Source organism: Ambystoma mexicanum, chromosome 5p (genome assembly GCF_040938575.1).
Source record: "Ambystoma mexicanum isolate Mex_15411 chromosome 5p, UKY_AmexF1_1, whole genome shotgun sequence".
In the NCBI taxonomy this organism is placed as follows: Eukaryota; Metazoa; Chordata; class Amphibia; order Caudata; family Ambystomatidae; genus Ambystoma; species Ambystoma mexicanum.
In genome coordinates this window covers 494,187,249-494,475,606 of record NC_090930.1, presented here as the reverse complement: position 1 = coordinate 494,475,606, position 288,358 = coordinate 494,187,249, and the positions used below count along the sequence as shown (strand labels likewise).

The 288,358-nt window shown below is 45.8% G+C and overlaps 1 protein-coding gene across 1 annotated transcript; it reads right to left on the bottom strand.

The window, feature by feature from the left end:
• Positions 1 to 80,436: 80,436 nt before the first annotated feature.
• Positions 80,437 to 218,488, bottom strand: TBX22 (T-box transcription factor 22). Its single transcript, XM_069613822.1, has 8 exons — positions 218,000 to 218,488; positions 215,510 to 215,633; positions 213,950 to 214,051; positions 212,976 to 213,150; positions 110,101 to 110,265; positions 107,831 to 107,895; positions 86,220 to 86,308; positions 80,437 to 81,887 (listed from the first exon to the last, which is right to left on the bottom strand). Exons 1-8 carry the CDS (start codon positions 218,154 to 218,156, stop codon positions 81,286 to 81,288), a joined length of 1,479 nt encoding a protein of 492 aa, XP_069469923.1. The 5' UTR covers positions 218,157 to 218,488; the 3' UTR covers positions 80,437 to 81,285.
• Between the last annotated feature and the right edge of the window lie 69,870 nt (positions 218,489 to 288,358).

Here is a 288,358-nt window from a genome sequence, read left to right as displayed (position 1 = left end):
GCGTGGCAGCGCAATCGCATGTTTCAAAACTATCTTAACAGGCTCAATCTGTAAAACACCGACATCGTTGTCGTCAACAGCCCATAAGCTATCTGGTACATCAATGAATTCTGGCGGCAAAGGTCTAGTCAAGAATTGCGAGACAGAAAATTGCTGTGGTGAAATCGTCAAGCGCACTCCATCGGAAGAACAATAAATGACTGCATTCAATTCCTTTAACAGGTTCAACCCAGCAAATTCTCTACACAATTCGAAGTCAAAAGGAATGGACAGTGGTCCGTAAAGGGACCCAAAGAAATAGGTACCGGAGAAGAAACTGGACAAACAACTGGTTTGCCAGAAAACCCTACAGAAACATTGGTTTGGTCTGACAGTGGAATGTTTGGAACCCGAGAATGATCAATGGAACACTTCTGTGCTCCAGTATCTATCAAAAACTGATGTTTCCTGTTTCCCACCACCATTTCAACATAGGGACCTTTCTGATTGACGGGAATAGGTGTAGGTTCCAAACCCTGCTTCGGACAATCCTAACGAAACAGAATATCATCAAAAGGAAGCTCTTCAGATTGATATGCAGCAGAAGGATGATCAAATATGTTCCTAGTGTCCGCACTCGAAGTCTGATTATCCTGTGAAAAAGGTTGCTGAGGATCCTGTGCAAACTGACCTCTACCAGGGCCCCCTACACCCGGGCGACCTCTGGATCGTCTACCCATATTCCCAAATGTGTTATTTGACCTCTGTCGAAGGACGGGGCATTGTGCACGCCATCAACCCTCTTGTCGACAATAGGCACACTGGTTAATGTTCACAGGACCCAAGGGCACATTCCCTTGTGGAACATACTGACCTCTAATCTGTGAACTACCCCCTCTGGGGCCTATAACAATTTGCTGCAATAGTACTTTAGTCTTTAAATCACATTTTCGTTTTTCAACTCTATCTTTTTTATTATTGACACGATTCTCATAGTATTGAGCCATATGCAGTTGTTCTGATTGGGACTTCACCTGCCAAGCGCTCTCAGAAGATATCATTTGTGACTGGATGTCAGGCAGCAATCCACGCACAAATTTGTCCACAAATAGCCTTTTCCCAGACTCTGTGCCTAAGTCTTGTCCGCTGAAATCCGAGAATACCTGTTTGAACCGATTAAAGAACTCGGTAGCACCCTCAGACTTAACTTGGACACAGGCCGTAAGTTTTTCCCAAATAATTCTTTTCTCAGGAATTATGGTTTTTATTTTTGCAATGATTCTATCAGGCAAAGTTAGTATCACCTGGCATGGTCTTTCACCAGCTAGCCTTTCTCCATCGAATCTAGTTATGTTTGCCCATGTATCTCCCAACCCTGGTACGTCGTCTATAGTCCTAACTTGTTTCCACAAATCTACAGGCAGGAGTACAAGAAATAACAAATCAATATCACCTAGGGTGAACACTGAGGACTGCAAGACAGACTCTATTTCTTTATAGAATCCTGTTGGATTTTTCCTAATATCAGGAATAGATTGTCTAATAGTATTCACTTCTTGTCTTGAGAATGGGACGTGAACAAACTGTGATATATAATGTGCATGAATGTTCACAGCAACTATACCCTGTGAAGCATCGGCCGCAATCTCAACCTTTGGGACAAATGTCGGAGGAACCTCTCTCATAGGCAACTGAGAAGTAGGTGACTCCGAATGCTTACTAAGCAACAGAGCTAAGTCGAGCGCTAAAGCAGTCGAAGAAGTGTCAAGTTAAAAAGTTCTCTTATAAATACTCAATAACTCTGTGGGACAACTAATCTTTCTTTTTACATAATCATCCTGTAGGTACTCTATCATTACCTGTATCACTTTCCTCTGCATTTCTGGGGTATACTGACTATATGTGTCATATACCTCACCTGGAGTTATCGACATATAAGAAATCCATCTAAGCGCGTCCTTCATACAAATTCGTGCTTCCTCAGATATCGATTTTCGACAAGGAAGGAACAGTTTCTGTACATACATACTTTCCCCCTCGTCATCCTCATTCTGTAACCTTTCCAACTCCTTTCTATACTCAAATAACCTCTCGACATGCTCATTTACTTTCTCCACAGTGTCTCTTGAAAACGCTAAAGTGTTTAGATCCCTTAACCCTTGCGGGAGATCTGTATTATTTAATTTGCCCCACATTACACATAAATGAATCCCTAAACCTTCAATAAAAACATGTTTCTCAGGAAAAGTATCCATATTAGAAAGTGTGGCAAAAACATTAGCTTGATCATCCCGCTCCATACAATGCTTAGCCCATGCAACCAACTCACGTTTCTTCTCTGGTGGTACCCTATTGCGAGTGACAACCTTCGACCCCGCACCTTGATCGACTACAAGCGGCACGGGACCACTTGGAAGAGAGGGAGCAGGCAAATTCAATGGAGGTACTGTTACTGGTGTAATAAGAAGAGGTGGAGGAATAGGTGGAGGAACAGTAACTGGAGGAAGAGGAACATTAGGAGGAGCAGGAACAACAGGAACAACAGCAGGTAGAGCAGGAGTAACAGGAGGAAGAGGCAAAGCAGCAGGAAGAAGAACATACGGAGGTGGCGCAGAGGCACTAGGCCTTTGTTCATTTAATAATGTGTCTATGAATTCGTCGTAAACATGAAGGTCTTTAGAAGGATAGATTTTCTGAATTCCAAGTGAGAAAGCCCTATCCATATTCCTAGTCGACTCAGAAGGCTTATCTTGATCATACAATAATGCTTTTTCGCCATTTGTTTTATGACGGCGCGCATGTTTTTCTCTACTCTTAAGTTGCTGCAACGCTTCTTTTTTCCAATTCTGCCAAACATCAAATGCTGCAGGTCTAGCCTTTTTCTTTAATAGAATAGACTCTAAATACTCAATACGAGGGATTTCAAAACTACCATTGATTGGCCATTGAAGTTCGGGGGCATGTCTGGTTTGTCTGTGCCAAATATCATTAAACACTATACTTCCAATGCCATGCTTACAGTACATAGTACACGCCGGCGACCCCTCCGGTGGTGCCGGACGGCTAAATTCCAAAGATTGTCTATCACTGCGGAACAACGCCCTGAAGCAGGTAGACAATTTCCCAGGCCTATCAAATTATTGGTGTTACCTGGGCAATAATTGTGTCTGCATATACAATACGCAAAAATCAAATTATCAGGATTATTTAAGAGTCGGGTCACGACTCACCTGATCGATTTCCTAAGGAGGTTCGACCGGATTTCAAAGAATCTTACCTAACTAATCGTACCTCGTGTGTGGTGATTTCGGCAAATCTGCACGCCTCGATAAGTGGACCCTCGTCAAGATGCCGTTCTTGGACCACAAGCTAATCGTCCAGGGATCGGGTCATGCAGCACTGCTGAGGTGTTGTGTCTCATTCAGTGGGGCCCTTTTTGTCACACCGTCCGATCTCGGTCTGATAGCGAGGGTCAACCTTCGATAATCCGGCATCAATCTTGAGGGTCCCTATTCGGGCGCCAAATGTGAAAACAAAATCAAAATATCGAGGCTGAGTACCCCAAAATGAAATACACCGAACACGGGTTACAAAGCAACATACAAAGATCTTTAATTTATACTGTATCAGTTACAAAGAACAAAACAAAATCAGATAGAGATCGGCCCTCAGTGCAACACAGCAAACTCCAGCGTGGTTCGGTGTATTCGGTGAGAGATGCTGTACATTAGAATTCGTTGCTCTTTTATACCATTTGCGAACACGATGTCCAACCCTACTTCGGGTTAATATTCCTCTATTACATTACTGATCTAGGGTTCATGCCGAGTTCGCATATCCACATGCAACTAGTTTGCCTTTAATACATACGTCAACAAGACTACACGGCAACTGTGTATTCTGGGATTCCTCATACAAGTCTTCTCAAACATTAATACAATGTAGTTAAACAAGTGTTCTCAGTTCAGTATTTGAATACATTGTTCTTAACATATGCTCGCGGATTAGTTTCATTGACGCGAGTAATCCTTTACACACAGGTCAACGAAGGACAAGGTCTCAGTTCACGACCTCAACAAGTGGCCTGCAGGCAAGTTACATATTACCTACACACAGAGGTCAAGACGGCCATGTTGTATTTCGGAACGACATTGTCCACATTTTTAACTCACAGGGTGACTTTACAGAGAGAATCTAAAATGGCGGATTTACCTAAAATGGCGGCTTACATTGATTTTAAGGTCAGGACCTTGCAACACAGATTTCTTCGCAAGTGGCTTACGAGCAGCTTGGCATAGGCCAATATACATATATTCGTTGCAATAGGAGGTACGATATAATTTCCCGTTTGACACGCACATAACATATGAGAATTAGAGGCACATGTTCAACATAACCCGGTGTGTGGCAACAGTGTGCGATATCTCTGCAGATACAATTATGTAAATAACGAGGTAGACATCAAATAAATGTAATCTTGAAAATGGCTGTTAACTCTACTGTACAACACTGCATATAAAAGATAATTGTCAAAATGTATGATCTTTGCATACTACAGCCTTTGAAACACCCGCCTATACGTTTAAGCACCATAACATGGCAGATTAATGGAGCCGCACGCAGTAGGATGTGATGGTCTAGTAGTTGGAAATACAGAACAAACACAATGATGTAGTTTAAACCAGCTGCGACAACAGCCTGACAACTGCATCAGGCACTCTACATGCAGACGTTCACTGCAATCCCAAGTGAGAAAAAAGAGGGGAAAGACCGAAACTTTGTTTCGTAAGTGTTTATGTTATCCACGAAACCTAAGGGGATGTAAATGGTTTAATACTTGCACTTTGTAGAGCGTACATTCCACGCACGTGAGAAAGATGTAGGGCTATGCGTGAAACGCTAATAAGAATCTAACGAACGAAAAAGCAGATGCTCTGGCTGTGCTTATAACTTAAGCAATTAAAAATACCGGAATGAGAGAGATGTCTGTTGTGCATGCCGTCAGAGAGTAAAACGGGATGCAAGCATAAAACAACAACGTGGATAACTTAGAGAGAAAAAAATACTCTTTGCTTGCCAAGAGTGAGCCTACTTAAATTCCACATTTGACTTGTATCCAACAGTGACGAAAGCATAACGAAAGTGAGAAGGACCCAGAATGAATGCCGACTGAATAAGGCAGATATTACCCACGACTTGGACAAGACTAAGAAACTGGCCCCAGAATGTGGAGCAGCCATCACAAAGAGAGGTCAGTTATCTATGGTGATGGCAGTAAAGGCCCATAAATGTGTTTATGAAACAATACTGATAGTAATTACCACATTTTAGTTATATACAGGTGAATTTAAGGTTCAGCCTTCACAAATGGAAGGAAATTACATAGGGAGCAGAGCAACGCAGCCCTAAACAGGGAAGGATGATATCTCTTTTCTATTAATGAATTCGAAAAGCTCTTGTCCGACCAGAGAAACTGACCAGGTCAGTGGAGTGCAAAAATGGGGATATAAACCTCACAATGTATGAACCATGCTGCCTTAAACGTTTTAATTGGTAATGCACATATTTTCACGTTTACCTTTGTCTATAGTGACTGCAAGTTTTGAATCATTGGGGAATATATGAATGTTGCATCACCAATAAAGAAATTACCTGTCCTGAAGAGGGCTTGTGGAAAAGCACTTGTAAAAATTGAATGTATGTGTTTTTATTTATGTAAAGATTTCATGTTAAATGAATACACTTTTTTGTAATGAGTTTAAAATATCGGCATGACCTCATGTATGTGCTCTAATCTATGAAATAGATAACGCAAATTGCAAATCATCGCCTGGCCATAAAGGCGGACTTAGAGAGAGGTAATTAGGCTGTTGTTTTCTCTGTTCTCGCTAATTCTATGTAGTGAGCCAACTCTTAAGGTCCTTAAATTTAATAAAGAGTTTGTACTCCGGACTGATGCATCCAGGGTGAGCCTAGAAGCAGTGCCATCACAGCCATATGAGGGAATAGAACATCCAGTAATGTATATTAGTACAAAGCTGTTTCCTAGAGAACAAAACTATGTAACCATAGAGTTTGAGGCCCTGGCAATAAAGTGGGCAGTGGGACACCTAAAATATTATTTCATCGGAAGAACGGTTACTTTAACCACATGCCACTCACCCCTTCGTGGCTTAGTTTAAGAAAAGAGACACACCCCTGCATCATGTGCTGGTTTCTAGATCTGCAAACTTTTTCTTTTAGCATGCAACATTGCAAAGTTAAGGAACAGGGTAATGTTGATTTCTTGTCCCCGATTTTCTTTACCCGATGAGGAAGCCAACTGCATGAGGGGAAGGGTATCTGATGAATCCAGGGTGTTGTCAATGCTTCCATGGGGAAGCCCCTTTCCATGAGGCTAGAGAGGTGCGGTTGCTACCCGATAGTGGTCCTAGGGTGGTACTCAGCAGGTGGATATCATGGAGAAGGAATCCCTCCATGGGACCAGTGATGATTCCCTTGGGAGAACGCAGTATTCTCCTTCATTCCTGTCCCCACCTTCTTCTCACCACACGTGGTCCTCCACACGTCTATCTATCTGTGTAGAATTGAGGAAACTAAGTCCCAACAGAATACTGAGATGAAAAAGAATGCTACTGAACTCTAGTTCATTACTGTGACAAGGAGGAACGGTGGAGCAATGAGGAATACACATAGAACCAGAATACACAGTCTAGTTGCTTGAGACTGCCAATTGGTTACTCAAAGTACAAATTAGAAGAAAGACTGCACCTTTTTTTAAGCCTACCCCTGAGGAACTGAGAGCGAAGGTTGAATGCCGCAGACGGAGAGACACAGGAAGAAGTTGTGGACTGGGATGAACGATGGAACGGAGTCGCCATCTCTAAGGGTGTTGCCAAGAACTAGCAGACCACGAGAATTCAAAGAGAAACCAAGTACGCGGAAGACTTGGGATGCCTCCCAGAGGGAAGCCACACTGCCCGACTCACTGAAGCGAAAGCAAGGATGTGGACGATAATGGGAGCTGCTCAGAAGGTCACCCAGAGAGTCAGAGGAGCCCGAGCAGGACGCCACAGAGCCGGAGTCCGGAAACAAGGTATGTGTGCTGCCTGGGTTCATGAGCTGGACACTGAACGAGGGGAGCCTAAGGAGGGTCAAGGAGCCAAAACAAACTGAGGCTGATGATATATGGTTCAAGGACCCTATCAGAAATATTAGGACACAGACATATGCTGCATCAACAGATACTTTGCAGCAGAGCAAACCAAGTGTCCCGTAAGGCAAATACAAAGGGGTCTGGAACTCAAATGAACCACAGAGGCAAGGCCAACAAAAATGGGCTGGGGACACAAAAGAAATACAAGGGCAAAGCCAACATAAGAGGGTCTGGGACCCTGAGAATATCAAATGGAGAGAAAGGGAAAGTTATGCTTGGCGGAAGCCATCATCCTGAGAGTATGAAAGGGATAATGAACAAACTACAAAAGCTGAAAGAAATTGTAGAAAATATGTTATGTGGAACAGTACCTGCATGAGTTCACCAGGCCTGTTCAGTTGGACATTGAGTGAAGCAGGGGTAGAGAACCCACAAAAGCAACAGAGCAGGGTCTTGGACCCTTATGAAGTTGGGCGAGGCCCACAAGATCAAAGCATACAGATCAGGGGCCCATACAAAAGTGAAAAGCATATAGTCAAGGGGCTGAGGAACAGAACAAGTTGGAGACAGCCCAGAGCGATCTGGGACCCATCTGAAAGAGAAAGAGAAGAGTGAGAGGCTAAAACAAAGGGGTCAATGACCCATTGCTAAAGGAAGAGAGCCTTTCTGGAAATTCTCAGTTCTATAGTCAAGTCTGGCAGGATAGTGTACTAGACTTTGCGCTACAGTTTTGAATTGGAGGAAGATCAGAACAAGGAGAAGAGACCCCTCCCCCTTTGATACTCATTGTATTTTCACATCATAAACTGAACTTTTAAGGTCAGTATCCAGAACTAGATCTGGATCAAGATGACGCCCCGTTTTTCCTTCGTTTAGTGTAAAGTCATAAATAGGTTTGGACACCGGACAGTGGACAATTTACGTACTAAGACATCCTGACAGAGGCCTTAGTGTTTTTGTTAAGGCATGGCAACCCCTCATAGAGATAAGGCAAATAGGTTTTTACTTTTCTTTACTTTTTTAATAAATATATTTGCCAACAAGCATGTCTCCACTGTGCCAGGCTTGTACTTCTGCACCCATGCACATGGTGTCAGGGTGGGATATGACTTGCCTGAAACAAAAAGAGGAACCCTAAAGTTTACCAAACTTAGTGAAACATTCTCCGACCCCTCAGTGGCCACTTTGGAGTCAATTTGTATTTGTATTTGTATTTATTATGTTTATATAGCGCTTTCATCCAAAGCGCTTTACATTATAACAATTTGATTTGACTTATCCAGTAGTCAAGATCTGATGATAGAACCAGGAGAGATGTTAAAGTTCTTTTGCTAAACATTGCAGACCCATCATATTAAGGTCAGAGGCAGAATTGTACAAGGGATATTAGAAAAGGCAGTATTCTCTGATCTACTGTAAGTCTCTGATCATAAAAAGTGTTTAGTGAAACAGACATAAGAGAGAAGCCCAGTCCAGAAACATCCACCCCAAAGGCAGAGGCAGAGGAGATTGAAATCATGCCAGATCTTGCCTTTGCTCAACAAAATGATCCCACATTAGCAGAGGCCTTACAGAAGGTGATATTGGAAGAAGGAAGGAAGAGAGATACCCCCTTCTTATCCAGAACCAGAGATGGCTCTGTGAGAAACCTGAGGGCATTGTCACAAATAATCCCTGTGGATCTGTTGTTCAGGTGGCCAGGGGAGGGTCATTGCTCTTGGGTCCTAAGCCTGGGGAAGGACAAGCGCGGGAGGATCACCTGGGCAGGGGATAGTTGGGGACTGAAGGGAGAGCTCCTGAAGGCGAGTCATGGTGTTTCCCCATACCTTTCCCCAATCCATCCTACCCTCCCTCTACTTTCAAGGGATATTGTCATCCAGACCATGTCTTACCCCATGACTTTCCCTCAAAAGGAAGGAAGATAGATAACCCCAAATCTAAAGGTAAACCAAACCTTTTTCCAAAACCTAACACTAACTTTTTCATTCAACTTTCTCCTTCCTGGTTGCTCTGATAAGACTCTAAGACTAGGGAAACTGAAACAAACACTCATTCATTACAACTACCCCAATACTCCCAGTCAGAAGAAATGAATCTCATATCGTACACATCACTATAAACCTGAGGTGAGAAAGGCAAGATTAGAGGCATCACCGATGTAGTATTAGAAACACAACTCCCACTCCCTATTTCCAACATGTGCTGGGACAAGGAAGAGGTGATCGGAAGCAATGAATATTACCCATAGAAACGAAATAGGGATACAAGGTGAGGCCTACCATCTAACACCTTTGCATTGTTCCACTTATACGGTCAGGCAAATGTGTACACCTGACTCCAATTGACTCTCACCTGCGGTATAAATAGGATGGTCCTACCCGAGTCAGAGAGTGAGCTGGGGATGCTGACTGGACCAGAGGAGGCAAGGAGCGGAAGGCTGCAGGAAGAGGAGCCCAGAAGAACCAGTCGACTGCAGAACACCGAGCCGCTGCCCTGGTGTGTTTGAGGGGCTGCAGCATGGCGAGGGAGCCATGTCTCTAGGAAGCCGGAGCGGGATGGAAGGCAGTCTATTTGCCTTGTTCAGACCAGTGCTCATTCCCGTGGGTCGTGTGCCAATCCCAGGGACATGCGAGGGGCAGGTGCTGAGACCCTGACCTCGTCAAAAAACTCCATTGTCCTGCTCACCAGCGCTGCACTACTATTGGTGAGTTTCATGAGTCCGAAAAAACTCAGCAGCGTGCGGGTGCCTGGAGCAGAAGCATTTAGAAAGGTGAGCAGCCAAGTGGAAAAAAGCAAAGAAAGAGAAAGGGAAAAAGGCAAAGCAAAGTAAGGGAAAGCTGGAAAGTGACAAGAAAGCAAAAGCAAAATAACAGATACGAGTGCTAGAGGCGCAGAGATAAAGAGAGACAGAACAAGTGCGCTGGTGGAGCAGAAGAGTGGGTGTGAGTGATCCGAATGTAAGGAAAAGGGTGCAAGTGACCCAACAGAGAGAAAGACAGTAAAGAGAACGAGAGAAGGAAAATGGACAGCCAAGAGACGGTGCCAGCAACCTGAAAGTGAAAAAGAGGGTGCAAGTGACCCAAATTAATGTATTGTGCAAGAGTCACGTTAATGAGAAAATGAAAGTGTAAGAGAGCACAATGAAAAGTAAAGGTGCAACAGAGCGCAGTGAAAAGTAAGGAGAAGTGTGCAAGAGGCATGGAAAGGTGGAAAGAAGGTGCAAGTGTGCACAATAGAAAAAGAAGTAGTGCATGGAGCACAGTAAAGGGGAAAAGAACAGATTGAAAGAGACACAGAAGATGAAAAGGTGACAGAGAATAATGAGAGGGGTTAGAGGTCAGAGTGGATGCGCCTGGGAGGAGGAACAAACCCAGCGTTCTCGAAAAGGCTCTGACACTACCCCCATGAAAGAACTGTACGGTGAAAGGTACAACCTGACAAGAGGAACCTTTTTTTGTTTGTTTGTTGAACTCTGTGAGGAGGGGCCTAAGCTTGGGGAGGAAAACCCTAAGAGGCTAGCGAAAGATATTGTTGAACTTCGTGAAGAGAGGCCTAGACTTGGGGAAGGGAACCCTGAGAGGCCTAACAGGAACTTAACTGTACATTGAAAAGCACATCCTGACAAGAGGAACATTTTGTTTGTTTGTTGAACTTGAGGGGGGCCTAAGCTTGGAGAAGAGAACCCCAAGAGACCTGCTAAAGATATTGTTGATAACGACATTGTTAAACTTTCTGAAGAGAGGCCTAGACTTGGGAAAGGGAACGCTGAGAGGCTTAACAGGAACTGTGTCTTTTTTTGTTTGGAACTGGAAGAATATTAACTTCTCTGCTGCAGCCCTGGGACCTCCCTTCGTTTTCACCCTTCCTATGTCCCGACGGGGACGAGGCGCCTCTACGTGCTTCCACACTGGCACCTGGACACTCCGCCTCCACACCGGCTCACTGAGTCCTGACGGGATCACAGCGGCCCGGGGTCCCACCTTCTTCATTTTGCCCGCCTCCTCCACTCCTCCTCGCACAAGAGCGGGTCCAGCCTTCCTCGTTCTCCGGCTCCAACCTTGCTCCTACAGTCCTCAGTTCACTCGGCAACGGATGCTGACTGGACGTGGCTTCGCCCCTCGCTTTTCTTCCTCCCATGACTGGACGTGACTGCTTGGGCTCCCTGCGGGAATGTTACTCTGCACGGCGTCTCTGCGCTGTCTTTGAGCCGCCTTGTGAACTGGTGCACTTGCAGTCCCTGTCGGGTTGTGGCTGCCTAGGGTACCTCCATACTACCCAGGTGCCACCTACAGCGGTCCTGCCCGCCTGAGCTCGATTGCTCACATCCAGGTACGCCTTCTCCAGCCGGCCCCTCCTGCATTCCTTCCGCCTTGTGGCTGTGACAACCGCTGAGGCTGCGGCTTACACATCTCGTCTATCTTCCCTGCCTTTGTCCATTGTGGTCGATCAGCACTACCTGACTGTCCATACTGCATGGTGACCTGCCTGAAGACCTAACTAGCCGATTCAGCTGTGTTTCGTCTCCCTTTGTCACCTGGCACACTGCTTGTGGCCTCCTTGCCTTTAACCAACGTGGCTGACCGGGACCCTCTACTACAACCTTCTTCCTCTGCTGCTGCGAGTCCTCCCGCCGGTGCCTCCTTCCCATCTTCTACGACTGCCGGCAATCCTCCCCGCCCAGGAGTGGGTGAGGTTACAGAGCATCGCTGCACCGGCCATGTAACATGACTCTCTTACTTTTCTCCTGATATCACCACCCTAATCCCAGACCCATTCCCTGCTGCCCCCTTGTCCTAATGTGACTCCAGCTTCCTTGGATCCCTGTACTCCTCCACATACCTTGGCTGCATGATTTCCTCCCCTGGCGACTCCACACTGTACCTGGTGCCACTGCTCTCCCCTTCTAATTTTGGATGCAGCTACCTATGTTTCCTGCACTTTACCATTCAGGTGCAGCAGCCCAGAATTGCTACCTCATTCTTCCTGCCTTAGGCACCTAGTCTCCTACAAGTACAGTTTTGAGTGCCTGCTCCCTCTGACTCTATTGGTTCCTGTCTGCCATCTCACATCTCTGGACTTGATACCACCTTTGGCACCATCCTGTACCTACTATTGTTACTATCCTCTCCCCATCCCACATTTTGGTCCGTCCATTGCACACTGCCCCTTTCTGTAACTATCATACTGGTCTCTATCCTCTCCATTTCTAACACCTACAACGATGGCCCTTCTTTACTCGTCCTTTCTCTGAGTCCCTCATGAACACAGCTGTCTGGAACGCCAGATACATCTGTAATAAAACCACAGCTATTCTTGACTTATTCTTTCGCATTAACCTTCATTTCCTCTGCCTAACTGAAACCTGGATTTCCCCTCATAACACCTCTGTCCCCGCTTCCTTAACAACCTCCTCTTCCTCCTTCATTCACACCCCCCGGCCCTCTGGCCGTGGTGGAGGCGTTGGACTCCTCTACCACCCAAATACATCTCCTCCTCTTCCTCTCCAACTCTCCCTTCTTTACCTTCCTTTGAATTCCTTTACAAGTCTTTCTCCTCTCCCCACCCTATTTCCTTCCTGATCATCTATCGTACCCCTGGCCCTCTCTCTTCCTTCTATGAAGACCTTGATCATCTCCTCTCACTTATCTCTCTCTCCCCTCTTCTCTATCAGTACTTGGCAACTTTAATATTCATCTTCCTTCTCCCCCTCAATCGTCTCCCCTTTTCTCCATCCTTGACTCCTACCTCCTCTCCCCCCTTCCTTCATCCCCCACTCACTCCTCTGGCTCCACTCTTGACCTCATCTTCAATTCTTCCTATCCCTCTTTCCCTGTCTCTTCTCTTCTGTTTATCTCTCTGATAATGCCTTACTCTCATTCTCCCTTTCTCCTCTCTCACACTCCCCTATTGCTAATCCCTCCCCTCCAATCTACTCATGTTGTGACTTTCGTGACTTCGACACTACCCTCTTTTTCGACACTTGCTCTTCTTCTCTTCCATCTCTCCAAGACTTTACTTTATTCTCTGCATACGATGCTCTATCCTCCCTTTCCACCTCTATCTCCACTGCCCTTGATCAACTTTACACCCTTTCTCTCTTCCGTCCAACCCGGAAGCCTTCTCAACCCTGGATTACTCCCCATCTCCTTTCTATGCGGCGCCTTCTCCGACGTCTGGAGAGACTCTGGCTCAAAACTCCCTCGCTTTCTAATCAAACCTCTTACTTCTCTTACCACGCACTATACAACTCTTGTCTTGCCTCGGCCAAATCCTCCTACTGCTCTAACCTTCTCCAGTCTCAAGCCTCCCACCCTCGTCGTATTTTTCAAACTCTCTCTCGTCTTCTCTCTCCTCCCACTCCTGATCCCTCATCAAATTCCACACTCTCTCCTTCTGACTTTGCTAACTTTCTCTCCTCCAAAATCCTCACCCTTTGGCAAAAAATCAATTCCCTCTCTGACTCCCCCTCTCCTCCTCCCCCTCTCCTCCCTCATCCTTCATGTCCATCTTCTTACCTGTTTCTCCTTCCAAAGTCTCCTCCCTTCTATCCAAAGCCCACCCCACGTTCTGACACTCTCCCCTCTGTTCTTATCCCCAAGATCTACCCTCTTCTTATCCCCTACCTTACCACTTTCTTCAACACCTGCCTCTCCTCATGAACCTTTCCCTCTGCTTTCAAACATGCAATGATTATTCCTATTCTGTCGGGGGGAAATTCTCCCGGGGTCAGCTGGGCCGTCCGCGGACCTCCGGGCAGGGAGGCCCCAACTCCTCCCGCGTATCCCAAAATGAGTATGAGACACACACAAGAAGCAAGGTGGTTCTGCTGTTTATTGAACAACGGCAGGGATGGGTCTAGGATCGTACGCGTCCGTCCTGACTCTCGAAATTAGTGGGGCTCGCAGGCCCCTTTTTGTTCAGTATGACGCGCTACTTGCGTCACCTGGGAAAGTTAGCAAAAAACCTATCGCCACTCTGGATTGGTTCCTCGAGTGGTAGGGTTAGTATAGCATACGTATAGAGAACGTTGTTAGTGGTTAAGGGTCAGTCAGGTGGTATACTTGGGTTGTCCCTTCTATTAGATACATAAAAGACCCCTGATGATTGGCTAATGTAAATGGCGTCAGTGATGAGTGCCCCATGTTCTGATTGGTCCACTCGCGAGCCCCCCAGCCTGGGACCATCGTTGTTCCCAGCTCGCGGTGTACCTGTCATTTGCAACAATATGTAACTATGTGTTCGTGCAGACAATGCGTGGATTTGCTCATATGCCTGAGAGCAGGCTATTCCCACCGCTGTAGGTGTCCATTGGGTCATTTCATTGTTGCAGCCTGTGTCTCAAACGTGGGACCAAGGCGACTTCTCCCTCCTGGGTCTGGCACCCTGTCAGGTTCGGCTTGGTCACGTGAGGAGAGACCGTGGTTGAGGCAGAGTTCTGCACATTTAATGTTGTATTTTCCACTGTGTGTCTGGCTTAGTTTGCAGGTGTGACCTTGGCTTCGACTTGTGGCATGCGAGTTGCAACATTGCCCCCTTGGCTGTCAGTTCTCGCTGGGCTCATTCTGCAGGGTCAGCAATTGTACTCTTGTTCGTTCAATGTTCGTGGAGGCTCTTGTTTGCGGCCTACTTGGGCCTGGTGCATAGGTGGGGATGTTTGATGCACGGCACTTTAAGTTACGGTATCATATTGCTTCATATCCAGTATCATGTCTTCGTTGTATTTTCATCACAATGCATGGGTTAGGAGAAGCGTCAGCAAGCATTTTAGATGAGTGCTTTGTGCGTCTTGCGTTTCTGCATTTTGAAAAACCTATGTGAAAAATAATAAATATGCGCGTCAGTGGGTGTGTCCATCACCTACGTCATAGCACTGAATCTGTTCTTCGTGTGGATTGGTGTGGGGGAGTCCAGTGTGCATGGTTGCACAGGTGTTCTGACCGTTGGCTAGGTCGTCATGGCATCTCTAACGATGTGTTTATTTACTGTTGAATGGTTCAGTCGAGTTCATCCATGCCGCAGGTGTCGACTTGAGCAGGGCAGGCTGGTGGGCAGGCTGGTGGGCACATCCGTAGGTTCCTGTACCAGGGTATTTGGTCGTCTGGCAGATAGGCAAATTCATCTTGTGGCGGGTGTCTGGGCCGCGATCCTCTAGGCCAGGGGCGCGAGGGGATTGGGGGGAGCCTTTTGTCCCATTCTCCCACTTCAGTCCCCCCTCTGGTCGACTTGTCGACCACAAACATATCTTTTTCCTTATCTCCCCTCACTCTCCATATTTTAGTTACTCCTCCCAGGTGTCCATAGTGGTTGACATGATCTTCAAATGACCAATACATATACACACAGCTTCCTCCAGGTGTGCAGTATACCCATTTCCCGATGTAGCTCCTCGAGTTTCTTGGGTTTTCGAGCTTCACGGATGGCGGGTCCAGGTGGTTGGTGATAATCTGTTTGTGCAGTTTTTCTCTTTCTTTTATTATTGTGTCTGTGTGCTGGCCATCAGCAGTCGGCATCAAGGGGTGCATACCAACCATTTCGATCATTTCGTCTGTAGTGCGTGCTTTCCGGTCCTTCCAAAACCTTATTATGATCAGTGCAGCTCCAGCCAGTATTATACATTCTACTATAATCTTCAGTCCATCCGACAGCCATGATGACATCCATGACCATAACATTGAAAACCAGCTGTCATCCTTCTTCACTCCTTTACTTTCTTCCATCATTTTGGAGTGCATCTGGGCCAGTTGTGATACTGCTTCGGTGAGTGTACCATTGTCAGCATCGTTAGCAGGAATAAATGTGCAGCATGATTGTCCTATCTTTGCGCAAACTCCTCCTTCCATTGCTGTAAGGAGATCTAATACGTATCTGTTCTGTAGTGCTACCATCCTCACCGCTCTCAGTTCCTCTTTTATTGCGTTGAATCCATTTACTGTAGAATTAATTGTCATCATCAGCTCCCATCGGGTTATCTGGAGCCATTTTGCGTTTGCGTAAGCTTGTAGTCCCGGATGTATTATTGACGAGAAAAACATTGCTGCTCTGCTGAATAGTCTGTGTTCTGGTGGGATTGAAGTGAGTGCTGTTTCCGACCTTCCCCATAGGTAATGTTCTCTCAGCGGTTCTCCTTGTCTCTTTTTTCTATTCAGGACATTATTGTTGTTGTTTTCGTTCTCTGACCCCTTCTGAGGTTGTACAGATCTCTTCTTCCTCTTGTTTCCTTCATCCATTTTAGGGAAGTTCGCCATATTCACATGTTTCTGGGGGACTACTAGTGATGGTACATTAATGTGTACCATTGTGCATATACCGTTCCACAGAGGGGGCAGTGTGTGGTATGCCTTGTTTCCGCAGGCCCAGTAGTGGTCCATATATACTGCTGTTCCTGCTCCCCCCTCAGGTAACTCTATCACGCTGGCACAGTTGGTGTTGTATCCCACGTCCACTTCTCCTCTATGTTGGTAGCATAGCTTAGGTGCAGATAGCGGCAGTAGGCTCATTGGGTCTTCATCCTTCTCCATCCACATCAGCATGGGTACGTACTTGCCCCAGATCGTCCAACATCTGTTATTGTGTTCATCAATAGTTGTAATATTTTCTCTTGTTACCATGTTGCTGCCAATCACTCCTATGTCCCATTTGTTGTCCATGTACACCTTCCCTGTTATTGTTACCAGTGGTCTTTTCCAACATCCTTGTGTACCAGGAACCTCAGTGGCGTACCAGTCACATGGTAGGTATTGTAGTGTTACTTTCTTCGTTTCTCCCTTTTCAGGACCACTTGTCATGTATCTGAATGCTTCAGCATGCAAATTGCTCTTGTGGTAACTCAAATAAGTCTTGAGGAAGTTGTTTTCGTATGGATATGTGTCTCGCGTTTTCCACACCAGTCTCACCACCGTCCCTTGAAATCGCCCTCTCGTTTGGAATAGTGCCAGGTATATTATACATCGTGCTGTCTTTTCATCTATTTCTGTGGCAACGAATGTTCTAGAAGCGCTCATGGCGTATGGGATCAATGAGCATACATAGCAACTGTCTTCTGTTGTCTGCTTACCTATTTGGGTCATCTGCTGGTACCACATGTTGTTCGAGACATGTGCTGAATCTGTTATGTAATTATCAATGCCTTTATTATCTGAGTATGTGCTGCGTTTAACTCTATTTCCCTTATGTGGAGGTTTGCTAGTACCACCTGACGTAACACCTGTTGCAGCCGTGGGTGGGGGTACATTAGGTTTGGGTGCAGCCAAAATATTGATAGCATAACTTTTATGCCACACAGAGGCAGCCAAAAAACCAGTGATCATCAAAACCCCTATCATCTTTATTACAAAAGCTAGTCTCACCGGCATTTGCTCTTACCTTGCTGCAGTCCGGCAGCTTATGCTTGCGACGTTAAAGTTGCCCACCTGAAAATTCTCAATACGCTTGTTATTATTGTTAGTTGTTGTTATCAAGCCCTCCCTATTAGGAAGTCGTTCAGTGCCCAGGCGAACAGCTGTTCCCACGCCAATCTAAGCGATCTATCTCTTAGGGCAGGTAAGTGTTGGTGAAGATGGGGCATTGATTGTTCTATGGCCAAGATAAATGCGGTGTAGTAAACACGTATCCTCCTTCTTTTTAGGTACTTTGGCCTTTTTATGTGATATACAAATTGGTGTGATAGGGCTTCAGGGTAGTTATCGTCTGAGGGTAGCATCTACTCCTGGACAATGTACGCTGTTAGTTATCTATTTTCTTAGCAATACATTAATACACGGTACCTGCATGTGCGAGAAAGAAAAAAAGAAAACATACAAGTGTTTACATGTGTATATGTGCAAAACAATGTCCTTCAATTGGGTGGTGGCTGTAGTGGGTAGGGGGTTTGTGGGCAGGGGGTTTGGGGCTCAACTGGCGGAAGTCTCTTTGCTCTTTGATCGTGTGACCATGGGGTGGGCGGTATGGGAATTACCAGTTTCTATTTCAGTAGTTGTCTCTGGGGATTCTGGGGGGTTGGCAGGGTGTGGAGACACCGAGGTCGTCAGCTGTGGTAGACGTCTCTTTCTCCGTGGGTGACGCTGTCGCTGTTCTTCCAATGGCCCTGTCGGTGACGCTAGGGCGGGTCTGGAGTTTGCAGATCTTCACGTCGTGTAGGTGATTCCAAGCACGCTTATCCTGCAACTTTACTGCTCTCGTAGATACCTCCTCTACCAGGTGGGGACCAGTGAAGCGTGGGCTGTTCCACTTTCGATTGAAATTGCGGAGTAGCACGTGGTCTCCTTTAGCAATTTTGCACAGTTTTTCCTTTTCCAATTCTTTGTCCGCGTCTTCTTGTTGATAACTCTTAGACCCGCCCCGCGTGCGCTCGAGCTGTTGAGACACCACAAACACTACACTAGTAATCAAAGAAGACACATATTGGTACATTTCATCACCAAGACCAGTTGCAGTGTTTTCATAGTCCGTGAATGCTCTTGATGTTGGCGTTAGAGGAAGGCGCATTTGACGTCCGGTTCCCACCTCGTGAGGAGTGAGGTGGGGGTCGGAGCCTGGTCTATTCCTCAGCTCAAATAGAGCTAGCGGAAGGCAATACAACCAACTCTTCTTTGTTGTTTGCTGTATCTTTGCAATTGCCTCCTTCAGTAGGCCATTCAGGCGTTCGCATATACCGTTGGCCTGCGGGTGATATGCACATGCAAATTTATGCTTGATGTTCAGTAGGGATGTGATGTGCTGGAACATTTCATTAGCGAAATGCGGGCCGTTATCCGACCGCAGTACCTTCCACAGTCCCCACCTGGGGAAAACCCCCCTCACTAGAAATTTAGCTGCTCTGAATGCATCTGGATGTGAGCAGGGTCCTGCCTCAATCCACCTGGAGAATGGGCATACCACTACAATCATATACCTATTTCCTTGACATACGTTGATCATATCAATGTGATCAATATGGACGTGCAAGAATGGTCCCTCTGGCCGGGGTATAGTACCTTTTATCACTTGCAGCGTGTGACCGGCCGTAAACTGTTGACATGTGAGACAGTTGCTGATAAAGTTTGTCACATGAGAATTTAACTCGGGGCAGAACCAATCTTCCCTAATTCGTGCTGCAATAACTTCCTTGCCTGTATGAGCTGGGTGGTGGAGTTGGCTCAGGGCGGTGTTCAATAGTGCCAATGGCATTACCATCTTTCCAGTGTTACCCTGACGCCATAGTGTGTCAGTTGGCGACATTGTACATCCTCTTTTTACCCATATTTCTTTTTCTGCCATTGGTGCAGCCGCTTGTAACTCCATTATCTGTGTGGCTGGGAGATGAGTGTACCCTTCTCTCATCAACATCTCTTTAGCTATCCCCCTCCCTATCCCACTCTCTGACTCTGGGGGGTTCCATATCTCACCAAAATATGCAGCATACTTCGCATGTGCGTCTGCTGCTGCATTTCCCTTTGAGATATGATCTTCTCCATTAGTGTGTGCGATACATTTCACCAAAGCTAGTTCTTGGGGATCATTTATTACATCAATTAACTCAGCTAATAAGAGAGCATGTTGCACTGGGGTGCCGTCAGCTCTCCTAAACCCTCTTCTCCTCCATTTTGTCAATCCTGAGTGGACAGTAGACGTGACATATGCGCTGTCAGAATATATAGTTACTCTTTTGTCAAAGCTTTCCTTCAACGCCAAGATTAGTGCAACCAATTCTGCTGCTTGAGCAGAGTAATGTTGTGGTAATTGTATACATTTCACCGCCACACACACCAATTCCTCTGTCATTTTTACAACTGCTGCCCCAGTTCTCCTTATCCCATCACTCTGGTCTATTGTTGATGATCCATCAATAAACAAGAGCTCTCCTCCATTTAGCGCATCCTCTTCAACTTTTCTAGTACATGAGTACATCTCAGTAGTCTGCGTACAATCATGAGCATAGTCGCCTTCCTCAATAACTTCCGCTATAAAACTTGCAGGATTAACTGTGCTGCATCTAACAATTGATAATTCTGGTCTAGATAGGATGATCTCATAACCTGACGCCCTCTGCGTGATTAGTGTGGACTTAGGCTTGTTCAATATTGCAAATAGCGCATGTTCCACAAATAGTGTGGTTGGGCACCCCATTGTAATAGATGATGATTTCTCTACCGCGAAGGCAGCTGCGGCGAGACCTTGTTCGCAAGGAAAATGACCTAACATAACAGGATCCAAGTGACCGCTGTAAAATGCAACTGGTTTGTACCCCATGCTTGTTTTTTGGGCCAACACTGCTTTCATTACTGCTGAGTCGCAATGTGAAAATATAAAGAATTGTCATTCATAATCTGGGGTGGCCAGTACCGGAGCAGTTGATATTGCGTCTTTCAGTTCATCAAAGGCCTCTTTCATTTCCATTGTCCACCCCAATTTTTTCTCCCCTTTGTTAACTTCTCTTAATGCTTCAAGTAGGGGTCCTATGTATGAGCTGTAATCAAATACCCATGTTCTACAGTAGTTGCACAATCCCAGGAACTGCTGCAGCTCCCTCACTGTTTGTGGCAATGGTGTTCTTGATATAGCCTGTGCTCTTTGTGGTGCAATCTTTCTTCCGTGTTGAGATATCAGCTGACCAATGTATAATACCTGTTCCTGACAGTACTGTAACTTTTCTTTGTCTACCTTGTAACCCTTTTCAGCCAATATTGTCAGTATCTTCAATGAGTCCTCCCTGCATCTTTTTTCGCTTGTGCTGCAAATTATTATGTCGTCAACATATTGCAACACTGTGCTTTCCAATTCAATGTTTCCCAAGTCCATCTGTATTACTCTGTTGAAAATTGAGGGTGACTCGTACCCTTGTGGCAATCTGGTGTGCTTCCATTTTGTGTTTCTGTACTTGAAGCTTGTTAGATCCTGTGAATCTGGATGCAGGGGTATTGAGAAAAAGGCATTTTTGAGGTCAATCGCTGTAAATCGTGATGCCTCTGATGGAATTCCACACAAGATTGTGGCCGGTTTTGCTGCTATGGGGTATTCTGCTTCCACTATGTTGTTCAAGGGCCTGAGGTCCTGGATGAAACGCCAAGACCCTCCTTTAGCTTTGCGCACTGGATGTACGGCTGTGTTACATGGTGATTCTGATGGTACCAATATTCCATTATTTATAAGGGCCGTTATTGTTTCATATATGCCCTCATCTGCCTCTTTTGATAGTGGGTATTGTTTCACTCGAGGGAGTATTGCACCTTTTTTCAATTTTATTCTTACTCCTCCTATACTTTTTATACACCCCACGTCATAGGGACTAGTAGTCCACAAAGATGTTGGAACTTTTGCCATATCCTCCTCAAAAAAGGGAACTGGGGTGGATGTGGGTGCTTCAAGTGCCATTGCAATTTTCTGTGCCACTTGTTTGTATGTCACTCTTAGCCATATATCTACACTCATCATAAATACCATTTCACCCTCTTCCTTTTCTTCTGAAAAGAGCTCCTCGTCTGACACCTGGGTGAGCCTGCATCCCTCAGCTAGGGCTATAACTGCCCTCCATGATCTTCCTTCCCTGTGTTGGGCATGTACTGCGATATAATCAGCAGTTGCTATAATGCTCTCCATGCTCACTGAAATCACCTTTCCTTCTGGTTCATTGGCTGGTGTTTCTGGTCTAAACAAATAGGCTGTTGGCCTCCTCCAGATCTTTCCTTCTATTCCTGGCATCCATGCAAATGCCATGTCTGTTCCGTACTGGAACAGTTCGTCATCTACTGGCTCAGCCCTAATCACTGTCTGTCCACAATATGCTTGCATAATTTGCCGTGCAGTGAGCATGTTTATTCCAGGAGTCGAACAAATTATGCCGTCCTCCGTGAAGGATATTGTCATATTCAACCTGCTCATTATGTCTCTCCCAAGTATGTTTACTGGTGAGTCCCTTGAATATAAAAGTGGGACAGACATGTCATAATCCCCTATTGATAAGGGGATGTTATCAGTAAAGGGAACCAACCCCCTAGCCCCAGAGAATCCTTGGGTGTTCATGGCCTCACCTGACATCTTAAATTTACCTTCCCTTATGCAAGACCGGGTTGCCCCGGTGTCGACAAGGAATGATAATTTTATGTCACCTATCGTTACCTCTATGCGTGGTTCCTCCTCACTGTTAGGTGTTACCGACAGGATGTGACACACCAAGGCCGTCTGTGGGCTGTCCTATTGTGGGTATAATGATTGACCACTTCCTGTGTAAGGGTTGTGTCCCAGGACCGTCACCCTTCACAGTTGTGTTTGCTGTAGCTGTGAATTGGTAGAGGTTATCTTATGGTCTTGAATTTGAGCGGGTTGCTGTACTTGCTGCACTTGAGGTTGTTGTGTTATCGCTACCTGTTGTTGTGGTGAATATGTCTGTTGCTGTTGTTGTGTTGCTAGTTGTTGCTGCACATTTCCCGGTTGCAGTGTCTGCTGTTGTTGGTGGCCCTGCTGTTCTCTTGTAGGCCCTTGTTGTCCCTGTTCTCCCCATGCTGGTGTGCCGGGTCTCATTCTACATGTACGTGACATGTGTCCTAGTAATCCACAAATCCAACATACCGGTGGTTCCCTGGTCTGCCATGGAAAACTCTCTGAATTGTCCTGGTATACTGGTTGCCCAGTGGGGTAGAAACTTCTGAATCCTCCCCCTTGCTGTTGTGTGTTATAGCCGTATCCCCTCCCCCTCATCATTCCTCCCCTTCCCCTGTTATAATTATAATATCCGACTCCTGGTGTTGAGTATCCTCCTCCCATGTTAGTCGTGTATGGTGGGGGTGGTGGCAGCTGTTGTGCTACAATCTGTGGTGATTGTATGTGGGAGGGATCTTGCGTGGGGTTTTGTGTCATGGTTGTAGGTGTAGTTATTAGTACACCTTCCATCGTGTATTTAGTAACTTTTTTTCTGTACCAGTTTAGCCTCTTCCGCTTTTCTATCCTCTTCCTTTTGTTTCATCTTTTCTTTCCATGTCCTACAATGATGTACTATCGTCAGTTGTATTTCTGGCCATGCTTTTGCTTCCATCCCGACTACTTTCTTCAATTGTTTCTGCACTGCTTCTGGGAGCCCTTGTATTAGTATATGATAGAATATTGCTGGTGTTTTGTCCCATTGTTCTCTAGTTTCCATATGCCACTTCTCTTGAATTTCCTGGATATAATCAACAGGATCTTCGTTCTCAAGCATCTTGCGAGAAGTAATCGCTCCTATGTCTGATGTGTCTGGGTATTGTACCCTTAATGTTTGCCATAATGCATGTCTGCAGTTTGCGAATGGCGCCCCGTCGTGTGATGTGTTTGATATTGTGACCCCGGGGAAGCCTGCTCTCTTCCAGATGTCATCTGCTGCATCCCCCAATATTGATATTAGGAGGCCCTTTACATCTTCTACTGCCAGTTTTTGTCCTGCGGTGTGTTTTTCCATTTCATATATCCATTTCCCCGCACCTCCACTTAATGATGGGAGCCTGCACTTTATATTTTCCTTGTCTGCATGCTTCCAAGGGACGTATTGTGGTGTAACCCCTCCCCTCTCCAAAAGTGGCATTAGGTTGTGTCCTGTCTGACCCCCTGGGTTCCCCAGAGTCGAGTCTGTGTACCCCTCCTCTTCTTCCGTGTCGTCTACATCGTCTGTTGTGTCCATATTTCCCCTGCTCATAACTGTTTCTCCTCCATCTCTTCCCCTTCCTTTATCATTTCCTTTAATTAATGTGGGCGTGTGTATTCGTTCTTCTGGCCTGCGTCCAGGGAGGTCTCTAAGCCTGCCTGCATAGGGTGTGTGTTCGTGAGGGGCGGGTGCGGGTGTAGGTGGGCATGTTGCGGGATGAGTGTGGGGTGGTGGAGCAAGTTGGACGGGATGATGAGGGTGTAGCTGCACGTGCCTGCCTTCCCGCCATTCCTTGCTCTTCCCCCTCACTTCCCCCCAGTTCTTCCTTTCTTCTGCAGGCCTATGGTGATTCCCTGTTTGTCCGGGTGATGTACAATTTATCTAAGCTTTCCCTTTCCCTACTTCTTCCTTCCTTCTCCATTCCTTCTTCTTCCTCACTACAAAAGTCATCCAGGAGCGACAACCCCCAATCTGTCTTTTTCCCCCTAATCGTTACTGTTTTTAAATCTATTAAGTCCATTCCTCCCGGTTCTTCTTTACCAATTGTTCCCCTTTGTGCTGATGTTGTTGCTACTTCTGTGTCTCTGCGTACATATCTCCTTACTTCACTCTCCCCTCTCCTATCTTCTCTTTCCCCTTCTTTTTTCTCCGCTATCTCTCTACCTATTTCCTCTCTTTTCTTTATTAATTCCTCCATTACTTCACTACTCATCTTTTCCAATATCCTTTCCTCTTCTCTCTTCCTTTCCCATCTCTCTCTTTCCCGCTCTAATATGCTTTCTATCATCCTCCCTTCTTCGTATTTCTTGGTCGTTTCTGATAGTATTTTCCTTTTCCATATTTCCATTTCTTTTTCTTTCTCTTCTTCCTCTCTTTTCTTGTCGCGCTGTGCTGCTCGGGATACCCTTTCTGCTACTGCCTTTACCCTTTCAGCTTCTCTCTTTCGCTCCTCAGTTCGTTCCCTCATTTTTTCCAACTCATTCTTACTTTCTTTCCTTTCCCGTGCTTTCTCTCTTTCCTCCCTCTCAAGCTGCTTGATCAGGGCATTTTGCTCATTCCTTAATTCTGCTAATCGTTCCTCCAAAATCTCTTCCTTTTCTCGTGACAGCTCTTCCTCCTTTCTTTTCCCCCCTTCCCCTTTCATCTCGCTCTTTCTCTCATTATCCTCGTCCATTTTCCTTACTACCTCCTTCTCTTCTCCTGTTAATGAACCTCGTAATTTTAATAATACCTGCGCTGCTACCCACTCATCATGTCCTATTGCTGCGATTTGTTCTTCGCTAGTCCTTCCCTCCCCTGCGGGCACCTTCATATAAGTTGGCCCCGCCGTACTTGTCTGCTCCCCTCCCGTGTGGCCACCTGTAGCTGTATATGATGGTGGGCTGTATGCCCGGTTCGAGTACCCCTCAGCCGCCCTTAATTGTTCTCTCACTATTTCTCGTAGTTCAGTTAAAGGATATAACACCCCTTCCTCTTTTTTCACTACCTTCGCTAGGGGCATGTCGTCGCTCTGTTCCTTTTTTATTTCTTTCTCGTTTAGGTTGCTACTTTTTTCTCCTCCCTCTTGTCCGTTCCCCGTGCACTGTGTGCCTTCACTCTCTTTTTCCCCATTCTCTTCTTCCTCCTTAATCTTCTTCTCTTCCTTTGTTTCCCCCACAGTGAACATTCCGTTTGGTCCTGGTCGGGACCCCTGGAACATTCTCCATAAGTTGAACACCTCCACGTGGTGTGTCAATTTCTTCCCCTTGTATGTGTTATGCAGATGGGTTAATAGTGAGTGTTGGGTATATGGGTCGAAACTGCCATTAGGCGGCCATGGTGTCGTCATTTTGTTGTCCGTCCCCTGTGTCCATTCTATGCTGTATTTGATCAGTTTTCCCTATGGGGTGACAGTGTTTTACATATGTGCTGTAGCGGGGTAGTGAGGGTGTTCCCCCACCCTCCCGATCCTGTCCCGTATGACATAATAGCACTAGTTTGTTATCCTCCCTCTGTATGGTAGCGGTTATCTTACTAATAATGAACGCTATACAATTTCAGATCTTTTACCTGGCCCCGTAATTTTGGGGACTTGCGATTCTCCGCTAAAAGAAAATAGTAAAATATAGCATTTGCATTTATATATTCTTTTCTCTCTTTTCTTCCTTCACCGAACATCGTTACGGCCCCCTACGGCCGAGGCGCACGTAGCCCCCTGCGGCTGCATGCCCTGTGTGACATTCTTATACAGCCGTCCCACTTTATTTCACCCCTCCTCCTACCTCTTCACTTGTCGTTGCCGGCGTTCTCCGTGCGCGGCCACGTCCCTCTCTTCACCTTGCCCAATCTAATCGTTACTGTTTATCTCAGTCTCCACTCCCTTACCATTATTCTTTTCCCCACCACTCTCCAAAAAATGCCTTGTGTTCGAGATATCTATGAAAGCCCTACTGGTGACGTCACCGATCTCTTCCAAAACTACCGGTAAGTTCTTTACATGTTTTTTAAAGGTTTGAAATAAGTTTGCAATCTACCCCCGTTAACCCCACAGCTGTCCTCTTGTCAAGCCTGGAACAAGGTAATCAACAATATAATCAGACTGCGCACGCTGCGTCGCCTCGCGTGTGATACGCCCTCGACAGGAGGGCTTAACCAGCCAATTATCTTCCGTATTAGGCAACCAGCTAGCTACCGCCTACAGGGAAACGTCATCTATCTATCGAGTTTTCTGCTCGATCAATAGGGATCCTCATCTACTCATTGATCAATAATCACCAAATCGTAGGAAACCGCACACACACACGCCCTTACAGGTGGTCGCGACCTAGGCCAATCAGTGTCTACGAGCGGCCGCACGTGATGTTTTTGTGCTCCGCCCCCTCCTTTTTCGTAACATAGCGGACTGCTCTCGCACTTGTCCAGCTACCATTCACTTCACCGTCAACACTAATTTATCAAACCTTCGCCGCGCACCTGTGTAACACCTCCCACCTCCCGTATTCCTCCCCCCTCCCTCACAATTTCACATTGCTTGTTGGGCGTGGCATACTCACCAAGTTCTCTTCATGCGGGGCCGCTCGACTGCGTGCACCCCTCCAAGCGGCTCGCCACCTCCCCTCGTCTGGACCACGTCTGGACACTCGCCAACCGCGGGCGGGATACTTCTCAACCGGCTCCCGAAGGCCAATATCCAGATTGCGCTGTCCGGTCTTCTCGCAGTTCCGCGATGGTCCTGTAGTTCTCAAAAGGGAGCAGCGGCAGAGGGGGCCGCGCCGCCAGGCCTCCTTGCAACGAGAGCACTCGGAAAAATAAAATAAAAAGCAGATCTTAAACAGATCTCAGCAGTGCCTCCAACTTGTCGGGGGGAAATTCTCCCGGGGTCGGCTGGGCCGTCCGCGGACCTCCGGGCTGGGAGGCCCCAACTCCTCCCGCGTATCCCAAAATGAGTATGAGACACACACAAGAAGCAAGGTGGTTCTGCTGTTTATTGAACAACGGCAGGGATAGGTCTAGGATCGTACGCGTCCGTCCTGACTCTCGAAATTAGTGGGGCTCGCAGGCCCCTTTTTGCTTCAGTATGATGCGCTACTTGCGTCACCTGGGAAAGTTAGCAAAAAACCTATCGCCACTCTGGATTGGTTCCTCGAGTGGTAGGGTTAGTATAGCATACGTATAGAGAACGTTGTTAGTGGTTACGGGTCAGTCAGGTGGTATACTTGGGTTGTCCCTTCTATTAGATACATCAAAATTGTTACACGAAGACCCCTGATGATTGGCTAATGTTAATGGCGTCAGTGATGAGTGCCCCATGTTCTGATTGGTCCACTCGCGAGCCCCCCAGCCTGGGACCATCGTTGTTCCCAGCTTGCGGTGTACCTGTCATTTGCAACAATATGTAACTATGTGTTCGTGCAAACAATGCGTGGATTTGCTCATATGCCTGAGAGCAGGCTATTCCCACTGCTGTAGGTGTCCATTGGGTCATTTCATTGTTGCAGCCTGTGTCTCAAACGTGGGACCCAGGCGACTTCTCCCTCCTGGGTCTGGCACCCTGTCAGGTTCGGCTTGGTCACGTGAGGAGAGACCGTGGTTGAGGCAGAGTTCTGCACATTTAATGTTGTATTTTCCACTGTGTGTCTGGCTTAGTTTGCAGGTGTGACCTTGGCTTTGACTTGTGGCATGCGAGTTGCAACATTGCCCCCTTGGCTGTCAGTTCTCGCTGGGCTCATTCTGCAGGGTCAGCAATTGTACTCTTGTTCGTTCAATGTTCGTGGAGGCTCTTGTTTGCGGCCTACTTGGGCCTGGTGCATAGGTGGGGATGTTTGATGCACGGCACTTTACGTTACAGTATCATATTGCTTCATATCCAGTATCATGTCTTCGTTGTATTTTCATCACAATGCATGGGTTAGGAGAAGCGTCAGCAAGCATTTTGGATGAGTGCTTTGTGCGTCTTGCGTTTCTGCATTTTAAAAAACCTATGTGAAAATAATAAAGATGCGCGTCAGTGGGTGTGTCCATCACCTACGTCATAGCACTGAATATGTTCTTCGTGTGGATTGGTGTGGGGGTGTCCAGTGTGCATGGTTGCACAGGTGTTCTGACCGTTGGCTAGGTCGTCATGGCATCTCTAACGATGTGTTTATTTACTGTTGAATGGTTCAGTCGAGTTCATCCATGCCGCAGGTGTCGGCTTGAGCAGGGCAGGCTGGTGGGCAGGCTGGTGGGCACATCCGTAGGTTCCTGTACCAGGGTATTTGGTCGTCTGGTAGATAGGCAAATTCATCTTGTTGCGGGTGTCTGGGCCGCAATCCTCTAGGCCAGGGGTGCGAGGGGATTGGGGGGAGCCTTTTGTCCCATTCTCCCACTTCAGAAACCCTCTGCCGATCCACTTCTCACTGCTAATTTCAGATCTATCTCTCTTTTACCATTCCTTTCTAAGCTTCTTGAGCGCCTTGCCTACTCTCAGCTCTCATCCTTTGTCACTACTTCCTCTCTCCTTCCTCGCTTCCAATCTGGCTTCCGTCCCAAACATTCCACAGAAACTGCTCTCACCTCTATCCTGAACTCCCTCCTCTCTGCTCGACATGCCAAGCAATCCTCTATCCTTATTCTCCTTGATCTCTCCGCAGCTTTTGACACTGTCGATCATCCCCTCCTTCTCCACACTCTTTGCTCCTTTGGGTTTAAAGGCCCTGTTCTCAAATGGCTATCCTCTTACCTCTCCTCCCGTTCCTTCGCTGTATCATGGGTTGGCCAGACCTCTCCTTCCTTCCCTCTTATTTACGGTGTTCCTCAAGGTTCTGTACTTGGTCCTTTCCTCTTCTCTCTTTGCACCTCCCTCATTGCCCCTGTTATCTCCTCATTTGGCATCTCCCACCATTTCTATGCTGACGGTACTCAACTCTTTCTCTCTTTCGCCTCCTTCTCAACTGACCTTCACCTTAAACTCTCTTCCTGCCTCACTGTATTAAGAACTGGATGTCCTCCCGCTTTCTCTCTCTTAACACCGATAAAACCGAAGTCCTTTCCTTCCCCTCTAATTCTCTTCCCCCTTCTTCTCCTCCCCCTTTCATTCACTTTCCTCCCTCCAATCTCCCTATCTCTCCCCAAGCTCGTAATTTAGGTGTTCTCTTTGACTGCTCTCTCACCTTCTCCCAACACATTTCACTCACCTCTCGCACCTGCCGATACCACCTCTACAATATTTGCAAAATCCGTCCCTCCCTCATATTCCACGCTACCAAACTCCTAATCTCCTCTCTCATCTTTTCCCGCTTCTTCTACTGCTCTTCTCTACTCTTTGGACTTCCCGCATCTCATCTTGCCCCTCTTAAATCCATCTACCACTCTGCTGTTCGTACCCTTTGTCTCCTTACCTCCCGTGACTCCATCTCTACCTCGCTCTCTTACCTTGGCTGGCTACCATTTCACTTACAGCTAAAATTTTACTTTCTCTGCCTTTTCTTCAAATTCCTCCATGGTCTTGCTCCTCCTTATCTCTCCTCCCTTCTCTCCTTCTACTCCCCCTCCCGTTCCCTTTGTTCGGCTGACCATTTCCTTCTCACTGTACCTCCATCCCCCTGTGCTTCCTCCCGTTTCCGCTCCTTCCAACTCCTTGCACCTCTGCACTGGAACTCACTCCCTCTCACAATCCGCTCTACCACGACCATCACCTCATTTCGCACTTCCCTTAAATTCCTCCTCCTCCAATCTCCTCCCTGAAACCTCCCCTGTGCCCCCTCTACTTCCCCTCCCCCACCCCCTCTTCCTTCCCTTTGATTTTCTCTCTCCCCTCTCCTGCCCCTCCTCTCTCTCCCTTCCATTTCCTTCATCCAACTCATCACCACCCCCCACCTAATCCCACTCCCCTTTTCCCCCCTACCCTTCAGTTAATTGCTCTTTGCACTGTTTTGTTGAATGATTCATGATGTCATTTTGCTTCCACTGTTATTTTGTTGTTGTCATGTATTATGTTGTTCCACTGTACAGCGCCTTGGTGTAAAGCGCTCTATAAATAAATAAATCAAATCAAATCAAAAATCAAATCAAAGTTTGGAGAATGGAACCCCAAGAGACCAAGAGACATTATGAACTCTATTGACTCCCTGCAAGAGCCCTACAGGGAAGGTTCCAAGGGCAGCCCTGTTGAGTTGAACTATTTGAACTGGCAGAACTACACCTATTGGTAAGACTAATGGAAACCAGCAGTGGTTTACATTTCCTTTTGAAAGACCATTTGTCTTTTAAGAACACCCCCTATCACATTTGGTTTAAGAGTGAGGGCAAGCATAGGTTTGGACAGAGACAAACTTTCGTTTTGGACTTACGGACATCGACGGCTCTTAGAAGCATCAGTTGAGGGAACAATCCTCTTAGAGTTAGGGCCAGTTAGGCATTACACCAACCCCACAAAGTTTGATAATACAGGTTTTCAAACTGTTAGTTTTGAGTCTGTCTCTCTCTTGATAACATGCCTGTCTCACAGCTTCTTCTGAATCAAGATGACACCCAGTTTTTAATTTGGTGTAATTGTCAGAAATAGGTTTGGACACAGGACGGTGGACAATTTACATTTTAAGACATCCTGACAGAGGCCTTAGTGTTTTTGTTGAGGAAGGGCAATAGGGCACAGTCATTTTTTTTCTTTACTTTTATAATAAAAGTATTTGCAAACAAGTATGCCATCACTGTATCAGACTCATACTTCTGCACCCTTAAAGTACGGTTCCTGTTTCCAATGATGGTTCATGAGGTTGTGGAAGTATTCTGCAGGTGTCTCTTTGCTATGGATGTTCTTGTAGATGTCTGGTGGGCAACGGCCTGCTGGTACCCTAGCTTTGTTGCTTTCCTTCACAAAATTAGCAAATACTTCTATCAAGGTTGGTGTAAAGCCATACAGTATTGTGGTTGCCTCTGAGGTTGGTTTTTGGTGATATTGCTGCTTGTGCCCTTGGCTATAGTGTTGATGACATTGTGGATGTTTACGACTTCGTTTTTCAAGTGTTTTGCCAGTCATCACAGAGTTTCTGCAAAGGACTGGGGATGTTATTGCAAACTGTTAGGTTTCTTACCTCAATGATGTTGAACATCGTCTGTGCAATGATTGCTTTTGAGATACATTCAGCATAGTGTAGTTTCATTTCTTTATGGCTTTCCGCTTTATAGTGTTGTATCTGTTTTTGGTATGCAATTTTGTTCTGTTCGGTGTAATCTTTCCCCCAAACTTGTTAAATTTTCCTGTTTGTTCTCTTCACGGCGTCAGGGCTCTGAGTTGGGATGTAAGCCATCTGGCTGCTATTTTCTTTTGAGATGGGGTGAAGAGTTTTGTTGGATATTCAGCAGCGAACGCGTCTGTGATCCAATTCTTTCTTCTGATGGAAGTGGAAGCATTTGTGGATTCCAGTCTGGTTTCGAGGTTCATGGTGTTGTGGGATATTTTTCTATTGGAATCAGATTTATGTGGGTGGCATGTACTTATACTGGTGCATGGATCGCAAACGCAATCAGATATTGGTCACTCCAGAGAATGTACATTAGGGATACAGTTGCAGCTAGGTTTGTTTGCAGAAGATTGTATCCAATCTGTGCCCAGCTGCGCGTATTGGTCGCCTCACCATTTGTTGTATGTGCATGGTGGATAGTTGTGAGGTAAGTTATTTGTCAGAGTTGTTGTTCTATTCTTTCAACCATATGTTGAAGTCTCCAAGGTGGTTGAGTCCTATAACAATGCCAGTTATGGTGTCTACAAATGTCTCTGAGATGGTTGGGTTGAACATGGGTTTTCTGTTCATGAGTAGGAAGAACATATTGGTTTGATGGTCCAGAGTTAGGTGGAGGAAGAGTAATTCACAATATCGGATATTTAAATATGGTGCTGTTGTGATTCTTAGGTGTTCCGTGTATGCAAAGGCTAGGTCGCCTCCTCTTTTTCCTCTCGTTTGCTCTTCCTAAGTTTGAAGTTACTCGGGGGAAATGTGTCTGCAAATACCTTTAAGTACTCCATTTGCAAGGCTTCTCTGAGGAAAAGGAAGTGCTTTTCACATTCCCTGAGGAGCTTGTGTATCTCAGTGCTAAACTTTGACACTGATCTGGCACCAACTAGGGTGCAGTGAATCTTTTTTTTCCAGTTTTTGTTTGTCCTTTTGGGGTTGTGTCGGTAAGGTGATTTGACATTGGTTCCTACTGTCTTTTGATCCAGTGATTGGCTTTGGTGTGCGGGTTGTCATGTGAACCTTCGTTGTTTCTGGGTTTTCATTGAGGAGCTTGAGTAGGTTGCATGTTGGGTTGATGTCATTGCTGGTGGTAGTTGTGGGTTTGTACTGTGGAGTTCTGTTGTCTCACCAGTTCCTGGTCATGAACAGTATATTAAGGTGGTTTGCTCCTTTTATAGTTCTTTGATACTTATTCATTCCACCTGTGTTTGCTTGTTCTCTTCCTGTGTGGTTGAGATTTATTTGGATTACTGGTTGAGAGATTTATTTAGATGGAAAGGTATCACAAGAAGGAGAGCGATTTTGGTTTAAATGTTCCAAAAGGGCTGGTAAATGAAAAGAAAATGCATGCTAGCATGGGGCCAGCAACACAGACACGTTCCCTCATTCCTCACACCTGACACCTAACAGAAATATATGACTTTCTCCTTATATTTAGTTTTTTCCACAGTAAATTAGGTCCAATGCTATTATGTCCATGAAAGAGTTAGCGAGCTTGTCAAGGAAAGGTGCAGAACAGCATAGAAGGGACTCATCCTGACTAGAGGGAAGAAATACCCTAAATATATGGAGAGGGTAGCTCTCCTGACTATAAGTAGGGTGACTTTCTGATTATGGGGGAGTGGGTGACTTCCTGAATATGTTGAGAGAGAATCCAGTTACTATGGAGACATGGCCTGTCTGAACTATGGGGAAAGGGACTCTCTGGTTCACAAACATTACTTACTCCAAGTAGCTTATGGAACTGACCAAGGGCCTGGTAGGCTGGCTTTCCTGGTCCCATTGTTGTCCTCAACTCTTGGATGAGGTCAGGATTCTGAGCAATAGTGCAGGGGGTATCATGCACAACGATGGCAGAGTCTAATGAGACTCATTGAATTGATTGGCTGGAAGTACGAGACTTAGTCAATTCATTGGTGGACTACTAGGGCCCGCCCCCACGCACCAGACGACTATAGGAACTGCAGGCTGCGCACAATTGGCACACGCGCTTTCAGAGAGAGTGCTTCGGGTAAGTGCTGTCTCAGTGTCTGTGGGAAGTCGAAGTGGCCAGGTTTATATTGAACTCTTGGGCTAGTGTAAATCCTGACATGTGTATATCAGGCTGGGTGACCTTATTGCTGAGATTCATATGACAAAGCCGAGTAACGGCAAAGCAAAGGTAACAGATAGAATTTGCGTAACAGAAAGCAAACAGTGGCAACTTTAAAAATGCAGTCTGTCTTGGATATACTGCACGAACAGAGCGAGACCAATATTCAAAAGAATAATAGTGCAAAAGGTAAAATAACAACCTTCTTTCAAGGCGATTTCTCTTTTCTGTTCTCTTCTCTGAATACAGGTGAAATACAAATTGAAACGACCAACTGGTTACTGCTGGTATTAATGTAACTGCTAAACATTGACAATTGATGGGGGAAAGTTCAAATTTTGAGGGCATAGACAAACAGTATGTGTTAGAGTTATGTTAGTCTCTACAAGCAAGTCTTGCAGCAGTGGTGGAAAAACCAGTAGTGCAAAGTGAGGCATCAGTAATATCAGTAGCAACGATTGAGAGGGGGGAGTCACCTGTGCTTAAAGATCCAAACAGGTTACCTACATCTCCAAATCTATTTCCCCACATAGATTCAATCATTTCTGAGGACGAGGATAATGCAGAAACTCAGTCCTATGCAGAACTACATTCATTCATGGTTACAATACAGTTTGCTATGAAAATTCTGTTGAAACATTGTGGTAAAATAGATGAGGACATTAAAGTAAAATAGATCCTAAACCAACATACTGCTCAACCACGTGCCATCAATCTTGAAGTGGACTCTGCTTATAAAGGCATGATAAAAAGGCCTGAAATTAATGTTAACATTATATCTGAACTCATCTGGAATCTACCTACCCCGTAGGCAGAAACGATTGGCATTACGTAAGAGAATCCATGAGTGAGCAATACAATTATTGAAGTGCAGAAATCATCTAATGAGGTGTGGAAAACCACCAAGAGAGCTAAAAAAAGGAATGCAAGGAAAAAACAATGCCATTAAAAAAATGCTGGCTGGTTAATCCGGATAAAACTACAGTAAGTGAAAACTCCATGCAGGAGCTGGGTGATAATGATCAAGATATTGACATATCAATGGGCCTCATTACGACCCTGGCGTTAAGGGTTTAACGGCGCCGTAAAAGGTGTCGGCGCCGTTAAACCCTTAATGCCTGATTACGAGTTCCCTTTGCGGGACCCAACCTTAAAGCCTGCTTTTAGCAGGCGCTAAAGTAGGGTGCCGCAAAGGGACCTTGGTGCTAAGTACGGTGCCGCAATTTGCGGCACCGTACTTAGCGCCTTCCCCATTCCCATTGAGCCCTATGGGGCAAAAATGGGAATGGGGAAGGGCCCATGGTGAATGGGGAATTACCGCCCCGCCAACTTTGGAATGGGGCGGTAATTCCGCCATTCACCATGGCGGACCCCAGCATGGACCATGGTGCTCATAGCACCATGGTTTAGCGCCGGGGTCGTAATGAGGCCAAATGACCAATACGAATGGTGCCAAATACAGTTCTACCCCTGATAAAGGTAAAGTAACTGTCCCTCTGGTAGCAAAGCCTGTGGCCACTGGAAAGCGGGTCACACATAGTGCTAAACTGTCGGGGAATAAGATTACTCTAAAAAACCTCAGACAAATTCCACTGTTGCAGCTGCTGGTAACAGATTATTTTGAATTTATAGAACCTTTAAAATGTATCAATCCAAATGCGACCCAGATAGATTGTAAAAGCTCTGAGTCAGCTGGAATGATAAGGCACTTCAGCACACAATTGTTGGACCTAGGTGTTGAGTTAGATGTTGATCCAGAGATGCCGGATCCAAATATGAGAGGAAGTGATTGTAATCACTTTACTCCCTTTCTTGGCAAACTTCTGGAAAAGTTGGCCATCTCTCAGCTTAACCTTCATTCCAATTCTGTTGGCTGTCTCCATGGCCACCAGCCTGCTTCAGAGCTACCAGAAGCATGGAAACTGCTCTCCTGAACATCCGTGAAGATCTGCTCTCCAACCTTGACTCTAACATTCCCTCTGTCCTCATCCTCCTCGATCTCTCTTCTGCTTTTGACACAGCCAACCATACCATCCTGCTCAACCGTCTCTGTGAAAACCTTGGTATCACTGATCAGGCTCTGCCCTGGCTGACCTCTTTCCTCTCAGATCAACCCTCCCAGGTCCAACTTGGGTCTTTCCTTTCATCTATCTTCCTCTCTACATGTGGTGTTCCTCAGGGGTCTAACCCTCGCCCTGGCTTTTCAACCGATACCTGGCAACTCTCGCTCACTTCATTGCCATTTTCTGCTCAAATTTCCAGTGCTACGCTGATGACACTCAACTCATTTTCAGGCTGCCCTCTGCCACCTCCTCCCCCTCTCTCATCTCTGATTGCCTAACTGCCATTCAAGATTGGTGTGCCGCCAATGATCTTTGTCTGAATGCCAGCAAGACGGAGATCCTTCTCATCGGCACACCTTCACCATCCTTTCCCCTCACTCTCTGGCCGGCCTCCCTTGGCCTTCCTCCTACCCCCACCTGCGAGGCTAAGAACCTCAGGGTCATCTTTCACTCCTCCCTTTCCTTCTCTGCCCACATCTCTGAGGTCTCTAAAAAGTCAAATTTCTGACTGCACCTCCTCAGAGGTACTCTGCCTTTCCTCTCCTTCCCCCAGAAGCTCATGGTATCCCAAGCTCTGGTTCTCTCTAGCTTGGAGTATTGTAACAGCCTCTTTCTAAATCTACCTGCCTCTACTCTCCGCCATCTGCAACTAATCCGGAACCGGACTGCGAGACTTGTCCTTGGCCTTAAGCCCTGGGATCGTATCTCTCCAGCTTTGAAATCTCTCCACTGGCTTCCAGTGGATGCAAGGATTACATTCAAAACCCTCTGCATTGTCCACAAAGTTTTCTGGGGCCTTGGTCCAAAATACCTTCAGCTATCCCTCCGCAAATGCCTCCCCTCTCGAGCTCTTCGCTCCTCTACCTCCAACTCCCTCAGGGTCAGTTGTTTTTCTAAGAAACGAGCTGGGGGTAGATCTCTGTCTTCGGCTGGGGCCTCCCTCTGGAACAGCCTCCCTGCCACTCTAAAACTTGAGGAGAACCATCTCCGGTTCCAGAAGCACCTCAAGACCTTCCTCTTTCCTTCTGCCTTCGCTCCCACCTCTCCCCTGCTGATCTGTTCTCCCTTGGCACCATGCACCTGGCCACCCTCTGGCCTTTGGGCCCAGGTACCTGCTTATCCTTCCACCCTCCCGCACTGCCTCCGGGCCACCCCTTGCACTGGGGTCTGTATCTGTACCCATACAGCCCCCCCTTTTTCTTCCTGCACTTATCAGACCTACCCTGTCTGATGCCTTAAACTTAGCCCTTGGAAATTGCTGGCTGCATTACCACTGTTTGTTGCCTTTATTATTTATTTATTGTTATTTATCAGTTTCTTCTCTGCTTCGCACTTTCCACCTCTCCCCCTGCCATGCACTTTTCCCCTCCCCCCTCTCCCATGCACTTGCGTGTTCTCAATGTCACTGGGCCTAGTAAGATCGCTGTTTTGTTCTCCCCTGTTCCCCTCCCTTGCCTTGTCGCACTCTGAAACACTTGTGTACGAGCACGAAAGAAATAAAATATCAATCAATCAATCATAATCAAATCACCCAGAATCAGAATTTGTGCCGTGCAAAGATTGTTAATGGTGGGGAGGTGACAAAATTGGAAGAAGTGAGCGTGTTCTCAAATGGCTGGTTGAATCTCTTCCATAATATGCAAGCAAGGAATACTGAAGTATTGATGTTATGTCCTGGAACACTAGAGGTTCTGGGCCTTTCTTGGGCTCTGATGAATCTCTTAAATTACTGCTTTGCAATCAAATTATCCTTTTGCAGGAAGCATGTATAATGTCAAATGTATATATTGATTGCAACAATAACTTCCAAATACTTGCAAATAAAGGGGAGGTAGGAAGACCTTATGGTGGCATGGTTCTAGCTCTGAGGCATTGTTTAGCTGCACATAGACTGGACACCTCAAATTGCCCACATCATGTTTTAGCAGTTGAGATTAGTGTTATGTATGTATAATCAATGAGGCGAATGTTGGTTATAAATGTGTATAATCCACATGGTATAGATCTCAATAATATTATCTTTAAGACATTATATGATCTACTTTTGGGGTGGACTAATGGTGACGAGGATGATATTGTTATATTTGGAGTTGATTTCAATGCTCACTGTGTGTTGACATTTTAAACTGTGAAACTGGCTAATATTGAATCTAAAAGTGCTATGAGGCAATATAAATCAAATGTGCAATATAGAAATTGGATCAAATTTGTGGAAGAAACTCAACTATGTATGCAGATTGAGTGATACCGGGGGGATTGTCCTGGGAACTGTAAATGGTCCTTAGGTAAAAGTAAAGCAACATTAGATTTTTTTTTGTCAATACCCCTTGCTTACATTTAAACAGACATCATGAAAATTGCATCAACTAGTTTTAGTGACCATGCAACAGTAACTATCTCTCTAAATCGGGGGTGAATAATAAATACATTGCATAAAATCGGTGCAGTAGATTTGAACCATGCTGGGAATCGCAATTACTGGGCAGTTAAAAACATTGCAAGGGCCCGAAGGATATTGCAAGGATATTGCAAGGATAAAAGCCAAAGAGAGAAGTTTATTTACTAAATTAAAGCGGATGGATATGGATGAAATTGAGAGGTGGTTTCAGCAGTTCTCTAGTGAGGTGGCAGTTCATAAAACCTCATATGTGAATCGTGATGATCAGAGAACTGTCAAATATGATGAAGCTATAAGGGGCAAAAAGAGGCAAATGCGGGGTGAAATACGTCAGATCATGAATTATGGAAGTGATCCCTATAATGTTGCCATAATAATCAGGAAAATAAAAAAATAAGTTTAGAAACTGGGTGCACTGGTGGCAGTCTTCATGTTGAAGTGCGAGTTGGCAGGGGATGCTGGCAGAATTTAACTCAAGAGATACCAGTAGTATATGTAGTAGTATATGGGGCATTCTGGTTGAGACCAGGGCAACAGAAATAAAAAGATTCTAAACCCTTTGAATGAGGCACAATGGTTGGAATATCTGAAAATAAAATCATCTAATGGAATGATAGTAAATGAGCTGGTTAATAGGTCTGCCAATTAAGTATGGATTATACAGATAGAACATACTGATATACCGGTATAAGACTGGCAAATTAAAATCCTCAAAATCACCAGCTCCCGACGGCCTAGACAGCATTGTTTGGAAAAATTACCCCGAGATCTGGGCTATTGTGCTTGGTAAATTGTTTGATAAGGTATTGACAAGTGGGAAAATTCCCAAGTCATGCAGAACAGCTGTATTGGCACCTGTCCATACAAGGGAGATCGAATGATACCAGGCAATTATAGACTACTGTCAATGACAGACATTACAGGGAAGATGTTTGCATCATTCATTCTAGGCGAACTACAGAAAAGGGTTGATACAGCTGGTATCCTGGCTAGATTTCAGATGGGTCACTGACACACACTATCCAGAATGTTAGAGGGGTAGAACAGGGTTGTGTATTGGTCCCTCTACTGTTCAACATATACCTGGCTGATCTGCCACAGTGTTTGGCCAAGGTTGCAGGATGTCCACCCAAGATAGATTTGATATGCTTAGCATACGCAGACGATCTTATGATCATGGATCACACCTTTATGGGACAAACAAAATCGATTAATGAGTTAAGGAGGTATGCCGAGGCAAACAACTTAATGATAAATCGAAACAAATCCCAGTTGGTCCTGTTTACTTATTGTAAAATTAGGCAACCTAGGTTAAATATAATGGACTGGGAGATAGCATATGTTGACTGCTATAAATGCTTGGGTGTGGGGATGGAGGGATGTAAGGGATACTCAGAATGTATAAGTACCCGTGGTAGAAAAGCATTAAAGTTATAATGAAATGTTCAGGTCAGATGGCGGTTTTTTCCTTGGATGGCACTTTGTGCCTATTCAAACAATGCTTCTGCCCTGACATCCTGTATGGGTTGGAGTGCATCTCGATTTTTGATTTGACATGGCTGAGGAAAATAGAGAGTCATTTTTAGAGAAATGTGCTAGGTCTACCGACCTGTGTCCCCATGGAGATACTGCAACTAGAATTAGGTCTTATCTCCATGGGTGCCACGGTTTAAGGAAGAGGGGACTACTCTATATTAAGGCCATGACAAATCCAAAATGTTTATTATTACAGACATTGGGCTTGGAGATGCAACAAAAGGGAACTTCGAAGTTTGAAAGTTCGATCCTGGCAATGTTTGAAAAAATTGATTGGCACCCGAATTGGAATGAGGATTATTTTATATTGAAAAAAACATTTAAGCAAAAAATGGAACAATAGGATTTGTGTTCTAGTTTTTGCCATTTAGAAACGTTTACATTTTTTACCCATGTCTTGCATATGTATATACCTATAGGAAACCTCAACCTTATCTGATTCTTTGCCACTCGTCAAAACTGTGCCGTTTCATACTTTTATTACAAGTAAATATAAATCGTTTGCCTGATTTGGAGGTAACTGGCCCTTCACTAAAAGTACCATTAGATAAAAGGCATTGTCGCATTTGTATGAAGCTGTGGTCATTGGAAACTGCTAGGCATGTGCTGAATGAACGTTTTTGTGTGGGGCTGGTTATTATGACCCATTTGGGTACACAGGTTCATGAATGAGAGACAGTTAAAAGCACTGCATTGTGGAAGACTTGCATGAATACCGTAAGGAAGAGCCTGCACTTAGCACTTCATAGGATTTGATTGAATATGATAATGAAATTGGATCTGAACAATGTGAAATGATATGAAAGGAAAAGATGAGGTTAGGTAACTTTTGAATAATATGTTTACAAATGTATTGTCTGTATAACTGATTAGGTGCATCTTTATAACTTTGATTATTATATAGAAAGATATGTGTACAGTTTTTAACTATAACACGTGAACAAAATAAGGAATGCCTCTCATTGCTGCATAAGGTTAAGTAGCTTAGTGAACTCTAAGACACAACATGTGCAATAATGACATGTGAACCTCTTAATGGAACCTATCAGCTGTAAAAGGTTTTAATGAAATGCAGGATTTAGCTTGAGTTTTTCTCAATCCTCAATGTTAGTGTCATGTAGCCTCGGTAGAAAGAAATTATACAAGCATTGAATCGCATGCATGTAATTTAATATCTCTTCAGTATATAGTTTTCAAATAAAAGAAATGTCCTGCATTTTTTTATCTAGCTCCTTCTCACATAACTTCCTCACACTCATACTATTTTCCGGTACTTTCAACGAGCTCTCGATCAGTATTAACTTCATGAACTCAATACTAAAATGTAGGGGCATGCTTATTTTCTATTGAATACAAAATGATTGTTCCAGCCAGAAAGCAATCTCAGCTCTGTTGACTGGGTATCAAAATATATATTCGTTCAATCTCCATGATCTGGAGCTATACCCTAGACCCACACAAATCCAGTTGCATTGAAATGAGTGCACTTTCAGAAATCTTCATCATGAGTTGCAAGTAAACTAATATACAATCAATCCTTGAAACTCTCTAAAAGGTGTGGGACTATACATTGTTGTCAGTGTCTCCAGGATGGGCCACCCTCCAATTCTTCACTGTTCATGCCTATTTCAGACTGTCTCTGAGTCTGGATGAATTTGCTCCTATCAGTGATATAACATTTGCACAGGTTCTGCCTCACTCAAGGTCAATAACAAATGTTTGGTTTTATGCAATGGCGTGTCTCTTTCCTCAAATAAAATCTCATGTATGGGTGTCCTAACAAAGGTTAGCTGAAGTTAGAAAGGGGTGTGGACTGGTATTAGAGATTACATACATAGTATCTGAGCATGAGCCTTATTGTACGTGTCACTGTTCTATATGACCTCGTCAATCCATCTTTGATGGCTTGCAGCCCTTGAGTTCTTTTTCAATATTACCTTAAAGTCCTGCAGTTTATCACCCTGATTGCTTGCGACCATAGTGAACCTTCTCTAAATATGTCAAATCTCACCTTTCACTCTACCAGAACCAAACTCTGCACTACAGCTCTCAACAGACTGTATTACTACGGCAGTCGTCTTGACTGTCTTTCCCTCCACCAAAACACTCAACGTTGCATCCACCAAAACCTCCCTCACTCTTCTAACATTTCTGCCTATACTCAGCACCGGTGAGCTCAATGCGCAACTCTAATCACTCTTTAAATTCCTTCCTCAAGTGTTCAAATCTATCAATGGGTTGCCTCACCATCTTCCCCACTCTATATTCGACTACACCTCTTCTTGGACCCTACAATCTTAAACCATTCCCAATCTCGATGTGCTCCACTCTTGTTGCAATGCCTCCCACTTTATATCCTCCTCCCTCCTGGCTGAATACCAGTGTAAATCTAAAATTGTAACAATACAGCACCCCTATCCTTTGATGTAGCTCCTGCAATAAAAACCTTCTTATCCCAACTGTAAATTTAAGCCTTTTTGATCTCTTCATAGGTTTTGCCATGAGAGGAAACCACCTGTGTATTTTGGTGAAATACCATCCTCAACCTCAAATGACCACAGGAACACAGTTATTTCCTCTTTAACTGTGTCCACATGGCACAGTTTACGGCCTTTTCAGTCAGAGAAATCTGGAGAGAGGATGGGTTGTGATGAGGATAGTCCTGTGTCACAAAAGCAAGCACGAAAAACATGCAGGCCAGATCTTTGCGTAAAAGTAACAATACAGTTTATTCAGTGTATTTACATGGATGGCACTATGTAATGAAAAATACAAAATTATTGGAGGGGTAACGTCTCCCCTGAGGACCTTATGTCATAGGTCCTGCCATGTTCTGCTGGGTAACTGCCCTCTTTCTGAGTTGCACAACGAGATACTCACAGTTCCTGGATTTTAACTGTCCACCACATTTTATCTCTTCAACCTTTATTGGCATTTGGTTGTTAGGTAACCACTCGTCTGCTTCTCACACTTAGTTAGTTAGACCCTGCTTAATGGGTCATGCATTGCCAAGATGCAAGCCTGCACACAAGACACTGTAAATCGCCTTCTTAAGCCTTAGTTTAAATTCACCTGGCCTGGATTTGGGAAGTTTCTTAGAAATTCTACCAAGTTAAAAGGGACCTTATTAAGCTGGACTTACTTTGTCTAGGCTTCCATCTCTCTGGGTTTTAGCTTTGTCGCACAACTCACCCTCTCCATTTGCTTCCTCAGCAGCTTGCGATATTCTCATTCCTCAGGGTTGATGGGAGTTCCCTGCTTCCTCCATCTTTCTCCCTTCAGAACTTCCACTTTCTTACTTATCTACCACCTCCACGCATTCCTCACTTCCTCCTTGATGCTATACTACTGTCTCATAAACCCCTTCTCGTGTTACTGCTGCACCTTTCTTTCTCCCCTCCCTTGCCTTCTTTCTGTGTCTTCTTATTCTCCTCCTTGTTCCTTCCCCATTCTCCTTACTCACTCCTTTGGTTTTCCACTATTCTCCTCCAAACTCTTTCTCTGCGACTTCTTCTCTAATGTCTTCTGATGTTTGCTTGTTTGCCTTCTTTTCTCTCCTCAACCACACTCTATTTGTGGTCTTCTAATGTCCTCGAACCTCCTGTTTCTCTTGTTTTTATCCGCTCCTCAATCACATTCCTCCAATGTTCTCCTAATATTCTCCCACCACCTCTTTCTTTTCTTCCCTCATTCCTCCCTTTATTCTCCCTCCAGCCAGCTCCCTCTCTTAGTCTGGAAGATAGCCCAAGTGCAATTCGCTCACCGTGGAAACTGGAAGATACTGTGCTTCATGGGTTCAGTACACTGCTTAGATAAACTGTTAGATAATTTCAATCCTTCAGCCACATTGTGGGTAGCAAGTATGGTAATACGTAACATTGGTTACCAATTTCTCTGAAACTGTATTTTTAATGGTAGTGGTACTATAAAAAAATTAATATAATTCCTGGCGTCATTCCTCTCTGCTCCTGCTTATGTTCCCTTATACTCTTCTTTTGGCAACCACTTCTCCTCATGTTCTAGAACTCTCTCCATTTCTGTTCTAAACTTGGCCTAAACTTTTAGGATGACCTTGACTCTCATCTCTACTTCATCTGTTTTCTGACTTCTTTCTTCGCTCTGACTTTAATCTTAATCGTGCTAGCACTCTTTTTCTTCTCCTCTTCTTCCTCTCTTTACTCCTACCATATTAGCCAGATTCCTTTTCCCCATCTCATGCTTCATAATCATCTCTTGCACTGATTTGTTATTCCTTATCATTCAATATTATAGCTTGTGCACTTCCTATTTATTCCTTTGACCTCTTTCTTCTCTCGTTTCCCCCTCCCTGCCGCGTACACTACCTACTCCTGTGTCTTCTAATTTTTCTCACTGCAGCCTGCATTCTGAATTCTCTTCCTTCCTCTCTTTTTTTGCTTCTACACTGCCCTCCACCAACAATGTCAACTATCCTCCAATCAGGTTGCCTCTCTTATTCACACTTGTCTTCCCTCTACTCTTGACTTACTGTCCCCTTCTCGTCCTTTGCTCCCTTTCCTCAAAAAGCCCAGACTTTAGCTATCTCCTTCTCTGCGTTCTCTCAGGACCTCTCTTCGTGAAGCAGAATGCCACTGGAAGAAATCTTAATTCCCTAGTAATCTTGCTGCATTTTCCTCTCTTCATTCTTCCAATGATGTTCCTGTTTGAGTCTATGATCAGATATCAACCCGCTTCTAGATCACAAAGGAGTGCAGGAAGGATTGTGGGGTGCAGCCTAGAAATCCAAGGGGCCCATTACAAGTTTGGTGGCATGTCAGTGGTAAATCTCCCAAAGTACCACCAAACAGCACTGCCATTACCGCCACATAGGCCCCATTTTTTGAGGTCCATACGATTTAATGGGGATTTCAGCAGAATTACCAGTGGAAGTAACTCCTTTGGTGGTAATTCTGCCAATTTTGCTGTTTTCTGGCAGTAAGGTGGAGGATTTGGCTCCAGCAGATGTAGTAAGGGGGTGCAGTTATGTGGCGGTGATATAGTGATAATGGAGTAAACACTACATTACAACCGTTTTTGGTCTGCACCGCTGTGCTAGTAATGAAGCCCCAAGTTCTATAACCTCAACACTTAATGCTAGGCCATGAGACATTATCTGCCTTGAAGGAGCAGGGTTTACTCCTAAACTGCCAAAAAATGTCTTTCCAAGAGCATGCAAAGTAATTGAGAGATGTAGTCATTTATTGAACACCAGTTGAGAGACGATGGATAATATTTACCAGACACTTGGAACTAATAGCACTCCTGCAATAAAAGGGGTGCAGACAATGCTAATGAATCTCTGTGGAACATTTCTCCTGTAAGATTGTCCTCATTCATGCTAAACAGTGACCAGGACATTAACTTTGGTACATGGTATGGATATATGGTAATAGCACGACCAGCTGCTCCAACGGAAGGCACATGTGCAAGAAATAGTGATTGTGCTTCACATAGGGCAAATACATCTCCAAACACACAATGCCATGCAACTGAACAGCTAGGGATTTAATGAACTAAAGGCTTTGGGGAGCATCGCTGACACAGAATTAGAAGTTGGTCTGTGGTCAGATAGACTTTGTTTTATTTTATTTGTTTTTTGTAGTGTGCTTAATGCAATGGCAGTTCACTTGAGGGTGAAAGAAGGGGGTGGTGCAGGGAAGATGGTAACATACGAGTACATACACCTATTTCTCATTAGATTAGTCTGCATTTCAGAGTTTGATCTAGGTGCATGGAAGGGACCAAATTGTTGTTGGAGATTGCACATCAACATCATTATCAAGAGGTAGTCATTGCTCTAAGAGACATAGGGGTTTAAGTGTTAAATGTTTATTTGTTGAACTATTCTTTTTTGCATAGTCAGTGAAGTTTTCAAATGGCTGGGGGGACATGATCTCTTTGTTTTAGACTGAGAATCATTTGTGTCACTCAGTGTTGCATTATTGTAGTGCAATATCTTTCCCAGGTAGTCATGCTTATAGGCTGTTGCAATAGGCTAAGCAGGGTGGAAGTAGTGTATTTGGGTATTTTTTTTTGGTAGAGGTCCATGAAGAGGATTCTAAGTTATAGTATGCGAAATTGGTCATGCCAATTCTTGGCCTGGGTGTTGGGAGTGTAGGATAAACTGCAATCGAATATGTTATAAAGGATACCGATTGTAATTTTTGAGTTGTGTTGACGGCTAATAGCTGTAGACCATAAGGAAGGTAGGGTGTTTAATAAACATTGCCCTTTGAGCTGTTCGGGAAGTGTGATTTCTGTTCCACTCAATCCTGGGCCATATTAGTGTCATCAGCAATCATTATAAAGGTATCAATGTATTTTTCCATGATGTATGATATGAGTTGATGATGATAGTATGGATACCTGTGGGGGCCACCAACTCATGGAATCCTATGTGAGATTAACATGAAGGGGCCCGGTTTGACATGAGAGTTCCTTTTGGAAAGATCAAAGCCACATCCATGCAGTACTCCTAATTGCCATGGTACAGTTAAGGCGCTAGACAAGGATGTTGTATTCTATTTTATTCTGGGTTGGTGAGAGATCAGAGTTATTTGTTTGCTGGAATGCAGACCTGAAAGCATGATATTTAGAATTCCAAAAAAGGCTCCATTCCGTTCCTATGGTGGTTCGGTTCCCCAATGCTAATTATGGGAATTTTGGTGGTCTTTCCTATGCTTTTGAAGCTGTCTCATAATCCCTTTTCATTTGCATTTTCTCTAGGAAAGTTAGGTTGGAGATTTTGTGAAAGTCTGATAGGTCTAAGGCCTCCATGTTTGGACTTTATAGCAAGAGTTCTGCTGTGTTGTGTGGTAACAGTGCCTGATCCCAGTGATCTATTGCACAGTACTACCAAGAGAGGTGTTAATGTTTATGTATTCTACTTGATTACTTTTGTAGAAGGAGCTGTCTGCAACCTTACTATTTTGGTCAGTTGTTTTACTGACATAGTCTTAAAAGATAGGAATGTAATATGCGTTGGCTGATCATTGCTAGTGGTCATGGAAGGTCAGACGTTTGGATGAGGTATACAACACATGGACCAGCTCCTGGGGTCTATTTGTTTGCGTTTTAATGAGATATGATATGGTTTTGTCTGCCAAGTATGGTTTGTTCGGAGTTTATCCAACGCAGATTGGCAGTTTTGTTGGAGAATTTGTTAATACGTTGTTTGCAGAGTTCCCTTCTCCTCGCAGCTGCAACTGTGCATTTTGCAGTTTACTGTCTCAGTGTTTCGTTTTACCTTGTGCAATTTCTGTTCTACTATTGTGCCTCTGTGTTTAAATTGAACAATTTGCTAGATTTATTTCTTGATTTTTTTTCTTTCCAGCTTTTTGCCAATTTTCATAGCTGATGCTAGTTGTTGATGATATTATTTAGTTTTACATATAAACTAGGAATAATGAGTCTGCACATTTGTCCTACCCAGATTTTCTGTGGTCATTTTAACTCCGTGGGTTAAAAAGGTTTTCTATGAAGTTGACTTTAGCTATTCTTTCAGTGGTTCTTAATTATATTTTCCTGGAGGTTGTAATCGGCCTCTGGATCTGGTTTTGGATGAATATGGGGATGGATGCGCCTCTACAAACCTGCTGTAATATATTCCAGCAGATGGGAAACAGATATGCAGTCAGCTGGGGCATAGGGTAAAAGTTAGGGAGGATAAACCAAGAAGCAGCCTCCATCCCTGTACTGCGTGAGAAAAGTAAGAAGAGGTTAAAGACAGGAAATAAAATCAAGAATGAACCCCAGTGGGACTAATCCTGTTAAGAAGATCCAGAATGCAGATATCCTAAATCGGTTGGGACAGACTGGAGGCAGGGGGACCTGAGCTACCAGATGGCACGAGGGAGTGAGGGAAGAGGTTCATGTCACAGGGAACAAGGAAACCAATCCAAGAGCAGTGGTCCATAAGGTTTGAGGAAAAACTGTGTACGGCATAGTGTGCAACAACAGCAAGAGAAGATTCTGGCTGGTGAACACAGTGCGAAAATCTGGCATTGAGGAGCACTGAAGTGTGAATGTGTGAATGTGGGTCCCGCTTTTACTTCACGCATGTGCCACTGGGAATCGTGATCCCAAGTGTGACAAGATTACAAGGCTATCAATGTAGAAGCCTACCCACAAGCCACTTATGCTTTCTTTATATATCTACCCAAAAGCCACTTATTCTTCATTTATGATAGCAGGGTCATAAAGCATCCTTCTGAGTTACGAGGAAACATTGGCATTTGGAACCATCATAGCACCACTTTTCAGGGACCTTGGATGGTGTGGTCACCTCGGCAAGAGATAGAGGAAATAGGTCTCTAGAAGTTGAGTGTAAATGTGAGAGGCCAGTTCCAGTGAGCAAACCTCTGGACTGTTAACATTGCAGCTGACTGCAGGTTGTTGTTGATGAAATTTGAAGATGGAATCCAACTCTAATTGCAGGTTGTTGATAATGTTGGAATTTCCCCCAAAAAAATGTAATCAAGGCATGACTGTGTCAGCCTTATAAGGTTTCAAAAAATATGTTTTATGTGTGAACAACTGCCGGAGTATGCTATCTGCACGTGAGACACAGGGCAAAGGCCACAAGGTTTACCACTCTGGTAACAGGGTAGGGTCTGATGGAAAGAGGCAGCCGCTTTACTGTCTCTGTAACATGCAGCTAGAGAGTTGGTAGCCTAGCCACACTAGCAAATGGTGGACCAGGCGCTCAGCATCTGTCGTCTTGATGTTTGTAAAATGCTTGCATCTAGGTGAATTATGAGATTACCTAGTTATGCTTCTCACATATCAAATGTTGTTGTAAAATAATCTCATGTTAATGTATTTATGTTGTGATTCCGATTGTCTTGCTTAGATAACACGAATGGCCCGAAATGTTTGAATAAATAACGAGTATTGTAAGTGTACTTAGTATGACATTAGTAATTCATCTATCCTATGAGATCCTGACCGTTTGTGTATTTTGTATTGTCCATTGGACCCTGAAAGGTCAGGGTTTATATCCAGTTACATTCTGTTCATATGTAAGGTGGACACCATGAGACATGAAGAATGGGGACGTTCCAGTAGAGGTGTGAGGTGGGTTATTGAAGGTGAACTCCACCATGCACAAAAGGATATACCAGGAGCCTCAAATCTGCAGACAGTAGACATGGAAATATTTCTTGAGAGCTTGATTGGCTCTGTCTCTTCTGTCGTAGGTCTGTGCATAGCTGCCAGAAAAGAGACATACCTCTGTATGAAGAAAGGAAGTGAAACTCCTCCAAAAACCAAAGTTTAACTGATCCCCTTATCAGAGTATGAAATGGAAGACAGACCTTGCAGTAGAATACATGGTACAGCAACATCATCATCCATTGAAAATTGGTAAGGACACCTATATATCGGATGGAATGTGCCATCATGATGAAAGAATCTATCTCCACCAATATGATAATGACTTGTTATTTATATATGGGTCCAAAATAACTTCAACTATCCCTCTGTAAATACCACCCCTCTGAAGCCCTTCACTCCTCTACTTATAACTCCCTCAGGGTCAGCCACTTCTTAAAGAAATGATGTTGGGGGCAGATCTCTGTCTTCGGCTAGGGCCTCCCTTTGGAACAGCCTCCCATCCACCCTGAAACTTGAGGAGAACCATCTCCGGTTCCAGAAGCACACCAAGACCTTCCTCTTCGCTTCTGCCTTTGCCCCTCTTCTCCCCTGCTGATCTGTTTTTCTCTCTCGGCACCGTGCACCTGGCCACCCTCTGTCCTTCGGATCCAAGTAGCTGCTTCACCCTGCCTCCCTCTTACACTGCCTCCGGGCCATCCCTTGTACTGGGATCTGTATCTGTCTCCATACAGTCCCCCATTCCTCTTCTGCACTTATCAGATTCATCCTATCTGACTAATCTTGCACCTGCTACTTGCTGGCTGCACTACCACTTTTCCCTGCATGTATTTATGTATTTACTTATGTATTTATTTATTTATTTATTTATTGCACGTATTGTCTATTCTGTTCTCTCCTCTGTTTTGCACTTTCCACTTCTCCCCCTTCGACGCACTTTCCCATGCACTTGAGCGTTCTAAATGTCACTGGGTCTAGTAAGATCGTTGTTTTTGTTCCCCTCCGTTTGCTTGGTCGTGCTCTTAAACACCTGTGTATGAGCATGATACAAATAAAATATCATGTCATATCATAGAGCTTTCGCCGAAAAGTGCATCAAACATATTAAGATACACTTATCACCCAACCAAAGTTGGTACTCATTTATTTACCTTGTAAGGATAAAAGGCGATGTTGGCCGTGCCAGGATTTAAACCTGCGACCTACAGATCACAAACAGATTGCAGCAGCGACAGCTCAACCCGCTCAGATATCTTACCAGTGGTGAAGGTAGAGGCGCAAGTGTGATATATAATCTATGGCAATGGTGTGTCAGGAGTTGGCAGTATGAGCAATGGGTGCAGGAGACCCACTGGTTGGGATTTGGGGGATTTAGCCTTGGTACAATCAGCACAGGTACAAATAGCTTGCAGCATTTGTTTTCTCCAAATCAGCCCATCAGACCATTTCTGTATCAACTGTATCATTTTCAGAATACCCAGGTGTCCTGTGGTGTTGGAGATGTGGCACTATTACATGCCAAAGATAGCTCGTGCAAGAACATAGCATCATGTCATTAGGGCTGTCCCCTAAGAGCCATAAGTGACCGAGAGGCAATTCAGAGGTCTGCTCTCTGAATTCTTTGAAGGAATCAACTGAGAAGGCCACAAATACACATAATCCTTGTCTGCCCTAAAATAGAAGGCTCCATATAGCCTTCATCCGTTTCTGGACAGTCAAAGTGGGAAATGTGTCAGTCTCATTGTGTAAGGATCCATGATGGTAAGTGATCACCAACACCCAGGAAGAGACCTCACAGTAAGCTTTCACGAACATCATTCACTGTCACTACATTGAACAATCAGATACCAATGCCATAAGACAATCTACAACCACAGGGTTTGGATACTTAACAACAAATGATTCATTCACAGATTTACAGAAAGGAGATCAGTGGGCATCACTGTATGTTGCAAAAATTAGAGTATCATTTAACTCCCAGAACCCTTGAATTGCACATTAGGGAATTACATTAAAGAGAATACTCTGCAGACCTTTCTGCAGCACGGGGACAATCTATGAGACAAAAAGTAATTGCCGATTGAAAAAACATTTGTGCACATCTATATAAATAAAAATGTAAATGTTTGTTCAAAATCTTAATCTCCGAAAGTTCTTCACTGATTGCTTTGAAATTTTGACACAAGGTTGCATTCAAATAGGCGCATGTTTTTTTATACGTACTATACATAGATGTCACACCTGTGACAGGTAAAAACATGCTTTTTCTGAAAAACAGTGCCATTTGTTGGATGTAAAAGCAACACACGCAATACCAAATATTTTACTGAAAAACAGCGCCATCTGTTGGACGTAAAAGCAACACACGCTATACTAAATATTTTACGATTCCATTTCAATGTTTCCGATTTAGAATGGCACAGAGAAAGCAGCAGAGCGACGTGCAGCCAGACTTCAGGATGCACGGTTGCGAGCACGGCGATTGCGTTCTGCAGCTTCAGATCTGCTTTGTTCGCAACAGAATTAACGCAACGGGCTGAGAGTGGCTAAAAGACGTCAACGAGAAACAGCAGATCAGCGTCAAACATGACTCCGTGATCAGCAATCACGCAATTGCAATCGCCTTGCATTCTGGTACAACCCAGCTGATGATTATAGTTTGAGCCCGCATGTTCTCATCGGCACCATGACTGAAGTGTGTCCTTATTGCAAGGCTCTGAAATTTAATGGAGAAACGAAAGGAATGTGTTGCGCCGCCGGAAAAATTAAACTGCCTCAACTCAGAGAACCGCCAGAGCCATTAAAAACTACCCACAAGCATTGTGAAATTAAACATATTAGAAACGTATGCTTTCTCTTTTTTTCCTTTTCCATTTAACCAGACCGAACCACAGCAACACGTGGCCTGGGACAGCCAGTTAACAATAAACAAACAGTAAAATTAAATGTTGACATTTCTGACCTATAAGAGAGTGCTGGAGGCAGGGACATAGATTCAGGAAGGGTGTATGGGGTGTTCCACCCCTCACATCTTAACTGTCACAGATGCCCTCAAGAATACAGCAACTATCAAAGAAGGTTCAAGGGTTTTTATCATCAATTTAAAGGGGGTCCACTTAAAGACCATCCCTCTTTCTCTTGTCTGTCTATGGGCTCTCTTTGCCCTAGCACAGGCTTCCCTAGCCCCAAGAGGATGATCACTAGATATCAGGAACCCCAACTATCTAAAATCGCACTGGCTGGTGGTGAGGGCCTAAAGGCAACAGCATTATCTATCTGGATCCCTTCAGGGTCTTCTATTTGGAACCTAGTCTGATGTTCCCAGAAAATAGTATTCAAAAGATGAATTTGGTGCCTTCCATCTGTCCAGGTCTAACTTGTTTTTCCACTTTGTATGTTCTTGAATTCCTTACCCTGATACTCGGTTCTTTCTTTTCCCTTCCTTCTACTCTTCTCCTTCTCTTCCTACCACTCTCTATTTTCTATCACTCTCACTCTACGTTCCTCCAATGCCCTTCTTGTCTACTCCTTACTCCTACCCTCCACTCTATTTTCCACTACTCTCCAATCCTACTACTTTCTACTACTCTCCCCTTCCACTACTCTCCACTCTACACTATGCTGCCCCCTCCTTCTAACACACTCACCCTCCTTTCACTTTCCCAGTCACCTTTATCCCTCAGTCTCACTTACCCCCTACTATCCCACTTAGAATCGCTAACTCACCTTACTAACCATGCCTGCACTCTCACACTCCAGTACCAGTTTATCTCGCCAACCAATACCTCACCTTTAACACTCACTCTGCTAGTCTCCTCCATGCTCCGCTTCACCATGTTTCCATTTCCTCCTCTCTTGGACTGCCTGCTAGCCCTTTGACCTCACATGAACAAACCACATGCTCCCATTCTGCTCCTCCCTTTTCACACACCTCAACCCGTTCTCCCACGTCCTCACCTTCCCTGGGGTAGCTGGCTGTCTGTGGGTACCGGGCAAGAAAGTCTTTGTAAGATTGTTTCAAACCTGCCCTATGTTTCACTGAAAATGAGTATGGTTGAAGGTCTAAGAGCCATCTTAATATTTGAAGATTGGTGTCCTTGTTTCGTGTCATACACACCAAAGGGGAATGGAGAGTGATGGGTTTGAACTGGCAGTCGGTAAATTAATAACATAGGCTTTGCATGGCCCACTTTACGGCCAGACACTCTGAATCTACAACCGAATAGATCTTTTCCGTAGGTAAGATATTACGAATGATATATATAGTATCAGTTTCACTTCCCCATCCTGGATCTAAGATAAGACTGCCCGTAACCCTACTGAGGAGGCATCGATTTGGAAGAGGAATTCTTGTGAGAAATTGGCCATGGCCAATACCGAGCACTGACAAAGTTAGCTCTTCTCATTTTCAAAAGCTGTTTATGTCTCTTAGTTTCAGAGTACAGGGCTGGAATGGGTGCTTGTAAGTTTGTCCATCAAAGGTGCAGTCAGGTTTGAGAAGTTGGGAATTAACCATCTATTGAACACCACCTTTTGGTCTGGGGCCATGGGGCACTCTTAATGGCCTCCACCTTACTGTGGTGGGATAGCACCGGACCATTCCCAAATTGGAAACTGAGATACTTCACTGATGGCTGGCCCAAGTGGTATTTTGCAGGGTTGGCCAGGAGATTAGCTTTTCTCAATTGATCAAAGGCAGCAGCTGGTTGTCTCAGATGACCCTCCAAAGTCTTGATATGCACAATAATGTCATTTAGGTAGGACCCAGGGATGGTTCGACAAGAGGCCGAAAGGTGGCAGATTAACCATTGAAATGTAGCGGAAGCCCCACGGAAGCCAAACATTAGGTCAAAGAATTGGTACAGTCCTTCTGATGTTGAAAATTCAGTTTCACTTGGCATCTTCATCAAGGGGGACCTGCCAATATCCCTTCTCTGGATCCTAAATTGAAATGAACTTTGGCATCCCCTAAAGTTTCTACATCATCATCTATGCACGGCATGGGGTAGAAATTGAATTTGATATTTCTTTTAACCTTTGAAAATCAAAGTCAAACCACCAGCTATTGTCGGGCTTCGGTACCAATAATAGAAGACCACTCACTGTAAGACTTTTCAATTGCACCCAGATCCAACATTTCTTTCAGTTCTTCTCTGATGATTCCCTTCCTGGTCTCGGGTAGATGGTACAGTTTCAATCTAACCACTCTTCCGGGTTGTGTTTTGACTTTGTTTACCACCCTCACATCCCTGCTGCGTCTGGGGGAGAATACATGTGTATTTAAATAGGTACAAACAGTCCTATTTGCACATACCACATCTTACTCCACCAATAGGAATATAGAAATTTACGTGCCACAAGGGCACGTAATTAAATACACAACGTTAGATGTATTACAGTTGGTCATTTCATTAAGCTCCCACCTGAGATCCGGCAGAATTTGTATTGATCTGATTTCCTTGGTTTGGGGACACATACTACATTTGCCACAAGGAAAATGTCCCTTTATTTCCTGTAGACCCCACAGTCGAAATGACCAACTGTAATGCATCTAACGTTGTGTATTTAATTACGTGCCCTTGTGGCTTACACTATGTAGGAAAGTTTGCATTGGGGTATGCTCAGGCAAAGATGGCCGCCGTGTTTTGGCTAAGGGAGTGCTCCGTTGAATAGTGTTGTCCTTCCTCTGTGTTTACCTGGAAGTTGATACCGTGTTGCCATCCGGACCATATCATTGTATCTGGTAGAAACGTGTGCGGGTGCCGTACTGGCTGTTTATACCTCCGCGAGTCACTAGCGAGTTGTTTGCACTTGTGAAGCTAAAGGTAAGCTTGTTTTTCTTCTGCAATATTTGAGGCACGTGACGGCTGTTTATTTCTGTTTATTTATTTTTCTCACCACGTCCTGATTAGAGGGCTGCTATATACGGTCTTGGGCACGCTGTGCTCTTCAGCATGTCAGCGCACATTCTGTTTTGAAAAACACCTGCTGGACAGGCGACGGTGGGCGTGCTCTGGTTTTTCCGTTTTTCCTCTTTTCCTTTTTCCACTGCTCTTTCCCTTTACTGATTAGAACACCCTCGCAACTCTGTGCTTTTGGGCATGCCAGCGCAGCTCATTTTTTGGTAAACACCTGCTGGATAGTTTTATTTCTACACAGCATTTTTGATGCAGGTCACCCTTATGCATGACCGTAGGTACTTTTTGGTTGTGGGAGCTTGGGTGTCACCTCTACCAACTTGAACATCCGGCACCTTGTTTTCCTCACCTGATTTTGGTATTTGGATTGTATCGGGACACTGAATTGAGGTGGTACCCTGAAGTGGCTTGTGATTGCTTGTGTTTTAATTGCAGATTGTCACTGCGTCATTGTACAGTCATCTGTGGACTGGGTTGTTTGCCAAAACAAGGGAGTCTGTTACAACAAGGGAGCTCCTCCCGTTGTCCGACGCTGTGGGTTGTTTCACGTGTGTGGAGGTATGTCCCAGTTACCTCACATTCTTTTGAATTTATCGCTACTATAGTGTGGATGGCTTATAGGTAGTGTGATGTGTGTCCTTTCCAGGTGTGACGATATCTCAGCGGACTAAGACGCCTTTTTGAAGTGTTTTGGTTTTTCAATGAAGAAAAACTAGCTCATCAGTCATTTATCGACGTGTATTGAAGGTTCACCATTTCTAAGGTAAATTTAAGTGGTTTAATTTGTTTTTACACCTGTTGTGGAACTGTTCCTTTTTTGAACTGATTCCACTCTTACATTTGGTAAATACCCCCTCCCCTGTGGGACTGATTAGTTTCCTCTGTCTCTTTTCCTTTTAGGCTGTTTGCCTGAGACTACCCATTCAACATGGTGTTGAGAAGAATAGTGGATGTTTTGATGTTTTAAAAGTTTCCCCTGAAGAATGTTCACCCGAAAGGGGCAGTGAAGAACAGAAACATGTTGGGATTATGTTTTTTATTGACACATTTAGGTTTTTTTGTATTGTGTTAGGGGATTTCATTTGTGTCTTGGGTACTTGTTTATTTTGTAGCCTAGTTTTTTAGACTTTGTTGGTTTTAGTGTTAGCATTTACACTGTGTTAGGTGAGGGTAGTTTTTTATGTTTCAATTTAAATTGTTTTTTATGTTTCAATTTAAAGACTTTGAATAAAACAAGAATGTTTTTTTGAAATCTGGAGTATCGCACACAGTCTATGTTGTCAAGACTTGTAGTGCCTGGAAAAACTTTTCAGAGGGGTCTATTTGATGGGGGAGAGTGAGGGGTGTAAGTAGAGAAAGTGTATCATCTTATCATTCTTTTATGGAGAATACATCTGGCCATCTCCCCAACAACTTCACCCATTCTTTTTGGCCAGAGATAGGCAGACTTGGAGAAACTGTCACCATGTGAAATTGAGTTGACAAGGTAATCTCTCTGGTATTGTTCTCATATAGAGACAGCAGTTGTGGGTTATAGTTTTCTCACCAGGCTTTTAACTTGTTGATGTCATACAGTGGGGATTGTTGTCTTCTATGGGCCTGTTGGACTATATGTTTGAGGCGGGACACAACCTTCATGATAGCATATGCCCTATGCCTTCTAGCCAGTAATTTGTTCTGGGTTAGAGAGCAGCACTATCAACTTGTCTACTATTTGAAATATTCTTAATTTGGCTTCTTTATTTAGGCTTTCTACTTGGGAGTGCTGGATGCTAGAAGATGCGTTTTTACCATGATGTGTACCTTTCCCATGCATTCCTGAGTGTTTTGTTCCATTGGGTGTCTGGTAGTCTGTTCACAATCTGGCTCTTCTCACACATCTCTGATGAGATCAAGTTCATTCAGTGGGTTCCGTCTTACACAAACTCAAAAGGGGAGAATCCAGTGGATTATTGGGCTGTCTTGCTTCCCATCCTCAGAAAACCATTTTCTCTGGATGCATTTCAGTGTTTGGTTAAATCTATCCACCAGCCTGTTGGTTTGAGGATGTTAAATCAATGTTCGAATGGTCTTGATCTTCATGCAGTCTTTAATTTCATCCATTAGCTTGGACATGAAACTGCTGCCCTGGTCTGTGTGTATTTTCGTTGGGAAGCCAACCCTGGCGAATTATGGAATGAGCACTTTGAGTATGGCTTTAGAGATGTTGCTTCTCAAGGGAAACGCCTAAAATATCTGGTTGCATAATCTAGGATTACAATGATGCACTAGGTCACCTGCATCACAGATATTGTCGAGTCGTTTTTTTTATGTCTAGTAGGGCTGACTCAGTGTCAGGGCACAAGCCAGATTGTCTTGGCTGAGTATATTGTAGAGGTTGAGGTAAGATTGTATTTGAGAGTAGACCACACGTCCCGAGTTTTTAATAAGAATGGTAAAGTCGTGATAGGTCAGTAATTCGTAGAAGTAGTGGAAACTAGAGAAGCTTTATTTAGTATACAGGAGATCCAGGCTTCTTTGCAGACTGGTGGGACAAAGGTGTTGGTGAAAGATGAGTTGTTGAAAGAAATAATGAAAGGGCTTCCATACAGTCCTTAATGAGCGAGGCAGGGCATGTGTACCCTTGGAAGGGTGATGGTTTCAGGCCAGTGATGAGATTTGAAGTTTCCAATTCTGTGAAGGGGGGAAATTAAAGGAAGGGTTAGTGAATGAGGAAGGGGTTGGGGGCAGGGAATGAGCGGGGTTGATCTTGTTTGCCATGGTGAGGATGGAGGATTGCTTTGTGTTGATTTTCTCCTGAGGTGAGACAATTTTGTTGGTGAGGGCATCCTGGATATTTCAGCACCAGGTGTTATATTTGGTGCAGTTAGAAATTTGAGTAATCTGGTTTCAAGCTCCCATAAAATGGGGAATAGTTCACGAGTATGGGCCAGAGTTTTGAGGATTCTGTTCGAGAGTGCAGATGCTAATAGTTTTTGTTCGTACTCCTTCTTATAGAGATTTCGGAAGGTGGCTTTGTTGGTTACAGATGGGGATTTGCGCTACCTGTTTTCGAGGGCAGGTTTTTTGACTCTTGTGTCCTAGAGACGCAGAGTAAACCAAGGATGTATGTGCGTGCTAGGTTTAGCTCTACAAGCTTTAAGTGGGGCAATTGCATCAATAGCTGAAAGGATGGAGGTGTTGTAGGTGTTAATCAAATTAGTTGGGTCAGCGGGTAGGGAGGCGCACGCAAGGGTGTTGTCAGAAATGAGGATGGGGAGAAGGTGTTATTTGGTGAGGTTGCAGGAGCATCCTGTGAGCGCAGAGGTAAGTGGAGGACGTTAGCTGAGTGGACAGGTTTGGTGGGCACTCTGAAGGAGATGATATTGTGATCTGACCAGAGATTAAATTACTGTGTTGTCCGCAATACAATTCAAGTATATTTCCAGTCTAGGGATCTTTCAAGTTGGTAGATTGGGCTATAGACGCCATGTAAGAACCCAAGAGAGGCTAGGCAGTTTGCGAGTGAGAGGGTGTCCTTGCCTGCCAGGTCCATAAGTCCCAGGTTTAGGACACCGCGGACTAGGACTTTGGATGTGGGTCTAATTCTGGTGCTGAGAAGTGAAGAGAAATTGTCCTCAGAGGATTTGGCGGGACCAGGAGTTCGATAGATGGCGTGAATGGTTAAGGTGGAGGTGGATGAGATTGTGAGCCTAGTGCTGAGTAAGTCACATGCGGGTGGAAGAGTGGAGGGGATGGTTTTAAAGGATAAGGTGTCTATGTGGGTGAGAGCAATTCCCCCACCTTTGTGTAAAGGGAGATTGCAGCAGAGGATAGTGTGACCTGCAGGAATGGCGATGGCGATATATATATATATATATATATATATATTACACATGATAAATAAAGTATCTCTTACATTACTGTTTTAGTTCTCATAGATTTAGTGCAGTACATTATACTACGTTATTAGTACTGTGGGTATGGGGAGACTGGGGCGGTGGTTTGAAAGCACAAATGAGAATTTTGGGTACGAGACATACGTTTTTGAGATTAAAACTAAGGGCCTGATTTACAAAAAAAATTATCTTGGGAAAGGCCCAATGAAAACATTTTTGTAAATCCAGCCCTAAGTTACATCCTGTAAACATTGGGCATTACAACAAAAGACCCGAAGACACATTAGTCATAGGCATATAAAGCTATTGCTTCTGTTGAAAGTATACAATAAAGTGATGCTTACCAACTCTCTGGGCTTCCATTTTTAGTTGTGTGCACCGTATAGCTTGTTGGGAAAAAGGTGTCACCTACGTGTCAGATTTTGTGCCAATATTGTGGCATGGCATTTTCTTGTGCCCCTCCCTCCGTCGGTGGAGTATATTAGTGGTGAAGTGTAACCTACTGAGACAGTTAACTAGCTGTCTTTGCGGGTTTCCTTTGCATCTTTCACGAGACGGCGTATGTTTTCACATGATTGTGATTACTAGGCATGATAACATCGGCAAGTCCTTTTCTAAGCCTGCAAGTAAGTCCCGAAATCGATGTCTAAATTCTGCAGCGCCAAGAGTAAGTTCTGCATGAATATATATATACTGCTTGTCCCGCACTTCGGGGGTAATTCATAGAATTCAGCGCACAAGTGGCGCACGCGGCTGGCGCACAGTGTGCGCGTGCGAATCCCTGCGCCAGCCGCGTGCGCCAAAACCCATTTCCGCGCACAGCGTATTCATGGATTCCAGCTACCAAAACCATCCGTGGCGCACAGTGGCGCAGCGACCCTGCAGCAGCGCCAGTTACGCCCCCAAGAACGCCTCTCGCGCAGGGAAAAGCCATCAAAATCCCCAATCCAGCGCAAAGTGCTGCGCTAACCCTGTACCAGCACGGCAAGTGGGCTACGTGTATCACTGGGGTGCGCGGGAAGTACCTCACGTCATTTCAGCTGGGTACGTGCATTTCAGGGGTGCGCGGGAAGTTCCACACGCGATTTCAGCAGGGTACGTGTATTTCAGGGGTGCGCGGGAAGTTTCACACGCGATATCAGCAGGGTACGTGTATTCCAGGGGTGCGCGGGAAGTTCCACATGCGAATGTCCTGGCTATGTGTATTTCGGGGTGCGCGGGAAGTTTCACACGCGATATCAGCAGGGTACGTGTATTCCAGGGGTGCGCGGGAAGTTACACACGCGAATGTCCTGGCTACGTGTATTTCGGGGTGCGCGGGAAGATCCACACCGATATCAGCAGGGTAAGTGTATTCCAGGGGTGCGCGGGAAGTTCCACACGCGAATGTCCTGGCTACGTGTATTTCGGGGTGCGCGGGAAGTTCCACACGCGATATCAGCAGGGTACGTGTATTCCAGGGGTGCGCGGGAAGTTCCACACGCGAATGTCCTGGCTACGTGTATTTCGGGGTGCGCGGGAAGTTCCACACGCAAATCTGCTGGCTACGTGTATTTCGGGGTGCACGGGACGTTACACATGCGAATCTCCTGGCTACGTGTACCTTGGGGTGCGTGGGAAGTTTCACACGCGAAGTCAGCAGGGAACATGTATATCAGGGGTGCGCGGGAAGTCACACACGTGAATCTCTTGGCTACGTGTATCTTGGGGTGCGTGGGAAGTTTCACATGCAAAGTCAGAAGGGAACATGTATATCAGGGGTGCGCGGGAAGTTATACATGCAAATCTCCTGGCTACGTGTATCTTGGGGTGCGTGGGAAGTTTCACACGCAAAGTCAGCAGGGTACATGTATATCAGGGGTGAGCGGGAAATTCCACACGCGAATGTAATGGCTATGTGTATTTCGGGGTGCGCGGGAAGTTTCACACGCAATATCAGCAGGGTACATGCATATCAGGGGTGTGCGGAAAGTATCACACGCAATTCCATCAGGGTACGTGTATTACAGGGGTGCGCAGGGAGCACCACACGTGAATTGCACGTGTGGGTCCTCCCAGGTGTTCCCTCTACACCCTCCACGGCCCCTGCAGGTGGCTCACACCACAGGGGCCTACCCTGCACATGTCCTGCAGGCACCCCATCCACCATGGCCATGCCCCCCAGCCAACCCACATGTCAACTTGCACTACTGCCCACCAACGCATGTCCCCCTGCACCCCCAGCCACAAGGGGCACCATCCACCAGGCCCCCACCCATGTCTCCCACCACCCCCACCCCCCAGCAGTGCAGTGGCACCCTCCACCAGGCCCCCACCCATGTCCAACTCATGTCCCCACCACCCCCACCCCCCAGCAGTGCAGGGGCAGCCTCCACCAGGCCCCCACCCATGTAAACCCAGCAGGGTACCACCCCCCAGCAGTGCAGGGGCAGCCTCCACCAGGCCGCCACCCATGTCTCCCACCACCCCGACCCCCAGCAGTGCAGGAGCATCCTCCACCAGGCCCCCACCCATGTCCAACTCATGTCCCCACCACCCCCACCCTCCAGCAGTGCAGGGGCAGCCTCCACCAGGCCCCCACCCATGTCCCCCCCAGCAGTGCAGGGGCAGCCTCCACCAGGCCCCCATCCATGTCTCCCACCCCCCTCACCACCCAGCAGTGCAGGGGCACCCTCCACCAGGCCCCCACCCATGTCTCCCACCCCCTCCACCCCGCAGCAGTGCAGGGGCACCTTCCACCAGGCCCCCACCCATGTCTCCCACCCCCCAGCAGTGCAGGGGCACCCTCCAACAGGCCCCCACCCATGTCTCCCACCCCCCCAGCAGTGCAGGGGCACCCTCCACCAGGCCCCCACCCATGTCCAACTCATGTCCCCACCACCCCCACCCCCCAGCAGTGCAGGGGCACCCTCCACCAGGCCCCCACCCATGTCTCCCACCACCCCCACCCCCCAGCAGTGCAGGGGCACCCTCCACCAGGCCCCCACCCATGTCCAACTCATGTCCCCACCACCCCCACCCCCCAGCAGTGCAGGGGCACCCTCCACCAGGCCCCCACCCATGTCTCCCACCACCCCAACCCCCCAGCAGTGCAGGGGCACCCTCCACCAGGCCCCCACCCATGTACAACTCATGTCCCCACCACCCCCACCCCCCAGCAGTGCAGGGGCACCCTCCACCAGGCCCCCACCCATGTCCAACTCATGTCCCCACCACCCCCACCCCCAGCACTGTGGGGCACCTGCCAGCAGGCCCCCACCCATGTCCAACTCATGTTCCCCACCATCCCCACCCCCCAGCACTGTGGGGCACCTGCCAGCAGGCCCCCACCCATGTCCAACTCATGTTCCCCACCACCCCCACCCCCCAGCACTGTGGGGCACCTGCCAGCAGGCCCCCACCCATGTCACCCACCCCTCCACCCCCCAGCAGTGCAGGGACAGCCTCCACCAGGCCCCCACCCATGTCTCCCACCACCCCCACCCCCAGCAGTGCAGTGGCACCCTCCACCAGGCCCCCACCCATGTCCAACTCATGTCCCCACCACCCCCACCCCCAGCAGTGCAGGGGCACCCTCCACCAGGCCCCCACCCATGTCCAACTCATGTCCCCACCACCCCCACCCCCCAGCACTGTGGGGCACCTGCCAGCAGGCCCCCACCCATGTCCAACTCATGTTCCCCACCACCCCCACCCCCCAGCACTGTGGGGCACCTGCCAGCAGGCCCCCACCCATGTCCAACTCATGTTCCCCACCACCCCCACCCCCCAGCACTGTGGGGCACCTGCCAGCAGGCCCCCACCCATGTCACCCACCCCCCCACCCCCCAGCAGTGCAGGGGCAGACTCCACCAGGCCCCCACCCATGTCTCCCACCACCCCCACCCCCAGCAGTGCAGGGGCACCCTCCACCAGGCCCCCACCCATGCCCAACTCATGTCCCCACCACCCCCACCCCCCAGCAGTGCAGGGGCACCCTCCACCAGGCCCCACCCATGTTTCCCACCACCCCCACCTCCCAGCAGTGCAGGGGCACCCTCCACCAGGCCCCCACCCATGTCCAACTCATGTCCCCACCACCCCCACCCCCCAGCAGAGCAGGGGCAGCCTCCTCCAGGCCCCCACCCATGTCTCCCACCCCCTCACCCCCCAGCAGTGCATGGGCAGCCTCCACCAGGCCCCCACCCATGTCTCCCACCCCCCACCCCCCAGCATTGCAGGGGCACCCTCCACCAGGCCCCCACCCATGTCCAACTCATGTTCCCCACCACCCCCACCCCCCAGCACTGTGGGGCACCTGCCAGCAGGCCCCCACCCATGTCCAACTCATGTTCCCCACCACTCCCACCCCCCAGCACTGTGGGGCACCTGCCAGCAGGCCCCCACCCATGTCCAACTCATGTTCCCCACCACCCCCACCCCCCAGCACTGTGGGGCACCTGCCAGCAGGCCCCCACCCATGTCCAACTCATGTTCCCCACCACCCCCACCCCCAAGCACTGTGGGGCACCTGCCAGCACGCCCCCACCCATGTCCAACTCATGTTCCCCACCACTCCCACCCCCCAGCACTGTGGGGCACCTGTCAGCAGGCCCCCACCCATGTCCAACTCAGGTCACCACCACCCCCACCCCCCAGCACTGTGGGGCACCTGCCAGCAGGCCCCCACCCATGTCCAACTCATGTCCCCACCACCCCCACCCCCCAGCACTGTGGGGCACCTGCCAGCAGGCCCCCACCCATGTCCAACTCATGTTCCCCACCACCCCCACCCCCCGGCACTGTGGGGCACCTGCCAGCAGGCCCCCACCCATGTCCAACTCATGTTCCCCACCACCCCCACCCCCCAGCACTGTGGGGCACCTGCCAGCAGGCCCCCACCCATGTCCAACTCATGTTCCCCACCACCCCCACCCCCACCACTGTGGGGCACCTGCCAGCAGGCCCCCACCCATGTCACCCACCCCCCCACCCCCCAGCAGTGCAGGGACAGCCTCCACCAGGCCCCCACCCATGTCTCCCACCACCCCCACCCCCCAGCAGTTCAAGGGCACCCTCCACAAGGCCCCCACCCATGTCCAACTCATGTCCCCACCACCCCCACCCCCGGCAGTGCAGGGGCACCCTCCACCAGGCCCCCACCCATGTCCAACTCATGTCCCCACCATCCCCACCCCCCAGAACTGTGGGGCACCTGCCAGCAGGCCCCCACCGATGTCCAACTGATGTTCCCCACCACCCCCACCACCCAGCACTGTGGGACACCTGCCAGCAGGCCCCCACCCATGTCCAACTCATGTTCCCCACCGCCCCCACCCCCCAGCACTGTGGGACACCTGCCAGCAGGCCCCCACCCATGTCCAACTCATGTTCCCCACCACCCCCACCCCCCAGCACTGTGGGGCACCTGCCAGCAGGCCCCGACCCATGTCACCCACCCCCCACCCCCCAGCAGTGCAGGGGCAGCCTCCACCAGCCCCCACCCATGTCTCCCACCACCCCCACCCCCCAGCAGTGCAGGGGCACCCTCCACCAGGCCCCCACCCATGTCCAACTCATGTCCCCACCACCCCCACCCCCCAGCAGTGTAGGGGCACCCTCCACCAGGCCCCCACCCATGTCTCCCACCACCCCCACCCCCCAGCAGTGCAGGGGCACCCTCCACCAGGCCCCCACCCATGTCCAACTCATGTCCCCACCACCCCCACCTCCCAGCAGTGCAGGGGCAGCCTCCACCAGGCCCCCACCAATGTCTAACACCCCCCCACCCCCCAGCAGTGCAGGGGCAGCCTCCACCAGGCCCCCGACCATGTCTCCCACCCCCCCACCCCCCAGCAGTGCAGGGGCACCCTCCACCAGGCCCCCACCCATGTCCAACTCATGTTCCCCACCACCCTCACCCCCAGCACTGTGGGGCACCTGCCAGCAGGCCCCCACCCATGTCCAACTCATGTTCCCCACCACCCCCACCCCCAGCACTGTGGGGCACCTGCCAGCAGGCCCCCACCCATGTCCAACTCATGTTCCCCACCACCCCCACCCCCCAGCACTGTGGGGCACCTGCCAGCAGGCCCCCACCCATGTCCAACTCATGTTCCCCACCACCCTCACCCCCCAGCACTGTGGGGCACCTGCCAGCAGGCCTCCGCCCATGTCCAACTCATGTTCCCCACCACTCCCACCCCCCAGCACTGTGGGGCACCTGCCAGCAGGCCCCCACCCATGTCCAACTCATGTCCCCACCAACCCCTCCCCCCAGCACTGTGGGGCACCTGCCAGCAGGCCCCCGCCCATGTCCAACTCATGTCCCCACTACCCCCACCCCCCAGCACTGTGGGGCACCTGCCAGCAGGCCCCCACCCATGTCCAACTCATGTTCCCCACCACCCCCACCCCCCAGCACTGTGGGGCACCTGCCAGCAGGCCCCCACCCATGTCCAACTCATGTTCCCCACCACCCCCACCCCCCAGCACTGTGGGGCACCTGCCAGCAGGCCCCCACCCATGTCCAACATGTTCCCCACCACCCCCACCCCCCAGCACTGTGGGGCACCTGCCAGCAGGCCCCCACCCATGTCCAACTCATGTTCCCCACCACCCCCACCCCCCAGCAGTGCAGGGGCAGCCTCCACCAGGCCCCCACCCATGTCTCCCATCCTCCCACCCCCCAGCAGTGCAGGGGCACCCTCCACCAGGCCCCCACCCATGTCCAACTCATGTTCCCCAGCCAACATGTCATCGCAATCTAGATCCCTGGTCCCTATGGTCAGCCTCCAAATGCAAAACACCCACCCGAGTATTGCATCCACCCACTCAGAAATTGCAATTACATGACAGAACACCAATTGCAAGTTTCGAAAGAAACACATGTCCCTCACATACACCCAATGGGTGTCAGTGAATCTCAAAACCCATATCATGATATGCATGAAACCAATGAGATGATACTACACATTGAAGTTCGATAAAAAAATATGTATTAAAGGAAACATAAATAGATTCAAAAATAAAAAAACAGAAATGGGAATGTACAAAAAAGAAAAGAAGCATGTCCGTGAAAAAAAGCGAAACCAAAAATCATAATCCAAAGTAATGGTGTCCAAAGTCACTGTCCACAAAAGAAAATCCAATGGGAAATAATAATTGAAAGCCATTGCTCCATGGGTAAATTGTGAAAGAAAAATAAAATCCAACAGTGAACTATGTACAGACGAACAAGCCAGGGTCCATTATCCCAACAAAAGAAATGAAACCTATCTAACAACACTAACTAATAACATAAACTATATACAAAAATGTGGCCAATGTCCAAAAGGTCCAAAATAAATGAAAAAACAAAGGAAACCTAACACTAACTACATAACTATGTACAAGGGCGGCGGGCTAGTCTGACGGCTCACTTTTGGATGTCCCAGGCCAGGGCATCATCGAACTCCTGCTCAATGTCCCGGAGGCGGTCCTCCTCCATGGCCCCGAGGGTCCGCAGGGCCATCGACGTGTCCACCTCCAACCCCCTGCGGATTGCCTCGAGGCACTCGGCCCGCCTCAGGGCCCTCCGCATGGAGTTCTCCGCCCTGACCATCGTGAGCCGTGCCGCTGCCGCTCCGCATCTATGGCGTGGCCCGACCGCTGCCACACGGAAGACACTCTCTGTCCTGGGTCCTGCTGCCCTCCGGCCGATGCCTGCCCCTCCGATGTTGAAGGCCCCGAGCCTTCATGGCTCCCACCACGTTGCTGCTGCTGCTGTGCCTCTGCCCGTGCACTGCCTCCTGCTGCCTGCACATCCTCCGCCGGCTGGGGTGCAGTCGTTGATGTGGCCACCCCGTCAGAGGCAGTTCCACAGGGCACCCAGGTGACTGATGGGTGGGAAGATGGCACGGAGGACAACTGGCGCGTAGGGGATTCAGTTGAGGGGGTCGTAGCAAGCCCCATCAAACGGAGGAATCCGGCCTGGGTGACCTGTCCCAGTAGGCTGACGTGGTCAACGAGCCATTCGAGATGATGTGGAGTCTCCTCATGAAAAGACTGCAGGTCACCTCGCATGGCCCGTTGACGCAACGCCACACCAGTCAGGACAGGCTCAACCCGGACCCGGATAGCCACGTCCGCAGGCAGAGGAAGGCCAGTTGTCGTTTTCTCATCCCCTGCATGAAAACGGGTCTGGGCGTAGGCATCCCTGCTGGTGCAAGATGATGCAGGGACAGGATTGCACACCGGCACCTCCGCGGCCTGTGCTGCCTCCTGACCCTGGCCCTGCACTGCACCACTAGCACCAGTGGGATCCCCACCTCCAGACCCCGTCTCTGTTGCTTGCATGGCCTCCTCCTCCACCAAACCCCCCACCAACCTGGATGACTCCGTGCCATCTTCCCCCGTTGGGCCATGTGGGATCCCAGCTGCCCCTTCTGCTGCCGAGGAGTCCAACTCCAACCTCCGCCTCTTGGACCTCCCCCCAGCAGCTGCGGCCTGGGACGCGGCACCGGACTCCTCACTCCCCGACGAGATGACAACCTGGGAGGGAGGGGAGCCTGGCCTTGCGTCTCCGGCTGGCGGTGGGATCCCCGCCGCTGTGCTCCACAGCACCTTCTCCGCCCTCTTCATCAGTTGACGCTGCAGACAGGGAGAAATAAAACACAGGCATCAGGGCACTGTACAATGGACACATACACACATGACAGTTGTACATGAGTGGCATTGGCAAACCTCTGACATGCCATCACAATCCCCAACACACATGTCATTTCAACTCGCACACATGAGCCATACCACAGCCATATCGCAACAGCCAGCACCATCCATACTCATACAACAGCATGAGCAGGCAAAGCTGAGCCAGACATTACATGCAACACAGGAAGTGCACCACACATGTACACACACCACCACACTTGCATGGATGTGTACACCTCTGCCAAGTGTCGCAGTGTTCAGATGGGCATCCATGTCACATCTGCCAATCAGGCTTCCACATCCCGCTGTCACATGCATCCATGTTGCATCACTGTTGCACCCTTGTCAAATACACACACATGCACATGTACACAGTGCTGATACATGCAGCTGAAAACTACATACATGCGTGACATCACGGACATGTCTACTTACATACACATTCATCCAAACATGTGTGCCCACACAACTGCATTTGGCATTCAAGCCTACACACACAAGCACCATCCATGTCTCACACATTACAGCCTTCGCATGCGTTAGCCCCACGGCCCTGTACACCCCCACCCATACTCGACCCCATACAAACAGATGTGCAACTTGCACACTACTGAAACATCACCACACGCACAGCTCACAATCAGGATGCATGTACACTTACCGCTCGACTCCAGTCGGGTCTGCCTCTCAAGGACCTGGACGTGGAGCGCTGGGGATATGCGTTCCAGGACCCCCATTTGATCTTCCGACAAGTGGCCCCGGCGTCCCTTGGCATCCGCTGCCTTCAAGAGGCGCCGGGCCTTGTTCAGGGTCCTGGACCTGAAGTCCTCCCAGCGCTTCTTGACATGTTGGAAGTCACGGAATGCCACCCTCTCCGTGTTGATGGCAGTCACGATGTCAGTCCAGATCCGAGTCCGTCCTTCCTTGTCGGCGCGGGAACTTCTGAAGAGGGCATCATATTGCCCCAGGACTTGCTCCACCAGGACACCAACTTCCCTGGCACTGAAGCAGGTGCCCCTCTGCCTCTCCGGCCTGGGGTTGTCAGTGGTGACAGATGTTGCAGTGCCCGACATGACAACCCCAGAGGAAAGGCCCTTAGCGCGTAAGCGCGTCTGCAAGCATACGCAATTTCATTGGACAGAAGGCCCCTCAAGCGCAAGCGCCCCTGTGACGTGACGCGCACAGGCGTGCATGGGTATTTCAGCGTGCGTGAAAAACTGCACGTCCGCGTGTAATACGGGGAAAGGGCCCATGCGCGTAAGTGACGTGACACGCGCGAGCGTTTCCCTCAGCACGGGTTAAAGGTGAGCGGGCCCAGCAGTTCGCTGTACGTGCCTTTCGTGGAGACCGACGTGTGTTGCTGCTTCCTGTTGTTTCGCGCGCCATCACAACTTCACAGCTATCAAGGACGTATCTCTTCTTTTGGCGGGGGTATTGGCTACGCATGTTTTTCTGCATCGTGCTAGTCAGACGGTGAGTCGCACACGCTCTTTTTCCCACTGCGGGTGCCCCTGTGTATCACACCCATTTTCGATGTCATAGTAGCCTGCGTGTCCCATGCGTACGCGTTATTCGTGTTACTGGGTGCCAACGAGTACTCCGGGAGGATGAATCCACGCACGTAGGCTGCAGGGTTGCGTGCACAGTTTTACTGCAGTTTTGGGGTGCCTGAGCGTTGCGTGACCCGTCACTACATCACCGGGGTCACATACAGCCTTGCAGGTGCAGGGGGGCTGTTAACATCTTGCTTCCCACCCCCTTCACCCCAATTGCCCAGGTCAATTGTGGTGTACACCTCCCATTGGCACCACTCCATCTGTGCCGGCACTACTACATCTGTGCCATGGTTGGGAGGCCACCAAAGGTGAGGGGTGCCTCAGCTTGGCGTCCTCCTCGTGGCGGGCGTGGTCGGGGACGTGGCCGTGGTGACCAGGGAGTAGGGGGACTCCAGGTGTCCAGGGCAGCCACAGAGGGGGAAGAGGCAGGGGTACGCCACTTGAGCACAATGTTGTGCCATGTGTCGGTGCAGTCATGCCACCACCCCCTGTGGTTCCGGGGGATGCAGCTTCTGCATCTGGCACTGGCACCCGTGTGACCCGGCAGTCCGTTCCATCGACTGCCACGGGCCCAAGGGTAGTGGTAGCTGCAGGTGCAGCTGTGGACACCGCCACCCAGGCTCGGGGTCTGCCAGCACAGGCTGCGTTGGCACTTGAAGAGCCCTTGGTAGATCTCCAACAGGCCAGGGGGGAAACCATAGGAGCAGGCCGAGCTGCTCATACCTAGACACGTGTCCCTGGGGCAGTCATGTCATCTGCTGCCCTGAACAGCCGGGTGTTGGCAAGTGCAGGGGCAGATGCACCCAACAGCACCCCGGTTGTGAGTCTGCCAACCAGGACCGTTGCGGTCAATGACCCTGCCACAGCTGATGTTGCTGCGCAGGGTCCATTAGTGGGCACCTAGCTGCCACTGACACAAGTCAGGCCTTTGGTCATCCCTCCACCTGCCACTCCCTTGGCTCAATCCACCGAACCCACTGGCCATACTGGTCAGGGCGGCATTAGCCAGCCAGGGTCTGCGCCACAGTCCAAGAGGAGGAAGGTTGCACCTGCAGCATAGGCTGGGACCCCACACACAGCCACGACCTCCTGCACGTTGAGGAAGAAGCCTTTCTGTAAGCAGGAACTGGACTTCCTCATGGACTACGTGCGGGACCACAGCCGTGACATGCTAGTGGGTGCCAAAAGTCAGACTACGGCTGCCCAACGTGACACCCACTGGAAGCATGTTGCGGAACATGTCAGTTCATTCGGCCATGAGGTGCGCACGGCGCAAGAGTGCAAAAAGCGTTGGAATGACATCAAACGCAGCACTAAGGCTAAGCGTGCCTCTAATTACAACTTGACTCTGGTGACTGGCGGTGGGCCTGCACCAGAAGAGGAAGAGCTCACTCCGCATGAGGCACTCGTTGCGGAGTTCATACCGCCTGAATTGGTCGAAGGAGTGGGAGGGATGCTAGACTTTGATGCCCAGTCCAGTGAGTGTTGATGCGTGTTTGTTGAGGACGTGTGTGTTTCACTTGTGGGATGATTGCCACTACATGTGACGTGTACATGGTTCTGATGTGTAAGTAATGCAATGCTTCCGTCATGCATGTCTCCTCTGCCTGCATGCGGGGACTCCATGTAGGCATGCTCCCTTGCCCCTCCTCCGCCACTCTGCACCCCAGTTCCACCTTTGCACTGGTGTTCTTCAATCTTGCCAATGTGTACTTTCTTGTTCATGCGTCCTGTGTAGATGGTAACTTCCAGCGTAGAATCTGCCAAAACATATGCCGTGTGGTACAGCCTTAGTACTTGATGCAGGGTATCTCACTTGTACTGTGCATAGGTCAGATCTCCCGCAGGGACATGAGTGCCCATTCATGCTCCATGTGCATTGCACGCATGCCCCTATGTGTCCTTGACTGGATGATCACTGTAATACAAGTCCTTGGTTGCATACATTGCCTGCCATCTCATCAGCCTTCCCATGTCAACTGTGGCTCAGTCCTGCGTTGCACACATGTTTAGGGTCTGCCAATCTGTGTGGCTCACAGGCCTCAGCCTGTTCAATGGCCAATGACTCTGTCCAACTGTTGTTGTGTCTTCTTCACACATGGGCGGAATCCAGAGTTTTCATCATGTGTCCTGCTTACAGTCCCTGCATCATTTGCAGTGTTGTCACTTGAATCACATTCAGCTGTTGATGCCAGTCAACACTGCCTGTCAATGCACAGGTGTATGGTCAGCCTTTTGATACCATGCTAGGCATCCCTGCTTTGGTACTGGGGTGGAGGGGTGCTTGTCTTCTAGATATGGTACACATTGAATGCACAATGCACGTGATGTCTGAATTTGACATTGCACTGCCTTCACATTTTCTGGCACACACCATGGAGTCCTTGTACATGTAGGTAGTGAGTGGCGTACACATTTTCTGCACTGCATAGATCCACTTGCATGGAAAATGCCACCTTTCAACAGATCTGATCACAGAAGCTATTCAAAGTTGACCCAGCATGCATGGCAGGTTATATGTTGTGTGTCACATGTCTGCCTGATGCGTTTGCTGTCGGTGTGTGTGTGTGTTGTGTGCTTCTGACATGTGTAGTGACCTTTTTTCTCTCTATTTTTCAGGTGATGACGCAATGGAGGCGGAGGATGGTGTTGTCATGCCAGTCACAGGGTTGTTACCACTACATCAACCCAGCACTAGTAGGGGTCGTGGGGTGGTAGGCCACGAAAACCCCCAAGTGCTACAGTCCATCTTGTCTCTGGCTGCCTATGAGTCCAGCCTTGATGACGACTCTGACGTCCATGTTGAATTGGATGAGCATCAAGTCCATGTGTCAGGGGTGAGTGATTCTGATGTGGACACTCCTCTGTCAGCGACACCTCCACTGAGGGATCAGACAGTCTTGGTTCCTCCGCCTGTGGTGGATCGGGACGCAGGGTCACCCTCCACACCAGTCACTGATGTGCCTGGGACATCACGTCGACGGGGGCATGTAGTCGTGCAGCCGCGGGCGGTGCCAACACAGCGAGGACCCCCGGTCCTTGGGTCCCGCAGGGGTCAAGCCCGGCAACGCGCTCGCCGTGCGCAACTGCAGTATACTGAGTGGGAGCAAGACATGACTGCCAATTCAGAACATCACTCAGAGCATGGAGCGTGTGGCTCGATCTGTGCTCCCCCTGCTAGGCAGGTGCTTCTCCAGCAACAGGCGGCACGGTCCACGGCCTGCTCGCTCAGGCTGGGCATGGCGGCCTCAGACAGGGCACGCCAGGCTGAAATGTCATCTCTGCGTCAAGCAATTGCTGCTCACGCAGAGGTGCACATGGATGCCCTGAGGGAGGAGTATGCTTTCCTCAGATCCACTCTGGGTGTCCTTATGATGTCCCAGAGGCAGCAGGCAGAGGAGAGGTTTGCACAGCTTGAGCGTACCATCTCGGCTGAGCTACAGGCTTGCCGGGAGGTGCAGCGGTTGTCCAGCCAGGCCTTGCAGGAGGAACTCTGTGTTACACGTGCTACCTTGCAAGAGGAAGCATGTGTATCACGTGAGGTTCTGCATGCAGACCTACATCACATCGCCACACAGAACCAGGCTCACCCGTCCGGCAGATTTGCTGCCGACGAGGGGCAAGCTGAGGCTAGGCGTGGCCAGGCTACTGTGCCACGTCCTCCTTTCCAGGATGAGCCAGACTCGGACGACCATCTATCTCCCACATAGGTCGTGCTGTGCAGGCGTTGAGCCCATGGAGGTTTTTTTTTTGGCTCAGCATCATCGCACATGGATGTTGAGCAGCACCCTGTACCTCCCCCCTCCTGGGTGCCTCCCCTCCCCCCCGGGTCATATGTGGCCATTTCTGATTTTTCTTTTAGTTTAGTTAGTTAAGTTTATGTTTGATAGTTAGTTTAATTAGGTAATGTAGGTTTTCCATAGTTAGTGTAATTAGTTAATAGTTACTATAGTTTAAAATTGCCCGTCTATTGTGCTTTCATGTGACGGTGCGGTGCTTTGTGGCTTTTGAAGGCATCCACTGTCTGTTCCAGCTGGGCCCTTCAGGCTTGTCTTGTGTATGTTTTTGCTGCTTGGGGTCCTTGACTCACATATGCCACTCCTGCCTCCCTTATCCATGGGCTCGCAAGGATGGTTCGGTGTCACAAACTTTTACACAAGGGCCTTGGACTGTCATATCTGTGGCATGTCTGGTGCTGTGTGACTTGTTTTTACACCCCTAGTGGGGATGATTTTGGTGTTATTGTCCACTGTTCAGCTTTTGCTAGATGGGGTGTTTCATGATTAATGTGTACATTCATTGCTATGCATTGTGTAGTATGTTTCTCATCTTTACTGTACACGTGCTTGTTGCAATTCATGCTGTAGATAGTGTTACACACTTTGGATGTGAAAGACGGACTGATGGTGTGATTTATTCTGTGACTCTCTGACATGGTCAAGTAATGAGATGCCTGATGAGACACACACAGATGACTTTGAAGCATTAATCATGTGTTTTATGCCCTTTCTGCAGTGGGATGAGCCTCCAGAGAACCTTAGCCAGCAGACATGGCCCATTGGACGACGGAATTCTGGACACGTTTGTTGGTGCCCACATGCACATGTGTGCACAAGCAGAGGCACAGGGATTGCAGACCTACATCCTAGAACTGCTGACGTGTTCCAAGGAACTCCAGGCAAGGTGAGCAGCACAGGGGGGCCACAACACAGCAAAGCTTGCACCAGGCGAGTTGCACATGCAGGCTTAGTCACAGCACTGAGGGTGAGCTTGGACGAATATTGGTGTTGAAGCACACAATGCAGCTCAAATGTGTTGGTGGACTGATGGCTGTTGATTGTAAGGTTGTCTGGGACACCTGCAGGGGCAGTGGCACATGCCCTCCGGTACACCAAGGTCCATTGAGGCACTTGTATCAACCATGTAGCCTTCCGAGACATGGAAAGGGGCAGCTCACAGGGACATACAGCAAGGGACATACTCGGTTGCAGTGCATTTCATTTCCATGTACTTTATGATGAATGCACTGCCAACTTTGTTTCGGTCATGGTGGTATGCAACTTGCTCTGAAGTCATGGCTTGCTATATGGGTCTGTCTGCTTTTCCAGGGAACATTGCATGTTGTGTGAATTGTGACACATTGGTGTTCCATTTGCCACGCACCCACCGGCGGCTGACTTACTGCATTGACTGTGTATGACCCGTCACAGGGGTAATGTTATATATGGGTACGAAGCATTTACACCAGATTGCCTGTTTGTAGAGTAGTATGTTGCTATGGGGCATGTTTGGTGGTGTGTTTTTGTGTAATTGGCACATACAGGTTGTTGACTGTGGCTCTCTTTGCAGCATTGCAGTGCTCCTGTAACCGGACCTGAGAGTGCACAGGCAGGAGGCCAGCACTCAAAACCAGGGCTAAGTTTCTTGTTGTTTTTCTTTCAAACAGCTCTGCATAGGCTTGCTGGGGGGTGCACTAATGCATGGATGTATGTGTGATTCAATTTGGTATGTTTTTTTCCCCCTAATCACCCGGAATCCTATGCAATTTTGAACCCTGTACTCTCTATCCGGTGTTCCTGCTTCCCGTACCTATCCAAGCAACGTTCCCTAACCCTCTTTCCCCGCTGGGGTTGCGGATGCCTGTGTAAGCCCCGAACTTGCAGGCGCCAAAACCCTAGAGAGGGTGGTTGGTTCGTACCACTCCTAAGCCTGGACTACAGAAGGCAATGACAATGATGTCCAAGTTTGTTTGGATTGTGTATGTGTTCATGCAGGTAGTACATTTTGTGCATTCCCTACTTTCATGTGTCATTCCTCCTCCCCTTTCCTGCCACTCATTCCAGTTATCCAGTGTGCCAACACCTGTCCCGACTGCATATCCCTGAACCTCCTTCCCCACCAGGGTCTCAGGGGCCTGTGTGAGTTTGACCTTGCAGGCACCCGGGACACGGTGGGGGTGGTTGTTTCGTGACACTCCTGCGCCTGTACACGGGACCTGTGACAGTACACATCCGTTCATGGTGCATCATCCTATGTTATGTACCACACATAGTTCACATCCTGTTGTGACATTGTTTTACTGTGCTACCTTGGTTGTTGCATCATTGTGGTAGTACTTGGCCTTTGTGAGGTACTGCTACGTCAAGTCATCTACTGGAGGGTGTTCGGGTTTGTTTTTATGGCTTGGATTTTGTGATTTTGGAAATGAGTGTGGATTCTGAGGGTGCATGCACCTTTTTACACACAAGGTGGGAGATGGTGACGAAGGGTAAAGGTGATCCTGTGGCCAGGTGGAATTGAGGGTTGAAGGCTCCATGACCCAGGTGCAGTTGTTCAGTGGGTCATGGTCATTTGTGAGGGGGGGGGGTTGTTGTTGATAGTTGCCTTGCCCTGCAGTGTGATGGGAACTCTGACATTGTAATGGTGGTATCCTATGTACATGTTGTGTTCTGCTGATCAATGCCTGTTCATGTGTTGTGTTTACCTTTCAGGTGCGAGGGGATAGTTGTGGTTTGACATGCTGGGGTGTACACATGGTGAATGTTCACATGTGATGTGTAGAGAACACTGATGGTCACTTGAGTGCACATCCATATGTTGAGTGCATGTCCTTGCAGACCCACACACTTGCACTCTGATGCACTACATGTACTCCCACCCTTGCATATCCACGTGTACACTGTTTGCCTTCTGGTGGCCACTGTGTCCCTGCAGCACATGTTCTGTGACCAATTATGGATCCTGTACATGCCTAATTTGCTTTTTGATGTGGTCTGTCGCTTAGATGTGATGCTCAGGGTGTGCATCACACAATGGCTGTTCACTGTGATGTGCGCTGAGCAGTGTGTTGCAGGAGTAGGACACAGCACACAGAAGCTGCAGTGTTGATTTAGCAATGCACAATGTGCATGCAGACAGGCATTCATTGTTATGTTACGTTACAACTCTTGTAATGCATTTGGAAATGACTTAAATTGGGGTGGGAGGTTGTTGGTCAGTCATTTCATCTGATTCCAGGTCAGGCATCATTGTCTGATGCCACTGTACATTTTGGACATGGCAATGTGTACCTTATTGTTACTGTGTTGGTGTATGGGTATTGCTTGCCATGTCATGTTGTGATTTGGGAGGGTTTGAGTGACATAACAGTGATGGCCATGGCCTGTTCTGCAGGTGTGTGTGATGCACACCTTGCATGTCAGGGTCATCCGCTTCTCAGAGCAACTAGCTGGGGGTAGATCTCTCTCCGCGGCAGGGCCCTGCTTCTGGAACAACCTTCCTGCCTCACTTGAACTTGAGGGGAACCATCTCTGGTTCGGGAAGCACTCAGGACCTTCCTCTTTGCTTCTGCTTTCTCTCTGCCTCTCCCTTGCTGAATTCTTCAATGGAACTGCACTAGATCTGCAACTGGGCCACTCTCACCGACCTCGGTCCCTGGCCCAGCCACTCTCCACTTGCACTGCCTCCCTGGCAACCCCTGCACTGCACTACTGTCTCTCTATCCCTACAGCCCCCCCTTCCCAGCACTTGTCTGCACTTACCTTTGCAGTTGCCACCAGCTGACCTATATATTTGTTTTTTGGTCTACTTCCCCTGTACTGCAGCCCCCCCTCCCCTTCCCCTTGCACTTTTCCCTTCCCCCTACCCCTGCACTTGCACAATCTAAATGACACCTGGCCTAGTAGTACCGTTGTCCGTCTTCCCTTGTTCCCCCCTCCCTGCCTCATTGCACCTTGATATACTTGTGTATAGGCCATATCATGTCATATGTCATATGTGTGCCTTTTGGTCACACAGGATAGCTTGTGTTTAAGTAGCTAGGGATGCAGACGATGTGGCACTTCCATGGCAACTATCTCAGGGTGGTAGGGTTGTGACAGGTGACTGTCTCTTTGTCATCATCGATTGTCACCTGGTATGTGCCAGGCCTGTGTGCACTCCGCAGGGGTGGGAGTTTAGGTGAAAAATGTGGCCACAAGCTGGGTCCGGGCTTCCTCGCCACGTGCCCTGTCCCCTCCCATGGGCAGCGCCTGTGCCTGTGGTTGGGGATGTGGGGGCACCACCATGTCCACCGGGACGCCCTACCGTGTTGCAACATTGTGCAGGACACATGCTGCCACAATGATCCTGCACACTACTGGTGGTGCATAGAGTAGTTGCCCGCCAGAGCGGTCTAGGGAGCGGAAACATGACTTGAGCACTCCGAATGTGCGCTCCACTATGGCCCTGGTTGCAATATGGGCGGCGTTGTATCTTACCTGGGGTGGGGTGGTGGGGTTCCGGATTGGCGTCATCATGTGGTTGCTCAGAGGGTAGGCACTGTCCCCTGGGGAGGTGATAATAGTTGAGATTATTAGGGTTTGGGTATTTGTCTGTGTGTGACTTGCATGCATGTGCAAGGGCATTTGTACTCACCTAGGAGCCATGTGTCGCCATGCTACCCAGCTTCCAGGGCCCGGCTCAGGGCGGACATTCTGTATATGAAACTGTCATGGGTGGAGCCAGTGTAGTTTGCATAGACAGAGGTGATGATTCCCTTTGCATCGCATACCACCTGTACATTGATGGAATGCCAGTGCATGCGGTTTCGGTAGTTGTGCTCAGTGGCCCAAGGTGGACGTAGGGCCACATGGGTGCAATCTATGGCACCGAGCACTTTGGGGAAGTGTGCCACCCTGAAAAAATCCAGGACAACGGCCTGCCTTTCTGCGGGTGTTCGGGGCATGTATATGTGCCTGCAGACTGAGGGGTGCGCTGTCATGATTGCCAGTACCTGGTGTAGGCAGCGTGACTGCGTGGCCTGTGAGACCCCCCCCACTATGGCAGTAGTCCGCTGAAATGACCCAGTGGCCAAAAAATGCAGGACATTGAGCAGCTTCTCCAAAGGGCTCAATGCTTGGGAGCAAAGGGTGGGGGATGTAAGGTCATCTTCCCACTCCCTGACCAAGTCTAGGATGATGTGGGGTGGAAACCTATACCTGCCATAGACTTGGTCGTCAGGCATCCCAAAAAGGCTTGTCCGTGGTGCGAAAATGCGTGCCCTGGCTTATCTCCTCCTCCTGCGGTGTCCCACGATCAGTGCTGCGACAAATGGGGCATTCACCGTAGCTGTATATACGTGTTTGTTGTTTGCGCGCACTTTTGTACTGTGCGCGGGGACGCTTCTGCCTGCCTTCGTGTGGCGGACGCGTTGACGCCTGTGTGCGTCTTTTGCCGTGCGCGGGTTTCCCGTATTCGGATCCATGAATACGGGTTGTTCGCATGCGTGTGGGCGTTCCGTGTAGTTCCCTGCAGTACTTCCCCAGTTACGCCTTCTTTTTCACGCGTTGTTCCCCATTCCGCGTGTTACGCCCACTGTTCCGCCCACTTTGGTTGTGTGCGCCGCGCTATGTGCGCTTTTGCTGTGCGCGTAGCGCACGCCGTGTATGCCTGCGTGCGCCATGGCTGGATTGGGCGCACGGACAGCGGGAAGCACGCGCAGCGTCTTCCTTGAATCGCACACGTACGCGTGCGCTGCGTTTCTCACGCTTGCGCTCCCTTGCGCCTGCTTGCGCATGGATTTTTCGGCGCACATTTGTTCCATGAATCGGCCCCTTCATTTTTCCAAACCCTTTACACCTGGCATTGAATCAGTAGGGTTAGAGCTTATTTCCTTTGGCATTGTGCTTGAAATCTTTACAGACAATTCTTTTAACAAATGAAATTACATTGCAGCGCCATGAGGCCACCTTCCTCGGTGACACAGCACTAGAGGACTCATAGCATACCAGAGCATTTTGCCCATCACTTTGTTTGTGAGCCTCTAATACTTCTACCTTACGGGAAACCTTTTTTGGCCTTAACAGAAGTTTTGTAATGCTTTCCTTTTTTGCAGGCATCTCCGGCCAGAGAAATCAAAGCTCGACAAAAACCTTCCTCCATTACCATAACGTCACGACAAGCAGATGAGGCCAATTATTTGGTACGGGAGAAAAATATCAAATAGTAAGTTCTGCACGTTTGCTCGAGTTCCAAAATGTGAAAAGTTGTTGAAAGGTTGCATCTATAACATCCTGTGATTAGAAGCAGCTGTCAGGCAGATTTGCCCAGTGATTGCAGGTAATTGACGGAACGAATCCGGGACACTGCTCTATTATCAAGAGCGTATTGACATATAACTGAATCCTGCAAGGTAAAAAAAGGTCAGACTCTTTGTCCTGAGGCATTTTGCCAAAAACAGCATTAGAAAAAATTATGACATTTACGTTGGAAAAAAGTGGCCCACATTGCTCTGGTGAAAGAAATGGAAACGTTTTGACTAAGAATCCATCTTTAAACTTAAATGTGATTTGTATAGCATATCCTTTGTACACAATACATGCAGCAATATTTTTTAAATATGCTTGCCAATATAAATTACATGTATTTAATTCGGTTATTTCCAAATACTTACCACATGTATATCACCATTTGAACATTTTTTTTTAATATTGCATGTGCCCAGTGGATCTTTTTTATCTGGTTTCGAGATTTTCAAAATAACAGATTCAGACATTTTAAATTGTAGGTCAAGAGCTAAAGGATGGGATTCAGTCCCAAAACCTTTCTACGCATTTGGACGATGTCCTTGAATAACCCCGAGTTGGATTAAAAAAAAGATACCGGATGATTACACGTGGTTATCCAAGTGTGCCCTGTACACACTCAGGCACATCTGGTCAGGGGCATGTCCTGATTGCACCATTCATGAGTGCATCCGTACCCACTAACGAAACACTCACATGAGTCCTTGGCCAAGCCCGACCATTCACCTGCGTCCTTTCTAAGCATGCACGGGGGAATGCATAATGCACAGAATGGCCGCAATGCACAAAAGGCCGTTTCTGCGTCGTCTGTGCAGTGGCAACAGAATGGGCAGCTGCTGTCCTACATCCATGTAGGGGTAGACATTTAGAATGTTTGTAGTCGCTGAATTACGTTTTTAGCAACCATACGGGTGCTTGGAGCCAGTGAACACATTAATGGCATGCACCTCACCCTAAGGTTCGCATGGGCGCTTGGTTTTGGAGGCTGTGTGCTGTGTCCGGACCTCGCTAAATGCTCATGTCACCTTGTGAATAAAGCTAAGATGTGTGCATTTACAAGAAGCGGGTCCCACGTCTTTATCAGTGACATGACTTCGGAGAATTCCATTTTTAGTGAAATTTGTCAACTTTTCGCAAATGAGAGCCCCGTGATTTTGAACAAGCTCATGGGACACTAACACAATACGCGGCACGTGTGAGCCTGTGCAAAGCCTTCCCACCCCTGAGCATGTACACTTTCTTCTGATCCAGCCTGAAAAGTCAGAACTCACTTTCGGTTTCTGCGTCAGTGGGGACTGCACTGTAACTCGGCATGCCACATTTGGAAGTAGACACCATTGTTGGCATTAACTTATGAATTGTTCTGTTGAAAAACCAACTCTAAAATGTGCCTTTCTGTGAGTGCCCTGTTAAGAGGGATGAGGATATAAAGAAGGTGTGCTTTAAAATAAGACATGCCAGGTGCTCGAGTCAAATACATGAACGTGCTGCTAAATCGGCTCCTATTACCCACATTACAGTAAGGTCTTATGTCCAAGGAAAGTTGATCAAAGTGGAACATGGGGATGCCGTCTCTCTTGCCTTGGCAAATATTTGCAAACCAATTACCAGAGGCAAAGCATATGAGCCAGCCATGAATGAGTAGATGGCTAATGCCGTGCCAAAACATTTGGGACAGTTTATGAACATCTGACAAAATGATCAGGGCAAACTGGTTTCTTAGGAGGATTTGCATGTCAGTGTGTCTTTAATTTAGTTTGTCTGAAATACAATACAATCAGAAAATATTTACTTATAACATAAAACAATGCAATGGTAATATGCACCTGCAATACAAACGTATACCTTGTTTTCCTTATCATAGATTCAATAATTAAATCTACAAAGTCGAAATGGCTAAAGACCATATACTCCTTGGACGTATAACCACAATTGCCTGCATCCGTCTAAAGTTTATAATTCTTCTTGATTCCTTTCTTCCACCTTTTCTTCTATCCCGCCCCTTGCACACTCTTGAGAAATTGTACTTACCTCAAACCTCTGTGTGCAACCTGCAATCACAGGTTCGAATCCCACCATGGGCCACTCAGGCCTTCACATTTCTTCTGCGAATACATTAAGTATCATTAAAGTAATGATAGGAACTACTATGGGGCTTAAAAGCAGAAGCAATCTCGAATTAAGTGCTTTATGATAATGCCATGTTTCTTCTTTCTTTCTTCTTTTCTTTCGTTTTTTATTCCACAAGGGTGTCTCTTTCAGCAACTTCTTTTTGATAGATATGTAATGGATATCATTTAATGAAATTAAGATGCTGTACATCCGCCGCCAAAAAAGTAAAAGTGCACTATTTTGTGGTTGACATCCAAATTATAAATACATACAACTAGGCATCTTCCACCGGGGTTTTTCAATTGTTCTTCAAACAATAAACTGTACATTTTACACAAACTGTGCATCCATCAGCATCTTGAGAACTGTTCTGCGGAGCTGCTAATGTCGTTATGCACTGTATAGGAAAACCACTTGCTTGACAGTCATAGGCTGGTTACTGTTCTGTTCCATTACAGGCAATGGTTGATTGTTGAGGGCCAGTGGGAATGGTTACATCTGCCATTTCTAAGCAGAAGGTTGTCAGTCACTTTGAAATGGCTTGATGCATTCATCAGTCTTGATGGCATTGAAAAGTTGCAACCATACAGGCCGTAGGGAGGATGTAACGAGCAATTAAGTGCTTCCCGTGCGATGGGGCTTGGGGGGAAAATGCTTCCAGATGGTGGCAATCCATAGAACACTGGAAGGCCTGAATCGGGAGCGGGCACGTACGGCCCGCTAGGGTCCTCGGATTTCCCACTTTTAAGATGAATGCCAAGGGAAGAAAGCATGGGCACATCTACCAGAAATGAAGGTGCCATACGAGGAGAAGCAGTCCCCAGTTTTTCATGATTGGGAAAAACAAACGACTGTTGCCTTATAATGTTCGTGGGACAAATTTTGTAGCAAAGGGGGACGCTGAGGCCTTGTAAGTATGCTTCTGCGACTGGCATTCCAAGGCTTGGCCCAGAGAGGTGCAACGACGGTGGCGAGCACGATGGTGAGAGCAACGAGTTCAGTGGAGAAGGTGCCCCACCGCTGGATGTTGCAGGAGATGTACCGGAGCTTCCCCCTACAATAATAAAATAAAGAGTGAATTCAGGAGGAACAGGTTATCATTGAAGAAAACATGTTAACTAGTTCATTAAATCAATACAATTGTTTGAAGAACAGTATATATTTATATGTGTATACTAGCTCAAATTTTTCATGTATCTATTAGTTCACCAACATCTTTGTGTAGCCATTACGAATGTTCTGCTTTGGTAAAATAGGACAAATGTCATTTCTTAAACAAGTAGAGATTTTAAGTGTTGGCACTTTGGTCAGGGGCGCTATCCAAACAGGCAGCTTGGAACGCGGGCTGTGTTCACTGGTATACGCCTTTGTTCTAAGCTTTCCAAGTGCTGCGCCCCGCTCGCCCTGTGCCTCCCTTGCTCCACCTTCTCCACCATTTTGAATTTAGCACAGAACCGTCATTTCACCAAAACGCCAATGGTAGCGGAAGTGACATCAGACGGCCCTTGAACCCTGCTGACATCACAAGAAGTAATGACATTTGACCCCACCTCAAAGGGACATCACGAGAATTGATGGAACATGACCTTTCTCCCCTTGACAAAACAGGATGTGGCATCACATAGCATTGTTCCTAAGTACACTACGGAAAATATGGTTATGATATCACTGTGATGTGATATATATTTCATACAAAAATGAACCACCATATGTGTTGTTAATATCAGTGTGTATAGGCTCATGTTACCAAATTACTGTGAATGCAAGCAGACGTCCAAGGTCCAATGATAATGATATGTTATTATATAGCACTTACACTTAAGCGCTTCATATAGAACAAACATACATACAATATCACCAACCTGTGTTGGTACTAATTTATCAACCTCAGAAGTATGGAAGGCTGAGTTGGCATTGCTGGGATTGAAACCTGCAACCTGCAGATCACACACACATTGCAGCAGCAAGCACTCAACCCACTGAGCTATTTTAACGGCTATAGCTATCTTACCAGGCAATAATAAAATGAGCAATTACATTACTGAATGTTCTCAAAGCCAGAAAGAGTGGATACCATTAAACTATTAATTGAGATTTAACAGCAAGCCAGATCATCTGCACGTCTGGTGCACAGTTGGCAACATGTCACGCCTGCATGAATCTACTTTCCAGGCTTCAGAGGTTGGCAAAATATATACCATTAGGAGAGTTCATAACTGTGTATTTAAGAATTTAGAGTAGTGCAGGGAAAGAAGAGCACTCACACGGCATCCCGTACTCTGGGCACTCATTACCTCATGCATGCAAACAAAAATCCCGAACAGCATGCCACGGAGATAGGAAAAATAGACACATTACAGTGAAATCAAGGGCCACTTTATGTGGTATGGTCAAATATTTTTACACTGCACACAAGCTTTAAGGTACAAGGATTTTGTCAAGTGACCGAGGACACAGAGATGGAATGTTTTGTGAGGATCGTAAGAGAGACAACAGCAGGAAAAAAACATGCTATAACTGCAACTTGCGAAAAGCAAAATACATAGTCCGAAATTGATGCTTATTCTACTCTAAATGCTTTTTCAAAGTTTTTGTCTGCATTGTGAATTTTAGGTTTTTAAGAACAGACTAAATCAGTGACTCACCCCCTGAAGTGTGCCTGAAATAAACCATTAAGAATCTAGCAATTATTGTATAGAATTCCAGAAAGAAAAAATATTTGTTATTCCTATTCTTTCTTCACTGCTCAAAGTGTTACACTTGTGGAACCCCGTGTTGCTTTTAAGAAACCTGAACAAGAAAGCCAGCCACTCCAGAAGCAAAGAGCCACATGGTGCTGGCCACAGCCCAGGAGCTTCCATTAAAAAAAATATATATATTTAAAAAAGACCTCTTTTGTTTATGGGTAGCAAGGGAGACCACAGGGGTAGCCAGAGAGACCTCTGGTGAGACCCGAATGACATCCCTGATTTAGCACCTGTGAAGAAGCCCACAATGGTACTAAAGACTAAAGCAAATTGTTTAAAAAAGGAAATACTGACTTACCTTTGCTCCTGCGTCAGCCATTCCGCATTTAGTGTTGATTATGAAATCATAATCAATACTTAAAAGGGGCTCTGTGTCTCAGGAGTGGTGCAGCTGGATAGAAGAAAAGGTAGCGTTCTTTTTTAAAAAAAATAACCCACCCACACCGCCTCCTCTTCCAAAAATGACATTGTTCTGGGCACTGCCCTTGCACCAAGCTTGACTCAAATGTACATCACTAGTACTCCTACACTCTCAGAACACTATGCAAGACAACTATCTTGACAACTGTTGAATGCATGTAATGCATGTAAGCTGCTGTACCCTTGCTGACAGGAACATGACAATTGGCCTGCCAAACAAATGTAATACTTGTGTCCTTCACAGGAATACATGACAGAAACCCCTCACTGAGTCAATAATGTAGAACAGGCTGGCCCCCTTGCTCACTAGTATAGACAGTGTGCACACTTTGCACTCACCACCAATGGTAATGGACTCTTGGGTCCCGTACCTCCCCAAAGGAGAAAAGCTCTATTGCTCCATGCCCAGAGCAGCAGGACGGTCATGAGGATGGGGGAGGAGTGGGGTTACCACCCCTGTCCTTGGGTGCCTGTCTGCAGTCCTTAGCAGAGAACCAGGGCCATTCCCGCTCAGGCCTATTGGAATCCATTGCACTATCAGGTGGCCAGCCAGCTCTGGAAGTCCAGATGGACATCAATTTGATATCTGTCTCCAGTTGAGTCCATAAGGAGGCTGTACGCTTTTGCCCAGACCTCCCCATCTTTTACACAGGGTACACAGATTACAAGTAAGCTTAGTCACCTTCCCCCATGTTACTATAGACTGTATGTCAGAGTCCTGTCTGCAGTCTGCATGGTTCTCGCTGCCCAACCTGGGCTCTGTGGCAAAACCACTGTACCTCCCCAAGCTGGCCCAAGGACGTGTCCCACGCAATGCCCCAGCCGAGATTGGCCTGCTAGGTGTGCTCTTCCGAGAGGTATACATATTCCCCGTGCAGGAGGGTACCTGGCTGACAAGAGAACCTCAGCTGACTTGCAGGTGTACGGCAGGGCGGCCACGCTGTCTGCCTCCCCTCACTTCATGGGATCGAGTTGGCATAGTTGGTCCATCTAGGGTTGGACTGCTTAGCTGGCCTCAGCTGTTGTTTCAAGCTATTGGCTTCCGTCCACCTTGGAAACATGTTGATTCGAGGGTATGCTGCCTTGCGGAGGGCCCTCATATGTGGCAGAGCAAAGACAGAGCAGGCCAGCAGCTCCCCGGCAGTCAGATCAGAGTAGAAGGATGCTCAGCTGGTGACAGGCTAGGCACCCGGTGTACCCAGGTAGGGGTGGTGACGCCGGCCTAAAAACCCAGTGAGCCTTCCGCTACCAAAGGGCAGCTGGCTGTGCAATGGATGACTGTCTGTGCTGTCCCACAGATGCCTGCATGGGATGGCCATGGGGCACAGGTCTTGTGACTTTATGTGGGGGGCATTCTCTCCCCAGAAAGGCTGCAGCACAGACCGGGACAGCACACACTCTGCCATGCCAGAGGTACAGGTCTGGGGCAACCACTCCAACTGTCCTGGGCCTGAGGCTGGCCGCCAGAGTTGCAGCTCCCTGACTATGACCTCAGATCAGACATGGCGATCCCAAACTTGATACATATTGCCTAAAACAATAATATTCCTATTAATGTTTGAGCGGTTCTCCAGCAGGTACAATCGCCACATCTAGATAAATATTGCCTAAAGAAATAATATTCCCATTATTGTTTGAGCAGTGTCCCATGATTACATTGTTTTGTAATTAAAATGTGATTGCATCTTCCACATACATTATGGTGACCAAAAGAACACATAGTAAAAAGCACATTGTCAAATATGACAGCTTAAATTATCTATCAGCTATTTAGGGGTATGCTTATTTTTAATAAGAAGTGGATCCAGTTGAGATTTTATCTAAATATTACATTCTGATGACACATTTACTACATTTGCTTTATTCTCTGCATACTGCGCTCTGCAGGGGACTTGCCCATCACATTAGAATGCGATTTTGTGAACAGTTAGAGGAGCAAGGACAAACAGCTTCTACTACATAGCATGCATCACTGACCATTTGCCTGGGAACCGAATGGGGAGTCCCATATTGAAACTGAGGATGTCATTTACATAGCATTTAGGGTTACATGGATAAATTAGATATGTAACGTTAAAAGTAGCTCTTCATGAGAAATAATTTAGTTGAATTTAAAAGTACAAATTACCTTATAAAGCTGCATTAACATAGTGTCCATTAATTCGGCTTTTTAAATGGCTTTTTCATAAACTGTTTAGCTTTATTAAATATTCACTTACCACCAGCAGTGTCTACTCCAAACGTCTTGAAATCCAGCGCGAGAGGTGGTCTCCACGGGTAGGTTTCCAGAAGACCGTCCAACACCCCTCTGAAAAACAAAATTCTGATGTATTAATGTCTGTACCTTTGTCAATTGACCTGCACATGTGTTCTCATTTTTAATATTAGTCGCAACAATGCCATTGGGTATTAGCACAGAAATGTACACCTGCAAGTGATACAGCAAATAACCACCTGCAAGAAATACTACAAACCTAACGAAAATATTGAACTCAAAGTTATAGCAAATATCACTTGCATTAAAGAGTATGCCCATTTAAACATGCCACATAAATGGAGCTCCTGTAAAATAATCCAATAATTCTTAAATGAATATAATGTAATGTAATGTAACGGCCTTATGTGGCACAGCTTGTTCCAACTGGATAGCTGTTTCCACATCTGTTCGTTTTTGTATCTTGCCAATATACCTAACTAATATCCCACTTGTACTTTTAAGAACCAATCACAATATATGCTACAAGTGCATTGGAGGCTCGGCTTGATGTCATTGTATTCCAATTGCAACTATTCCACAACATAACACCGTCCCGAACTTAGTGTTTCAAGTTGAGCACAGTTTTGCATTAATTGCATGACAGAAGGGAACCTCAGTCTTGAGTAAGGGCTTCTTTTGGGTCAGGTTCTGTGCCTGTAGCTTGAGCTCATCGTAACAATGTCACTGTGCAACAGGTAGCCTATCTTTGAAGTAATATGTTATCTATCTTACAAGTAGTATGTTCAGTTGTCCTTCTGAAAACTGGCTTCCCCATGAACAGTGTTCTTCAAACTTTTTTGGCCTGGGCCCTCCCTGAGCAAAGTTTGGGCAGGCCGGGCCCCCCCCCAAAAGTGCCAGATGGACAGTATGTAGAAATCGCTATGAACTTGTGCATGCCGTCACCGCACCCTACTCCCAGTACAGACCCTGGGCTCTCCCCACCCTACTCCCACGACTATCCCATAGCTGCCGCCCATCCTGCTCCCACCACAGTCCCATAACACAAGCATACACACATCCATACACATTTAAATAAAAAATAAATCGCCATAAGCGTACCTTCTGCAGGGGCCTGCGTGTGGTTGCTAAAATGCCCCGCTCCAGGTTGCTCTGCCCGTATGTGCGAGGAGGCGCTGGAGCACCCCTTGCACACACATACATGCAGTGCCCCAGCCAGCATTTTCAATGAGCTATGCAAGGCTGGCAAAGAAAAACACCCCCAGCGTTGCATGGCTCAGTGATCATGTGCGGCTGGGGAAATGAACTGTCACAGGCAAACAGTGTTTCCCTTTGACAGTTCTGCCAGCCCAGGAGCACTCCCTCAGCTGGAAAAAGCAGCTGAGGGAATGCTCAGTGTTTCACTGGGCAGGCTCCTCGGCTCCTCCATAATAGGTGAGGACGCCCCAGCACCCATTATGGATGAGCTGGCAGGCTTGGACTGGCCCATAGGGCAATAGGGCGATGACTGTACCAAAAAGGCAAAATGCTAGTGTAGGCCAGTCAAAATGGGCCACTTTTTTGGCCAATGTGAACCAGTTTGAGGAGTTACTTCACTATGCAGCTAGTAGTTTTGACCATTGTTGCTGAATAAATATTCTTTAAATATCACAATTTGTTTACATTTGAACAAAAAACAACCCCTTGGGTACTATTCAAACAGTCTGTGACTAAAGGACTGAATATTCATTTGCAACTGCTCGCCATTTTTTCATTGGTGCCTAAGACCGTTTTATGGTCCAGTCTGACCATGTGAGCTGCCCCTTCCCATTTCCTCCAACCTAAAAAATAAAATAAAAATAAAACGTATTTATTTTTTTACACATTTCATGCTGGGCTCCAGTGCCCTCCCTGGGATGTGGCCGAGCCCCCCTAGGGTGGCGCGCCCCACAGTTTGAAGACCTCTGCCCTAGAAGTATTTTACCTAACACAATTAGCCCAGAGTATTTGTGAGAAATATCTGGGAACCAATTCGTTTAATACTTTGGCCATATTTGCCAATTATGTTTGCCTTTCCTAGAAGGTATTTTTCTTCTATTATCTATTTTGCTGTCAGTTTGTAACCCATGTGTTCCCAACTACATGATTTTCTGTACTTTGCTCTATCAAGTGGTTTGTGTACTAGACTCTGTTTGTGCTTAAATAACTTCCAGTGTATTGTGAGGTGTGTCCCTTCGGTTGTTTCCAGGTCTTTAAAATCCTTATTCCATGGGAAACTGATATTCTTGGACAAACTGATAGTCTCTGACAACATCTGAAATTATTTTTGTGACCAGATTTCAGATTTTCATGTTAAATATGTACACATTTTCTCATTTCATAGTTCTACAACTTTGGGGGTGCTCCCATATAACTATCTTAGCTGCCCCAACAACTCCTCTGGAAACCCAGTGCAGGAACTTGTGCCTCAGGTCACGCACCACTAAACCCAGGTGAGATTCCAGGGGTTGCCCTTTTTATAGCTGAGACGCTAATTAACAGTCACAAGCCCCTAGCACAATGTCTAAGCAAGGAGCAAAACACCATTTACAACGTTTTTCTCAGCACCATGACATCTCTCTCACCCCTGCACACAGCTGAATCTCCTATCACCTGCAATAGGTCATAACCACATCACACCTATCAAACAGAACCGCAGCCCTAAATACTCTCTAAAAGCCCTAGCACCTTCCTCTAACCTCCTACCCCCTCAAAACCCAACCCGAACAACTCCACTCCTCCTCCCTTCATCACGAAGGACCCAACCCAAATCCACCGCACCCTCTACATTCAAACATCACACCAACAACAGACACCTTCCACCCCCCCACCTGGCTGTCATGAGCCAAACCACTACACCTGATCAAGCCTCTGCCACCATGCACACAGTCCCCCAGCCCTTCCTAAAATGTGCCTTGATCAACGCTCAATCCCTTCCTGCACATGCATGTGATATCCATGACCTGAACCTTAAGAATAATCTCAACACATTAGTCATTACAGAGAGCTGGCTTCACAAAGCCTGTGGCCTTGCCCTAGGTTTAGCTATTCCCACAGGATATATCATCCTACAGAATGACAGACCCACCTCTAGTTAAGCTGGAGTCACTATGATTACAAGAGAATCCATTCTCATCAGGCAAGTTTATACTTTCATTGAGGGGAGTACCAATCTTCTCTCTCTCAAACTATCACCATCCCCTACATGTACAATCACCATTCACCTCATTTATCGCCCTCCTGGCCCTTTGCAAAACTTTGAGCAAATCTTACTCCACATTCTCCAGGACAACCTCAAAAGCTTCATCAAAAAATAATCCTGTTAGGAGATCTTCACCTGGGCCTCCACGACCCTATTGATCTTCCCTCCAAATCTTTTTATGACACCCTCAAGATATTGGGTTTCACTGAACTTGTCACAAGTCCCACTCACAACATCGTCTGAATACTGGATTGGATCGCAGAGCACAATTGCCAAATCTCCACAAACGCCATCACACCCTGACCATGGTCTGACCACCATATTATACAGTTCTCTATCACTCAGCCAAACAAGCCTAGAACATCATCCAACCCACTCCCTCCTGCTGCCACAGAGAGCTCACGGAAACTCACAGAGACAATTTACTATCTCTATTCAACACACCCTGCCTTCAGGCTCCCTTCACCTCTAACACTATCTCACTTGTGGATACCTACACCTTCATCCTCTCTAAGGCAGTTAACAGCCCAGCCCCACTAGTACCTCAGAAATTAAAGCTGGTCAGACATTCCAACTCCTGGTTTACCCCTGATTTATTAGAATTACAGACCGTGAAACTACAAGTCCAGCTAACTTGGCTTAAAGAACCGACTGTCTCTACTAAACAGGACTTCACCAAAGCCTCCATACAATACAAATCAGCCATAATCACTGCAAGTCCAGCTCCTTCAACTCGAGAATTAGCAAGGCCAAGTCAGATTCAAAAGAAATCTTCTCCATATAAGGAGAACTTGGGTCCCCCGCAACTCTCCCCTAAATCATCATGAAAGACAAGGCCTGGTGCTCTAGTATTCAAGAGGCACTGCTAGGCAAAATCGACACCCTGAATAGGAAGATTCTAGCTCAACAAGCCACATTCAATAGAGTACCCATGACCACTAGCAACATGTGCCCCCCTACAACCCTACGCCTCCCACTACTCAGTTTGTCTTCAGAGACCTATCTGAAACCGATGCCACCAATCTGATCTATAGCCCAAAATCCTCTAAATGTAAAGGCGACATATGCCCTGCAACCCTCATCAAAGACGGTGCTGACATACTTACCCCCATCATCACCGCCATCATAAACACTTCCTTCGCTCAAAGTATTGTCCCAGCCAACCTCAAAGAAGCCTGGGTACTCCCTCTTTGGACAAAAAATGTCCCTTGATCTTGCCGTTGCCATAGACTACAGGCCTATCACCACTGTCCCCTTCCTCCTAAAAATCTTGGACCAAGCTTCTTACTTACAAGTTCAGCAGTTCTTAGAGGACAACCACATACTAGGGATGCGTCAATCCGGATTTTGCACTAGGCATGGCACAGAATCCACCTTGCTCAATCTAATAAATCAATTTGATGAAATTATGGACAAGTCAGCCCTGCTTCTCCTCCTAGACTTATCTGTGTCATTTGACTTGGTCAACCATCAGATCCTCTGCCACCACCTCACTACTCACGCTCATTTGTCTCCGCCAGCCACTGCTTGGATAGCATCCTTCCTGAATGGTAGAGTCATGCAGGGGTTTTCAGAGATAGCCAATGCCCCCCCTTCTCCGATCACCTGTGGTGTCACACAGGGATCCTGCATTGCCCCACACTCTACAGCATCTCCATCCAGCCCCTATTTCACATCCAAGATTCTCTCGGTATAGCATACACAAATTATGCAGATGATACTCAAATTCTTATCCCTCTCTCAGGCAACTACATAGAAGATTCTAACACCCTAAACTCAATCTATTCCACAAATCAGACATGGATGGCTGTCAATCATCTCTGTCTCAAAAGTGAAAAAACAGAACTACTGATTGTTGGCCCTTCAAGCACCCTAAAGAACCTCAGCACCCAATATTATGCCTTCACGATCAACAACTGTTCTATTCCTGTCTCCAACACCGTAAAGAACTTTGGTCTCTATTTAGATGCCTCTCTAACCAGGACCAGGCAAGTAAATGTCATTGCCTCCTCAGCTGCTTATGCTATCAAAGTTCTTAATGCAGCCAGAACTTTCCGCTCAAAAAACAACTGCCTAACAATTGCATGCACAATCATTGGATCACAGATAAACTATTGCAATGTCCTCTTCAATGGCACCTCCTCCACAAACATCCACAAACTTCAAGTTATCCAGAATAAGTCCTTAGAGCAGCCCTGACCATACCAATGTTAGGCAAGATGTGGATCAGTACCCTTTTGGTGCAACAACCTTGACCTCCTGGCAATAGGAACCCAACCTTTGGTATAAGTCTGTACTACACAGGTTGCTAGTGTGGAAGAGCAGCCAGGCTAATTTCAAGAGAGGTCAGTGTGAGCAGTAGGGGAGTTACACAGAGATTCACAGTGACAAGTATCCAAATAAACACTTACACGCAAGGTTTTGTGATTAAACAATTATTAATTTATTTAACAGTCAGTTTGAATAAGCCTTCTTCAGAAGGACAATATAATAGTAACACACAAATACACCCCAAAAGACACACTCTTAGTTTCTCTAAATCAGCAAATTCCCATTTGGGATGGCACACAGTCACTTCCTACACCCTCAGGTGACTTAAATAACTGGGACACTGTGGACATTAATATATCACTGGTACATTTAGAGCAATACTGTGATGAGTGTTAAAGTAAAGATATTTCAGAATAAAACAAGAGATCACACAAATATTCTGAAGCAAGTAAGTACTTTTGAACCCCCAATGCAAAGTAAATTAACCCTTTCCTGGAGGGAAGGTAAGACACAAGCAGAGGAGAGAACATTCATTCAGGGAGCCAGGCCGGCCAATGTCAATTGGGTAAAAGTCTAGGTGAGCTGAAGCACTTCTTGCAGATAAGTAAAAGTCTTGCACAATGTTTAAGAAGTGTTTGTAGAAAAAGTAGAATCAAGTAGGACCACAAGCTGGGGGGCTTGTGAGTTGTAGAAGATGCATCCCACTCTGCAGAGGTAATCAAGACAAGTCTCAACTGAGATCAAATAAGGCTACAAGAAAAGAGGTAAGTTCTCTTAGACTGTACAGTGCCTTTGTTTAGAAGAAATGGTTCCAGCTGGCTTCTGTTCCTGTGTGGCTCTGAAGATCCTGTTGTTCCTGGGTCTCAGTCGTGGGGTCAAGAGTGGGGACTTCTGGGGACTCCTACAACACAATGGGACAATCAGCTGCAGAAAAGGACCAACTTCTATTCAGTGGTTTGCGGTTTCAGTTCCTCGCGTCTCAGCAAATAGCACCACTTCAGTCTCATGGATACCACTCTTTGCATCTTGGGTCCAGCACTCTGTTGGGGTGGCTCAGGCTTAGTCAGTCCTGCTTACTGGGAGTTCAGAGGATCTTCCAACAGTTCGGGTCCATCTTAAAAGTGATGCACTCTGTTTGGTGTTCCTCTCCCTGGAACTTTGGTTCCAGCAGCAGCAGCAGTGGAAGTACAGCCAGCTCTGAGAGGATGTCCAAACGAGGACACTTTGGAGTGGATTGGTCCCACCAACTCAAGGGGAGAAGTTGTCCTTGCAGGGCTTCTCTAGTCGAGGCAAATTAAGAGCTTCAGCACAGCAGCATGGCTTCACCGGGCAAACCAACGGTCCAGGAGTTGCAGCAGGCATCTCTTCCAAGTTCTTCTTCGGATTCCTTCGCCCAGTGGTCAACTCTGCCTTCCAAGCCAAAAAGCCTTGCCTTTTATGCAGGTTTCTTCCATTCATTCCATCGTTGCTGTCAATCACACAGCAGGGCGGCTGTCCTTGCCGGATACTCAGCCAGCCAATCACCTTTGAGTGCATTCCTGTATCCAAGGGGATTAAGCAAGGGGAGTTTCAGGCACCTCCCTCACTTCCTGCCCTTGCCAGATATACTAGAGCCAGAGGCGGGCTTCACTCGTGAACCCCGCCAAAGACAAATTGAACAAAGAGACCAAACCTAGTTTGGCACACAGAGTAAATCTCAAGAAGGACCTGTTACACAAGAAATGGTGAAAAAAGAAGAACAGGGACATTTTGACAAAATGGGCACCCATGGGTGCTTTAATGCAGCTGGGATTGCAGCCCGCGGTAAAACCACACAATGGTAGTAAAAAGTAAACCACTGCCACCAGCCATTAATTGTAGAAAGGGTAACATAAAAATGTTATATGGGAAACTAGACAAAGGGGATACTAAGTAACAGCTCCAGCACCCTATTGGAAGATACTGGGCCTCATTACGACCCAGGCGGTAAGTTACCGCCTGGGTCGTACCTTTACCACCATGGCGTAAACTATGTTTACGCCATGGTGGTTGGCGGACTTACCGCCCCATTCCGAGGTTGGCGGGGCGGTAAGTCCCCATTAACCCATTTACCCTTCCCCATTCCCATTTTTGCCCCATAGGGCATAATGGGAGTGGGGAAGGCGTTAATTACGCCACCGTAAATTACGGTGGCGTAATTAACAACAAGGTCCCTTAGCGCCATGGATTTTAACACCTGCTAAAAGCAGGTGTTAAATCCTCCATGGCGCTAAGGGACCTCGGAATCAGGCGGTAAGGGTCGGCGCTGTTTACGCCGCCGTAAACCCCTTACCGCCTGGGTCCTAATGAGGCCCACTGTGTGCTGGGACTAGAAAGTTACAATTGTAAGCAAAATCAATTTCACTTTACTGCTTTTGGAAACAGTAGTTTATCTAAGAAAAGGTATTTAAACCTTTGGGAAATCTAAGAGACTTCCCTGTGCCACTGTACTGAAGGTGCTGTGTGTCACGATGCAAAGATGGTGCCTATGGAGTTTGTCAGACTCCAAAACCAAAAAAGAAACACAGTGTTAAATCACAGAAAAATACACGAGAGAGTGGAAAACAGGTCTCACTCTCTCCGGGTTGAAAATTATAAAGTCCTAGAGTCCAGCAAAGGTGCTTGGGGTCTCTAAGGCAGAGAGGAATTAGCACATTTATGAGGATTCTCCCTAACACTCGTAAACCCCAGACTAAGGGACAGGAGGATTTAATCCACCCCGGATTTAATCCACCCCTGGATGAATCTCCTTACTCCAGTCGGTCATACTTTCTAGAGAGACCATCAGCATTTTGGTAATTACACCCTGACCTGTGTTCTATGGTAAAATCAAACCCCTGCAGGCTGACAGACCATCTTAACAATTTAGGATTTTCCCCCTTCATCTGCATCAACCATCTCAAGAGTTGGTGGTCTGAATTACAAAAGTATATCATACAAGTATTGTCTAAACTTCTTCAAAGACCACACAATAGCAACACATTCACATTCCATGGTTGCCCATCTTTTCTCAGGGTCCTTCAGTTTCCATCTGACGAATCACATTGGGTGTTCCCTGCCATTCTCATCCAGCTGACTCAGAACTGCACCTATTCCTGCATTTGAAGCATCAGTTTGTACAATAAAGGATTGGTTGTAGTCAGGAGCTCTTAAGACTGGAGCTTGACAAAGGGCTTTCTTAAGTCCTTCAAATGTCTTAGCGTACTCCTCATTCCACATGACCTTCTTGGGGAATTTGGGTGAGGAGATCACATTCAAGTGAGAGGCTGTGGTCCCATAGTTCTCAATGAAGTTCCTATAGCAACCTGTGAGACCTAGAAAGGCCCTCACTTGGGTTTGAGTAGTAGGGGTGTCCCAGTCTTGTACAGTTTGTACTTTGCTAGGAAATGGCCTTATTTCACCTCCTTCTACCTCATGTCCAAGGTAGAGCACTTTACTCTGACCACATTGCTATGTGCTTGCCTTTATGGTCAGATGGGCCTGCTCAAGAGCCTGCAAAACATATCCTAGGTGGTCAAGATGTTCTTTCCAAGTAGGACTGAACACTGCAATACCATCCAGGTATGCCATGCAGAAGTCTTCCATCCCATTCAGAACATGATTTACAATCCTTTGGAATGTAGCCGTTGCATTCTTTAGTCCAAAAGGCATAACCTTAAACTGGTAGAAGATTCCTGGGTTTGAAAATACAGTTTTCTCCTTGGCATGGTCTGTCAGAGCTCTTTGCCAATAGCCTGAACTTGTCTTAACCAAGATTGTCCACCAGCTCATCTGTCCTAGGTAAAAGATGGGCATCAGTCGTGGTGACTGCATTAAGAGCTCTATAGTCCACACAGAATCTCAACTCCTTGGATCCTGCCTTTGGCACTAGTACAACTGGACTAGCCCATGGACTTGTAGATGGCTCTATTACCCTAAGTTCAAGCATCTTCTTGACTTCTTCCTTAGGTGGGTTCTTACATGGTTTGACATTCTGTAACCCCTGCTCTTAACAGGGAGACAGTCACCAGTGAGTATATCATGCTGACCCCAAAGGGTAAAGCCTAGTGTCAGTGAAAACAAGGAGGCAAACTGATTTAACAGAACTTTGCACTCTTCCTGTTGTTGCAGAGTCAGATCTGAAGAGAGATTAACTACTTCTATCTTTCCATCTAAAGGAAGTCCCCTGAGGAGGTCAGGTAGAGGCTCAATCTCCTCCTCCTCTTGATCAGAGGCTAGGAGAAAAGCTTCCAGTTCTGGTCTAGAGACATATGCCTTTAGGCAGTTGATGTGAAAGACCCTGGGGGCCTCCTTGGGATTGCCCAAGTACACCAAATAATTGACCTTTCCAAGTTTGCCCACAACCTTGAAGGGTCCAATCCATTTGTCCTGTAAGGCCCTCTGCCTTGTAGGTACCATAACTAGAACTAGCTGGGCTTGAGTAAACTCAACCATGTTGGCCTACTGGTCATGCCAATGTTTAACAAGAATTTGACCTGCTTTCAAGTTATCTGAAGCTTCTGTCATCATGTGTGTCATTCTCCTTCAGAGACCCAACACATAGTCAGTGAATCCCACTGGCTTGTGGGAAGGAGCACTCTCGAACCCTTCCTTGATTATGGCCAATGGACCTCTAACCGGACGACCATAGAGAAGCTCGAAGGGGCTGAAGCCAACGCCTTCTTGAGGGACTTCTCTATTAGCAAAGAGGAGGCATTGCAGTAGAAGGTCCCACTTTCTTCTAAGGGGTTCTTCTAGACCATCTATTATGCTCTTCATAGTTCTATCAAACCTCTCCACCAAGCCATTGGTTTTGGAATGGTAGGCTGTTGAGAACGTGTAGGTTACTCCATAGTTTTTCCACATGGCTTGCATGTAGTGGGACATAAAATTGGTCCCCCTGTCTGAGATAACCTCCTTTGGAAAACCAACCCTGGTAAAAATGCCAAGGAGGGCCTTAGCCACTGCCTGAGCAGTAATGGTCCTCATAGGTATGACTTCAGGATACCTGGTAGCATGGTCTACCACATCCAATATAAATCGTTTGCCTGAAGATGTGGGAGGGTCTAAGGGACGAACAATGTCAATCCCTACCCTCTCAAAAGGTACTCCCACCACTGGGAGGGGCACCAAGGGTGCCACGTTCTTGGCTCCACTAGTGCCAGATGTCTGACAAGTGTGACAGCTTCGACAGAATTTATCTACATAAGGCATCATCTTAGGCAAGTAGAAATACAGAGAAATCCTTTCCTTGGTCTTCTTAAAACTTAAGTGACCAGCTAAAGTAATCTCATGGGCTAACTGTAGAAGCTGAGGTCTCACCTCCCGAGGCACTACAAGTCTTCTGTAGTCCCTGGGGTAGACTCAATAGGCTCCCTGTAAAGGAGACCATCCTCCCAGTACATCCTGTGCTTCCGTGGCTCTTGCCCTTCCTGCTGGGAAGCTGCCTGTTGGAAAAGTCCCTCAAGAGTAGGACACTCTCTTTGACCGCTGCTGATGTCTGCCCTACAGGGGCCACCTTCTGCAAGCAAAGTCTGCAGCTCGGGATGGTTTTTAGGATCCAGTTCTCCAACAGGCGGAAGGGCTTCTTCCAGCTCTGTTTCACCAGTAGCTGTTTCACCATCCTCTGGTTGGTCCTCCGACTCAGCCTCAGCTGGTGGAGGGGTCACTGGTGTGACCTTGGACTGTCCTCTTGGGGATGTCCTTGTTTTGTGCAATCTTTCTTCCTGAGACCTTGGGTTTCCCCTTTGTCTCTTTCTTCCTGGAATCAGAAGGTTGTTCTTCCTATGGCCTGGGAGCTATAGGTACTTCTGTAACTTCCCATTGAGAGAAATGTAATGTTTGCTATCTGGCCAGTCTAGTCTGCTCCTGCTTCCTTTTACTGGGAGGCCTGGGGGTGCTTGATACAATTCCAAGAGCCTTTAAGTCATTCCCCAACAGGACTCTCCCAGGCACCTCATTTTGTACACTGACAGGTATTCTCACATTCATATTGGTATACTGGATGAGGGATGGTAGTATTCGAACCATCTAGACAGGGCCTCCTGCAAGCTTAGTGGGGGCCTTAGCAACATCCTCAGGGTTGATAAAGGTTTCATCCACCACTGTAATGCTGGCCCCAGTGTCTCTAATGGTAGGGCTCTCCTGACCATTCACAAGTATACTGTCCTTGTAATATTCTTTGGTATTGTCTGGAATAGAGTTATGCACATCTACATTCTGCTGTTCCCACAGACCCATCGATGCTAAATAAACACTGGACGAGACTCCAATTGGGTCTTCAGCCAATAGAGGAAAGTTTCCATTTGCCATTTGTACTCCTCCCTCAGGGATGAAGGCTAAGGAGGCAGTGTGGACCCCTGAAGGTGTAACCTGCATCTGCGATCCTCTTTCACATGGTAAGTTAACCCACAAGCATAACATTTCCAAATGTTTTGACAAATGGGGCTTCTGCTGACCGCCCTCTGGTTTAGCATCAGAGGTTTCACTAGGCTGATTCGGTTTCCCATGTGGCTTGCCCTTCTTATGTTTGTGGCGCTCTTTTGGATGGGAGGATTTAGAATTCTCTTTGTCATCTTTCTTGTGCTGCGCGTCCTTTTTGTGAGTGGCCCCAGAGTCCATGAGAGTAGCCCTGTTGACAACCCACAAGTCAGCATCATTTGCTAGCTTCCTGGGATCAATCTCTTTTAAGGCAGCCAAGTACTGTCTCATCTCAAGAGAGCAGGCATCAAAAATAGATTCCAAAAATAAAATGACTCATTCCGTCCAAGGAGTTCACTCTGTAAACCTTAATCCAACCATCTAAGTTTTTCAAGCATTCACACACTCAGGTAGCCCAAGTGGTACCATCAGTCTTTTTGAGGGTCCTTATCCTCTTAAGTACTGCGAAGGAGTTTCCCCAAATCTAGCTATCAAAGCTAGCGTCAGATTCTCATACTCCAATCTTTCAAGTTCCCCCACCTTCATTACAGCATCAGTTGAAACCTGGGGGAGCCTAGACAAAAGACAAGGAATCAACTGATTCCATGTGAGACCCTGAATCCAATGATTGTATTCAAAAGCACCCAACCAATCCAAAATATCAAGTTTCACATCATACATACTCACTGCTTCTTTGGGCACGGAAGGCCTCTTTGGACTGGAAGACCTGGGGACTCTGGGAGGGAAACATTTTCAAGAGACAATCTTTTCATTTCAAGAGCATGTTGCATTTCCAATTCCATGAGCTTGATGTCCTGATGTTTGGCTTCAGCTTGGACTTGTAACCTTTTAAATTCCAATTCAAGTCTCATGTTCTCAAGAGACACATATTATGTACTCAGTGATGGACCTTGTGGGGTCCCAGTGGCTAGAGGTTGAGGCAAAAGGGCAGGCTGGGGCATAGAGGGGTTCCTATCCTGGGATTCCTCTCCCTCCTCTGGCCCTTCTAAGACATTAGATTTAGACTCTGAATTATCATCTGCATTATCAATTTCCACATTTCCTGGGTTAGTAGGTGTGACAGGCCTACTACCCATGCTTTGATGATTCAACATTCTTGCTATCAATTCATTTTTCTTTCCTTTAACAGGGAGATTACTGACTTTACATATTTCTTTCAGTTGTTCTACTGTTAAAACGATCAGGGCTTCCTGACTGAAGTTCACATATTTGGCATGTTATAATTGCTGTTCTAGTTGAGCTTAGCCTTGTGAAGGTTTTAGTTGCACAAAAGAAAAGCAAATACTTAGAGTAACAACTCTACAATAGACCCACACCGTCTGCCAGCAGTGTTAGGCAAGATTTCAAGCAGTACCCTTTGGGTGCATTACAACAGCGTTGGCCTCCTGGCAATAGGAAACCAACATTTGGTATAGGTCTGTACCTCACAGGTTGGTAGCATGGCTGAGCAGCCAGGCTTATCTCAACAGGGGTCAATGTGAGCGGTAGGGGAGTTACACAGAGATTCACAGTGACAAGTATCCAAATAACCACTTACACGCAAGGTTTCTTGATTAAACAATTATTAATGTATTTAACAATCAGTTTGAATAAGCCTTCTTCAGAAGGGGCAATATAATAGTAACACACAAATACACTCCAAAATACACGCTCTTTGTTTCTCTAAATCAGCAAATTCCCATTTGGGATGGCACACAGACACTTCCTACACCCTCAGGTGACTTAAATAACTAGGACACTGTGGACATTAATATATCACTGGTACATTTAGAGCAATACTGAGATGAGTGTTACATTTTCAGCCATCACAGTCGTAGCCCCTACCGTCAAGACCTTCTTTCCAAAGGCGTCCTGTTTCCTGACCCCACTGTCCGGAGGTGTAACACATTTGTGTTGGCTTTTGCTCTTACGGCTTGCAGCCGCTGAAACCACAGACTCTGGTGCGGGCTGCAAAACCAGGCTTCTAGGGGTAGACTCAGGAGCCTTACATTTCTTTTCAAGGTGACCCTTCACTGCCTGTTCTGAAAATGGGTGGCGCATCGTGCGCAGGCCCTCCTGCCATTCGAGAATCAGCACCGAGAAGACCGCCTTCCTTCGCTTTCCCATATGGTCGAAGAGAAAGCAGTCCTTACATTCCTCTTCAGGTACCAGCCCAAACTCCAGACATGCTTTCGACATCATGGTTTGGAACGCCCCAATATCATCTGGTGGAGATGGTTTTGCCAGACTACGGGGCTGCTCCACCTCAGGGTCTGTGTCCCACGCGTCATCCCTCATCGGCAACGAAGACACTGTTGATAGGGTGTCCCGCGGAGCACTCTCAGGTAACTCTCCCTTGATTCAGGTAACTCTCCCTCTTCAGGATGACAACGGCACCAGCAATGGCAACCTTGCCGGAGTAGACTTCCTAGGTGCCTCACCAGGCAACCCCTCGACCACCGGCACCGCTGGACTCAGAGGAGGTGGCAACCTCGCATCTAGTTGCCCCAACAAAGACTGGAGCGTAGATAGCACCTACAACCCAGCCCCCACCCCACTGAACGTCGACGCCCTCACACTCTGCAGACTCAGAGTCGATGGGTCAAACACCGGCTCCTGTTCCTCCTGCATCCCTGAGGAAACAGAAAACGTAGCTGGATCCTTCTGCAAAATGTTCTCAGGAATCATGGACTCAAAGGCGGCAGACTGCCACGCCCCACTCGTCATCAACAAACCTTCCGAATCCATCTGCGATGATGACAACAGCAGTGGACCACTGTCAGTCAGAGTCGTGGATGGCGCTGATGACACCACCGTCGACGACGGAACCATAGATTGCATCACCACTGTTGACGATGGAATATCCGTCGACAAGCTTGTCATCGATCCACGTCCCCTGGCTTCGATTTCACCAGAGTCCCAGATTTCTTGGAAGACTGGAATGGTGCTTCGAAGACTCCCAGCTGGACAAAGACTTGTGATGGTCCCTGGACGATGAGTGCTTCGAAGAAGACTCATTCGGCTTTGCCAGTCCTTTCTCTGAAACCATAGACTTCTCGGGCCTACCACCAGACCCCTTGGATTTGTCAGGCCAACCATGCTTGGACAACGAAGAGCCACTCATCCCCTTCGAATGATGTGGCCTAGACGAAGACTTGCTGCCTTCCCCACCTCCGACACAGGTAACGTTGCCCGATGCTTTTTAGTGGGGGTTTCCACCGACGCTGCTTGGCGATGCTCCGCGGCCTTCTCCGCTCTCCGTGAATAGTGAATACTGGCTCCCCCGGGCAGGACACACCTCACAAGCCGGGTAAGTGCCCTCATTAAGCCAGCATATGAGCCATCGATTCCGGTTTTTCAAGGTCTTCTGCGAAAACCCTGGCATATCTTGCAGGCATCTGCCGAGTGATGGGGTAGAGACAGTAACGCCAGTCCATATGACCATCCCCTTCGTATACCTTCCTCAGGCCGAAGGTAGCACAAGGCCGAAACAGAGACTTCTTCTGGGCTACTGATGACATCCTAGCCCACGAACAAACGCACGTGCAAAACATGAAGAAACACGAGGTGATCCCAACAATTTGGAGACGGTTGAAATCTGAAGGGAAGTCGTGGGGGCGGGGCTATTTATACCAGACATCCTATTGGTGGGGCCTAAAGCACCCAAAAAGGCAGTTGATAGAACACTAAAGTGTCAAAGATTTCCATGGGAAAATGCTAAGTTAAAGTTACCAAGGTTTTCCAGCCTGACGACGGGGAAATATTCACAGCATATGAATCCATGAAAGATCCAATGCTGGAGAATAACAATGGCACAGACTGACAATATCTTCTTGATGCCCCCAAAGATCATGAGTGTTACTCGTTTCTAAAAGACTGAAATAAAACAGAGTCAACAACTTTCCAGAGTTCAACTCAGAAAACCAAAGCAAATATTGTTCAATGCAGCCAAAGGATGAAATATACTGATGGTCCTTGTTGCTCTTTTTTTTAAGGATGTCAGAGCTGGTAGTGTGCAGGCTGCGGGGTTATGGTCTACAGCCACACCATCCTCATACCTGGATAGTACCTACAACATTTTCCTTCTTTTATCTGCTGTGGTTTTTGGGGCACTTCTGTCAGTGCATGGTTGAAAAAGAGGATTTAGGCACTACCACATAAGGGGCAGCTGTGTCCTAGAGGCAGTTGGGAAGTTGGAGCATCATGGACATTCTGAGAGGGTATCTGTCTGCTATTGTTACACAGGACCAGGTAACCCAGTAACCGATAGTCATCCGTGGCCACATGGTGCAGCAGGTAGGCATGAAAGGCCATCCTCTGTAGCCACAACCTATTTGGGATGATTTGAATGAGGCTTCATAGGTAAGATGGCCAGCTGATCCCTTTATCTTCACAGGCATCACAAACCTGGATCTTGGGAATATATAAACTAATTGTTAAGTACCAAGTAGCACAGGGGCACCAAAATTAGCTGCAATGTGTCTGAGGAATATTACATTTGAGAGGATTCAGAAAGTTCAGTATTAGGATATTGTTGCTCTACTCCTGATGTTTTCTTGTTTTTTCCCTATTAATTATTTCTTATTCTCCTTTATATTTCCTTAGGTTGTTCATTTCTATGGAATGTCTGGTTACAAGTCTATTATAGATCAGTACTTCACAACATCACATCCACTACCCTGAAATGGCAAACATTCACAAGATGGCTCCATGCTCTACTGCTATAGTCAGCTCCACCACAAATGGTAGGGACCATGCAATCATGTCTTCCTCCTGGCAGCAGTTGTCCCTCTCAGCTCAGCTATGCATGGCCTTGTAGCATCAATCTGCTCTCAGGCCATAGTATGCACAACAGTGTCATCTTCTCAAGAATGGGCCAGTTTTCGAGTCAGGGCTCGCAGGGGAATGACAGGCACCAGTGTCTCTTGAAGGCCATTCATTCTCCGTCCTCCTCAGTTATGATTGGTTGCATCCAGGAATGTGTGATCTGGCTTGTCACACTGGCAAAAACACTGCAATGTTCCCCTTCAGGAAGGGTGAGTTGTTCTCAATGTTCTCAATGTGGGTGATTGCAATGATATATGTAATGCTAATTGTATCTATCTGACGTGATGGCAGTGCAAAGTTGAGGCAGCCATCTTGTCCAGTGCTCTCTGGGATCTCCGCCCTTCTGAATTTAATATTTTCAGCTGTTTCCAAAATTCCAGGCATGGCGTTATTCCATTTACAAACTGCATCTCCTTAAAAATGCACATGAAAATGTTTTGGCTTCTTACATTTTTAACACCATTCGGGAAATCTACTTTTTGTAGAATCCTGCGGAAGCCTTCAGCACTGAGACATTACGCTTGTGGACCAAATGCATAGGTGTTTCCATCTGTGTTTCAATTCTGGATGTATCTCTCTCTTGTCTCTCAGGTTACAGAAACACCTAACTCACAATACAGGTGCCCCGCTTCAACGTACCCTCGCCCACATGTGAAGCCCATCATTCAACAACTTGCCGACTAATTTCAGCACTTCCGTGTAAGTGCTATATAGTGCCCACATTGGTATGTGCTCATTTGCAGGAGAATTACAAATGTGCCCTTTTCTGATCAGCACTATGTGTTGATCAGTCTACACAGACTCTACAAGAATGCAAAATATCACAAACTCCATCCCTAGTCCTCATTCCCTTTCTTAGGTGTACACATTTTTTTATGTGTGTTTAACCCTTCCCCTTTTTCTCTCCTATGCGGCCCTTTTTGATTCTCTCACAAAACACAGATTATGGATACTCCTGGGAGCCTTGTTGCTGTTAGACCTCATAACCATACACCCATTTTAGGTATTCTTTATTCAACTTCATATATTGCATAAGCACCCACCACAAGACCCACACAATTTGGTGCCATAAAACATTTCATATTACTAGAGTGCCAAGGGTTTCCCAGCTTCCTGTAAGTTCGACGTCCTTCCTCCCACCTTCACCCTTTTTCTATTCACATTCACCTATCACACAGTCCATCCTGGCCGTTCCCACTTTTCCAACTCTTCCAACTCTTGTTTGGTTTATCACAGCCATTAAACACCTCATCAAGTAACATAGTCCTCGTGCTTCAAGGGGTCATTTGGGTACATCTGGAATCCATCACACAGCCAGGCACTGCAATTCTTTGTAGCCTTTATTAAACTGCACTCAAATAAACTTTCCTTCATCCACAGTCAATATGGAACTTACTTCTCACTTTTCACAATATTCGTTCACTTTCCTTTTTATGGATGTTTCCCTGCATCCAAGCTTCTACAATCACTACCTCTCGGTGCTTTACTTTATTAATTGGTCGTACCCTTTTCCTCCTTCCATTTGACACTGTTTTCCTTTCCTTCTACCCATTTCCCTCTTCCCTTTCTTCACAGACTATGGTTTGGAAACCCCAATTAGATGCACATCATGCCTCTTTTTCCACGAGCTTAGGGGGTCTAAGGCTACTGTGTGGTTATTTGGGTTATTTGACACAGTATGCAATCTTTGTAACATGGCATGAGCGAGTAATTCCCTTTTAAACCGGGTGTGGGGAGGCACTCCTAGGCAGTGCAGATGTGTCAGTATGGGCATAATGTGGCCAAACCATCGATCCTCAGTAAACAATTTTTCGGAAGAACAAAGCAGCACAAATTAGCAATTGGGTTCCTTTTCATGAAAACATCCTACAACTGGTTGAAATAAATGTGTAAAGCACAGAACCTGACTGAGTTCCTTTGATTGAGGTATGCTTAGGTATGTGTCTTTGGGGTGCAGTGAGATAAACCAAGCACCTGGCCTCAACATGAAGGGTAACAACACAATTGTTTCCATCATCAAATCTGTGAATAGTTATTGAAAATGTTCAAATTGTATACGCAGTGAAAACCCTTGATTTTCTTCTTTAGCTGGAAGATTTTGCTGAAAAGGTTGTCCGTGATACCTCCCCAATCCTACTGCCTGTTTCTGCCACGATTGAAAAATCCAGTTTTCTGCTAAACGTGCTGACATCTATGACATCTAGTATGGGTAAGGAGGAGTTCTTGCTCTGCATCCATAATACAAGGTTCGCCCAAAATATTTAGACCATTTTTAGAAAGTAGTTTGTTCGTCCACCAACAGGTTTCAGATAGTAAGAAATTTGAAACATACTTATGTATGTAGTTGTATGGGAGACATATCGAGTGCAACACACTTGGAAACAGGACGATGATATGTGTCTTGCGTTCAATACTGGATCAGGTTTTTACATCTGTTACCGTGTACCATAAAACTGGATTCCTGAGGAGAGCAGTGCTAAATAAATTGCTAAATGTATTATTACATTTCTGCTATTTGAATCCGGTTCACACTGTCTCTGACTCCTCTTTGGGGAAACAAGTTGGCCTTTCCTGGTTGGATCATAAAAGGTGTAGTGTTTGTGAGTGAGAGGGCTGTTTCCTGTCCTACTGGAGAACTGAGTGCAGCCAAATAAAGGGCCCCTGGCAGAGTCTGCCATAGAGGACAAATGTGTCTGAAAAAGTCAAATCCTAGACATTTGGGCTACATCTAGTGCCATAATCATAAATACAAACTTGTCAATTTTGATGACGGGCCCATCTCTAAACAAAACCACATCTGAGTCACCTTTTGACTGATAGTCCTAATATTATGAGGTTGACATTCATCAGTATTCCACCCTTGCTCTCTTGTTTAATAGAAGCATTTGCAGCTCCAACAAAACCAAGTCTGCATTTTGGCCAGCCATCAACTACCTCTGAATCCAGAGACTCTTCAGTAGCTCTGGCCTCTTTGGCCATACAGAGACTTGTCATATATGAACCTGTGACATTTTTCAAACCCTAAGAGAAGAAGATGGAAAATTTGGGGTCCATAATTGAGGTCACTCATGGCTGGTTTTGTTGCATCAGCCCACATATTTTTCCTAGAATTGCTATCTAATTTGTTCCTTAAAAAATGTTGGTTCAACTTTTCACCATGTCATAGAGCAAACCACTTGGAAGAATTAGGAAGGGTTCAATCAAAGCGGTTAAACACTGACTTTCCTATGTGATCATTAACTGATAAGGTACTAGGAGTAGGGTCTGCTGAATCAATATAGTTATCTACTAGAATATTATCCGGGATTTCCAAAAGGGGTTGAGTGCCTGAGGGAACCACTGAGCAGTTGCCACCACTCAACCCAGGACAATAATTCTAGAGCGATGAGCCTGGCTCTCATAGATATATTTATGTCTGCTTAGTCAGGGGGCCCACATATGGGAACTGCGTCACCTCCCATAGCCATTTCCATAAATACATGAGTCCTGGGGAAGCGGGACTGATCTTAGAAATTATAGCCAGAGACCTGGCTAATTTCCAAATAGTGTACTTGTTGTGCCAGTATTATATATACAAAGGCACACCTCACATCAACAGAACATACACAACCCCCCTCTCTGGCTATAATTTAAGTCACAGCTGCAGCCACAGACTTGCCACATGAATTGGTAATTCATTCACATTACATGTTATGGTGTTCACAACTGTTTTTGCCACAGTAGATTGGCATTCACTCCCCACTGTGCCTGGAATAAATCCAGCAAGATTGCCGTGACCAGATACCTTTCCCTTCACATCGTCTAGCTCAGTGGGTTGAAAGGAGTCCTTGGCTATATCGTCCATGTTGTGACCAAATAGTATTTAATCAAGTTTAGAAACATGAAACAAAGAATCAGAAAACTGTAAATAGCTTCCTCTGAAAGCACAGGCTGGAACCGTTTACAGATGAGGTCTGCTGCTCAGCCCAAGGTCCCTTCTTTTAAAGGGCCACACGGAAAATGCAGAAGTGGAGATCACTCCCCGCACAACTGTGAAAAGTAAATGGGCACCCGGTTACTAACGAGCTACATAAGGCCTAAAATCCAGATAAACAGTTACTGTCAGGACATGATGTCTGGAGTATCAACGGTCCTACATTATAACAACTGACCAAACATAGTAGCGGTAGCCATGTTTTTCAATCATTCTTGTACCCAGTGCATGTATTTACTAGTCAAATAAGCATTTAATTTCTCAGATTGGACATACTTATGTTAGGAGCTGCATGAAGCTGCAAATGAGAGCAGTTTATGTGAGATTGAAAAGGTATTTACTGGAGATGAATCTGTTATTAGAGGACAAAGAATGGAGGGGAAATGAAACAAAGGATGTTGGGAGTGGGAGATGTTTGTTTCCAAAGATACATTCCTGCTACTGTAAACAAAAAAGAAAAGAGAAATGCGTAATAGGGGCCTCCATGCCATAGAATCAAAAGGTGGTGGGGGTGGGGGGATCAGCACAGTACTTATTACAAGCCTTAAGGAAGTATTTCTCAATTTACTTGTGAAAGTAGGATAGTCCATTTGAGCTATGCCAAACAGGCCACAGCACCATCTAGTAGCCATCACTGGATGTTCACCTCCAGCTCAGCGCCACATCAACAAGGCATTGTGGGTAAACACATTCGTCCAAATGCAAGCCTTTTGTTCCAGGAAATTGTCTTTCTCTTATATGGCAGTGCTACTTTATACAAAGCTTTATTACATTTCTTAAGGATGCCAGACAACTACATACCTGGTTTCACCCTTATTAGGTATTATCAGTGCAAACTATAAAACACATTCATGGTCTGGATTATTTTGTACAGTCCATTTGTTAAAATGCCACTTTATTATCTTACCTGTTTCTTCCTGGGTCTCGAAAACCTTTGGCAAACGGATTCCTGTCAATTTTCAGTTTTGTAATCTAGCAATATAAAATATGCAATATTAGGATTTCATGAACCCTATTGATACCTATTTAGTTAGTATGCTTTCCATGTGTTCCAATTATTTACATCTAAAGTAACATATTAAATGTTTTACTCTTCATTTCCAATAATTCTGTCTATTTGTATTCACATCTTTATTGTCAGCCCAGGCATGCTATAATGATTTTTTTAAATGGTAGTTTACAATTATTTTATTTTGTTGATTAGGTTCCATTTTCCTCCAAAATAATTTATACAGTACACATGAAATAGTTTGTTAAAAATACATGATATCTAAAATCAGATGACACACACACCACACACATATACTTACAGCAAGTCTGAAGAAATGCATTTGTCGATTGTCGAATACATCTATAAGGCTTAACAATCATTCCTACCTTGAACTGGCTACTCATCCATTTTTTACCACAAATACAATACGCTTTCCATATATGCTATACTAATGGAATGATGCATTTAATCCAAGAAGTTATCATTAAGAGATAATGTAATTGCATATTATTTTGATCAGAACATTAACACGCATCATATTGGGAATTATTATTATTGGGAATTATTATGACATAATTACTTGCCACACAAGTTACACATCCCGTATCATACTGAGGATGCATAAGGAGGATGAAGGGCAGCTACCTAGTGAATTCTAGAAAGGTCCTGTGTGAATAATGTGCTAGGTCACTACTATGCATGTCATATATATATTGTAAGGGTGTTGAAGAAGGATGCTGACACAAGGGTGGCATTTTAGTTTGTAAACATTTTTATTTGTCAAAAAGAACCCCTCACTAACCCGATCTTCTAAGAGGGGTTTCCCTGCCTCAAACTAATACTAATGGATTTGTCCAAATGCCTGTCGAAATCAAACTCCACTGTCCTGTGTCACAACCTACCTCTATACCTTACACTACAACTAAAGAATACGCAAACAGAAAGTTCCTTCTCCAGGAGAATGACTCCCTTCTCCTAGTATTCCTAGTATTTGCATGGTATTCCCAGAGATGTTCTTTGGCAAATGGATACCAGAGAGAATGACTACATTGCCCTAGCCCCAACAACCATTTGCACCAGTCAACATTCTGAACCGGGTTAATGACTCCCTTTGCCTGGTATTGGTTCACACATTCCAACATAGTTCACACCAATGCCAGAGGGATGACTCCCTTCGCCTGGCATCTCTTGATCAAACGGGCTTTCAGTTTCTTCAACTTTCAGGAACAGGATCGTTGCCAACAAATCCAGGGAGAATGACTCCCTTCCCATAATGTCTCTTGAGTGTATCAAAAAGGCTTTCAGATTCTTCACTAGGAGAATGACTCCCTTCTCCTGGTGTTTCAGAACTATCTTCTGTATCTCTCAACTTGACATGTCTTTTGCCCCTTCCTCATGAAATTAGCAAAGTCCCACATCCTTCTCGGGGACTCAGAGGACTTTTCCCTGACACTTTGGCAAGGATGCTTTCCTTCCATGCTTAGTACACTTATGTCGGGGTCCCAGACCCTTCTCTAGTAGCCAGTGGGTGTATTGCTGCCACTGCAATACCCCTCAGGTGTGAGCCACCACAGGCAGAATCACTGTGAGAAAATCACACCCACCCAGGCTGGCTCAGGCTGCCAGCCTGGATGGATGATGGTGTCATGATGCTCCGATTTGATTATTTATGTGCATCCTTCCCCAAAGAAAAGAGGCCTGATGTCCCCAAGCCCTACTAGGGAGACGGTCTCATGTGTCCTGGTGGGCCAATCCAGGCCTGGAAGCAATCTTAGGTTACACATACTATTGTCCGACATCACCAGTATCTGGAGATGAGCTAAGCAGGTAGTGCAAACATTCCTAAATCTCCATAGACACAGATGTTTTTTAAGCTGGTTTTAGATGTGGCTACTCTGATGTTGTAGACATCAAACCGATAACTGATTGTTTGAAACAGGTGTGTATGGTTTGATCTGATTACAATAGTATATTGCACTGATGACATATGAAGGCCAAGTAAATATATTTGCCTCTAGGCATACAAGATGCCAATGAGGAAGCATATCCAACCGGGCACAGTTGAAGAATATAATCTTACATTTTCTCCTGAGGATTGGCAGATAGGGGAGCAAGAAAATATGGACTGATGGAGCATTCCAGAGCCATGGTCCCTGCACAGAGAACCCCCTAAATTTCCATGTTACCTGCTGATTCTGATAGGCTGTAACAGTCGTGAATTCTGTTTCACAGAAGGAGAAGGTTTTCACCCCTTCGGCTGGAAGAGACTGGATCTGGGACAGATTAAATCTTGAATCCTGTACAATGATGTGGACTCTTGGTTTGTATTTGTGCATCGATTGAAGGATGATCTATAAGAAAAAATGCAGGTCACAGTTGTTTTTGCGTATTGGTAACATGTTTAGATTTCAAATAATTTAATCTGCCAATTCAATTGACATGGTTTTCAAAAATTTCAGGAGATTCATAACTTTTAAACACACAAAATCAATTTTAACAAAATTATACAACAAAAATCAGAATTTAAAAAAACGTTTTTAATAAACAATGAAACCTTTTTAAATGTGCTTAATAGTTTGAGGTTATTGGCTTTGGTAAAGAATATAACATTTGGGAAGTAAACACACTATTCTTTCTCATCTTTTCCTGTCGCCAGATCCATATGTTTTCAGCAGGACAGAATTTTCAAATTCCCCACATGCAAACCTCCCTGTGCAAGCCACCCTAACTGTGCTCAAAAAGGATATGAATTCATTCAATACCTTAATAACTGTTAAAGACAGAAATAGTTATGCACCTTTAAATGCAATCAATGATATTCTAAAGTGAAGAAAGATGATTCATATTTTGCAGCAGTATCATAAAAAGTCAACACCTAAATTATCCGGTTGCTATTAAATCCATCTATATTCAAACATAACTACAAGTTCTGGTTCATTAATATTAGATAAAATCTTAATAATAATCTAATATATAAAGCTGAATTCATGTATGTGTGTATGTCTGTCAGGCTATACAGATCCAGTTGTGTGCCTTGAAACACTTGTGTATAGGCGTATTATAAATGCCATATCATATCATATCATATCACAGTGTTGAACCCACTGCTACCAATTTGTGCATGGATACCTCATTTGTCAGGGCCAAGATTGTAGTCTATGTTTGGATGCAAAAAATGCACTCTGTAGACACTCTCACTTACTGATGCTTGCCCCGATTTACTACAGTAGGTACTAAAAGGAGGCAACATTTTGAAAAGTGCCTGAAGCAAAATGTTCGATGTGTTGATTATTACCACTGCATACAGTTCGAAAGTGTGTTTTAAAGCATTTCTAAAGGGAATTAAATCATTTTTTTTTATCACGCCACTCTAAAAATGGGAAACGGCAAGGTTACAGTTTACTAAAGTTCACTCACGATAAGAGAGCACAATCAATCAATCTTTCTTGGACATTTTCTGAAATGTGCTGAAGCCATTGATTGACTGAAATATGCTGCACAAAAAACGAACATCACATGGAAAAGCTCCATCTAATGCAAAGCGAAAATCAATATCAAGAGCTTCTGAAACACAACAACAAACAGCAGCACAGCCTGCCGACCAGAGGACAAGAGCAACTTTCTTCAGGGCAAATGAGATGCCAGAGCAAACTGAAGCAAGACTTGCTGACATAAGGACAAGAGCAACATCCTCCAGGGCATATGAGACACCATTCGATCAGGGCACGAGCAACACCGGGAAATCCAGCTAGTAATACATGACTGGAATACAAAAGACAGGTGGAATTGCAAAACAAATTTCATACCCTATTATAGAAGCATAAAATACGATAAATGTCTACAATGTTCAAAGTTAAAATTAACATTGATATAGACGTGCAGTCTTGTTCCACAAGACTACATATATTAGTCCCTATCTGGGCTACTGCCATGCTATCTATAGAGGACTACCAACAAATTGAATTGCCAAGCTATACTCGTGACTCAACTCATCTTTGGTCTCCAAGGTCAGGACCTCTTCTCACCTGCACTGAAGTCTCTTCACTGTGTACTGGAGTCAAGGAGAGATCCGAGTTCAAAAGGCTGTGAATTATACTGTCAAGGGTTTTGACCCATGTTGAATTATTAGACTGGGTAGATGTGGGGATGAGATGTCGCCGCCCATCATTCTATCCCAGAACAAAACTAAATCAATAGACTGGGTAGATGTGGGGATGAGCTGTCGCTGCCCATCAATCTATCCCAGAACCAGGAGAAGCGCGCAGTTTTGCGAACACCAAAATGGTCGCCTGACCTGCCACCCACCAGTGCGAGCGTGATAGGCCAGGAGTGCCATGAGTGAAATGTGTGCCAAAGGAAAAACAGCAGTACCGGAGGCTAAAAAAAAAAAAGTGCTTTGAAATCACCTTTGTTTCTCTGAAATGCAAGCTAAAAATGCCTATTTTAAACATTGCAAGATATTCAAAAATCTCAATGAACACCAGCAGACATTTGGCAGAAGGTAGACGTGTGTGCCTACAAAATCTGGAAAGAGAAAGAGCCCAAAACAAGGTTTATAACAAAACTGGCTGAGCTGTGGATGTCAGCAGCTGAAGTGAAATTGGACTGAAAGACACTAAAGTCTAAATGTTTAAAATAAATGAGTGACCTACTGTTGAGTGGCACATAGTTTGCAACTGTTAAATGCCATAGTTTTGAACTTAGAATCAGCGTTCTAGCTGCATGTGTAAAAATTGCAAGTTTGGTTGGAATGTAGAAAACTGGGAACTAAAGTGACATTTAGCTGAAGCCTGGCTTGAAGAGAGTGAATTCTGCCCGGCAACTACCCCCGACAGGAGTTGAAACTTGCTCAGCCACTCTTCCCAGGCCTGGCTGCCTTCTGCTGCCCCCACCAAAAGGAGATTACATCTCCCTGATTGAATCAGGGGAGGAGCACCTGGGGACTGCAGGAAACTAAACAAAGCACTGTCCTTGGCCCAGGCAAATGTTGAATTAGGGGGGTCATAAATGGCTTCCTCTTGGAAGGAAACGGGGAGGGGCACTGCATGTGAGCAAGCTGAGCTTGGGGGAAGTGGATAAACCAGAAATTCCACCATGTGCTTTGGAAAACCACACCCCTTTGGGGTCAGAGCATAATTTTAAAAAGATGGATAATTCATAGTGCTGACTTGTAAAAATTATATAAATAACATCATCATTCTTGTGATTTTTCTGTGCACATTTTAAGAGGTGTTAGGACTCTGGGGTATGTTCTTGGCGATAGTAGCGGAAAAAAGGTTGTTACTCCAAATGTATGCATGTTAAAAATCTGACACTTTATCATCTGAAACCCATATCCCTGGTGCACATTTGTGTAAAATCTGGAAAGGTTTAGAGGTCGTTATCTGGATGAAAAGGGGAGAATTCTGTCATAAGTGGACACGACATCTTACAAAGACAGGGATCGGATGGTTTGGTGCTACAGAAAATATGTTAACTGGACATATAATATTAGAAAAATGGTACATAGATAAATATGTATTTGGATCAGAAATAGATGTGTGTGCAATTTGACAAGGGGAGGATACTCTGACCATAAACCTACCTCATCACTCTGACTCACAACCCAGTTCCCCCAATCAAGGGAGAGAGGAGGAACTGGCCAATGATAAGTTGAGAGGTTTGGGCATAGAAGATGAGCCGACCCTCCCACTTTCTAAACACATAAAAGGAGACTGTGCAGGACAGGTAGGGACATTCACTTCCCACTTCAAGCTGATTTCTTGCGGAGTGGTTTGCCAGAAGACACCAGATCCAGCACTTAGACTTCAAATCCAGACAGAGACCAGAACTTTGAATTCAGACTTCAGAATTTGTCAGCAGGCCTCCAAATCATTTGCAAACTATTCAACAGCCGGGCGAGCTGTTTGAATTTTTGCCAAGAACTTTTGCCAGAACCAGAGACCCAGAAGGCAGAATTATCCAGAGAGACCAGACCCAGACCAGATCGCTGTGCAGTGCTGAGAGCTGACCGAGATCGCTGTGCGCGGAACCAGTACGAGAGAACCGCAGCCAATCCTGACCCGATCTGTGACAAAGTCACATTCCTGTCCAACATATAGTGTACTCAGCCAGGACTGTGCAAAACCAATCTCTTAGTGTAAAATATTCTAATTCAAACTATTTTAACCTATTAAGAACTGCATCATAGAAATCGTGTCCCTTCCTTTTGATTCAAAGCTGGAAAATTGTCCTCTGTCATTCTGAGCTTTACTTTTATTTTGAGAATCTAACTTCACAAAATCGGCAGTATCTCAGGAACCATATGTCCTAGGAACGAAATTTCTTTCATCTTAAAGCTAAGATTCTGGGCTTTCCAATGAACCCAGAACCGACTTTCTATTCATTATACTTTTTCCGTAATTGTGCTCGACGCACTCGGAAAAATTGCTGCGATTTGCGTTTTGGCTCAATTTCTTATAGCAGCTCTTTGCTTTCCTTTGCTGAAATTCGTTTGCAACCTGACAATCATTCATAGAGCACTGCTAAAGTGATCCTGAACTAATTTAAAGTAGCCATCACTCACCCTGAACCTCCTATAGGGAATTAAAAGCAATTTGAGTGTATTTTCACTTCATTGCCACCACCTTTAAAAGGATTTTGTCTGTGTTTAAAATCATCCCTGTTGATCTAAGCTTGCTAGGGGGGAACTGAATTGGGATTGTACTGTGATTGTATTCCTGAAGACTGTGTGTGTTACTTCCATCTCCTTACATTGCATAGGGGGGGAGTGAATTGTCAAAGAAAAAGTAATCATATTATCTTTTGCATATCAAATCATATCAAATTATTTCTGTGTTGCATTCTGTCCCACCTTGCATTTCCTTGAACCATATAAAGCATTCTCTGCTACCTTAGTCCTCTGTTCCTAGTCATAAATCACCAGAACTGTGCTATTGGAGGATTACCTATTGCTGATTACTGCTCATATTCACAAGTGTGATATCAATTATTAATTTATTATAAAAGTGCGATATATATTTATATATATTGTTTAATTCTCAAATAAACCTTTTAAATTTGCAAAACAAACTTACTTCTTGGCTCAGTGGGGTCAGGGGGATTCTAAGAGAGGGGTGTTATATAAGGGTTGTCATCCAGAGTACACGAACTGGACATAAAAATATATAAATAAGGGCTTCCCTTGAGCAATCCCAGACAAGGCACTGACTTAGTGGGACTGCTTGATTGGAGTCATTAACAAAGTGGGGCTCGTCCGGGATTCTGGATTAGATCTATCACTTGTGCAGATTAATACAGTGTGCCATACATATCCTGTTAGATTTCCACGCTGTGTTACGCTGTAAAGCACTCCTCAAAGGAACGCTCTTAGGAAACGGTCTGTTTTGCAAAATAAAATACAAACTTCTGTAAGTCAGGAAGGAAATCAAGTTCCAGAATGACGACCTTGGTAGATATGAAGATAGCTAGGGAGCACCTCTTACATAAACTGTTTGTGAGAGGTGAATGGTCTGAACAGGACCAAAATGTATGGTTGCAGGCGATCACACAACAGGTCACTACAACTGGGTCAGATATCTGGAGAGATCAGGGTCCCTTACATGTGGCCCTGAGTGAACTATATATGACTCCTAAGGCCAAAGATGAACACAATAAGATTGACAGGATAGCAGCATATTTGTATCGAAATATGGGAGCCACACAGGACAAATGTGCTGAAGGCCAAGATCTGGCAAATAGGCAACAGATGGCGTTAGAAAAGGCCCAATCTGACCTGGTCTCTTCTGAGCAGAGGCTGCACAGAAGCCAGGAGTCAGAAAACGAGAGTAGACAATACATCATTAAAATGAAGGAGGATATGGATATCCTGCAACAGGAAAAGGCTTACCAGGAAACCAGATTTCTGGCCTTGCAGAAGGAGTACCAAGAAGGGTTGGACTCCCTACTGCAGAGCCAGAAAAAGCTGGAAAAACAACTAGACTTTAACAGGGCATGCACAGAGCAGGTAGCCATCCTGCAAATTTGACTAGACAGAGAGAAAGAGGAAAGCAATAAATTGATTTTGAAAGACCTGGATACCCAGGCAGAGTTTGATCAAGAAAGCCAGAAAGCTGGTGCCTTTCAAAGGCAGAGGGACGACCTGGCAGCACAGATGCAGGCTCTTAGTCAGGAAAGGGACACCTTAGGCCAGGAAGTCTGCCAATTAAAAGAAAAAATTGAAGAAAATCACCTGGCCCTCCAGGGGCTCGGTGACCTCCAAAAAGAGCATCACGACTTGCTAGAGCACACCAGGAGGGTGGAAGATGCTCTGGCAAGAAAGGAGCAGGCCAGTAGGGATGGGACTCAGGAGGTAACCCTCCTGCAGCAAAGACTGGCTCAGTATTCCAGGACCAATCAGGAGGCACAGAGAGAGAATGCAGCTCTCTGTCAGCACAATGATAGGCTCCAGCAACAGGTAGCCATGCAGGAGAGACTGATAGAGTCTAGTAAGGCCTTGGTTGAGGAACTGAAAGCCCAGGCTCTTGCATTGCAACCAGGAGCAGGGGCTGATAGAGACGAAGTTCGCTGGGAAAGGGAAACACCTGAGCATAACCTCAGGAGCCCTAGTACAAGAGGCCTTCATCTCTCCCAGTCCCTGGACTCTGCCACCCTCATGTCCCCTGGCGCACATGAGCACAGGGCCACAGGGATGGCAGATTACTATCCAGCCAAAAGGATGGGGCTCATAGGCCAGTACCACGCAGGAATGGATGGGCGGGCATCCGGGTATGGGCACCTAAGCACAGTGCAATTTAGTGAGGAACCCCAGGAGAGTAGGCCCACTAAGGGCATCCTGAAAACCTCTGTCCAGTTAGGTCAGTGGGGGGGGGTACCCAGCAAATCCTGGTAGCAAGGAGGGATCTGAAGACTCCTCTGAGCATCACAGGACACAGGAGACCAGGTCCCCACATTCTGCCGGCCATTCCCAGGCTCGCAGAATCCTGGAAAACCTGGAAGATCAGACGGGCACCTCTGGGAGCAGTGCTTCTGAGTCGGAGGATGAATGGACCAGGGTTACCCAAACCAAAAAGGCCAATAAGGCAAAAAGGGCCTTACTTAAGGACCCCTTAAAACAGATTAAGGCAATCAGGAGTGTCATCATGCCTTATCACAAGAACTCCAAGTATTCTGTGTGGGAACACTTGGAGCTCTTTGAGCAAATGATGGAGACCTTCCATTTGAAGGACAGCAGTAGCTGCATCCAGTACATCAAATGGACATTCTCCCCAGAATACTCCAGTTTCTTTGCGGGGCTGGAGGACCAAAACCATTCAAGATGGTCCACGTATAGGGCGGCCATCTTGAAACATTTTTCTGTTCATCGGAATCCCCAAGAGGCTCGTAAGGCAGCCTACAATTGGCAATGTGGGGAGCATCAGGCCCCACAAGAATTTGTGCAAGAATTGAAGCGTGCCTTTGCGCAGACCACCAGAAGGGTGCGCACGGACAGCAGAGAATTCATCAACACATTTTTCCATGCTCTCCCCAAATACATAATGACCCAGCTCATGAGAGATTTTCACGAGAAAAGATCTTTAGACTGGGTCATTGAGCAAGCCACCCGCATCTATGAGGTGCAGAAACCGGTGGAAAATAAGAATCAGCCCAAAAACCCCAAAACCAACAGCACCCCTGCTGCTGCCAAGGTGGCAGAGGTAAAGGCTGCCCCTGTTTTAGATTTGGAGATGGGGGGACCTAAAAACCTGCCTGCACCAAATAATTCACAGCCCAGAAGGCCCTCGGGCCAGTCACAGACAGGCAGTCAAGGAGGTAGTCCCACAAATGGGGTACCCCGCTCCCCTGACTATGTAAGTCCCCGCTACAAGGGAAACAGACCCATCCTGGGTTACGTGTGGACTCCTCCAGCCCAAGGGGGGGGATCCAGTGAAGCACCTGACACAATGAACTTCCCTCCTAACTTCCCACAGGAGGGCAGAAATTACCCAAACACTGGGCAGAACTTTTTTTCCAGGTATCCACCCAATTTCCAGCCCCAAAATCATCCATCCTTCTTTCCCCAATTCCCTGAGCCCAGACAACCTAATCCGGGAGAGGGGAGGCCAAGGGTGGAGGGGTACCCAAATCTTCCCAACCCGGGGTACTACCAGAGAAGGGATAGCTACCCTTCCCGGGATCAGCCCAGGGGAGAAAACAGAACCCTGTATCAGCCTGAGCGGGTTTCCCAACTTGAGCGCCAAGTCCAAAATATGGCACTGGATCTGGGTCACATACTGAGAGCTCAACAGAACCCTCAGATGAGCATGCCACTGCAGAATGCCCCAAACTCTGGGCCTGGTGCTCCAGAACAATGACGGGGGCAGCACCCCGATAACCCACCGGTTCCCAGGGAGGAGGCACAAGGGGAAGGGGGGTGTAAAGCCTTGGAGGAAGCTTCCTTCCCAACTTGTAAACAGCCCCTGCAAAACCAGGAACCAGAAACAAAAGTTCCTACCCCTGAAAGTCTGCCACCCAAGGAGCAAAGAGGAGGTAGGAGAAACAAAGGACCCAAACAGACCCATTTTGTGGAGGAGGTACAGGTCTTCCAATTTGAGGGAGAGGGATCCTCAGAGGATCCTGGGAAAAGGATCTTCTCCTTCAGAGATGGGGGAACTTCTCCCAAGGAAAAATGGGTCCCAAGGGATTTCAATCCAGACTGGGTAGATGTGGGGATTGAGCTGTTGCCGCCCATCATTCTATCCCAGAACCAACAATACCAAAATCCCCCGGTTCAAACCCATCCTGGTGACTGCCTCCAAAAAGGCAGGGGTGGCCCAGAACCGGAACCAGAGGAACCTAAAACCGAATCAACAGACTGGGTAGATGTGGGGAGTGGGCTGTCGCCGCCCATCATTCTATCCCAGAACCAACAATACCAAAATCCCATGGGTCAAACGCATCCTGATGACTGCCTCCGAAAAGGGGGGGCGGCCCAGAACCCGAAACCATTTCCAGTTGCCAACTTTTTCTTTCAGATTCCCCAGGCTCTCCACAGAATTCTGCCCAAATCTCTTCTCTCGCCATGTCCAAAACCAGAAAGTTAGCCCTTCAGTTGTCCAAAAATGTGCATTATCTGTGCCCCCTTGAGGAGAAGGAGGGAAGATACTATGCCCCGGTACAAGTACAGGGGCAGGGTACAATTTTGGCACTGGTGGACACTGGATCCCAAGCTACCCTTCTGTCCAAAAGGGCCTTTGATGAACTAAATGCAGGAAGGGGGGAGAATTACCGCATTCCTCTCACGTCTCTTCCTGGACAACTGCAGAACATTGACGGGAAGGAAATTCCCATCGAGGGGACTGCAGACTTGGACATTAAAATTGGGCGACACAAGGTGAAACCCCCGGTCATAGTAGTGACTCCAGAGGGCACCCCTTGTTTACTAGGGAATTACCTCCTGAGAAGGTTGTCACCCCTAATAGATTGCGTAAACAAGGTCCTCTGGACCCAGACTAGCCGACCAATAAAATTAAAACAGAGTGTCAACCATGTTAGTTTAAATGGCACCTGTCACATGGTTGAACAAAAATCTGACCAAGTAGAATTTCACTTCCAGAACAACCAAATTCCAGACGTGACAATAATAGCAGTAGGACAACAGACTGGTGATGGGGGGGTCCTCTCTATTTCTGAAAATCAATCTTCCTTCCAGTTTAAGGTGGTATTCCACACTGGAAGGAAATACTCTGAAATTCTTTACCAATCCACAATCAGACACTCCCACTCCTATAGTCCAGAAAGATATGAAATCAGCTCAGAGCCTGGCCGATATCCAGCAAATTGGAGAGCAGTTGTTCATCCCTGCTCAGTTAAATGATGGGAAGGACTGTGTTCTAGCTCAAGTGTGTGTGAACAACGGTAAGAGCTTCATGTTCCGCCAACTCCCAAAAGATCCAGCCTTTCCCACCTTCAAACTGACAAATGGGAAATGGATCTGGAAACACCCAATTCGAAACATCTCCTGCCAAGCAGGTGTATGCTCAAAATCTCCATTGGCAACAAGAGCATAGTCCATAATTGTTGGGTCGTGCGAGACATCACTGCCGCCTTTTACTTAGGCAGTGACATTCTCAATCGCTTCGCCATTAGTTTGGACCTAATAAACTGCAAAGCTTGGTCCCGATAAGCGGATAATCCCATGGACGTTGATGATCCAGAAAAAGCATTTAGGTCAGCTCAATTGCTACCTTATGCAGTTGAAATTCAGATTAAAGAGGAAGTCACCATCCCAGAAAGGACCCGACAATTCTCCCTGGAAGTGAAGGTCAAAAGAGGACAAAAATTGAAAAACCCTGATGCTTATATTCATCTAAATGCTTCTCTCCAACAGCAAGGGTTGGGGGTAAACCCAACACCATTAGTCAACAGAGAACATGACACCATTCCAATAGAGGTGGATAACAACGACTTACAGAGTATTACTCTAGCCGCAGGCACCATTATTTGAATGGCGGTTGATGACTGACATTTCTCCATTGATTTAGGAAATGAACTGTTAGGACAAATCCCCAAGGACTTTTTTGACAGGGACAGTGATAACAATATAACACCAGACAGGATCTTTACCCGGCATGGGGGGAACTTCCTGGTGTACACTTCTTGCCCTTATGGTAAGGAAGACATGAATTGTGACTTCAGAAGGGATGAGGTGATTTTCCAGGTCCATGAGGGCTGCCTTTCCCACCTGAAGCCTCCAGTCCAAATCAGCACTCTGACCAGGGACTTCTCCACCCAGCTGGAGGAGGCTGCTGAGATAGCAAAACCAGAAGTCTTTTCAGGCTTCAGGCAGATGGTGGAAGGGGGAGTCAACCTAGCTGATGCCTGCGTGACTCTGGAACAGAAGCAAAAGTTGAAACAAGTTTTCTTGGATTTCCAAGATCTCTTTGCGGTAGACTCATATGACTGTGGTCGCACCAACATCCACACAACAACAATTCCCACAGACCCTGGAATGACTCCAGTGTTTGTGAAGCAATATTGTTTGCCTCTCGCATCCATGGAGTCCCTTACTGAAATAATTAAGAACCTTGAGTCCCGGGGAATAATCCGTCCAGTACACAGCACCTTCAATAATCCGGTGCTGGAAATATTGAAGCCAAACGGCCAGTGGAGACCCTGTGCCGACCTTAGGGAGCTCAACAAACGGGTCCATACTTCCCGATGGCCTCTGCCCTACATTGACCAAGGGCTGGCCCAGATTCAGGGGTCACAGGTATTCACTGCAATAGACCTGACCAATGTATACTGGACCGAGCCTGTCAGTAGGGAGGACCAATACAAACTGGCTTTTACCTTTGGGGGCCAGCAGTACACATGGACCCGGAATCCCTTCGGATACCTCAACTCCGTCAATGAATTCAACATTTTCCTACACAAGGCCATGCCCGACCTGGGTGCGAGGGGTAACCTGGCTTATGTAGATGATGTCCTCATCAAAAGTTCATCTGTGGAGGAACACGTTGCAGAGATCCGTTATGTTTTGATACAGTTGAGGGCCGCCGGAGCCAAACTTTCCTTTCAGAAAGCACAGTGGTGTAGAACACGTGTTAATTTCTTGGGGCATGAGATTACTCCTCAGGGTCTCTGTCCCCAGGAAAAGAAAGTGGAAGCACTCCAGAAAGTGAAGGATCCCACAACTCTTCGGGAACTAAGGAGCCTCCTTGGACTGACTAATTACAGCAGAAAGTTCATTGAGGGCTACGCAGAGATCACCAGACCCCTGATTCATCTTTTGAAGGGGCGGTCAAGTGGGAATTGGGTCCAGAACAATCCGAGGCAGTAAGACAACTCAAAAGAAGCCTCTCACAAGCGCCTTGCCTAGCTTACCCTGTCAGAAACAAGGAGTTCTTCCTGGAGACAGGGTTCTCTAATACGTGCTTGACGACAGTATTATACCAAAAGCATGACAAGGTCAATAAAGTAATCTCCTATGGAAGCAAAACTTTATCCTCTGTGGAGGAAAAATTCAACGATTGTGAAAAGGCACTCCTGGCAACGGTGTGGGCATTGAAGAATTACCTCCCGTTCATCCAGGGGGAACACATCATAGTGGAGACTCCACACCAGCCTAAGCAATACCTCCAAAGTGACAGAATCCAGGCCGGAAATGTGAGTAATTCCCAAATTACTTCCTGGATTCTGTCAATGCAAGTCTTTCCTGTGGAGGTCAGATATGGCCAAAAAAAGAAGAGTCCCCTCGCGCAAGGTCTGGCTGACTTGCATGATTGTGCCATGTGCCAGAGAAAACTGTCTTGAGGACGAAAGTCTAAAAATCAAGGACAACATGGAGGCATACCTTAATTCCCCCCACAAAGTCTTTGAAGAAGACAAGTGTGAGGGAATGCCCACTGTCTATGTGGATGGATGCTCTTACCATGTTGACAACAACGGGGAGAAAGAACTGGTGGCCGGCGTAGGGAATGCATGGGCGAATGAGTCCCCAGAACCCTCCGCTGGGTACAAAATTGGTCCTCGAAGTAGTCAGGTAGCAGAGTTGATGGCTGTGCATCAAGCCATCCTCACTGCTGTCCAATATCAACTCCACGAACTGGTCATAATCACAGATTCAGATTATGTACGGAACGGGTTCGTGGAGCACCTGGTTAATTGGAAAACCAGAGGCATGTTATGTGCTAATAACAAACCCTTGAAACATGGGAGGTTAATCCAAAACATTGATGACCTGGTCACCTCGAATGGGATGACCATCTACTGGAAAAAGATCAAGGGTCATTCCAAAGTAGAGGGACCAGACAAAACTGGAAATGACTTAGCTGATCAGCTGGCCAAAACCGGGGCCATCCAAGAGGATCTAATAGAAATAGAGTCCATGTTGGGGGAAATCCAGGTCACTGCTATCACTAGGTCCCAGACAAATGCTCACAATGATCTTTCAACTGCACAATGGAGTAAGGAGACCCCTGATGCTGATTTAATTACGGCTCAAAAGGGGATCCAATAATTGGTAAGTTTTACCAACACATTGAGGACCCTGAGAACTTCCCTTGACGGATACCGATTACATTGGGAAGGAGGACCTTAGAGTGTTTATGAAATGTCCAAAGATGTTCTGAATCCAAGACAGTTTGTTGGTAAGGAAATCCCAAGCTGGCCATGATCAGTGGGTGGTTCCTACCTCATTCCGAAGCCTGATGTTAAGTCACGCCCATGATGCGGCCACTGCCGGTCATAGGGGGTTTCACACAACACTGGAAATCTTAAGAGAGGTTGCATACTGGCCACACATGGGGCAGGACCTCGACCAATACTTGAAGGGGTGTCACGTGTGTGCACAATTTCAGCCATCATCCCTCACACACCGTGCGCCTCTCCAAAAGAGGGGGATGACACTGCCATGGTCAGATTTGCAAATCGACTTCGTAGGCCCTGTAATTCGCTCGTCTAGAGGAAACAAGTACATGTTGACCGTCACATGCTTGGTTACCAAGTGGGTGGAATGTCTCCTGGCCCCAAACTGCAAGGCAGAAACAGCAGCTTCCCTGATGATTAACCACATCTTTTCCTGTTTTGGTGTTCCTCAAAGGATTGAGTCAGACAGAGGTAGCCACTTCACTAGTGAAGTGATGACAAAGATGTGGGAGATACTGGGGGTCAAAAGGAAGCTACATATTGCTTACTGGCCAGCTTCTTCTGGGGCAGTAGAACGCTACAACCGGACCATTGTGAGCATCTTTAAAAAGTTTGTGGCAGATTCTGGGCCAAGTTGGGATATCCGATTACCTCTGGTCCTAATGGCCATCAGATCTACCCCTTCATCTGCAACTAAAATGTCACCGTTTGAGCTGATGACTGGACGCAAGATGGTGCTTCCCCAGCATTTGCTCTACAGGACCCAAGAGCAGACATTGATAAATGCCTCCACAACTCATGAGTATGTGGAGAATTTAAGGAAACACCTTCAACATGCTTTTGCCTATGCTCAGCGGAATCTAGAAAGATCAGCTGATAGCATGAAGACCCATTACGATTTGAAAACTTCCAGGAAAGTATATAATGTGGGAGACCGGGTCTGTCTATACAATTTCCAAAGAAACCAGGCCAAACAGCGAAAAATGTTGCCTACATGGAAGGGACCGTTTGAAATTATAGACAAGGTCTCCCCAGTAGCGTATAAGATCCGCATCCCCAAAGGTAGTCTGGGGGAAGGGGAAGACAAGTGGGTAAATATAAATCAGCTAAAGTGTTGCCATCCCAGGCACACTCTGTAGCAACTGGAGGAGTCCTCTGCAATACCAGAGGGGACTGCTCTAGATTAATTCAGTTCCACCCTAAAATATTCCACATATAGCCTATACAATTCTACGATTATTGAAGATGTTCTTGCCTCCTGATTTAAAAAATGTATATGTTCATGTTATTGACTATAAAATGTATATGCCGCCCCACTATATCAATAGTGGGGGAGAAATGTCTACGAATAGGTATGGCCGCTTTTGCTTTATCATCCTAGGAGAGATGAAACCATGGAGACTGACCAAGGAGAACGACCCAGGGACCGGGAGCAACGATCCGAGGGGCCCAGGGTACCGCTCAATATTCCCATCAGGACCGGCAAGGAGAACCAATCGATCCAACTGGAGGGAGGAAAAGATGCTGAACTGTGCCATCTACAGAATTAGAAGAAGACGATGCGGACATACCAGCGCTTGGATCAAAACATCCTTTGCACCCGACTCCCCCTCGACTCGAAATCAAAGCGCAGTCGGGCGGGTGGGCTTGTCAAGGGTTTTGACCCATGTGGAATTATTAGACTGGGTAGATGTGGGGATGAGCTGTCGCCGCCCATCATTCTATCTCAGAACAAAACTAAATCAATAGACTGGGTAGATGTGGGGATGAGCTGTCACCGCCCATCATTCTATCCCAGAACCAGGAGAACCGCGCAGTTTTGTGCACACCAAAATGGTCGCCTGACCTGCCACCCACCAGTACGAGCGTGATAGGCCAGGAGTGCCATGAGTGAAATGTGTGCCAAAGGAAAAACAGCAGGACCGGTCGCTAAAAAAAAAAACGCTTTGAAATCACCTTTGTTTCTCTGAAATCCAAGCAAAAAATGCCTATTTTAAACATTGCAAGATATTCAAAAATCTCAATGAACACCAGCAGACATTTGGCAGAAGGTAGACTGGTTTGCATACAAAATCTGGAAAGACAATGTTTATAACAAAACTGGCTGAGCTGTGGATGTCAGCAGCTGAAGTGAAATTGGACTGAAAGACACTAAAATCTAAATGTTTAAAATAAATGAGTGACCTATTGTTGAGTGGCACATAGTTTGCAACTGTTAAATGCCATAGTTTTGAACTTAGAATCAGCGTTCTAGCTGCATGTGTAAAAATTGCAAGTTTGGTTGGAATGTAGAAAACTGGGAACTAAAGTGACATTTAGCTGAAGCCTGGCTTGAAGAGAGTGAATTCTGCCCAGCAACTACCCCCGACAGGAGTTGAAACTTGCTCAGCCACTCTTCCCAGGCCTGGCTGCCTTCTGCTGCCCCCACCAAAAGGAGATTACACCTCCCTGATTGAATCAGGGGAGGAGCACCTGGGGACTGCAGGAAACTAAACAAAGCACTGTCCTTGGCCCAGGCAAATGTCAAATTAGGGGGGTCGTAAATGGCTTCCTCTTGGAAGGAAACGGGGAGGGGCACTGCATGTGAGCAAGCTGAGCTTGGGGGAAGTGGATAAGCCAGAAATTCCACCATGTGCTTTGGAAAACCACATCCCTTTGGGGCCAGAGCATAATTTTAAAAAGATGGATAATTCATAGTGCGGACTTGTAAAAATTATATAAATAACATCATCATTCTTGTGATTTTTCTGTGCACCATTTAAGAGGTGTTAGGACTCTGGGGTATGTTCTTGGGGATAGTAGCGGAAAAAAGGTTGTTACTCCAAATGTATGCATGTTAAAAATCTGACACTTTATCATCTGAAACCCATATCCCTGGTGCACATTCGTGTAAAATCTGGAAAGGTTTAAGGTCGACATCTTACAAAGACAGGAATCGGATGGTTTGGTGCTACAGAAAATATGTTAACTGGACATATAATATTAGAAAAATGGTACATAGATAAATATGTATTTGGATCAGAAATAGATTTGTGTGCAATTTGACAAGGGGAGGATCCTTTGACCAAAAACCTACCTCATCACTCTGACTCACAACCCAATTCCCCCAATCAAGGGAAAGAGGAGGAACTGGCCAATTATAAGTTGAGAGGGTTGGGCATAGAAGATGAGCCGACCCTCCCACTTTCTAAACACATAAAATGAGACTGTGCAGGACAGGTAGGGACATTCACTTCCCACTTCAAGCTGATTTCTTGCATAGCGTTTTGCCAGAAGACACCAGATCCAGCACTTAGACTTCAAATCCAGACAGAGACCAGAACTTTGAATTCAGACTTTCAGAATTTGTCAGCAGGCCTCCAAATCATTTGCAAACTATTCAACAGCCGGGCGAGCTGTTTGAATTTTTGCCAAGAACTTTTGCCAGAACCAGAGACCCAGAAGGCAGAATTATCCAGAGAGACCAGACCCAGACCAGATCGCTGTGCAGTGCTGAGAGCTGACCCAGATCGCTGTGCACGGAACAAGTACCAGAGAACCGCAGCCAATCCTGACCCGATCCGTGACAAAGTCGCATTAATGTCCAACATATAGTGTGAGTACTCAGCCAGGACTGTGCAAAACCAATCTCTTAGTTTAAAATAATCTAATTCAAACTATTTAACCTATTGAGAACTGCATCATAGAAATCCGGTCCCTTCCTTTTGATTCAAAGCTGGAAAATTGTCCTCTGTCATTCTGAGCTTTACTTTAATTTTGAGAATCTAATTTCACAAAATCGGCCGTAGCTCGGGAACCATTTGTCCTAGGAACGAAATGTCATCTTAAAGCTAAGATTCTGGGCTTTCCAACGAACCCAGAACCAACTTTCTATTCATTATACTTCTTCTGTAATCGCGCTCCACGCACTCGGAAAAATTGCCACGATTTGCGATTTGGCTCAATTTCTTCATTTGTCAAAATAGCAGCTCCTTGCTTTCCTTTGCTGAAATTCGTTTGCAACCTGACAATCATTCATAGAGCATTGCTAAAGTGATCCTGAACTAATTTAAAGTAGCTTTCACTCACCCTGAACCCCCTGTTTCAGTGATAGGCTGCCAGGAATGTATATGCAGATACTTTGCTCTCTAGGAATTTCTCAACACAGAACTGTCCAAGGTTTTCCAAAGGGGATACCATGGCCTTCTCCTCCCATGCTGGTAGGTTTACATAGTCAGCAAACAGCAGGACTGGACCGCCACCCAGTGCTTAAAAGTGTGCCGGGGCAGAGCCCCAGCAGGCTCACAAGAATGGGTATGAGGCAGGGTCCTGCCAGGGCCCCCTAATGTCCACTGGCAGCCCCGGCTGCAAAACAACAAAGCTTTGTTTTCTAAATCCTGAAGCTCTCGCTCATGTGCAAGAGCTTCAGGCTTCAGAAAAAAAATCCTTTTCTCTGTAAGAGTGGTGCTGGAACCTGCGAGGCATCCCTTTAATCAAGAGATACCCGTTGGCCAATGCCACTATTATAGAAGAAAAGGTGAGGCCGCTGCAAGCAGAGGGCTTTTTTTTACTAAAGCCTGAAGCTACCGCTCGTTTGCACCATTAAGGCTGAAAACATATGGCTGCTGTACCCCACCAGGCATCCTGCTTGGTAATAGATGCAGAGATCAGCACTGTCTCCCCCATGGGGGAGAGGGTGCTGATCTCTACAAAGAGCTGCCTTGCGGGGGTGCCTGTAGGCCATTAAGTCAGGGCTTGTCAAGGGTGTATGGCCTAATGACTGGCAGGTGACCCCCACGATGGGTCCCGTCTCGTTTTGCCATGCCACTTAAGGCACTCTCACAATACTGGATATTCCCACTGCTCCTTTATTGTGGGGATATCCAGTATTGCTAGGACTAGATGGTTTGTGGGCTATTTCATGTAGACATTCGGTAATCAATGAAGCAGGGACACAGTCTTTGAAGACACCATTTGGACATAAAAGATGTGAGTTAATCTTCTTATCAAGTCATAGTGGAGCTGAATTTGAGGAATGTTCTTCTTTGATGGCTTTCAGGAGACAAGCTCCAGAGGCAGACAGGTTCACTGGCCTAAATCATGGATCGATGTCCAACATCGTCTGATAAAATCCCACTTTTTGCACCAACTTATTTATCAAAATGTAGCACAGCCCTACTCCCGAATGCTTAACTAAATCCCACCTGGTATCACGAGCAGTTGCCATGAGCTTGTATTTAGAAAAAATTAGACAGTAATAGGCCGGACCCTACTGCCCCCTTTCCATGAGTATGAGCAAGAGTGTTTCACTCCTTCAGGAATCTGGAGGGGTATTGCAAATTAACACTGCACTGGATGTCCTACAAATCAATTCACCTCTCTTCCCAGAATTTCTTTCAAACATGTCAAAATCAATGAGATGCCTGCTTCCATAAGTCGCTTCTGAGAATATGTAATATATGTCAGTATGTCAATGTCCTCAACCTCTCCAACTCCAACCGACTCAGAACAACATGTTACAAAAGGAACTGGACAACAAAAGCAAAAGCATTGTTTAATAGCTTGACATTCTACCATAGAACAATTAATCTGAACTCTGCATTTCAGACATGTGAAAAATGTATTTAATGCTGTTCAGCAGGACTGAGTGCATAGCATTTATGGAAACCATTTTAGATTTCAACCCACTATGATGTATTAAGGGTTATATCATTAATATGAAACACAATAGTATAAAGGCACACTAATGACCCACTATATAACAGGGTTTCTGCAATGTGAATATCAATTAATGTATATTGCCCTGGATGGGACAAACTCGTTGTCATAGTTTAGGAGATCAGCACCTGCATTGAGGAAGACTTTGTCGAGATAAGCATCCTTAATTGTGGAATACAATTCAAGTCGAAGGGTGGGGAGTTAATGTATAGTCGTACCCGGGGAAGGGCCATTGGCCAATCAGGTGCCTGGAATAGCAGGCGAGAATATACATTCTCTGCCTGCTGTGAAAGCCACCCGAGGCCCTTCCCTGGGTGGTGCCATTTTATTTATTTTTTTTATGTGGGGAGGCAACAGGGAGCTTTTCGGTGTTGCCGCTCCATCCCCAACCCGGCAAACCAATCAAAATCGTTTCCCCACCACCTCCTTCCCCCCACACTTACCTGCAGGACCCGAGCTTTGATCTCCGGCTCGTTGCACCTTCCGTTCCGGCCACCACCATAAAAATGGAAAAGGGGTGGATCCATTCGCAAACCGGATGAACCCCAGGGTGCAAAGGCGTTCAACCCCTAGTGTGGTGGGTTCAGACATGCCAGGTAAAGGCCCACAGCCCTCACCGAGGCCCGCACTTCACTTTGGCCTACTATGGCTCAGGCTGCTGGGACGTTTCCCCGCCATGTCCATCCCCCTGCCAGGGCGTGAAACCATATAATAAATGGCAGCCTGCAATACCCATATAACAGCCTTTAAATAACTGTCCTTTTACAGGCTAGCTGCGACATCCCTACTGACCTCAAATAGGAAAAGGGCATTAGTATCCCTCTATATTCAGTTATTACCCTTCACTTGTGACATCACAATGCCTGCTGCTCGAGCCAGCACAAAGCACAATTTCAACTGCCATTGGCGCACTTAAAGTTGTGACAAGCTTTTTAAATTCCTTTCTTGTAAAATAGCTTTCTGTGACACTTTACAGCCATGAACTGATAAGGAAACGTGTATGTTAGTATGTTTCTTTTGTGTACTACCGGAGTTTAACACACAAGAACAAGAATCTGCATGTTAAGCTGAATATGAAAACACTTTTAGATGCACTTTATTAAACTGATAAAATGATTTTTACGCAACACATTAGAAGCTGCATATTAGTTCATTAAATCCAAGCAGGTTCTAAATTGATTAAGTGTATCAGCAACTGGACGAGCGCTTACACTACATTCAGCAGGAGGCCAGCTATTAAAGGGTATGACAGTGTGTTGTCAAGTATTTTGAGGAATAAATAACCATACACCATTACCATACATAAAAAGGATATTGCAAGTCACCTCAGAGTTCTGTGACCTTATAAAGTAATTCTGCCTACATCCTTATTCCTCTATTTGGTCATGGACATGCTCAGTAACTTGAAATATCATTGTTACGTACAGAGGGGGTAGTTAACCCAATATGTAACTGCTGGGGAATTTGACAAAAGTCTGCGTTAAGTAGGACTTTAGAAGACTCACACTTGGACCACAGGGCTCCAACTCTTATTATAGGCCTGAACCACACACATTTTGTTTAACAGCAATGGCTGAGCAGCCAGGCTTACCTTAGGAAGGTGAAAGGGCTGTGGGGACTACAAAAAACCTAGAGCAATGGTCTTCAAACTTTTTAGGCCTGGGTCCAACCAAACAAAATGTGGGCAGGCTGGGTGGGCCCCCCAAATATGCCAAATGGACGGTAGGTCCAAAGGGCTATGAAATATTGCGCGCCGTCACCATGCCCTGCTCCCAGTATAGTCCCTGGGCTCCCCCACCTGCTCTCATCACAGTCTCGGGGCTCCTTCATTCCACTCCTACCCAGTCCCTGAGCTCTCCCCACCCCACCACAGACCTTGGGCTCTCCCCACCCTGCCCCCACCACTATCCCATTGCTCCCACCCATCTTGCTCCCACCACAGTCCCTGGGCTCACCCACCCTGCTCCCAGCACAGTCCCAGGGCCAGTGGCGACTGGTGAATTTTTTAAGTGTAAGGGCATAAATATTTCCCCAGGTATGCCACAGTGACCAAGTATAATGAGGGAGCCGAACCAATTATTGCAGGGTTCAGGGTTTAATATGTTTCATTTTAGAGTATACTTTAAGAAAAATGAGTAAAAAGCCAAACAGTTTGCAATTGGCGCTGGGGGGCGCAGGGGAAATCATGGCATTTTTCACTGGACATCTATGATAGATGTCCCATCACCATACACTCACTCATAACACAAGCATACATGCATCCATACACATATTTAAATAAAATATAAATGAACATAAACTTACCTTCTGCTCCGGTCCTGAGGTTTCCTCCCCAGCGCTCCAGCTCCTGCATCAAGAACAGGAATCGGGAAGCAAGAGCTTTACTGGTTCCTGCACATGCGTACAGGGGCCCGCACATGGGTGCTGAAACCCCCCGCTCCAGGCTGCTCTGTATATATGTGCAAGGAGATGCAGGAGCTTCCCCACGCACATACAGACATGCATTTCCCCAGCCAGCATATCCAATTAGCTATGCAAGGCTGGCGAATCAAAACACCCCCAGCCTTGCATGTCTCAGTGAGCATGTGCGACTGGGGAATTGAACTTTCAAAGGGAAATAGTGTCCCCCATTGACAGTTCAGCCAGCCCATGAGTACTCCCTCAGCTTGAAAAAGTAAATGAGGGAGTGCTCAGTGTTTTACTGGACTTGCTCCTCGGTTCCTACATAATGGGCGAGAGGGCCACTGGGTCGACACCCCTTTACCCATTATGGATGAGCCGCCAGGTTCGGACTGGCCAATAGGGCAACAGGGCAATGCCCAAACAAAAAATGCAAAATGCTAGTGTGGGCCATTTATTTAGGTCAAAATGGGCCACTTTTTGGGCAACGCGGGCCAATTTGATGAGTCACTTCACTATGCATCAAGTAGTTTTGACCATTGTTGCTGAATAAATTGTCTTTAAATATCACAAGTCGCTTACATTTTAACAAAAAACACCCCCTTGGGCACTATTCAAACAGTCTGTCACTAAATTAATGAATTGCCATTTGCAACTGTGGGCCACTTTTTCATTGGTGCCCGAGACCGTTTCATGCTCCAGTCCAACCCTGTGAGACTGAGTGTCTTGCACCCCACCGGGAATGTGGCCGTGACTCCATGGGGGGGGCGCGTCCCACAGTTTGAAGTCCACTGACTTAGAGTATAAACATAGATCCAAAGAAACGCTGACTCACTAAAGATTATATAAAAATAATGGTTTATTTTATATATACACTAAGGTAAGTATAATGCTTCAAGAAAGGTAAGTACTATAACATTCAATAATCACATAGACCGACCAATGCAAAATTCACAGTAACACACTTTTGTATTGTAGAGGAGGTCCCAAATATATCCTGCACTCCGGCCACCCATGTCGAGATGCCAGAAGCATACTCGCCAAGATATGTGACGTATAAGGAGCAAATGAACCAACAGAGAGCCACGGTGGGGCTCTGCCAGTACCCATCAGAAAGACATGTATACCTATTGAAGCGCCAATAACCAGACAACCGTGGGCTGCAAGTTACCCATTGAGACAATCATACCACCAGTTAACACGAAATGAAGACTACTTGCAGACTGTCCCCGAAGAGACCCATAGAGCCTTAATAGAAGGCGAGTGGTGACGACACTCGGGCCCAGACAGACTCACAGATGAACGAAACAACGGCTAAAGGATGACACACAAAACAAAAAGTTATGAATAATGGTGCGACAGACTTAAAAGAAGAAACAAAGTTGCAGCACGAAGAACGTAACCATGAAGGAAGGATAAAAATATGTAACTGACTAAATGCCTGTAAATTGGCTTGGAACGCAAGAAGCCAAGGAAACGGTACTGCCAGCAATGCTTAGTAGAAGAATAGACCGGCAAGTGCCAATTATATATCTACCTCAATGAAGCACATTATACAAGTGCAAATCCATTTTGTAAAAGCAGAATTAAGCCCAGGCTGCAAGGGGTAAAACAGGCCTAGATTCATATTCCACTAAAGCCAGAAGGGAAGAGCGGAATGGAAACTCAGAAAGAAGTAGCTCATGCCTGGGAATTTGAGGTCAACTCTAAGAAGGGAGGAGAGCGGCAACTTCGAAGAACCAAAACTTCAGAGCATAGCCGCCAGCCAGTGAAGATCGAGATAAGGAGGCCCCAGGCCGGTGGCGAGGCTAAGAAAGAATCTAATACACGAAAAGAGGGAAAATAAGCAGATTCACGGTGAACAGACACGTGACCAGCCAAGGGTGAAGAGGTACCAACATCTGATGTCACCCAGAACCAGAGGATGCCATAACGTTTCTTCATAAGAAGCTACAGTTTCAAGGCCATCCTCAGCCAACTAATTGACACATAGCCCTAAAGTACTGATTGATGGAAGGGAGGCAGTGTGAATCTTGGGGCACTCCGCATCTGGGTGTCCATTCTGCATGCTGCCAATTAAAGTTGAGATTTATGTCTAGGAGTGTAACCTACCCAATCACAATGGACCAAATAATCTAGGGTCCTATAGATAGTAGAACCAATAAGGTGTCGTACTTGTAGTGACGTCTACTATGAGTGTTGTAGAGGGACGGGCGTAGACGCCCTCCCAATAACAGTTATCCAATACTTCTGCTCTGTTACCATATACAGATATAACACCTATACTTAAGTTACCTTTCCCGACAAATAGAATTGCATGACAAACTTTGAGTGTTAAACGTCAATGATGATGAGAATGTACTATAACTATTGCTGTCTGAATCAAGAATTTGGGAGTTTAAGCGAGACAGGCGATCGCATCACTGTTGATTTCCATTTGTTTCCCCGTTTTTTGTACTTGTCATTAAACGGACATCCCTTTGCCAAACCATTGACTTGTCCTTATTGATTTGTGTTGGAGTAAGAGAATCCAGCACCCCATCCTCCTCATGGTGCGCCTATCTCATCTTAAAAGTACTTGAGGGAGAGCTCTGATCCCGTGGGCCCGTCAGAGGTCGCTCCGCCCTCGTGTAGACTATACCTTACGAGAATGGCAGTATGCAATTCAAAAGGTGAGTATGCTACTCTTGTAATAACTGTTTCAGGTAATATAAATGAAACAAAGCCAAAATGGAGTAAGTAAATACTTTGCAATTATTTCATACAGGCCTTTTACTTTAGAAGTCCATCCCTATCTAGTTATGAGAGTCCCAGAGTCAGATTGGAGGGCAAACAGGTAAGGCACAAGCTGTACAAAGTAAAATAAAGTTCCAAAGGAGGTTTTCTTTAGCAAGTAAGTAAACTATTTGTTGGGAAAAAGGAACAGAGACATCAGAGAAGTCTCCCAGTAGTGTCACAGGCGTTAGGCCTGGGCAAATGTGTATGGGCAAACTCCCAAAAACACGAATCAGCACTCCATCAACACAGGAGCAAGAAAGCAACTCTAGGAAAGTTCTACCAAGAGCCTCTCAGTAGTTTAGGAGTGAAGAAGAGGTTGCAGCATGACGCCCCCATGATACAGCAGCAGGAGACCCGATCACCGGATTCTTGGTCAGACGGACGAAGGAAGGGACAATGGAATGGATCTTGCAGCAGCAGACGAATGAAGAGGCTTATAGCAGAGGATTCGTCAAGGTTCTATGATTTTGGCGCCTTTTGGGAAGCACCAGTGAAGAACGATTAACGCCCAGTTTATTCATCTCACTTTCTAGGTCCAGCACTATGGTGTGGGGACTTTAAGGAGTAGAATCTTGCCTCTTGAGGTCTGTAAGGTGTCCACCAAAGTTTCGGGAGGATTCAATCTTTGGAAGACGATGCACTGCACAGTGGCCACAGGTCCCAGAGTATGGGCGGTTTGCAGCCTATGAAGGTCACAGGTAGTTGTGGGATGAAATGCAGGTTGTTTCAATACTGATTGGTCCCACCAGTCTAAAGGGGAGAGTTATCCTCTTCGTAGTGCTCCTGACACTTGGAAAATGGGGTCAAGCAGCAGCGATTACACAGAAGGCACCTCTGGTCATCTGGAATTGGCTGTGATCATCTGTCCTCTTCTTCCTAATCAATTCACCTGTTCTAGGGGTCAACTTGTCTTCAGCTTCAGGATCCAGGCTTCTTATGCAGGAACCCATCCAATCAGCACCCATGTATCATTTAAACTCTGGCCTCCCAGTTAGAACTGGTTCCAGGCAGGCACACCAGAAGACAAAGACCAGCAGAGTTTCATAGTCCTCCCTCGTGTCCTGTCCTCACAGACACACTGGGGCATTGGCAGGCTTCACCAAGGTATACCTCAAAAGAAAAAAGTCAAACTAGGCCTCCCCCACCATGGACAGCAAAAGAAGGACCAGGAAGGGACAAGCAAAAAAGAAATGGCAAGAAAAGAACAGAGTCACTATTTTGGGTCAATGGTGAGCCTCCTATGCACAGCCGTTCTGTGGGTACAGATTGAAAGTAAAAAATGCACAAAAGTAGGTTGGATAAAACAACCGCAACCAGCCATTCAGATTAGCATGTCAAGTTAACCGAAAAGTTACAGGAGCAGTGAGAAAGGGGATACAGTGTAACCCCTCAGCACTCTACCTAAGGTGGGGTGTGCTAATCTCACAATATAAAAGATAGGAATGATTCAAATGCCCCCCTATAACATTAAATAAAAAGGGAAACCGAAAGGGCTTGCAGCAACACTGCACAGAAATGTCTGTGTGCTATACAAGTCAAAGACAGATGCCATAACACTGGAAGCAAACTATTTCTCCAAGAAAAAGGTATACAAAGAAATGCAAAGTATGCCAAAAGATTGGGTAAAAAAATGAGTGAGTGTGGAAAAAGGTTCACACTCACTCAGGGAAAAGACCAAAAATCTAATAGTCAAGCAAAACGTGCTGGGGGACTCACATGTGGAAGAGATTGTGCATAACAATGAAAATCGACCTAACAGTAACCATAGAAAAATTGTGTGAATGTAGAGTGATAATGAGAAAGGTATAATTTACTATTGAGTTCTAGATTTCTCCGTGGTTGCTGAATAAATACACTTCATGGGTCTAATTATGCAGTCATTCATTTATCATTTCGTACACTGTAATATAAAGTGATACCCAATTTATGTTGCACACGAGTCTTCTTAGGCTCTATTGAGATTTTCCGAATGGAATTACTCTATTTTGAAAATACTTTTTGGCATAAGTGATGGGATGCACTGGCACCGAATAACGGCGCAAATTCTGAAAGGTACCTAAATATGTGCATCACGTATGCACACATTCAGAGGACTTTCTTCACGCCCAAGCTCTATTACCATTGCTGCATATTTCAAAGACAACGCTAAATAACAAAATGGATGCCCTTTACAATGCACAGAAAAGCAATGCATTTCCCTGTGCCTGCAGAGGGGGACACAATAGACTGCTGCTGTCCCGCTTGCATTTCAATCCTCCACCAGGGATAGAAATGGATATTAGTTTCTCTTAAATTGTGGGGATTTCCAATATGGCAAACACATGCTATTTCACAGGACATCAGTACACATATGGTGGGCATCAGTCCATCATGAGTGTCTCGAGTACAAGTTGGACGTGCGGTGCATTGTTTGCGGTGTTGCACGGCCCTGCGCATTTCTTTAAAGCATGCAAGTAAACAATATGCACCCACTTTGCTTTTCTTACTTGCCTGCTTTTTCCAGAATCTAAGTGAATATGTTCATTTAACATCTCAGTTACAGCATAATTCCTTTATGTGCCAATGTAATATTAAGCCAGATGACTAAAGAAGTGAAGATATGTATTGAAACAACCATTAAAAAAAAGGAAAACGAACACATTTCTGTGCTCATCTCTTCTGCCTTTGTTTGGTGTCCCATGTTTGTGCTACCTCTTCCTGTAACAGTGTGTTCTTCTTCTCACACGTTCCATGCATGGGTGTTCCCCAGTGACCCCCTGACTTTCATGTGTGTTGATTCAATTCTACACAAGCCCTGCTCACATCCTGCTCTCGAGAGTCTCTTCTCTGATGCTGCTGTCCCACACGCCCGAAGGTCAGAATGTGGGATACGCCCAGGCAACTGCTACTAGTACATGCAGAATCAGCAGCAATGGCACACTGGACTTCGAATAGAGCTTAACAATGTGTTGGAGGAAATTCACGTTTGCAAAAACAGGAAAGACGTTCTTTATTTATTTAATACCATTTCCAGGGAAACAATGCATCTTTTTCCACAAAAATGGTTACAAAACTTTTGTACATTGATTTATAGAGCAGAGGACCAGTATGCTTAACAATGGGTGAGAAGATTTGGATATAAGACCAGATGATGCAGGGGCGGTAGAAACATGAACCAGGGACAAGAAAAGTAGAGCATGATATCAGAACGGGATAGTGGAGGAAGTGTAAGGTTTTAGGATATTACGGTGAGGGATAAGTGCTGTGGGGTTGCCGTAGAGAGGTAGCGGGAGAGGAGAACAGGGAGATGTGGTGGCGTAAAATGCCATGCAAGTGTTTCTTCAGAAAGGAGGAGAGGCTGGATTTAAATCCAGATAGAGCGGGAGTGGTGCGGCGAGTAAGAGGAAGGGCATTCAAGAGTAAGTGCAGTAATTAACAGTAGTTACAAACCAATAATTTGAAAAGACTTTGGGGGAAATTTAGTGACAAAAGATGGAATTTGAAGCAAATGAAGCAGTAATATTATCAAACTTTTTTTGAATTTAGGACCAATTACATGAGAAATCATACGCCCTGAGCCACTGTAAACAGTATTATGTTCCAGGGGAGTGACCTGGCATCTCCCTATTGGTCAATACCTGGACTATCTCAGCCAATAGGCCTCTGAAAACTAATATAGCCTGAAAATTAACCAATTTGATGATGCTGCATCAGTCTCCAGTTATGCAATGTGGACTTGGCTCTCATGGCGGTTGTGCCGCTGGGAACCCTGTCACCAGAACCGCTCCCCTCTCCGTCTGAGCAGGGCCTGACAGATGTAGCATGGGAACTCCAAATCTTTCTTGAAAATGTCATTTTTTTTTTTCTCTCTGGTTTTGACGTTAGAAAATTAAGAATGCAGTCAATACCAGTAGTTATTGACTGCTCTCCGAACATTCTAATTTGTGAGAAGAGGTTAGTCATGACTTCCATGTGCTAATAGCAGTTATTTAGTTGAGGATTCTTATGGCCACGAAAATGGTGGAATTTGATTTTCACACAAAGCATAGATCTAACTCTGCCTGAAATTATTGGAGACATCTTTAATAAGATGGATGCTTTCGGGCTTTGCCGCGGTACAAATGCAATAACATAACACATAACATAACAATAAGTTACGTACTTTCCACAGACATATGTGGTGTGCCTAAATAACACGTTTCAGTCCCAGCAGAACCAACGCAGCACTTCATGCTTCCAAAGCTAATAAACTAAGTATCATTAAAGTGGGAATTAATAAAATGTAGCTGCACCAAGAGTAAAACGTTTCTTTTTTCTCATGCAATTAGTACCATCGGTTTATGGGCACTAACTGTTGGTAGTTGGACGCAATTACAAGAAAGAATTCTTGGCTGAGATTCAGGGAGCCTGCTGGCCGGATCTGGTGTTAATAGTGCTGGGCTCGTTAACTTGAGCCCCGGGCCATTACCATGCGATCAGGCCCGCCGAATCAGGTGTTACTGCTATATTGCAGCATCACCTTTTTGTCTAATTATGCCATCCTTGACTTGGGGAGTAGTTTTACCCACATACTAAAAACCTTTTCTGCAGCATTGTAAAGACCTGGAAGCACTTTGGGCAATCCGATAGTTTGGCAGAATGATGTCTGATCATTGGTATGGTAATACGGTGCTTTTTTATTGCAGGAAAAGGCGATTACCAGGTAAACTGACAATTGCTTTGGCTGAGGTGAATAGTACTGTTACATTACCTTTAGTGGTTCTTACAGGTTGGATGCAGGATGCTGTGCGTATTGCTCTGTGAGTTACTAAGTGATTGCTGGCATTAAAACTGCATTTGGCATGGGACTGTCATCTGTTATGGGAGCAATGCACCAAAATTCGGAGCAATCTGGGAGTAAAGATGTGACTATCCATCCCTCGACAACTGACCGCATTTGTGGGTCATGCAATTACATGTAATTCATGCAATGCATGCAAACTTGGGAGACCGTGTCATGAGGCTCCCTTGTCAACCATTTTAGTGGCCACTGTGAGTGATTAGCTAAATAATTAAGGTCCACGGTAGCCATTTTAAAAGCTGAATTTTGTTCCGCAAACTTGACTGTCAATGCATCAGAAGACAACAGGCGGTCTCTTGTATGTTAGGGCACGTTATGAAGGAGTGAAAATGTAGGACGCCAATAAAATATAACAAATTGTTGCATCTCCAAATTTGTTTAACAATATGCATGTATCATTACTAAAATATTTAAGAAACTCAACTGTAAAACCCATCATTCAGTTAATTCTGCAATCAAGGAAAGTCAAAACCAAAACACACATCGACATTTAAGTTTCTTCTCAGAGGTTTGTGATTAAGGAGGAAAGTAGAGTTGCACCAACAAAACCGGTCAATAGTGCACATGTAGTACGGTCAGTCCACTTGGACAACCGAATCATATTGCAAGCGTGAGTTTTTTTTCATTAACATCTTCGGCCCTTTTCTGCAAATGTTTCCCAAATAACGCACAGTTTTAGATTAGGTAACACATCTAAGCGATTACTCAAAACATCTAAAAGCCTTTTTCTAGTCATCATCCTTAAGCATAGCGATTATTAAAATAAAAAAACCTTTAAAGATAGGACCTGCGCAGAGACTGCCAATTACCACTTGCCTTGTGATGCTTTTTCATTAACAGTGTAAGGAAATCAATGCCAAATAACTTTCCACGCTGCTCTTATTTATGACTTGATTTTGGGTAGAGAATCCATCCATTTATATAATTTGGGATTCAAAAGCAGCTCAGAGGTGTGGCTATCAGAAGACATTTTCGTCTGATGAATGCAAACTGGCTGATGTGATGATCTGAAAGCCTCGGTTTACAAATGTGCACGTGTCCAAGCTTATAAAACACTCCTTCTCCCCCACCCACCACTTATCACTTGTCCGTGAGGGACTTGTACAAGTCAAAACAAATGTCAGGTTGAATAGTCAGATCGATACATTTGTAATTCATCTATATGCAAACATTGTTTGTTTTGCAAAAACTGTTAGTAAGCAGTTGTCGTTTTTATTGCTAAAAAATACTTAAGCACTATGGCCCTGATTCATGGAATTATTTGTGTGTAAAACAGGAATTTGCGTGCCATTCTGCCTGCAAATTCCCATTCGTCAAACAGGGATTTGTGGGCAGAATGGAACGCAAACAATTACATGAATCAAGCCCTATATCTTTGATATTTTTCTGCTAAGGGCCTTATGTCATTCCGCAAAGAACACAGTTCATTTATTTATTTTATTTATTTTTGTATTTGTTGCAGCGCACTGAACCCGCAGGTACCTAGGCGCTATTTACATTAGGGAAAGGGGAAGGGGTGTGCAGGTAAGGGTAAGCAGGAGGAGCAGGATGCAAAGGTTAATGAGGTTCAACAGTGATGCAGTGGCATGGCTCAGAGGAGATTAGGTGAAGAGCCAGGTTTTGTTACGCTCACATGGTCTCCACAGGGGTGCCAAATGATGCTGGACTGTAGCGATCTCCACCAGCGTGACTCGTAGCGAAGTGATGAATGACTGCACTTGCCCACTTAGTTTCGTCTTTCTGGCACAAAAGAAGATTTGCCTAAAATGTTGAAATGATATGTTAACTAGCCGTAAAGAGGAGGACTGACTTCCACTTCCCGACCTCCTTGTGCCCCCTTCTACTATGTCTCACCTTAATGTTATGAAGGGCGTGCTCTCTATCCTGCGACTGTATGCAGGGGTGTGTCGAAATTCAGGGATCCAGTTAACTTCACTGATCCTGTAGCTTTATGGCAGAGTTGCAGATAACGATTACTCTGAGGTAAGTCTTCATGCCATTACTAGATAGCATGAATTGATTTAGAGTTCAGGTTGCCCAAAGTTCACTCTTGTGCCTTTTCTTTGCAGATTCCCCTTTGGGATGCACCAGATGAAAAGCGACTCCCCTCCGGAAATGGTGAGTATAATTGCCAACATAAGTTTCTATACTTGAACGATGCAATAATATCTAAACATGCAATATTGTTCTTCTGTGCAACTAATCTGCTGTCCCTTTTCTATTCTGCAGGTGCGGTTCCTCCAGAGCGAAGATCGTGTGATGGTGACTCATGGAACCGCAAGCGAATGCAGCTTCAGGTGAGTATCTATGCTGCGTAAGATTTAATGTCTTTAGAGAGGTGCAGCTCACCTGTTGGTTTCTTTTCCTTTCAGTAGGTGCGGCAGCTCCGGGACGGCGATCACGTACGTGGGCCTCGTTGGATCACAAGAACGAACAGCATTCAGGTGAGTATTACGCTGCGCAATGCTCAATGTCTTTAAAGTGGTTCTTACTCTGCGCAGTAAACCTGGTGTTCCTTTTCTGCAGATGCGGAGACTCCCGGACTATCAAGATGGTGAATCAGGTAAGGGTCTTGTTTTAATCTGTACTCTCTCCTTCCTTTGCAGGCACGGATCGCGATGACCAGGACGGGCGTGACTGAAGACAGGACTGGAGCTTGCAGACACAGTGAGTGTTACGCTGCAGGAGTGCAGAATAACGTGAAGTGTGTTCTGTTCTGCAGGCGTGGTTTAAATAGCTTCCCAGAAGTAGTTGCCAGGTAAGGTAGTCCCTTCAACCACACCTTATTAAATAGTCCCCAGGTAAAGTAGTCCCTTCAGCCAGCCTCGGACTGGGCTGCATGTGGTTCTGTTACTTGGTAACCTGCCTTGCCTGAGGAGGCAGTATGAGCCCGGTGCCAGGACTGAGTCCAGGAAGCCCTTAGGCAATCCTTTGGGGCCTTAAAGGTCCCCAGGTGTGCCAGTACCCTGGGCAGGCTGGTCTGCTCGTGATGTCTGGGTGCAAGCACCGTGACAGCACTCCTCCCACCAAACCACCTCCAAAGGTGGTTCGTCCCGATGGTCCAGGCTTGGTCGGGTGGTTTCGATGGAACTGGTTTACAAGACGAGGTGCATGAACATAGTTACTTGGATCCCACAATCTTTCTTGTGGACCATAGCCTTTCCAGTCAACAAGATAGAAAGGTTTCAATTTAACCAACTTTGAGTCCAAAATGTCTTTCACCTCGAATTCTGGTTCACCATCTACCAAGATGGGTCTTGGTGGTTTTGTTATCCTAGTTCCTGGTTGTGCTGGTTTCAAAAGAGAAACATGAAATACGGGGTGGACTTGCATGTTCCGAGGTAGCTCCAATTTTACTGCCACTGGATTGATGATGGCCTTAATGGTGTATGTTCCCCAATAGCTGGGATTAAATGTGTGGGTTCCTTTTAGTGGTATGTGTCTTGAGGCTAGCCAAACCTTGTCTCCGATCTGGTACCTTGGGGCTTCACTCCTGTGTTGATCTGCGGTTTTCTTGTATCTTTCCTTCGCTTGCTTTAAATGTTCTGTCGCCTTTTTGAAGGCTTGTGTAATAGTAGTGTGTAAATTGCTTACGGCTGGCATCTCCAAGTGTTGAGGTGAGTGGAGTTCAGAGGTCCGTGGATGCATTCCATATATTGTGTAGAATGGACTTTGCCCTGTGCGGAGTGCAAAGAGTTGCTGTAGTCATATTCGGTTATCCATAAAATTTCCTTCCGGTTGCCTTCTGTTTGGTGTAACATGCACCATAGGTATTGCTCTAACGTTTGGTTGGTTCTCTTGGTTTGACCATCGGTTTGAGGATGGTGCCTGGTCGAAAGTATTACGTCAATTTGGGCCAACTGGCAACATTTTCTCCAAAACTGGGAGATAAACTGACTGCCCTGATCTGAAACTAGGACAGAATGGAATCCGTGTATTCGGACAAGCTGTTCTAGGAATTCTTTCGCCAGAGTTGAAGATGAGGGTAGACCTTTTAACGGAATGAAGTGGGCCATTTTGGAAAATAAGTCCACTACCACTAAAATGGTGTTGAATCCAATACAGTGGGGAAGATCAGTGATAAAAGTAAGGGATAATGTATGCCAGGGCATAGGTGGAATGTCCAGGGGTTGTAGTATACCTGAGGGTTTCTTTTTCTGAGCTTTGTTGTGTGCACAAATGCCACAAGATAGCACAAATTGTTTAATGACTTTACACCATGTGGGCCACCAAAAATGTCTCTTGATCTTAGCTTCAGTTTTTGCAATTCCAGGGTGGCCTTCTACTAAGGATTCATGGTAATTGGAAATAACCTGTTTCTGCAGTTCCTTACTAGGTAAGTAAAGGCGTCATTGGAACTAAGGTAAATGATCAGTGATTGAATGATGTTTGCTTTTATTCGACCAATCTTGTAAAGCTGTGGAATCGAGGATATGCAAAATGTCCTTGTGGATGTCATCCAGGGTTAGCGAGGTAGTTATCCCCAGAATTCTCCCTCCAGGGATTATGGGCACTAGGTCCAGATTCGAGTATGCTTCTTCCATCCCTACGCGGGATATAGCATCTGCTTTGACGTTTCGACAACCAGGTCGGTAACTAATTACGAACTCGTATTCTGCAAAAAATAACGCCCATCTGAGTTGACGAGATGATTGGGCCTTGGCCGTCTTTAGAAATTGTAAGTTTCTATGATCTGTAATTACCGTAATGGTGTGTCTGGCTCAGAGGAGACAGTGTCACAAAGCCTTGAATGCTGCCTTGAGGGCTAGAATCTCCTTGTCGGTGACGGCATAATTTAATTCAGGTGCTGAGAACTTTTGTGACCAAAAGGCCACTGGGTGGAGTTGACCTGTCTCAGGGTCTTTTTGAGAAAGTACCACCCCCATTGCCAAACTGGAAGCATCAGTTTCTACCACGTACGGGAGATCTGGGCGTGGATGTTTTAAAACTGGGGCTGAAGTTAATTTTTGTTTTAGGTCTTGGAAGGCCCTTTCCACTTCATCTGACCACTGAAAGCGTTTGTTCTTCCGTAATAAAGATGTGATGGGATGTACCAAATGGGAAAAGTCTGGAATGAATCTGCGATATAAGTTCGCAAATCCAAGCATGCTTTGAACCCCTTTGATTGAAGTTGGTCAGGGCCACTTGAGGATGGCATTTACTTTCCGCAAATCCATCTGAACACCACTTGGGGTCAGGACAAACCCAAGAAACTCGACCTAGGTAGTGTGAAAGAAACATTTTTCCAATTTGGCATACAATTTATGTTGCCAAAGTTTTTCAACTACAGCACGAACGTGCTTCACATGGTCTTGTTCAGAAGATGAGTACACCAGGATATCGTCAATGTACATGACGACACAGACATCAATTAGCTCACGAAGGACATTGTTCATAAAATATTGAAATGCTGCCGGGGCGTTACAAAGCCCAAAGGGCATCACCTGGTATTCAAATAGCCCGTACTTGGTACGGAAGGTAGTCTTCCATTCGTCCCCATTTTTGACTTGTACGAGATGGTACGCCCCTCTGAGATCCAACTTAGTGTAAATACGAGCACCCTTTACTTGGTCCAGCAGTTCCGGGATTAGAGACAGGGGGTACCGTTTTTTTACAGTTACTTGGTTTAATGTGTGGTAGTCGATACAAGTTCTTAGATCTCCTTCCTTTTTAGGGACGAAGAATAAGGGCGAGGCCGCCGGGATCTTGGACGGGCGAATTAAGCCGTTAGCCAGGTACTGATATAAGTATTGCTTTAAATGAAGATTATCTGGTTCAGTGAGGGCGTAGATTCTACTGCATGGAATTTGAGCGCCAGGTATAAGATCGATCTGGCAATAATATGGTCTATGAGGTGGTAAAGTGTTGGCTCAGTCTTTCTGGAAAACATCCTGAAAATCCTGGTAATCCTGAGGTAGCAGATTTGTTCGACTCATGACTGTTGCAATTTTCTTGATCGCATATTCTTCTGGATAACAAGTATGGGCACATTCTGAGAAGGTCACTCTCTTATCGCGCCAATCTATGCAAGGAGTGTGTGTTTCTAACCACGACATTACCAGAATTATTTGGAATTGTGGAGCCTTGATTAAGTCGAACACAATGGTTTCTTGATGCCCATCTTGGCCCAACAGTGTCATCTCCATTGTTGAGTGAGTTACAGGACCAGAAGCGATCTCTGTTCCATCGACAGTGGTGACTAAATCAGTTGTGGTCTTTTTGCAAAGAGAAAGATTCATCCTTGTAGCCAATTTCCGATCCATATAGTTGCCTATGGCTCCGCTGTCGATGTAATCTCTGACCGCATGTATATGAGATGGTTGCTGGTGGCTAATAAGGATCATTGGCAAGGCTAGATGAGAGGTCTGGGAGTCCTCCTTTGCACTCGACAAGCGGACCTCTACGCTTGTCGTGCGGGGCAGTTTTCTGGCTCTGATTCAGCGCTGATCTTGTCAGCAACCCCGACTGCTTTCTTGGGTGGTTTTACTGGACAGTCTCGTAAAAAATGGCCAGCTGTTCCACAATATAAGCACAATTGCTGCTGCCTTCTCTTGTCTCTTTCTGTTTTGGATAATGGCCCCTGAACTCCTCCAATTTGCATTGGCTCGGACGTATCTGTACTTTTGTAGATGTTGTCTTTTGGTCGCACCAACACCTGATTCTCAAATCTAGCTCGGTCAGCCTTCCGGTTCTGTAGTCTATGGTCCAGCTGAACCACCACGTCAATGTACTCTACACAGTCTTGAGGTGGGTTGACCACTTGCGCCAATACATCTCTTAATTCGCCTCTCAACCCACGATGAAATAACGTAATTCTTTTGTCTTTGGGCCAGCTGGTTTCCACCACCAATCTATTGAAGGTTGCAATGTAAGTTAACAGGTCCTGATTCCCTTGGCGTAGGGACAGAAGTTTGTTATTTAAAGCTTGACCTTGGGAATGTCGGGCGAACAATTTCTCCATGTTCTGCTGAAATCCCTGGAAATCTCGGAGAAGGGGGTCATCTTGATTAACTAGTGGTATGGACCAATCTGCAGGACTGCCGCTGAGGCATGACAGTACAAAGGCCACTTTTGATTGATCATTCGGAAAGGCTCCAGGCCTACATAGGAAGTGTAGGCAGCACTGGTTCATAAAAACTGCAAACGATTAGGGTCTCCCGCAAAGCGTTCTGGTGGAGCCAAAGGTATAGCTCCCGGTAGGACCACCTGCACTGGGTTGCTTGACTGAGTTGGGGCTGATGCCCCCAATCCAGGTAACGGCATGTGGCCAGCTTGGGATTGGAGTATTTGTCTGGCGAGGTCGTCCGTACTCTCTTTTGCCACAATCAGTTCTCTTCTTAGAGCATTGATTTCTTGTCGAGCTGAATGTACCTCAGCTCTGAGTCCCCCCAGAAGCTGGGCTAATTGGTCAGTCTCTGAGATTTTCATGGCGCCCAGGTAGAGGTTTGTGTAGAGCAGTGGTATTCAAACTGTGGGTCGCGACCCCCTAGGGGTCCGCGGGTGTATCCCAGGGGGGCCCTGAGAGCTCAGCATGAAAAAAGATTTTTTTTTTTTTTTTTTAGATTGGAAGACATGGGCAGGGGAGCATGAAACTGTCTCAGGCAACAATGAAAAAGTGGCCCACAGTTGTAAATGGATATTCATTCCTTTAGTCACAGACTGGGCCTCATTACTACTATGGCGGACCAGTAACAACGGTGCTGGTAAGCTACCGGCACCGTTGCTACCGTTCCGCCATAGTAAGAGTTGTGCTCGTGGGTGCTTGACAGCCCCCGCCAGGTCTGACCTCAGCTCGTCGGATGCACCAGCACCGTTATTAACGGTGCCGGTGCATCCAAGCTCCCCATTCCCATTTGAGCCATATGGGGCTCAAATGGGAATGGGGATCTACCGGCACCTTCGAAAGGGCAATTATCATGTCCGCCTAACTCGGCATGACCTAGTAATTGCCCATTCGCGGGTGCCAGACCCGGAAGCAACTCCAGTGGCAGCCGTGCCGGTTTTACCGGCACAGCTACCGCCAGAGTAGTTGTGAAGCCCACTGTTTCAATAGTACCCAAAGGGGTGCTTTGTGTTAAAATGTAAGTAAATTGTGATATATTCAGCAACAATGGTCAACATTACTAACTGCATAGTTAAGTAACTCATCAAAATGGTCCACATTGGCCAAAATGGTGGCCCATTTTGATTGGCCCAAACTAGCATTTTACATTTTTGGTACAGGCATTGCCCTATAGGCCTGTCCGAGCCTGGCGGCTCATCCATAATGGCAAGAGGCGCCCACCCAGTGGCCCCTCACCCATTATGGTGGAGCTAAGGAGCCAGCCCAGTGAAACAGTGAGCACTCCCTCAGCTGCTTTATCCAGCTAATGGAGTGCTCCTGGGCTGGCTGAACTGTCAAAGGGAAACACTGTTTCCCTTTGACAGTTCAGTTTAGTTCCCCAGCCGCACATGCTCACTGAACCATGCAAGTGCTGGGGCGTTTTGCTTCGCCAGCATTGCATAGCTCATTGGAAATGCTGGCTGGGGCACTGCATGTCTGTATGTCCGAGGGGGAGCTCCTGCGCCTCCTCGCACATACGGACAGAGCAGCTGGAGCAGGCCGTTTCAGCACCCACACACAGGCCAATGCAGAAGGTACGTTTATGTTCATTGTTTTTATTTAAACATGTGTATGGATGCGTTATGAGTGAGTGTATGGTGATGGATGCTCATGTGAATGATAAAGTGATTGCTGTATGAATGTGCAGCGCCTTGCATATACACATAATCATGTTCATTGTGTTAGGACCAGTGGGGCCCAGGGGACAGGGATGGTATCTTTTTACCGGACATCTATCATTCAAAACCCTCTGCCTTGTCCACAAGGCTTTCTGGGGCCTGGGTCCAAAATACCTTCAGCTATTCCTCCGCAAATACCTCCCCTCTCGAGCTCTTCACTCCTCTACCTCCAACTCCCTCAGGGTCAGTCGTTTATCAAAGAAACGAGCTGGGGGTAGATCTCCGTCTTCGGCTGGGGCCTCCCTCTGGAACAGCGCCCTGCCACTCTAAAACTTGAGGAGAACCATCTTTCTTCCTGCACTTATCAGACCTACCCTGTCTGCTGCCTTAAACGTAGCACTTGCAAATTGCTGGCTGCACTACCACTGTTTGTTGCCTTTATTATTTATTTATTGTTATTTATCTGTTTCTCCTCTGCTTCGCACTTTCCACTTCTCCCCCCTTCCATGCACTTTTCCCCTCACACTTGCGCGTTCTCAATGTCACTGGGCCTAGTAATATCGCTGTTTTATTCTCCTCTGTTCCCTCCCTTGCCTTGTCACGCTCTGAAACACTTGTGTACGAGCGCGATAGAAATAAAATATCAATGCCTGCCCCCAGGACTCCCAGCAACAATTGCAAACTGTTTGGCTATTTACCCATTTTTTGTTAAAAGTATGCTCTACAATGCAACATTTTAACCTATTATTTAAAAAAAATTCACAGGGGGAAACCCCCCCGAACCTCCCCTTAATGCCCCTCCACTTAAAAAAGATTCACCAGCCGCCACTGGCCCTCAGACTGTGTTGGGAACGGGATGGGGGAACCGAGGGACTATGGTGGGAGCACAATGGGCGGGAACCATGGGATAGTGATGGGAGCAGAGTGGGGAGAGCCCTGGGTGTGTGATGGGGTGGGGAGAGACCAGCGACTGGGTAGGAGTGGGATGAGGGAGCCCAGCGACTTTGATGGGAGCAGGTGACGGCGCGCAATATATACTGTCCATTTGGCATTTCTGGGGGGTCCCGACCTGCCCAAATTTTGCTCAGGGGGGCCCTGGCCAAAAAAGTTTGAAGACCACTGGTGTAGAGGCTTCATTTTCTGTTACGCTCACCTGGCGCCGAACGAAGCTGGACTGCAGCGGTCTCCACCAGTGTGACTCGTAGCGAAGTGATGAATGACTGCACTTGCCCACTTAGTTTCGTCTTTCTGGCATGAAGGAAGATTTGCTTAAAATGTTGAAATGATATGTTAACCAGCCGTAAAGAGGAGGACCGGCTTCCACTTTCCAAACTCCTTGTGCCCCCTTCTACTATGTCTCACCTTAATGTTATGAAGGGCAGGCTCTCCATCCTGCGACTGTATGCAGGGGTGCGTCGAGATTCAGGGATCCAGTTAACTTCACTGATCCTGTAGCTTTATGGCAGAGTTGCAGATAACGATTACTCTGAGGTAAGTCTTTATGCCAATACTAGATAGCATGAATTGCTTTAGAGTTCAGGTTGCCCAAAGTTCACTCTTGTGCCTTTTCTTTGCAGATTCCCCTTTGGGATGCACAAGATGAAAAGTGACTCCCCTCCGGAAATGATGAGTAGAATTACCAAGGTAAGTTACTATACTTGCACGATGCAATAATATCTAAACATCCGATATGTTTTTCTGTGCAACTAATCTGCTGTCCCTTTTCTCTTCTGCAGGTACGGTGCCTCCGGAGCGAAGATCGTGTGATGGTGACTCATGGAACCGCAAGCGAATGCAGCTTTTGGTGAGTATCTATGCTGCGTGAGATTGAATGTCTTTAGAGAGGCGCAGCTCACCTGATGTTTTCTTTTCCTTTCAGCAGGTGCGGCAACTCCGGGACGGCGATCGTGTGCGTGGGCCTCATTGGATCGCAAGAACGAACAGCATTCAGGTGAGTATCACGCTGCACAATGCTCAATGTCTTTAAAGTGGTTCTAACTCTGTGCGGTTAACCTGGTGTTCCTTTTCTGCAGATGCGGAGACTCCCAGATGATCAAGATGGAGAATCAGGTAAGGGTCTTTTTCTAATCTTTACTCTCTCCTTCCTTTGCAGGCACGGATCGCGATGACCAGGACAGGCGTGGCTGCAGACAGGACTGGAGCTTGCAGACACGGTGAGCGTTATGCTGCAGGAGTGCAGAATAACGCGAAGCATGTTCTGTTCTGCGAGCATGGTATAAATAGCTTCCCAGAAGTAGTTCCCAGGTTAAGTAGTCCCTTCAAACACACCCTATTAAATAGTCCCCAGGTAAAGTAGTCCCTTCAATCAGTCTCAGACTGGGCTGCACGTGGTTCTGTTACTCGGTAACCTGTCTTGCCTGAGAAGGCAGTATGAACCCGGCACCAACGGCGCCAGGACGGAGTCCAGGAAGCCCTTATGCAATCCTTTGGGGCCTTAAAGGTCCCCATGGGTGCCAGTACCCTGGGCAGGCTGGTCTGCTCCTGATGTCTGGGGGCAAACACTGTGACAGGTTTTCAAATTTCTCCTAAAGGTCCAATAGGAGGGTTCCATTCTCAAGAACCTGGGGAGATTGTTCCAAAGCTTGGCGGTGACAACAGAGAAGCTAGAGACACTTGCATTTTGGCGACTGAAGCTGGGCACTTTGAGCAAGTGATTGGTTGAGGATCTTAGTGGGCGAACAGGGGTGGATTTTTCCAAGCACTGTGAAAAGTAGGCCGGTGCTGTTTTGGAGAGGCACTTGTGAACGATGGAGAGTATCTTGAAGTTGATTCACCCTCGGATCGGTAGCCAGTGGCTGTCTTTTCTGGCTTCTGAGATGTGGGCATGTTTGGTAAGGCCGAGGCCGTATGGAGAGCATTATTTTGGATAGTCTGTAGTTTTTTCAAGTTGTGTTCCTAGGTGCCAGCAAAGAGGGCGTTACAATACTCCAATTTGGCGCTGGCAATTGTGAGGCAATTGGGTAAGGAGATGAAAGGCTTTCTGGCCAGTGAGTAGTTTGGCTGTGTGGGCGGCAGTGGAGGAAATGGCGTTAACTTGATGCGAGAGATCGAGTGAAACATCCAGATAGAAGCTCAGGGTTTTGGCGGCAGGGGAGCTGTGGATCAGGTTGTTGTCGATGTTGATGGATTTATACTCCGGATCCAGTTTGCAGAGAATGGTGGGGGAGCCAACAACGAGTCAACAGTTGCCAGCCTTTTGTTGCAGGAGTAGGAACATTTGAGATACCTTTTGATTCTTAGTTTGTTCCATTCTCTGTGGGTTCTTCCTCTTCATAAATCAAACAGCCATTGGGGTCATTTTGCAATCCCAAGAACTGCATACCCTTTGCTTTTAAGCAAAAGCAAAGGGTATGCAGCTCATGTCCTACTGTGACATTCCACAGTATTCTTATTGCATTTGTATTTAGAGTAGTGGCATGAAAAGGATTTAACATTTCCGCTATGCATTTCCTCCACCTTCAAAAGCCTCCTTGTTTCACCCCAGCATGAGATTTTCATGCTGGCATAAAACCAATGGATCCCTGTGGAGTCTGCTTGTTTTAGTATCTTTTAAAAGCAGGCAGATTCCACAGGAATCCATTGTTAATGTTGCATTTCATACATTGATGGCAGAAAGCTTTTTTCACACAAATAAGGAGTGAAGGTAATTTCACCTGTTTTTATATTTCGTTTCTGCACACTCTGTTTTTCAAATGTGGAGGGGACCGAACAGCATGTTGGTGCTCTTGTTGACACTCCCCTCCACCCAATTAGCATATTTGATAAAATTGCCTTGTTTGTGTGCTTCATCCCCAAAACATGTTTTCTGAATCCTCAATACGTGTACGAAAGTGGTATGATTCACATATTAATAAGATTTTATTTTCCATGTGTTTTTCATACAGTTTAATAAAAAAAACGGTCCTTAGTGGCTAGTAACCCTTAATCATCCCGCCACTCTCATCACATAGTGCTTCTGCTGCATACAACATGGTGGGCAACGCTATACTACTCCATCACCTTCAACAGATGATGGGGATTGAAACAGTTACTGTGGAAGGGTTTGAATCATTCAGTCAGAATAGACCTTGTCAAGTGAAACTGGGACAATTCCTTTTCTGCAATAGTCAGAACTGTGTGGTGTTCCGTTGCATCATTTGATTTCTTTCCCTCTCCAACATGTAAAAGAAACCTTTGCCCTTCCTCAGACAATCGTTTTCACTACTCTTCCAAATCTATGTGGCAGATGTCCAACTAAGTATGTGCCTTGCGGAAGACGACTTGGGACATTGTCCCATATATTTAGTAAAATTCAGGAGTTCATGGTGGCCAACAGCTTCTGCATTAATGCGGAAAAAATAGATGTACTGTTTGGCTTGCCCTACCTAAGTGTCCTGTATTGTACATACTCTTTCGGCCTATGCTGCTACCCAATCAAAGAAACACTACACAAATGCACTCCAAACTTAACTAACATCAGCAAACATAAAAACAATCCCAGACACTGGGCCATACCCTTATGAACACAAGCCAGTGCATACAACCATAAACACCAGTCATTCTACACATGAAACACATTAAAGCACACACCAACATAACTTTCTCCTGCATACAACTAACAACCATGACACTGGACCTTCCTTATGGATACAACAAGCCAGTACGCCCAAATATACTACCAGCCAGCCCACACAACCAACTCACACGCTAGACAACACACACAGACACCAGTTTCTCCTTGTGCTGTACCTATCCTATCATTCTATCTCCACTAACACACCCTAACCTCTTTTCTTGCAGAGCCACGTTAGTGTCTGGAGATAGCCCCTTGGGTGGTAACGTTGCGCAGTATAAGACAACGTAACATAACAAAACCTCAGTGACCTCTTTGATTCAGACCTCTACTATATGCTGTAAATCAACATAGTAGGTAAGAAACAAAATGTCAATTCAACAACCCTTAAAATCATGCTGTTCCTAAGATACCTAAGAAAGATGATCTTTTCAGGTTATTGTACCTCCCCCATGTAGGCTACGGTAACAGTATATGCCTTGGCACCCTATGTGTGCTAACCATGCAGCTTCCACTGATACAAAACAGTACAGTCAATAATGGACACCAAGAAGCAAGAGTGCATTTCTACAGTCCTGGAAGTCCTTCACTTCTATCTGGGTACTACTAGACAATCTTCAGGATGTTGTGAATCACCCCTGGATCCACAAACTAATCCCTGACAACCTTTCCTGAACACTGTCCTCCCTGACTCCTACACTAAGGAATGCACTAGCAGATGATCTGAGACATTTGATGGATCACCTGACATTCTGTAAGAGGCTAAAGACTCTTCTGTTCTCACAGGCTTTCCACGACAGCACCCCTCCACCTCCTCCAGCCAGCTCTAGACCACAGGCACTTATTTGTTTTCTGCACAGTTCAAAACACATCTTGTTTGTGAATTTGGGGGCGGGTGGGTGCTTTAAAATGTGCAGAAATGCCACAACCCCTACTTTGTACTATTGAACAAAGGAGGGGAGAAGGGCATCTGAACAATCAAATCTATGATACATATATGCAGATGCACATCGTCAATTCAGTTAACCTTTTTTGGGGCAACACGATACAGTACTGTATCTGAACACTTGCACCATAACATATTATTTGAATCAGGACCAATGTGTGGTTAAGGGATGCTCTACCATACCCTTTACCCAACACCCTTCATGCCTCAGTGAAAGGCCTAGGTTCATGGGCGTAAATATTTCCTTTCTTGCTGCCCACTGCCACCTCACGAACGCTCTACTTCAGTCCACCAGGCGACCTTACTGACCTGCCTTTTCTCTCAGTGTCACCATTTATATTGTCTGCTCCCATCCATGCCTCCATCCTATCTAGCACCTTGGTACTGTTTGTGCTACTGAAGAGAGGGTCCCTGGAATGCCACTCATGACCGTATGTGCATGACAGCCCAAAGACTAAGAAACGAGAGATGGCAGTCACTGTTTGGCCAGTCCCCAGGAGGGCCAGTAAATTCTACATATGTGAGCAGATATTCTCTTAGACAACCATTCAAACCCTTTCCAGCTGAAATCTTTGCAGATACAGGTGCCTCAACGCTGGAACAGGTTTACTAACGATAAATATACAGCTGTGCTGACATCACTAGAGACACCCCAATCTAGTATTGTTAGCCATGAAGCATACTCGCATCCCTGCATGAAGTTACACAGACACACACGTGCACACATAAAGAACATGCATACACAGTTCTATACATAGAAGACAGATACATGCACATACTGTCGAAAGTCTTTCTTATTTTTCTTTCATTAGCCAAATGCAGAAAAGCAGGAAAGCAGGAGTCACGTAAAACAAGCTTGCAGCAGCTTATTCTAACTAGCCATATGAAACTTCAGGTACATATATAAGGAACCTGGAAGAACCGAATACTACTAACCTCAAGAGAAAGAAACACAATAATACATATATAGACAAAGAGAAACCATAGAATAACTGGAGTGAAGGTGCATAAAGCCACAGGCCTCAGAACGAGGAATGTAAACATACAGACTCTGCAGCACAAACCAAGGGGCCAGTGCCCGCAGACAAGGACATAGGCGGGTGGACAATTCCAGACTCCAGGGGCAAGGAGCCGCATGCAAAATAGTAGAATAAATCCTCACTAATTGCAGCACAAAAAGCTCACTTTTGTGGTCCTCACCCACGTGATGCAGCCAAGCCGAACAATAGCAATTTACCAGCGGTGGGAAGTGCAGCAGTTCCCAGAGAAGCAGACAATAACTGATACATGTGTTATCTAACAAGGTTGCAACCTGCAGGAACTCTCTCAGGCTAGGTGGATATATCAGTGACAACAATGGGAACACACAGTCTTACTCACCACCTTGAGAAGTTACACTAAGCGCTGAGAACAGAGCGGGGTCCCAGGCCTGAGGAGACCTGCTCCAGTCAATCAGGGAACACAAACACTAGGGTGGAGGGTAAGGGGCAAGGGCCAATGGTAGGCTTGCGACCCTGCAACAATGTAATAGATAGTTTTGGGGTAAGTCTTAGGCAAGACCACCTGACATGCAAACGCCAGTTAGATGACACCTAAAGGTGTCTTCTATAGGCACTACCACCCCAGCCACACAATAGTTTGGGTTCATAGGTTTTTGGGGAAGGGTTCTAAGTTGTGATGACATTTGCTGACAAACACTCCTGAAACTGGCTCAGTAGCTGTGATTGCTGGACATTTCTTTTCTTGTATGATCCATGTCTGTTATGGAAAATAAAGAACGGTTCTAACTTGCCCTTGGCTGAGTCCTCCATCATTACAGGGGGAGGGTTTGCTGGGCCTTGGCACCCTGCTGAACGGTGACTGTGTAGCATGAACCTTCGTCCTCTAGTATACTTGTTTACAAATTGGTAGCAGAGGATGGTTCACTATGCCCGTTCGGCATAGATCAGCCCCTTCCGTTGCAATGCCATGGAGCACGAGTCACACAGAGGTGCACCCCGTGCAGAGGCCGTCAGGAGCCACCTTTGTGAATATCCTGCCCGTGGTCCATGAGCACCCCAGCAGACCAGAAGGGTGGTGTGGCAGTTTTGGGGAGAGCCAGTGACTGAGTGATGGCAGTGGATCACGGAGTGCAAGTATTGACTCAGCTACACAGCAATCTAGAGGGGTGGTAGAATTATGTTGGGTGTGGGGTGGTAATGAGTATCGCTCAGTATCGTTGAAGTATTGTTGAGTATTGTGAAGATTAATTGAGAAAGGAGTGGAGGTAGATGTTATTTGTTTGTGGTCAGGGTACATCCGATCTTGAGGTAAAAGGTTCAGGCGGTTAGCCTAGACTATTGATTTAAGGGTCTGGATGAGAGAAGGTATGTAAATAGTGGATTCCCTGTGGATTGGGCATTTTAGCTTGAGCTATGGATGATGGTATCCCCATGTATAGGGCTTAGCAACTGACGCTAGCTTGAACCGCGGAAAGTGTTCTTCTGGTTAAGTCTCGCTGAGGCATTTTATCTACAAGGCGACGCTGTATGTACAGATTGAGCACGTGAAATATTGGTATCCCCTATTAGGAGGCAGGATGACGGCCATGGGTATATGTTGTTTTGTATTTGTGAAAATAGTGGTGTAATTGGAAGATGGTATTGTGAGCACTGTCAGTGGTTTCACTTATGAAGTTTAGAGGTGACATCACCATGGAGGTTTATGTGTAGACCCTGAAAAGCACAAGGTGGTGTGACAGAGTTGTGGGTTTTTTGAGGTGGTGCACGGAAGGCGCATGCGCAAGCATAGTGGGTGTGATCAAGGAGACAGACGGTTGTAAGGAGCAGGTACCTGGAGCACTGCCAAGGTACTGAATGAGAGCTGGAGAGGCTCACCAATGTATGAATAGCACTATCAATTGAACATTTGTAGAAAGTATACCTATTAAGTGACTGTGGAAGTATCAAAAACCCTAACTTGGGGTCAAGTAAGTATAAACAATAATGTATCATGGAATTAATGTGCAGGCCACACCCCTTCAGCACATTTGCCGATCCCTTCCACGATACAAGGACAAAATGTGTAAATATAGCACAGAATGGACAAAGAGCACAGATGGTAAACTGCCTAAGCCATGGCCAAAGGGACGGAAGCTTCACCAAATATGGGCAGCAACCGTTACATACTGACATACAAGAGGTTTATAAGGGGAAAAGGTTGAGCAACCGTATGGCAATATTTGAGCTCTGGAAAATGTTCCAGGATGATGGAGGGGATGTGGCGTGGCATCAGTAAGGGCTGGGCCAACAAGAGACCCTCGACAAAAAGCCCTCATCCCCAACATCTCCTCCTCCTCCTGAACATGGGAATGAAGGGACAGCAGCAGGGGTACTGGGAGTATACCCTATACAGGAATTGAGAGCAGCGGCGGGGCACACAAACTGGAAAGGAAGGAAGGAGAGAGAATGCAAAGAGAAAAGCAAAAGGCAGAAGAACTAGAGCAAGAACAGTGAGAGTTGAGAAGAAAGAGAGATTGAGGAAATAGCAAGGAAAAGGGAAGATGAAGAAAGGGAAAGGCAAGTACAGATAAAAAGGGAGAAGAGAAGGTTGGAAATAGAGCGGCTCATAAGAAAGCGACCGTGAAAGGAGGAGGAAGAGCGCGCAGTGAGAGAAGTAAGGATTTAGTTCGGTTTAGCATGTTTTGAGGATAACATGGAGAGGGAAGAGCAAGTAGATAGAGAATGGAACCAGAGGTTTGAAAGGCCAGGTACGCTTCCAAGCAAGACCAATACCGGGTGCTCCACAAGGGGAGACTGCAGTGGTATGATTGACATTGAGGAAGTGCAGCGGGGAGGAACCATGTTGAGAAGGTGAAGCTTCCAAGACGATATTGACAGCGACGGCAAAGATGCTGAGTCAGACAACGACTTAAGAGGAAGTGAGGACGAGGGACATGGATGGCCTGTCTGAGGAAGTTTGTGGACGGGCACAGACCAATATACGATAGGGGGATCGGGCAAGGATGGGAGTGGATTGCGGGGTGACAAGGATAAAAGGGTACATCATTCTAGGTCTATATCGCGCAGCATCAACAGGTCTACCCTGAACACACAGAGACTAAGTGACCTTCCAGCATGCAGGAGGGGAAAACTTACAATGGTGTTCACTACCACCAAAGACACAGGGGGACTAGAGAGGGAGATTGGGTTGACACAGTTCCCCTGCTGGAGAAGGGGGGGGGGGGGCGCCCACAATATATACCATGGCAAAAGATCAACCAGGAAAACTTGAGGTGCAAGCTAATCGCATTGACTGCGGTTGCGGGGAAATGGATATACAAAATGGAAAGAATAACAGCAGGACAGACACTAGCGGTAGGGGACATTATAGGTTTATTAGCGGTGATCCTCGGAGAGGCTGCCGATGAAGTATGGAAAGGGATGGATATCCAGGAGTAACCACCCAGAACACAGCGCACGATGGTTTGCCGAGAGGCTGTATGGCAAGCTCTATGGGTGCAGAACCCAGACACATTAGTTATTAGCACGTTCATGGCATGCAAAATGGCGGAAGACGAAGAGGCGCTACAATATATTCAGGCTATTCGAGAGTTATGGAGACTTTAAACGTGAGAACTGTGGGATAAAACAGTGGCATTATTTTATCATGTAGTATGTCAAGGGTTACCAAAGCGGGTGCAAAAGCAACTAAAGAGGTTGGTGGGGATGGAGGTAAAGCTGTGGTCATAAATTCAACTTAAAATAGTACATTACTGCAGGTTACTGCAAGAAAGTGCAAAGAAAAGGCACGAGGTGAGAAAGCAGGAGGATGTGAATTAATGCAGAAGAACCTGTCTAAATACACCATGGAAGGGGCAGTGTTAACAAGCACAGGAGGACATAGTGCACCACAGACACATTACGCTCTGTCGCCCATGGGATGGTGGTTCATGGGGTGGGGCATTGCGCTGCATGGGTTCCGAGGAAGAGGGGGGTCACCTTACGGATGCAGGTATGGGCATCAAATGCAACAAAGAAAAGAGGGGTTTTCGGGCGTGTATCGTGGATATGGTCAACCAGTAAAACAAGGCCCAGAAGGGTTCGCTGGGGGGTACCAGAGCAAATGAGAGAACCACCCCAGTGGTGGGTTTGCAGACAAGTAGGGCACATCTCTAGAATGTGCAAGAGCAGAGGGGGGATGCAGCAGAATGGGGGAATGCAATATCAGCCAACATATGAAGGAGAAAAGACTGAGTATTATACACAGGACCATACAAAACGGCAAGGACAAGCAGCAAACGCATACCCGCAGACACATCAACCCATGACACAGACATCACAAATGCAGCCACCAGCGCAACAGTATTTGCAGACACCCCAGATACCAAAGGCACAGAATAACACGCAACTATTACACCCGGCACCATAAACAAATGGGACACTAGCACGCACAAACTCCATGAGGATGACTCCCAATCGGAAACTAGGGGGATCTACCGTGGTGGAACCAAACCCATTTGCAGGGAAAAGAATGTCATTATACCCTCAATAAGACAGCCCGCAGACAGACCTGATTTGTTCCATCCTATCGATTACACCCAGCCCGGCGGAGGAACATTGCATAGGGGTGACGTTAAGTGACGAGACTCTCTTTTTTTGTAGAAACAGGGGCAAATAGATCCTGCATCCGGGAGGAGAGGTATAGAACGTCAGGCAATGCCATGAATGCTCAGGGATTTTCTGGGGTGACGGAATTTGTTCCTTTTACAGACAATCTTACACTTTCTATAGGGGAGCATGAACTAACTCCACCATTACTATATTCTGGACAGACACCTGTAAAAATAATGGGAAGGGACTTCATGAGCAAACTTAACATGACCATCTCATTCACTGACAAAGGGATAGTGTGTTCCACACCTGGGATCCACCTTCGTAATGTGAGGGAAATTATTCAAGCTTATAGTGGATGCACTGTACAGAGGGGGGTGCCACCAGATGAAGTGCTATTCCGATATGGGGCTGAAGTAATAATAACATGGCTCCCAGGCATTCAGGGAAAATTGTGACACTTTATGAATGATACATGTTTAGACCAGACTACCACTTGGCGAGAAAGAAGGGACGATATTACCAGTAAAATTAGAGGCAGTAATAGTGGGAGACAACAGACTAACAGTTTATGGAATAGATGACACCGGATGAGCATGGAGCTAAGTGATTACGGTGGCAGAAGGTGATAGAGTAACTACCATGACAGATGAAGAACTGTTCAAAGACAACTGCTCAGACCACAAGGTGGTGTTCGACATTAACATTACATAATGGGTGAAGATACACTTCAGGGAGGTGCCACAGAGAATGGCGATGAAGCAAGCACCACAGACATTTCTCGAGGAAGACTTGGCAAAGGTCCCCAGCATCTTATGGACCACAAGTGCTTATGACATAGGGCTTCTGAAAGGGATAGGAGCAGTGAAAATAAAACTGAAGCCAGGAGCAATTTTACCATGAGCTAGGCAATATCCCCTGTCATGGGTGGCAGATGAGGGTATCTATTAGACAACTGCAGCAGTAGTGAAGCAGGGCATCTTAATACCATCAGAATAACTGTGCAACATGGTGGTGTACCCTGTCAAAAAGACAACGAGGGACATGGTGTTTTATACAGGACTTGCGCCTTCTCTACTATATTGTAAAGGGTGAATTTCCTTTAGTTCCGAAATCCAGCCACAATTTTGTGTAGCATTCCTACAAAAGCTACCCACTTCACGGTTATAGATTTGAAGAATGCCTTCTTCTCTGTACCATTACACCCAGACTCAAAAGACTTAACTTTGTTTCCATATAGAAATAAGAAGTGGAAACACATTAGACTTCCTCAGGGGTACTGCAAATCACCTTCAATATTCAACAGGGTCCTTCAAATGGATTTAAGAAATATACAGTTAGAAAGGATTGCTATACAGTAGAAAGACAACATATTAATTTGCAGCAAAACAGAGGCACAGTGTAGAGATGATTCCATTCACATGTTGACTGTGCTTGCAGAAAAAGGGTGCAAGGTAGACAAAGCTCCATTACAATATTGCCAGAAAGAGGTGTTGTACATTGGACAACTGATATCACAAGACGGACGAAGAGTGACACCAGAAAGAGCAGAGGCAATACACAAGACAGCAATGCCCACAACCATAAGACAAATGCAACAGTTCCTAGCACTATGTAATTACTGCAGAACATGGGTGTTTGACTATAGCATGTACACTAGGCCCTTGTTAAGCGCACTGAAGGAAGCACAGATAGGGGAGGGCACCTTACAGTGGACCAAAGAAATGACTGGGGCATTTGAGGAGCTGAATGAAACGATATGCACAGCTCCAGTTTTAGGGACCTCACACTATCAAGATTAATTATTCTTATTCTCACACTCCAATGGAGTGGTTATGACTGCAGTACTGACACAAAATACAAGCATGGGGAACAAATCGCTAGCATATTACAGTGGGAATTTAGATCCAGTGATGAGACGACATTATATGTGCAAACAAGCACTAGCTGCTGCCACATTCACAGTAGACAAGTCAGCAAGCATTACCATGGGATGCAACACCACTCTACATGTGGAGCATGCACTCTTTGCAATACTGGAAAGACCCAAAAGTACATAAACTACACAAAGAGCTTCAGGGTATTACTGTCAAACCCAGCCCTCAATATAGTGACTTGTCAATCGTCGCCGAACCCATAGAGAATGGGGACTATCTGCACTACTGCACCGCCAACATAGAAAACCATAACGGCATCCCAAAAGTACAGGAGAATGCACTTGAGGGGGGAACGTACTTTACATACTTTACATTGACGTGTCATCAACAATTGACTAGGCAACAGGGGAAAGACATACTGGGACAGCATTAGTGAGGTTAAAGGAAGACGAGAGGAGTGAGGCGGTGACAAGCGCACGCTTATCGTTGCATTGTTCTGCACAGGGTGCAGAGCTAGCAGCTTTAACATTGGCACTGGAACATAGCAAAAACAAAGAAGTGACGGTATATTCAGATTCATCCTACATGACATCCACATTGTATTCTGGGCAGTCACGTTGGCTCAGGAGGGGCTTCAGGCATGCTGATGGGTCTCCGGTGCAGCACGCATTCCTATTGGGCAGACTGATAGAGGCACTCCAATTCCCACTGTGCATGGCAGTGGTGAAGTGCCAGGCCCACACGAGAGAGGAGGACCCCATCTCCAGGGGCAACAAGGCAGCTGATGTGGAAGCAAAATGCACTGCTTATTTTGGGAATATTTTAGAAATTGATACTTCTTCCCCAGCACGGAACTATGTACGAACAATGATATTAAAAGAAGGATATAACACATTACCAATGACACAGATTATGGAATTGCAGGGAGCTGCACAAAGTGAAGAAAAGGAATTTTGGCTAAAGATGGGGTGTGCCGTATCTCCGACAGAGGACTTATGGCAACAAAACAATACTGGGAAAGTGGTAATGCCATTCTCATTATTACCCACTGCACTGACACTGTTACACCATCCTACCCATGTAGGGAAGGAAGTGCTTGCTGCTCATATTGGTGAAGATTGGTTCTGTCCTACTTTGGCAGAACATGTGGCAGAACTTATGACGAATTGTCTTGTTTGTAAACAATTTACAGTGAGTAATACACTAAGGGTAGTGAGAGGAGCCATACCTCGCCCAATGGGTCTATTCCAGCACCTTCATGTCAACCATGTTGACATGCTCCAAGTGTGCCAGGGCTAACGCTACATGATTGTGGTTGTATGCCCATTTTCCCGATGGATCGAAGCCGGTCCCTGCTCATATTCTCATGCCATTAGAGCAGCAAAATTCCTGGTTTGTGAAAACTTCCCACGATGGGGCGTATGTGACGTCTTGTGGTCTGACAATGGTCCACACTTCACCAATGAGATGTTTCACCACATTACAACCTTGTTGGAAATACAACCCAAATTCTGCTTTGCTTATCACCACAAGCAAACAGGCTGTGTGAGCACCTCACGAGGCTGCTAAAGGAAGGCTGCTGAAGGAAGGTATTGCCAAAATAAAAAAGATGCTCAACAAAAGTTGAATGCATTGTCTGCCTTTAGCGTTATTCGCATTGCACGACCACCATTTAACCCCACATGAGGTGGTAAGCGAATGGTGCATGAAACGTCCCCTGCTTCTCCGACTAGGCCATTAGTAGATTCAGAAAAAATGTCTGATATATTGGGGCAAGAAATGTACAAATACACTGCTCCCTTGATGGCTAGTGCCTCTTTTATTTCTCTCTAACTTCAGGGACAACGGGAGAGGCCTAAATCAAGAGAAGAAAACAACAACCCAGGAGCAAACAAAGAACTTCTGAAGCCTCCACAGCTTTATCCCGGAGACCAGGTTCTTTTAAGAAATGTCACGCGTCAGTGGTTTACAGGACCATATACAGTAGAGATGTACGTTGAATGTTCGTAAATGAAAATATCGTTGACAAGCAGAGTGCATTACAAAAGGGCGCATTAGAGAAAATCGAACAAATTCAAAATAAATTATATATACATGTATATACAATTGAAATATTAGTTTTAACAAGGATACGCTAACTGATCTCAAGCTGTAACAGTAAATCAATCAAGAAGCTGTAATACAATGACAATGTAAAATCGCATGAGATCTTGTTCAAGAAATGCCAAAATGACGCAAAACCCCAGACGTAAGGCAGGCAAATGCGTAGATTGTTATTTGTGAGAGAAAACAAATGTTTTGCAACATAGATCCAAACCAAAGCATTTAAATATATTGGTTTTAATAACAATGATTGGAAAAACGGAGTAGACAATTAAGGTAAATATATGAGCAAATTGGGGTGAATTTTGTAAAGATAATAATAGTAGTGGAGGAAAAAGAAATTGATTTTAACATTACATTATTTGTTTCAAATTTTGTTTTGTAGAGAAAACAAAATGGCTTTGGAAGAAGCAAATTATATTATATCACACAAAGGAAAAAGACAACTCTTCCATGAAGGGTATATTTATGGTGAAGAGCAATCACAAAATTAAAAAGCATGGTACAAAAATAGTGACTGTAGAGGAAGGGCAAGTACCGTAAATAACCTGGTTACATTTACAACTGGCCATAATCATGAACCCATGCATGTAAAATAAAAGTAAAAGAAAATATTAATAAGATGAAAGAAAAATCACTAAATAGTATTGGAACAGCAGAACAAGTGGCAAGAGAAATCCTGAGAGAACTATCCCCTCATCTCACAGGAGATATGCCAGGTTTGCATTCATTTAAGCACCAAGTAATTTATAAGAGAAAACTTTAAAGTAAAGAGCCAAAAATACCAAAAAGTATGGATGAAATAATAATACCAGAGGAAATGAGGTACACCAAACAAGGTCATAGATTTTTACAATTCAATAGAGAAACAAAAGAGAATAGATTTTTAATTTGAGCATCTGATGAAATCTTTAAAGACTATCGACGAGCACCACATGGGTGATGGACGGGAAATTTTAAAGTTGCCCGAAACCTTTTGCACAACTATAAAGTGTCCTTGGAAATGTTAATTCAGATTTCTTTCCTATGCTGCGTATGCTAATGAGTAATTGACTGAGAAGGCATACAAGGAAGCATTTGGACAATTAAAAACATGAATGCAAAACAAAGGGATTCAGTCACAAATATGCATCGTAGACTTTGAGTTAGCAGCTATCAAAAGTGTGTTAACAATTTTTCCTGAAATCGAAATACAGGGTTGTTTTTATCATTTTAGCCACAGTGTATAGCGAAATAAACAACGGTTTGGGTACCACAATAAATATGTGAGCTAATGTGAATTTCAATTTCACGTCAAGCAATTAGGTTCTTTGGCATTTGTACCAAGAGAGGAATACAGGCATACGTGACAATATTAAATCAAGACTATTACAAACGCAATGAAAAAGAAATGATAATGTTTTTAAAGTACTTTGAAGACACCTGGATTGGAAGCCAAATATGATATGCTAGAAAACAACCTAAAGTAAAAGTAGAATTCTGGAACTGCCATGAGGCAATACTTCACGGAACAGCAAAAACTAACAACAAGTTGGAGGGATGGCATCATGCCCTAAATGTTACCCTGGGAAAACAGAAACCAACAATTTGGAAATGTTTGCATGTAATTATTTTGGAGCAAGGAGTGCAGGACACAGCAATTATAAAAATAATAAGTGGCAAAATGTACAAACTAAATAAAAAAAGTGTTCAAAATGGACAGAAACTAAAGGGAATGGCTGATTATATTTCAAGACTTGCCTTCAACGTTCTGTTAATTGTCCTATAAATAAGAACATACGAATGGGTTAAAACCTGGAAATTAATTGAGAAATGTAGCTTTTAAAAGGTTGGTTGTTAATTATATTGTATATTGACCAAAAATGTGTTAAAGACAATATTTTGTAGGTTATTATATTGTGCAGAAAATTGAATTACTCTTATTTTATTGTATTGAACACAATTTTTCATTATAACTATTTTAGCAATTGTAATTGAAGGTGCATGAATATTACTGGTCAGTAGATGGCAGTATAAAAGGAAATGACATGAAATCAAAAAAGAAGAAACGAACGAGAAAGAAAGGTATGTTTCATTATTAATTTGTCCAAATTCAATATAACAGTCATTCGATTTTATAGTAGTGGCAAAATTCGAAAATAAAGTGGATTCAGTATTTTACATACAAGATTTTCATTCAATTCCATACAGTAGAGCAGGTCACAGATTGTGCAGTAAAATTGTGAGATAAGAAGGCTTGGAATTAACTTGGGGACATGAAGCCCTGTCAAGCGGCGCCCTCTCGTGGCACCAACAACGAAAGGGCCAACTATCCACAAACAGAAAAGCAAAACGATCACCTTGGAACATCTCAGCCCACCACAGGTGAACTATGATTACTCGCTCCAGAGCAAGAGATATAGGGAGAGGATTTCCTACACATCCAGAGTGAGGATACACTGTCTGTTTACTATTTTTCTTTCCGCACACTGACAGCATTCATCGTGAAAGATATGACTATCATTATTGCATTATCCGATGCATCCCCTTGATCCTCATCCTGAGACTTTCCAAGGCCAATTTGTCCACATTGTTAGGAGATTGTTACGCTCACCTGATATCCCCGGCGGCGTCTGGAAGGCTCTGAGATCTAGAACCCTGGATGCGTAGTTGCCCAGTGCTAAATAATGAATCTGCAATTACAGAAGGGAGCGTTTGTGATAACTGTCTCTAATAGGTGAATCTCCCACCTCCCTCTGACCGATTCCCTTCCCACTGGGTTCTTTTCCCACCTTAGTTATTTTTAGGGTGAGCTATCCGTCCTGCGTTCTTGTGCAGGGGCGCTTGATGTTTGTTGGCGAGCTGCCCGAGTTGCTTCACTGGTGCAGTACGCCTTCCTTGGGCCCAGGCCTGCTGTGACCCCGAATCTGCTGGTAGGCAGGTAGGTTTGTTAATTGTAAGTCTTTGTTCTGTTTATGGTGGGACTTCGTTAATGTCTTTATCTCCTTCTTTTCAAGTACGAAGGTCTTCATGCTGGCGTGCCGGATGGAGAGGCACATTTCTAGGTAAGAGAAAGTGCGAAGCACAGCGCTTTTATTGTCTTTTTAAAGCTAACCTGTGTTTTCTTCTTCTCCTCACAGGCCGCTGTGGTGCTGCGAGTGGATGAGAGAGCAATGAAAAACAGGGCCCCGGAACCTGTTAAGGTGAGTACAGCGCTGTGCAGTTGTTTAATATTGAAAGCAAACCTGGATATGTCTCTTTTCCTTAGATGTTGCTGTGGTGCTCCGGATGGAAGCGTGATGTAGCGCGATGGAATTCAGGTAAGACTGATGGACTTTGATGTTTTGGAAGAACTCATTCTAATATTGTTTTTCCCTTTCTCGTTATTGCAGGTCGCAATGTTCGAACAGCAGCTGTGGTAGCGGTTCGCCAGAACCCCTTAAGCTAGTACTCACAGGTGAGTGATGTTTTTTCTTCTCTCGGTTTCAACAGATTGCAGCCCAGTTGAGATGCTGAGTGTTGGATGGTGTTTTCTCAGATAAAACAGAATAATCAGGAGCTGGACACGGTGAGCATCACGCTGCTGGTTGCAGGATAACACGAAGCGTGTTCTGCAGTCAGGGTGTAGTTTATATAGCCCAGGTAAAGTAGTACCAGGGGAAGTAGTTCCAGGCCTGCCACACCCAAAACACTAGACCGCATGGCTTGGTTCTTAGAACTAGACTGTGTGGATGCTTCCATGTTGGATCTAAAGGCCCATGTACATAAATAGGACCTTGTTTGAAGAGCCCTTCCTTCCTACATATGAGCCTGGTACCAAAGGCACCAGGACTGGCTCCAGGAGCTCTTTTGCAGTGGTTTTAATGCCTTCAGGGTTCTGGTGGGAGCCTGCTTGTGGCACATCTTGTGCCCCCTCACAGTGGTCATGACAGCACTCCCCCCCAAGGCCCCTCTCGTGGTATTCTTCCTGTCCGGTCCGGGTTTGGTGGGGTTATCCAGGTGAAACCTCTTAATCAGACGTGTTGCGTGAATATGTTCATTTGGTTCCCAAGTTCTGTCTTGGGGCCTGTACCCTTTCTAGTCCACTAAACAGTACAGCTTAGATCTGGTACAGTTCGAATCTAGGATGTTTTTAACTTCAAATTCAGGCTATCCATCAACTAGCACAGGTTTTGCTGGTGTTAAGATTCAGGTTCCTGGTTGTACATGTTTTACAAGTGACACATGGAACACCGGATGAATTTGCATGCTTGTTGGTAAGGCTAACTTGACGGCCACCGGGTTTATCACCGATTCGATGGTATAGGGTCCTAGATATCTTGGACAAAAGGTCTGGGTACCTTTAATGGGCACATGTTTTAATGCCAACCAGACTTCGTCTCCAACTTGGTAATGGGGAGCTTTCTTTCGATGCCGGTCTGAGAATTTATTTTGTCTGTCTTTGGCTTGCAGTAAATGTTCATTTTCCCTTTTGAAGGCTTGGGTTATGCTGGTGTGTAGAGTCTTTACCGCTGGCATTTCCAAGGTCTTGGGGGAGTCTAGTTCAGAGGTACGTGGATGTCTTCCGTATATTGTGTAGAACGGGCTTTGTCCCGTGCTGGTGTGTATGGAGTTAATGTCTGCGTATTCTGCTATCCATAAGAAGTCTTTCCAATTCTCTTCCACTTGATGCAGCATGCAACGTAGATACTGTTCTAATGTCTGGTTTGTTCTTTCTGTTTGTCCATCCGTTTGGGGGTGATGGCTAGTAGATAATCGAACATCGATTTGTGCCATGGTCCAACATTTCCTCCAGAAGTTGGATACAAATTGGCTTCCACGATCTGAGATTAGGACTGAGGGGAAACCATGCAGTTTTATAATCTGTTCAAGAAATGCTTTTGCCAGACCGGTAGTGTTAGGAAGTCCTTTGAATAGAATGAAATGTGCCATTTTAGAGAACAGGTCTACAACCACAGAATGGTATTAAAACCTTGACAGGGAGGTAAGTCTGTAATAAAATCAAGAGAAAGAGTATGCCAGGTAGCCGGTGGAATATCCAGTGGTTGTAGAAGGCCAAATAGTTTCTGTTTTTGTGATTTATTCTGTGCACATATCCCACAGGATAGAACAAATCGAGCAATGTCCTTACGCCAGGTTGGCCACCAATAATTCTGTTTAACCTTGGCTAGAGTCTTAGCAATTCCGGGATGGCCTTTGATCAGGGAATCATGATAACCAGACATGACCAATTCTTGCAGATCTTTACTTGGTAGATATAGTCGTTCCCTGAAGTAGAGTAATCCATCCAGAACCGTGTGATGTTCATTTGGGAATTCCATTTCTGCAAGATCTCGGGGTTCATTAAGGTTCGAATCTTATCTCGAAGTTCACTCAGAGTCAATGTGGTGGTGAGTCCCAGTAGTTTTTTCACTTGGTATGATGGCAACAGGGTCCAGGGTACTGTTTGTTTTCTCTTCAACACCCATACGAGACAAGGCATAGGCCTTCCCATTCCGAACTCCCGGTCGGTATGTTATTACGTAATCGTATTCTGCGAAGAATAGAGCCCACCACAACTGTTGTGACGATAGGGCTTGTGTTGACTTTAGGTATTGAAGGTTTCGGTGATCTGTGATTACTGCAATGGTATGTCTGGCACCTAATAGATACTGCTGCCAGGCTTTGAAGGCTGATTTTATTGCCAACAATTCTTTGTCTGTAATTGCATAGTTAAGTTCTGGTGGTGAGAATTTATGTGACCAAATGGCCACGGGGTGTAATTGGCATGTCTCAGGATCTCTTTGAAAGAGAACTGCTCTCGTAGCTATGCTGGAAACATCAGTTTCCACTACATAGGGGAGATCAGGGCGAGGATGTCATAAAATTGGCGCAGAGGTGAATCTTTTCTTGAGGTCTTGAAAGGCCTGTTCCGCCTCTTCAGTCCATTGGAATTTTTTGTTGTTTTTTTCTCAGTAACGATGTGATTGGGTGGACTATCCGTGAGAAATCTGGAATAAATCGGCAATAAAAATTTGCAAAGCCGAGCATGCTTTGGGTTCCTTTAAGTGAAGAAGGTGACGTCCAATTAAGGATGGCATCTTCTTTGTGTAAATCCATCTTGACTCCCATTGGCGAGAGAACAAAACCGAGGAACTCAACTTCGGTGACATGGAAGGAGCATTTCTCGAGTTTAGCGTACAGTTTGTGCTGGAAAAGTTTTGCAAGGACTGAGCGAACATGTTCCAAATGATCTCTTTCAGAGGGGGAATACACCAGGATGTCATCAATATAGACCAGGGCACAGACATTGATTAATTCCCGTAATACATAATTCATGAAGTATTGGAACTCTGCGGGAGCCTTGCACAGCCCGGAAGGCATTACCTAATATTCGTACAGGCCATACTTGGTGCAAAACGCGGTTTTCCATTCATCCCCTTTCTTAACACGTACAAGGTGGTATGCCCTTCTGAGGTCTAGTTTGGTGTAGATTCGGGCATCCTTGACTTGGTCCAACAGTTCTGGGATAAGGGGCAAAGGGTAGCGTTTTTTAAATGTGATTTGATTAAGTGCGAGGTAATCGATGCAAAGTCCTCAAATCTCCTTCCTTCATGGGTACGAAGAATAAGGAAGAGGCTGCCGGTGACTTTGATGGGCAGATAAACCCATTAGCCAGTTATTGATCCAGATAGGACTTCAAGTGGAGATTTTCGGTTTCCGTAAGTGCATAAATTCGACCACAAGGAACCTGTGCGCCAGGTATCAGGTCGATCTTACAGTCATTGGGCCTATGTGGCGGTAATGTGTTAGCCTGTTCCTTCTGAAAAACATCTTGATAATCCTTACATTCTTTTGGTAAGGTGTCCATTGGTTCCGCGATCCCCGATGCTATTCCTTGAACAGATTTCAGGTTTGTCTGTGGTATAGATTTCGGGTAGCAAGCGTGGGCGCATTCGTCGGAAAAGTTCAGTCTCTTTGCACGCCAGTCTATGTAGGGATTGTGAGTTACTAAGCATGGCATCCGTAAAATCAACCGGAACTGAGGAGCTTTGATGAGGTCAAACGTGATTGCTTCTTGATGTCCATCCTGACACAGAAGGGTCAATACTGTTGTGCATTGGGTTACTGGTCCTGAAGCAATTTCTGTACCGTCAACAGTAGTTACCTTTTCGGTTGTTGGTTTTGTGCATAAGGGAAGTCCCATTTCTGCTGCCAGATCTCGATCTATGTAATTACCAACTGCTCCACTGTCTATAAATGCCTCTATGGCATGCATCCGTGACAGTCGTTGGTGATTGATCAAGGTTACTGGTAGGGCGAATTTGTGAGGTCTGTGACTCATCCTTCTCGCTCGATAAGCAGACCTCTATGCTTGCCGGGCCTGGTAGTTTTCCGATTCCTTTCCATCATCTTCTTCCTCTGTAGCACCTACCACCTTCCTTGGAGGTTTCACTGGGCATTCTTTGAGGTAGTGACCCAATTTACCGCAGTATAGGCATAACTGTAGCAGTCTCCTCTTGTCTCTTTCAACCTTGGTTAAAGGGGGTCGTACTCCTCCAATCTGCAAGGGTTCTGTGGTATTTTCTGATGGACGTTGAACATTATCTCTTGAACGTATGTACATGGCACAATTTTCGAGTCTACTTCGGTCTGTTCTTCGATCCTGTAATCTCTGGTCCAACTGAACTACGAGGTTGATAAACTCTGAACAGTCTTTAGGTGCGTCTACCACTGGAGCAAGGACATCTTTCAGGTCTCCTTGTAGGCCCCGATGAAACAACGTGGTTCTTTTATCTTCTGGCCACCCCGCTTCTATGACCAGTCTATTAAAGGTGGCAATATAAGTCAGCACAGCAAATCTTGATTCACTTGGCGGAGGGACAGGAGTTTATTATCAAGAGCTTGTCCATGCAAGTGTCGAGCAAGTAACTTTTCCATCTCCTGTTGAAAACCCCTGAAGTTCTGCAGTAATGGGTCATCCCGCTCACTAAAGGTAATGACCAGTCTGCAGCACTGCCACTCAAATATGATAACACAAAGCCCACCCTCGCCTGGTCGTTTGGGAAAGCCCCAGGCCTGCAAAGAAAATTGAGGCGGCACTGGTTCATGAATGTTGCATACCTTCTGGGGTCTCCATTAAACCGTTCAGGTGGTGCCAGGGGTACTGCTGCCGGCAACATTATTTGTACTGTATTGACTGATGATGGCGTAGTGATGGATGGGGCGAATCCGGGCAATGGAGCCTGCCCCGCCTGTGTTTGTAGTAGCTGTTTGCTTAGTTCATCAGTATGGTCTTTTGTGACTATTAACTCTCGTCTTAAGGCATTGGTTTCCTGCCGTGCTGCGTGTACCTCGGCGCGTAATTGTCCCAAAAGCTGGGCTAACTGATCAGTTTCAGATGTCTCCATGACGCCCAGGTGGATAATGTTTAAAGGCTTTGTGTTCTGTTACGCTCACCTGATATCCCCGGGGCGTTTGGAAGGCTCTGAGATCTAGAACCCTGGATGCATAGTTGCCCAGTGCTTAATAATGAATCTGCAATTACAGAAGGGAGGATTTGTGATAACTGTCTTGAATTGGTGAATCTCCCACCTCCCTCTGACCGATTCCCTTCCCACTGGGTTCTTTTCTCACCTTAGTTATTTGTAGGGTGAGCTATCCGTCCTGCGTTTCTTGTGCAGGGGCGCTTGACGTTTGTTGGCGAGGTGCCCGAGTTGCTTCACTGGTGCAGTACGCCTTCCTTGGGCCCAGGCCTGCTGTGACCCCGAATCTGCTGGTAGGCAGGTAGGTTTGTTAATTGTAAGTCTTTGTTCTGTTTATGGTGGGACTTCGTTAATGTCTTTATCTCCTTCTTTTCAAGTACGAAGGTCTTGATGCTGGCGTGCCGGATGGAGAGGCACATTTCTAGGTAAGAGAAAGTGCGAAGCACAGCGCTTTTATTGTCTTTTTAAAGCTAACCTGTGTTTTCTTCTTCTTCTCCTCACAGGCCGCTGTGGTGCTGCGAGTGGATGAGAGCGCGATGAAAAACAGGGCCCCGGAACCTGTTAAGGTGAGTACAGCACTGTGCAGTTGTTTAATATTGAAAGCGAACCTGGATATTTCGCTTTTCCTTAGCAGATGTTGCTGTGGTGCTCCGGATGGAAGCGTGGCGTAGTGCGATGGAATTCAGGTAAGACTGATGGACTTCGATGTTTTGGAAGCGCGCATTCTAATATTGTTTTTCACTTTTTCGTTATTGCAGGTCGCAATGTTCGAACAGCAGCTGTGGTGGCGGTTCGCCGGAAGTCCTTAAGCTAGTACTCACAGGTGAGTAATGTTTCTTCTTCTCTCGGTTTCCACAGATTGCAGCCCAGTTGAGTTGCTGAGTGCTGGATGGTGTTTTCTCAGGTAAAACAGAATAATCTTGTTCTTGCAGGATTACAGGAAGATGCTGAAGACCAGGAGCTGGACACAGTGAGCGTCACGCTGCTGGTTGCAGAATAACACGAAGCGTGCTCTGCAGTCAGGGTGTGGTTTATATAGCCCAGGTAAAGTAGTACCAGGGAAAGTAGTTCCAGGCCTGCCACACCCAAAACACTAGACCGCATGGCTTGGTTCTTAGAACTAGACTGTGTGGGTCCTTCCATGTTGGATTTAAAGGCCCATGTAGATAAATGGGACCTACTTTGGACAGCCCTTCCTTCCTACATATGAGCCTGGTGCCAAAGGCGCCAGGAATGGCTCCAGGAGCCCTTTTGCAGTGGTTTTAAGGCCCTCAGGGTTCTGGTGGGAGCCTGCTTGTGGCACAACTTGTTCCCCCTCACAGTGGTCATGACAGAGATCCACCAGCATTAGGAGATGCCATCCTAATGTATTCGTTTGTGTTTTCCTGGCCTATTCAGCACAAACATACCCTCAGTTGAATAGAGGAAAACCCTTCTGTACTTGCAGTCCTTCGTGATCCTAGAATACACACAGTTTGGGAACAATTATTTCTGCTTGCAATGACCCCATAACAAGTTCGCAGGGTTTCAGTTAATAAAATATGAATGCCAATAATGCCTTTTCTAGTGCATTGCAGGTGGTAGAGAAACATCTTCAAAAATACACTTTATTTCGAAAAGGAGTAAGTAATGGGTGATATTATAAAATAAATGCTTATTGTGTTCTGTGTTTTATTTTTGTGTGGTATTTTTGCCCTCATCTTTTGGTGAATATCATATGTTAATATAGCTGTAACCCCTCCTAAGACAACCCAAATGTTGGCAGGAGGAACTACCATGTCAAGCGGAGAGGTAAGCACTGTGAGTACAGTAAGAAGAGGTAGATGCAGTGCTGATGTAGATATGGGAGGGATATATCTCACTGATACTGCTCAAGTATCTAATAACATTTGGTACAAGCACATGACTAAAGTAGGCAAACAAGCCATAGGGGAGAGCTGCTATGTCTGCTCTCTTATCCCTTATGCCATGAGTGCCTCCAGAACGTTTGTGGCAACTGAATAACCGCAGCAAGAGCACAATGCCTTATGTACCTGTCCATGTGTACTATTGGAAGAAGATTCCAAGGGAGAACGGCAACATTGAGATGGATATCCAAAACAACATTCCCATACGAAGATAGCTACATCAAAATGCTTGATATGATTGACAATTATTGGAAGAAAGACCAGGCTATACAATACATAACTGACTGCCCACAAACAGGAGAGACAAAAACAGTAACAGTGAAGACTTACCATGTCCTAAGAAGGGGCCCAAGGAAATAGGAGGAGAACCAGGATGCTGGGAACAACCACAGATGCTTGTGTACAGCCAGGTGTACACAGCTGAAGGATGGAAAGAAGGTGTCATAGGGAACAAAGCACACACACTCCTAACAGTTCCAGTAAACACAGTACAGGCAGAGAATGCCAAATGCCTAAATGAATGGGATGCAAATGCAATGTTACTGACCTGGGTGGAAAATTAAGCTGGACCAATGCCCATAATACCACTGAAGAAAGCAGCATTGTGTTTCCAAAATGATGGAGCAGTAAATGTTGTAGAAAACAAAGACTGCACGCAGACAGTGAAGCATCCAGGTGTGACGGTTGGGACAGCAGTACTCATGGATAATTATTGGGCGTGCGGATTGAAGGCGCATGAAAAACTGCCACCCAAAACTGGGGAGGTGTATTTTCACTAGTGCACATCAATACACCATCACTGGTGGTCCCACAAAAAGACATCAAAACAGAAGGCTTCCCTCAGATGGACAGTACCAGAAGAAAGAAGAGGTCAGTTGAAATGAGTAGGGTAAAGAGACAGAACTACATGTCGTCAGCATCAGAAGTGTCTTTGGACGACTTACCACCTGAGCGCTGACTCTTCAATGGGACAGAAATGTTCTTCGCATCAGTAGTTCCAACTGTACAGACATACACAAATGCAAAATGGCTCCAGATTACAAGGTGGGAGCTTATGCAGACCATAAATTCAACTATCAACAGCTTCAATGCCATAAAAGAAGAGCTCTGAGCGGTAAGGTTGATGGCCCTCCAGAACAGCTATGTTCTAGATCTAGTGACAGCATCAGAAGAAGGAGTTTGTGCCAAGATCGGGTCTTCTTGCTGCACATTGGTACCAGCAAATGACGAAGCAAATGGAACACTAACTGAATCAGTTACCAGACTATCGAATGTGCATGACAAAATGGAGGAGGAAGCCAAAGATGAAGGGAAAAATCAAAGCTGGCTATCATATATATTCTCATGGATATCCACATGGATGGAGGATGGACTAAAAGTACTATTAGCTGCACTTATACTAATATTGTTGACTTTATGTGTGATCAGGATATGCATAACACAGTGCAAGAAGACAACAGAGAAAACAGTGGGGATGAAAATATCGGTAGACAATAATGGTGAGGATATGATATGATATGATAGGTTATTTATAGGAGGGCAAGATAGTAGAAGCTCACTGTTCCCGACTGAAATGATAGCATTCAATGATCCCTGAGACTATAAGTAATATTGGGCTAAATGGGTGTGTTGCAACGCAGAAGGCTATTGAAATTACATGAGATGGAGTTTTGATGACCATGCAGTTTACAATGGATATCTTGGCACAGTAACAAAGATATGTCTCCCAAGAGCTGCAGTGAATAGATTTGGAGATGTGGTCGGCAGGTCAACCATAGGGGGGACTGAAGAGAGGGTCCCTGGAATGCCACCTGTGACCCCTATACGCATGACAGCCCGAAGACTAAGAAACAAGAGATGCCAGTCACTGTTTGGCCAGCCCCCAGGAGGGCAAGTAAATACTACATATGTGAGCAGATATTCTCATCCATTCAAACCCCATCCAGCTGACGTCTTGGTGGGTACAGGTGCCTCAACACTGGAACAGGTTGACTAACGATAAATATCCAGAAGTGCTAACATCATTAGAGACACCACGAAATAATAATGTTAACCACAAAGCAAACTTGCATCCCTCAGTTACATGGACACACACGTGCACACGCAAAGAACTTGCATACACAGTTCGATATATAGAGGATAGATACATGCGCATACTGTTGAAAGTCTTTCTTAATTTTCTTTCATTAGCAAAATGCAGAAATGCAACAGAGCAAGAGTCACATAAAAACAAGCCTGCAGCCACTTATTACAACTAACCATATGGAACTTGAGGGACATATAAGGAACCTGGAAGAACTGAATACTACTAACCTCAAGAGAAAGCAATACAATAATAAATATATAGACATAGAGAAACCATAGAACAACTTTAGTGAAGGTGCACAAAGCCACAGGCCTTAAAACGAGGAACATAGACCTACAGACTCTGCAGCATAAAGCAAGAGGCCAGTGCCCGCTGACAAGGACAAAGGTGGGTGTACAATTCCAGACTCCAGGGGCAAGGAGCCAGCTGCAAAATAGCAGAATAAATCCTCACTAATTGTAGCACAAAAAGCTCTGTTTTGTGGTCCTCACCCACGCGACATGGGTGAGCCAAACAATACCCATTTGCCCACTGTGGGAAGCGGAGCAGTTCCCGGCAAAGCAGACAATAACTGATACATTTGTTATCTAACAAGGTTGCAACCTGCAGGCACTCTCTCAGGCTAGGTGGATATACCAGTGTTAACAATGGGAACACACAGTCTTTCTCCCCACCTTGAGAAGATACACTAAGCGCTTAGAACAGAGCGGGGTCCGAGGCCTGAGGAGACCTGCTCCAGCCAATCAGGGAACACAAATCCTAGAGTGGAGGGCAAGGTGTAATGGCCAGTGGTATTCTTGCGGCCCTGCGACAATGTTATAAATAGTTTTTGGGGAAGTCTCAGGCGAGACCACCTGACATGCAAGGACCAGTTAGCTAGCACCTATAGGTGCCTTCTATAGGCACTACCTCCCCAGCCACCCAACAGTTTGGGCTCATAGGTTTTTTGGGGAAAGTTCTCACAACACATGCTAACAAAAGCTCCTCACAGCTCAGGAGCTGGGATTGCTGGAAACTCGTCTTGTTTTATGATCCCTGTCAGTTATGGAAAATAAAGGACAGTTCTAACTTGCCCTTGGTTGAGTCCTCTGTCATTAACGGGGGAGGGTTCATCAGGCTGAACGGTGACTGTGTAGCACAAACCTTTGTTCTCTGGTATACCTGTTTACGCTGTGCTATAAATCTTCTATATTCTTTTAGTAAAGTCAATAAATACTTAGGTTCTCTAACCACATTCCGACTTCCACATGGTCTATTCTTGATCGAGCCACTCCTCACCTGGCAGGCAGGGGCCTGGCCTGGCAGTTCTAATGGGATTACCATTCCTAATCAAACAATCATATATTAACAACAAACTGGGTCAGAGGTTTCTACCAGTCCCACTAGGTGGTACAGGCACTCATTGAGCCCATCACTCAACCAAATCCAATAAGAACATTCTGTAAATATAATCCCTTGAAACTGCCTCATATAGATAACTGAGATCAAACCAAACCTACGTGTATACAATATAACTACTTCATAACTCACACATGGCCCACCCAAAGGATCCACATGCATCCACAGGATCACAATCACTCACCTCCGTTTCCTACATCCACCTCCTTTTGACCATCATTCTTCACCCTCTTTACCATTCTCTTATCTTTCCCTATTCTTTCTTTTCCTTGCACACACCATGGCCTGCATACTCTCGGCAAGGGCACAGCCCGGTGCTCTGAGACTGCTACAATGGTGATTTGGTACAGTATAAAAGCTCCTTAACTTAATTTAGCATAACCTGATATGGAATCAAGAGTTTATACTTAGCAGCAAAAATCAAATGTGGAATCAGCTCCAACTTTTCAGTTTGTGAGGAGTGCTATCAAGCTACACCTTGCTGATGATGCCAAGTGAGGCCAAAATATTTCTGGGGTTGCTTGTAGTCTTGTGAAGAAGTAATGTGTTCAACCCGTTTGTACTGGACTGTCCTTTTCGGGGTGGGACCAACCCTGATGTACATTACGTCTATCCCCTTTCTGTAATAGTTTGGCAGGTTGAAGAACAATGGACTGGAGGGTCGCCCAAGCAGTGCCAGAGGTTAGGATCAATTCTAAACCTTCCAGTCAATCCCTCTTTTGTTAAGCTGACAGAGGGACATTGCATAATTTTGAGAGGAACGGTTCACGGCATGAGAAAACACTGCATTACTCAATGTGGGAAAACCCAAGGTCTAAAAGAGCATGACCACATTACACATAGTTTGTGTCAGTTGCACAGGTCCTGAGACACCCAAAAAGGGTGAGGGTAGGCCATCAGGAGACACAGTTACAAAGAGATTGCAGAAGATGAGAGTTGTGTTGCCAGAGGTAAAATGTGAACCGCTTTAATATTTCTCAGCATTATCCATCCACAATAGAGGCCTGGTCACATACACTGCACAAGTCACATTTCCATTCTGACCCTGCTTCTACTATGGATTAGCACCATTCTGGATCACATAAAACCTTTTCACGTGCAGAATTGAAAGCAGTGTTAATGTTTCAGTTAGGGTGCCCTTCGTTTTATTTTACTTAAACAAGTGTTAGTGTAAGGTGGTAAAACTGTTTTATCATGATTCTTAACGAGTCATTACTATTTATTCATGCACAGTACCTGCATCACAGCCTTATTGCATGGCCCCTATGTGGTGCCAGCCATTCCTTTCATTCCATCTTCAAAAATCACCCCTTCTATGCATCACTGTTTCTTTTTTCTCCTTCTATTTCCCTCTGCCTCAGTCAGTACGTGAGTGAGACCACTTGTATAGTACACACTGTGTAAATGAATCACCTCTTTGGCACAGACATTAGTCTCCATCTCCCCTCCTTCTTTGTATCCTTCTGTTCTTTCTTCAAGATTGAAGAAAATATAATGGTACATTGCAAGGAATGGACTAGCTGCTGAAGGTGTTAGGCCAGAGGGTAGGTCCCTGGCACACGTAACCCAGCGGTTGTGATTGGAGGTCATTTGTGTAGCTGATATGAATTAACCTCAGAACAAATGAAGGGCCTAATTCACGGGAAGTGTTTTACAATGGTGCAATCCCATAGAACAACACTCTGAATCAGACCCCAAATCTGTTCAAAGAAAGAGCAGTCAAACACACGTGTTATGCGATGAGGTGCAAAATGTACACTGGCTCTTATTTACCACCAACAAAATAATAGCCCCCCAAAAAATAGTTTGTGATCGTGTGGGCCCTATCACTGCACCCTGAGTTGGAAGTTGGTTAAAATGAAAATACATTTAGACATTGTTTGCACAGGCCTTTCACACACAGAAAAAGCAGAATAAAACACATGCTGAGTTTATGTCAAAGAAGAGTTCAGGCAAACACAACAGTCGCCTCTGGTGTAAAACGAGTAACTAATGCATGGCCGAGCTTCAAAAGCAAATGCCAGTGCCAGCTACATGTAAGCAGATTGTGTTAGAGATCTTCTGTCGTGTGCCAGGTCACCAGTGTCTCTAAGCACCGAGATGTGTCTGGAAATGTGTGTATTGTGCCAAGGCCGTGTTTAGAAAAGGGACACGAATGACAAAAATGAACGTGGATTCTTTGGAAATCGGATCCATCAGATAAGCAAAGTGTAGTCTTAGGAAATATCCTACCAAGCGAAAAACTGCCTTGATTTAGCCTGGGAAAGGCTACAGTGGTGGAGGGAGGAAGGGCGGGTTGGCGGGAAAGTTAATTGAGCCTGCATAGAACTCTGAAAAGTGTTTTTTTGAGAACTCTGGCCAGTGCACTCTATGGAATTTCCAACAAGGCATCTGACGCGCAAAATAGTCACACAGGTATCATTTTAGGTCTTCATTGCGAAGTGAATCTGTCCAAATAATGCAGGAGGGAGCCTTCGATAGACGTCCAATACAACGATGTGTTATTCAACATAATTCCCAATAACAAAATCAAGGGAATGTTTTTACAACGCTCTAGGGAGGGACGTGTCTCAGCTGGTCCGTGGCAGTCTTCAATATACCGTACACATTTAAATGGTTCTTATGTTAAAAAACAAGAAAAAGCAGGAAGAGGATTGGAACTGTCCTGTTTCCAAAAGTGATTACAAGAACAGCTGGAATCGATGTAAAGGATTTAAGGTAGGACCAGGCTGCCAACATACGAGCGAGCGAAGAAGCAAAGCAAATCTGTCCAGCTGATATAAAAGGGGATTCGCTGTGATGCACGTTTGTTTATTTATTTATATAGTGCTCCAAACTCGGAGGTATCTAGGGGCATTACAAGAAGCTTTCAGTTTATAAGTTACATATAGAGACAGGTGTACAGATTATTCTTACATAATAAGACATGCGTTATATACAAAATGCAGTTTACAGGTTACAACAGAATGACAGTGGCAGAATCCAATGTTAGTGGTGCTAAGAGTGTAATAGGTCATTGGTGGAGAGCCAACTTTTGGTGTTTTTCCTAAAACTGAAGAAAGATTGTTCTGCTCTTAAAGTTGTAGGTAGGGGGTTTCCCAGTTGGGCAGCCATAACAAGACAATTGCTACACCCTTCTTTTTTCAGTTTAAATCTGGGGACTCTTAGGCAAAAGGAATTTGAAGTCCTCCAGTCGTGTTGACATGTTTTTGACAAATTTGTCCATTAGGAATTGCAGGGCTGAATTATTTAGACATTTGCGAGTAAGGGAGACAGTTTTAAGCTTTATTCTTTCCTTGACTGAGAGCTAATTATTCTTGCGTCTGGCCTCCGAGATGTGTTGTCTTCTAGGAATGCTTAGGGCAGTTCTACGAGCATTGTTTTGTAGACTTTGAAGTTTGTTGACAATGTATTTGTTAGCACCTAGGTAGAGTGCATTACAATAGCCAAACTTTGAGAGGATTAAAACTCTAGCCAAGGTAATGCAGCTCTCTGAGATAGAAATGGTTTACAGGCATGGATCAGCTTGCAAGTGTAAGCTGTTGCAGATGCCGTGGCGTTGACTTGCTTAAACATATTCAAGGCTGAGTCCAGGTAGAAACCCAAGGTTTTTACCTCCTTAGCCACTTTGATGTCTATGCCATCAATGTTGAATGAGAAGTAGTGATTATTGAGTTTGTTGAGATTAGCTGGTGCACCTAGAAGCAGGAGTTCAGTCTTCTCATCACTCAGGCACAGGCCATGTGAGGCCATCCAGGCCTGAATGATGAGATAGATATTATTCACTAATGCCAGGTCTTTTACATAATCGCCAGTCGGAGGTACCAGGATCTGGGTGTCACCTGAACAATTAGTGTAGGTGACACCCAGATGGTCTAGGTCATTGAACAGTGGCTTGGTGAACACATTATACATCGCAGGCGATACACAAGATCCCTGTGGTACTCCACAAGTTATAGGAGTGGGGTCAACTGAGGCTGAGGGTGAGAACACTCTCATAGACCTGTTATTCAGGAAGGATTGGATCCATGCTGTTGATTCTGGGGAGAAGTGAGCACGGTAGACAGATGCTTACAGAGCACATTGTGATCCACCAGATCAAATGTGGCTGACAAGTCTAATAGGAGTAGGAGGGCAAGTTTCCCCTTGTCTTTCAGGTCGTCAATCTGGTTCTTCAGGTCAATCAAGGCTGTTTCTCTGCCATGTTGGGGTCTGAAGCGGGATTGCCGGAGCCCTAGTAGATTGTTAATCTCTAAATACAACTGTATCTGGATGTAGGCTGCTTTATCGATGATCTTTAATAGGGAGTGGACTGTTGTGATGGGTATATATTTGGTTGGGATACTAGGGTCCAAAGAAGGTTTCTTTAACAGTGGTAGTACCCATGGGTCTTTCTGGTTGGTAGAGATGGTGCAAGTTTTAAATGATGAGTTAATTAGAGTGGTGATAAAGAGAGCCAGGTCACTGACAGTTTCTTTGATTATAGATGCTGAACAGGTATCTCCCTGGCATCTAGAAGGTTTAAGCGAGGCTATGATATTTTCCACTTCCAAGGTGGAAACTTGAGTGAGTTTGAATCATTGGAAAGGTTTAGAGGGGTTAGATTGGGTTCTCTGACCAGTTGCTTTAACGGAGAGGTTATGTTTTTTGATTGCTATTTTATTTTGGAGAAAGGAAATCTTGTTGGCTAATGCATTTTGTCCTTATTACAATTATCCGGTGGAGGGATGGGAGATTCCAATTCTCTTAGTATGACCAAGAGTTCTTTCGTGCTAGACCTGGCTTTGTTGATCCTATCATTGTAGGTATCACGTTTAGTTTGTAGTATTTCGGTTTTGTAGTTAGCTGTGATTTTCAGTAGGTTATCTTTGTTGGCCGTTGTAGGGTGGTTTTTCCAAATGGTTTCACATTTCCTTTTTTCAGTCCATAAGGCTTTGATTTTAGGTGTAAACCAGGCATTCAAATGGGCTCTGGGTTTACCTTTGCGCATTTTAAGGGGTGCAATTTGTCTAGGTCTTGGGTGATGGTAGAGCTGTATAGTTCAACTAGCAATGTAGGGTCATATGAGGCAGGCAGAGGATTTAGTAAAGGGCGGAGAAAGGTTCTGAGTTTGGCTACTGTAATATTCTGTTTATTCTTAGTAGAAAGTGGACGAGCTAGGAGGTTATTCTTGTTAGGCAGTGAGCAGTCTTGGATAGTAAAGGTCAGTAGATAGTGGTCAGTCCAAGGGTAAGGTTCAATAGAGGTTATGGCTGTCTCACAATTCAGGTCAGCTATCCAATCTAAGGTATCTATAGTACTGATTACACCAGACTGGAGGGGACAAACATGGTTCCTGTATCTTTTAGGGATGTCCCACGACAATCCAATAGTGTTACCGAGGTTCGATTTAATAGTGAGGGATCCCTCAAGGGGAGGTAACCCTTTGGTGAAGACGGGTAACCTCAATTACATACCATGGACAATTTCAGGGGATCCGGGGCCAGACCAGGACTATCAGGGGAGGATGAACATATTATCGAAGAGGCCTAGGCACCTGTGACCAGAACGCATACAGATCAGCCTAGACAATATGGCACAATTGGTGCTTGGAAAGGAACGTGCATTCCACAAGAACAGATGTGGTACACGTAGCCAATTTCCTGGCACAGTTTCCAAAGGAGAGCAAAGCGCATAGGAAGATTAACACAGCCCATTAAGCTATTTCAACAGGACACCCGAAAATAGAAAGACTGCCAGTGGGAGAACACCCACTGATTTGCAGACTTCTGAGAGGAGTCAGAATAATTAGACCTCTGAGAGAGAAATACGAGCAGTTACGGGATGTAGATAAGGTCTTAAGAATGATCATATCTTGCCCGGACAATGATGATCTAACAAGGAAAGCACTATCAGCCAAACTGCACATGCTTTTATGGTTACCTTCATGTAAGAGGGTATCAGATGTGAGAGCGTTAGAGGTTTATAGGAGAATCATGTCTCCACAGGGAATGACTTTCCATATTGCGAAAAGGACAAAAACTTTGTTGAGATTGGTATCATATGAAGTATTTCTGGATCAACCCAAATCATGCCCAGTAAGATGCATTTTAGCATACAAGTCCATGACTAGGGGGTTGCGACCTTAGGTGTGACTCAGTCCTAGTCTTAGGAAACCTTTTGGGGCAGTGGCGTCAGCTACACTGGCAATATGGATCAGATGGGTTATATCCCAAGTGGGAGTAGATACAGTTTGCTACAGAGCCCCTTCAGTGAGAGGGGCGATCGCCTCAAAGGCTTTTCAGGGGGGCCAGACTAGAAGACATTATGAAGGCAGCAGACTGGTTGAAAGAATCAACCTTTAAAACATTTTATTTCAAGCCAGTAGACAAGGTGGCAACGTCAGTGGTAAGTAAGCTTTGAACAAACATAATCCGAGCCTCCGGGTTTTGATATAGAATTCAGATTTTCCACACATACGTTACAGAAAGTAATCATTTTATTAAAGACACAGAGGCTAAGTAGTATCCCACCCGAGTAATCAAGCCCATGTATTGTGCAATTAAATGTTTTAATGTAATGTCATGTTACAAAGTGATGATTCATTTGGGTTTTCTTTCTCATGTCGATTACCCACCCCTTTGGACCAGCATGTTGAAATATGTTTTGTTTTTTCAGGGTCTATGGCAGAAAATAAACCAAAAACTTCATGACGTTTGCTTCAAGAGGACAGTTCAACATCATTTACTGGTTGGGATGCTACAGTTCTGAAAGGACCAGCCAAAGAAAGAGGAGTTCATGAAATGGTGGACAGGATTTATAGGGATGGACACTATCTATTGGCTTACTAAGGTCACATTTTTGGAAGACCAATAACACTATGGGCTACAAAAAACTGTAAACATATGGAGATTGCAGTTTTCACATTTTTTGCATGTTACTGATATTGCTTGATGATGATGCTCGAAAGGTAAAGATGAGAGATAAGCATAATCCTTCGCCTCTGTGTCTTGAATAGAATTATGACTTTCTTTAACGTATTTGTGAAAAATCTGAATTTTCGAACACAAATTTCCTCTTTTGGGTTATATTTTGTGTGTTGATTTTCTGAAAGGCAAATGCCAATTCAACCAGTGTATTTGGTTCGGTTATCCAAAGCCAATTAAATGGTATTTGCATATTTCACTGATATGCTAATTTCTGGTGACGTCACTCCCCATTTGGCATGTTAATGTGTCTACTCACTTTTTTTAGGACTTGAGCACCAGCCACGCATTTCGTGTACGTCATTGCCATCTAAATCGTCGAATGACCAGGAGTAAAGGAAACGTGGTGGCAAGCTCTGCACATTTTACATGCCAACTGATTGAGATTTTAGGAGCAGAGACAGGGCTGTTTCAGCATAAAACGACTTCTACGCGATTGCATCAATACTTCTACCTCAAGGCAGTGTACATGAGAAAGAGAGAAAGAGAAAGCTAGAGAGAAAGAACATAAAAGAGACAAAACGTTCTTTCTGTATGAAGAGATACCAAGTTTGACAACCAACAATACCTATGGTTACCTCTTGAGTATGATAACATCACACATTACACATCCGTCTGCACCACGAGCTATGCTGTCATCCCCGAACTGCAATGTTTGGGAATCCTCACATAAAATGTTTGGCCGAACCACACATGTAACTTTTGAAATAATATTGTTGCAGCAGAAATAATCTATCATTTGTTTGAAAAACTGTCAAGCTGTTGTTTTAATACTTAAAATATCATCTTGCAAATACAGGATGAAACTATGTGGTTCATTCGGATTTCACTGGGTAAATATGGTAACATTCTCCACCGGAACATGAGTTCGTTTCACAGTTATACTTAATGCCATTGAGAAACATTTTGCAATTGCATTAGCACGTAGCATTATGCGTGCAAAAGTAGCCTAAACAAAACATGTGGCAATAATGCTGGTGAAAATCAACTGATAAGTTTGGTTCATGTATTATCATTTTTGTTATAAATGCTGTCTCTTTTTGGATGGTGAAGTTATATACAATAGTCTACGAAGTAGGCACTATTCGCAGCCGGGGAAGGGTGCTCAGCGGGCGAGAATTCACAATCCCTGCCTGTTGTTCCAGCCACCAAAGCCCTTACCCAGGTTACGCTTTATTTTCCCTTTTTTTTCTAATTTGGGGAGGAAAAACCCAATTCCCCTTCCCCCCACCCCAACTTACCTGTCAGCCGGAGTGCAAGGCTTGAGTCTCCAGTCCCCGATGCTGCTCCTGTCTGGCCATCATCGAAATAGTAAAGCAACTAGGTTCCTTTTTGGATGACGCAGCCATTTTGGAACATGGTTTGCATGGCCGCCGTCATCTGAAAGGGACCTTGTGCCTTTTCCATTTTGATTGCGGTGGCTATTTTTTTGCATTCCTTATTTCTCCGTCGGGAGATGGGCTTGCGCAGAGCTCATTTCCGTCAGATGAAAACAAAATAAAAACCATCCGCACCCCAGTTAATCCCGGGGTGCAAATAGCTTTCACACCCCGACTGGGAGGCGGACATAGGGTTTAACGGGCCACAGCCCAAGCTAAGGCCCTTGCTTCACTCAGACCTACCAAATATGGGGCTGGCGGCCCGTTAAACCCCATGCCCTCTCCCCAGCCGGAGCCTGAAAGCTATAGTATGGCATGCGTATTTAACAAAAGGGAAAGGGTTTGAGCTTGAGCCAAAGATTGTGTGAAAGGGCATTCTAGAATCAAAAGCCCCCTGATAGGAACGTGGACCTAAATTGTCGGCGTGATTTGATCAAGTCTCCTTCTACCAAAGGCCTCATTCTGGAGTGGGAGGGACGTTCTCAGGAAGTAGCCCTATACAATATGCAAGTAGCAGTCGGGTTATTCTGTACCTCGCTCCCAGGACGCAACAGAGACAAGCCGTGGAGTCGCTGAATGCGTGCTGGACCTCTCCACGCTCGGGGATTTTCTCACGCAGATGTGATGACTCCTTATGGCACCTCCACTTTGCATAATGCCTTGAGCATGTGCACAGTAGAGCTGTGCAATGGCTTCTGCCATTGTAACTCTTCCTAAATGCAATCTGTCAGATGTTGCTTGGTTTACCTGTTGCAGCAGAACCAGGTACAGTCCACTAAATTACACCAATTCCCTGGGCATATGAAAATCCATGCATGTGCTTTCCCCAGGTGGGTAATAATAATTCTGGTGTTTTATATAATGCCCCTATTACTGGGAATCAAGTTTCAGAGCACTTGGTAACAGATGTTAGCTAATAATGTCCTTATTACCCACATTGCTGTTGTACTCATGTTATCTCATGTTATCAAATTGGTGGGGTTGGGGGAGAGAAGGGATGAGTCACGCTGGGTTGGATTTTAAACCCATGATTCACAGGATAATCCTGTTCCCAAGGGGACTGTGTTGCACTTGAACTATCCTCTTGGATTATCCATGTCTTTTTTGAGGATAGTCTACCAGACCCCACCCACTTGGCCTCTGGCCTTTGCACAATAAAGGGATTCCTTCTTCTTGGTTGTGCATGTGTTGCAGAGCAAGAGCAGAAGGAATTCCAATGGGTTCTGCCATAGCCTGTGAGGATGGTGGGAGGGGTGCTCCTAGCCCCTGAACCCAGAGCTACCCAACTTCCAAGCACCTACTGCTGCTCAGTAGACTTAATGCCAGCTCCTGTTGCTGGTTACCCAGCGTAATATGTAGGTGGTGGAAGAGGTGGTTTGCTGTCAGCAAGTGGCGTGGTAGGGGGAGGATGTGGAAGCTCCTCCTGCTAACCCCTAAATGGGGGTTCAATATCCACATTCACACTCAGCTAAGGAAAACAAATACATTGCTACTTAATTGTAAATGGGGAAACAGCTGCCTGAGCATGATGCGCAGCAGCCTGAAACAACGAACAGTCTATGGGAAATGACCTTGCGCACCCAGTACATGACCTAACCTCTTAAATCACTTATACGTTTGCCCCTAGTACTTCATAAAGCACAGGTGTGCATTCACGTACTTTGCAAAATATGTCCCATGTGCAACACAGGAAGAATAATACATTGTGTTTTTAGTTTATTGCTCATGTAAAATTAAAGTTTTTTGCTGTTTTTCTGCAGCTCGTACAGCAAGCCTGCCAGCCAATAAAAATAACAAAAACATACCTTGGCAGTGAAACACAAAACTAGTCTAGGTTCCTCACATCAGCTTCCCTGGATTTTCAATGAGATACACACTGTTTTGCTGTGATCTCTTCCGCCATCCCCAACCACACAAGAAGCTACAGGGAAAGTACAAAACTATCCAAACATATCATGGAGGAAACTGGCCTTTATTTATCAAGCCATAGGGACTGAAGGGTACCAAACGAGCCAGACTGGGAAACAACAGAAAGAGAAATAAGACAATCTAGACCGCAACAGTATAGAAGGATAGATAAATACAAAGATTGAAGTTGAAGACAGATAGGCGAAGCAAACAACAGAGCGAGGGAAAGGAAAAAAAGCAAAGGGAGGAAAGAGAGTGGAACGAAGAAAGAGGGAGCAAAAGGGAGAAGGGAAAATGAAATCAATGGAAAAGAAAATGTGAAAGAAAAAAAGAAAAAGAAAAAACAAAATAAAGGAATATCAGAAAAAAGGGAAGCGGGAGAACAAGAGTAAATGAAATGTTAAAATAGTTTAAAAAAGAGCATAGGCCATAGGAGACAAAGAGACAAAGATCCAAAGTAAATAAATACGATTATAAAGAGAAGGAGATAATCAAGGAAAGAATGGGGGAAGTAAAGGGGGTAGGAAAGAAGGGACAGGAGAAGAAAGAGCAGGTTTGGGGAACAAGATAAGGAAAGAAGGAGGGCATGTGGTGCTGGAAATGCATTGGAGGGACAGGGCCTCCATGTCCTTGTCCTGTACTCCTTTTATCATGTGTGTTCTGTGTTATTCTGCACAGGGGTCCATGTGGCACTCCTGGCAGTGCAGCTCTTCCTCTTTTGGGTTGTGGTGAACAGACCCTTAGGATACCCTTTTGGCACCCATGGGTGGTGGTACAACTCTGTACTCCTAGTGTATGTTTTGGGCACCTGTGTGTGGCCCACAGAGCAGTGTATGGGCTGGTGGTAGCTCCATGCTGAATGTGACAGGTGCTATGAGGATCCTCCATTTTGGGATACCCAGGCCCTGCCATTGGAATAAGTTTATTCCTGATAGAAGACAAGATGGCCCTTGTGGCCTCTTGCTTTTTATTGCCTGTTACCTTGTTTTCCCAAAGACCTGGGAAGCCCTGACTCTGTCCCTTCCCCTGACTGGCTGTTAGGTGGAAGTTCCATATATGGTACTGTGGGGAAGTCCAGGCCAGACTGGCTGGAGCCTTCCCAATGACTGTATGTTGTGGGTACGCCCTTGGGGTGGGACCTGGGTGAATGGAGTGTGTGACCAATATACAATGCATGTTATGGCTGTCTGGTTTCTAGTGTGTGACACAATTAATGAGACAGTCCTGCTCGAAACTGTTGTCAAAGCAGTGTGGAGTGCTGAATGGCTGGGTGCCTGTCCCAATCCACATTCCTTGTTGTGAGTGTCTGGCAGGAGAAGAATGGCCTGAATGGCTGACTGCCTGCTGAATGCTCTTCTGAATGATTGGCTGCCTGAGCCTTGCTCAGCAGTGTGAATGAGAGATGGAACAGTATATCTGGGGACCTCTCACTTACTGGAATTGTTCAGAAGCTGAAGTCGAAACTTGAAACTTCTAAACCTTGACGCCGAGCTGAAGAAGAAGAATTGCTGCTGCTTTCCTTTGACGCAATCTGAAAGCTGTCATGTCTTCAAGTACTGATCCAAGAGAGGACCTGGCTAGGAGACCTCTTTCCGAGTTAAAAGGGACCATTGTGCACCAGCTTACCTTCACCAAGGCTCCCTGGAAGTCAGTCCTCGAAAGGCTGCCGACCGGAGCCACAGGAATCTGAAGTAAAGCACCAGGACGTTGAGGCCATTGACGACCACCACCGTCGACCGAGGTTTAGAGGACCGCTGTAACCTTGCCGACCGGAGCCACAATGCTCCATTGTCTAAAACACTTTGAATCAAGGACACCCTTGCTCATCACCGTCAACCGATTTGTCCCGCCGGAGAAAGTCAAGGTCGCAGAAGAACCATGGAGAAGCCACCCAAAGTTCACAAAGACGCCAACGAAGATTTGAAAACCAGCCTTGGTTGAGTCCCGATCCTCGACGCCAACACTGATGACCCGATGCCCTTGCTGGGCCTACGTTCTTAAACTTTTTTCATTGAGGACTCTCGACGCAGAGGTTCACCTGCTTCGAGGACTATCAATGATCTGTGGCTCCTGCCTCAAAAGGGAGTTCGCTGAAGAAGAATCCGTTGATGACCCATCGAAGAATTCTGCGAAACCAGGTACATTGGAGTAGTAGAACCATTTCAGAAGGAAACAAGACTATTTTCAACAATATATGGACTGGGCTTGTTGATATTCTGTATTTACACGTTGCCCAGGTGGGGGGATCCTCATACAGAACTGTGTCTTGGGTAGGGACAAAGTACACTGCCACTGTTTAAACCAAATTGTCTTCCTGCCTACTTTTACTGTTGATTCACTGTGCTATTTGATTTGTATGCCATTGAGACTGTGAGCAGTTGGTGCATTTTAATGGAATCAAGAGTTAACTGTGGTACCACATAAACATTGTACATTTATCATATTAGCATTGCCAAAGCACAAAGTGTGTTATTGTTTGTGTATATACTCTGAACTTTATTTATATAAAGAACTGTGTTATCACTAACATAGTGTGTGGACGTTTCTTTGTTGGGGGCTTGTGGACTACACTGTACTTCAGAACCAGCCCACATCACCTCTTGAGAGCTAAGTCTTGATTACTCATCCATTGCTACCAACAAAAGAGAATCTTGGCTGGGGTGCTCTGTGCTTCTACTCTGCCATACAGAGGGCAGGAGGACATATAACCCCTCACCAGTCTTTACAGGGCAGAAGACAAAAGGGGGGAAAGGGAAGAATGTATAATGGGGTCACACAGCAAAGACAGAGAGCAAGAAGGAAAGATGGAAACACAGAAGGTAACAAAGAAGGATGGAAGGAGAAGAAGTGAAGAGACAACAAGTCAACTAAGAAAAGTGGGAGGAAGGGAAGAAGGACAGAATAAGTAAAGAAGGAATAAAAGCAGTTATAGTCCAATGAAAAATGAAAGAAGTCAGGAAGTAGAGGAGACGAAGGGAAAGAAGTGGTAAAGAACCAGAAAAGGAAAGAGAGAAAGAAAGAAACAAAGGAAAATAAAAGAAAGAGAGAAATCAAGGAAGGAAGAAGAAAGAAAGAAAGAAAGAAAGAAAGAAAGAAAGAAAGAAAGAAAGAAAGAAAGAAAGAAAGAAAGAAAGAAAGAAAGAAAGAAAGAAAGAAAGAAAGAAAGAAAGAAAGTATTGACTTCTGATCTTCAGGAGTACAAGCATGAGTAGAGGCTAAAGTGCCCACTCAGCCCTCACACTTCTACAAACCAAGCGCCAACACAATCATAAAGGTAAAACAGGCCGAAGATGTTTTATAGTCCGAAGAGGTGGCAGAAGACGCAGTGGTCCAGCAGGAAAGCTGACATTGAGTCAGGGATGAATGGAAGGTGGCTGTGGTCTCCAGTTGTCTACTCGCACTGTACAGATCGGGCGGTCCCTAAGGTCTATCGGTGGTTGAAACTTAAGTGGTGAGCTGGTACCAGGATGTGCATGCAAGTCAATTATATGCACATGCTTGGATGCCACTGTTTGGGAGACTCCAGGGTTGGGTCAATTGACTTACAGGCACGGCGATGATGAGGCTGGTGCTTCGGACAGAGACTAAAGCAATGCAAGGTTGCTGTGCTTCATTGATTAGAGCCGAGGCAACGATGTGCTTCAGCTGGCAAATGGATTCAAACAGGGGAACAGCAAAGCAAAGAACAATGAACGGCAAAGACAACGTCGAAGGTTCCTGATAGTTCACTCAGTATCAAACACACTTGAGTTACAGCTTGCAGTGGGTCTAATTGAAAACATGGATCTTGGCTGTTTTGGTTTCAGGTGCTGTGAGTCCCACTTCAGGGTCTCAAGGACCAAAGTTAGTCTTTTCACAGGCTCCCAAACACGGGTGAGGAAGGAACGCACTTTCAGGGGTCCCGCCACATAGGGAGGTCCCAGGCAACACGGTGGTTTACAGAGATTGAGTCTTGTTCCAGCAGCAGCGTTTTCCCTTAATGGTCCCTGCGGATGTTTAGGGGAAAGGGTTTTCCTCTGCCTTGTAACACCTGCTTTCCCCTCACAATTGGAGGACTCAGCAAAGGACTGCTCTCCCAGCAGGGGCCAATTAAATCTGTGTTCAGATTTGGAGTCCAAAGAATGATTCAAAGAAGTTGTATGTAGCCCTTTCTTTTGAAGGCAAAAGCCCACAGGTGATTGGACTAAAGCTAGTCTGCTTTAGGGGTCCAATCCCTGGTCTTGAAAGGAGTGCACTTTGCCCTTCTGACATCACACCCAAAGTGCGTTGTGCCACAGGAGATGGAAGCAACAGGAATGAGAAAGAGAGGCAGAGAGAAACAAGATGGCAGATGTTTCCCAAATGTGTACAGATCTCCCTCTCCCTACATTAACCCTGCCACTGCCCTTATCAATAGAATAAAAAGCATTGAGAAACACAGCACCCTGGTGTGAGGCCTTGGTGTTTTTGAAAAGGTATGCTCTTTGTTTCCTGTTCGAAAGACAGTTTCCTGTGGAGTGGCTGTCTCTGCAGAAAGGGTGTTACCTGCCCTTACAAAGGAACAAAGAGAGAGAATCCCTGAAGGCTACAGTCCTGCTGGTGAGCAGGGGGAGTCTTGTCTGGAGTGAATACACATAACCTTTCCACGGCTGAACTGGGCTCACTGGGCTGACACGTATATCAATTTGGTGTGGATGGGATAACTCTGAGAGATGCTGGCCACCATACACTAACTCAGGTATGGCTTATATTTACAGTTTATCGTGCCACGAGGCCAGGATCCCCAGAGTATGCAGCTTTTGAAACAGGGGTGCATATCTTAAATGAAACCCCTGCACGGCAGAGACTTGGCTGTCATTGCAGCTGTTAAGAGGTCACCTGTAACGTCTGCACTTGCTCTGTGCCACTGGTGGATCAGGTGCTGCGAATCAGAATGCAGAATGCTGATGCAGCAGGGCACAAGTACACACTATAAATTTGGCATGGAGCTTATGAAAGAGGAACCCTTTCAGAGATGGAATTACCCGCATTATTTTATTATGTAATACAATTTAAAAAAATTAGAGCTCCAACACCCTTTATTTATTTTTTATTATTCATGCATTTGTAATGCGCCAAAATCCCGCAGGCATCAGGGCTCAGAGACATAAAACAGGGTACATTAGACAAACAGCTGAGTTACTAGAGGAACTTCTGTCTATGCAGAGATTTATTTAAAGAGGTGAGTCTTAAGGTGCTTCCTGAAAATTCTATGATTCGGTTCTAGGTGCATAGCCAAAGGAAGGTTATTCACTGCTGGGCTGCCTGAACTGGAAAAGATTTTCCGGTACCCATGGCTCAATTTGCAGGTGGTACCTGCAGCATGGCGTGTGCTTCCGATCTCAGGGTCCCGTTTGGAGTGTATCTAGTGAACTTAGATCTGAGGTACAACAGAGCCACCCCGTACAAGCATCTGTGCACTGGCTTCATGGATTTAAAAAGGATTCTATCCTCAACCCTGAGCCAGTGAAGAGCTTTCCTTCTTTCTGTCACCTGATCTCTTCTATTGATCCCTTTTACCACCCGAATCGCATTATTTTCCATTATCTGGCATTTCTTAATGCATTTTTTACAGGCCCCCAGTAATAATGAATTGCCATAATCCAGGCGCGATAGTATGATAGCCCTGGCAATCGTGGCCGAGTTGTTTTAGCTCAGGAGCGGGCGGATGGCTCTCAAGTGCCGAATGTAATAGGCATCGCTTTTGTGCAGGTAATTATTCTGAGCCTCCGTACCCAGAGTGGCTTCCATCATCATCCCAAGAGCTTTCACTTGGGTGACTACCTTAATACAAGAGTCTTTAACCACAAAATCCTTGTATTCTACTCCTAGCTTGTCTCTCGCTTGTCGGGAGCCAAATATCATCAACTCGTTTTTTTTTGCTGTTTTCTTCCATCCACTTCTCAATTAGGTCATATAGAGCCATGATCTTAACCTTATCTGTCTGGTAATCACCCTCTAATTCCAGTACCAGCTGTGTATCATCGGCACAGTTTGTAAAATATACGCAGATGGATTCTAAGTGTACACATATGTATTTCATGAAGAGGTTAAAGATGAGAGGGGATATACTGGCTCCCTGAGGAACCTCTGCACTTATATGGGCAGGAGTCGAAAACTTCTCTTTCCAATGTAGTCTGGCTACTCGATCTGTGAGGAAAGATGCCAGCCAGGCCAATGCCACTTTGGAGCATCTTGCTGTTTTCACCAAGACCTGCTGTAGTAGTTGGTGATCCACAAGATCGAAAGCCGCGCTTAGATCCAATAGCATCAGCATCCCTGTCTTGCCCTTATCCACTATGGATAGCATTCATGATTGTAGGTCGAGCATCATGGTTTCCATGCTATGTGCAGCACGGAAGCCCGATTGCTGCACGTGCAGTATGTTATTGGCTTCAACATGGGATTGCAGTTGTTCCGGCGCTATTTTATCCATGATTTTCAGGATAAAATTGGTATTAGTAATCAGGCGCATGTTGCCAGGGTCCTTAGGATCCAGGCCCGGTTTTTTAAGCAAAGGTGTAATGGTCACCTTTTTAATGTCTTGGGGTATCATGCCATCCTGGAAGGAGGCATTGATTATTTTTGACAGGACTGTGGCAAACAGTTCCTTGTTCTCTGCAATTATTTTGGGAGGAATAAAATTTTCAGCACAGGAGGACGGTTTCATCTTAGACAACACTTTTACCATCTCTTCTTCAGAGATTGGTTGGGTGTTGAAATTCTCCAATTCATAAGGCTGCAATTCGGCCATGTTAGGTAGGTGTATCTCCTTTGAGGTTTCTCTAGCCTGAATGATGGACTCTCTGGCTTTTTGGATTTTATCTAAAAATTCCTTTTTCACCAGTTCGCAGTCCTCCTCCGTTGGAGAATATGGAGGGGACAGAGCTTTAGGTTTCTCAACAGAGTTGAGAATATCAAAAAGCTTACTTGTCGAGTTAGGAGCAGCTTCGATCAACTTGTTAGAATGGTCCACTTTCGCCTATCTAATACCCCTTCTATATTTAGAGTTGACACAGTTCCAACGTTCTTTGTTATCTGATGATGGATCCTTTGGCCGGATCCTTTCCAATCGTCTTTTCTCAATCTTGAGCTTGCATAATGTGCTATTAAACCAACTCTGGTGATTGTTGGTCTTCCTGACCATTTTTGATTTGAGGGGAGCATACTGCTCCACCATAACAAGTATGTGGTTTGTGTAATGCTTCAACAGTTGGTCACAGGAGTCCCCAGTTTGGAAACTGTCTTCTATTTTGCGTAGGCATGGTTCCAGTTGATCTGGGCCTAGGCCTTTGAAATGTCTGCTCTGTGTCCTAAATATGGGGGCTGTGTCTTGGTTTTAGTATGTCCTGCAGATGTATTTCAAAGATAACTTTGAAATGATCTGACCAGATACACGGCTGGGTTGTTATGTTCTGGATATTAAGGTTCTATGTAACAATCCAGTCCAGCTAGTTTCCATTCATTGTAGTGGGTTTGCTGTTCTGGACTAAGTAGTCAATGTTTTTCAACGTCTTTTCAAGACGGATTGCTTCTTTGTCCAGAGGGTTTCCACGCCACCTATTAAGATCTCCTCCCAGAATTGAGGAAGAGTTGGTAGATTTCAGTGTATTCAGCTTTTGTGTGATTTCACAACTAAAATCTGAGACGAGAGAAGGAGGCCTATGTATCACAATAAGATTGATAATTCTTTGGGTGTGGGTGAGTATTTAAGGTGGAGGGCTTCACAGCTAGTACAGGCCAGTGATGCTTTTAAAATACTAAATGACTCCTTTGCTATTATAGCTACCTCAACTCCTGCCCCGCTATCTCTATTCTGGTGGTATATCATGTATCCTTCTGGCACGGCTTTGTTACAGGCCGGTCCAATTGGTTCCTTGAGCCAGGTCTCCGTCAAGAATAACATGTCCAGGTCTTCCTCCTGGATCAGATCATGGATATTCTCTGAGTGCTTACTGAGGGAACGTGTGTTCAGTGGGCCTGCTTTTAGAACCTTTGGGTCATGCTGTTGCTGTTTACTGGAATCCTCCTCTAAGGTGTTCATAGTACTCACGTTCAGCACTACACCCTCAGATTCATTTATGTGTGTTGTCTAGGCCGGGTAGGTCATTACTGACCTCCCAGTCTTCTCAGCGGGCAAATCTTTATTTACATGGGATACTGATTTAGGAGGTGCCACTGGATCTGTAGACTGAGTCCCACTCTTAATGGCAATTTCCCCCTGTGTCCCTCTCTGTTCCCTCGTTTTGTGCGTCCCACTCATGGGCATCCTCGAGTTCTCTTCCGCTGCAATATCCCTGCTCCCACCCAAGTAGTCCACTCCTGCCTGTTCCCTATGTTTGACACGAGCCATTGCTATCTCCAAGATAGGGGATCTCGCCTGGGACAGTTCTTTTGCCATGTATATGGCCTAACAGCTACGTTTGAACTTGTAGCACCGGATCGATCTCAAAAGTCCTATGTATCAATGGTATAGTGCTTACCACGTCCAGCCGCGGACTGCAGCAGACTGCCCCTCACGTCCGTGCCTGCACGTTCCGAGCTGGGTTTTTGGGTAAGTTGGCTTCTGAGAACTACAGTCCTGTAGGGGACTGTAGTTTCTGATGTCCTACAGCGTGTGCAGTGGAGCAAGCTCCTCATGATTCTACTTACGCTGAGTGTAAAGAAAGCAAATGCAAGCACGAGTCTGTGCAAGTGATTTTGATTACAAAGCCCTGTTAAACAGCTAATAATCAAAGTGGTGGCCACATAAATCTAGATATATTTAAATATATATGTATGGCACACAACAATGTTAAAAGTTTAAAAATAACAAGATACTAATACACAATTTAAAAAAAGGTCAGTTGGAATTCTTAACGCTTGCTAAACTGTACCGAATGCTGAGCAGCCTTAAATGCCTGCAGCAGACTGCCCCTTACGTCCGCGCCTGCCAGATGGGAAAGAAAGAGAGAAAGAAAGAGAGAAAGAAAGAAAGAAAGAAAGAAAGAAAGAAAGAAAGAAAGAAAGAAAGAAAGAAAGAAAGAAAGAAAGAAAGAAAGAAAGAAAGAAAGAAAGAAAGAAAGAAAGAAAGAAAGAAAGAAAGAAAGAAAGAAAGAAAGAAAGAAAGAAAGAAAGAAAGAAAGAAAGGACATTCTCTTCTGCTCTGCAGGAGTACATGGGTGAATAGAAGCTAAAGCACCCACACAGCTCTCACACGTCTACAAATCATGAGCCAACACAGTCGTTAAGGGTAGGAAGCTGAGAGAAAGAATGAAAGAAATAGACACTTTTCTTGACAGTACTATACACAGGTGTATGTGGGGGAGAGTAAATCCCTGGTGCCTGTAATCTAGCTGCTCTGGTTTGAGGTACACTTTCCCAGTAACGACCTGTACAGTAGTTTTATGCTTTTCCTGCTGTATCTGCTTTATCCTAAACACAGTTTAATACTCTTAAAAGAAAACAACAGAGAGTACAACTAGTTCCAATACAATATTAGAAAAAGCAGACATATGCATCTTACTTCAGCTCACACAGCTCCACGGATATTGTCGGATCAGTGATACCATTAAAGCAAGACTGCATCAAGGAGCGTTGATATTATCATTGCCCGATATTAAAAGGAGCTTTAAAGTAAAGTGCAACACAGTCACTGCCGTTTACAATGTTGCTCAATCGGCTGCACTTGTTCCATAGGTGGCAGGTGCACACTGTTAGTGCTTCTGGTGCTTGCAGAGATATGGTGGGTGCAGCAGATCACGATTGAGGTGCAGTGACAGATTTGTGTGGGTTCCAGATGAGGACTCACGATGTACCCACTAGAGTCATCTACAGAATGCCTCCAGTGAAGACACACTAGGTGTTGTTTATTGGATATGTGACGCCTTCATTCCCCCCACATGCAGTCCCCCCCCTAAAGCCTACATTCATGTTCCTCCACTCTTTATCATCCTCCTGCCTATTCCTCGCAATCTGCTGATCCTGATCACTTTTTATACGTGCAGCACTTACACAAGTGTAATAAATAAAACAACAACTCAATGAATAAGAACCCACCTTTAAAATGGAATGTTGCATCTTTCAGGCCAGGTATTCAAACTCTAGAGCATTGAGTAGAAGAGCAGATGTGAGAATAAAAATCAGCAAAGCCAAATCCATGGTATTTAGGCCGTGGTTTGTTAATCACTAGGTTGTGGATATCAGGGTAGATGGACATAAGCTTGAGGAAGTCTTATTTCATGACTACCTCGGTACCCACTTCCATGAGAAACTCCAATGGTCTGCACAGTTGGTTAAAGCTCATTCCAATCTTGAAAAATTTAGTGGAGCTACCCATACCTTTTTTATCCGACATGGTAGAGGTGAAATAAAGCCAGCATTAGAATTGTACAAGAAGCAGGCCTTAACTGCGGCTACATATGGAGCTGAACTCTGGGGTTGTGCCAACCTGCCCTGCTTATCCATAGCTGAGAGCAATTTAAAAATAAATCTGCTCCAACTCCCTCAAGGGGTTCCCAATATGCTGATTCGGATGGAACTGCATTTGCGTCATATACAGCATGGCTTCTTTAAAACCCGTATTATTGAGTTTTCATTTTTAGAATTTCTTACGTGCACCAAACAGACCTTATTGTATTCGGGCGCATATGGAAACTATCTAGCAAACACAGTGTGTGTATTATACTTGTTGAGATTGTGGCATAACCCGTCCCTTGGCAAATTCAGGGATGCGTTGACTTATGTAATGAACTTGGAAGGGGGAAATAACTTGTCGTGGACCACCCTATGAGATAGAGGTGCAAGATCTTTGGTCATACCCTGAGATTATCACTAAGCTACTATGCAACAAATTTGAGAAACAAGTAATGGTACCTCACATAAAAAGGGGAATGGTCCTGGCAAGCAAGAAATTGAAATTGGGTTTAGGTTACCCTAGGATAAAGCAGGATCCTGGCTATGAAATGTATTTTGAGAAACTACAAACCCCCCTTGCTTGAGCCCTTTTTATCTGTTTTAGGATGGGAGGTCTCTCTTTTAGAAAATCTTGGGGTAACAGTAACTTAGAAAGATGCCCCCTGTGTCGCACAGATGGGGAAACTGAGATACACTTCCTCTTACTGTGCCCACAGTTAAGTCCTCTGAGGTTAATCTATTTAAGGCCATTCCTTGGAGTCTTAAGGGATTCGCTCTGCCATTGAAGCCTTGGAACAGTGCAAACAGACATGGATAAGGTCCGTATGGTAGCCACATTCATTCATCGTGCATGATTGGTGAGAGCTAAAGTTAGGATGGAACTATGCCCTTGATCTGAAGAGTTAAGTTAATCTGAAGAATAACTATCTATCCAGGACATTGAGTATTTGTGAATGTAAGATGTGTCTTAATGCTAGGGGCTATGAGAGTTCCCTCTACTATAAAGTGCAATTTTAGTAGTTTAGTCTTTTAATTGTTGTGTTAGGTTAGTATTTTGTTTAATGTATTGATGGGGTCACACGTATCCCCCCCCTTATATTTTGTGATGATTAGTCCTGTTCATAAGCAAACCGTCTTTATTGAATGTAACCAGGGCATTCATTCCTTGATGCGTACCATTTTGTTCTTAAATTGTGCTTTTGTATTTTGATGAAATTGTATGTCGTGTTGTTGTACTCTTAATGGCTCCATGCCGAATAAAAGCGATATATGATCAAATAATAATGGTCAGAATAATTTTGAAATTGTTTGCAAACAGTGCTCATTTTCACCGATTCATTCCACATTCCAATTTCACTTCGAACAATATTCTGACAATACATGTCAAAGCTGCAAAAGCATACAACTAGTAGCATTCAGAAAGACACAGCTAGCTTTCAGACCCTGCTACTGGCAGAGACGTTTTTAAAAAAAATTCAAAGAAACAATCACACTCCCTTGAAAAACACAAACATGCTCTCCTAAAATATAATGGTGTGATGGGTTCACTGTACTGTATCACAACAGAACATCTGTAGGTTGAAACTTGTAACAAGGAAAGAAAACACACACAGAAAAAATAGCGTGATGAAACACAGAGATTAATTCACTAAAATGTGTCACTGCATGCTGCAGCTTAAAGTTGTCATACATGATCAAAAGGTGCACAGCAAATGTGTTCCTTGATAATACAGTGCACTGACTCATTCATGAGAATGTATTGTGACATGCTACAGCTCAAATTGTCACACACAGGAAACGTGCACACTGAGTAGAAACATCATCACAGAGCTGACAAACACACACGCAAATGATAATATCGTTGGGCGTGTCCTACCATTTCAAGATAGAAGTGGCCAATGAAAGGCGCTCCTTGCATCATGTAGCTGCTGATTGTTATAATCTTTAACCACATCAACAGTGGCAGGACTCGCACAAACACATAAATAAAATTGGTCATGCAGGCAAAGGTTTAAACAGCAAAACACAAGAGGTGATGGCTGGAAGGTTTTGAATTAATCTTAGACTCTGGCATTGCTCTGGGCAGCCCTCCAGACCATTGTTCTTCGCCAGACAAGCAATTACAAAAGAGAAAAGACCGTATGCAAATCAGGCTTAGACCACCCCGAAAGGGGCAGTACAGCCAGAACTGCTAGGTCACATCCCTTCTGCACGAGAGCATAAGCATTCCCAAACATGTTTCGCCCTTGTTGGGGCTCATCAGTGAGGAGTAGCATGCGGCCCAGCAGGCACGTCCAAGCATCCATGTACCAAGCAGAATGGAAACAAAAAGAGCCCTAAAAAGAAATATTCTTAAACTCTCTCCCCAGCTTACACAATTGCACTATTTTCTACAAAATGGATGGTGCTGTAACAGGGCTTTTACTTTGAAGCGTTCTTTCTGCCAACAAGGCAGATAAATAGCACCAGGGAGGTTCCTCTACACAGTGCTGTAGGGGCTCTGGCAGAGAACTAAATCTTTAGCCAGACCTAATAATGAAGAAAAACAATCGCCTAGACAACAGTCCTTGGCACAGCATCTCCTCGGTGGAGACTACCTCTCCCACTGCAGCTGCCGCTTGACCAGGGAAATAGGAAGCAAACACGAGCTGTCACATATAAGTGTGACTTCACTGGACTCAGACCTGAGAGATCTTAAATGCACGCGAGGGCCCTTCCCCGCTCTCGGTCTTGCTTTTCTTTGAAATATTCAGAGAATAACCTTCAGACAGCCCTGTTTCAATACTTTGAAAAATCTCATTGACATCATTAACGGGCGCTAGATTGTAATGTCAAAACTCTTTGGGCCTGATTTCCGAAATCGTTTTCAATGGTAAAGTGCTAATGAACAGGCTTTGTAAACCAGGCCCTTTGTGCTTGCCCTCTCGACTTTCAGAATAAAACGAGCCAGATACCTTTCCACTTTCACTCCATACTAATAGAAGAGGGTTCAGACCAGGTTTGGAGTTTGGCGGGGGCCGCTCTTTGGCCTCCTTCTGAATTGGAGGATAGTAGATTCCAGCTGAATAAGGTCGGGACCGTCGCGTAACTCGGCGCCAGGAGCTTTAACAGCTTTCATAGAGTTCCTGGTTTTCGGGAAGGCAGAGGAAACTATTAGCAATTGCGCATAGTAGTCTGTGGGCTGTGGGTGACGATTGAGAGGATTGTGGTTACCACTCTGATAAACGAAACATATATAGGCTCTGATTCCCAGAGCATTTTTCAATGTGATTGCACCATTATAAAATGCTTCTGTGAATCAGGCACAGATTTTGGAGCGTGTTGTCTTAATATGCACTCTGGACACCAATTAGATCACCAATGGTGCACAGCGTTCCGCTGCAGGCCGTCCTTTTCCATGTGCTGGATACGCGCTGCACCACTCACACCTGAATGCAGTCCCAGCGTGTGGCCGTGGCACTTGCTAGATATATGGTTGGTGTGTGTGTACCACCCTCATTCATTAGGCATGGCCAATGGCCCTTGCCACCAGACCATGTGGACTCCATGTGCACAGTACTAAAAACCACGCAACCCAGCTGGCAGACTTTGTCTGTGGTCCATGTTTAATGCACGCATGTGATTTAAACAGTTCACTGCCTGTGGTTGAAAACTTTTAGCACCACTCTGAAATGTTGTGTGACATGTGACAACGCAAATTCCAGACCCTGGGCTACCACTATCACTGTGGTCTGTGTTTGGTGCAACCTTATATTGGGGTAAACTACTCATGAAGCATACCTTCACATTACATGCAAACATACAAGTTCGCAGAAGGGTGCACTATAAATATTGGATAACATATTGTATGCTTAAATACTATGCACATAGGGTGCCTGGATACCACCAAGGGTACCCATCACCCATCATTCTAAATGGCCAACACCTTCAGTGCAATACGAAAAACAAACTAAACTGAAAAGACACTCTGGAAAGACAGTCGGCCTGATTAACGAAACGTTTTCAGAGGGATTGCCCCATTGGGAAATGCTTTTTCAAATCAGGCCCTATGTTTGATTCAAAAGAAACTCGGCATTATTTAATTAATTAATTGGTTTTTGTAGCGCCGAATCACAACCGTAGTGGTCTCAAAGCTGACCTTACTGCTGCGAAAGGAACAGCTAAAGTGTAAGCTCAAAGCTCAGCAGGAGACTGCACCAAGCGTTCCGCGAAGAAGAGGAAAGCTTGCCTCTGTGATGTCTGACTACACAAAAAGCATTCCTGCATGCACAGCCACTGTTAGCAGAACAGAACGGTTCTCCCGCTAAACACTACAGTCATCTGTGCGGCCACGCCCCAAGGAAAAGGAATAACCCGTTTAATAAACACAACGCAAACAGTGATGAGCTGTAATGTCATATGGGGCATCCACTTGCTGGGCTCCTATAACCTATACGCAGAATAATGAATAATACCTTTAGACAGGGCACACGAAGCCACAGAGTGCAGGGCAGACTGGGCATCTTCATTGCTCTTGCTGTATAAAGGCAGGGCCATGCGCCCATTGCACTACTCCGACTCCTCACCTTTTGCCGTATGTACAATTTAAGAAGTGCCACAGCCCAAAATACTCAAAATAAAAATAAAAAAAATAACTACAGTATTAGCCATGCCGAAATGACATTTAATTGGCTGTTTTAACAAAAACGAAAAAAAAAGCGTATGAGTAATGCATGTGCATTAGAAAGTAATGCAGGACATGCACTTGCTTATGGACAAAATGCGTCCTTTACCGTGCTACGTGCTAAGAATAACTAATACACGGTGTTCAAAAAACATTGTCGGCAAACAGCAAATGTTGCCTTATGGAAGAACCTTGAATGTTTCACACCGAAAGAGAGAGCTAGGAATGTAGAGAAAAAAGCTGAACAAAAATATGTTTTAGAAGGTGGGAAGGGCAGGGAGGTGGCCTGCAGCTGAGTGGGAAAGAAGGAACGCTACTACTGGGGCCGAGTGGAGCCTTGATCTGTTAAACACACGGGCAATAGTGTTAGCGTTTTCAAGGTCTATGATGCACTTAAGAAGCGAGAAATGTTTGCATCTCGATATCTTTTCCACTAAACAATACGAACTGAACACAGAGCACAAGTGCTATCAGGTGCTATCATCAAAAACCAAGAAAGCATACATTTATCCAACTAATGGGGGAAGAAGACTACATGTCAAAATCAGACACTACACATTACACGTCCGCAAGGCACAGAAAGAACAAGTTCATGACACTATGCACTGCATATGTGTGAAGATGATCTAAACCCACTATGACTTGGGTGAATGCGAACTAAACTTCTCATCGTTACAGGGTGTTGGGTGTGGCAGCAAAGCCAATTTGAGTTGGTGTTATTATTGCGCTGTGCGTTGTGTTGGCAAAAAGCAGGCACTGTTTTGGAATAACCTGCCATCAGCAAGTGGAGGTCATTATTGGCCCCCTCTCAGCTAATCAGACTTCTCAGAATGCAGTCAATAACTATTGTTATTGACTGCATTCCAAGCATTCTCTGTTAAGAAGCAGACAAGGAAACAACAGGAAGCATTTCTCTTCATGCTCTCTTCAACCAGAAAGAGCAACACTGACACCGAAAATGAATCTGCACTACAATAACAAGACGAGACAACCTTTAACTTGCCTGCACATCCATTTTCCACCCACTGGAACCACAAGAAAATCATCTCGTCAACAAGACACAAACTGTGCAACAAAACCAGGAGACCCCACTTCAGAAAAACATGTCTGACATTACAGTACTTCAATTCCTCCTCTCTGGGAGGACATGCTTTCATTGCATCTTAAACGTGACAGGCAACATCAAATGTAATGCCCCAAAGTGAAAGCTAAAACATGCAAAAACAAATACTTTCTATTTCCTATGCAGAATGCAAACTCATTTTAAAAAAACTGTTCCAGCTCATACAAGCTTAAAATTAAAATTCTTACTATGAAAACAGAACCTTGTTATTTAAATACAACATAAAAGAGCACATCATTGCCTAACATGCATTATCTAGTTACTTTACTTACTTTTGAACTGCTATTTAAACACCGTGGGCTAGCTTTACAAGAGCATGTTTTGGGAAAATCGAAAAACGCTTCGTAAATCAGGTTTCATACCTCGTAAGTATTGTAAGTAGCACTGTGTGCTAATAGCCTGATAGAACTCAGGGGACGAGGTTTGTTAACACTCCTTGTAATGACCTGCCCACAAATTATGGCCAGAGGTGAAATTATGCATAAAGGACTTTGGGGACCCTCCCACACAAAAATATGTTCATAGGAAAGTAACCAAACAAAGTGCCTCTTTCAATAAACAGGTACAGTTTGGCACCAAAAAAGGGTACATCTGTAAGTGCTGAACAACACCTTATTTAGTGTAACTTTGCCATTCGGGAAGAAAGGGCAAGGTATTTAATAAAAGCACAGGGAATTTTAACCCCTAGTGCATCAGCCTTCCTACAGCCTATCATCACTCACAGTGTCCACCTGTTCGATGTTTACTCTGTATTAGCACAAGGAGACTGTTATTGGCCTCCTCTCAGCCAATCAGAATATTCGGAGTACACTCAATAACTACTGCTATAGACTGTGTTCTAAATATTCAGGGCCTGAGTTACAAAGTGTTATCTCACATAGAACACTTGCCATCATTTCGCTCATCATGTCAAGAATAGACTACACCAACTACCTTACCAAAAAACTACAACACATAGAGAACACAGCAGCAAGACTGCTCCTCGGGCTCAATAACAAAACATAACAAATCACACCAGCACTGAGAGCCCTCCATTGGCTACAGGTCAAAAACACATTTTTTTTCAAAACACAGCATAACACACAAAACAATCCACAGCCAAGGAGCAGAATTCATACAGTGAAAAGGGACCATCTACAAACCAAACCGAACACTAAGGTCCAGTGATGACATTTGCCTCAACCTAAACAATAAATTTGGTGGGACAGCATTCTCCTGCATCACAGCAAAACGTTGGAAATCGCTGCCAAAGGAAATAAGAATAATAGAAGATCACCTAAATTTCAGAAAATTGCTAAAAACATGGCTCATTAAATCACTGAGCTAAACAGTAAACATCATCGAAGTGAAACTGCCAGCACATCACAATAGAAACACCAAAAACAAACGAAATCTAATGAACCGAAAACATGTCTACCAAACGGAATAAATCAAATCACCACGGAAAAATATAAACTCTACAGATCAACATAAGCATGGCACAAAAGGACACAGATGACTCTCCACCAACCCTACTAAAAACTAAATGCTCACCCTCAAACACTGAACAAAACACACTTATATCTCTACCACAAAAAAGCCTAAAACCACCACAAACTGCACACACTCCACAACATCCAATAGGAAATTAAACCCATTACACACAAATCACCCCATACACACTCGCGCACCAAACAGCACATAATGGGCCTGATTTACTGAATGTGTAGCGCGGTGCAAAGTGATTTTGTACTGGAGCAAAGTGAGTTTGCATTGCCAACAAACACCCTGATATACAGAACACTTTGCACTGAAAAAGTGCCTTTGCATCGTGAATAGGGCCCATTTAGCGCAGTGCGAACAGTACTTTTTCAGTGCAAAGTGATTTACAGAACAGTACAAAGGGCCCGATTCATGGAATTTTTTGCAGGGTTCAAAGTGACTTTGCACTGCTGAAAAGTAACTATGCACTGCTGACACAAACCCTGATTCATGGAACTGTGCCCGCCTTGCTTTTCAGGTCTACCAGAGTGCCTGGAGACCATGAAAATTGCAGTGGTGCGTGGTATAGATCACAATAACATAACATAACATAACATTTAAACTCTACAAAATAAAACCACATTTAGGGCCTGATTCACAGAGCGTTTTCCTATGGGATTGCACCATTATAAAACGCTTCTGTGAATCAGATCCTTGATGTCAGTTTGTCTACTTACTTTACTCACTATTCAAATAACGTTTTTATTTCACACCAAAACCTATATTGCCACCAACATTATGTGCTAATAGCCCCTAGGGAGGGGTCAATATTGTCTTGGATAATGACCCATCCCCAACTTACAGCCACAGGCACACTCATTATTCCATGATATTGACCCCTCCTTTGGTCTACAAGGCAATATTAAGTCCCTCCTACTCTGTACTGAATTCAGGTGCATCCTAAGTAGGGTTGCACTTTAGGACATGCATGCATGCATGAATGCATGCACGATCAGAAGCGAAATCCCTAAAGCCGAGAAGTAACAGGGAACGGCCCCAGGGGAGCTAGGAATTTGGGACTCTCTCACAGAAATCATAACTAAGAAAAAGAACAAGCCTATTCGAACAACTTTGCCAGCAATAAAGAGGTCAACCTCAGCAACCAGGGCCCATATCCATACACCTGCGAGGAGTCACACAGCGTGGCATGCATCAGCTCTTTTAGTACATAGAAGTGAGTGTCTTAAGCAAATAACTCCAGCCTTCAAAGGTTACAATGGCTGCCTCTTGAAACCACAATTATGTTAAAAGCTGGATGTATGGCGTACAAAGTTATGGTTTCGGAAAACATCTTATTTTCTGCATAAACTTCATGTGCACTCACTACTTACGACGGGAATTCTGCTCTTTGTGCAGTTGCTCCAAAAACCTAAAAACGCTCCGACAGAGCTTCACATCTTAACTAAAACGCGAAAGCCACAGGTGTCGGTTGTATTCAGTCAGGTGATGGGCATATTTTCTTTTCTGTTTTGTTGATCCATTCATATGCTTATTGGAAATATTCTTTTTAATATAAATCTATGGTGGAGGGTGTTCTGGCTCTTGGCGTGGTTTATACAAATACAAGTAGTTGCCCCAGGTACTACAAGAATGTGCTTTTACAAGTACCGGGACTGTTATAGAAATCACATCAATGGGTCCTATATATAGTCTTGATTCTGCGATTTAGGCAACTTTGTGATGCTTTATGCAGGAGAGCAGGGGCTGCAGTCACTGTTAATGGCTGTGCTTCTGAAACCTTTCAAATACAAATGGGGACATGACAGGGTTGCCTTCTGTCGCCTTTAGTGTTTGACTTATTTATAGAACCACTAGCTGTTGTGCTTAGGGCACACCGGATATAAAAGGTATCGTGCTCTGTGATTACATTTCAAATGTGCTTCTATATGCTCGTGACCTTCTGGTGTTAATTACGGACCCAGAACTTTCCTTCCGAGAGTTGATGTCATTGCAATTATTTGAAAGTGTTTCAGATTATAAATGAATGTCTCTAAGACATTGATCATCCCGATTTCTTTTTCATGTCATAGGGGGTTGTTTGATATAGAAGGGAATGTGTGGGCTGAAGGGGGCTTCAGGTATCTGGGTATTCAGGGCACTAGAGATGTTAGCTTGCTCCTTGAGAGGAACATCAGGCTTAAACTTATAGTGATAGATGTGTTGTGTTGTAAATGGGAGAACCTGAATTAAACACTGTGGGGTGAATTTAGCACAATTAAAATGACTATGCTCCCCAAGTTATAATATGTTTTTATCATGCTTCCCCTTCCGCTCACAGGTACACTAGTTTTGGAAATAAATAAATCCCTCAACAGGTTTTTGTGGGCAGAATGTGGGAAGTCATAAATTCCAAATGATGCTCTTCTTAGACAGATGCACCTGTGAGGTTTGGGTTATCCTAATATTAGACCGTATCACACTGCTTTGAGCCCATTGCATCACTGGCTCATGTTGGATCATGTTGACTGTGCGAATTGGATTTGCATTTAGAAAGGGGAAGCTTCTCCAGCTCCACTTCATATCTTGATATATGTGGAAGAACAACTTCCGGTTGGCTAGACTGTATTTATAAGATATTTCATAAAGGGGAGCAATGAGATTTGGGGCGAGAAATATTTGCTCTGATCAGAGTCTAGTCTGTGGAAGAACCCGGATGTGAACATTTATAATTGTGTTCTTTCTTGGATTGTTTGGCAAAAAAGTAGGTATTTGGAAGACAGAACAGGTTCATCATGGTCAGTGTAAGCTTGATTTTGAGTTCTTGCATCTCACATAAGCTTGCGGTTGTCTGAGAATTGTCTCTTTTGTGCATTAAGGGATCTTTTTTTGATGTGTTATTTTTACCCCCGAATGCTAGTTTGCATGGTCCGCCCACGGTTTTGTACTTAGCTAAAAGTATGTTGCTTTCCGCCTCCTTTCTTTATGAACTACTTATGCCATCTGAGTTCAACAGAGCCTCTCAATGTGGTTGGGGTGATTGGGATTCAGATCTGGGTTGTTGGATGTCTGACATTGAATGTAACCGTACATGTGCAGGTCCAAGCTGATTTCATATTGATTTGGAGCTACGGTGCACACAACAGAAGATTACTTACTACATATCCCTGTGGAAAATGTGGTCCTGTAAATTGTGCCAAGATCATTTCTGTTGGAACTGTAAAGGAGATGTGGATACCACTTTGCACATGTTTTGGTTATGCAGGAAAGTTCAGTTATTTTGAGATGGGGTTTGTCAGCATATAGACTTAGTATTGGGTCTTTCTTTCCCTCGCACAACATTGTTGTATGTGTTGGGTTTGTTCCCTTCTAGTAATACTCGGTCTGCTGATAAGCTCTTCTGGGTTTATAGGGCTCTCTTGGTGGCCAAGAAACATATTTGAAGTTTTAGAAAAGTAATATTAGGCCTACTGTTGACGACTGGTTTGACGTTTCTTTCCAGTAGGAAGAGAGTGTCTTTCCACGTTAAACAGTGGCAAGACAGATATGAGAATATTTGGAGAACTTTCAATGATTTGTATGTAGAACTGCGCCAATCCCAGCTCTTTTTTTCTCTTCTTCTCTTTCCTTCGTATTTGGCAGTTGATTTACTGCTCATATGTATCCATTGTGCCCTTTTATACCTTCCACTTGTAATAAGTTCTCTGTTACTTCTTTTGTGGTAAAATAATAATACTTTTTTTTAAAGAAAAAAAGGTGCTTTCTTCCAAAAATGTGGGTTTTTCCCCATGGGGCCGGTGCCACCATTGTGGAAGAAAAGACAAGGCCGCTAGAAGCTAAGGCCTTTTTTTGTAAAGCCTGAGGCTAATGCTGAGAGCTTCAGGCTTTAGGGGAAAAATCCTTGGGACTGATTCACATAATTTTTTTTTCAATGGGATTGCACCAGTATAAAACACTTATATGAATTAGGCTGCTTGGCTTCTAGTGGCCTTGCCTCATCTTCTTTAATGGTAGCTCCGGCCCCCGCCAGGTATCCCTTTAACTAAGAGATGCAGCCATCACCTGATGGTGACAAAAATGTGCTGATTGACTGAACCATTTACCTTCAAATTAATGTATTAGGATTTTACTGGTAACATTCTGCCTGGTCGAGCATGGTGTCAGTATGATTGATATCATGAATAGAGGAGCAGGCATTATTGTGCTCTCTTTAGTAAAACAAAAGGAATATATTTATTAGGCACAAAATCCGGTAGAGTGACATGTTTCAAGGAGCTGTGAAACCATGAAGGGAGTCATTTTAAAATGAGCAGAGTGGAAGTTGAAAGCATAAAAGCAAGGATTCATGTTTTGACCTCTTCATTTTGCACTCCAGCTCATTGTTGAGCCCTTAGAAGGGGTGGGGGGGGGCATAAAGCAGAGTTTGCACCTGTGTTGTGCTTTCCTCCCCTGTCTTGGAAGAGCACCACGTTTTAAGCCTGAATATAACTTTCAAGCAGGCATAAAGCAAATGGATTTCTAAGGAATCTGCTTAATTTTAACACCTACTAATGCGCAGGCTGGATTCCATGAGAATCCATAAGTAAATGTCACCTACAAAGCGCACTTTGCAGGCAACATTCACTTTTTGGCAAAGCGGAGAGACAAATTGAAGTTTAAAGGTGATTTTGCCTAGTTTTACTCTTCGCTTTTACACTACGCTTTGTAAATGTTTACAATTGCATGCAGGGACACAACAGCACGTAACTGCAAACATTGGTGTCCTTGGAATGCAATTTGAATTTTTTAATGACCTCGAAAAACATGTTTAAAATGTGTATTTTTATTTGTATTTGCATTTATTTGAAGAACATAGATATCAATCTCAAACAGAAATGACTCACAATAATACAGTTACAGATGGCAGCGGCATTCCCACTAAGAGTGCCTGTACAATAACATAGAGATGAGAACGAGTAGTGAGCCAGATATGATGGTGTACACATGTTAGGACATGCACTAGGAATAAAGCAAACCAAACAGAAACAAAATGGATATAAGAAAACAGATGACTTATAGGTAAAGTTAAGCAAAGGGGGCAATTGATTCAAGCTAAAGAGGAGTACTAATTAAATATACAAAATACAATGATTAAGCATTGCTGGAGGCAGTGGTGGGGTCATAGAAGCAGGATGGGGGAGAGGGCAGAGGGTGCTCCCTCTTTAGCAAGTAAGTGAAGTTAAAGTCGAGCTTTGAAGAGATCCACACTTGGGCTGGCTTAGGTTGTTATGGCTAGGGAATTCCTTTGGATCGGCATGGGTAGGGAGAAAGAGGGGGTAAAAAGAGGAGGCACGGGTGGGTATAGGATGTGAGTTTGAGTGCAGAGGAGGATCAGAGGAAACGAGATGAGTAAACTGAGATACAATCAGACAGGTACTGACGAGCAAGAGCATGGATAGCTTTGTAGATGAGAAGCAACTTGAACAGAGAGTGGTTGTGCATGGGGCATCAACAAGCATATTCTTGGTCAGTAGAAGAGGGTGAGGATCTGGGTTGTAGAGAATGTGGGTAGCAAAGTTGAAGACTTTGTGAGAGGGAGGAAGGAGGAGAGATAAAGGCCAAGCAGTATTCTTGCACAGTCGCATGCTTGCACAGTCGTATGCTTGCACGGTCTCCAGTAATCATGTTTAAAAGTTGAACAATATGCAAACAAACTGCAACTCAGTTGTAGTGTAACTGTGTTGTAAATCTGGCATAAAGTGCATCTGTAAACAACCAGTATGCATGGTTCTAGACTCTGCTGGGCAGTCCCACTGAAAACTGTGGTGATTTAGGTTGGTTTGAGGTCGGCTGAGTCAATGGTAATGTCCCTATTCTTTCCACCACCCCTAATGTGGGTGTCATGTATAACCCTGTGTGTGAATATTCGATTATGCAATCAGAATAAATAAGAGTGATTGATCAGACAGTAAATAATAAATAATAACTCATAAATAAGCCATGCTCGCCCATTTTATATGACGTTAACAATTCATATACATTTCCATACCATACTGTTAGATTAATATGATCGATTTGTTTAACATTCCAAAAGTATCATGTCAGTTTCGTATGACAGATATAAACAGGCCTGGGTGCACATACCCCTGCCATGTGGGATAGAAAGAAGTGTGAACGTTCTGTATGGGTGTGCATGTCAATGCGAGAGAAGCTAAATGTGCACATGACTGCATATGAATGCATCTGTGCATGGGCCGGGGAGCAAGGCTATGGGGAAAGGGCATTGGAGCAGCCAGTATGGATGTTTCTTTATAGTTTTATGGCATGTTTGACTGGCAGTATATGGATAAATCCAACTTGATGAGTGTTCTACATGGGGGAGAAAGTGTGGAGGAGCGACTACATTGGGGCAGCCAGCATGAATGTTTCTTTACAGTTGTATGGCATGTTTTACAGGCATTACAGGGACAAAACCAACATTTTGAGTATTCTAACCTGGGGAAGAGGTTAGGGAGCAGGGGCTACATTGTGGCAGCCAGCACTGACATTTCTCCACAGTGGCGTAGCATGGCATGTTTGTTTTACTGTCGCTATATGGGAAATCCTACTTGAGTGTTCTTATGTTGAGGAGAGGGTGGAGAAGGAGGATGATATTGCAACAGCTAGGATAGACGTTGCTTTACAGTTGCTTGGCATGTCTTACTGGTAATATAAGCGCAAATACAACTTGATTGGTGCTCTTAAGTAGTGGTTGGGGTGGACTTTATTGGATCAGCAAACATAGATGTTTCCTAACAGAGGCATGGCATGTTTACTGACATCATGAGAACAGTCGGCATGATTAAAATGTTCTAACATGGAATACTGGCCTACATTGGTGCATATAGTATGGGCATATGTCTTCCAGTGGCATGGCATTGTGGGCAATGCCAGCATGATAAGCATTCTTATGTGAGCGCACGTGCCCATTATGGTGCAGCCAGTATCGTCATGTTTACTTACAGAAGCACTGTTGTTTTTTACTGAAAATCTGAGAAAAGCCAATAAGGTTATGTTCTTACATGGGGATACTGACATGTATTGGTAGAGCCGGTATGGGCATATTTCCTTATGTAATCTTTACTTGCATTATGTACAAAGCAAACTTGAGCATTTGGGAATAATGCCATATATCTAGCATGGTCATGTATGGCCTCTGCCAGCATGAGCATTATTTTATAATGGCATGTATTGAGTGGAAGTGCATCATAAAAATGCATTAGAAAATGCTCTTTTGCACTGTTGACGTGTCGTCATGTATTGGATATTTACGTGTGTTACCCTACGAAAACGAATGTGAACGGTGTGGCTTGTTACCCAATTTTTCACAAAAAGTAATCTTTTAATTGCACAATTTCAAGACATTATTTAGAAAGTCTTCTTGGGGGGAGACCCCGTTGGTTGGTCCAAGCTCCCTCCTTGCGCTTGGACACTCCCACATATGCATACTACCGGCTATGTGGAAATGGGCAAGTCTTGTTAGAGAGAGGGATAACAGGGCAGGGCCAAGTAAACATTTCAATGTTAAAGTAAAACTACATAAACATGTTGCCTCTCATTTCATCAGCATAGAAATCTATCTCCTCACAGAGTGCCGTGGCGGTAAAGTGTGCATTTTGTGTTGGATTGATGTTTGGCTGTGCTGTTTACCAGTGATGGGCGCGTGGTCGTCCAATTGGTCTTAACACACGGGGGGGCACATGGCACTGTAATTAGGAGTGTGCGTGTGGATGGGCAGTTGGTACGTGAGACGTCATAGCAATGGTGCGCACTTGCAGCCAATCCTTTGGGTAGATGTGTACGTTTACCCGTGGATTTACTGTTACTCCTACTCATCATCTACCCACCTTCCCACGTGAGGTTGTTTCTTCTACCCCCTCCCAAACGCCGTGGTCATTCATTGATAAAAATGTGTTGCATATGGGCACAGACTACTCCGCCAGAAGCTCCGTCCCTCGCCCCTGTACATCCCAGACAGGTAATCAGGCACTGCACGTGACTTGCCCCCCACTGACCTTGGCCGACCAACAGGGGTTACAAGCAATAGGCGGGTCCTGAGCTTACAGGCAACACGCCAGTTTTCGGGCACTGTTAATCTTGGGCGGCAGCCAGAGTTCAGCGTCTGGAAGAACGTCCAAGTTCTTCACTATACTGACGGCACCCGACAGCGTCCGGGTCTGTTGGCCAAGACTTTTCTAAGGCGACTTCGCTGGGGTTGCCCACTAGAACGCGTTCATTATTAGCTGGGTTTAATTTGAGGACATTTTATTCCATTCACTATTCAGCCGTAAATATGCAGTTGAAAAAAGATGAGGCCTCGGTTGTAGAAATGATGCGTCACGTGCGCTATTGTACAATGCGTACAAACGATGTCATCAGGCTGTCTATAGGAATGCACGCGCTCATGCCATATGTACTATAGCGGACGCTCGCCTGCATGCCCCGTAGGAATGCTATGAAAATGCACGCACAAATGCACCCAATGTGCTTCGTGCTACGCATGTTATGCACCTTAAGGCCCTCATATGTTCCTCGCTCGTGTTGTACAGAGAAGGCACGTCTGCATGCACATGTTCCATTGCGCCAAGGCGCCACCCACATGGCCGAAGTGGCGCTGTCACAGAATGCACATCTAGATGGCTCGCGCAGAGAGAGAATGCACACCTACATGGCCCTTGTCGTCCATCTCGTTATTGGTGAGTTTCACTCGGTCGAAGCTGACGATTTGCCGCATCCAGGTTTCTCCGGAGCAGGGCGAGTCGGGGTGGATGTAAAGTCTGGGCGTTATGCACGAGTGGTCCGTGTTTCCTGCCACCATCCACTGGGAGCTGTGATACACGTACCTGCAAAAGAAAATCACTGCGCATTAGCGAGGATGCCCGCACCCGGGACAGCTCCCTGGCACTCGTGGCTGACGGGCGGGGGGTGTAGGGGCAGCGACACTCGCAGCATTCCCAAGCTAACAAATGCGCGCGCCGACGCAGAAGGCATTTTATTATCGATTATTTGAGTCAGATCGCGCAATTATACGGTATATTCGCACATGAAAGTACCAAGCATAGAATAACAGGCGAGTGTATACCCCGGTATTAAAGGAGGCGGCTTTCCATTATGTATCAACCACGAGTTTGCTTCCTGACCAAGTACACGTGTGTCTGACACATTCGTGACAAGCTGCCCCTCGCCAGTCGCTCTATGCATGGGTCTAGCTGCCGGCAAGTCTCCTCTCTCACCTGAACCCCAGCCCCCCTGGTGCTGCTGAAGTGGTGGGAACGGTGTGAGCGCTATAAAACCCCTCACGGGTGGAAAATACAATCGCTCTCCACAATAAAAAAAAACAAATAAACAACTTAGTTCACAAGACTTGCATTGGAATTTTTATTTTAAAATCTAACCAATATATGGTGTTATTTTTACTGCCGCCACTCTAGATGCCACCGACATTAATCCGGTCTGGATGGGGTCAGGAGGAGGCAAACCTTGTGTTTCAGTAGGAGCGGCGTGCGTGTGCGAAGGGGCGCGAGATTGCTCTCGGCGGCGCGTACCTGCAGTATCCGTTTGCTCGCACGCCCCCTTTACATGCACGCCTGCGGGGATTGATGGCACCCAGCCCGCCCACGAGTGGTACCCCGGCCCCCTTACCTGTATCTCTTGGAGTCCACGGGGATCACGTCCATGGCTATGTAGTACTGCTTGACCGGGTCCAGCCCCTTCACCTTCACTCTCACGGAGGGGAACATGCGCCTGCGGGGGGGGGGGGGGGAGAGAGCGCACGTGAGCGAGGAGAAGATCCCCTCTAAAGGGCGCTAAACTGGGGTGGGGGCAGTTATATATCGCACAATAAATCATGCTTTTGGGATGTGTAAAAGGGCAGTTTTCATAACAAAGGGATTCATATTAACGTCTTATCGCATGGCTAGACAAAGGATAGTTAGTTGTCGCTTATGCGTGTTACTGTTATTACTAATGACACTTGCAGCATAGCGTGTAACTTATTAGTGAATATGAACATCGATCGAGGTATTATTTAAACGATCAAATGTGTTTTAATTGTGGTATCTACATTACATGCATTTCTCCAAACTATTAAACGCATACAGGATGCAATGGTGCAAAGTGCTTAAACGCCGATGCTGTCGCGGTTCGCTTAACACCGGCAAGCACTCCTGTGCTGCAACATATGTGCACAGCCTTTGTGAAAGTAAAGGAAGGCGTGGACGGTGATCAAGTGAACCATAACAGCAAGGGCTGCAAATCACACCTGGGTACGCTCATATCACTGCCACGGGTTTGGTGGAAGTCCAGTGATGAACAGGTGTGTGTATGAAGAGACGATGTGCACGCGAACTGGTGATGTGTGTATTCTTTTGTTTTTTGTTTTTCCCTGCGCTGTGCCCCACTTTGATCACACCCTCATTTACTGGATTGGATCCCACGAGTTCTATCTTTGTGCTGGGGAATGCCCTTGCTAGCTTCAATGCGTTATTGTATGACATTTCTGATCGAAGTTGACATCCCTGTCCTTCAAATAAATACAAACGTTACATTTTAATTACAAATACATGAGGCGGAGATTTGTGATGAAGCAGATGTGAGTGGGCGAGGCAGCAGGAAGAAAAAGCTACATATGTGAATGGAGCCAAGATGCGCATATGATTCACATGTGCAAATAAACCGCAAATGCGAGACTGTAAAGAGGAGTAGCATGAACGGGAGATGCGCATGAGGAGCAGAGATGCGTGTGCGTATGATGGAGAAGTGCGAATATACTGCAGGCGTGAGAATAAATGTGCCTATGAAGTGGACATGGTCGCACGAAGGGGAGATGCGCGTATGATGCAGGCGTGCGAATAAACGCAGTTGTGAGAATGAAGAGGACACGTGCGTATGAAGCAGAGATGTGCGTATGATGCAGTATGTCGAATAAACTACAGATGTGAGAATGAAACGGAAATATGCATATGATTCACAAGTGGAAATATAGGACAGATGTGAGAACGAAGAGCTGTGTGAATGAAGCGCAAGTGTGCATGCTAGGCAGAGCTGAGCGTATGATGCCGGAGTACGAATAAACTGGGAGATGTGCGTATGATGTAGAATTGATGCGCTGCAGAATGGAAAGGAGAGCTGCGCGCGCGAAGTAGGTGTGGGTGCAAAGCTGACACGCGCCCCCCGAACCCCAGGATGCCGCAGGAACCTCACCTGCCCGCCTTGGTGATGATCATCTCCGTGCCGATGTCGTGGAAGCGCTTCCACAGCTCGGAGCCCTGCAGCTCCACGTGGGTGCGAGCAGCCGCCGCCTCGGTCTCCGGCTTCGGGCGCTTCTCTGTCGGGAACACAGAAAGAAAGGGGTCAGGCACTGAGGGGCAGCGAGCGAGCACCCGAGACAGATGCAAGAGAAAGCCCTGCGAGGACACCTGGGATACATACAATGAATGAAGAACCAGTGTTCAGACAACTCCAGACACCGCCCTCAGAGCGCTACAGAAGGGCGACCGTTACCTAGGGTAACCAGACGTCCCAGTATTTGGTGCTCTGTCCCTCTTTCTCAAGATTATGTTCCCATTGGAAACTGCAGTGGTCCCTTTTTTGTAGTAGGTCTTCATAGCTGACAGACATGAATGCACAATCTCACACCGAGGAAATGCTACATTTTAAAACTTAAGATAGTGTTAACACTATCAGTGTTTATTTAAACAGCAACACTTAAAGCCCCTTCTCCACACAACGCTACTAAAGTGCAGTGCCTTGACAGCCACTCTCAAGAATTAGTCCTACTTTTATGTTAGTTCTCATGTCCCGGTTTTTTTACTTTATAAATCAGGTCACTCTACTGTTACCCTAGCACAGGGGTTACCCACAGCGGGGGAGAGGGGGAGATTCCACGCAGACCACCGAAAACAGCAGCGCGCTGCTTTCATCCATGCACGCACTTATTAAACAAAGGCCACGTGTACACACCACTGAAACCCGACAGCATTTCAAAGGGCCTGAGCCCAGTTATTCGTTTCATTTGTGTCTGTTTTCGAAGTGCCAAAAGGTAAAAAAAAAAAAAAACAATACAATAATTATCACTGCAGAGGCGCACCCGACCATTTCGACAGCTTTCTAGAACCTACTAGGCTTTTTTTCAGACAGCTAACAAGTGGAATTCAGCTTTGTACGTGTGTCTTCTAAAACTGCGCACCTGGATTTCGTTCAGCAAAACAAGATTACAACGTTGGCAGGGGTTCATTCTGACATTTCAACTACTTGAGTATTTATTTAATTTTTGTAAATATTGCTTTCGTGTCCGCCAACTATTTAGAGTGTCAGGACAGCGTGCGCTTCTAGTTCTGACACAGGCGCGTCCCCAGACGGACGAGACCGTTTATTTCTTAAGAGTTCAAAAAGACTGGCCGCAGGTGCACAACGCTGACACTAATGAGCAAGGTGCGCGAACACCTGCTGCTGCTGCCGCTCGTGCCCGCCGCAAGTCACGCGCCGCCGGCTTCCTCACAACCGCTGCCCTTTACCCCTGTAACATGTCCATGTCCCTGCGGCACGAGGCCCTACACATCCCGCGGGGAAGCCCAGGAGGATGGGCACCCGCTTCTGCGCCCACTATATGCGAGCAGCCTGCAATAACCCAGTTCGAATCTACACAGAGCCACTTTTACCCAATTTATCTGGTCATTATTTGCGCCCATTACCTCTGCCGATATAACACCTTAGAATTGACTGCGGTCTTTTTCATACCGACGTAGTGCCCCCTGGAATGGCTGACACCTGGGAGACCCGTCCGGTGACATTTCTCCCTGACCTCCTATTCCCCATAGCCCCCCCCCTGAACCCTGCATTCACTGCCCGTGCTTGCACGAATTACTCTAGTTTCGATGCACACATTGCATTGTATTGCGTATGCGCATGTCCACGCGAACAATGCGTTTTGCGCAACGGAGAATGTGTCTTGAGCAACCCATGCACATGTTAAAATACGCAATAAAAACCAAATGTGCGCAACCAAAGTAAAGTAATTCGTGCAAGCACAGGCTGTGACTATGGCAGCTGTGAAATGGGCACATGGGATTTAGTTTCCCAATGCAGCAGCTAGAAGCCTGTTATAAGCGCTATGATAGAATGCACAATACCCATAAGCAGCCACAGGACGGGAAATACACAAGTTACACGCGAAAATCAAAAGAAATATAGTTGGGCCTAATTCACAGAAGCGTTTTATAATGGCGTGATCCCAGTGAAAAACGCTCTGTGCGTTTTGTCTAATAGCACAGACAGGCAGCGGGCGGACTTCCCTCAAACTCCCCTCTGCTGGTTACATTTTAGGAAATAGTGTACCCGCGACGCCCGGAATGCAGATGTAATGGTCTGTCGTGCATTCGTGAAGAGCTGGTATTGCCCCTTTGGGAACTCAGGTAATGCATTGCCTTCTTTAAATGACCCATCTATTGAAGTTAACATAAGAGCTTACGAGTCGCACATTTCGTTTTAAATCGGGCCCTCTAGTTTAGACACCCCTTTCACATTTTCATCTCAGAAATCTGGCTGCATTTATGGGCTCGCCAGCTCCCGAGCACCAGATATCAAACACACTGGAAAGCGTTCTCGGTTGCATTTGAGTGCATATCAGCTACTCGGCCAACATGCTGCTAATAGTGGCCCCATGAGAAGTAAAGGGGAGAGTCATATACACACCCTTGTCCTCCGTTGATTTAACCTCGGCTCCTTCTCGCGTTCCTCTGTCCGGTAGCTCCTGCGGTTTCGCGGCGCTATAACCCGGGCATTTCCGTTTGCTGGCTTTGCCAACCAGCGCCTCCACGGAAAACGCGTGCGCTCGGGAGCTGAGGGCCATCCTGGGTCCGAGGCAGCTTCCCCAGAAAGGCGTCAAATCTCCGCGCGAAGAGCCCGGGACACTGCTGACAAGAAGCTTTATTGCGTGAAAAGGAAAACTCGTGGAAGGGGAGGCCAGAAGTTCCTGAAGGAAGCCCCAGCGTTTACTGAGGTGGACCCCGGACGGCCTGGGCGCGCGCCTCCATCAGGTAAACGCCCGGTGCGGGTTCGCTGCGGCTCCTTGAGACCTGGCGGGGCGGGGAGGCGCTCGGCGCGGGCGGGCTGGCGGGCGGGTCTCCACCGGTGTCAGGCTGCGCAGCTCCAATGAGCAGGCGGCGAGTCCCCAGCTGAGGCAGAGCGAGGCCGCAGGCCCGGTGTTTGTTTTGGAAACTGAGGGGAACATAAAAATCAATGAGTGACACTTCACAGGGGTGGGAAGGAGGGAGCGAGAGAGGCAGGAGGAGAAAGGGAGGGGCTCCGAGGCGAGGACAGCTGAGGATGCAGGGATCACGGAGGAGGGCTAGAGGAATAGGAGGTCAGGGAGAAATGTCAACGGATGGGTCACCCAGGTGTGGGCCATTCCAGAGGGAACTACGTCAGTATCAAAACGACCACAGGATTACTAATACAATGCCACATCGCGGAAGTGTTTAAATGCCATCATTTGTTTCTAACCTTGGGGGGCTGGGAGGGGACATGTTTTTAAATTAAACGATGTGAGAGAAAGAGCATGAAGTGGGATAGGAAAAGGAGGGCATGAAAAAGTAGACAATTGGACAATACAGAAACATACGAAAGGGACTAGTGAAAGGGAAAGGGAAGACGAGATGAGAAGAGGGAAGTTTATATTGTGACAAGAACGCGTTTTTGTTTTAGATGACACTGTCAAACTCGGAAGAAAATTCACATAATTGCACAACAAGGGGCCACTTTCTTGTCAGACGTGAGGCTATTCTTCTAGTGTTCAAGAAGTCACAAAGAAGCACGCCTAGACCCAGTCCTACCAATTGCCTGCGAGAGGTTTACATTTTATGCAGCTGGGTAACAGTTTCGAGCGTATACACAGTATAACCACGGACAATCCAGAGATGGAGTGTGTTGGAGGGTAAAGGAATGGGGAACTCTTTGACTGAACTATGCCAGGCAAATTAAACAAGATACTATTTGACACACATCTCTTTAGAAAATGTTTACTAGTGTAATCTTGTGGAGCATCACTTACATTGAAATGCACAATTACAAACATAGCTCGAACACAATGATTGTCATTCCATTTAATCTGAAATGCACAGGGCTCTTAATAGTGTCAGTAGGCACACATGTAATTTCCCTACATAAATATTACAGGAAGTTAATCCAGCTATGTGGGAGTGATGTGGGAGTGATCCGAGAGTGAAAGTCGGTTTGTCGGTGACTGCTGCCGTGATTCACTCCTTTGGATTTGCACTTTACCTGTGCCTGAAGCTCACACGCCCCACCTGCTTGTTGTCGTGGTTTAGTACGCGGTCACACCCAACTCATGGAGTTCCTTTTCCCGCAATGAATGTGGCGCACAATAGAGCACTTTGGTTTTCATTCAGGTTCTATTTGGTGATGCCTCCAACCCCGTCTCGCACCCAACCCCAACAAGTACCTGGTGACACAATGGAATAGGAACCAGGCGGTTTGCATTCAGAATATATTTATTAATTAATTTATTTAGCCAAATATCACAAGTAGATTAACCTCAGCAACCAATATTGTGGCAACACAAGAACAAAATGACTTCTGTAAAGGCACCAACATAGAGATATGCTGTCACAATGAATTCCTTTTAAATCACCCCCATCGATACAAGAAAAGAACAATTCATCACACGCAGTGATTTATGCTTTTCTCCCAGCAACCCTCACTCTCCAAACATCAATTAGACTTCACTTCTTCTGTATGGAAGGCAGTGGTAGAGAGTGGGAACACAATGGGAAAATCGGATTTGGGGTCTTACTCACAGAAACAATATGAAAAAAAAGAAAAGCAACAGAAATTCGTTTTGCCAAACCTAAAAGTAACAGGCAGGGCTTTGGGGTTTTAGTCAGCACACAATGGGAACATTGTTTTTTGGGATATTTGATCACAGAACCAATATGGGTGACAGAAAAGCAATGGGAAAAATGTGTTTTTGCCACACCTAACAACACCCACGGCTTTGGGGTTTTTAGTAGAAGAAAATGGGGAAACAATTTTGGGATATTTAGCACAGCTGCAATGTGAGAAACAAAATGTAAATGGGAAAATTAGTTTTGCCACACCTACAAAGGATGGGTGGGGCTTATGGGGGTTGGGTCAGAACTCAATGGATACAAAGGGGCAATTTCGTTTTGCACCTTGGTGCAATATCAACCATTTAGATATTAGTAAAGTTTTGCGCCCCATTATTAGACCAATCACAACTATTTACGGTAGATCAAACCCCTATGATAAGATGCTCAACTTATCTCTACCACTTCATTCTTGATAAAGCCTTCCCATAAACCGAGATTAGTTTCAAGAATCTTTAAAAAGCGGCCTAGTGCTGAATCAAGGGTCGACTGTTCCCCCACATACTATGGTTCCAGAATGTTTCAAGAGGAGATAAAAATACACTTCTTATGTGTTTTCCCAAAACCAACCCCCTATCATGAGCAAAAAAAACTACAATAGTCAAGTGCTTCAGTGTTTCGAATTCGAAAGCAGAGCCACAAAATCTGCAAGAAGTGTCATTCAGTGCACCAGTGCTATTTTTCCAATGCTTCATACGTTCGTTTGTGGCAAATAAGTTAAGTCTTAAGTGCATGTATGTTCTCCTCACTTGACTACGTGGTAGCTGAATTATATGAGGGAGGTAAGGCTTTTCTTTGTGTCTAAATTTTGCATACTCAGTGTATGACTTATAGGTACCAATCAGATCTGAAGTCATTGCCCTGTCACATAGATACCATTTTTTTTAACAATCTGGGGACGCGTTCTCAGGTCACCTGGGCTCATTACGATTGTATCCAAAATTGCAATAATTTGAGTAGGGAATAAAGTTGAGGATGTAGGATTGCCGCTAAATAACATTACAAGTCCTCATATAACGAGTTTTGGGGGAGCTGTAGCATTTTTGCAAAGTTGCGTAGTCTTCTCCATGTTAGTTTGGACGACAGCGACAATGGCCCCAATTTGTGTGTAATTATTGCATTAGGAATAGATTTGGGTAAATGTAGAACGTTCTTCCAAATAGAGCCTTGGATTTTGTTGAGGACAGCACCAATAGATAAAAGACAAAGGTCGACTCCATACAAGGTAATTGCTTCTACTTTTAATAGGTAGAATTCAATAAGCAGTAGTAAGGAAAATCTGCATGGTTTATGTAGTATGACCTTCATCTGAGCTATTAGAGTGGCAAATTTGATGTTGACGGAATTCTGCCAGTTTGAAATAGAATTGGTGTTGGTCAAGTTATACCCTAGGTATAAAACAGGAAATGAGCGTTGAATTGGAGTGCTTTCAAATTCCACTTATATGTTATAGCCTTTCTCTTGTTTGTGAAGACCAGTATATATGATTTGGCAGAGTTGGGAAGTAAATTGTGTTGGTTGCAAAAATGAGAAAAGTAGTGCACTTTTTTTTGTAGGCCCAGTGGTGTACGGTCAAACAAGATCACATTGTTGGCAAATCCAAGCCAGTTTACTCGCTTGCGCCTAGTTTTACCGGGAATGTGTCATAATTTGACCATAGTGCCTCAATGTCGGCGAGCTATGAATTAAACATTATGACTGCTAAATTGCACCTCTGCTTTACACTGATCTCACTAGGGATTGGGTCAGTTAGTAGTCCAGTTTGATCAATTCTAACCATATACTTGTTGCGATGATGTAAAAGGGCAATCATTGCGATAATGTGTGGTGGAATAAGAAACCCCTGCATTTTTTCCACAAAAGATCTCTATTTAAACTATCGAATGCTGAAGATAAGTCAAGTAGGGCCATGAAAATGGCTACATTTTTTGACTGGTGGGATACTGCCAAGATATGGGATAACATTGTTGCATTCAATTGGGTGCCCATCGCCTTCCTGAATCCTGTTTGAAAGCGTGAAAGAATTTAGTGGTTGGAAATATACTGATTCAAATCTTTGAGTACTAAGGACGCAAAAACCTTAGCAGCAACATCAATTAATGAAATGGGTCGAAAATTTACTGGATTTGCTTTCGAACCCTTTTTGTGCAGAGGTATGATTATGGATGTTGTCCACGAGTCGGGAATCTTCCATGAGTGGAAAATGTGATCATAACGATGCTTTAAAACAACCACCCACAAGTGAGGATCATCTTTTAGAACACATGGGGGTAGGCCATAAGGGCCTGCTGCCTTAGAATATTTAAGTTTCTTGATGTCTGCAATTACATCCTCAACCTCCCATGGACAGGCTGGAAGCATAAAGGGAGTTAGTGTTTGTATCTGGATGGGCATAAATCTATGTGGCAAGGAGTATTTGTTTTTAAAGTACTCTAGCCACGTGTGACCACTAATAGCTGATTGGAGATCAAGGGATGGCTTGGCCGTTGGATTCCTAAGAGCCCGAATTTCACTAGTCTTTCTTTTACAAAGTAAATTCATCATATTTTGGTTGTTTTGAAGATATTGATCGAATTTGAGAATTTTGACATCACTTTTAATTCTCAGTAAAATGGCCTTCTTTGCATCTTTATAGTCCACAAAAGTGACAGCTGTTGTATTTAAAGCTCGAATTGCAGCATTTTGATGACGTTTCAGTATGTTGATTGCTGAACAGAATGTGTTCAAGTCAGCAGGTAAGTCAATGAGCTTTTTAGAGAGTGCTAATTGACGTAGATGGTGGTAAATCATCTGCTCATTCCTAGCCTCCACAACCTCATAGATGGCATTCGACGAATGCAACTCAGCGGTGAACAAGAGGTCCCGATTTACTAGGTTGTTCAGTTGCCTACATAACGAGGGCTTCCATCGTATGGAGAGCATGTGTCTGTCAATAACTGGTAATGCCAATATTGGAGCGGCATAATAAATCAGAGTTACAATGTTGATAGAACACTTTCAGATACAGCGATCGCTTGTGTTGGAATTATAGATGGAACAAAAACTGGATTTCCCTGCTAAGGTGTGGGAAAGCACAATGTAGTCTATACGAGAACTGTGCTTCTCCCGTGACCAGGTCATCTGGGTCATATTTGACTGCAATGGGACCAGGTGGATGTCTGGACCCAAAGTATGCCCCGCTCATGTGAAACCATGGAGTATGGGCTGCTTTGTCTAAGAATGTTTGTTACAGTGTAGGGCAGGAGTGTAGCATTGAAGTCGCTACCATTCGTGAATTCTACAGTTGAATTTTTTAATGAAAGCATCAGTAAAAACCGTGTTTAGTTTATGTATCATTAGGTCTAAAAGGATCAATCCAGGGTACCAATACAAGGAGACTAGAAAAGTGTGAATTGGTACTGAGTGAAAAAACACTTCAATTGCAAATAATTCAGGTGAGGCGTAATTTAAATGTGAGTTCATTACTTGGTTGTTTTTAACCAGGATCATCAAGCCGCCACTTAGCCGCCCTGCACTTCCCCTTGTAGCTAGCTCAGAGTAAGCAGAATAGCCATCAATTTGAATGTCTTTCATTTACATTGTTTCTTGTATGGTCTTCTGGGGGCATGGTGGTAAGCCAAGCAAATAGATTATTAAACCCACAGCAATTACATGAGGATAGGGATAAGCTATGATTTTATGATTTTTCTATCTGAGGATTGACATTGGCTATAGATCTTATTAAAGGTTCTAACCATGCTAGCCCATTCAAGATTTGAGAAACAGATTAGCATTGTTCTCTTATTTTATCATTCAACACAGATATGTGTTGGTCGGCTGGTGTTGGTTTCGTAGGGGGAACCAACACCAGAGGTTGAAATTCAATAAAGTGTATCACCTCATCCATAGATTGAAAGGCAGATAAGTTATACCCTAACAGGTCGAGTTCAGTTCGGTAGTCCCATATGAGCTTTGCAATGATAGGTGTCTGAAAGTTGCAAAGCATACGATTATTGAGAAGTCGAGGCAATTTTATCCAGACCACATCATCTGAGTTCAAGTTACGAAGTGCTGGAATTTGATGAAAGATTTTCATGAGTGCTAATCGATTTAAATTAGCTTTTTCATTCTTAGCTGAGTTTAGACTGTATCCCATCACCAGCTTCATCTCTGGCGAGATCTCTTCTGGAGTTAGGGGGGGAGCAACTTGACCATAAATGGATTCAGTAAGACTGTTAGTAGAGATCTTAACATGTAAAGATAGAGTTGGTCCAGACAAAATAGCGTCCTGTGTGCCAGACTGACTTACAGTTGGAGCCAATTCTGTTCGCAACAAAGGTCCGGGTATTGGTAAATTAGGTCCATTGGAAGTATTTTCATTATTATTAGTCCTACACGGCAAACCTATAGAACTACCAGGCTGCACACTGATAGTTGGTGGGTTTGATGCATTGATAGTTTGAGAAGACGTTGTGGTAGTTTGCTTGTCAATTTTATCAAAACATTTGGATAGTTGTGATTGTGTCAACAACAAACTAGGCACTTTAGGTTGTTGCGAGATTTCATCAGCCAATGGTATTTCGACACTTTGTGCATCTAAGGGCTCACCTGTCATAGCCCCATTTGCCTGAGGGAGAGGTGGAGACAATCTCCCGTTCTTTTTAGGCATCATTTTATTTAAATCTAAGTGTAGTTGGCTTTCAGCACTCAGTTGGTTTTAATCAATAGTGGCATCCTCAGGGGAAAGGCAGCCAATTTTTTTAAGGATAGTATTATGCCCTTTGATTTTTGCCCTTGGCATATTTTTGGGTTTGGGTTTAAGAGATGTAGGTTCTGAGGGGTTCGGAAGAGGCAACTTATCTTGGAGGCTCTGTTTTTGCACCCTAAAGAAAAGTTTTTTTCGCTTTTCCTGACATGAATTGAATGTTCTGGGGGAGTCCCCTCTGCAAGTTTTCATCATCAGGCAGGAATTGTGAGTCATTTTCTAATCCAACATTAAGGTCTATTAGGTTCGTTAAGGCTGAGGGGCTATCAGGAGTATCTACACTCGTTTCACTGTCTAAAGAAGTGAGTGGTAGTTGTACACCGTTAAGTAAGTCAAGAGGAACCAAATTTGTCTTAACTAAAAGATTCTCTAGGACCAGAATCCACTCGTGTTGGAGTTTAGCAATCTCCATGTAGTCTGGCTGAGGTGTAAGGACACTCATGTTGGATGTAGATTTTTGTTGTTGTAATATTTGAGCAAAGCTTTTAAACGGAAGATCCTGAGGTTCCATGAGAGGTGAGATATGTGTATGTTGTGCTTGCATGTTAGTAGAAACTAATTCCTGCCTCTTTTGAAGTATATCATCTCCATTGGCTGCTTGCGTGATCCAGAAAGATTGCCATTTTTCTTGAGGAAGCGTGAAAACCTCTATTTTGCTAAGTTTAATCAGTATGTTGGAGATTGATACACTGAGGGCATTGATGGCTCTGTGAGTGTGTTTGTGACATCTATCTAATACGTTGAGGATACGAGGTAGAACAGGAAAGTTTTGGAGTTCTTGTTCATTTAGGTCAATAAGCATGTCCTCCAAAGGATATAAAGGAAGGGATGAGTTGGGGAAACACCTTTGTTCAGGCAGCAGGTTTGGATATTGCAGCCTATGTGATAGTACAGGTGAGTGTGGATAAGTTACATCCTTGGGGCTAAACAACACTTCAAACGAGGGAGTAGTCACATTGAGCTGGGTTCGTCATAATGTTGCTGGTAACTCCCCATCCCTCTTACTCGTGGATGGTTTTGAATGAGATTGCGGGGCGACATGAAAATGAACTTGTTCCCAAAATCTCTGGGAACTCATAACCGGGGCTGAGGGCCCATTAGAGAGACATTATTTGTCTATGTAGTTCTGCAAATATAGCAGGCGCGACTAGAGATGTGTCATGTGGTGGCATTGCATTCTCCTCACAAGAGATACCAAGTAGGGAATTGTCATTAACGGGAACATCAGAAAGTGGTTTTGCTATAAGCTTAGTGGAGTCAAATGGCTCAGTCATGCTGTCATAATGAGTTGCAACTTGAAGTTGGCCACACAGAGTGTGTTCCAGGATTGGAGCTGGAATCGAAAGAACAGGTGAATCAATACCAGAGGCCAAATTGACAGGTGTAACAGGTTTATTTTCTTCCAGTTCAACCTGTTCAACCATTCCAGCAAGAGGGAGGTTAACAATATTTTCAACTTCTTCACAAGCTGTTGTGGTACGTACGGACTGGCAGTTTGTTTTGTGATCCGTCTTGAAGACGTTTCGCACTCCTCAAATTTTTCACCATGATGTTGTGTAGTTGCAATGCTCAATAGTGTTATCAAACAAACTATACGCAGACCTTCGAAGATGTCCCCTTTCATAAATCAGTATGGTAACCAGTGGAATGCAGCACTTGGGTACATGTGTGCTTAGAGGCAATCCTTCACAGTTAACAAGGCAGGCGTAGATTGCTCAAATCACACACCGACAGTTTGATTAGGCATACACAGCGTAAGACAACAACAATAGGTCCTAACAAGATGCACAGATCAAGTCTTCTTATAAAAATGAAGTAAGATTCACTGGCTCACTCGACTCACCCGAACAGCCAAACAGCCACTTGGTCCACTTGGGGTGCGCAGGCATGGGACCTCAAGTAGGGCTGCTGGGTAGTAGAGGGGCGGAGCTCCAGGAGAGTCGAGGATTCTACAAGAAAACAAGAAGGTATGAGTAAATAGCACAAAGTCTGTGCTTAAAATCCAAGAGTAGAGTCCAAACTTGTTGAAGAAAAGTTTCAAGTATATTCACTTTTCAGTGAAGTTCACTGCGTTTCTACGCAGAAGGGGCTTCCTCTTAGGGACAACACTGCAATGAAGCAGAGGCAGCGAATCCAGCCAAACAGCCACTTGGTCCACTTGGGGTGTGCGCGCGGGTGCGCAAGCACGGGGCCTCAAGTAGGACTGCTAGCTACTTGGGGCGCACTGCTCCAGGAGAGTTGACGAAGCTTTCTGTCAAGTTCGCTGTGTTTCTACGCAGAAGGGTCTTCCTCTTAGGAACAACACTGCAGGGAAGCAGAGGCAGCGACCCCAGACAAACAGCCACTTGGTCCACTTGGGCATGTGACCTATGCAGAGCTGCCTAAAGCCACACTACTGGACATTTTATGAGACTTGTGACCTGGAAGTCACTCCTGCTGCAAAACAGACCTGACTTTATCTGGTCTCCAGTGCATTTCTGATCTAAAACATATTCCTGCTTTTATTTTTAAGGGAGGGCAATGATGGATGAAGACAACCAGGCCTGTATCCCCAGGGCAACAGAGGGCGGTCTTAGAGGTTAGTTTCAAGTTTGGAGAAATGACCGTCCATGTACCCTGCATCAAACAGCCTTTAAACTGGCACATAATTGTAACATTACACAGCACCTTATAAAGCTTACAGTTTCAACATACATGTGTGTTGCTTTGAAATTGTCTATGTGGGTGAGCTTGTTATAGGCATAAACCATGTTCACACCTTGAAAGTCAGGTGAGCATTTCGCTGAACATATTGTCAATCTAGATGAGGAAAAAACAAAAATGATATTATTTTATTTATTACACATTAAAGGCTTATTTTCACTTCAGCTGCCTGGGGCACAGTGCTGGTATCCCATTGAAGATACTGTGCACTGTGGTTACTTTATGTCAGTGCAGCTCTCCATAGATTGACAGCCATAAGTCTTCCTTTTCCTTACTGAAATGCATTGCGCACATTTTAGCATTTTTGCATTACGCCCACTTTCTTTCCCTTATGATTTAGGCTGATTTAATAAGCCTTATGGGTATCCCTACAAAATATCCCCACCAAAAATATTGCCGTATATATGGCCGTTTGTCTCACCATAGGCGATATTTTTGGTGGGGATAATTTGTGAGAACAGGGGTTGGGGGGTGTCCCCCGCACATTTTAAAATAATGCAGGGGTTGCAGGGGTGTCCCCCGCAGGGTGCATGGGTCAATATCGACACAAAAATATGGCAATATTTTTGTGTCGCAATATTTTTGCAGGGACATTAACACATGGAACCGCCTTATGTTGGACCTAATTTCTGTGCTGGCCTTATATTTTGGGAACACTCATAACTGACTCTGGCCTCTGTATTTCTGGCATCCAGGGTATATTTCACCCCACAAGGTCCCCCCTCCTGGATCTTTGATTCACATGAGACAGAGGGAAGAGCAAGGATAGAGTGGGGTGTCTGTTTCCTTGTGGCCTGTGTTCATTCCAGGGATATCCTTTAATCCTTTAGAGCACGTCTGTGCTTTTCCTGGTCATGAGGAAGTGGCGCTCTGATTTGCACTCCACTCTTTCATATTTTGGATTTTGGTCCTGGGCCCCTCCCTTTCCGGCAGCTACACCTCAGGCCTGAATAAAAGAGGGGTTTAGTATTTAATGCAGCACTATTTTCCTTGGTATTGGCATGCAAATTAACAACAACACTACAAGTTACACATGACAGTTAATGGCATCACACATTTCTTTACATGATTATTGTTTTAGGTACATTTCTGATAAGTAAATGTGGTTCTTTGCCCCTGTAAATGTTTGATCTTCTCTGTCTGGGTTCCAATTATTATTTTTTTACTCTTCGGATGGTTCCTGGGCTCTACGCTCACTGGGTTCTTCAATCAAGTCGTTAATTCTGTCTGGGATGACAGCCAACTGATTGATATGAACCCATTTCTCGTCCATCTGTTCTCCTTTAGGGATGCAGTCCTTATAGGCGACAGGTGAGATTTTATCTATGATTTCAAAGGCGTCACACCAGGAGGGGAGGAACCTCCGCTCTTTGGTCCGGTTCCTTTGGAAATTGTACAGGTAGATCTTGTCTCCTACTTGGTACTCTTTCTTGGTGGTCTTTAAGTCATAGTGGGTTTTCATCCCCTCTGCCGACTTTCTTGATTTTGCTGAGCGTAAGAAAAAGCATGCTGAAGGTGTTTTCATTATTTCTCAAAGTACTCATATGTCATGGACGGATTGATCAGGGTCTGCTCTTGAGTTCTGTCGAGCAGATGCAGAGGTAGCACAATTTTTCGTCTAGTCATGAGCTTGAATGGTGACATTTTTGTCACAGAAGATGGTGTAAATCTAATGGCCATCAGGACAAGCGGTAGTCGGATGTCCCAACGAGGTCCAGAGCCTGCCCAAACTTCTTCAGGGTGCCCCACAATCATTTTTATGTACCACTCAACTCTACCACCCAAGGCTGGGTGGTAGGCAATGTGGAGTTTTCTCTTTACCTTGAGTATCTCCCACATCGTTGTCATCACCTCACTGGTAAAATGACTTCCCCAGTCCAACTGAATCCTTTGGGGAAGGCTAAAATACAAGAAGATGTGATTGATCATTAGGGCAGCAGCAGTCTCTGCCTTGCAATTTAGGGCTGGAAGACATTCCACCTATTTATTAAAGAAGCATGTCACGGTCAGCATGTACTTGTTTCCCCTAGAGGAGCGAATAACTGGCCGGATGAAATCGACTTGCAAATCTTACCAAGGCAGTGTTATTCCCCTTTTCTGTAGGGAAGATCGGTGTCTGAGGGAAATTGGCTGAAACCGAGCACACCCAAGACACCCCTTTGAGTATAGGTCTATGTCCTGACCCATGTATGGCCAGTATGGGACCTCTCGCAAGATTTCTAAAGTTGTATGAAACCCCCTATGACCAGCAGTGGCTGCGTCATCGCTGTGACTTAACATCAGGCTTCGGAATGAGGTAGGTACCACCCACTGGTCACATCCAGATATTTATCTCCGTACCAACAAACCATTTTGGATTCAGAATTGGAAAACTTCATCAACACCCAGCAATCCTCTTTCCTGATATGATGGGATTTGGTCAGAGGAAAATTCACGGGGTCTTCTATATGTTGATAACATTTCCCAATAATCGGGTCCCCTCTTTGTGCTGTAATCAAATCAGCATCTGGGGTTTCCATACTCCACTGGGCAGTTGAGAGTTTATTTTGGGCATGTTTTGGGACCTGGTGACAGCAGCAACCTGCATTTCCACCAACAGGGATTCGGTTTCTATGAGATCCCAGTGGATGGCTCCGGTTTTGGCCAACTGGTCAGCCAAGTCATTTCCAGTTTTGTCTGATCCCTCTATTCTGGAGTGACCTCTGGTCTTTTTCCAGTAGATGGCATCTCATTAGAGGTGACCAGATCATCAATTGCTTGGATTAATTTCCCATGCTTGAGCAGTGTGTTATTCGAACACAGCATGCCTCGATTTTTCAAATTAATCAGCTGCTCCACTAACCCATGCCTGACATAATCTGAATCAGTGATTATGACCATCTCTTTGGTTAGTGTTGCACGGCAGTGAGGATGGCTTGATGTACTGCCATCAACTCTGCCATCTGACTACTTTGGCGACCGATCTGGTACCCCGCAGAGGGCTCTAGGGCATCATTCACCCAGCCATTCCCAACAGTAGCCACTAGTTATTTTTGCCCATGATTATCAACATGGTAGGAACACCCATACACATAAACTGTGGGTATCCCCTGGCATGTGTCTTCCACATGGACTTTGTGCGGGGAAGTAAGGTACACCTCCATGTTGTCTTGGGTCTTTAGACTTTCGTTCTCGAGACAGTTCTCCTGAGTACAGTCATGCAAGTCAGCCAAGCCTTGTGCTAGGGGAATCTTCTCGTTTTGGCCATATCTGACCTCCCCAGGAAAGCCTTGCATGGACAGAATCCAGGAATTAATTCTGGAATTACTCATGTTCTCTGTTTGGATTCAGTCACTTTGGAGATATTGCAAGGGCTGGTGAGGAGTCTCAACAGTGATGTGCTCCCCCTGGATGAACGGGCGGTAATTCTTCAACGTTCAGACTGTTTCCAGGAGTGCCTTTTCACAATCATTGAACTTTTCCTCTATATAGGACAAAGTCTTGCTCGAATACGCAATTACTTTGTTGACATTGTTGTGCTTTTGGTATAATACTGCTGTTAAGCAAGTATTTGAGTACCCCATCTCCAAGAAGAAATCCTTGTTTTTTATGGGGTAAGTCAAACAAGGGGCTTGGGAAAGGCTTCTCTTTAGTTGTTTCACTGCCTCAGATTGTTATGGCCCCCACTCCCACTTGACCCCGACCTATAATAAATGGACCAAGGGTGCATGACCTCTGCGTAGTCCTTTATGAACTTCCTACTAATATTAGTGTGTCCAAGAAGGCTTTGTAGTTCACGCAGAGTCATAGGGTCTTTTAATTTCAATACTGCCTCCACCTTTTTCACCTGGGACTGAGCCCTCATGGGTGATTTCTTTCCCTAAGGAGTTCACGTGGGTCTTACCCCACTGTGCCGTCTGGAAGGAAAGCTTTGCTCTGGCTTTCTGCAACTGCGTTTTTCAGGTATGTGTTCCTTCACAGTGGAGCTCTTGATTAAGACATCATCTACATAGGCTAGGTTTCCCCTTTCGCCCTAGTCGGACATAGCCTTATGCTGGAAGATTTTAAATTCATCGCCTGAGTTGATGTATCCAAAGGTGGTTTGGGTCCACGTGTATTGTTGCCCTCCAAAGGTAAATGTAAGCTTGTACTGGTCTTCCCTACTCACGGGTACTGTCCAGTAACCGTTGGTCAGGTCAAAGACGTTATACACCTTTGACCCTTGTATCTGTGCCAGTCCAGTCCCTGATCTTGACATGTGGACCCTTTTATTAAACTCTGTAAGGTCTGTGCAAAGTCTTCATTGGCCATTGGGTTAGAGTGTCCCCAGTACCAGGTTATTAAAAGTACTGTGGACTGGACAAATTATCCAACAGGATTCTAAGTTTTTTATAATATCTGTGAGTGACTCCAGAGACGCAAGGGGCAACCGGTATTGCTTCACAAATACGGAAGCCATCTCAGGGTACATTGGTATGGAGATTGAATGTATATCTATGCGCTAGCAGTCGTATGAGTCCAAAGCAATGATCTCCTGAAAATCCCAAAACACCTGTTTCGGTTCCTGCTTTTGCTCCTCAGTCTGACAGGCATCAGTAAGGTTGATTCATTCCTCAATCACCCGTTTAAAGCCTGGAAATACTTCAGGTTTTGCAATGTCGGCAGTATCCTCCAGATGAGTGGAGAGATCTCTTGTTATGGTGTTGGTCTGAACATGAGGTTTCAAGGAGGGGAGGTAGTCAATGTTGACTTGAAATACCACCTCATCCTTCGTGATGACACAGGTTACCTCTTCCCCACCATAAGAGCAGGAAGAGTACACCAAGAAATTCCCCCCTTGGCGGGTGAAAATCTTTTCTGGAGGAATATCGTCGTCACAATTGTGACAGTCATTTGGAATTGGTCCTATGATCTAATTCTCTAAGTCAATAGAATAATGTTGGGCATCAACGCCATTCCAATAACGGTGTCTGCACCCAAAGTAATACTTCTAGGGTCGCTGTTATCCACCAATATTCGAATGGTGTCATGTTCCAGTTCATCTAATAGTGTTGGATACAAATACAAATCTTGCTGTTGGAGGTGATAATTGAAATGTATATAAGCATCCTTGTTTTTGAGGCTCTGTCCTCACTTAATTTTTAGGGGAATTGTGAATTGTCATACCTGTCCTGGGATGGTGATCTCTTCTCTCATTTGAACTTCAACTGCATACAGCAGCAATTGAGCTGACCAAAATGCTTTCTCAGTGTTGTCAAAGCCCATGGGGTTAACCCCAGTCGAGACCAGGCTTTGTAATTAATTGCGAATCGATTGAGAATGTCACAGCTTAAGTAAAATGCAGAGGAGACATCTCTCGCAACCCTACAATTATGCTCTATGCTTTTGTTGCCAATGGACATTTTGAACATGCATATGCTAGGCAGGAGATGTTTGGAATTTAGAGTTTCCAGGCCCATTTCCCACTTATCAATTCACTTAAATGTGGGAATGGTCTGACCTTTTGGGTGTTTCCTGAATAATGCTTTGCTGATGAAGCTTCTTCCATTATTCAGGCATACTCTGGCGAGAACAGGATCCCCACCTCTTTTACCTGAATGGGGAAAAACCGCTGTTCAACCGTTTTCTGTATGTTAGTCAAGCTTTGAGCTGGTTTTTTATCACCTTTTGTCATGGGATTTGGATTGTCTTCAGTTTGTGGATCGGTATAACATTTCAGGGTATTTCCTTGCAGTATGGAATGCCACTTAAAACTGGAAGGAAGGTCAATTTTCAAAAACGGAGAAGGGTTCCTATCACCAGGTTGTTCTCCTACAGAGATAACAGTGATGTTGGGGACTTGATTGTTCCTGAAGTGAAATTCTATATGGTCAGACCGTTGTTCAATCATGTGGCATTACTCGCGTAATTGGTACTTTTTTTCAATTTGATTGGACAGTTAGTCTGAGTCCAGAGGACCTTGTTCACGCAGTAAATCAGGGGTGATAACCTCCGGAGGAGGATATTCCCCAGTAGACAAAGTGTCCTCTGGAGTGATGGCTATCACAGGGTGTTTCACCCTATGTGGCCCAATTTTGATCTCCAGATCCACAGTCCCTCTGACAGAAATGTCATTTCTATTAAAGTTCTGGAGTTGTCCAGGAAGAGGAGTGAGAGGAATTTGGTGACTCTCCCCTTCCTGAATTCATTTGGTCAAAGGCCTTTTTGGCAGGGGGGTGGCTTGGGATCCAGTATCCACTAGCACTGAGAATGCAAATTGACCCTGTACCTTGACGGAGGCATACAAGCCCCCATCTCTCTCTTCAAGGGGGCAAAGAAAATTAGCATTTTGTACCAGCTTGGGAGTTAATTCTTTTTATTTTGAACTCTGACACTGTGTGATCTTGGACAGTTTTCTGTGCTGGAGAAAATTTTGCACCCAGCAACAAACGGGCTGAGGAAGTCCCCTTTTCCCCCAGATTCTTTGCTGTCCCCCTTTTCCTGGAGACAGTTGCCCAAACCTGTTTAGGGGGATCCCTCATTGCTTTCAGAGTCATCTGGGTGACATTGTTGTGCTTCAAGAATTGGTTGCTCTGGGTCAGTCTCCATACTTACCCAGTCTAAATTAGGGTCTTTTGGAACCCATTTTTCCTTGGAAGGGATCCCTCCATCCCCAAAAGAGAAGATTTTCTTCCCTGAATCCCCCAGGGATTGTTCCCCTTCAAACCGGATGACGCAGACATCATCCACAAAATGTGTTTTCTTTAACACTTAATTTCTCCTACTTACCCTCTATTCCCTATATGTTCTAGCTTTTTGGGGGTAGGATATTTGTGTTCAGGTTCAGAAGTGTCTAGGGGTCTTTCTCAGGTGAGAAGGAATGTTTCCTCTAGGGCTTTGCATCCCCACCCCCCTAGGGTCCCTCCTCTGGAACCTGTTGGTTGTCAGGGTTTTCTCCCTGTCATTGCTCCGAGGCACCAAACCCAGGTGTTGTGTTGTTCTGGGCAGCAATCTCCATTTGAGGGCTCTAGTGAGCCCTCAACATGCATTCCAGGTCTTGTGTCAAATCTTGGACCTGGTGCTCCAGTTGAGACATCCTTTCTGGTTGGTATCGGGGTCTAGATTCATACCTCGGAAAGGGTAGCTGTCCCTTCTCCCAGAGTAGCTTGTGTATTGAGAACTTCCCTGATAGCCCTTCATCCTTGGTCTCCCTTCTTCCTGATTTGGGAATCTATTGTTCTGAAAGCAGGGAGAGAGGGGAGGATTGTTCAGGAAGTTGGGGTTTGGAGGGTACCTGGGAAAGAAACTTAAGTTGGAGGGTGGAGTATTTCTTCCCTCCTGAGGGAGGTTCTGAGAGAAGTTTTGAGGGAGGTTTCCAGGGGCAGTACTTACCTGATTAGACCCCCCCCTTTGGCAGGGGGAGTGCATAACTACCCCAAGATGGGCCTGTTACCCTTGTATCTCAGGCTGACATAGGTGGCAGGGTCAGGTGAACAATTGGTTGGATACCCTGCCTGGCTACCACCAAATTATGTTGGATCAGAGGGCCTTCTCTGCCACTCATTCTGCTGATTAGTGGGATGAGTATTTATAGGCCCCCCCATTTCCAAGTCCAAAATGGGGGTATTTTTCACCTCTGCCACCTTTGCAGCAGTGGGGGTGTTTGAAATTTAGGAATTTTTGTGGTTATTTTTGTTCTCAGATGTATTTTGGACTTCAAAAATTTGGGTGGCCTGTTCCACCACCCAATCCAGGGTCCTATGTTTATAGGAGTCCCTAACCAGTTGAGTCATAATACATTTTGGGATATGTGCAAATAAGTATAATGAACTCCCGTTTATTTGTGTGCACCCATCTAGAGGTTTGGGCAAATGCCTGCTTCAGCTCTTACACAAACTCTCTAGGTGCTTGGTCTTCTCTGCACTGCAGGTTGTAGGCCACCTTGAGGGCCTACTGAGGGTTCCTATGAACAGAGAAATGCTTTAAGATGGCCGCCTTATAGGTGGACCATATTTGGTGATCTTGATCCTCTAGCCCTGCAAAGAAGCTGGAGTATTCCATGGAGAATGTCCATTTGAACAACTCCATGGAATTTCAATAATTGTTGATGCCAAGTGATGTCATCATCTGATCATACATTCTAGATGTTCCCATATTGAGTATTTGTCATTTTTGTCATAGGGTGTCATAAAGCTTCCGATGGCTTTTATTTGCCGAATTGGGTCTTTTACAAGACCTCTATTTTGTTTGGCAGCCTTCTTTTCCTGCTGCACTTGAGTACACTCACCCTCTGGCTCAGAGCTGCTATTAATGGTGGTCCACTCCCGTCCTATAGGCGCTCCCTGAGACTGGAAATCCCTCCCAGAATGAAAGGGTCTGGGCTCTTCTCCCGTGTGGTACTGTCGGCTCTCTGGGGCTCTTCCCTTGGTCTCCCTTTTTCGCACATGGGAATACTCATCTTCTTCATCATCCCTTCTTCTGGGTATGGTGGAGAATTCCCCCACCTCCCTGAATGTGTGAAGGTTTTTAAAATACTCTTTGGAGGCCTGGTCTCTGATTCTTCTGTGTCTGCAAAGCGGACCAGATGGTCCCTTTGTAACTTGTGTTTCTGCCAGTCTAACTTCCTGATCTTCTCATCATAGGAGCCCTCCTGGTCAGAGGAACATGCTAGGGTATTTCTAAATCTAGGTAGAGATGAATAGCCGTCAATGTATGATAAGGACTGGCCTTCTGGCTCAGTTGGGCTAGGCCTGGTTGAGTCCAGCTGCCTCATGTTTCCCTGTTCTTGCAAACTGTCAGGCATGAAGTTAGCAGCATCCTGTGCAGATAATGTGGTGTGTTGACTTGAGGTCCCTGGTAAAGAGGACATCACTATCTGATCGGAGGGTGCCTTTCCATACTCTAACTATTTGGGGTGCCTTAAGCATGTTTGTATCAAGCCATTTCCTTTTCCAATCTCTGAGATTTGTTCTCCGCAGCTCCTATCTCTTGGTGATATATAGAAGCCTGAATTTTCAGCTCTGCTAGCACGGCTTAAGTACTTTGTTTTGTGCCACTACTTGGTCACTGAGTTCCTTGTTCTCCTCACAAAGTGACTCATTTTCTTTCTGTTAGGCTTGTATTATCTATACTCAGAGCTCTTGTTTTGTAGGAGATTAATCTCCTCACTTTGTGCATTTTTGGCCTGTGTTGCCTCATCTAGGTCAAACTCTGCTTGCCTCGCATGCCCATTAATTTTGCATTTTCTATCCTCATGTCAATAAGTTCCTGAGAACATAACTCGCTTTTCTCCATGTCCTTCCTTAACTGACACACTTCTGACACAGGGCACTTTTCTCCTGACACAATTTGCTATTTTCTTCACTGTAATGCTCTCTCTGCTGTTTCAGAGTGCTTAGACTTTGGTGCATCTGATCGAATTCTGCCTAGGAATTGACATCCCTAATGATGAACTGGCTATTTTCAGCTTTCAGTTGTTTAATCTGCGTTTCAAATGCACAAATTACCTCTAAATAGACTCTGCGGTGCACCACTTGCTCACTTAATTTTTGTTGACTCTCTCTCAGATTTTCAACACCTTCTTGACATTCCTCTTTCAGCGCAGAAAATGGAGACTCTCGCTCTAAATACGCTCACTGCCATGTCACTTACTCATCTTTTAGCTGCTGAATAATGTTTTCTAATTTTAACTCTGAATTTTGGCTCTGTTGCGCTCTTTCCTCTAATTGTTTTCATTCTCTCTGTGCTTGATATAAAAGGTCAGATTGGTTTTGCACAGAGGCTACACTCTCCTGGTATATTTATTCCATGATCATCAAATGGAAGTACATATATGGTGTGAGCTGAGCCATTTTAATTTGCTCATCTCTGGTGGTCTCTGTCATATAAAAGTCTGTCAGGGCCCGATGTAACAGGCCATTATCCTGCCACATATCAAAATGTACAGAGGTAACCTCCTGCATCATTCTAGATTGCCACATTTCATGCTCCTGTTCTACCCATCCTCCCTTAATAAACAATTTGGAAAGAAGGTGCTTCCTGGCCATATTGATTTCTACGGTGCGCATTATGAAATGTGTCCTGCACCTACCTCTCTATGCAAGGACGAAATCTCAACCCTGTTCCTGCTTATTCTGTACTTACAATTACAATTCAAATGAATACTTATCTACACACACCACCCTGAAACCCAGGGTACAGGTCTGGATGGCGCCTTCACAGTGTAACACAACTTTCCATCCACTGAAGTGCAATAGACCTTCAATGAATAGTCTGCTGCTACTGCACTGTCATGAGTGAAAACTCTCTACTAATCCCGGAAAGTGCCCAGTTTTGTTGCGGTTTATTATGCAGTCACAGCCAACTCATGGAGTTCCTTTCCCCATGAATGTGGCGCACAATAAAACACTTTGGTTTTGATTCAGGTTCTATTTGTGATGCCTCCAACCCATCTCGCACCCAACCCCAACAAGTAATCAGTGACACTATGGAATAGGAACCAGGCCGGTGTGTATTCAGAATATATTTATTAATAATTTATTTAGCCAAATATCACAAATAGATTAACCTCAGCCACCAATGTTGTGGCAACACAAGAACAAAATGACTTCCCTAAAGGCACCAACATAGGGATATACTGTCACAATTCCTTTTAAGTCACCCACCAATACAAGAAAAGAACTGTTCAACACACACAGTGATTTCAAACAGGTTTATGCTTTTCTCCCAGCAACCCGCACCCTCCAAACATCAATTAGACTTGACTCCTCTGAATGGAAGGCAGTGGTAGAGAGTGGGAACACAATGGGAAAATCAGATTTGGGTGCTTGCTCACAGAAACAATATGAAAGAAAGAAGAGCAATGGAAATTCATTTTGCCACACCTAAAAGGAACAGGCAGGGCTTTGGGGTTTCAGTCAGCACACAATGGGAAAATCGTTTTTTGGGATATTTGATCACAGAGCCAATATGGGAGACAGAAAAGCAAAGGGAAAAATGTGTTTTGCCACACCTAACACTAATACACAGGTCTTTGGGTTTTTTCAGAACACAATGAGAAAATCGATATTGGGATATTTAGCACAGCTGCAATGTGAGAAAGAAAATGCAAATGGGAAAATTAGTTTTGCCACACCTACAAAGGACAGGTGGGGCTTATGGGGTTTTGGTCAGAGCACAATGAATACAAAGGGCAATTTCGTTTTGCACCTTGCATATATGCAAAGGCACTACCAGGCATCACACTTCTGATTTAAAATGAATGGGATCAACAGAGAATGTTGTTTTGTACCCTGCGCCCACACGTGGAAGCATGGCTTTGGGATTAATTCTTTGGGCAAATCATTATGTCTATATTGGTTCAAAACACACTAGGAAAAGACTATTGGTTTCGAATGCCAACAATACAGATCCCATCAATTCAATGGGGAAATTAATCGATTTATTTTGATAACTATGTTAGGGATCTACACAGACAACAGGATATATTCACTGTGGAAACGACTAAAACAATGCTGGAAGAATATAGGGCCTACACAATCTATGGCTTTTGGGTAGTTCTACTTGCAGGAGAGGGCTGGTACTGGGCATCATGGGGCATCAGGGCACCACTGGGACAGCAAGGGGCTCAGCCAAGGGTCTCCTCTCTTTCCTCCAAGGGGTCCCAGTAAGCTTCTATGTCTCCTGGCTCCTGTCTCCAATGCAAGACTTAGGTCTCTCTGCTGGCATGTTTCTCACTAGATTTCAGCAGCTGGCCGTCTCTCGGAATAATTGAAAGAAGTCCAATTCTCATGCAAACTGGTTCATTTATAGGGCAAATGACATCAATAACTTGTCCGGATTCTCACAAAAGGATTTGGCTAGTCTTCACTACCCACCTCACACCTGTGTGCTGATGGGAAAAGGGGATGGCAGTGTGATTTGGGATAGCTTTGGGAGGAGAGAGCTTCATCATCTCACTTTGACAGGTGGGCTCGGCATGCTTTAGGACATAGCAATCTCACAACATGGTAAGTATCCTAAATTTCCAAATCTTTACATTTATGAATATATTTATAAGAACTCTATTTTAAAGCAACCCAGATGGGACTAGTCTGGAGTCTGCACGTCCTTCCTGTGCAGATATACTATTTTTCTTCATTTACTCAGGAGCCAAATGAAGGAAAAATGCGCCACTTTACAGTCATCATATTAATTATTATCAGCATGCTTTTAGCAACCTTCGCATCTCTTGGACTCAAGGGAAGGCACAAATCACATTTTCATTAATAACCTTAGTTGTGTTTATCCCACCAAAACCATTTTAGCATGGTTAGAAGGGGGCGACTGTCACCTTTAATAAACGCCTGGAATGACCGTTGTGATATGTACGCTGCTCCTTTCATGTGATAACATGTATTTCTCCCCTTTAATAATCCTGCAGTTTCATATCCTCTGTCGCTCTGGCCCCCACCCTTGCTCTCCCAGTTTCGTTTCTCTTCAGGCTTGTGACCTAAGCAGAGCTGCCTGATAGTCACTCTAATTGACCCAGAGGTCATTCCTGCTGCAGAACAAACCTGATTTTATCTGGTCTCCACCGCATTTATGATCTAAAATGTATTCCTGCTTGTATTGTTAAGGAAGGGCAATGATGGATGAAGACAACCAGGCCTGAATCTCCAGGGCAACAGAGGGGGGTCCTGGAGGTTAGTTTCAAGTTTGGAGAAATTACCGTCCATGTACCCTGCAGCAAACAGCCTTTAAACTTGCACATAATTGTAACTTTACACACATCTTATAAGGCTTTCACAGTTTCAACATACATGCATGTTGCTTTGAAATTGTCCATGTGGATGAGCTTTCTATAGGCAGAAACCATGGTCACACTTTGAAAGTCGGGTGAGCATTTTGCTGAGCATATTGTCATTCTAGATGAGGGAAAAAACGAAAATGACATTCTTTTATTTATTACACATGAAATGCTCCGTTTCACTTTAGCTACCTGGAGCACAATTCTGGTATTCCTTCGAAGATACTGTGCACTGAGGTTTCTTTATGTCAGTGAAGCTCTCCATAGATTGTCAGCCACAAGTCTTCCTTTTCCTTCTTGAAATGCATTGCGCACATCTTAGCATTTTCAGATTTAGATCCACTTTCTTTCATTTATGATTTAGGTTAGATAGGCCTTATGTCGGACGTCATTTATGTGCTGGTCTTATATTTTGGGATGTCAGGGTAATTTCCCGGGGTCGGCAGGGCTGTTCGCAGACCTCCAGGATTGGGGAGGCCCCAACTCCTCCCGTGTCCCAAAGGAGTATGAGGCACACACAAGAGCAAACAGTTCCTGCTGTTTATTGCACAAAACAGACAGGGACAGGTTCTCGTAGCATAGGTACCCAAGGAACATCTCACGGTGATGGGCGCGCAGGCCCTTTTTCTAACCGGATGATGCAACTACGTGCGTCACCTGGGAAAACTAGCCCCTAAACCTAACGTGATCTCGGGTTGGCTCCCCGAGTGGTAGGGTCAGCATAGACGCGGTATAGAAGGAAATGTTATTGGAAGAAAAGGGTTCAGGTGGTACGCTTGGGTCATCCCTAAGAATTGCTACATGAGAATAGTTACATGGGGAATTAATAGTGATTGGTTGAATTATAGTGTCGTCAGTGGTTAGCCCCTCGTATTCTGATTGGTTCATCCGCGAGCCCCCAAGCCTGTGACCATCACCGTTCCCAACTCACGATGTACCTGGTGTTGGCAACAATGTATGACTATATGTCAGTGGCGGACAATGGACAGATCGTACTACTGGCTGTTGAGTGTCCCTTTCCCATCGCTGCCGGTGTCCACTTGTAACTTCGTTGTTGCAGCCTGGGTCCCAGACATGAGACCCCAGTGCTTCTTTGGTTTTTGGAGCTTGGCACGTGTTGGAAGACCGTGGCTGAAGCAGAATTACAGGTATTTGATTTGTATTTAGGCTTCAAGGAGTGTTTAGCAGTGGCAGGTGTAACCTTGGCGCAGGGAGCGCAGCATGTAGTAGGTGCACTGCAGTCAGAGTTGTAACATGGAGCACTGAGATGAAACAAGTATGAATCAGAGCATAATCCTATCATCGCTGTGGTTTACTGCAGTCAGAGATGTAACATGGAGCAGTGAGATGAAACAAGTGTGAATCGGAGCATAATCCTATCATTGCCACCACTAATCTGTCATTGGAATCTTGTGAACGACTAAATCTTGGGCTTGTTGAGAGGACAAAATACATGAAAATGGTCAATAAATAAAAGCGAAAAAGTTGGGATATAATCTCTGCAACAATAAGGAGGGGAGAAGGAGTGCCAATCTGCTTCGGAACGAGAAAGGGGAAGGGCAAGTGGAATGATCCGACTGTTAGGGAGAATTCTCCAGAATGGCTAATTTCCCTTACCTACTGAGTCCCTCACCATATTTGCTGGATTTCTAGGATTTCTTTTTCACCTGGTAAGAGTGTTAGCCTTGTTTCCTACTCTTACATGTGTTTTACTGTGTGTGTTTAACATTTTCTTTTGTTCATGCACTGTGGAGCTTCACCTACTCCATAGGCATCATCTTTTTATTTTGTGTTACACAGCACTTTCAGTGCAGTGACACAGGGTTGTCTTTTAGACTTCCCAACTCCAACTTCGTTTTCTGGTACTGACTACTGTCTCCCAGAACATGTAAAGTTGTCATGAACTTTATTAGTCTTTTAAATCCACAGACCCAGTACAAACTATGTTACATAGAGCACTGTAAAGGGTTGATACTTATCCCTTTTTGTCTGTTTCTCTTGGAGCATTGTTTCGCTCCCTTTTCATCAAGACTTGGCTGGTGGCAGTGGTAACGACCCTATTTTTCCTACCGCGGTTATCTTAAATAACCCTGGTATTGTTTTAGGCTATCTTGGTAGCCTCGAACTTAAACCCGCTAGATTATATATGTTTTTATAAAGTTTATTCACCATTTCTTTATGAAAATGTCTTTCTCGTGTTTTACTCTGCGCGCCAAACCAGGTTTGGTTGCTTTGTTCACCGTGTTTTCGCAGGCTTCTACACAGAAGCCCTCCTTAGGCGCCTGAAAGTCTGGGTAGGCAGGATGTGAGGGAGGGGTTTTAGGACCCCTGCCATGGGTTTCCTTGGCAACCCAAGTCGCACTCCTGTTTGATTAGCTAGGTGACTGTCCCGCCAGAACAGCCACCCTGTTGTGTGATTGACAGCCAGGCTGTGTGAATGAGGGAAAACTGCATAAAAGGCAGGTCTCTGGGACTGGAAAGGCAGAGTTGCCACTGGAACAAAAGAACCAATGAGGAGCTGATGGAAGAGGCCCCTACCACGACTGAACTCCCTGGTGAAGCCCTGCTGCAGGTTCGAATCTTCAGACTCCAACGACAGAGGAGATCTACCAGGACCAACCAGTTCACCCAAACTGCAAGCCAGGACCCCCTCCTCTGGTTGGATTTGCTGTACAGAGCTACAGTGAACCGGATAGCCAATAAGGTCGGACCCTGCTTGGGTTTTAGGGAGCGCACCTTTTATTCGTTGCTTTGCTCTGCTGCTGGCTTCTTCCCTGGGCAGTGCAGGATCCTTCAGTCTTCCTACTTCATGTCTGTCCGACAGTCGCTTCAAGAACCATGAGCCCACAGGAACTGCCAGGAACGTCCGCCTCAGCTACAGCTTCTTCTTCATTTAATGGTACTGTGCAAATTCAGTTATTCGTTTCGTCCAATCGCGGTGAAGGTGTGTGAAACCTTTCACCAATCCGAGGGCTTGTCCTTCTCTACTCTGTAAACTAACTTTTCTGCCGACCAACTTCGTCCGGAACTCATGGCAAAGACTTAACCGCGAACTACCCTGAACTGTGTATTCTTCAGCAAAAGACTTTTATCGTATTGACTTTGGCCCTAGGCCTTTTCGATTTGATTCCATCACTCTAGTTCCTCTTTCTAGATTGCCCTGCTTACTTACCTGTTGGTGCTGCTCAATTTTAGCCTAACTTTGTGTTTCCCTCCCTTTTGAAATTGCTGGAGTGCCATTTTGCTCACACTTCATTTTGAGTCTAACTTGTCAAGAATCTATTGGGAGCGGTGTGGTGTATTAAGAGTGTGACTTTCAACTGCTTTACTTTAGTGAAATGTTTTACAACTGATGTGTAAATAAATGTATATTCTTTTACTCAGAAACCTTGAGTCAGTGTTTGTTTGAATCATAGTATATGCTGTCCTTTGTGTAACTATTTATACTGCTCATTTGCTCTTGAGATAAGTCTGGCTGCTCAGCCATCGCTACCATTTTACTGTGTAGTACAGGCTTGTACAAAAGGTGAATTTGTACTGTTACTTGTAGTCTTAATTGTGTGTGGTGTTCTCAAAGGGTACTGCATATAATTCTGCCTAACACTGACTGAAATGGAAAGCACATTGAGGCTGTTAAGATGGGGACTGAAATGGGGACTGAACAAAATTGAAGTGTCGGTGAAGACATAGAGACCCCCTCCTTAATCTCTGTTATTCCTTGCAGTCTGAAATTGCTCACAAGTAATACGCAGCACACATTTTGATTTAATTACACCCATCACTAGCACTGATACCCTGGAAGTACAATCAGAGGTAAAGCCGAATGGGATTTCATAGCTGGCAATAGGAATAAGGTTGAGAACTCCTCCGATTTTGTACCCAGACTCCTACTGTGCTGAGGAAACCATAAAAAGTGGAGAGGCTTAGCAGGACCTCTCAACAGCCATGTCCACCATGCAATTTGCTTAAAATTTCTCCTCAAATTGTGTGGCAGACTCAATGAGGAAATCGGCAACCATGGAGCAGTGCTCCAAAGGATCAAAACGGCATTGATGACTGAAGCTCGGGTAATTCAGAATGTTGAGTGTGTGACACATGGAGTGGAGCAGGGAATGGAAGCAATAGATCACAAATCTAATCCCACTGTGAAAACAGTAGATGGGAAGGTCGTGACTGAGAACTCAGAAGAATCGTAACTATGCTTAAACCGTAAACAAAGATGGTGTCTGAAATTACAACTAAACCAAAGAGCGAAAGCGCAATCAGATGGCAAGATAAATATTCTGAATGCCACAATAAATAAAGAAATATCGGTCAACAGCAACCCTAAAATTGTAGTTATATCGATCATATAGTCAAACAAAAGGGAACAGCTAATAAACCGCTCTGTATTTTTGAATTGGATACAGCAAATACCTACCCTGAGAGTGCTATGTACAAATGGCATGGACTTCATAAAGATCATTGAAGGTCGCAATATGAACACAACACGAGTGCATTGAGTCACAGTTGTTACTGCAGATTTAATAATATCACACTCCAAACTATTCCTTAAATTAGGATTTTAATTGGATGGGAATCTCGTGCCGGGTGACAAATCAATGCAACATTGCGAGACAATTACACTTATGAACTTTAACTCACAACAACAAAGTAACACAAACAATTCTAAGGGTCTGTATGATGACAAATTGGGCGGGAAGTAGCTCTAAAAATTCCTCCCTTCAATCAAAAAAATGCAATACTGAATTGAGATAATAACGTGGAACACTATGGGCACCTGCCATTTGATGGACAAAGCCGGTTCCCTGTGGCTATTGAATCTATATGACATCTTTATGTTACAGGAGAGCTGGCTATTAATGGAAATAATAGTTGGGGCTATGTAACCTTCCAAACAATGGCTTTAAAGGGGACGCAGGGTCATCCATTTAGTGAGCTGGTTATCGGATTTAAGCAAGGAATGGCTCCTTGATTAATCAGCTCACCTTGCCATTGGGATAATGTACTTGCTGTGAAAGTGCGTTTGGGTGTCCCCGGTTCAGGAAAATGGTTACTCCTGCTGACAGTCTATGATCCACCAGATGGGAGGGTAACAGATACTATTATTTAGAGCATACTGGAAATAACATTAGCATGGTACAAGTGTGATTCTGATCATATTATACTGGCTACCGATTTAAATGGCCATTGTCAGGATACAGTTAAATTAGAGGCCAAAAACTGGGTTGAGACCACCAGTATCCTGAAGCAAACTAGGATAAATGGGGCAAGCCATCATTGGTCTACTTTTCTTAAAGAATGCGAGTTGACAATGCTAATAACATGGGCATACCATGGGTGACCTACCGGAAGGAAATACATGGCATTGAGGCACCAAAAAAGCTACTTTGGACTTTTTCTTTTGTTCTCATAATCTGATTCCCTATATTTGAAGTCTAAAAATAAAGCCCAATGACTGTGGTGACTATGAGGTAGTAGCCCCAGATATTTCAATGGCCATGGAATGAGATGATCATAAATTCAAAGGGGATGGAATGGTTAACAACAGTGGGAACAGGATAAAATGAAGCACTCGTAATCTGGACAAAATCTGTTTATTCATGGATACTAGATTAATATGTGAGTCGACAGGCATGTATTTTGTAGCAATGTCTATTGAGGACCACTATCAACACAGGAAGGACCTTCTCCCCCCAGTTAAAGAGTCACACCAAATACCGTTATTCCTGTAATATTTAGTTTGCGTATCCCTCTCTGAACAACATATAATATCACAAAGGCTTTCTCCCCCTGTGCCACACTAAACCAAGAACCAGGATTGGGTATTGAGATTATAGATATTTTTTATTAACAATAGGAAATGAGAAAACATATATACAAAATTTGCTATATAACAAATGAAAAAGCAACACAAGATAAATTACAGAATATATATCAGTTGAAAATTAAGTATCACACAAAATGGGATAATCCATAAAACAAAATTAGTGTTCAATTAAATCACATCTGACAAACTACTTTGACGAACAGTTTATGTTAACCAACACTTACTTATAGTTAAAAGAAATTACAGTTTACTCTGTACTGATTTTTTTCAACCAGTTTTAGGCTATATAAAAAAGTTAAAATAGCATATCTGACTGACCTTCTCATTGTGTGAAATAACAAATTCCATAATTCTGTACTAGTTACAATACATGATCCTTAAAATAAGGGCTTAAAAATCAGAATCCTTTGTGGAAGTAATTTCACACAATCAGTGCACAGGTGTCTCAACGTTTCAGGAGCAGACTTACAAAATTGACAGGGTAAGGCATTGGATGGTAATATTCTCCGTCTGCACAATATCTCATGTGTCGGCCATATGTTCAGATGAAAGCGCAGGAAATCATCTCTTTGACATGAGTTTGGAAAAATAGTTAAATAGGGCTCAATCATGCCATATTGTTTTAGATTGAATGGATTATCTTTGAATGCATGAAATGTAAGGCATGCACGCCTTGTTTGGATCCAGTCATTTCTCCACAAATGTTTTTTAACATGATCTGGATTTACAAGTAAAGTTGATTTAGAGGGATCTAGGTCCACAAGGATTCCCTGCGCCTTCGTCCTTCATAATGTAGGAAAGTCATCTTTTGATTGTAATAAGTAATTGGCTCTGATGTACAGAATACCAGTACCCATTAGTAGCCATTAACCATTTCCTATAGAGAGTGCAGATCTTCCATTTGTAAGAGGCATATAAGGATAGCAAACCTAATTCATGTCTCAATATACATATGGGTTCAGATGCAGGGAAATTCAGAATGCGTTTCCAATAATACCCCTCTACTACCGCCCAGTATTCATAGGTCTTATTTTTGAAAGCTTAAGTGCCATATGTAACTATAGGAATGATTTTTTGTTTGTAATAAATGATAATAGGCATTAACGAAAATCTGCAATACTTGGCTTTAATCAAACGTGCCTGGGACATTGTTGTTAAAGCTTTTTGTTTTAAGTGATGATCATGTTCCATGTAATCACTTGTTGTGTTATCAGTGTCCCCAATTATATATATGATGAAACTGCGTTCAGACTTGCTGTCTGTAGAGGCCATTGATGAATTTTGGACCGCTGTTTTAGGGTACCAAACTGAATGACATTAGTTTTGGCAATGTCAACTGTAATGCAATTGTCTGAATAGTACACTTCTAAAGTTTTCAATAAGGCATGTAGTCCATTAGGTGTTTTGGAAAACAAAACCATATCATCTGCGTATAGTAGGTGTTGCATTTGAACGCCATACATATTTGGTAAATCGTGAACTTATGTCCAAAATGAAAAAATTAAATAGTGCAGATGCTAGCAGACATCCTTGTTTCAGGCCTCGTGCAGTATTGATGAACTCAGAAAGCAAGCCATTACTGTTTAATCTAATTTGGATAGTGGTGTCGGAATGAAAAGCAATCATCCATTTTAATATTGACCATGGACAACCACTATTCATTATTTTTTTATATAGCAATTCAGACGGAACCGCGTCAAAAGCCATATGAAAATCGATAAAGGCCACATATATGGCTTGTTTCTGTTCATGATCCTGATAGATGACACTATTTAGAGTGATGATATTTATTGCTGTACCTAGTCCTGGTAAAAAGCCAGTCTGAAATGTGTCTTGCAGGCAGTTTCTATTTAGCCATGTGTTAAATTGCTTCATAACCAAATGTCCGAAGATCTTACCCGGACAATCTAGAAGGGCAATAGGATGATAGCCCTTTGGATCCGTCCTATTGCCCTTCTTAAAAATAGGCACTATTATCGATTGTTTCCATGTCCTTGGGATTCGTCCGGTGGTAAAGATATTCTCAATGATCTGTATCCAAATCGATGCCCATTCTTGAGGGTGATCCTCAAGCATGCCATTATGCAGCCCATCAGGTCCACTAGCCTGCGATCAACTTAGAGTCTTAATGCAACATACAATGTCATCAATATCTATTGGAAATGAGTGGGGCATGGCTATAAAATGAGGAGACCAGATTAAGTCTGGAAAGGGGGATCGATATAGATCTTTGAAATATACTTTCCAGTCTTCATTTGGTATTGGATTAACCAATACTGCTTCCTGGGTTCTCGAGGTGGCTCCATTTAGACATGCCCAGATACCACTCGAAGATTTATTGATTAGTTGCTTCAGTATTTGCTCACCATTTCCCTGATGAAGACAGATTTTATGACCTTTCAGCCATTGTGTATAGCCAAGTTTCAGATTCTTTTTCATATTAGATCACATAATAGAGGGATAATGCATCAGATTTCACAAGGCACGTCTTAAATCAGCTTTAGCTTGTTGAATATTAGCATCAAATGAATGTCGATGTTTGTGTCTGAGAGTCAAATCAGGCATGACGGTTTGCTTAAATATCTGCATCTTTTAAACATAACAGTCCTGGACGTTGGTTGAGGAAGAATGGAACATTTTATTAAGGCTTTTCCCAAATTGGATTAGTTTCTGGGGATTCCATCTCAGGCGGGTGCCACTATTATTTACGCTAATATGCAACAAACTCACATTTCCTTGCTGAATCTGCCAGCCATATGGAAACTTAAAGTACATGACTAGCTTATTGTGGTCGCTCGTGCAAGATGGTATCACATTCATTGACTGTACCTGGGGAAGGAATTTATTGTTTACGCACATGTAATCAAGTATGGCACATTGTGAGACTCTTTGCCAGGTGATGCAAGCAGGGGCATTCCCATTACATGCATTATTTATCATAACAAAACCCCTGTCTTTCATAATTCTGTTCCAGGTGCTCTCGTCATTTGTCTGGGTTAAGTTGGTATCAGAGAGCAAATGCAAATTTAGATCACCTACTATTAATACACTCGAAATGGGATTATTCAGAGCTATATTATCCAGATGCCATAATAGGTGTGTGAAAAACAGATTAGAAGTCAGATTTGACTTACTCCAATATATGTTGACAACTATTATGTTAACTTTAGCTCTGGTAAGTCTCACAACTTGAAAATAGGGGGAGGAGGAAGGATACTCCTCACCCATGAAACCACATTTTTTTTTGACTGCTCACAGCCATGGTGTTAAAGAGTATGTGAGAGTCCCATATGGGAATCTCAGTGAGCCACGTCTCTTGAAGTGAAATGATGTCATACTGTTCAATGTCACTCCTGCTTGAATTTATAAAGTGTTTGTGACCTCTAGTATTCCAAGAGACAAGGCTGGTAACACCCTGGATAGCTATCTGTTATGAACTCACTCCATAACTATGTGCTGATGGTGACAGGAATTGCTTTGATTCAACACCTCTAGATGGTACATTCTGGCTAGGTTCATATATTTTCACTTGAGAGTTTTCTGCCTGGTCACAATTTGGAAGGTTAACCTGAAGCAATATGAAACCTAGATCAAATAAGTTCATTCTGGCCTGCCATAACATATTATACACCAAGCCAGATCTCACGTATATGTTTGCCTCAGAAGAGTCTTCTTGATTCACAAATTCAACTAGGTCAATGTTGGTTGTGGTCAATTCTTTCAGAGTTGGAACTTCTGTGCATATATTAAGAATGCTCATTCGGCTGAGTACATATTTCGCAAAGGGCAATGTTCTGCACTTCAGATTTTGGCAATTAGAGCCTAATTGTTTTACTAAAGAGGGTGTATTCGAATTTGGTAGTGCTTGCAGAGATTCCTGCACTTGAGTAGGAATGTAAGAGTCAGCATCTGGACGTTGGATCTGCTGGCTAATTGTCAAGGGCCCTTGAATCAGTGGTCTCCCATCTGGAAATGCCACATTTGATGGTAAAGTTGAATTTACACTATGATTTCGTGAGTCTATTATATAAGAGTCAATCAACAACTTAATCATATCCCTTAGATCTTGTTTGCACCAAATAGCTCGAATAGGCAGCTCACTGATCTTTATTTGGGTATTCATCTTTATTTGGGTATTCAGGGCTTTGCATGTCATCTGCGCTTGACTTTGTGGAATTTCTAGGAAACTCTGTTTCGATGCTGCCACACATCCTTTATCCTGATCGGGAAACATAAGACCAGGTGCCCCCGAAGAAGAGAACTCAGATGTCTGACCATTAGTCATGTTTGAAAGATTAGTTGGCTTAATAACTTCTGCTAAGGGAGTGGATTTAGTGATGACCTTTTGAGGAAAATCTCGCAATGAGAGTGTTGTTGTTTGCTGTGACTGGTATGCCTTAATAGATTCTCTAATTTCCTCTCGAAGGCTTTCAATAGTTGCCTGGACCGATGAAATCCCAGCCTCTGGTAGACTAGGTGAGACATCAGGATTTACATGATTATTCTCAATAGTCTTGTTCAAATTGATCAGAGATGCTACGATTTAACTCGAATTTGGGATGGGTGGGGCAACATTCTGAGAGACTAATTGTCTTGAGAGTGCCACTAGATCATCCAAAGGTTCATAGGATGTTGCTATTAAAGGCACTGAGGCAGGTGTATCAGACGCTAACATCTTTTTCACAAGTCTCGAGTGGGCTTTTATATATTTACGCCCTTTCGTTTTCGACTTTGTGAAATTATTTTTAGCGTCAGATTTCTTAGGCCTCTTGTTCCATCTTTTGGTGGCTGAGAGTGACAGGTTTCAGATGTTTGTATATTGGTACTCGGCACAAACAGCTCAAAGATATTCTTCAATTTTGACAAGATAGGGCTGTTAGTTGACTCGGACAAGGTAATTTTAGGTTGAAGCGTATTGTTGAAGTGCCGGTGCCTCAGGAAACGATAAACGCTTTGTCTGAGCCTTTTGAATAAAGAAATCAGGGTCATTAGCTGCTTCTTGGAATCTGGTACGCTGTGGGGTGGGTGCTATAAATAAAAGCGACTCTCAACCACTTGGGTGTACGACTGTTCCAAGGCATTCGGTTGTTGCAATTCAATATCAGGAGTTCTAGAGTGGGAGGAAATATGCATGGCAGTAAAAGGTTGGATTGATTCTCCTGTGTTCCTCTTGTAGCTGAATTAAATCACCTGAATTGGAACAGATATATAGGATATGTGATTGCGGGATTTCAGAACTGCTTGACGTGTCCATGAAATCAAGAGTATCTTTATCAATGTCGCTCACTAATGTTAAACATTCGTGGGCTCTGCGAAGCTTTATTTGTGCTTCCACGGAGCATCTTATGGGCTCATGATTCGGGCAACAGTTTCAGTGGGCACAAGCATCATACAATTATTAGGCTGACACTTTTTATTTGTGAGCCCTGTTTCGGAGTTGCACGTATGTGCAGTCACTTGCTGCAATTCTACAGGATGCAGCTGACCTGCAATATCTGCTGACTCAAGTGTTGTGTCAGTAACTTCACTTGATAAAGTAATTTTGCCATTTCCAATCACATTGGACCTGTGAGCCATATTCATCATAGGAGTTTGTTTTTCTAATGTTTCCGGAGTGATAATAGGTGCCATATGCAACATAGGAGTTTGATTTTCTGATAAGTCTGTGGTAATGACAGGTGTTTCTACTGGGAATGGAGCAGGCTGGAGAATTGTTTGAACAAACAGCTCTACAGAAGCATTCGAAGCAGCTAAGTTTGAATGGGCTGCCGGCATGCACGTCTGAGATTGCGTTGTTTGACTTGACTCTGTCACACTTTCAGTTCCTACGTGTACATCAATATTATAGTAGGAGCAAATGTCTGATGAAAGGGAAAGGGAGCGCCGTGGTCTGGTGCTCACTAGTCGTACTGGATGAAATATTGATTTACTCGTTGGGTGTTTAGTGGGAGCCGTTTGTACATGAACTGGGGAGGACGGCAACCCAACGACACGAGGCATGCCCGATTTCAAAGTGAATTTCTGTGCTACCATTATCCCTGAAACGTTTACAGAAAACAAATACAATAGTCTTTAGTTAGGGACAAGTTATAGTATCAATACAGTCCATAGGGATAAAGACAGACTGAAACTAACCGCTCACTTGGCGATGTTAAGATGACATCCGTAGCGCTGTCTACGCTGTAAGCTAGTACGCTAGACAGCCAGACAGCACCACCACACTTCACCACTGCACTTCCTCCACTGCGCGCATGCCACTGCACGGGTGCGGGAAATATATAGAAGGCGGGATGAAGCTTGTGCAGTAAAAGGTAAGAAAACAATGGTCTGTTACCTGTCTGCTTGGAAACGCTTCATACCACAATCAAGCAGCCAATCGAAATTGCTGCGTGCAGCACGTCACACGGCAGGCACAGCTAAGTGATCGAACGTAGATTCAACGAAGCCCAAACACAGCAAGGACAGCCAGACAGCACCATCACACTTCACCACCGCACTTTCTCCACTGAATTTGACAGAATACAAATCAGTTTTACTCTTCTTATCTCCTGTCCTGCAAACTCCAAATTATTAAATCACATGTGCTGTTATACACCAAAATGCGAAAGGTGTTGCGTTCTAGGTCTACTAGAGGTGATGGATTTAAACACAAACCTTGTTGTTGGAGATGGGAATTTAGATTTATATATGTGTCCTGATAAGGTTCTGTCCTCGCTTAATTTTGAGGGGAAGAGAAAATTGTCGTACCTGTCCTGGGATGGTAACCACTTCTCTCACCTGAACTTCAACCGCGTAAGGTAGCAATTGAGATGACTGTAATGCTTTTTCAGTGTTGTCAAAGCCCATGGTGTTACTCCCCAGTCGGGACCAGGCTTTATTATTAATTAGGTCCAAATTAATTGTGAATTGATTGAGCGTGTCACTGCCTAAATAAAAGGCAGAAAGATCATTTCTCATGACCCAACAATTATGTTCTATGCGTTTGTCGTCGCCGATGGACATTTTTAGCATACACCTAGGCAGGAGATGTTTGGAATTTGGGGCTTCTAAGCCGACTTCCCATTTATCAATCAATTTAAATGTGGGAATGGTGTGATCTTTTGGGAGTTTCCTGAATAATGCTTCATTGATGAAGTTTCTTCCATTATTCAGGCATGTATCAGAATGGGGAAAACAGCTGTTCACCCTTTATCTGAATGTCAGTCAGACTTTGAGACAGTTTTTCATCATCTTTTGTCATGGGATTCAGGTTTTCTTCTGATTTTGGATTCCTATAACATTTCAGAGCACTCCCTTTCAGGGTGCAATGCCACTTAAAACTGGGATGAAGGTTGATTTTCAAGAATTGAGAAGAGTTGCTATCACCAGTTTGTTCTCCTATCCAAATTACAGTGATGTCTGAGACCTATGTGTTCTTGAAATGCAATTCCACTTTCTCAGAACTTTGTTCAATCACATGGCATGTGCATTCAAACTCACCTGATTGGTGCTTTGTTTTGGTTTGATCGGCCGATTAGTCTGAGTGCAGAGGACCTTGTTCACGCAGTCAATCACAGGTGATAACCTCTGAAGGAGGTTATTCCCCGATAGACAAGATGTGCCCTCTGGAGTCTCAATTATCACCATCCACAATAACATCACCCCAGATGATCTAGAGGAATGGATAACCAATCTTACCAGATAATTCGCTACAGTTAACCCACAATTCGCCTTCCAAGTTAATAGGACTGACAAAGAGACGTTTGACAAAAAAATGTAATTGGCAAAACATGCCCTGAGATTAAAGATCAGAATACTATGTAAAGGAACAAATAACATCCCTGCCCAACATATACTTATTAAAAGAGTCATAACTAAATACACAAACTGGCTAAAAAGGCATACATTCTCCACGAATAACACACAGTGGCAGAATATGATAAAGGTACTATCAGGCAGAAACGTAAAATGCATTTGGGAGGCACTGGGAGCATATAACGGTACCGCCGCAGATCGGAAGGGTTGGCCACATTCATTCAGTGAATAAGCAGGATGGAGGCCTACCACTATTTTCATTATGGAATTGAGTACAAAGCAAGGTGCGGGACAGGATGCCGCTTGCAAGCTGCTTCCGGCTTCGTGCAAAGCATTGAAAATACAAGGTGAGTCAACAGATGAAGGGACGAGTTTGGGTTGCTTGAGAATTATATACAGATTGACAGTTAGTAGTTATGAAATCTGAATCTCTGGTTTTTCCACAGGACCAGCTATCCGTTTGTAGAACTCACTGGTACCATTGGGTACCAGCACACTAATATATTCAACACCTGAGTAGCCAGACTGTGGTTACAACAGACCAGAGGAAGTTCACAAGATCTAAATGCATTAAGTAAGTCCCTGATTTCCATAATGCTATTATGACTGATGTAAGAACACATTAGACTACATCAAGACCTCTCTTTCATTTAAACTTTAGTATGTTCACCACATCGGAAGACTGTGTGGAACAGTCTTGATCTAATTTCCGTAATAGGAAACTTAAATACAGCTTTTCTTAAACAAAGGTCAGTATGACTCTTGATTTAGTAATTGCCTTTGAAAACATTATCTTAGTAGTTAACTGAACAAAACACACACAAAGGGCCTCATTACACAGACGGCGGTAAGGGTTTACCGGTACCGGTAAGGGCACCGGTACCGGTAAACACTTACCGCCTTACTACGAGGTCCCTTTGCGGGTTGGTACTTTAACGCCTGGGTGCTAATTAAGGTACCGCAATTTGCAGCACCGTAATTAGCGCCTTCCCCATTCCCATAGAGCCCTATGGGGCAAAAATGGGAATGGGGAAGGGCAATGGGGGAAGGGGGAATTACCACCCCACCAACCTTGGAATAGGGCGGTAATTCCCCTTTCCTTCAAGGAGGTGCCGATATTTTACCGGCATGGACCAAGGTGCTAATAGCACATTGGTCCTCCGCCTACCGTGTAATGAGGCCCAAAATATGTTCTTTTTCTAGATGGACATGATGTATGACACCTGATGAAGGGAGCCAAATTATCAACAAACGCATAGTGCATTAGCAGATCGTTTCCTCAAACAACATCTATGTGTTGAAAAAATTAAACTGGGAATCTCTGCAACTATTGTACATGAAGTGAACTTTATTTTTATTTAAACAAATACATGCTTTAATGCATACATAAATGTTATTGGGATTTAAGTACAAAGTATTAGGTACAATTACAAAGGAACCTATGTCTTTGTTTTGTGAACATTTCTTAATGGGATTTATCCCAAAGAGTGCACAGATATTCTGTGAGTATTTTGACAGGATGCATTTTTTATTTATTGATATACGTGCCTTATTAGCTAAGAGCAGATATCTGTAGCACCAGAAATACCAAGTTACCATCATTTAATTCTTGCAATAACTATACATTATAAAACATAATAGTAGTACGTCCCCATCCTACAGCATATAAGGGTAATCCACTATATCAGAGTGGGAATCCAATAACAGACACGATCTGGAAGACCTTTGTTGAGAACACATTTAACCCTGAACTCAGTAACTCAGTTGAAATCATCCCACAACCTCATTTAAAATTCGAGTTAGAACTTGATGAATTTGACATCGAAATGGCTATGCATACGTTGAAACCATCAAAAGCCCCTGGACTGAATGGTTTAGCTGGTGTGGTGTTAAAAAGAAACCCCCAACAACGGGCACCTGTTCTAGAAACACTTTTCCGTAAGGTGTGCTGCACTGGTGAGATCCCATGGCCATGGAGAATATCCATTTTATTCCCAGTCTTTACATGGCATACAGGAACTAACCATCTAACTATTGTCTCCTGTCCATGTTGGACGCTAAGGGCAAGGTATTTGTCACATTCCTCCGAGGGTGCTTCAGAGATGGGTAGACGCATCACAGTTACTAGATACCATTCGGATCGGATTTATGGGTGGCTCCTCCACAGAACATAATTTACTTTTATTGGACACTTTAATTAGTAATGCCACCAGAAAGGGGATGCCCCCCTTGTATGTATTATATGTCGACCTACAGGTATATACAGGCATTTGATACAGTCAATAGGCTAAAGCTCTGGCAAAAATTCAGGAGCTTTGATATTCCTTTGTGGATTCTAGAGGCTGTTTGACAGCTGCAGCATGTGCAGCCGGACGGTGGAGGGACTAGCACTGGCCCGATTTGAACAATCATTGGGGTCAAACAGGGTTCTGTGCTGGCCCCTCTAATATTTAACTTGTACATCTCAGATTTGCCTACACACCTTGAGAAAGTTAATAACTTCCCACCACATGTTTAGGGAGTCCAAGTGCGCTGGCTATCCTACGCAGACAACATTGTACTGTTTGATCACACAAATGTGGGTCTGCGTTGGCTGGTTAGAGTACTGTGTTGGTTTGCGAAAGCCCATGACCTGGTCCTTAATATAGGGAAAACAAAATGTATGTGCTGTGGTGGTAGCTCTTGTAGGAGAACGCCACTGATCATTGAAGAGGGAAACATTGAATTAGTCAGATTATGTAGATATCTAGGTCTGGAGTGCAGCCTTGATGGATATAAGCAGTGTGTGGCTGCCAAGAGATGTAAGGTTATCCTGCAGACTGTTTTAATAAAAAAATATGTATACAGCACAGCAGGTTACAGTTACGCAGGGACTTTACTTTTGTGTAAGCAGAGTTTTCGTCCTGCTATAGTCTATGGTCTTGAATCCCTCCTGATAATACATTTGCAATGGCTAAAAGTTCTGGAGGATCGATTGTGGAGATCCATGTTAAATCTACCTAGATCAGTTCCTATAGAGCTAGTACTGACCAAGTGCTCAGGAAGAGGGGAATACTGTAAAAAAAGGCTTTAAAGGATATGAGGTGAGGCTTGCAGCATGCTGATGGCTTTGGGGAGGAATAAAATGACAGTATGGGTAAAGAAGAACTTGGATTTGTTCGATCAATTGAATTGGGTACCAGACTGGTCACTTAACATTTTTCAACTGAAGAACGAATTTGTGCACAAGATTAAAGAATGGGATTGGTCTGCCAATTTTCCACATATAGAGAAGATATTCGGACCATTCGAGATTGGCCTATACTTTTATGACTCCACAAAACTATCTGAAGAGATGTCCATCTGGTAATGTTCATAGATGTTATATGCCATTAAGACTAGATCAATTGTCCACCATGTCCACACTGGGGCCTAGATTACCTATCCCAACAGAACTATGGAATTGTCACCTCTGCGAAAGGGCAGAGATTGCAGAAACTGCACAGCCTATATTAACTTCGCGTGAAAAGATGATAGCGACATATATAACGCATTTAGCCTATTTTGAACATAACATCACTGCAATATGTGAGAACAACCCTTGGTCACATTGCATCTACTCAAATAATTTGTCAGTAATAATAGCTCTATACAACGCGTGGAAGGTGAGAAGATTTAATAGCTAATATGTTGATTGCTGAGACTTACTAAGTATGTTTTATGAATGTTATTTTGTGAACTTTACTTTTGTTACTAAATGTTATTTGAATGTATAATTTTACACTAGTGAAATAGTTAGATGGAACTAAACCACAGTATATTAAATAAAAAAAACAATCCAGCTATGACAGCTGATGCTTTAATGTTCATTTTAAATTATGACTCTACCCTTTTCTCTTAATACGTATTTTATGCATAAATAATGGTAATTGATAAAGAGAAATTCAATACTTTAGGCAAGCCCAAACTCCAACCTTAAACTCAATACACCTTGTAGTTAGCAGCAATCATGTGGCTGCAATGACTTCAATTGCATGCCAACATTCGCAAAGACAGCAGTTTTGGCTTTTGTGTGTGTTGCCCCAAGCCCAAATGGGCCCTTTAAGATAGGAGTATTTAGGCACATGGATGTCAGTGGTAAGGTTAAGGGTGAGCTAACAGAACTAGACACAGACATATGGTTTTTTAAAGTCTTTATTTGAATGTGTATGTGCTTAACTGGACTTGCCTGGCTGATCCATGTAGCCCCACAATGGGGTACGCATAGAACTCTGGGACAATGTACAATGGATAGGTCTCCCCTACCAGCAAGAATGGACCTACATTAGGAGTCCAAAAGGGAATTAATTGAAGAAAAGACAGTAAAAGGTGTATTTTGGAAAAAGGGAAAACAGACCAAGGCAGACATAGATATACAGAGAAATAAGGAAGGAGAAAACAGAAAAAAAGAATATTAGCACTCTCTGAGTGGCAGCGGCCTCGAGCGGTCCCGCCGGGGCATCAGAGAGTTGGCTGGCTGGGCTGTGTATGCCAGCTGCAGCCTGGCAAAATATCATATGCCCTGGACAGCGTGCATCCCAGGTGAAGAAGCACCCTCAGCTCAGGCCCTGGTGTCCTTGAACCAGGGCCTGGCCTGCGAGTCTACAGTCTGCCTGGGGGCCAGACTGGGTGGACCAGAGGAGAGCGAGAGTCCTGGGATGCATGGTGTGCTGCGCCACGAATGAAGATGGTGGCATGGCCTGGAAGAAAGACCACCTGCCCTTGGGCCAGATGGGGCGGGTGGTGAAGATAAAGAACCCCGATGGCACCATCAGTGTGTTTGCGGGACTGCCAGCACCACTGCGGGCACATTGAGGTCTACACCCTCCCCGGTGCCACACAGGGATAGCGGCGCATGAACAGACTTACCTGGAGCCTTGGCTGCTGCATCCTACGTGGTATGGGCTCATCGCAGTAGTGCAGCTATTCAGCATAGGCTCCACCCAGGTGGGCAAGACCAGGGAGGAGCCCGATGACATCAACACCCATTCACTGGCACAGAGGAAATTGACATAAATTACCACTACAGTGGAAATTAAGCTGCTGAAGGCATCGGAAGGATACTTATAACAATGCACCAACACACCAAAACACCAACACAGAGGAATAATAAGGGCTTGTTAAGCCCCTAAACATGCAGTTATCTAACAGCATGTTCCCTGCCACATAGTAAATGTTTTAAACAACAATGAACTATCTACATGTGCACTTCCACAGAGGAATGATTTAAGGCAAAGAAGAAAGCCAACCCATGGAGACATATGATAGCCCGTCCTTGTTCAGTAGGCCTAAGTAGCCAGTGGCAGCAACCCCCGGCAGAACGGGCTTGTCCATGCTGCGGAAGAACAAAGGAAAGATATTAAAGGTACTCTACTGGTACATGTATTATAACTTCACTGTGGGAAACCTGGACTGACATTTAAAGATAGACTGCAGCTGCCCAGATTATTGAAACGGATACACACATGTTGGGAAAAACAATAAATGTATAACAGGGATGGGGAAGCCCAGAGATGTTGTGGATGGGGAACCTGCTCAAGGCTTAATGGATAAGGGTTTGTTGCATATGGGTAGCTTTTATCCTGTATAAAGAAAATGAAACAAGGAAGGGAAATTGAAGGGTGCACCCTGTGAGGGAAAACCTGTTCAAGTGATGTATGTGCTTTTATGTCAAATGAAAGTAAGGACAAGAAACTCCCCTATGGTGTACTGTGCCTTATATTATACCAGGTTTGGCCCATCTCGTGTATTATCATCTGTAAATTGCAGGGTTCTCAGTGCCTCACCTTACCAGCTGGACTGGGATGGTGGGGTGGTTCCAGTGTGGCCCATTACTGAACTGGGGTAAGTTTAAAGTGGGCACACCTGGGACTGGTCCATAAGAACAGGGGCTACATGTAGATATGTGATATGCATTTGCCAGGCACTGCCTTAGCAGTACTACCTGGCCTTAACATGAGTACAGCTGGAAAGTGGTGTAATTACCTAAGCAAATGATATGAATGTCTTCATATGCCTATCTGTTACCTGTACACAAACCAGAACAGTTGGCTTGGTCAATGCTTGTTTACACAGGAACTCAGTGCAAGGAACTGCTATAAATCAAGTGGTAGAAAGCCAACTTGGTTAAGCCTTTTTTTCTTTACACCATTAGCTCATTTACAGCTGAAATTAAGCCATTAACTCACAACAAGCTACTTAGAAATAGCATTGACAAGCCAAAGTTTGATGTGACTGCTTGAAAGAACAAGCTCAAAATAGATCTTGGGACAACGGGCTTTGGAAAGGGAGGTGTATCTAGTGGGTGGCCATAGGGATCAACCTGACAATGGACAGTCAATGGGCTGGTAAATAACTAAATTTTACTCTGAAGACGTGTGTTCTTCTCACATGTCATCTCCCTCTTAGATGTACTCCAGTGCAGAATGTCAGCTTATAGCCAAAACTAAAAATAAACTGAAATAAAATTAGGGTAAAAGCAAATCTCTCTGGCCAATTGCCCCTCTGGTGCTTGGCTGCTCTGGTCTGTTTCTCCTCTGCTCCAGTGTTTTGTCGTCACTTAGAGTGCACTTTGCAAGCCCCGAATCCCCACTCTTGCATGGTGTGCCTATGCAATCAAATTCAGCATTGATTGGAGAACGATAGGGTAACAATAACCACTTTAAAACTCATTTGACCTCCTATCTTACCTGACAATACATTGTGGCAAACAACCCATCCACAGAAACAACACATGTTACACAAAGAACATACACCATCCAAAGGCAAATATCTGCATTACATTTCCCTAAACACCAAAAAACTCACCACAGATACACCAACACAACTCCCCACACTAATTAAGCAGCTCTCTGACAGACTCAAAGGCAATCACCCAAACAAGTACCTTATCAATACGGAGTGCACATTAACCACTTCTTCAGACAGCTCACAAAGTATATAAAACTTACACTGAGAGCACTATATTTTCAGAACGGCACCAATCAATTTGTAACACATCAATCTTGTCCGGGTGCCACTGCTACCCCCTACCCTATGTCTTACAGATCGATCCAGAAGCTCCTAGGAAGTGGGAAAATGGCACATGGTGTGCAATAAAATATGCAATAACATAGTATATCAGGAAGAAGGAACGAGTTTTGCTCATTCTCTTATGGGGTAGTACTCTGGACGGTGCAAGGGAACTTGGGTGACTGTGGCAGCAACAGGGGAGAACATTTAATGATTCTGCCGCGGTTAGTCCTCTGTACTTGAATCTCTGGTGTAGTGACTTGCTAGTGAAACTTTGGCCCTGATTCATGGAATCGAGCTCAGAAATTGCGCAAGTGCTGCACATGGCGATGGACCATGCGTGAGCCTGGCGCAGAAAAATAATTGCACGGCATGCATTTTCATGGATTTCAAGAGGCATTACCAGACATTGGGCAAGTGACAACAAGCTGCACGAGGAACGCCACACCAGCATGCCCCCACACACACCAAAAAGCAAGTTAAAGGACTAACACGGCACAAGTCTCCTCACCATCCCTGTCCCAGGATCCAGCAACCCAGAGAAAATGCGTGACAAAACATCACACTCCTAGGCCGTACCCCCATGAAAACGATCAACAAAACATCACAATCCCATGCCGTACCCTCGTGAAAACATTCAACAAAACATTGCTATCCCAGGCCTTCCCCCAGTGAAATTCCAGACCGTACCCCAATAAAAGCGTGTGAGAAAATCTGGCATTTACAGGCCGCACCCCAGAAAAAATGCATGACAGCACCTCACATTCCCAGTCCACACCCCAAGAAAGCCCAGCCCGTACCCCAGTGAAATGATGTGTCCCTGCATAAGTGTAGGCTACACCCCTTACAAAAACGTGAGTTGTGTAACAGATTTATGACACGGCACACTCCAGACAAGGACTCTTTCCACTGGAAAGGAAAGTGGCACACATTAAAAACGTCTTTTATCTTTATTGATTTCGGATGAGAAGGCACCCAACCCATATCATACCCACCTTAACAAACACCCTGTGTCGCAATTGACTATGAACCAGACCGGTGTGCAATAATGAAATATTTACTAATTTTTAGAATTAAAATAAAATCAAGCAAATCAAAATTAGGGCATAAGCCACTGCGGTCTGGCAGTACAAATGAAAAACCTTATAACACGGTTAATTCAACTTTTACACAATATACATACACCATTAAGAGAAATGGCAACAAAATCACTTTTCTTCACAATCATAGATGGCAAAAAGGTTATGCAATCCCCCTGCAACACTTCCCCAAACACCTGCTGACTAAATTCTGTGTGGATGGAAAGTAGTGGCAAGGAGTCAGAAAGAAGAGGGAAAAATCGGATTGAAAATTCAGTCCACCACCCCAGAATGTGAGGCCAAACAAAAAAAAGAAAACGAAAACCTTCAAAATGAACAAAACAGCATGCTCGGATTTCACTTGTTACTTGTAGATCAGTTTAGACTTGTGGTAGGATAGCTAGGACAGAAATGTGTGTGGCTGCACTACAGAGACAAGGAGGCTTACAGGCTAATGAGCAGGGCACTAAAGCAACGTGAACACAGGTGAGAAAATCGATTTTGGAAGGAAAACAATGCAGCAGAAATCACACATGGCTTTAAACTGGGAAACAGCTAAGAAAATGGGCTTAGCAGACAAAATCGGAAATCATTTTTTTGGATGGGAGACAAAGGCACAGAACAGATAGTATTCTGAGGGGAAGGGATGACTTGTATAGGATGATAGTATGTTTTTTTATGGGAACTGCAAGTCAGATTTGTCAAGAAAAGCCAAATACATGTTTTTGTTACCACAATGATTAGTTCTACTGAGACTATATTTTAAGGACTATGGGCCTCATTACGACCCTGGCATTAACCATGGCACTATAAGCGCCATGGTTGACGCCAGTATTTTACCAACTCCGCCATGGTGAATGGCGGAATTACTGCCCCATTCCAAGGGTGGCGGGGCGGTAATTCCCCATTCACCATTGGCCCTTCCCCATTCCTATTTTTGCCCCCGTAGGGTTCAATGGGAATGGGGAAGGCGGTAATTACGGTACAGCAAATTGCGGTACCGTAATTACCTTGAAAGTCCCTTTGCGGGTTCCTTCCATAACGGCTGGTAAAACCAGCCGTTAAGGTCGGGACCCGCAAAGGGACCTCGTAATTAGGCGGTAATGGTTTAACGGCGCCGACACCTTTTGGATCTGGATAGTGGGATGCATCTCCGCTTTCCTGGATTTTGGGGTTTGGTTTCCAGTTGCCTGTCCCTAGTTTTTCCCTGTGTCCCCTTTATATAGGCAAAATGACATCGGAGAATTTTACAATCTGGGAGGAAGTACTCTGGACTTCCCCCTCAAATGGGATAGGCCAGGCTACGGATGTACCCTCCTCCCTCCGTGCTGATTGGTTCAGGGGAAGTAACATCCCTTTATGTGGGTGCAATTCATGACTCCCTTTGTCTCACAACCCTATTTGTTTTTACAAAAGTGAGTTATGGAACAAAACCTCACATTTACACTAGTCACCATCATAAAAATCAGATAAGCAGATCCCATATTTCACAAGGAATTGAATCATCTGATCGCCAACTCTGTGTGAGGTAACATCGCTTTTGGGCACAATTTAGTCATTTTTAGTAAAAATATAATATTTACAATTCAGCAAATGGCTGCACATATGCATACTGGTTGTTGACATATTTTCCCCAAATTAAATGTCTGTGCCATTTATGCTGCACCTCCAAAAGTTCTTTATAATCAAATGTGCTGTATTTATCACATGCGTGGGCGGTCCTTCAAATCCTCACAGCCAAATTGTCAGTGTGAACAAAATATTTCTATGATGGCCTTTGAAATCAGGCAGTTGGGGCTGGAGAGGGATGTCAAAGGATATCACATCTCCTAGTGAAATGCTAGTTCCCCTTGGTTCGTTTGTTCCGTTCTGTATGGATGCAGGCCTGTCTGATGAGGCTACGAACTTCTACACCTTTGCCCCTTTCATGTGCCCATGGGGGCTGGTCCACTTTGGGAGGAAATTCTCTTCCCATCTGAGGCAGGGCACCTTTGAACTAAGTGCCTGCCAAGCCTGTTCTCTGGGTGTTGCACGTTTCTTTTTCCTTTCTTTCAACAGAAACCAAGTTTTTTTGGGAATAAATATCATGTACATTTTAGAGCAACCCCCTATTCAATCACATTTCTGTGCAAGCACAGGCCATTATTTAACATTTCACTTTCAGAAGACATTTTCCTGCTTTGCGAAACACCGTTTTACACATGGGTTAATTTCTTTTTTATGTCACGTTCAGAAATGCGGCTTCTGCCGTACATAGTTTCACTTCAATTTGCCTTCTGGAGGAGATTTACAGATACAGTCAGTTTCTGGACACATAAAGATATACTGCCAAACTTCTCTTTGAAATTGACATGAGAAAGAAACACTGCGTTATTCCTTTCATTTACTGCAGCTTGTGCGCAATGGTTTCTAGCAAAAGAAAACACAAGCCATGTTTAAGAGGAAATCTGAATTCTTTGACTTTAAAGTGATTTCCCAGTACATCAGCTGTTTGGAAATGTATTGCCTCACTTCTTGGTACTCAGCAGAAGTAAAGCATGCCAGGGTGGGTTTTAATGAAGAACACAACTTTGTGATGTTTTAAGAATAAAATCATGAGCAAATTGCTACGCCGTCTCGGATGTCATGGGTGCAGCTTCAGTATTCAGAAAACAGAACAGCAAACGTGGCACTGTTCTGCACATATGTCTTTTTCAGATGGTTAAAATGGAGGTAAAATAATGCAGAGCACTTCTTTTGGTGGCATTCTTGTATTCAGTGCTCGCCACACATCTGTGCCATGGAAAGAAAAGGGCAGCCATTTTTCCGCAATATTTTGAGGTAAAGGGATTTTTGTCATGGGCCTTAAATGTATCCCACAGTTCCCCCTATTCCCTCGGCACCCACCCTGTCCACATAGCCCCCTACTACACATTAACCACTGTAGTCCACACACCACCCCCACCTCCCCTCACCTGTGACACTCCCCTCAGGCAGCCCCCTCCAGATGGGACACGCCCCACAGGCATCCTCACCTGTGATACCCCCTGCACCCATCCCCCTCCAGACAGTACACCCCTCGCAGGCACCCTCACCTGTGACACCCCCTGCAGGCAGCCCCCTACAGAAAGGACACCACTCCCCAACCCACCTCACCCATGACACCCGCCTCAGGCAGCCCTCTCCAGACTGGATACCCCCCACAGGCCCCCTTACCTGTGACACCACCCGCAGGCACCCCCCTCCAGACAGGACTCCCTCCACCATCCCCCCTCACCTGTGACACCCCCCACAGGCAGTCCCCTCCAGACAGGACCCTCCCACAGTCACCCTAACCTGTGACACCCCCGCAGGCAGCCCCCTCCAGACAGGAGACACCCCACAGGTTCCCTCACTTGTGACACCCCCCGCAGGTATCCCCCTCCAGACAGGACATCCCCCAAAGGCAACCTCAACTGTGACACCCCCCGCAGGCAACCCCCTCCAGATGGGACACCACACCCCATCCCCCCTCACCTGTGACACTCCAGGAGGCAGCCTAGCCTCCTCCAGACGGGACACCTCCCACCGGCACCCTCACCTGTGACACTCCCTGCAGGCAGCCCCCTCCAGGCAGGGCACCCCCCTCAGCCCCCCTCACCTGTGACACTCCCACAGGCAGCCCCCTCCAGATGGGACAACACCACCATCCCCCCTCACATGTGACACCCCCCGCTGGTGGCCCCCTCCAGACAGGACAACCCCCCAGAGCCACCCTCCCCTGTGAACCCCCCCCCCGCAGGCAGTCCCCTCCAGATGGGACACGCCGCACAGGCACCCTCACCTGTGACACCCCCACATGCATGCCCCTCCAGATGGGACACCCCACACAGGCACCCTCAACTGTGACCCCCCGCAGGCAGCCCACTCCAGATGGGACACCACCCTCCATCCCCCCTCACCTGTGACATCCCCCGCCGACATCACCCACCAGACGGGACACCCCCTACCATCCCTGCATCTCTGACACCCCCGCAGGCAGCCCCCTCCAGATGGACACCCCCACTACCCCCCTCACATGTAAAACACCCCGCAGGCAGCCACCTCCAGACGGGACACCCCTCCACAGGCAGCCTCACCTGTGACACCACCTGCAGGCAGCCCCCTCCAGACAGGACCCCCCCCAGCCTCCCTCACCTCTGACACCCAGGCAGGCAGCCCCCTCCAGATGGTGCACCACTGCCCATCCCTCTCACCTGTGGATTCCCCTGAAGGCAGCCCCCTCCAGACAGGACCCCCCACAGGCAGGCTCAACTGTGTCAACCCATGAAGGCAGCCCCCTCCATATGGGAACCCCCTCACAGGCACCCTCACTTGTGACACCCCCTGCAGGTACCCCCCACCAGACAGGCCACCCCCAAAAGGCTCCCTCACCAGTGACCCCCCTGCTGGTAGGCCCCTCCAGATGGGACATGACCCCACCATCCTCCCTCACCTGTGACAACCCCGCCGGCAGCCTCCACCAAATTGGACACCACCCCCATCTCTCCTCACCTGTGACACCCCCTGCAGGCAGCCCCCTCCAGACAGGACACCCCCCGAACCCCCTCACCTGTGTCACCCCCGCAGGCAGCCCCCTCCAGATGGGACACCACCCCTCATCCCCCCTTACCTGTGACACCCACCGCAAGCAGCCCCCTCCAGACGGGACACCACCCCACATGCACCCTCACCTGTGAACCAGCCCTGCATGCAGCTCCCTCCAGATGGGCCAGCCCCTACAGGCACCCGCACCTGTGACACCCCCGCAGGCATTCCCCTCCAGATGGGACACCACCCCACATCCCCCCTCACCTGTGACATCCCCCTCCGGCATCCCCCTCCAGACAGACACCCCCCATGCCCTCTCACTTGTGACACACCCCGCAGGCAGCCCCCTCCAGATTGGACCCCTTAGCCCCCCTCAACTGTGACACCCCGGCAGGCAGCCCCCTCCAGATGGGACACCACTCCCATCCCCCCTCACCTGTTACAACCCCTGCAGGCAACCCCCTCCAGAGGGGACACCCCCACCACCCCCCTCACCTGTGACACCTCCCACAGGCAGCCTCCTCCAGATGGGACACACCCCACAGGCACCCTCACCTGTGACAACCTGTGCAGGCAGCCCCCTCCAGACGGGAGACCACCCCAGCCCCCCTCACCTGGGACATCACCCTCAGGCATCCCCCTCCAGATGGGACACCACCCCCCTGACCTGTGACACCCCACACAGGCAGCCCCCTCCAGATGGGACAACACTGCCATCCCCCATCACCTGTGACACCCCCTGCAGGCATCCCCTCTAGACGGGACACCACCCCCATTCCCCCTCACCTGTGACACCCCCAGCAGGCTGCCCCCTCCAGATGGGACACCACCCCATCCCCCCTCCCCTGTGACACCCCCTCCAGACAGGACACCCCCCACAGGCACTTTCACCTGTGACACCACCCGCACACAGCCCCCTCCATATGGGACACCCCCCATAGGCAGTACCCAGACAGTGTGAAACATCACCACTGTAATGAATGTCTGTTGATTCCCTGAACATCTGTGGTGTGACCGCACCATGCATTGCCACATGAACATGTATCCTGCAAATCCAAACAACTCCAATCACTGGAGGTCCATCCATGAGTGGAGCATCTGCTCACACACCCTTCCCGGCCTTAATCGTCCCCCACCATACACATGTAATAAGTGATTGCAAAAACATGTGCATGCTGCACATGCACAATTGCCATGGTATCAAAGCACAGTGACAGAATGTGTAACCATGACAGAAGCAAACATATCAAAAATGTTAACAGAATACACAGACAAGGGGCAAGTGTGTCACAGTCTGAGCATGAGTGGCTGGGTGGCTAAATAGCTGTCAGCGAACTCTCATGTGACCAGTCCATGCATGGGTGATGTTAGGGCAGTCAGAGAGAGCATGACTCACAGTGACTGGTGAATTCTTCAGCCACTCTGGAATATCAAAAATGTGCCACTACTGCATTCCAGTGGTAAAGGTTAACCAACACCTGAGAGAAGGCATTGTATGATACCACATGCTGCTGAAGGTCTATGCACAACATGTGTTTTACACAGCAATAAAACAGTAATATGCTATGACGGTGACCATGGAACACTCCCACAGTCAGCCCAACTCCCTCCACCCCAACCACAGTGAAGCCAAACACAGAGTAATGCAGCACAGGTCAAAGGAAATCCAATTAGATAGTGCACAACCATCTGTCTAGTTGACATACCACCACATGTCAAGCACATGTGCATCCTGTAATCACCAACCATTCCAGCAACAATACACAAGCATGCACGCAACCAGACACATGACTTCCAATGGAGAGAAGCACTGCCTCAAAATAGAACTAGCAAACAGGCCAACACCCAAATGAACAGCAAGAACCAAGGAATTGAACAAACAAAAAGATATATTATCAATAAATATGTACATCGTAAATTTACATGTAAAATTTCAAATAAAATATAAACCTTATGTCTAAATAACTATATACAGTTAAAAAAGGGAAGGAATGTATGAAAAGTCTGGTGAAAATATAAAATAAATAAAGGAAACCTACACATAAATAACTATACACAGTAAAAAAGGAGAAGAAATGTCCGAAAAGTCTGGTGAAAATAAAAGAAATAAAAGGAAACCTACACCTAAATAACTGTGTATACAGGCTGCAGGCTAGTCCATCTCCTCATCATCAATCTCGCCCAGTCTCTCCACCAGTGCATCGTCCAGCGCTATATCCTCTTCCCCCAGGTGGGCCTCCGTTGCTACCTGGAGTGCTTGTAGGGACTCCAGCATATGTCTCTCTATCCCCTGCGCCTCCCTGCAATTTGCCTCCAGGATGTCAGCCTGTCTCCTTGCCCGATGCAACGCTACTTCTGCCCTGGTCATTAAAACCCTTGCCTCCCAAGCCCACTGCCTCTCTTCTCCTATTCACTGCCTATAGCGCCCGAACATAGGAGACATCCTCTGTCTGAGGTCGACGTTTTCCTCCTGCCTCATACCTTGCACCTGCCCCCTTGTGATGGTTGGCCCTGAGAAAAGTAGCCTACTCCTTAAAGCCTGCTGCTGACACAGCGGCCGGTGCATGCTTCGTGTGTATGGCCTCTGGGCTGATGACGATACCCAGGAGCATACAGCCCGTACCCTGCTTCTGGGTGCTTGCTGTCCCTCCATTTCTGGTGAACCTGTTGGTGCCTGGCTAGGCACGGTGACCACCTCAGCCTATTGAACATCGACTCCCAACTCAGACAGGGAACCCTGGTGGTATCTGGCCCAGAAGGTGCCCGGTGGATGACTGGCGCTCAGAGGAGGAAAATGAGGAGGGAGTCGCATTATTAAACAGCCATGCAGCACAAACCGGACAAGGAATGTTGCATGCAAGTTGGGGAGATGGCATACCTCATCGTGATGACATACACGTAGTCTACGTGAAGCCTGCACATCATCACCTATGACGGCTGTACGCCTCGCCACCCCGGCCTGCAGGGGCATCACGTAGTCCTGAATGGCAACAGCAGATGGCACTTGGGTGTTGGTCTGTGTGTACACAACCAACACCAGGGGCTGGGCCTGGGTGGAGGCATCCTGGCAGGCACATACAGATGCATCTGCTGGCCCAGGGACAAGATTTTGCATATGCACCTCCTTGGTGGTCTGCAAAGCCTCATGCCCAGGGACAGGACTGCAGTAGTCGGGGCCACCTCAACACCCCCACCTAACCCCATGGACTGTGCTCTACGTCCACCTCCACCCCTCCACCCTGCCAACCTGGATGTCTCTGGGGCATCTTCTGCAATGGATGGCACCTGTGTTGCATCACCAGTCCCATCCCGCTGCTGAGGAGTCCACATGCCCTTTTGGACATACCCCCAGCTGCATTGCCCGATGGTACCAGCATGGCCCCAGCCACCTGGCTCCCGGACGATGTGCTGTCATGGGGGCTTGGCTGGGCCTTGCGCCTCTGCCTGTTGTAGGCATCCTTGCTGCCATGCTCCACAGCACTGCTTCCTCCCTCTTCTTATGATGCAACTGTGAAAAAGGAGACACAGAACACAAACATCATGGTACTGCACCAATGTGAAGTTGACTAGTCAAGGGACCAACCATCATCCTCCACCCCCACACACATGAACATACAATCCACATCCATGCACATGCATGCGTGTCCATCACTCCAGACATTCACATCAGGGTACGTGCCACTCTCATGACCAATCAATTGCATATGCTACACAAGTATGCATCATGTGCTCATGCGCATGTCATGCACACACATCAACAGAGAGTCCTAAAGCAGTGTGATGAGCAATCACATCAGAGTCCCGTCAACTGTAATCCCGCAACATGACTACGTCAGACACCGAAATGCACATGTTGCATCCAGCCATGAGTGATGGCCAGTCACACATTCCCATCTTTGCCACATAGACATTTACACCATGCAAGCACATGACACGGTCAACACTACCTCAAATGTCACACTTGGCACACCAGCACATCTCAGACACAGGTAACAAAACATGTGCACAGTCTTAAAGGCAGCAGTACAACACACAATGCAACTGGCATCTCATTCAAATTACATATGGTCCAATGCACACATAGAGAACAATGTCTGGGGCATGCACACAGACAACCGTCTCATAGGCATACTTGCTGCAAGGCTAAGGGGCTCACTGACAATGTGCAGCAACATGCACATGCACTGTAGAGTATTGCAAGACATGGATACTCACCAGTCGACTCCAGACGTTGGAGCAACTCACAGACCTGGGTGTGCAGCGCCGGGTAAAACCTCTTCAGCACCCGCATGTTGGTACTCAACAGCCAGCACCTGCATGAACGGTGCACCGCCATGGATGCACCGGCATCAATGAAGCGCAGGGCGTTGCTGTGGGTCCTGGACGTCAGGTCCTCCCAGCGCTTATGCATGTTCTTGAAGGTCCGGGAAGCCACCCTCTCAGCGTTGATGGCATCCCTTATCCCATCGCAGATCCTTTAACGTGCTTCCCTGCCGACTTGCGTTGTTGGTTTAAAGAGGGCATCATGATTCTCCAGGACCTTCTCCGCCAGCATGTCAACTTCCCTGGCAGTGAAGTTGATGTCAACTTCCCTGGCAGTGAAGTTGACAGCCCTCTGCCTCGCTGCCATGTGGTTGCCACTCTAGTCAGAAGATGATGGTGCTGACATGGCAACGCCTGAGGCTGGTGTGGGTGGGCAAGGTGGTCCTTAAGATGGGCTGCGGAGCGGTGGTGATGGTATGGCAAGGTGGGAGTCCGGTGAATCAGCTGAGGTGGTTACAGGGCCAAGGACAGGAGCACTGAGAATGGCTGGACAACATGCCCTAAATATGCAGGGCAGGTGGGCAGCAGGCACACACACTGGGCAGGCAGCAGCAGATGGCTCGGTAGGAGGAAGCTCAGGGCAATAGGAGGCAGGTTTAAAGGCTTGTAGGCATAAACTTGGGTTTTTCTGTGTAGAATGCATGGCAGCCAGAAACAGAGTGACAGTTACTTTGCGCGTTCGAAATTTTCATGGACACGTGAAATCCGAAGAAAGGCTCTCAGTGCGTAACTTATGTGACACACGCTGCTCCCTGGTGCTCAGCACGGCAGAATCAGGGATATAGAAGTACGCGTAGAAGCAAATCCGACCGTATGTGCGATTGGGAGCAGACGGACACGTGGATTACTTCAATTTTTTGGGGTGCCATGCAATTTGTTAACTTCTGGGACCGTACAAATGTCTTATTTTGGTGGGGGATTTGCCTCCGTGCATAAGTGCGTCTACTTTTTTTTCTGAGGCTAACAGTGAGTCATGTATGCATTTTCCAAACTATGGGTGCCCCTGTGTATTGCATACCTCCATTTTTACCTTTACAGTAGCTTTCCATGGTTCGTGTACGTATTCTCTTTGTTGCTGGGTTCCACGGCATATCGGGTAATGTTTTTTCTTTTTACAGAAGCTATCAAGGTGTCGCCTCTGCTATTTATTTCCTTTTTTGGGGTGCCTGTCCATTACGTGTCCCGTATTTGTGTCATTTGGGGTACCTTTGAGCCTTGCTGGACCACAGAAGTACGTTTTTCATCATGCACACTGCCCTCTCACTCAAATTGCCCAGGACAATTGCTTGGTGTGCCTTCCATTGTTCAAGTACACCTGTAACATGAGTGGAAAGGCCCCAAGAGAGAAAAGTGGCAGAGGTGGCCGGAGTCAGGGACCTGCAGTGAAGCCTGATGTCCCAGACTCAAGGTTCCAGGGACATGCAGTGGAAGCTGCTGTCCCATACCCAAAGGGTAAGGGTTGTGCAGCTAAAGCAGCTTGCCCAGCCAGAAGGGTAAGGGACGTACAGCTATAGCAGCTGTCCCTGGTCACTAGTGGTCTGGCATGTGGGGCCCAGAGTGGTCCCAGCCACACAGGCTCAATGCCAACACCATGTGCCAAGAAGGCAAAGATGGTTGTCTTGTGAGTTGTTATTTGCATGTGTTGTATGTCACTGATAGGTGCCCGTGGGTCTTCATTTTTTTGGGGCATGTATGTGTTTGCTGCACTATGTTTCAGTTTGTTCTTTGTCTGCAGATCCTTCCATCCGGGAATGATGGCTATTTCATGGGATAGACTTTGACTGTCAACTGCATGCCAGGGGGACAGGTAAGATGTTAATTTACATTGATCGTTATGGGAGGTTCAAGAACTTGTGGGTCAATACTGCACTTCTTTTCTACACCCCACAATAGGGACATGTGAGTGCGCATCATGCACAATCTGGGATATGTGTACATATATTACCAATTGTGTTTGTTGCAGTTTGTGTACATGGGAATGGCTGAGGCCGTGTATGGCTTGCAGCTCAGACATGTTTCTGGATTTATCAATGCTTAAACATTCAACCGGTATGTTACTTACTCAGATACACCAGAGCAGAAGGGGACCACTACAGTGGGTATGGTACACAGTATTATTATCCTTTTACATTACATATGGGATGGTTTTGGTGAAACAGAGCTGATTTAATTGAATGGTTGGCATGATGGTAGTGGGGTAATCCTTCTTCAATGTGTTTCTTTTGGAAATACAAGACGAAGTGTGTTTTAGATCTAAGGGATGCACACAATTGAGCACTTCAAAGGACACTTTCTTAGGGTGGTTTTGTAGCCACAGTGAATTGGTGCATTGTCATCATTGAATGGCACCTGGGATGTAGCAACCTCGTGTGCACTCCACAGGGGGGAGGGACGGTTAGGTGAAATATGCTTGCAAATGCTGGGTACATGCAGCCTCTACACGTGCCCTTTGCCCAGCCATGCACAAGCGGTGGGCCTGTGGGTGTGATTGGGGTGCATCCACCATGTCCACCGGGATGCTGCGCCATGTTGCAACATTGTGCAGGATACATGCTGCCACAATGATCCTGCAGACTACTGATGGTGCATATAGCAACACACCACAAGAGAGGTGAAGGGAGCGGAAATGTGACTTGAGCACTCTGATTGTGACCTCCACTATGCCCTGAGTTGCAATATGGGCAGTGTTATAGCTTACCTGGGCAGGTGTGTTGGGGTTGCATATTGGCGTCATCATGTATGTGCTCAGAGGGTAGACACTGTCCCCTGTAGAGGTGAGAATGGTTGTCATCGGCATTTGCTGGCAGTGTCTATTTGTCTGTGTGCAACATGCATGTGCATGTCTATTCCTACTCACCAATGATCCATGTTTGCCATGCTTCCCAGCTTCCAGGTCCAAGTGTAGGGGGGACATCCTGAAGATGTAACTATCATGGGTGGTGCCAGGACAGTTGGCATAGACTGAAGTAATGATGCCCTTTGCATTACACACAACAGTGATGGAGTGCCATAGTCAGTGGCAACTTGAAACTCACGAGCCGTAGGAAAAGACAGTGGGGGTCATTCCGAGGTTGGAGGTAAGGAATTACCGGCACCGGTAAGGGTGCCGATGCCAGTAATCCCTTACCTCCGTATTCCGAGGTCCCTTTGCGGGTCCTTCCTTACCTCCTGCTTTTAGCAGGAGTTAAGTACGGGACCCGCAAAGGTACTTCGGAGGTAATGACGGTACCGTAATTTACGGTGCCGTAATTACCTCCTTCCCCATTCCCATTGAGCCCTATGGGGCAGAAATGGGAATGGGGAAGGGCAAAAGGTGAATGGGGAATTACCGGTCCCTCCAACCCTGGAATGGACCGGTAATTACTCCATTGACCATGCCGGATTTGGGACGGTTTCGGAGGCAACCATGGAGCTAATTACTCCATGGTTAGCTCCAAACCCGGAATGAGGCCCAGTGGCTTTATTTTATCACATTTTATGTCAGTGGTTGCCTGAGCCAGTACAGAGACAGATGAAGAAACAAGTGGGGATGGAAGCGAAGCCTTGAGCTGAGATACAGTTGACAATAGTACACCATTGCTAGTTATTGCAAGAGAAAAATAAGAATAAATATTAGACTAGGAAAATCGAGGAAGCCAAGTTAGTTCAGAAAAAGTTGTCAAACTTTGCCATAGAAGGGGTGGTATTGACAAGTGGGGAAGTATTGGGAATGCCGTAAGCAATGTGTGCATCACAGGTGAGTAATCAGCGCTCGATGGATCAAGATGGATCAAGATGGATATGGGTTCATGCAACGAGGCAGAGTTATGGGCTATAGAGGAAGAGGAGGTGGGTTCCAATATAATCAAGGTGGGTTTCAGAATACACAGAATGAGAATCAGAGTACCCAGGGAGGATATAACCAAGGGGGACTTGTCAGACGGGTACCCCCAGTATTTTGGACTTGTGGGATGACAGGGCATATTGTGCGCATATGTGGGAGCCAAGGGAATGTACAGAATGGCCAATTTTCAAGAGGGGGGACAGCTTATCCTCCACCATATATCACACAAACTAGGGAAGGGTTCACCCAAGATCACACAGTTTATCAGACACAAGCGCTGCGAGTACAGCAAGTACAGCAAAAGAGCAAGTGCAAATGTATCTACCACAAGGGCAGTACCAACAAGCCCCAATGCAGACACAGCATTTTGCAAACCCAGGACAAGTGCTGACCCCCAGAATAGGAGGTGTCACTGTGGTAGGAGGAAATCCTTTCAAAGGGACAGGGATGAGCCTGTACCCACAATAGGACAGCTCAATGGGTGACTTGATGTGTTCAGTACTATCTGTGACACCAGACCCCCAAGAGGAACCACGGATCGATGTGACGATAGCAGGCAAACTTTTTATTTTCTAGTAGACACTGGAGCTATTTGTTCATGTATACAAGAGGGAAAATATCCAATGTCGGGAATTGCCATGAATGCTCAAGGGATATCTGGAGCTACAAGTTGAGTTCGTTTTACTAATGAATATCCAGTCTCTATGGGAGAGTGTGACATGTCTGTTCCTTTGTTATTTTCACAACAGACACCGGTTAACATTTTGGGAAGAGATTTAATGACAAAACATAACATGACAATTTCATTACTGATCAAGGGATCGAGTGCTCCACTCCAAGAATACACTATTTAAATGTGGGTGAATGTATTCTGGCATTCACAGGGCAAGTGGCTCTGCGAGGCGTTCCAGTAGATCCAGAGATGTTTCTATATGGAGTGAGCATTCTATTGGCATGGCTACCTGGCTTAGTGGGCAAAATTGTGAGGATACCAGATGAGTTTCTGTTTAGATCACAGATACCTATGGACAACGAGGGGGGATAGACTATCCCTATAGTATTAGAAGCAGCCATATTACGAAGGGAAATGGCAATGTTCGAAGGAGTAGGTGATGAGGGTAGACCATGGAGAACAGTAATAGCGCTCGAAGAAGGGTACAGATTGACTGACATAACTGATGACGACATGTTCAGGGAAGTCCAAAAAGACAATGAAGTTGTGCTCTTTATGAGCATCACATACTGGCTAAGGATAGAAAAGAGGGAAATACCACAGTGAATGACGATAATGCGGCAGCATCCAACATATTTTTAAAGGGAATAGGGGAAGTTAAAATAAAGCTCAAGCCAGGAGCGATTTTACCCAAACCAAAACAGTAACCCATGTCTCGCGAGGCTAAAGAAGGTAAATTTCAGACCATTTCAACATTGATGAAACAAGGGATTCTGGTGCCATCGGAATCATTGTGTAATACTGCAGTGTATCCGATGAAAAAATCTAAAGGCTGGTTGTGGAGATTTATGCAAGATATGAGACCGATTAATCAGATTGTAGATGCAGAGTTTCCTTTAGTTCCTAATCCAGAACTATACTATGCAGTATCCTGGTGGAAGCTTGATATTTCGTGGTGATCAATTTGAAAAATGCATTTTTCTCAATCCTGTTGCACAAAGACTCACAAGACGTGACTTCCTTTACCTTCCACCAAACTCAACTGAACCATACTCGTTTGCCCTAGGGGTATTGTGAGTCCCCATTGATCTTTAACAGAGCCCTACAGATGGATTTAGGCAATATTGATCTGAAGAGTGCAGTGATACAACACGTCGATGACATTTTAATTTGTAGCACCACGGAAGATGAGTGCAGACAAGATTCTATTCAGTTGATGACTATTCTAGCAGACAAGGAATATAAGGTTGACAAGGAGAAATTGCAATACTACCAAGAAGAGGTGTTATACAAAGGACAGCTGATTTCACATGAAGGAACGAAGGTGGCACCCGAAATAGCTGAGGCGATTATGAAAACCTCAAAGCCAAATATAGTGAAACAGATGTATCAGTTTTGGGGTTATGCAGCTATGTTAGAGCCTAGGTGTTTGATTACATTACATACATAAGACCCCTTTTGCCAGCTTTAAAGAAAGCACACGTGGATAAAGTAAAAATAGAGTGGACTTAAGAAATGGAGGAAGGGGTTGAGGAGCTGAAAAAAGCAATTTGACCAGTCCCTGTTTTAGGAATTCCCAATTATGCTGAGGAATTTCATTTGTTTTCACACACAAATGGGACAGTCATGACAGCAGTGCTTACGCAGAGAACTACATTGGGGTACAAGCTTTTAGCGTATTACAGTGGGATGTTAGACCCAGTTATGAGAGGACACTTTACTTGTTGACAATCATTGGCAGCTGCCACGTTCTCAGTTGAGAAGTCTACACGCATTATTATGGGCTGCTAAATGACCCTCTTCATGGAACATGCTCTGTTTGCCATTTTGCCATTTTAGAGACCCCAAAGGCACATTGACATCCCAAAGTGCTTCAGTTTAAGAGGTAATGATTTCTAATCCGATGATTAAGATTGTAAAATGTAAAATAGTGAACCCTGCCATGTTTATAGCTGAGCCAATAGAAAAAGGTGATGATGTGCATGACTGTGCTAATTATGTTGAATTTTATGATGATATACCCCGAGTAAAGGAGAATGCTTTGGAAAGAGGGGAAATTCTCTTTATTGATGGTTCCTCGAAAATTGATCAGACTAGTGGGGGAAGGCATTCAGGTGCCGCTGTAGTAAGACATAGATTAAATAGAGAATTTGAAGTTGTAGCAAGTGCAAGGCTACCATCACACTTTACAGCGCAAGCAGCAACATTAGTAACGCATATTGTTGCGCTCGAGAAACATGAAGGGCAGGAAGTGACGGTGTACAGTGATTCCTCCTATGTGATGTCAACTGTACATGCAGGATTAGCACGTTTGGAAAAGGAGAGACTACCTCCGTGTGGACGGCACTCCAGTGCAATGCTCATCCTTGTTGGACAGGCTTATTAAGGCACTACAACTCCCAGTGGCCATAGCGGTCGTTAAAAGCGCAGCACATACTAAGCAAACAGATTTTATCTGTTGCGGGAACGAAGCTGCAGATGAAGAAGGCAAAAGGTTTGCATATTCCCCAGATGTTTCGAGTTTTGCTACTGAGAGTATTAAAGAAAAAGTAGTTACAACCATGTTAGTGCAAGAAGGGTTTAATAAATTATTGATAATCCAACTAATGGAGATTCAAGGAAGTGCACCGCCGGAAGAGCAGGAATTATGGAAGTGAAAGGGTTGTTCTTTATCCCCCACAGCAGTAATATAGCAACAAGACAGCACTAGAAAGCCGGTGATGCCAGTAGCATTATTAAAGGTCACGCTTGAACAGCTGAATTACCCCACGCATGTAACTAGGGAGAGTCTTGCTTCTACAATTGCGGAAGACTGGTTCATTCTGAATTTGTTGGAGCATGTTGCACTATTCGTGGTAAACTGCATCATGTTTCAAAAGTTTACTGCTGGGCATACACTGAGAATAATTAGACGGGTAATACCTCGAGCAAATGGTCCATTTCAGCATTTACATATATCAACTATGTCAATATGCTGCAAGTATGTAATGGATGTAGATATCTATTAGTGGTGGTGTGTCCCTTCTCTAGGTGGTTTGAGGCAGGTCTGTGTGTCACACCCTGATGCCACTTGTGCAGTGGCATTTTTAGTGCGTGAAGTCTTCCCGAGATGGGGTGTGTGTGAAGTGCTGAGATCCGCCACATTTTGTTAATGAGCTATTTAAACAAATAGGGCTTCTATTGAATATAAACCATACGTTTTCATCTGCTTATAACCCACAAGCGAACGGGCTATGTGAGAGACTCAATGGCCTCCTTAAAGAAAGGATTGCTAAGATAAAATTGCCTTTGAAGAAGGGATGGCTACATTGCCTACCCGTATCTTTATATGCCCTTCGTAATTAGCCAGGATCAAACCATCATCTCACCCCTCATGAACTAGTGACAGGACGGCATATGAGAAGGGGGTTGGTCTCAGAACTCAGAAGAAGACAATTCAACAACCAATCCAGATCAACTACTATTGGAACCTAAGTTATATGTTGGAGACCTAGTCCTAATCAAGGATTCTACTAGAAAGTGGCAAATGAGCCATGATTTAATGGTCCCTTTTGCGTTTAGAATATAACCCCTTCGGCTGTTAAGGTCCAAGGAAAACGAGCTTGGCTTCACTTTGGGGTTGTAAAAGCCTACAAAGGTGAGATCCACTATCCCACCATTGCTGATCCAGAAGCAAGGCAAGAAGAAGAATTTCAGCATTTGCATACTCGATTGAGGACGAAGAAGAAGGACGATAAAGCAACTACCATTGAATGAAACAGATTTATCTTGAATTGAGATTCAAAGGACACTCCTTATTGATATTTTAGCAGGAGTGCAAAGACTTGCCGAGAATCACAGGAATTTTTAAAAATGTACTTTTAGAAATACAATGAAGCATCAAAGTTATGCCTAAACATCAGTTCTTGATCAGAAATTGGAAACAAGATCAGTATCCAGATTCATTTAGTGGTGAATGCATGTTCTAAGCAGTTAAACATATGCAGGCCGATTCATGGAATAATTAGCGCGGCGCAAGTGGCCAAAAACGTGCGAATCGCAGTGGAATAGCGAAATTCGCAGTGCAAGTGCGAAAATCGCACGAAAAGCAGCGCACATCGATTCATGGAAGGCCATGCGCAAGAAAACCATCGGATGTGCGATAAAAAAGTGTGCGGCGCACGTTGGCGCACAGGCCATCTAACGGCGTGCGCCAAGTCACAGCGAAAATCGCACAGGCCACAGCGAAAATCGCACATAGCGCGGCGCACACAACAAAAGTAGGCAGAACACGGGGCGTAACACTCGGAATGGGGAACAACTTGCCAAAATGTGGGCGTCACGGGGGAAGTACAGGGTGCAAGTGCGGGGAACACCGACACGCTCGCCTACAACACGTATTAATGGAATAGAATAGGGCAAAAAAGCGCACGCTGAAACCAGCGCACAGGCACAAACACGACCGCCACAAGAAAGCAGGCGGTAGCGTCTCTGCGCCTGTAAGAAATGTGCGCCAAAAGGTGCACCAACAAATAGCACCTATATACAGCCATGATGAATGTCCTATACTGTGGCCCTCCAGGACAAATGACGTGCAAAGGGGTACCCACAAACACGGATACCCGCTGACAGAAAAATAACGTGTGCGTGTATTCCGGGTGCGCGGGAAGTCTCACACGCCATTTGGCAGGGTATGTGAATTTCAGGGGTGCGCGGGAAGTTCCACACGCGATTTGGCAGGGTATGTGAATTTCAGGGATGCGCGGGAAGTTCCACACGCGATTTGGCAGGGTACGTGGATTTCAGGGGTGCACGGGAAGTTCCACACGCGATTTGGCAGGGTATGTGAATTTCAGGGGTGCGTGGGAAGTTCCACACGCGATTTGGCAGGGTACGTGGATTTCAGGGGTGCGCAGGAAGTTCCACACGCGATTTGGCAGGGTACGTGGATTTCAGGGGTGCGCGGGAAGTTCCACACGCGATTTGGCCGGGTACGTGCGTGGGAATTTCCACACGCGATTTGGCAGCGTATGTGAATTTCAGGGGTGCGCGGGAAGTTCCAAACGCGATTTGGCAGGGTACGTGGATTTCAGGGGTGCGTGGGAAGTTCCACACGCGATTTGGCAGGGTACGTGGATTTCAGGGGTGCGCGGGAAGTTCTACATGCGATTTGGCAGGGTACGTGGATTTCAGGGGTGCGCGGGAAGTTCCACACGCGATTTGGCCGGGTATGTTGATTTCAGGGGTGCGCGGGAAGTTCCACACGCGATTTGGCAGGGTACGTGGATTTCAGGGGTGCGCGGGAAGTTCCACACGCGATTTGGCCGGGTACGTGCGCGGGAATTTCCACACGCGATTTGGCTGGGTACCTGGATCTCAGGGGTGCGCGGGAAGTCACACACGCGATTTTGCAGGGTACGTGGATTTCAGGGGTGCGCGGGAAGTTCCACACGCGATTTGGCAGGGTATGAATTTCAGGGGTGCGCGGGAAGTTCCACACGCGATTTGGCTGGGCACGTGTATGACAGGGGTACGCAGGAAATTCTACACGCGATTTGGCTGTGTGCTCCCAGGTATTCCCTGTACACCCTCCACGGCCCCTGCAGGCAGCAGACACCACAGGGGACTACCCTGCACACCTGCTCATGTCACACAGCACCCCCACCCCCCAGCATCCAGGGGCAGCCTCCACCAGGCCCCCACTCATGTCTACCACCACCCCCACCCCCCAGCCACCAGAGGCAGCCTCCACCAGTCCCCCACTCATGTCTCCCACCACCCCCACCTCCCAGCAGTGCAGGGGCACCCTCCACCAGGCCCCCACTCATGTCTCCCACCACCCCCACCCCCCAGCATCCAGGGGCACCCTCCACCAGGCCCCCACCCATGTCTCCCACCACCCCCACCCCCCAGCAGTGCAGGGGCACCCTCCACCAGGCCCCCACTCATGCCCAACTCATGTCCCCCTGCACCCCCACCCCCCAGCATCCAGGGGCAGCCTCCACCAGGCCCCCACTCATGTCTCCCACCACCCCCACCCCCCAGCATCCAGGGGCACCCTCCAACAGGCCCCCACTCATGTCTCCCACCACCCCCACCCCCCAGCATCCAGGGGCACCCTCCACCAGGCCCCCACTCATGTCTCCCACCACCCCCACCCCCCAGCATCCAGGGGCACCCTCCACCAGGTCCCCACTCATGTCTCCCACCACCCCCACCCCCCAGCATCCAGGGGCAGCCTCCACCAGGCCCCCACTCATGTCTACCACCACCCCCACCCCCCAGCCACCAGGGGTAGCCTCCACCAGGCCCACACTCATGTCTCCCACCACCCCCACCCACCAGCATCCAGGGGCGGCCTCCACCAGGCCCCCACTCATGTCTACCACCACCCCCACCCCCCAGCCACCAGAGGTACCCTCCACCAGGCCCCCACCCATGTCTCCCACCACCCCCACCCCCCAGCAGTGCAGGGGCACCCTCCACCAGGCCCCCACTCATGCCCAACTCATGTCCCCCTGCACCCCCACACCCCAGCATCCAGGGGCACCCTCCACCAGGCCCCCACTCATGCCCAACTCATGTCCCCCTGCACCCCCACCCCCCAGCATCCAGGGGCACCCTCCACCAGGTCCCCACTCATGTCTCCCACCACCCCCACCCCCCAGCATCCAGGGGCACCCTCCACCACGCCCCCACTCATGTCTCCCACCACCCCCACCCCCCAGCATCCAAGGGCACCCTCCACCAGGCCCCCACTCATGCCCAACTCATGTCTCCCTGCACCCCCACTCCCCAGCATCCAGGGGCGCCCTCCACCAGGCCCCCACTCATGTCTCCCACCACCCCCACCCCCCAGCATCCAGGGGCACCCTCCACCAGGCCCCCACTCATGTCTCCCACCACCCCCACCCCCCAGCATCCAGGGGCACCCTCCACCAGGCCCCCACTCATGCCCAACTCATGTCTCCCACCACCCCCACTCCCCAGCATCCAGGGGCACCCTCCACCAGGTCCCCACTCATGCCCAACTCATGTCCCCCTGCACCCCCACCCCCCAGCATCCAGGGGCAGCCTCCACCAGGCCCCCACTCATGTCTCCCACCACCCCCACCCCCAGCATCCAGGGGCACCCTCCACCAGGCCCCCACCCATGTCTCCCACCACCCCCACCCCCCAGCATCCAGGGGCACCCTCCACCAGGCCCCCACTCATGTCTCCCACCACCCCCACCCCCCAGCATCCAGGGGCAGCCTCCACCAGGCTCCAACCCATGTCTCCCACCACCCCCACCCCCCAGCACTGCAGGGGCACCCTCCACCAGGCCCCCACTCATGTCTCCCACCACCCCCACCCCCCAGCAGTGCAGGGGAAGCCTCCACCAGGCTCCCACTCATGTCCCCCTGCACCCCCGCCCCCCAGCATCCAGGGGCAGCCTCCACCAGGCCCCCACTCATGTCTACCAACACCCCCACCCCCCAGCCACCAGGGGCACCCTCCACCAGGCCCCCACCCATGTCTCCCACCACCCCCACCCCCAGCAGTGCAGGGGCACCCTCCACCAGGCTCCCACTCATGCCCAACTCATGTCCCCCTGCACCCCCACACCCCAGCATCCAGGGGCACCCTCCACCAGGCCCCCACTCATGTCTCCCACCACCCCCACCCCCCAGCATCCAGGGGCAGCCTCCACCAGGCCCCCACTCATGTCTCCCACCACCCCCACCCCCCAGCATCCAGGGGCACACTCCACCAGGCCCCCACCCATGTCTCCCACCCCCCCCACCCCCCAGCAGTGCAGGGGCACCCTCCACCAGGCCCCCATTCATGTCCTTCTGCACCCAGGTCCTCACAATCACCAACCATGTGCGTAATGGTCAGCCTCCACAGCCAAAAGGCCCTACCAAGTAACCCATTCACCCACATGGAAATGGAAATAACATGTTACACCCCCAACGTACATAAAGCAAATGAACCCATGTCTGTCACACACAATGGTTGCAAATGAATGGGAAAACACCCAACATGACATGCATGAAACCAATGAGATGATACCACACAGTGAAGTATGAAAACAAAATTGTATTAAAAAAAAATGAATGCAAATGAAATGAAACAAACTGCAATGCCAATGAAAAAAAGAAAAGCTGCATGTCCGTCCAAGAAAATAAAAACTCCAAATCCAAAAAAACGTAGTTCAAAGTCACATTAAAAATAAAATCAATCCGACAGATAAAAATAAATGCAAACACCATTGCTCCATGGAGAAGAAATAAAAAATAAAAAAATAAAAAAATCCAATGAAGAACTATGTACAAAACATCCAAGGGTCCATGAGCCCAACTGAACAAAGGAAACCTACAAAAAACCCTAACAAAAATGCAACTATATACAAAAAGTGGAGCTGTGTCCGTCGACTCCAAATCATAAGAAGAAACAAATGAAACCTAAAACTAAATAACTATATACAAAGGCGCCGGGCAAGTCCAGCGGCTCACTCCGTAGTGTTCCGGGCCAGGGCATCATCAAACTCCTCGTCTATGTCCCGGAGGCAGTCCTGTTCCATGGCCCCGAGGGTCCGCAGGGACGATGCCATCTGCTCCTCCAACCCCCTGCGGATTGCCTCGAGGTACTCGGCCCGCCTCAGGGCCCTCCGCATGGAGTTCTCCGCCCTGACCATCGTGAGCCACTCCTCTTCCGCCCGCCGCCGCTCCGCACCTATCTGCTGGCCCAACCACAGCCACACGGAAGACACTTCCTGTCCTGGGTCCTCCTGCCCTCCGGCCGATGCCTGCCCCTCCGATGTTGATGGCCCCGAGCCATGATGCCTCCCACGTTGACTCTGCTGCTGCCTCCAACGCAACTGCCTCTGCCAGCACGACGGCATCCAGGCTGATGGAATCCACCGACGCCGTCGTGCACGTGCCCTGCCTGATGATGCCGGCACATCCTCCATCTGCTGGGGTACAGTTGCTGTGGTGTCCACCCCTGCTTGACCTCCGACTCCCGACTGTGGCAGGGATGGGATCCCCACCGAGCTGGCTGCATAGGTCAGGGCAGGTCCACAGGGGGCCCTGGTGGCATCTGGGCCAGAAGACGGCAAGGAGAACGACCGGCGTATAGCCTCCACAGAGGAGGAGAGGGCCGCCAGATTGGCCGACACATGCAGGAAACCCCCGAACATGGAAGATCCCAATTGGGCCACGTCGGCACGGTGCTCTTCGTGATGATGTGCGTGCTCCTCCCGGGAAGCACGCACATCATCACGAATTGCACCCACGCGCATCGCAACCCCAATCAAGACCTTCTCCATACGGACACGGGTCCCCTCGTCCGCAGGTGGAGGGGAGTCAGGTGACATGGACATCCCCTCTACCTGCGGACGGGCCTGGGACGGGGCATCCCTGCTGGTGCATGGTGGTGCACTCACAGGGTCAGGGACAGCGACATGCACAGGCCCCTCCACGGTGACCTGTGCTGCCTCCTGCCCCTGCCCCTGGACTGCACCACTTGCACCAGCAGGGATGCCCCCACCAGGCCCCATGTGTGCCCCAGTGGCGGCCTCCTCCTCCTCTGTGGAAACCACCAACCTGGATGGCTCCTCACCGTCTTCCACCGTAGCAGGCCCCTGTGGGGGCTCACCCACCCCTTCCGCTGCAGCCGTGGGGGCATCCCCGCCGCCTTGCTCCACAGCGCCGTCTCCGCCCTCTTCTTCACTAGCCGCTGCATAGAGGGAGACATAGAACACAAGCATCAGGGTACTGTACAATGGTCCCCTAGACAGGAAGCAATAGCAGATGAGTACCACTGTCAAATTACACTTCCATCATGTCCCTCCACAACACATGGGTCAGTCCAGGCAAAACACACACAGTAACAGGCATGGTGCATGCCATGAACATTTCCATAAATGTCCAATGGACTCTTGAAACATACAATGATATGGAACTCACATGCGTCATGGGTCATGCCTATCACATGCACACACTTCAACTCAGTCACATCCATCTGGCCTCATACACCCCAAACACAGCGGATACAAGGGTAACTAGGCTGCATCAGTGAATCTGTGCATTGTCACACACATGTGTCATGCATCCATGGCATTCACAAGTCACAGACACGAAGGTCAGGCACACAGACATGGCTACCATATATGTACCTGGCATCAGCACCCATCCCTCACCCCCCACCCATGTCCAGGAACAGAGACTGGCATGCTCTCATGTTTAAAATCTGCATAGGGCTCCCCATGTGGCATTTAAACACATGCAACAACCATGTGGTTTACACATCACTGGTCGCACATGCATTACCATGATGTCCCTGCACACATACATGCATACATGGCCTATGTCACACATACAGGCAAGTATCAGACAACCAGCACACTGCAACATGCCCTGTCTCACATAGCAATGCTTGGACACTTACCGCTCAACTCCAGACAGGTCTCCCTCTCAAGGATCTGGGCGTGGAGCGCTGGGCGTACGCGTTCCAGGACCCTCATCTGGATGGAACTCATGCAGCCCCGGCCCCCCTCCACGAGGCGCCGGGCCTTCACGAGGGTCCTGGACCCCAAGTCCTCCCAGCGCTTCTTGATCTTCTGGACGTCGCGGGTTGCCACCCCCTCCGCGTTGATGGCAACCACACAGTCGGCCCAGATTCTCTCCCGTCCTTCCTTGCTGGCGCGGGACGATCCAAAGAGGGCATCATACTGCCCCAGGACATGCTCCACCAAGACACCAACTTCGGTGGCAGTGAAGCTGGTGCCCCTCTGCCCCTCTGGCCTGGGGTTGCCACTGGTGCCAGATGTAGAAGTGCCCGACATGGCAACCCCAGAGGCAGGAGTGGGTGGGCAACTGGGTCCTGGGGCTGGGCTGTGGAGCGATGTTATCCCAGTCGGGAGTCTTCTGTTCCAGCAGGGGTGGACACAGCAACTGGACCCCTGCAGATGGCTGATGTGCAGGCACCAAATGGCAGGGCACGGTGGCAGCAGGCAGGCAGGCAGGCAGCAGCAGCAGATGGCACGTGGGAGGCTGCTCGGGGCACGGGGGGCAGTAATTCGGCCTTCTGGGCAGGAGCGTGGTCTTCCGTGTGTTTTTCGCATGGCCAGCTTGATACGGAGTGATTTGGCACGTGAAAATCCTGCACGTCAGCGTGAAATTCGAGGAAAGGCCCTTAGCGCGTAAGCGCGTCAGCACGCATACGCGATTCTATTGGAGCAAAGGCCTTCAGCGCGTAAGCGCGTCTGTGACGTGACCCGCACGGGTGTTTCCCACATAGCACGTGATGACGGAGCACACGTGGAAAGACTGCACGTCAGAGTGTCATCGCGTGTAATTGGACAAAAGTGCGCGTACACGCGATTGGCCTATGTACGTGTATTTCAGGGATGCGTGGGCACTTACACACGCAGGTACGTCAGCGCACCTGTATCCCGGGGTGCGCGGGAATTTCCACACGCTATTGGACTGGGTACTGGATTTCAGGGGTGCGCAGGTCACACGCTCACCTACAACACGCGCAACGCATAAATTTGCGTGCAAACAAAATAACAAGCTCAGACGCCAGGATGAACATACCGTTCCTAGCAGCAGTGGCCGTGGGCTACCAAAGGAGGAGGAGGAGGATAGTCAGGGCCAGAATATTCACACCCAGAACCAGCCTTTTCGGGATGCCTGATGACCAGGTGTATGGGAGGTACAGGTTTCCACCACACATAATACTGGACCTGGTGAGTGAGTGGGAGGATGACCTCACATCACCCACCCTGTGCTCCCAAGCACTCGGCCCCCTGGAGAAGGTCCTCAATGTACTGCACTTCTTAGCCACTGGATCATTTCAGCGGACAAGTGCCATAGTGGGTGGGGTGTCACAGGCCACGCAGTCACGCTGCCTACACCAGGTCTTGAACATCATCACTGCACGCCCATCAGTCCGCAGGCACATATACCTACCCAGAACACGTGCAGAAAGGCATGCTGCCGCCCTGGATTTTTACGGTGTGGCACGATTCCCCAAAGTGCTAGGTGCCATCGACTGCACCCATGTGGCTCTACGTCCCCCCAGGGCATCTGAGCACATCTATAGGAACCGCAAGCACTGGCATTCCATCAACGTGCAGGTAGTATGTAATGCCAAGGGAATCATCACCTCAGTATATGCCAACTATCCCGGGTCCACCCATGACAGCTTCATTTACCGAATGTCCACCCTAAACCAGGACCTAGAAGCTGGGCGGCATGGCGATACATGGCTGCTTGGTGAGTATGAATGCCACTGCACATGCATGCATGTCAGATACTGAGCAAGGTCACAACCCCACCAATGATACCAATCACCACCTCCACAGGGGACAGTGCCTACCCTCTCAGCCCCCACATGATGACGCCAATTCGGAACCCCACCACGCCACCCGAGGTAAGATATAACACATCCCACATTACAACCCGGGGCATAGTGGAGCGTACATTCGGAGTGCTTAAGTCACGCTTTCGCTCCCTTGACCGTTCTGGTGGGCAGCTGTTATACGCTCCCCCAGTAGTGTGCAGGATCATAGTGGCAGCATGTGTCCTGCACAACGTTGCAACACGCCGGGGCCTGGCCATGGACATGGTGGTGGCCCCACATCCCCAACCACTTGCACAGCCGCTGCGCATGGGAGGGGAAAGGGCACGGGGGGAGGCAGCCCGTACACAGCTAGTGGCTAATTACTTCACATAGAAATCACACCCCTGTGGAGTGCACACTGCCCTGGCACATACCATCTGACAATCAATGATGACTCAACCTGACACTTATCCTGAATGTCTGGAGAATCAACCGTGAAAACCATATCAGCCGGAGATTGTTCACCTGGAAGTGTTACAATGT

What these genes read in the sequence shown, in the direction of transcription:
- TBX22 (XM_069613822.1), bottom strand. Translation starts at nt 218,156, where the DNA reads ATGGCCCTCAGCTCCCGAGCGCACGCGTTTTCCGTGGAGGCGCTGGTT. An exon ending in TAAATCAACGGAGGACAAGG is followed by an intron (nt 215,634 to 217,999) that starts GTGTGTATATGA and finishes TGTTCCCGACAG; the next exon opens with AGAAGCGCCCGAAGCCGGAG. An exon ending in CGAGACCCAGGAAGAAACAG is followed by an intron (nt 86,309 to 107,830) that starts GTAAGATAATAA and finishes TTTGTTTTTCAG; the next exon opens with AGGGGTGTTGGACGGTCTTC.